Source organism: Canis lupus, chromosome 2 (genome assembly GCF_003254725.2).
Source record: "Canis lupus dingo isolate Sandy chromosome 2, ASM325472v2, whole genome shotgun sequence".
NCBI classification, from domain to species: Eukaryota; Metazoa; Chordata; class Mammalia; order Carnivora; family Canidae; genus Canis; species Canis lupus.
The window spans coordinates 29053722-29342079 of record NC_064244.1 but is presented as its reverse complement, the minus strand read 5'-3'; the positions used below and the strand labels follow the sequence as shown (position 1 = coordinate 29342079).

The window sequence follows — 288358 nt, the reverse complement described above, 5'->3', positions numbered from 1 at the left end:
CATCGTGTGTCCTCCTTAATGTCCATCACCCAGTTACCCCAACCCCTCAACAGCACCCCCTTCAGCAACCGTCAGTTTGTTTCCTATGATTAAGAGTCTCTTATGGTTTGCCTCCCTCTCTGATTTCATCTTATTTTATTTTTCCCTCCTTTTCCTTATGTTCATCTGTTGTGTTTCTTAAATTCCACATATGAGTGAAATTATATGGTAATTGTCTTTCTCTGACTGACTTATTTCACTCAGCATAATACCCTCTAGCTCCATTCACGTCGATGTAAAGAGTAGGTATTTATCCTTTCTGATGTCTGAAGAATATTCATATGTATGAATATATATACACATTGAACCATAGTTGGTATATATATATATTCATACAAATATTCATATATATATATAGACCACATCTTCTTTATCCATTCATCTGTCAATGGACATCTGGGCTCTTTCCATAATTTGGCTATTGTGGACTTTATTGCTGTGAACACTGGGGTGCATGTGCCCCTTTGAATCACTATTTGTATCGGATACATTTTCATTTTTTAAGGGGACAAGGAGCAATTAGTCTTTTCCAAAAGTTGAAAATTGCCCAGCACAGACACCTGCAACTAAATCTAGAAAGTAATCCTTGCCCCAAGAGCTCCATCAGCCTCTCATGGCATCATGTTTGGGGTGTCCATGGGTATTCCTTGCAGAGATTCAGTGGAAACTGAACAAAGGAGGTTAAAATGGAGTCAAAATTAAATTAATTGATGAATGGAATGAGGGTAGCTTTATTCTGCATCGTTCAGCACACAAAGTAATGACTGGTTTCACAATCATCTGAAACCCAAGAAAACATTTTTAGCTTTTTTTTTCACATTAATTTTATATTGTTCCACTCATCTAAGAACTTCTTCGTGTAATCAAAATAATCGTTACTGAATAGCAGGTAAAGAACTGCCTTGTGCATACATCTGTCCTGGAGAGAAAGCTTTTCCAGATCCATTATTCACATTGTAGCATAAAACTACTGCAGATGCAAGTCTAGTTTGGGAAAAAAGCAACTCCACTTAAAGAAGAAAAACGTATCTTCTTGGACCTGTCTCATCTGTGTAGGAAAATGGACCTTCTCCACACGCACTAATTTCATAACCACTTTTGGATCAAGTCTTTAAAGAGGATAGATTTTTAGAAAGAAGACATCTTCACAGCAAGCCATGCGAGGGTGTCCACCCAAGGTCAGAGTGCCACACACATGGCTCTGGAGTGTGTGTTAAGGGACTTGATTTTCACGTCTGATTTCCACTGAGCAGCTTTGCGGAAAGACCCTGGAACAGAGTCTGGTTGTTTCTGGTATGTGAGGAGATTGAAATGGGATAGAATTGAGGTCTTTTCTGGAAATATTGTTTATGAGATTTCCTGACTTTTTTTCCTGCATTTTCTGTTTTCTCCAGAATGAGATGTAGTGATCCATAGCAGCAGATAGCAACAGTAAAAAAGAGGAGGGGCCCGTTAGAAAGACTTCCGGCACTTCTGGATTAAGAGGTTGGAACTCACACAATGCAACTTGACTCTAAGGACGGAAATGCTGACTCATACCCATTTATCTAAAAATCCAAAGGACCCAAAATCAGGAGAAACACTTTGTTTACCATACAGACTGCAACAGAGCTCTATAGATGTGGGTCCGTCAATACACTGGTTTTACTTTCTCTGTTCTTTTGTTGGGCCTTGTGTTTACCATTAGTGAATTATTTGATCATGTTTTGTGTTTCAAGCAACATTTATTGCCAACTACATCTTGGTCACCGAGATCCATGCTGGTAATGTAACTATTACTGAGGAATTTTACCTCCCCCACCCCAGAGTCTATGGTTCAAGGGAGGTAACACTTGAGCTGAATTTGGGAGGCATGAAGATCTCTAAGATCAACTCTCTATTTATTCTGTTAAGACTATTGCAAGAACACGCAGAGACATTTAACAATTTCTGTAAACGTTTCTGTTAAGTAGCATTAGGTGAACACATGCAGGTCCACAGTGAGCCAGCGCCAGCTGGGTCAACTCCCTGCCACCAACAGCAACAATTGCCCCAGCCTATTCACCTTACATCCACAGGCAATACACACCCCACAGGTTACTTCCACTGCCTTTGAATTTTGGAATCTTCAAACATAAGGGAAACCCAAGTCTTTTCTGTGTATAAGATTAATCATTTTTTCAACATATTTTGTGAAAGTTGAAGAGAAATACGGGAAAGCAGATGACATGTATGTATCTCCAGGGTCAGAAGATATGTATGTCTGCATTTCTGTCTACCTGTAGAGAATATATATGTATTTTTCTGTATGCTGTAGCTATATGAGATTTCTCTTAAGAAAAGAGAAATCAGAAAATGCCTTTACTGATAACCGATGACATAGATTGAATGAGTCTTCACACATATAGGGAGCTGATATTTTAATTCCCTGTATTATGTTTATTCTTGATCTTGGATTACTGTTGGGGTTTGGAAAAACTCAATGGCACTTCTCTATCCATCCATACTTGGAACCAATTAAAAGACAGATGCAGGGACGCCTGGCCGGCTCAGTCAGTAGAGCACGCCATTCTTGATCTCAGGGTCGTGAGTTCAAGCCCTACACTGGGCATGGAATCTATTTTTAAAAATAAAATAATAAGATATAAAATAAAGTAAATAAAATAAAAGGCAGGTGCAGAAATTGGGTAAATGGAGATCATGACATCAACTTTATCACTGCTACATTGGGAAGCTTGGCTAAAGAGTGGAGCAGAAAAGCAATCTAACAATGAACCCTTGAACCAGAGTCTGACAGCTCAGGGCTCCCTTCCCAGGGGCTGAGCTCTCAGGCTAAGTGCACAAAAGCCAAAAGCCAAAAGGAAACTCCCTGAAGACAGGTGGATTCCAGAGAGAGGAACAAAAGGACGGAGACGTCACATCCAGATCCTTGTCTCTTGCACTTGCCACCCCTCCAGTCACTCCTCCTCCCCGACTGGGGGAATGACAAGTGCACGCAGGAGCCAGGAGTGCTCCGCCTGGAAATGCAGCTCCAGAGGCGAGGGCCTACCTTGCTTACAGCAGTTTCTTCCAGCCCCTTCCTCGGCCCTCACTCTAGAAGGGCTTCCTCACCTTATGTTCCTGTAGTGACATTATATCTCCAATGCATTTAATTATTGCTAAGAGGTTCAGACCAGACATTTATATTCAATCTAACAAAGGCCAACAGGTCCTGGACTGCAGGTAAGTATAACATTGACCAGGAAGCCAACTTAAAGCTGGTTGACCAGAAATAGTACCCACCACTTTTTTTAAAGATTTATTTATTTATTTATTTATGAGAGACACACTGAGAGAGAGAGAGAGAGAGAAAGGCAGAGACACAGGCACAGGAAGAAGCAGGCTTCTTTCAGGGAGCCTGATGTGGAACTCGATCCTGGAACCTGGGATCATGCCCTGGGCCAAAGGCAGATACTCAATCACTGAGCCACCCAGGCATCCCCCTGCCATTTTTTAAAATAAATCAACATTAGCTTTAGCCACTTACCTGAAGTGTGATGTGGGATGAGGACCCCCTGTCAGGTTCCAGGGACTTGAGTGTACAGGTGGATAAACTTCAGTATTTCCAACATGCATGGAGAAGCAATCAGCCACTCATACTGCAAGACAGATTTCAGAGTCTCATGGGGGAAGAAAAAAATAAATCATCTTTTAATAGGTCTTGTTAGAATAAAAACATTTAGACGCAAAACTTAGACTCTATACCAAAATAAACCCTAGGTGGATTCCAGAGTGGAATGTGGAAAAGCTTAAAATAAACAGATACACGGGAAAAAACGAAGGCTCCCAGCCTTGGCATAACAGAAACAGAGACTGGCAAATTTAAAAACGAAAATGGATTTTAAATTTTTAAAAATAAAATTTGCGGCTAGAATACATTTAGAAATTTATCCTACAAATATAAAATCTAGCATAAATAACAAAATTAAAATCAAAACACATCAACATACTAGGAAATGTGTTTTATGTGTCAGCACAGGTAAATTTAGCCTGATTTCAGGACAAATCAATGGAGGCTCCAAATGACACATCCTTAAAGGTTATAAACAAACAACTCTTAAAATTGGAAATACTACCAGAGTGAAATCACATGGTATTTGTCTTTCTCTGATTTTTTTTTTCGTTCAGCATAATACTGTCTAGGTCCATCCATATGGTTGCAAATGGCAAGATTTCATTCTTTTGATGACCGAGTGATATTCCATTGTGTGTGTATACCACATCTTCAGTATCCGTTCATCAATGGAGGGGCACTTGGAATTTAAGAAATGAAACAAATGAACCAAGGGGAAAAAGAGAGAGGCAAACCGAGAAACAAACTCTTAACTACAGAGAACACACTGCTGGTCATCAGAGGGGAGCTGGGTGGCGGGAATGGGGGAAACAGGTGATGGGGATGAGGGAGAGCACTTGTCATCGTGATGAGCACAGGGTGTCGTACGTATGGAAGTGCTGAATCACTAAGTTGAAACACCTGAAACTAATATTGCACTGTGTGCTATCTGTACTGGAACTTAAATAAAAATTTTAAAAAGGAAAATGCTACTAGAATGCAAAGATATGAAGTCCCTTTGATTCGGTAAGAAATATAAATTGCAAATCAAAACAATTTAAGGTTGGTTTTCTACTAATAAATTAGTAAAGGAGAATTTTTTAAGATTGTATTTATTTATTCATGAGTGACACACAGAGAGAGGCAGAGACACAGGCAGAAGGAGAAGCAGGCTCCCTTTGGGGAGCCTTATGCGGGACTTGATCCTAGGACCCCGGGATCACAACCTGAGCTAAAGGCAGATGCTCAACCACTGAGCCACCCGGGTGCCCCAGTAAAAGTGATTTTATTCAATAAATTTTATTCCTGTAAACTATTATTAATATTTTTTGCTTTTGAAATTATAAGTAAAACTATTCTTCCTCACAAAAAAAGGATTGTCACATGTTTTGACTTGACGATTGCATGATGAGAAATGTAGCCTAGAAAGCCAAGGTAATATGATGACTTATGGCAGGAATTCTGGGGCGAGACTGCCTGAGTTCAAATTTTAGTTCTATGATTTACGAACTGTAAATAATAAAGAAGTAAAGGTTTACCAGACAAGAGTAAGTACCAGTCCAACTGAACAAACAAAATGAGCTCATAAGTTAGAATATGACAAAGTGCACAAGTGTGATACGGCCAGGCAAAAAGCTGATTAAAAAGGCTTTGTCAAAAAAGCCTTGTGGTTAAGTGAAAGACCATGTGGGGAAAGACAACATGCCTGCACATAGTGGACAGCATAGCATTCAAAATGCATGCAACATAAGGTACAAGACTGAATTTTGTGCCATTTGTAATTAGGACCTCCAGAAGTGTTTCTTAAAATGGACAAAATATAAGTACCGTACACTAACCAATTGCAACCAAAGGAAGGAAAAATAAAATAAGATAAAAACAGAGAGGGAGGCAAACCATAAGAGACTCTTAACTCTATGAAACTGAGGGTCTCTGGAGGGGAGGAAGGGTGGGGACAGGAGAATCGGGCAATGGGCATTCAGGATGGCACATGATGCGATGAGCACTGGGTGGTATATGCAAGTGATGAATCATTAAATTCTATCTCTGAAACTAATTCAAAAATGTAAAAAATGTACGTACAGAGAGTAAAATGTCGCAGACAAATCAGTCAGGTATTAACAACTCCTGAACGCTTCCCTGTTCTTACACTGCTGAGTACTAAGGATCAAAGGAGTCGTTGCCCCTAGAGGTTTCCTGGAATGCCAGAATGGGCAAACAAAATGCCATACAGTCACGTTTCCTAACAGGTGTTCTTGGGGGAGGACAGTGTGGATCAGAAACTATTGAGAAGTGAATTCCCGGGTAGGGGCTGACAATGCCGAAAACTGGAGAGGATGCCGTTGAGATGAACATGGTAGCAAATGACAATCCCAGGTAAAGACAAGAAATAAGGGGCTCAGGAGACTTCAATATCTTCAGAAGGAGAGACCAAGAGAGCGAGAACAATGGTTAGATTGTTATTGCAAAAGACAGTCTGCTTTAGGGCTGCAATGCAAAGAAAGAGACACTTTCTCCTGTGTTAATTAATAACCACCTCTGTGCATTCAAGAAGAAACACTGGAAAAGTAATACTTTTGAAAATATGATTAATGAAGAACTTGCGCTTATGATCTGAATTTTGCCTATTTCACTAATGTAAAGAATAGCATTTTTTTTTTCGTTTTATGATAAAGACCCTACTGTGGAGAGAAACCAGCACCAGCACCAGGGGGAGACAGGAATTACACACAGGAGAGTCAGTGCATATAGAAGCAGATCCAAGGAACCAGGAGAAAGCAAGAAGAGAAGTCGGGATAGAACAGGACAGAGAGCCCAAAACCAACCTTTCTAGGAGTTGGAGGTCACCTACTCTCTGTACCGAGTTACAGGGTATTTTGTTTAAAAAGCTGTGTGGGAGAGTGAATTGGGAAATTCTGGATTAGCCAAGTAAGATCCAATTCCTTTATTACTCCTCAGAGCACTGATATACTAAAGCGCAGAGAGCCCAGCAGGAGGGAAGAATAGAACTGGGGCGATTTCCCAACTTATTTCAACACAGACCCCATTTTTCTTGTGAAATTAATACTTCTTGAAACACATTTTGGAACATCTCAAGATAAACTAAGAGTTTTTATGAATCTTTAGGCACATGAAACTGAAAATTAATACTAGGATTTTGTAATTTTTAATTTATTGTATGGGTCAGTTAACAGAACATACTATAAAATTTTAGAGTATGTATTTAACAAAAGAATCCCTATTGGACCACCTCAGTAATGTCCTGTTGGCCAGACTGGGGGGACCAGGGAAGCCACAGCACTCCTTCGCCTCAAGGAGAAAGCTCCTCTTACACTGTGCTCAGGTGCGTTAGCAACAAGACAGAGATTTCAATAAAACAAATACTGATGCTCTCACGGATAACCTACATGTGTAGCACGGGGTCACAACTCACACCCCTGCATCTGGGGTCGCTTCATTCAGACTACAAATATAGTCCCTACAAAAGCTATCTGTGTCAAGCATGTTGGCCATACAAACCAATCCTGCACCAGGACAGCAATTTGCAGAAAGGGCCACCTCTGACACAGGTAAGAGACCCAAGTCAAAATGAACTAAAACGCGTAGGCAAAGTTGGGAAAATATCTCAGAAATTATCTGCGGGGAGACTTGTTATGGTGCTAAACAAGCAACCTGAGAAAAACCAACCAACCAGTACAAATTAGCAAATACACCTTCCCAACATGCTGTCAGGCTCAAGTCATAAGCCATCAGCTGAGATGTGTCGCTGTGCTAATAGCAACGTCATAGGGCAAACAGGACGCGAGCTCGCTCTATAAACAAAGCCAACCAGAAAACTCGTCCTAGAGCCAGAGACTCCACCATGTGTGTCCTATGTTTTGCATCCAGGTGCTTTTCAGAACAAAGACCGATCATTATTTCACGATCCCCAAGAAGGTCACAAAGGAACCTCTGAGTCTTACTTTAATGATAAATGATAAGTTGATCATTATATAGAGGGACCCCCTTCCTTTATATGACGGAAATGTGTGTTAGAGGGGCTCAGTCAGTAGAGCATGTGACTCTTGATCTCAGGTTGTGAGTCTGAGCCCCATGTTGGGGTAGAGATTACCGAAAAATAATAAAATCTGGACAAAGAAATGTATCCGAAACATACTGTGAAACATTATCATCATTCAAAATCATTTTAAGTAGATTGTGAATACTCCTATTTCAAGATATTACTACACATTATTTTTTCATGGGGAAAAAAACCCACAATTTTAAAGAAAATCATCCCCGTAGCCTCCCATGGTACAGAGCAGGATTGGGGCATCTAGCATGCATGCAAAACCATGATATGGGAGAAGAGCAAGGCCTGAGCCTGGGACTAATGCATGTTTTTCTGCTAGAATATAAAGGTCTAGAGGTAGTTACTGTGTTTTATTGATTTTTATATATCCTTTGTATCTTCCTGGCAGTGAACTCTGAGATGTTCACTTAATGAATGAGTGAATGAATGAACGAATCACAAAGGAAAAAGACCATATTCCAGAGGGCATGGCTACTCTGCTGATTTGAAACCTTTCTCTCTTGATTGGAGGGCAATTATCTTTTAGCCATCGTGATGTTCCATTTCATTTGCACGCCACCTGCTCTTAACTTCGGATCAGTCACTAAACCTGAAGAGAGTGCACTGTGCTGAGGACTAAATACTTCCTATCAAAGGTTCATATTTGAAGATGGATTTCTAAAAATAGAAATCTCCATAACATCAAACAAGTCTCCCAAGTGATAACTACTGGACAGAGGGTCATGGACGTTTTTAAGGTCCTTGATGCATACACATATTTTTAAGCCAGTTGTCAGATTTCATTAATTTTCATACTGAAACGCAGTTTAAGAGCCCACCTCATCCTATGACAACCTCAAAACCATTTTAATCCTTTTAAAATTTGTGAAAAGAAAGAAGCTCACTTATTTCAGAAAAGAAATAGAAGATCAGAAGATCACTGAAATAGAAAAGAAATAGAAAACAGAAGATCACTGTTTCAATTTATTTTATTGTTAATAAGGGTTGGCTTTTTCCTAGATTTTATTCACCTTTTAGAGTTCCTCTTTGGGTAAGTCTGCTCGTGTTCTTTGCCCATTTTCATAGGAGCCGAATGTGCCCTCTCGTGCATGGGATCTGCATGTTTGTGCTTGCTTGTGCATGTGTGTGCTTGCTTTCTGTGGTTTGCCTTTGGACTTGATTGCTACATTTTTAATGTCCAGAAACATTCACATCTTATGCAGTCAAATCTGAAATATTTCCTTTTGTAATTTTTGCCTCTAGCTTTTAAGCCACCTAAATCCATAACTTATATTCATGGCTTGGCTTCTAACGCTTTACCCCTCCTCTCCAGCTGCTCGTCTGTTGCTCTCCATTCCCCTCCACCCCACTTACGTACTCACATATCGTGTCTAATCCACCTGGACTTTCTGGCACATAGAACATGAGGTGAGGATAGGGCTCAAATAAATGGGTTGAGTTCCTTCCCCTTGATCTGTAATGCAATGTAATCACATGCCAAGTTCCTACAGATGGTTCTGGGTTCTCAGCTTGATGATACAGCATCTGATGTGCTTTTACCAGAACCACACCAGTCAATTAATGTAATTATTAAAGACTCAAAGTGCCTTAACATTTCATGGCAAAAGTTCTATCACACTCCTATTTCCAAACATTTATATCTTGTTGACATTTCATGGGTCCATCTGTGTTTTTATATATTTTGTGTTAAGTCACTTTAGGTAGAATATCTTTATTTTTACCATTTCTTTGATAAAGCTATTGAAATAAATCCACATATTTGAATAGAGTGGAAATATGATAAAAAAATATAAGTTTATAACATGTAGATTTTTTTCAGATTCATTAAAACCTGCATATCTGTTTTACTAAAAGGTCTGTTTTTGAATCCTGGCTTATAAATGTTTTCTCTGGTCCCTTCTATCTATGTAGTATTTGTTTTCAAAACATGCGGGTAGAATCAAAAACAACTCTTCTCATGCACACTTTCTCTGATACACAAAAAGATTCTTTTCTTGTATCATACATTCTATATTTTTTTCTTGAGGTTTCCTTCCCCGCTCCACACATTCACTGGTACCGAACTGATCCATTCGATATTTGAAAACTTTTATTAAACAAAAGACACATGATAGATCATACTGTAAACTCTATCCACCAAGAACACTGTTGTTTCATTTTTTAACAGAAGGCAGCTCTGATTTAGGCTTTCTTTACATACAAAGGATTCAGATCAAAGCCTTTCTCTTTTTGAAGTAATGTGAGAGAATGAGCCAACAAGGATATAGTTGTCTGAGGGTTTGATGTGATGCATTTTGGAGTTTCGACTTGAAGTTTACAATAAGAGTGTATGTAGGAAATTTTGAAAAAGAGACCAAAGACTGAAATGAAATTTTATCCAAATAGATAACAACAGGGAGCATTTAAACCATAGAGGGAGGAACATAAGTCACCACGTTGCTAAGCGTGGGCTACAAATCACATCATAGTGATTGAATTTCACCTCTGCGGAGAGATGTGTGTGAAGGAGAGTAGCCTCTACATGGTTGTCCGTGTCCTGGGATGATTCCTGGCAGATGGATGTTGTAAAGTGCAGGTTGTGTTACTCCTCAGTGTGTGCCACCCTTTTGCTCCGCTGCAGTGGTGTGTGTTTGTCTTCACTTCACTTGCTTTGACTATCTGACTATGTAATTTCTATTATGACTCACCCCAACATTAGATCAAATCGTAGGCCTTTAGACCTAGTTCACTGCAAAGGTGACTCACAGATTTACACAAGCCACGTGAATATTGCATGTGACATTTCCAAATATGTACACCTCAGGACTGGATAGGAGAAAAGTCCCCAAATGCTCTACATTAACAAAAGATCTTACTTCAGTGTAGCATTTTTTTGAACATGGCATCTTAATATAATCATAGAAATATTATTGCTGTGGATTAGGGAAGTAAAAATTTATTTACTTTTCAGCTTCCTTATCTCCCAAGTTCAAGAGAGCAATGCCACATTATCCAAAGCTGACTTTTGAGATAAAGTTAACCATTGTTCTGAGTGTGGCTGCTTGTGATAGCATTTATCAAAAAAAAAAAAAATCACATTTTGTAAGTTCAGCCAATGAGAAATATTACATTTTATTAGATATTGATTTTCCGTAAATTATATTTTACTTTTTTTTTTTTATATTTTACTTTTAAAATAAATTTCCTTTTACACTGTTATGTGTGGAAAATCTCTGGATTTTCCATTTAATTTTATAATTCATAATTCTTTTTTTTTCAGATTTGTATTTAAATTGTAGTTAACCTACCATGCAATACTGGTTCCAGGAGTAGAATTCAGTGATTCATCACTTACATACAAGACCCAGTGCTCATCACAGGTTCCCTCCTTATGGGCCCCTGAGGGCTCAGACAGTTAAGTGTCAGCCTTCTGCTCAGGTCGTGATCCTGGGGTCCCGGGATGGAGCCCCACATTGGGCTCCCGGTTCAGAGGGGGAGTCTGCTTCTCCCTCTACCCCTCCCCTCTGCTCGTGCACTCTCTCTCTCTCTCTCTCTCAAATAAATAAATAAAATCTTTAAAAATAAAACAAAAACAAGTTCCCTCCTTAATACCAATCCCCCATCTACTCCATTCCCCCATCTCCCTCCCTCAATCCTCCTCTCATTCTCTGTAGTCAAGAGTCTCTTATGGCTTGTTTCCCTCTCTCATATTTATTGTGTGCACTATAAAATATGCACACATTTTATTTTCCTTAATGTATTTTAAATGAAACTTTTTAATAATCAGAGAAATAGTTAAAGATAGTAAACTCTAAGATAGTAATTTAAGTGACTGAAGAATTTGACAGCATGGTCTTTCACCGAACTTAACCTTAACCATGTAGTTGAACTCAGTCCATCCATCATTAAATGAGTTCAAACACAGGGTGTGGATCTTAAAGGTAAGAAATAATTAACGAATTCATGAGGAATAATTCTTTATTAAAAATTCAGTGGTAGTTTTTCATTGTTTAAAGTTAACATATTTTGTTGATTTTAAAAGATGTTTATACCTTTTATCTAAGGATAACTGTGGTGTTGACAATGACAAAAAGAGGTTCCAGCTCAAAATATTATTTTTATACTTAGGATAGATATTCATGTTTCTCTTTTTTTTTTTCCTTTGAACTACTTAACAAAAATATAAATATCATGTCACTTTTCAAATAGTCCATCCGGATCAGTCTCTCTCCAGAGAAGTCATGTGCTTGCATAGAGTAGAGAGTAGTGAGTAGAGGTCTAAGGTATGTATAACTCTTGAAACTGGAAACGTAAGCTCAAGTCATGGGAATTTGGAATACAGCATTATATAAAAATCTTTACAGAACTGCAAAAATGTCCAGTATCCCACTCATTTGAAGGACTATTTAAAGGGAAAATTTTGAGCAATAGTCTACTGAATAAAGTCTAGCTTTTACTCAGATGGAAAATCCCATTGAGCACTGCCTCATGAGAAGGACCTTAATTGCAAATCAACAGCTCCGTTCCCACACATTTACCCCTTTGATTACCGAATCAGAGCTTATGCGTGAAGACACTAGGAGAGGTCAAGGTTAACTCAAGACTTTCCTAAAGAGATACGTGGCTTCCTCCAGGCTTCCATGAACATGGATTACAACCCAAAGTGTAAGGCAATAAATCCTGATCCAAACTGATAATGCCAGAATCAGGCCTGGTGCTTTGCCAGCCATAAACAACGATATGGCTATGCCTTCTGCAAGTTTGCTGTGACATATAGCCACCATTGTAAGACTTGGATCCCAGCCCCAAGTGTTTCGATACCAACCCTCCCAGGGGGAGGGTCCTGGACCCTTTCCACTCACTGAGGCTTAGCTGGCAAGAATGGACAGGAGTCTCAGTGCTGGAACATGTCTGCTCTTAAATGCCTCGCAGCCCCTGTGGGGATAGACATCATTGTCCTTGACTCTGGCCTAGGTCCTACTACACCTCCGTGGGCTGCCCTGGAATAATGGACACCTGCTGCTACTCTTGCCACCAGAGATTTCCCCAATAATACCGCCTTATCAGCCCTGGTGAGTGTGCTCTTGTCCACCTGCTTGTGTGACAGTTTCTCAGATTGTGGTTGTGGTGTTGCTCAGGTCATCTCCTCTGGTTGAGTAGGCTTGCCAGGTCTGCGTGAGCCACAGAGAGCTGCCCTGAGGGAGGGCAAGGGTCATCTCCTCTTTCAGCCCCCTCCCCCTGCCCCAAGGCAGATTCTGGAAAAAGCATCTAGTCCCATCACCAAACCGTACCTTCCCACTTGGTGACACTTGTCCAGCAGCGACTTCTCTGGGATATGACCCCATTGCTTCATCCCTTGGAGAGTGAATGTGGAACTTTCTGTTTGTCGTATGGCCTATATTCTCATGCAAATCATTCCAAACATACTCTACAGACTTGGTGAGAGTATGAAAAATCAGCCAATTTTTCAATGATTTTTGGTGACAAACTAAAATTCATGAACTTTATGAAATTTCTCTTCTCTATTGCTTGATTTGCTTTGCTCTTGGGGCTGGGGCTAAGAATACAAAAGTAGCATGATTCCATAAAACAGCCTCTAGAATCAGAGAATTTGAGTTAGGATCTTCTTTCTCTTATATCCTAGTCTATGTGGACTTGGCAATGTTTCTTCTCTCTGTTTATATACAGCACACACACATTTATGTCATATATATGTTTTGTTTATATTTATACATATAAACATTATTATATAACAAACACACGCAAGTTTTATATATTAGTGATATTTAAATAAATAAAATGTATTTAATTCTTTCAAAATTACTTCAATAGTAACCAAACCCATTGCCACTAAACTAAGGTTTCTCTTTAGTTTTTCTGGACCGAATAAGATCTTTCTAATCCCAACAGTGACAAGGAGTCTCAAAAATGGCTGGGATAAAATCATAGCTCCATAGATTTTGTATGGAAAGAATCAAAACAAGGAGGATTAGTCAGGACCATTATCTAATTAAAGGGATTCTAAAAGGTCGATCTTATACCAGATATTCCAAACCCAAATGTCACCTCATAAATCTTCTGTATTATTATTAAGGCAGGTCACTGCTAAATTGTGAGCGGGTTGCCGGACTTCAGAATACACAGTGCCATCTACATCTATTGTTATATTCGCACAAACCACTTCATTGTATCGGTCACCTGAGTCACGTTCTTGAGCAGTGCTTGCACCACCTGAGTTCATACTATGGGTCAGGGTCAGGGAAGAGCCACAGAACAGGATATCGTTAAGGCTGGTGGCTTTGATGGAGCATCGCAAGACTACTGAATTCATGAGAGATGTGCACAGGGGTTTAGGTTGAAATTGGGATTTCAAAAGGGACATAGGAGGAGGAAAGGCACGAAACAAAACCAAAAAAATTTGGACCACTTTACAATTGCAGGAACTGCAAAGGGGTTTTCCTGGAGCCGAAAAAGCAATCTGGGAGGACATTGGAGATTTCCTAAAATCTGAGAGCTGCTAACTTCTAGCAGATGTTAAGAAGTGGAGGTGAGGGGGATAGAGAGAGAGAGAAAGAGAGAGAGAGAAAGAGAGAGAGAGAGAGAGAGGAAGAGAGAGAGGAAGCTGCAGACAACAGCAGGGGGTGGGGGAGGGGGAGGGGCATAGTGAGGGAGACCTGTTTTTTTCATTCTCCCATTTTATGATTGATTTTGAATCTTCCCCCAATCACCTAGTCATCACCAAAGCCCAACTCGAATTCTGACCTGTAGTCGTCTGATACATTTTACTGTCCTTCTGATATAGATCGTTACAGGCTTCACTCAACTAGCACAGCCAGCAAAGTGATCCTGAAATTGAGCTGGAAGCAGGGCTGGGTAATGGGAGGAATGGACCACTTCCAGCAAGAAATTTATTGTTACCTGTGCAGAGATAAAGCCATGTTTCAGGTCACCAGAAGTATTGATTTAGGGGACCATTTTTTTTTTTTTTTTTTTTGCAAAAAGTACAGTATTTTGGATGTGTATGTTCTGCAGGTTTTATACACAATTTGTATCTGTCAGGGTGCCTCCATGTAGTCTTATTTAAAGGCTTTGAATTTTTTTCCCTACTTTTAAGCAGATGCCCTCCAAGGGCACATTCCTAATACTTACCAAAAACATGATCATTCTGAATGGCAAAATAAAATAAAATGTTGAAAAATATATAGGTTGTTTCAGTAAGTAGTTATTATAACATGCCATTGCTGGAAATTTGGAAGTTAATCAAGTTGAATAGATTTGTTTTAAAAACTAAGTTAGCTGGCAAACATGCTAAAGGGATTTTTAAAAATTGATGCCAGGTGTGCTATTGACACACTTAACAATCCTTTTTGTATGGATGTGTGTATGTCAGCACTGCCCAATACAAATATAATGAGGGACACGTAGGTAATCTTAAATTTTCTAGTAGCCCTGTGAAAAATGAAAAGAGATCATATTAACTTTAACATATATTATTTAAACCAATACATTCAAGAATGACCATTTAAGTATGTGGTGGATATAAAACGATGAATGAAATGTATTACCTGATCCTATTCCTACAAAGTCCTTGAAACCTAGTGTGTATTTCACACTTGCCGTAGGTGTCAGGACACACCACGCTTTAAGCATCCAGGAGGCTAGTGGCTACTACATCAGGCAGTACAAGTCTAGATCATAATCATTATTCATTTCAAGTTCAATATGACTCATCCTCTGTCCTAAAAGCATTATAGATTTACTTCCTTACATTCTGTATTTTTTACCTTGCTCACTGCTTATAAACGCTGATCCCGATAATATATCTGTCCATGAATGAGAGGAATAATCGAGCCATTTAGCTGATAGAGCCAGGAAATTACTTTGCGTGTACAGATTGTTAAAATTGCTTCTAATGGCATAACAAACTGACATTGTATTCTCAGTTTTATACTTCTTTAGGTAATTTAGAGACATTACTGATTTTTCTTAAGTACTGATTTGAAGTTTCCATTTCATATGCTATTACAAAGATCATAGGTAGACCTAAGGAAGAATAAGAAAATAAAATACCAACTTAGGTAATTTTTTTTAATTGCAATTTCTGCCCTCGTGGCACCAACAGAGTGGTAGATCATAATATTGTCTTACGTGTGTTGACCTTGACTATATTCTTATAGATGATAGGCATCGATATTGCAAACAGAGGTGATAAGCCATCCACATTACAAAATTTTTGGGAAGACAGTGTAATTGTGGAACACACACAAAAAAAAATTTTTGTTTTGTTTTGTTTTTTTCACAATAAATTTTTTGAAGTAATGCTCTCTTGCACCCATTAATAAGAGTTAATAATACTAAACGTAGACACAGTTGATGAGCTTCCCTGTGTTGGCAATGGCCAGTTGCATCTGAGAATGCTAGAAATGGGCCCTAGAACAGCAGATCCCAAACACATTCAGATTTAGATTTTCGTGAAACAAAACCAACATTACTTAACAGGCATATGTCTGTTTGGTTGCCCTCATATGCCCGTACCTTACAAAACTCAATGCACTTAAATGCCAGTAAATACTTGCTTAAACAAATCCAAAAATGGTCATCTGAAGATTGCTGTTATTTCCCAACCCTGTAAGTAACAACATGTTTCTGAGATTATAAATTACACGCCCAGGTGTCCTGCAATGTCAGAAAGAAGAAAAATACTATTTTGTTGTCTCATTATCTTGGGAGTAGCAGCCAATATTCAAAATCATCTTATTAAATAAACCTATTTATAAATGACATATTACATATTTATAAATTACATATTATACAAGCATTTTCTTAAATAACCATATTTATAAATTACACATCACTACTAGGTCAGTTGTCTTCTGGGGATATTTGATATCTTTTTTAGGGTTGAGATTTCCAGTTAGGGTGTAGTTGGTACATAACAATATGAGAAAATACCATTTAAAAGTTTAAGAGGTGAACATTTTTTAAAAATCTTAATTTAGAATTGGTCTCTCAAGGGAAAAGCAATTAGCGTTGAGGCATGATCCTTACACGTTTAAAATTTGCCCATAAACAGATTTTTGCCATTTGGAGAGACAAAAATGAGAGAAAAATCAAGTGCAAACAGCCATTTATTCATCCATAATGTGCCTTCCGGGGGGTTGTAAACAGTGAAAGAGTGAAACAAGAGAAATATTACGCATTGTAAACTCCCGGGAAGTTCTATTTCCTTCATGTTTAAAGGAGAACTTTGCACGATTGGCACGCCTTTGTTGTGTGTAATTATAAACTATATCGGTCTTCACTCCAGACGTTAGCAGACGTGGCAGCCTGTCCTGTTCTGGCGCCAGTCAGCTCACGGATTTTTTTTAGGGTCGATGTGCTTTTGGACTGATATCAATATCAATATTTACTTACAGATGGTATAAGTGAACATCTTGTATGAAATATTAGATAGAAATCACTTTTTCTATGAAAATAAAACCATGTCCACATAATTAAAGGATTTTGACAACTTTTATTTCAATCATTTTGAAGAATGTTAGGCCTATTACTCAAATATTAGGAATTTCTTTTATTTGGACTGCAAGAACTAAGTCAACAACATATCCTAGACCAAAAATGACCACACTGCAGTTCAAATATTATATTTTTACAGAAATGACAAACAGCACCTCAGGATATAGATCAAGCCAACATCATGTGGCCTGTCTGGGGCTGTGTTTGGTTTTGTAAGAGTGGTTCCAACACTTTTTGGGCTCAGGATCCCTTTACACTTTTAAGAAACTTCAGAGCTTTGGATTGTGTGGGTTGTGTCTATAAATCCATAGCATATCCAAAGCTAAAACTGAAAAAAAAAAGACAATTGGCTATTGATTCATTTTAAAAGAATAGTAATAAACCCATACTCTGTTAGAATAATTTGGAGAGTGACTGTATGTTCTAAAACCAAAGAACAAAGTGAGAAGAGAGGCATTATTTCACCTTTTTTGAAAATCCCTTTAATATCTGACTTAGAAGAACATAGTTGGAGTCTGAATTCTGAATATCTACATATCTGTTTTTTCATACATTCTGTTGATATATGTTGCATTGCATGAAATATATTTAAAAATTCAGCCTCATACAAACTATATATTTGGAAAAGAGAGTAGTTTGTAGTAGCCCTTCCAGATAATTGTTATAATTTTGATACTATCCCAAAATTTGTCATATGGAAGTTCCATGTGAAGCCTGTAATATGGAATTTGAAACCATATCAATACACTTTTTTTGTACTCTGTTACATTAATATCCATGGGTTTCTATTGCGCTTTGAGTGGGTCTTTTACCTATGCATCTATCATAAAACCAGGCAGTTATCATTTGGAAATTACCAATTCATGAGTTTTTCAGTTCTTTCAAATACTGACATTTTTCAATATATAACACCAGAAGTCCATTTATACCATCACCTCTGAGCTCATTAGAAAAGAATACTAAGTACCAGAGAGTTGCAAGAACTCCATGGTAGGTAAAAGTTTCCCAAATTCTGTCACTTAAAAACCCAAACTTTATGGGCAACAAAGAAGTGTCAGTGTTTTCCCTGAGTAACAAATCAATTTATTTGGTTTGAGAAGTGGTCTCCTAAGTCTGACTAGCCAAAGACTTTCTGTCAGTCATACTTTTAAGTAAAAAATGATTTTCCATGAAAAAGGGTCTAGGTCAGCTCACATCTCAATCACCCATGTGCTTTTCCTTAAGATAATCATTGTACTTTGGTATCAAGAAGTGCATGGCTCATATTTCCCATTTCACCCCACAGAACGGTAAAAAGATTGAAGGCTAACATTGAATGAAATTATATACTTTACTGCTACAATAAGGAACTTCTTAAGGGAAGCCCACACTTGGCTTCTGTCACCATGGATGGTGAGAAATAGAATTGATTGCTACGTAGCTGCCGCCATCATTTTGATTCATGCTAAGCCATCAGCAATCTTACCCACCATTGCTTTTCCGTCACCAATGCCAATGGCAATGCAAAAGGCCTCAGTGACTTAGTATAATTATAAAAAATAATTTTGACAGTGCAGCATCCTCTTGAGATCTCAGAGACACCACACTTGGAGAGCCATCACTCTATAATTTCACTAGGAAGGGGTCCAGCTCCAGCTGGAACATCTTAAGCCAGGACATCTCCTCTTGGAACAGCAATGACGGTCTTTCTTAGATAAAGTTGAAATGTATCTCCCTATAATTTCTTTTGGGGCCACTCTCGTAAATTACTGTGTTAGGACGTTTCGCCTAATGTGCTCTGTTCACAATGTTAAAACCAGATTTAAGAATTCTTTCTACTTCTTCTCTCATTGATCGTAAATATACCCTTTACTTCAGAAATTGCCTTTGAGGTTCTCAAATTTCCATTCCTTTAGAGGATAGAGCCGTGGATAAAGACTATTTTATCAAGTTCTGTGTCCTCGACCACCTAATGTTGCACCTAATATAATATAAATGAATGGATTATTAAATGAAGGATTTGACTCCCAGAGTTCAAGTTCATGTTTTTAAATTTTAATACAAGCTGTGGGTCTCTGACTCCTTTAATCTTGGGGTTTCCTCTTCTTTATTTTTTTTAAGATTTTATTTATTTATTTATTCATGAGAGACACAGGGAGAGGCAGAGACATAGGCAGAGGGAGAAGTAGGCTCCCTGTGGATAGCCCGATACAGAACTCGATCCCAGGAGCTCGGGATCATGACCTGAGCCACCGAGGTGCCCCTGGTTTCCTCCTCTTTAATATCACACGCACATGCACACACTCGTGCACACCTGCGTGCGCGCATCAGCCCATCTGCCCCTACATAGCATGGAATGTCCAGTAGAGACCAGAGTGATGCTCATGGTCACCTGTGACTCCGTGTTTCTTACAGCTGAACTACCTAACTCCCTAGGGGTGGCCCGTCCCGTCTCTCTGTAACAAGTAAACCCATACATAAGATGCTAGCAACTTTCTCATAGTTCCCCCACAAACCAAAAACATGAGGCTATTGCATTCTACATAATTTCACTAAAATTTGGTGTAATAAAACAGCTGAGCCACAGCATGACTGCCAGTTTAGACTTGTTGATCATCTGGCCCCATACTTCTAGTGCCCCAGTCACTTCCCAGAGTCATTTGCTGATGAACTTTCTTCCTCAGGAAACAAAGCCTTTAATTTATGCTTATGTTTTGGGGGTTTTTTTAATATATTTTATTCCCTGCTGTTATTCAAATGCCATCTTTTCTACTTCTGCCCCCGGTGCCCTTTCTTCTGAACTGTCTACAGTCAGTGGAAATTTCTCTTGTTTTACTATTTAAAGTAATTTAGGAGAGAGGTGGTCACATAAAATTCCAAAGCCGAACTAGAAACTTTTCTAACAAAAAGCCACCTTCAGGGTAGAGATCGTGACCTTTACCCTGGTGATCGAAATCAGCCGAAATCAGTTTGTTTGTTTCAAATAACACTTTTTTCCTGGCATACAGGCAGTTTTGAACATCGTTTTGTGGGCATAACATCGTAACTTCCTTCCTCTGTTCCATTTCTGCCAAGGACACGGTGGACAAGTCAAAGGTGCATCCAAATCACAGCCATGGATCAAGAGCCACAGCAACATCCTGGACATGAATGTCAGCAGGATGAGTGAGCATCTGTGCTGTGTGTGTGTGTGTGTGTGTGTGTGTGCAAAATAAGAAACGATTACTTTAGGCAGAGGACACAGCATCCTCAAACTGGCATGTCTCAGCAGCTTTAATGACAAAGAGAAAAGTTGGACAAAACTCTTTGCTTTAGGACAAAGATGCTTTTACTTCTAAAGAGAAGGACCAGGACCCTCAAATCAAATTATCTGTGAGACATGTCCACCTCTGTCTCCCTTGTCTTTCATCTCAAGCTCCTGAACATCATAGCTGTCTCTTTCCTATTTCCACTCCTCTTTCTAGAGCATTAGTACAAAATATTTTTCCAGAGTAAATGTCTCTACACCCTCCCTCCATCAACAACATCTAAATGAAACCCACATTTTTATATTCAGTCAGTGTCAAACAAGGTAAGTCTTTGTAAGAAAATGAGTGGATGTGACAGAGAGTTATTCCTTTTTTCTCCCATCTTTCGCTGCTGCCCTTTTTCCTTTTGCTGTGTGAGCTGGTCTATTCCCCAAATGTAACATCCTTTAATGTTTGCTTTTTTCTCCTCCACTTTTTTCTGACTTATCTGTGACCCTTCCATTCAGAAAATGCTATTCACTGCTATTCTCATCCTACAATATTAGATTCAATCAATTTAATTATCCACAGAATATCTCCCTGCCAAGCAAATAGTAAAAACGTGCATTTGGCGGTGCTGCAGTCAGAATGAATTCCAGCTGATAGCACGAGGTTGAGACATCTCAGAAAATGACAGAGGGCATGTATGCAGCTATTTGTATGTTTGCTGATTTTCTTTGCATGAAAGTTCCACTTTAACCAGTTCTTATTTAACCTGTGACAGGAATTTGCTGGGCATGAGCCACACATATCATAGAGATTTGGGATTGCATCATGAAATCCGATTTCTGTTAGAAATTGAAAATAACCACAGTGCTTAGGCTTTCGATTCAGCTCATGAGGACACTTATTTTGTTACAGAATCATGAATCTGTGAATTGAAGAGAATAATATCTGTGTGGAAAGGTTATTATTACATTAATGAATAAAAGTATATGCATCAGTGCATATCCTTATATATAATAAAAGTATTATTCCATAGTACCTAAATATAAGAATGATTAATCGTATATTTATCAATATGCCTGTCATTCTGATATACAGGTATGGGGAGCCATAAAAATTCAATCAAAATAGTCAACATTGATATTTCCCATGTGTTTCCTGGAGTTTTTATTGCTTAAGTTTTGCTCTGAGTTCAAGTTTCCAAAAAAGTCAGTATATTCTCACTCCTTTAAAACCTAAATTGCCTCCTGGTAATATCTTATGACAGCCCTCCTGGCCTGTGTGTAACTAAGTCATAATACAGATTTGACCCTCTTTATTTGAAGAGGGTCTCATGTGTCTCATTTGAATAAATAATGATGCTTATTTGAATAAACAATTATGCTTTCAAAACGTTATAAATATATACAACTTATTCCAAAGATATTCTGTGTTCTTTATGAAATTTCCCCATGAACAAATAAAGAATTGCATGGGTGGCTTATTTTGCAGTTTTTGATGAACTAAGACAGCTTTTTGGATCCATATACAGTATACACAGTGATTTATTTTTAGTAGGACTTTAAGTCAAAATAAAAATATGTACACACATGCAGGTTTTTATTTGCCTTTTTTGTTCTTCCCTCTGCCCCAATTGTCTAAGACAGCCTACCTCCTAAATTCATTTCCAAGTTATCATTTTTACCTGGCTTTTTTTTATTTGTTTTTATTGAAGTTTGATTTGTCAACATATAGTATAATCCCCAGTGCTTATTCCATCAAGTGCCCTCCTCAGTGCCCATCACCTAGTTACCCCAAGCCCTCACCCACCTTAAACAAACCATAGTTTGTTTCCCAGAGTCAAGAGTCTCTCATGGTTTGTCTCCCTCTCAAATTTTTCCCACTCAGTTCCTCCCCTTTCCCTTATAATCCTTTTCACTATTTCTTATATTCCACGTATGAGTGAGACCATATGATGATTGTCCTTCTCCGATTGACTTACTTCACTCAGCATAATACCCTCCAGTTCCATCCGCGTTGAAGCAAATGGTGCGTATTTGTCCTCTCTGAGGGCTGTCCACTGTGTATATAGACCACATCTTTATCTATTCATCTGTCCATGGACACCGAGGCTCCTTCCACAGTCAGGCTATTGTGGACATTGCTGCTGTGAACATTGGGGTGCAGGTGTCCTGCCATTTCACTGCATCTGTATCTTTAGGGTAAATCCCCAGCAGTGCAATTGCTGGGTCGTAGGGCAGATCTATTTTTAACTCTTTGAGAAACCTCCACACTGTTTTCTGCCTGATTTTTTAGAACAAAGAAATATGTTTATGATATTTCTAAACTATGTGTAACATCACAGTCTTTCACTCTGTTCTTCGGTAAAGGGCAATTGTCCTATGTAAGAGACACTGATGCTGCTCCACATTCTTACCCCTTCCCCATCAGTAGTAATGAGCCCTTTCACAGACTGAGCTCTGTACAAAGTTTGGACTAAACTCCTCAATCAAAAATAGTATTCTTTAAACCTCAGCCTACGGAGGCCTGGGAGGCTCAGTGGTTGAGCATCTGCCTTTGGCTCAGGTCGTGATCCTGGGGTCCCGGGATCGAGTCCCACATCGGATTCCCCGCGAGGAGACTGCTTCTCCCTCTGCCTGTGACTCTCTGCCTCTCTCTGTGTCTCTCATGAATAAATAAATAAAATCTTTTAAAAATAAATAAACCTGAGCCTACAAGAAAACAAGTTCTTCCTCTCCATTCTTTCTCTTCCTTCTCTTCCTCCTCCTCCTTCTTCCTCCTTTTGATTTTATTCTTCACCTCTATTGCTTCCTCAGCTTCTTCCATCTGCTTTTTATCTTCTTCCTCCCCTTCCTCATCCTCCTGCCTCACAAAACTTTGATCAAACTTATCTTTTTTCTCCTGACAGTACCTCATGAACTACTTTCCATACAGTCAGTATTTCCTACAATCATGTTTTAAATGCTTTTATTATATTCCACCCCCATGAATGCATCTCATTTATTTTACTCTTCCCTATTATTATATCTGCCCTTCAATTTTCAAAGAATTTCCCTACATGACTAATGGAACGAAAAATTGGACCTTTTCCCCATGGTTGTTGCCTCAGTGCCATCCCTGCAGCTACCTCGAGCTTAGTCCTATGTCTGCTTCTACTTTGGTTCGTCATGAACTGCAGATGAGCTTTGCATTAAAAGCCGCAGCAGTTTTTGATTGATGTGTTATGAGTCTCTGCCTCTCCAACTCTTTCATTAACATCCCACAAGCATGCTTTCTGGCTGTGTAGACCATCTCAGGTCAGCAGTTTGATTGTTAGTCATGCCCAAACTCATGCACATGCAGACATTACACACTGGTCTATGGATATTCTTTCTGCTTCTAGTCTTAATATCCAATCATCAAAATTTATGGGGCAGCCATTGTATGATCAATCCTGTGCAAGGCATGATTCAAAAGATGCAGTATATATGTCTCTGACATCAAAGAAAATGGCAATAATAATTAAACAGTAATATGATGATGGGTAACATCATGTAACACATATCAGAAACTGCCCTACATCCTTGCATATATTTACCATTTACTCCTCACAACAATCTATAAACCTGTACTGTATATCATCATTCCTATTTCGCATGAAGAAAACTAAGGCACAAACAAGTTTAAGTCATTTTCTTAAATGCACACCTGTAAGTGAAGGACCTAGGACTGAATCTCAGGTAATTTGGTTCTGGATCTGGACTCAATCTTTATAACATGACTGGGGACACAAGCAGCTCATCCAAGAAAAAAATTGAGGAACAAAATCATTCATTATCCAATGCTAAAATAATTGGTGCATTAGCTATTGTGTAATGAGGTGTTAATTGGGTGCCATGGAACAGAGCTAGAAATTGAGATCTTCTCAGACTAGAGTGATTGTGGACTTGGCTGTGGAGAGTGCATAGATGGGCAGAGAAGAAAGATCAAGGCCTTCCTCAGAGAAGTTGAGGGGAGGACAGATACACTCTCCATAACACCAATGGTGATTTTATATTTTTATTTTGCCAATGAACATAGATTGGATGTTGATATTACCACTTTGGCAGTAAAAAAAAGAAATAAAGAAGAAAAATTGTGGTGTTTTGTATGTTACCATAATTGTAGGTTCTATGACAAATCTCAACTCATATGAAGGCTGCTACAGGAGAGCACTGCAGAAGTTCTCAAGAACAGTTCATAATGTGTTTTAGAGCCCAAGATGGTCACACACCCTCATGTCATGACATGTAGTAACTGGCCATGGCACTACAAAATAAATGCAAGGCTGCCACATGTAACTCAACCTCCTTTTTGGGTAGAGAAATGTCTTATCAACTCCAACTGAACACTAATGACCATACTCTTGTACATGTGAGTCTATAAATTTTGCAAGGTGACCAGCAGCTCTGTAGCACTGAGCAACAACTAACTTCTTTGAAGGGGCCGTGATGTTTCCTCAGATCCCTTAAAGGCCATCCTATAAGACAGGCATCTTTCCTTTCATGTTATGACTTTAAGACACTTTGCAAGGATGTTTTCATTGAAATCAACTTCGGTCAAGATTTGCGGTAATGGTGAAAAACTACATTACAGTAAGTATTGCCAGGATGCTTGCTTTCACTTGAACAATATGCTGTTTTGAAAACTTGGACAGATAGGATTTCACTTTTAAAAAATGTCATTCTGGTTCATTATTTAGCACATTGGTAATTTATCACTAATTGTGATCATTTCAAAAGAAAATGAAGAGCAACAACAAAATTTTCCACGTGTCATGTATCCAACCATATGGCCATGGGCTACTTATGGTCTGGGGTCTTATATCTCCTAGTATAACTAATTTATTGTGAAATATTATGACTGTAATTCATTTTTTGCTAGAAAAAAATAGAAAATCTTACATTGAGATGAATTGTTACTTTAGCAATTTTGAGTAATTGTGATAAAACTCCTGACTGTATTTTAAAGGTCCTGCTAAAGGTACCAGCTTTCTTTTCAAAGCAAAGTCAGATTGAAATTTTCTATTGGAAAAAGTGAGGAGAGTTCATGTTTTGTCATCTGCCTGGGTTATTCAAATCAGCATGAGCTAGGGGAGTCCTGATCACATGGGATTCGCCATCCTGTGTTCTCCATTCTAAACAGAAGCTCTTTAATGAACCCAAGCATGTCCTAATAAATGCATAGTAAATCCTCACCCAATGTTACATAAGGCTCTACTTTCTGAATTTTCTGAAACATCTAAGATTGAATTTTTTTTCTATTTTATCAGGACAGTTAAGGAGTAAAGAGAATAATTTCTATTATTCTTCACTTATTAATTTTCCCCCTGCCTTATCAGCTATTTTATTGCATTCACATTGGTCATCTTACCTTTCTTACGGCCATGGGTTTGTTCTAAGCGCTCATGTCATGTATTTCTACATCAGCGCAGGTAAATGGGAGGCCCTCTCTCTTTCCCTATGGGAATGGGGACACCTTTCCCTCAGAGACTGAAGTCCTTTCACATAGGTGTCAGATCCTAATTGCCTTTTACTTTTTCCTATATGCTTAGATTGACTAACTCTTAGTCTAGGAACTTCATTATAATAATTAAGTATGAATCATTGCTTGGCCTATTGTTCCAAATGTAACTCTTGTTGCACTCTCCTCCTGACAAGATAAAGCTGCTGATTCAAATGTTGACATATGAGTAAGCCTCCTGCAATGATCCCAGCTGGAAGGGAAGAGGGAAAAATAGCACAATGTCTATTTGGCTTTACTATTAGGTCTTATAAAATCACAAAGCCGAGATGGACAGAAACGTTAGAGTTTGTAAGTAGGAGATTGGTAAGTTCTGTAAAATACTCTAGTGACAATGTTTTAAGCATTTGGTGCCACCAACAATAATTAATCAGCAGAATTCTACAGTCCTGACCATGTGTCAGTCTGTCACTTGCCCCCTGCCAGCGTGGATGCATTTCCTGAGATGTGCAGGGCAACGGTCCTCTCTCACCCAGCCGGCGGTGATGCTTCTTTCCAGGAACCAAGCAGCTCCTCCCACTGGACCACAGAATGGAGGGGTAGACGCTTCGATCCCTAGATCCAGTTGTTACTGCAGAAAAATGCAATACGGCTGGCCTTCCTTTCCTCTCTGCCTCTCTCTCTTTATTCCTGATTAAAATTCCACTCCATCACACCTTGCTTACAGTGACTCCTCATTTGGTGGGAAAAATTTATTATTTCTCTCCATCATTAAAGATATACTCAGGGAATATGATTTCCTCTCAGTCACATTTATACTATAAAGATCCCAACCAAAATGTCAGAGGCAATTAAAATATTTCATCTTAAAGAAGTATAAAATTGTCGTATGAAAAATCATGAGTGTTTTATCCTGATAATAATCACACAATAATTAAGGAGAACACATTAGGAGAATACAAATGTACTTGTCAGATATTAAGAAGAGCAGTATGATTCCCTAAACAACCTGCAGTATCCGGTCTGTAGCTAAAGGTGTTTTTTGTTGTTGTTGTTGTTGTTTGTTTTTTTGTTTTGTTTTTGTTTTGTTTTGTTTTGTTTTGTTGCTCTGAACAGGTCTGTTGCGAGGACACTGGATGCCAGCCTGTCATACCTGAGTACCTGAAGGGGTGCATTATGCAGGTGCTTACGGATTTATCCACTGGGCAAGGGGCTTCCATCTGCTGGAAGACAAATCATCAGAGGGTGAGGGAAGAAGGCTGAAATCCCACAAAAACCCTTCCTTCTTTTATTCCTTCAGTGAGATCAATGCCAAGGAAATGTGAGTCTAACGCTTGTGGTGGGGGCATCGCCTGTCGCTTGTCACAATGAGGACATGGAACAGGACAGGGGGCAGAGCAGAGGCCAGTGGAGCACAGTGGTTTGTGAGCAGAGAATGACATTTGTAACCCTGCATAACGAGGATGGGATCTCAGCTTGGACATTCGGGGGTGTCCATTTACTTACATTGCCTCATCATTAAGAGAGGGGGAAAAAACACTTTTCTCAAACAGTTCTTTACTTCTCCATCCTTTGTATTTGTTGTGAGTTGGGAGGATGACTTGACTACATTGCATATGCATGATCCCAGTGGTTTTAACTGGGCCCCTCTCAGTTGATGTCCGCCCAGAACCTCAGAATATGACCTTATTTGGAAATAGGATCTTTGTGTATGTAATTACTAAAAGGATTGTGATAGGCCATACTACATTGAGGTGGGCCCTAAATTCAATGACAATGTCTTTATAAAAAACAGAGCCACTGACAAGTTCATGTGAAGACAGAGGCAGTGACTGCAGCAATGTAACCACAAGCCACAAACACCAGGAACCTCCGGCCATTCAAAGAGGCAAGGCACTCTGCCCCTCCAGAGACTTCACGAAGAGAGTGGACCGTGGAGTCCTTCCACGCTAACACTTTGATTTCAGACTTCTAGCCCTGACACCCATGAGGAAATAAAATTTTTTTTGAGACTCCAAGTCTGGCATTTCATTAGTGGCAGCCCTAGGAAACCAATACAACCAGCATGCCCTATGGTAATTATTTAATTAATTATATGGATCTCAGTAGATTTTTCCAATAGGTCTCATCAAGACTGACAAAAGTGAGCAGAAGGCTGACGCAGAACTTTCTCACAGAGGGCATTCCCGAATGACCCATTGACTGAATTAACTGTACATCTCTTGATAGCTTCTCGATCCCTTCTTACCTCCAGCTTTGGTTTCCTGGGGATCCTCCCTCTTTCACTGCTAAAAATATCTTCTTCCACCACTATGGGTGCTCACCACAAAAGATTGGATTAGACTAATTCCAGTTCTTTATTTGTTTGTTTTGTTTTTGTTTTTACTAACTCCAGTTTTTAAAAAAATCAATCAATCAATCAATCAATAAGAAATCATTACTGATTCTATAGTGGAAAGACAGTTTGGGTCATCCAGTTTGGTAGACATTTTTACCTGCTTACCACCTGAAAGAATTTTGAACAACTATGTATCACCACACTCAATGTTGAGACTAAAAAGGTTTTGTCGTAAGTTGAAGTCGTTCTCAAGAGTATAATTTCCACATCAGCAAATAGTGAAGTTTTTAAAAACAAGTTAACCAAACCTTAGGTACGTGTTTTTAAATTTACTTAATGAAGTCTAAATATCATAATAGTTTCATATTTTGGATAGTGCGTTGAAAAGTACACATGAACAGACTCAAATAAGGGTTGACGATTTTGCATCATTTTCTTTCTCTTGAATATAAATTTTATTCCATCTTTCCCATGGAATTGTATATAGTGTAAATGTTCTTATGCCTGAAAGTGCTTTATTGATCACCATATTACTTCACTCTAATAAAAACAGGAACAAAAATTTCTGTGGCCATAAGACATCAGCGGTTGAAAATTTCTCCTGTGTTGACTTTTCATTACAACTATCATTGCTACAGAATTAAGCAACATAAATATGTAGATCTAGAATATTTATTATCAAACTACATAAATATAAATGCAACATAAATATCAGAATCAAACAACAAGAATTCTGGTGTATGGAGACTTCTGGACATGGGAAGGTCCATAACTCCACAGGGATGTCTCCACTAGACACGAAGCTGCTTTCCTGGGCCACAGACAGATTCTAGAAATGGCCCCAGCTATGACCAGTCAGCATCTGGACTCCTGACAGCCATGTGAATGAGCACCATGGTCCTGGGAGGGGAGTGTGGCATTGGGCACAGTCTCTCAATTAATGGATGAAAACATTTAGAACAGTATTCAACATGCCACATTTGAGAAATTATTGCATCATTACATCACTATTACATTATTAAATTATTATATCATCAATAAGATAATCATATCATGAATATGTTCTGAATCATTCACATTTCTAGACTAAATAGTTTATTCAATTACCAATAAATTAGACTTCTAGCATCAGTAAGAGCTAAAGATTAAAATACCAGACACATAAGGGGAAAAAAGAACCTAAAGAATTGCCTAATGCATTTGAATAGCCAAGACATTTTCTGATCTTGAAAAATAAAAATCCATTTCCTAGGTTTTATTATCTGTTAATTGTTTTGGAAATTGTATATGTTCCACATTAGAACTTTTTTTTTTGAGGGAGGAGTAAAGTTAAGACCACTTCTCTCCCCAAGAGAAGGCATCTCTGTGTCTCATTAAGTGGTCCCTTCCCTCCACATCCTACACACCCTCACTTCCATCCTGTACCCTGCCAAAAACAGATTCTCTGAATTTTCATTTCCTTGAGGCCAAAGCATAGAAGAAAATTAAAGCCTTTCCAAATACTACTTAACCATTCCTAATATTTATGTAAAAGGACATGAAAATGTCAAACGTAGTGTAAGATGAGTGTGTTTGAGTTGTTAAGGGAAGTATTTCATATTAAAATTATATTCCTTGAGTTGCATGAAGTCTTTCTTCAAAAATGAGTTAAAGATGTTGAAATCCACCATTGTTTGTTAAGCGTGTTTGCATAAATCTGCCTTTTACTGACAGCAAGTTACTCTGAGAAAATAAATATAGGACTTGAGTTATTGAACTGTTGCTTGTATTCAATAAATAACATACCTTATTGTCAACTTAACCATATTTTGAGCTGCTGGCTTATACCATAGAAGCTACTGGCTAAAAAAAAATGGTATCTGAACTAAGAGGCATTTTTTAGCTAGTACCTAAGAACGGATCTATAGTGTGTTAAGACAACAACAAAAAATCTATGTCAGAGTAATACTTACATAAAATTTCCTTTCTTCCAAGGGGAAGATGTGAATACTAATGGAAATAGCTCACTTTTTAAGAAATAGTTAAGCATGAATAAAATAGCCATACAATTTATTTCTGAATTCTACAGATTGGTTTAGCACTTTTATTTTTAGCAGAAATTGCAAAACTCAACCGGACTTGACATTTCTGATTTGAAATATGCAGAATATAAAGAAATGGAGAGCATTAACTATTTCCTTTTTTTTTTAAGATTTTATTTATTTATTCATGAGAGACACACAGAGAGAGAGGCAGAGACAGGCAGAGAGAGCCCAAGGCAGGACTCGATCCAGGTCTCCAGGATCACACCCTGGGCTGAAGGAGGCACTAAACCGCTGAGCCACCAGGGCTGCCCTAAACTACTTCCTAAGCATTGGAAAATCTATTGCCTTATTTCTGTATTAAGATTATTTCTATATTTCGAGGCTAAACTACTCCCTACATTCTATTATATGCAAATACATCAAAAGTATGTTTTGGTATACCGTCCTTTCCAAAAATAAATAAATAAATAAATAAATAAATAAATAAATAAATAAATAAATAAATAAATAGTGTTCCATATACTCTTCTACCAAAGTCATTCTGAGTCCTGAAAAATAATTAAAAGAATAAATGCAATCTCACTGATATGCTCACAAATGTTCACATCCTAATATACTGGATTAGGTTTCCCTGCATATTTAATGCGATCGACATTAATTGATATTTCCCAAAGCCTCACTGGGTAGGCTTTCAAGACACCATTCCGTCTAGGATCCAAGTTTTTGACCAGACAGCTGAGCTGAACAAACACAACCCTGGTTTCTCTACCTCCCTTTCCTAAAGGATGTACTGTCCATGTCCAGGAAGGCCCCACTGCAGTGATGGGTTCCCGTTACCGCCATGCCTCCCATTTCACCATCTCCCCTTGCACGCAGCCCAGAATAGACCCAGTGCACGTACCTGCCCTGTTGATGCTGGATTTGGTCACACAGACTGTCGTGGCAATAGAATGGAACAAATGAACATCTGTAAACTCAGATGCATGTCCAGCTAGCCACCCTGCATTCACAAAAACCTCCATGCAAAGATGTTCCAAGGTGTCCGCGGTGCTCAGAGGGTAAGGACACGCGTGCATCAGCCCGGCATCCTGGAGCCTCGAGTCCAAATTCTAGCAGTCAGCTTAGCCAGCTGAGTCGCACCTGACCTGCAGTCCCATGAGAAAGGAACAGACGCATTTTGTTTGATGCCACTGTGATGCTTTTTCACAAAAATATTGTGGCAGTAGACTGTCACCTGTCGTGGGACACCGGGGGGTCTGGTTCTGACCGTAACCTCACAGGTGGACGGTGGAGAGTGAGGCTGCAGCACATCTGCTCCCGAAGACAGGTGTGCGTGTTAGAACTTCATACCCGGGTTTATTGTAGCAAAAGGGGACGTACCTATCATGTGTCACTGCCATAAATGGGCCTTTTTCCTTTTATTTAAAGTAGCAAGAATTCACCAACTTATGGAAGAAAGTCCATTTCAAATGTTTAATATACGGGTTCGACTGTAGCCAGTAGTGAAGGGGTTCATTTGTTGAAAATGTTGCCAGGCTAGATGGATGGCCTAGGTTGGATGACACTTTTACCATATGACCCCTAACTCTTCCTAAGGACTCTGAAAATCAGAGATGACTCATTCTTGCTCCTAGGAACCAGGGAGTTCCAGAAGCTAAATGTGTATGAAAAAAAATTTTTTTTTTCTCTGTAACTGCTATAAATACCATAACGAACCTGAAGGATCCAACTACCATGGGTAGCTAAGTTGCTCAGGTGAGTCTGTCACTGCGAAGGTGGATTTCGGTCACTGATTCAAAGTTACCTGCCGCCTTTCGCTTCTGATTTCGTTGGCCCAATTCACAAGGCCATAGATGGGATGTCATCCCTCACAAAGGTGTAAGCAACCTAAAAGTAGAGTGGGGAAGATTTCCCTCCCCTGTGAGGGAGGAGATATTATTTTCATTTTTCTGGGCAAAGAAAGTGATGTCATGAACCTTCCTCAAGGTACAATCTGCAAAAGCACCAGCGTCATGACCCCCAGCGTGGCCCAGCTGCACACATAGGGAGCCTCAACCTTGCCTGTCATCGCAAGATCAGGGTGACCAGAAGGAAGCACCCCTGGGGACCCCCACATGCATTTGAGTCGCTGAGAGAGGGCCCAAGGGTAAGGATAACATCTTGGCTGGTGATTTCATTGGAGCTGGAGGTAGCAAAGGTCATGCCTAAGGAGGAAGCAGGGCTGCCTGTTCCCAAGGGCATGTTATCTATAAGCCAAATAAATACATTTAAGGTAGAAGAACCCTATGCTTCAACTCTTCCACTTTCTTTTTGGAGAGGGTCCCATAGACATTTAAATCCAAGAGGCGGTTAGGTGGTAGAAGTCATTTCCCTGGGCAGGTGTATATATTTTGTGCTCATTGGAATCAGGAGCAGTAAAAACTGCTGAATGTGGCTGAGGGGTGAGGAACCTGGTGGAGATGAGAAGAAGCTGTGTGTATTTTGCAGAGTGGATAAACTGTTAGTGGTTCAATGATTTTTTGAAAACGATTTGCAAAACTGCTGCAGGGGACGGATAAGTAAATGTTGATTGATTCATCGAAGGATGCCGGCTCCCAGCTGAAGGAAATGACTGGAAATGCACACTCCGGAGCTCAATTTCTTGTTGCACACCTAATTTGCTGCTCCTGAGGCAGGCCCTCTCAATTCAGCATGCCTCAGATCCCTCCTCATATGGATTTCACCTCGTTTGTTAGTGAGGCTTAAGCTGGCTGAAGCCCAGCCTCCATCAGAACAAGGTGATATTATTGGCAAGCGGGTGGAAAGAAATTTGATAAAGAGGTCAAGGGAACAATGGCAATAAAGCAGGATGTGCAGAGTCTGAAACGCTCGGAGTTGCAGATTTACAGCCATCACCATCCTCCGAAACCCGCAGGAACGTCGGCGGGCACGAAAGTCAGAGTGTCTGCGACAAGACCTTCCTCTAGGACCAAGGTCTCCCTCACCCTGTTGATCCATGAATAAACATTTCCGTGGCGCAGGAGTCGACTTCTGGTTTTATGAAGGCAAAGGTCAAACTTTAGTGCCGGTCAGCAGAGCCTGCTGACATCCCCAGCTGTGGTCGGATTCGGATTTTAGAGATTTTTATTCCCATTCTTACTCACTTTCTCAAGAGTTCGTTCATGGCCCAGGGAAGACCTCACTTGAAAGAATGCGGGTAATACACTCTCGTCCGGATGAAAGAAGAGAGTCAACTTGATAGGGAAATGGCCATTGTTTATATAGCTTATATTTAAAATTGTATTTCAGGGAGGTGTGACTTAAGGAGGAAGGACATTCTGACACAAGCTACAACATGGGTAAACCTTGGAGATCTTAAGCGGAGTGAAATAAGACAGGTACACACACAAAAAAACAAATGCTATCTGATTTCATTGATTTGGGATTGATTTGGGATTTCATTGATTTTGAGAATAGTCAGATCCGTAGAGTCCAAGGGTAGAACAATAGTTACCAGGCGCTGTGGAAACGGGGTGTTAGTGTGTTTAATGGGGACAGAGTTTGGGTTTGAGCGGAGGACATGAGTTCTGGAAATGGTCATGATGGTTGCACAACGAGTGAGTGCTCCTCATACCATTGAACTGTATGCCTCCAAAGAGCTCAAATGTCACATTTTATATTGTTCATATTTCACCACAATAATAAAAAATATATGTATACTTAAAAATATATAAAATAAAATAATATAAATAATAAAAATAATATAAAAATAAATAATAAAAATATATTATATATAATAATATTTAATAAAAAATAATAAATATATATATATACTATATATCTCAAAGTAAACTTCCTAACGCCATATATGAAACAAAGATACTACAATTATGATGTGGAGGAAAAGCACATGACATGGGCAAGTCAGGAACAAGTTTACAAAAGTTTTTAGGTATGCATATCCCAAATTCTTAGTCTTGTCCCAAAGAAACTGAAACCGGTATTTACATTAGAGTGACTTAACTAGAGCTTTGCGTGATCTTCAAACGATTTCTGTCCCTTCCTAAGTTGGGCATGAGGAATAGGGGAAGACAGTGGAAAACCTGAGGGCTTGCTACCTGCTGCCTCTCACAGGTCACCACCATTCTGGAGGAGGAGGCAGGTGGTTGTTTTATTTAAAATAGTGAGAATATATGGAATTGTTGAATCACTATGTTGTACACGTGAAACTAATAAATGCTGTATTTTAATTTTTCTGGAAATAAAAATAAATGAATAAGGTAGCAAGAATCTGTCCAGGGTAAAACGAAGTTTAACACAACACAATTTCACATGTTCAGTATATATTTGACTGTAGCAAGTAGTCAAGGGTTACATTTGTTGAGAATGTTTCCTGGCGCTATGTGGCCACCAGCCTATGTCGGGTGCCTACTGTCTCATGTTCTCCCTAATTGTTTGTAAGGACACTGGTTTCAGGAACTAGGAGGTGCTAGAAGCTGAACATGCATGAGTCTCCAAGGGCATTAATTCCATAATGTCACTGACTTTACAAAGTCCATTAGAATAATGCATCTTCCCAATAATGGAAAGTAGGAGTCATCAATGAAGATACAAGAAGGAAAAGGATGGCGTGGTGTATTTAGAACAGAGGAGAAGCGAGCAAATAACAGTTTCCAGAAAGAGGAGTGGAAAATAGAAAAGCAATTTAGACAAGAGAGGCAGAGGAGCACAGGCCAGAAAATGCTCAGAACCCAGATCCAAGGAGGGCACTGCGGTTCTAAGCTCTCCTGCTGCATTGGGAAGGGCCGCATTGCTTGCACACTCTTCAGTGTGGGAAACCCTAGGACAGGTTGGTGGCAATGGTGGCAGACCATGCAGGGCACAGGCCAGGACTCTGCCATGTTGGAGTAATAAGCTACTACCAGCAACCTGTATAAGAAGAAGGTGATGATCCAAACAGGACTCCTTTAAAAAGTCCTTACAGATGGGCGCTTGGGTGGCTCAGTCGGTTATGTGTCTGACTCTTGATCTCAGCTCAGGTCTTGATCTTAGGGATGTGAGTTCGAGCCCTGTGTTGGGCTGTATGCTGAGAGCACTCTCAGATGATTAGCAGTGCAGGAGAAATCCCTCTGACCCCCAGGTGGACTGAAGACCATGCCCATCCATCCAAGAGCCTCAGACCTCTGTGTCTCGCTGGACACTGTCATCCAAGTCTTAACCCAAACTTAACTGATGGGGTTGAACAGAGTTCTCAGTAGAGAGAGTGTGGGGCCCTTGGGGCATTTGGTGCCCTGCTGATGTCTCATCCACATCTGAATGTAAACAACTTGAAGTATCAAATGCAAGTACTTTCCAGTCTCATAAGTGCCAAGGGGATTTCTCCTTCAGGAAGAACCAAAGGGAAAGACATAGAAGGGAGACAAGTGCCCAGTCATTCGCATTGGCCTGGAGGGCAGGGCAGGATTTAGTGCATGGGCCTCTGCCCACTCTTGTCCAAAGCTTTCACTACCAGTCAGGAAGCAGAAGCCACAGGGCCCCTGATTGTGGATTGTCACACTTCTACCAATAGGTAGAAGCCAACATAAAATTCAGGGGCTTGGTCACCAAATGTTTCTTGGGAATGTGTGGGTGGGTTCGCAGCTCTCAACATCCCTGCTAAACACCACCACATCTTGGCCTCTCTCCTCCACCTGCAATCACCACTGGAAAGGAACCTAGTACCTCACGGAGGTCCCTGGGCTCTGCAGACAGTATGCACCTCACATGGGCACTCCACGTGGCCCTTTGTATTGGCTGCCCCACAAATCCTTTGAAAGGAGCCCAAACCAAGAAGTTGTGTTGGAAAGTGTGGGTCAAGCTCTGCCACTGGGGCCCCCAACTCCAGTGACCCCTTGAACTACAGATCTCTGTGACTAATGGATTTTGTCAGTAGGATCTTCTGGCAAAGTGTGACAGTCTTCACTCGAAGGTGCCCAGGGTATTGGATGTGGAGTTTTGACAGAGTTGTCAGGAACACCCCTTTGAAAAGCAGCCATTGTCTGGTTGGGCTCTTTTTAGTGCTACATGCTTGACTCATGGAGGACTTGGGAGTTTCTGACCTGCTACTCTCATTTCAGGATAGGTCACCTCAGACACAATGACTAGCAAGGTGGGCAGGAAGCCTTGCTTGTCCAAAGGAAATGGTATAGTCAAGAACATTCATGCCCTGGCTCTAGTTTGATCTCAGCTTTTTATGAAAATGACGTCACTGTCCTCTGGGCAGCCAGGGAAATTTTCTCCTCCACTCTGCCTCATAAAGCAAAGCTGCTGACTTACGGCGCCCTCGACCTGTACAGATTACCCTATAGGCTTTGTTCACTGACCATGTGCCCAACTTGAAACCAGATGGTATATTCTCAGAGCTGCTGTGACTGTTCAGGCTCAGCTCCAGCTAAACAGAAGTGATGATGGATGTGGTCACAGCACACGGAGGGCAGAACTCAAGCACATCCTCATAGCTCTGGCCAAAGCTCCTAGTGATGCACCTTTTTGTTTCTCTGCTGACTCTTGGACTGTTTCCAGGACCCCAGTTGTCTGTCTCTTGGTGAGAGACCACTTCACATGGAATATTGCCCCCCGCCCCGCTCCTGGCAGATCAGCTGCACCTAATGCCAGACCTCTTCTCAGGTCATCACTTATGTCTCAACATAGCTGACATTTTATCAGACTGCATTATAGCTCTTCCACTCCAACTGGCTGACACCTCCCACCATAGCACTGGGGCCTTGGACACAATCCGGGTCAGGTTTTCTATCTGCAGTCTGGCAGTGGTGCGCCTTGTACAGCAAACGCCACTCAACAACGGCCTAACAGTCAAGACAGCCCTTCCATGCTACCTACCACCCATCACCCTGACACTTGGGGTCCTGTTGGTAGAAGCCCAAATTAAATGTCATAAGAGGCAAATTGAACAGGTTTGGCTCCTTCCTCTGTTGTTCAGATTACTCCTGGTAGCCAAAGGAGTGGTATGCTCATGGGAAAATTTGCCATATTTGGGGAGGTCATTCTTCATGGGTCTCTTAGCTTTTGGTACATCATCCAAGCAGAGGGTTTCTCATCTTTTCAGGGTATTTGAATACCAACTGTGTGGAAAATACACTCACTCTTTCTAGAGCAAAGAGAAGACATACTTTCTGCCCATCGCAACAGATCAGGCTATCCCAATTCAGGGATCCTCAGCTGCAGCCTCCCCCATGGAACACGCATGCCCCCGTCTGGGCCTGATCACATCTTCCCACTGGGAACAAGTGGCCTTAACTCAGCAAACACAATGCTCAAGCTGCCTGCTGCTCCAAGAGTAGTAAAGTCCTATGTGTCTGGTGTGAGAATCCCATGTCTTCCGGGAGCTTCCACGAAACTGTGATAGCCTAACGTGTTGGTTGCATGTTGGGCAAACTCTTAGACCCTTCTCAGCTCTAGACAGTTCCAGTAGGAGCTACCCTGTGTCTGTGTCTTCAGGGCAGCCACGCAGCTGGGTATGAAACAAACTGAAATCAACCACGGGCTTCAGAAGCCTCAGATGGACATCTTTGTCAAAATGTGAAATCGTAATATGCATTTAGGTACTGTGTATATGAGAAAGTCTTCATTTTAAAAATCAGTATCTTCACGCTTTAAATGAAAAATCACTCTAATCACCCAAAAGGCACTTTGGGGAGTATTCAAAATATGGGAGCAATATTCTCCTCATAATTTTGTTTTATTGTGATGTGTGAATTAATCCAATAGTCATATGGATATTAATAATCCACGGATGGGAGAAGAGAGAAAATATATATATTCCGAACGGAAGAGGTTGACAGCAGGGCAGGGGCAGGCCATTAACTCCAGTCAGTGCAGAGATTTTCCTTCCTTTCAATAACCCCGAATGCAGTTACTCTGCCATTTAATATCATTATTTTGATTCTGAGAGGACTATTCATCTTATAAATCAATTAGTTTGAGTAATGGTTAATTTCCATAGTTAGTATTTGATTTTGTTCAAGTGACTCAGAAGTTCATTGGCCCCTCTCTCTCCAATCTTCCTGTCCCTTCAACCCTTCTTCCTATTCATCATTTTCGCAGTAACTTCCCTGGGACCCACAAAGCAAATGATTTGGTTAGCAGACCCCATTAGCAGAGTTTGGCACGGAATGGGAATGGTCTGTTGAAGACTTGAAATTTGTGCCTTTTCTCAAAGCCTTTCTGCTGCTCAAACGCATGAAGAAAGTGAATGTCAGCTGCTCCGTGAGACGGGGAGAAACCTAGGGCAGAGCCCCGCTGCGGAGCGACGGGAAGCAGTGGGAGCTCCAGAAGCATCGCTGTATCCAGGCTTTGCCTACACCAAAGCCCCTCCAAATAAACAAATAATCCAAGTAAAGCCAGGGAGTTTCCTGTGCAAACACAGCTCTGTAACAGGTCCCCTAGACTCTCCAGTCACAAGATTATCCCCTTAAGCTTCTCCTTTGTAGAAACCGTGGAACTACCACTAGCATGTCCAGAAAGGGCACAACCAGACCATCTATAACACAGAACTCTGGCCCTAGGCTCGGCAACAATGGACCCAAGGGCCAGGGCCTGACCCCGAATGACCAGGTCCCCTATTTTGCCCCCTCCCCTCCCTCCTAACTCAGAACCAGATCAAGTCAGATGTCCTCCCCTCACAACCAACCACATGGGTTGCCCACTTCTGCTCAGCCACCTCCAGCTTTCCTATGCCAGCAGCCCCTGCCAGAGTGGCCTCCGTTGTGCATGAAGAAACCTCCCAAAGGCAAGTGACAGTGACCAGCAACTCCCGTGCTCTGGCAAGCTCAGAATGAAGAGCCTTTGCTTGTTCTCATTCGCTTGGTCTTCATTTATTTCTATGTAAAGTAATAGGAAGAGTCTGTGAATTGCAAGTGGCTCCATACCCTTCAATAGCTGAACTGCAAAATTAATAAAAGTTAGGGAGTTGGGGGCCAGTTACTTTGTAGGGTTTTAGTGCCACAAAAATGCATGAAGCAGAGATAGTGAAAATTGTGTGAGACCAACACAGTAAATACTTACAGGGATACGTCACCCGAACCCCGACATCCAAAGCCCAAGCCCTCCTCAGGTATGAGCCGCCCTCACCTGCCCTGGAAACGGGCTTCAGAGAGGGTGGAAGGAAGCCCAGAGTCCACCCTGGCGGATCTGACTCCCACTGCTGTTCTCACAACCTTTACTCCCTACGTGTTTGTGTTTGTTATGATTAGCAGGCTTCATGGCTGTCCAGGGGACAATCTCCTACCGAGACCGTGAAACAAAATGTGGGGAGGAGAACAATTTTCCTAACTCCTGTAGTCTCTGCTGACTGAAAGGAGGAGGAGCTAGCTATCCATCACCCTGCTGTTTGCCAGCAGCATCCACGATGGGCTGGATTACGGGCAGCTGCCCCAGAGCCTGCCGGGCCTGATGTAACCATATGTCTGCCACGTACTTCATGTCTAAAATCCAAAAGGAAAACATACATCTGAATTTTGAAACATATCAGATCCAGTGTATTTTGCATGTGGCCTTGGAGACCAAACCAGCTGGCTGATTGGTCCTGGGGGTCATAGGCCATCCTCTGGGCTCAGGCAGGGTCAGAGGGACATTTAGACCCAGGAAAGAGCCAAGGTCGCATTCCTCTCTATTGCTCCTGTTTCGAAGGCCCAGCCTAGTTCACAGGACAAGGCTTCGCAGCAACTTGGAATGTCACAATCATAAATTTGAAAATGCGGCAACTGTTTCAGATGCTACGAGAAAAAGAAAGCAATATTTTGTCATAGTTATTACTAGGCTCAGATTATTTTCTTGGCTCATATTATGAAAGTCATCAGTAGGTTTTCTACTTGTTTTAGTTTCTATTCGTTTCATAAAAGAAAAAAGTTAAGGGGCCCCCAGGTGGGTCAGTTGGTTTAAGCATCTGCATGCAGCTCGGGTCATGATCTCAGGGTCCTGGGATCAAGAGCAGAGTCGGGCTCTCTGCCCAGGGGGAGGCTGCTTCTCCCTCTCCCTTTCAGCTCCCTTCCACTCATGCTCGCTCTATCTCACTCCCATTGTCTCAAATAAATAAATAAAATCTTGAAGAAAAAGAAAAAAGCTAAATCAAACGACCAAAGGAAAACCCATGATATGCCAAACGATGTACGTGGGGATATAAAGATAAATGGTTAGACCTTTTAAATAATGTAGGATTGCTCCCCTGAGAATATTTTGCCAGGATATTCTCTAATGAAGTAACCATCAGGGAAGTCATGTTCCCTAAGAGATCATTTTCAATTCAAGTAGGTATTACAAATAAGATTTCTTTTTACCAAATTTTCCCAGTTATTCAGAGTTCTTACAGTAAAATCAGAGCGGCTTCCTTGCTTCTTTATTTGGGATAAGGTGGTAAAAATCACCAAATGTTAAATCTCAGAAGGCTCCAAAAGAACATCTGATTAAGCCATTTACTTGTATGAGTAAACCAAGACCCAGACATTCAGTTCTTTGCTAAGGGCCCTTCTGCTCAAAAGTAGCATACGTCGAAAATTGGATGGCCATTTCGCTGCTTGGTAATGGTCATAAAAAATAAGTTATCTGAGCCAGGCAGTGGGTACAGGGTTTTATCTGTGTTTATTCATTTACATCTTGCTTCCAAGATACATAGCCCAACGCATACTTTTTATCAAACTGAAATTCAGCTAAAGGTGTAATAATCTAGACAGTTGGGTTGCCAGACACATTCAAAAGCAAACCATATTTTAAAATAATATTTTGCAGAATTCTGTAAAGTAATGCATTTTTTTCTAACTGGACATTCAATAGTTTTGTTTACCTTGCATTCTCTAAGTATAACACACTAATTCTCTAATTATAACAGTTATTTTGTTCTACTATCCCCATTTTTTTTTTCTTTTGGTGGTTGAGTGAAAGGATGACCTGTTGATAAAAGGAAGCTAATAGGAAACCATCTCATAGGAAACCTTGGTTTTCCGGAGAAATTATCTTTCCTCAGCTTTTTAGCAAAAGCCTCTAATAGATTATTTACAGCATAAATCATTTATGATCCCTCAGACAGTCTTCAAGCCATTTGATGACATGACTATGACGAAACATTATGTCACAAAAAATTTTCTGCTTTTTTAAAAGTCCATGACAGCCATATCAATTTTCTGTCCTTTTCATTTTCAGGTGAGACGATTATTTGGGGCACGTTGTGTTCTTTTCAATCACATGTTTTCATCATCCTTTTTTCCTTATGATGTAATTGTACAACGTCATGTCACCTCCACTTCTGAGGGGCAGGACACATTTCCATTCCTGTTCTGGTAACACAACAGAAGCGAGGTCTCCTCCATGGTTCCCGTCAGTATGCTATTTGTCGACTCTGTTGGAAACATCGCCCTCGAGTCAACCACAAGTGTGGACAATCCCTTTCCTTCTCTTGCAGGAAGAGCCAGGGCCTAGGAAGACAGCTTTTGGCAAAATGGCATTGCCAGTTCACAGCTGAAAACAGAGGCCTTAAGAAAATGGTAGAGAAGTGGCAGCAAGAGATCATGTGCTCCCAGAAAATGCCATTTCCTTGCAAAAATGAATCCCCCTAGAAGAGAATCGAAGAGTCTCGACAGGTGAACATCAGGGGAAAAGTATCCATTGGCTTCAATGAGCTCCCACCACCCTCAAATTGTGATGACCAAGCAAAATGGTATTTGGATGAGAGGCGGCATTGCTGAACTCAGCGATGTGACCACAATTTTCATCCCCTCCCCAGATGCTGTCATTAGTTCAAGGTCAAGGACCTCAGTCTCCTTGGTTATTAAATACAAGAATTGGACCAGAGAGTCAAGGTCCCTTTTGGTTCAAAACATCAGACATTGTGTATAATAGTCCCATTGTGGTTCTAACACAACTGTTACGGCTTCTCGTTATAGTTTTGGATGCTATTGCCAGGAAAGACTTTACATGTTTAATGCATGAAGAATTAATAAGCAAAGAGAAAGATTCCATTTTAGGTGATTTTCTGCTAATGAAAGACTTCCTGTTCTCTATAAAATGGGTTGTCGCACCATCTGCTGGTCGTTCTGGGACCTGCAAGAGCTTTCAGGTTTCAAGGGCACATTTCCTTTTTTGTTGCCCCAAAAAGCTTTCTAAGTGTTTTCCGATCTTCACATAAGGTACACATAAATGCCAAGATAGTTGTCACAGTCTAAAAATAATTGAAATAGTGAGCGTTTTATTCATACATCTCCACATGTTTCTCCAAAGAGGGACTGATATATTTGTAAAACAAGAGGTCTAGATTGAATTTGTTGACATAAATATGTGGGTCATGTGCACTCTAACAACATAGTATTTAAAAATGGAATCTCTTCCCCAGCTCCAGCCTCCCTCCAGGAGGCAAAGGGCCAATGAACTGTCCCTCCCCAGACACACAGCAAGAGCCCTTTCCCAAAAGAGCGCCCCGGCGAGGTGTGGTGCATATGCTGGCGTCACTGCGCCAGGAGACAGGAGGGAGTGGCAGGGTGGAACGGATCATTTAACTGCAAGTTATGATAAATAAACATCTGTTAACGAAAAAGAACAAAGACAATGACTTCTTGGGGGGGGGGGGGGAATGCACTTTTGGTGGAATTATCAAAGGAGTAAATAAAGGAATCCTTCATTGTTCGCTGTGTAAAGGTCCCCAAAATCATGGGTCTTGCAACCACCTACAGGTGCATTTAAAGATGTTTTGATTAAATTCCTCAAGAGCACAGAACATTTGTCCCTCTTATGGTAAACAAAAAGGGTAACATCGTTTCGATGACTTTTTATGGTTCTGATGTTGAAGAAACTATAACTGTTTTCCTCCATGACCCTTCATGTAGGCCTGCGGAATGTCCTCTAGAGGAGTGTCGGGTTTGGGGGGATTACAGACTCTGCACAAGTGACCCCTGCAGCTCTGCCAGGTGCAAGGGGATAAGCAGGAGGCATCCTTCGATTCTGAAATATCTCTTTGAAGGGAGGAGATGATAGATTCCACATCCTACAGAAGATACACAGTCACATGGTCAGACCTGGAAGTGACCAGGCAGCTGATAAATATGAGAGCGCTAAGAGTCCATGACACGCAAGGCAAAGGTGTTTTGAAATGGAACCTGCACTTAGTCTAGCTCATGAAGAGCCATTGACATCATTCATGTCCATGGCTGACTTCTGATAAAACGATTCAGGGGCTTCCACTGGAATGCCAGCCTCACTCCAGCTTGAGTTCCTCTCAGAGCCCTGACAGCCCGTGATTTACTCTCAGTGCAGGGGAGATAGCATATGCTCAGGAAACACAAACCAACTTTTTCATATGCCTGGAAAACATTATCAGCCTAAGCAAGGGCTACACAATTCAGATTGCCTGCACCATGATTCACCACAATTTGCTTGATCTCTTCCTGCACTCCCATCCTCCTCACCCTCCACCCCGGGACAGTCAGCTGACGGGAGGAGGGCTGTGGCACTAATGGGTAGGGCAGGAGGACAGAGACATTCATTAAGGGGCCCCTTATGCTCAAGGCAGTTGCCTTCCCAGGGCTGCCTCCCACGCTTCCTGAATTAATAAAAGACACTTCCACGCCAGAACAGTCCAGCGATATCTACGCTTCCATGTCTCAATCTATAAATGAGTCCGCAGGTTTGAATGTGTGCCTTTCTTTGATTGTTTTTGGGAGGTTTTCATCAATCTTATGGGAAAACATTTAATTGGCTGAGATATAGATAGGAGAGGGGCGGAGTAGCAAATATTTAAATTTGATGAGCTCTGATGCTTTCAAAGGAAAAGCATGCTGGCCCCAGACCTCATCTTGCTTAACATATTAGGCCTCAGCAATCGAATGAAAATGTCAGGAAGGGACATAATCAAATCCAACTAGCGACTGCACAAGCCATGGCTTATTAAATAAAGCCACAGCCCAGAGGACCCTGGAAACCCATTGCCTTAACTCAGTTAGTTGCCTTTGCTTCCAAAGAGCCCTAAGCGAGGAGAGAATTGGCAAGAACAGATCTGAACATGGCCGCCTTGAAAACACCTAGCCCATAAGGAGATATATTCAAATTAAATTTTTCTTTTCTTTTTTTTACAAGGTATCCCTTTTTCCCAGTTGGATTGAGATATGATCGATATGTAGCATTGTGTAAGGATTTTTTTTAAGATTTTTTATTTATTTATTCATGAGAGACACAAAAAGAGAGAGAGAGAGGCAGAGACAAAGGAAGAGACACAGGCTTCTCCCTCTGCCTGTGTCTCAGGCTCCATGCAGGAAGCCCCATGTGGGACTCGATCCAAGGACTCCAGGATCACGCCCTGAGCCAAAGGCAGACACACAACCACTGAGCCACCCAGGCGTCCCAACATTATGTAAGTTTTAAGGTACAATTCGGCGATTTCATAAACCTGTAGATTACAAAATGATTACATTTAGCATCAGCTACTATGTCATCATGTCATGTGATCACCATTTCTTTTTGTGGTGAGAACATTTAAGAGTTACTCTCTCAGCAACTTTCAAGAACATGATGCAGTATTGCTAACCATAATCATAACCATGATGTACATCAGATCCCCAGGACTTACTTGGTTTATAATCGCAAATTTGTACCCTTTGACCACCGTGTCCCCATCTCCCCCACCACCAGCCCAGGGTATTCATCTTCACATGCAAATGTGCTCTCCATACCTATGCAAAGGTAACACCTTCAGTGATCTTTATAGTTGTCAATGTGCATGCTTTAAATGTTTTGGGATCCAGTCTAATGCTCACCTGCTGAGAATCTCTAAACTTTGTAGTATATAAAATCAAATAAAATTTCCCCATCACATAGAATATCAGCTCTGATTTCTTAGCTCCACCTTCAAGCTAGTGGGTTGACAATGTTCTCATAGGAACATAGTGGTTAGTTGTTTGCTTTCTTCTTCGTCATCGTCTTCGTCTTCATCTTCTTCTTTTGTAGCAAACAACAATACAACTCGAGATTATCATTATTTTTACTTCTATTTTAATTAAATCACATACTTACTCATGTACAACCCTGAGTAAACAGACAAGCATTGTATCCACCATACAGTTCTCTTTCAACATTACGGAAATTGGCTTATTCCTGGAGGTCTCAAAGGCTTCCGAAACACTTGGAGTTTAGATAATGACAAAAGGTTTTTGTGTTTTTGTAATGGAGGCCCTTTTGCAAATCAATATAAAATGACCTGAAATGGGGCACAGACCGGAAAGCCATTTGTTTTAATGGGGTCTTAAGAAAAGATGTGTAAAAAAAGGATATGGCTTTACTGTCTTCTTAATAAATCAAACAAGGAATAGTTTGTAGAATAGGAAATGTAACTTGGAGAAAATTGAATTACATTTTAAAAACAGAATAATCCTGGATGTTGTTTTGAGAGCCACAAATCTCATACTTTATCTCTTCAGTATTAACATTTCTTTCATCCTTTGAACCCCAAAAAACTAATAGTAGGTTACACATCCGAATGCAAACTAATATGTGAAATTGATTATTCCAGTATTTTGAGAAGTATTTAGAACATAAAATTAAAATTCGCATATTAATGAAATTAACCCAATTTGCAAATCCACTTACTAATCCAAATATCCAATAATAGTTGATTATTGAAAATGCCCAGCTTTAGAAAAGTAAAACGCACATAAGACTGCTCAAGTTTCTAATACTCAGCTTAGAAACATGGAGTATGAAATTTACTTTGCTGCCAGAATTTCTTCTTTCCTAAACCTGAAAATAATTCTGATGTCTTAAGCTCAAGATAATATTTCAGGCCACAGTTAAAATCATCGCTTTGTTTTTTATTCTGCCCGTGACTTGTACCAGCTATGTAATTGGGAGCTAATAGGAAAGAGTAGAAAAACACTAACTTTTTGACAACTTCTGTTTTTCTTCGAGAAGTAAAATGTACTCACTACCCCAGTGGATAAATTTACACAGGCAAATTCCCACTTAATAATATTTCCTAATAAAGTCCTTAAAATATTACTTGGCTTTTTCTTTTCTTTTTAAAGTTTGGAATTTCTCTGTCTGGTTTTGGAATCAATAAACAAATACAGTGCTACAGTACATAGGACTTGGTATGGACTCGATCAGATTCTTTAAAACATTGTTTTTTTCTGTTTCTTTTTTTAGGTTTCCTGTTGGCCTGCCCCACTGTGTTCTCCTGTGCCTTAGAAACCATATGGGGAAGTAATAAAGTGCATCTCCCTGCCCACAGATAAGCAGTGTTTATTAAACAACCAAGAGAAATAGTGAGAGCTCATTACAACCGGTTTCACGTGGCCATTCGGTCATTCAGAGCAAAGGACAAGACCAGGACACAGGAAACACCCGTGAAAAGGGACAATGGATAATGGGCAGTGGCACAGCTTAATTTTTAACAAAACACAAAAGAAGTTAGACATGACCTTAGACAAAACACAAAGCAGCAACAGCATTGCTGTCGATTGCCTTTTAAAGCTGGTTTCCTGCAAGGAGGAGGAGACAGAAACAGGCCTTTGCATCTCAAAAATGTGTTTTTCTTTAGCACCGAGTCCTGCGCACTGTAGCTGTCCTTAGTAACAGCAGAAATTGATATGGTCTCCCGAGGATTTCCTTCCTGGGAATTTCGAAGACCTGAAGACACATGCTTGAGGATTTAGCTCCATCTACAGGAAGCAGGAAATAAGACAAATTCGTTGTAAACAAAGTACACACCCTAATAGGAAGATAAGATTGTTTTTGGTTCTTGCAGATGATGCTTTGGGCTGAGAAAGTTCTGGACAAGAAAGGAAAGTGAAGGGTAGACAATACGTGGCTCATTCATTACTGAGCCTTTGGATCAACTTTAGAATTTTCATTGTAAACTTAAAAGAAAAAAAAAGTGTTGACGTAGGTTCATCCTTGGTTAAAAATTATTTTTAATTAAATTAAAAAGTACCACTCTGGTGAAGGATATTGGTTGTGGGGAGCCTATTGTGTGTGTGTGGTAGGGGGTCCAGAGGGTATATGGGAAATCTCTGTACTCGCCTCTTGATTTTTTTTTGCAAAACCTAAAACTGCTCTGGAAAAAAAAAAAACAAATATCTTTTTTAAAAATTCTCATGTAGAGTCTGCCCAGAGCCAGAAGTGTCCGTGTTCACACCCCCTCCAGGCTCAGGAAAGTATGGTCATTTTAGACATCCTAGGTCTTAGTTCTGGGTCCTGCCGATCCCCCTGCTTTCCCTGGAGCAGGGACTGCAGTCCTTCCTTTACTGAATCTGCTCCCTCCCAGGCCACATGGGCTCCCAGGGCCCCAGGGCTACGGCTTCCTCAGAACACGCGTCTAGTTCACAGGCAGGCACCCGCCACCATCTCCCTGGGTCTCCCACTCCCAGGACAGGGTGGCTGTTCTGGACCTTCTCAGGTTTGCTCTCCTTGAAGAATCTCTTCTCCAGGCCAATAACTAAGGTCAGGGGCCAGGACCAGATCATTGGGTCAAACGTACCCTTTTCAACAAGACCTTCTTTCCTTCTTTCTTTCTTCTTTAAGATTTTATTTTTAAGTAACCTCTACATCCAACGTGGGCTTCGAACTCACAAACCCAAGGACCTTCTTTAAGAAAAATACAAAAATATGTACAAGCATTGCATATTTGTTTGAAATGAAATACACATCTGCATAAATGACAAGATTTTTTAAAAGCTGAAAATGCCACAAACATCACATCTAGAAAAAAAAGATTCTTTCATTAATTAGCTGCCCAACCTCTATGATGCTTTTACCTGCATTTTTGACCATAGTGTCTTTGACCATCTCTGCCTCTGGAAATACTTTTGTAGCATAACTTTTATATATAAAAAAATAATAATATTAATTCCATTTTGTTCTGTAGCTAGGCAGGTCAGAGTCTGAGTGTTTGTTATTGAAGGTTTCGAGCAGCTCACGTCATTTTCATAATTCATTGTTGATAATTTTGCATAAATTTTTAGGATTCTCACCAAATTCAAGGAAATCTTTGTCGAGGTTATTGCTCATCTGAGCTGCAGGATTTCAGAGTATTCCAAATATCCTTGTGTAGTGAGTAATCATAAACAGTCTGCATTAACAGCACTTATTTTCCATCATGTGTGACATTTGAGAACTCTGGAAAAAAGAAAAAGGATCCAAGATTATGGCATCCATCAAAGCAAACCAAATGTCCTCCTGAGGTTATATCATGTAATCAGGTTGCTCTTGGATTCACACAATGTCACAGGGACACTTGTTTGAATAGGACAGTGTTTAATAGGACATTTTCTGTGCGTGCTACTTGGTCTCTGCTATGGACTGAATGTGTCTTCCTCAAATTTGTATGTTGAAGTCTGAATCACAATGTGATGGTATTTAGAGGTAGGGCCTTGGGGAAACGCAGCCTGTATGAGGGAGACCATTGCCCTTATAAGAAGAGACACAGAGAGGTGGCCACATTCCAGAAGACACAAAGAGAACGCGGCTCTCTGACACCCAGAGGACATGTTGATCTCAGACTCCCAGGCTCCAGAGCTGTGGGAAATCAGTGTTGGTCGCTTAAGCCCCCCAAGTCTGTGGCATCTTTATTATAGCAGCCTGGGCCAGCTGATGCAATCTGGGGCCATGAGACTCTATGGAGACAAGATGCCTGGCCGCACAGCTGTGGACTTACAGAGACAAAGGTGAGTGCTAACCTGGCAGAGACAATTCACCACCACAGGAGGGAAGGGGGTCTGGGGAAGGCTGAACTCCACTTTGACTAGTACAGAGGCTACTGGGCGTTTCGGAGAGAGGTTGAGGGGGCAAGGATGGGTACGCGGAGCTTAGTTGGGTCCCAGAAGTGAAAAGTCGGATGGGATGGGCCAGTGCATAGGCAGTTGGGGCATCATGTCTGCTAGCTGGTGATTACCAAGGCTGGGGGCTCCATCCCCCCTCCCCTCGAGACTGGGAGCCAGGCCCCATCCCTGCTGATGGTTGTATTATAGAGGAATGGGTTTCACATTCTTGAGAAAGACACTCCTGACAGCTGTTTCCCCATGGAAATGCTAGAAAATGACCAGATTATGTAAATACTTCTCACTAAGCCCAAGCTAAAGGAATCCCTGACTCACTTTCCCCTTAGCCACATCCCCCAACTCTCCGTGGTGTGTCCACTGGGAGAAGTAAGCGTAAGCGGGGAGGGGGCAGCAGAATGGAAAGAGACAGTGGCCTTTCACGTTTGCAAATTTTGATAAAACCTATTGCTGGGGCGGCGGCGGGGGGGGAACACTGGTGGAGCTTCTTCAAGGTTCTGGAGGGGGTCTGTGCAAGCGGGATTCCGGGATCATTAATGTTTTGGGCAATTCTGGCTGTCGGGGTGGGTCTCAATCCCCTTCTGTCCAGGAAACCTGGAACCTTCTGTGAGCATCTGCCCCGCCCACGAAACAAGGCTTCCTGAGCTGGATTCCCCTGTGAAGAAGGGGGAAGACCAGTGGAGGTGTTTTCTCAAAATAGAGGCAAAAATCTAGGCCCTGCCTCCTGGGCTGCAGCAGGTTGACGAGGAAGGTATCCACACTCGAAGATGCTCAAAGATGCTCTGTCCGCCAGACACCACACTTCCCAGAGCCCTATTTTATTCATTCCTAAGTGACTCCTTGGAGAACTGAGAGCTGGGGATGTTCCCAGCCAAGCCGGGTCCCTGCGTGGAATCCCCCCAAGAATGCAGAGCAGGGATCGTGCAGACACGCTCCTCTACGGCCGATCGACCGCCAAGTGTCTGAGAGCAAAGGCCCACGCCTTCATCAGTCAGCAGTCGAACTCCAGAACTGGGCTTAAAAATGCTGTCATCGTGCAGAGATCCTGTCGTGTCTCTATATCCAGGCTCCATGTCCAAGGGGAGACATGGCACCTCAAAATGAAGAAACTGCATCCGGGCTAATCCGCTGAAATAACAAAGATGCTGAGGTCCCGACCTCGAACCCACATGAGTTTACACGGAAATGACAGCACGGGGAAATTCTACTCATCACATCATTTCCTCCAAGAGCAAGGCAAGGATCTGCCCAAAGAGAAATACCGGTCTCTACCCCAGGGATCACGAACTTCTCAAATTCAATAAATGAGACGTTTTCAGCCTCGAACCCATCAGATCTCATCTCCTGGTCTCCACTGCTTACGCACGAGTGATAAAGTCATAAAACACACGGTTCTGCTCTGTTCAGTATCACATTACGGCTGTCGTATGATCTAGAAAAAAAGGTTTCATAACATTCCCAAGCAAATAAATTGTAGGAATTCTGGTTAAATGTAGTAGATTGTACACATGCCCATGTAGGTCCACTCCTTCTGGAAGTCCTCCTAAAATGACAGCAAAGTATAAAGTCCCAGAGACAGTGAATGAAGGAGACACATCGTGGGCGAGAGATGTTAACAAACCTCAGAAAGAAAACAGACGGACGGTGGACGTGAACTTAATAGATGAACAGAGAAGCTGAATCCTGAGCGGATTTTTCATGCAGAACCTGGAGAAGTTTGGGAATCAGAAGCACAAGGTGCTGCATACAGGAGGAGGGGACTCAAAACCAGGGTGGCTGGCAGTGTGAGCCCAGCGATGGGGTGTCCAGGATCCCTGCTCTCCCCCTGGTGGCTCTGGCTGTCCCCCTAGACAGACTCAGTACCGCACGGCAGGCCCCGTGCATGGCGGCAGGTAGGCTTGACTATAAAGTTAAGGAATTAAGTGGAAGTGTATGAACACGACTGTGCAATCATTCTCATCTCCTCCGCCCAACTCGTCAAGATTGAAAGTGGATCATACGGCCTTCAGGCAGAAGGAAGGACAAAATTGGTCTCAGAGGAAACATTTAAAAGACCTATAATTTTTTGTATCATAGGCTCCAACAAGAAAATGAATGGGTCCACATCCAATCACATGCCTACTCCACTGTGAACACAGAGCTTTAATTTAGCTTTTTAGAGATCCATTTTTAAGCATCGATAGATAATAAAACCAGATAGATAATAAGCCAGATAGTTCAATAAAACTTCCTAGCAGAAAGCAAGAAGTAAAAAATTAAATTTGTGAAGAAAAAGCAATGGCATAAAGTAGAGGAAAACATTCAAAAAGTACAGAAAGAGAATAAAAGAACACAGGGAATCTTGATATTCAACAGGAAGCTGGATATGGAATGCAAATAAATTAGAAATGTAAAGTATCATGATTAATATAAAATAGCATGCTCTAATCAAAGCAATGGTTCATGAATCAACATACCGGCCAAACCATATGGAATTGCCACTTTGGTAATTAAAGAATAACTGCATATTTGCAATGTCCTGTGATTTGTCTTAAAAGGAGGGAAAATTGAGAATATCAGAAGGTCAGTCGTGGAGGTCCAACACTCAGCTAATAGTAGTTCCAGAAAGAGTAAAGAGACATACAGGAGAGATGACGTTATTAAAGAAATATCAAGAGCTCACTGAATGATACTGCAAGATTTTCTGTCTTCAAAAGGACCAGCCAGTATTCAATGTATTGATTGAGAAATTAAGAAATAATCTGTACCGTGGCGTAACATTATGAAATTTAAAAACACCAAGCATACAAAGAAGATTTTAAAATCTTCCAGAAAGATAAAAACAAAAATGGGCAACGACAAAGAAACAGGAATTGGGCTGCCATCAGACATGCCACCTGCTACCTACAGTGTAGAAGACAGTGGCATAATATCCTTAAAAATCACTTTCCCATTAATTCTACGTTGGAGGAGATTAAAGACGTGTGAAACCGTGTAAGTTTTCGAACAACGTACCTGCCTCATATGCCCCTGCTCAGGTTGAGGGTGGTGTCAATCAGGTAACAGGGTAAGTGGAGAAAGAGGAAAGTCTGAAATCTCTAAGGCAGAGGAGCCCATCAAGGGGGAAGGGACTAAAGAGGACAGATGGGGATGAATCGGACACACAGGGTACAGGGGTCAGATGAGCGGACAAGACCCCCGCTGCGGGCAGGACATCCCGAGAACACACTGCAGAGCAGTGGAGGGTGGCCGTAACAGGGAGATTTTGGTGAGAAAAAGAAATCCATGCTTTTGGCCTTGAGGAGATAGTTCCCAGTAAGAGGGAGTTTTACCACTTTATCGGAGCATTTAAAGAAAATACTTAGGAGTATATGGAAAATTAAGCAAATGGTAAAAAAAATCAAAATGAAAGAACAATAAAAAATTCCAAAACAAGCAAAAATCATTTAACAAGAAAGTAGAGGCCCTTTTTTTCTTTCTTTCTTTTTTCTTTCTTTCTTTCTTTCTTTCTTTTTTTTTTTTTTTTTTTTTTAGCTAAGCAGTGGACGGCAGCTACATAGTCCCAGTATTACAGACACTGGCCAGTTATTTAGCTCAGAATGGTGACATAGTAGGTGGAATTCATGGAAGAGAGGAACAGAGGGCTGTGAAAAATAGCACTTTTTTTTGTATTTTTTTGGAAAATACAGAGGAGGCTAATAAGAATAAACACTTGGAAAATTATAAGCTGTTGCCTTTCGGTGAATGTGCCCAGGGTGGTGAGATGTAGCTGAAAGGTCACCCCCGTTTGTCACAAGTCTTGTGTTAAAATCTGATCTTTAAAAAGCGTGTGCTTCACCTTGATGAGGATTTACTGTAAATTTCACTCTTTGAATTCAGAACACAGAGACACAAGGAAGCCTAGTTGCTTCATGATATTTTAGGCATCAAAAATACTTTCCTTACAAAATATCAACTTTTCAATACAAAGATCAATATACCCATGTTTGCTGTTTGACCTTGTTTTGCAGAACTGCAATATGAATACTGAGCATGGAGAATGATTTCCAAAGGATTTCTCTATGGAAAAATATAGTCTGAGACTTTGTTCCTCTTAGCAAGTCCATAGAATTGGCTCCAGATTCTTATGGACCTCTTGAAAGCTGATATGGAAAAACATCCAGGAAAATGCAAGGATATGCTGCTCCAGGTATCTGATGATAGAAAAATCATCCTTGTAGGTTTCAATCAATAATTAAACAGACGTGACTCTCTTTGAGAAGGCCAAAGTGGTGTCAATCTTCTTACTCAAGAATCTTGTGAATCCTTAGAAGAAGGACTATGTATGAAGGCAATTTTGGGGTTAATAACATTAGTGTTAGATAATAGGTGTGCGGTTAGACCTACTAGCAGTTTTTAAGCATTGAGGACAAAGTCAGTTGAAGTAGTGATGTCTTGAAGGCATCTCATTTCCCAATATGAGAAGGTTTTGGTCTGTGCTTTTTGTTGTTGCCATACAAGCTTATGACCATCGTCAACAATATATAAAATTTTATGCCAGCCTTTAACATTTTTTGCAATTAGGCCCTTTTCGCTTAAAAATCATCCCCAGGAGCTGAGTGAAGAGTGTCATGATGGAGTCCCAGAATGCCAAGCTCAAGACTGTGGGGAGCAGGGTACCTGTGAACCCGGGAAGGGGCGCTTGATACTTGCTGAGAAAAACACGGGCACTGCTCAGGGGCTTGCTCCTGTGCAGACACAACACCCGGCTACGGCCGTTACGTCCTACAAGGCAGGTGGGAAAAGCAACAGTCAAATGACAAAAACACTGGGCCGCATGTCCAGTGGGCCATGGAGTGCAGGTCCTGGTAGACAAGCCCGGGGCTGGCAAATGGGGAACCTGTGAATCAGGAGAAAATATTCTGAATCTCCCCCAGTTTCCTTTTCACAGTCATTTAACAAGACCTTCTGATGTCCCGTGCTCTCTCCTATATACAGACTCAAGGTCCTCAGGCCCTCCCGGAACCTTCTCCACAGACAGTCTCAACCGTTTATACATGATTTTGACGTTCACTGTATCTGACAATTTCCCCCAAAGCGTTTGCATGGATAACCTAGGGCCATAAGGCAAGAGGCCTTGATGCCCGAGCCTGAAATACCGGCTTCCAAAAACGAGCAGAACATTGAGGCAGAGAGGAAAAGATGCAGAGAACACTGGCAGTTTGTCTGTGAAATCCTAACTGTGTGTGCTCCTGGCAGTGAGCAGCCCTAACTGAAGTTGTCGACAGAGAAACTCTAACCGTGGTAGGTGGTTCAGAGGACTGCACACAGCCTGACGTGATGCCTTGTTAGCCAGAGGAGAATTAGGTGTGTGCGCTTAACCTTTGACATTCTAAATCAACCTGTGAAAGAAATACATCCTTTTTTAGTAATCTGTTTGACACATAACTGTAATCTGTTTATCACACAGCCCAGCTGATTGTGCCTTCACAAGGCAGCCCTTGAAATATTTGAGAACAGCTGTAATGTTTCAACGCTTCCTTCACGAGTTTTCTGCTTAACCGGATAAACATCACAAGGTCTTTTAACCATGAGTCATGTAAAATATGGTTCAGTACCTCCATTGTTCTGAAGATGTTCCTGTGGGCATTTACTGCTTGGCCATGATCCTACGTAAAGTTGTGTTCTTTTCAAGGTAAATGAGAAGTTTGGGAGGAAACTTACCCGAGAAACCGATGGCTAGCTTCCAGTCTCAGCTTCGACACATAAAGAACTTAGAAGCTACCACTCCCATTTTTACAACAAGGAAAAATCTAGACAAACTGAGAACAAATTGTTTTCTTGGGCCACTCAGAGAACCGAGGCTGCAGTGCCACCTGCCATCTTGCAATCTGGCAGGATCCAGAGGGCCACAGCCTCTGCTAATCTGGACCAGAAGCTTCCAGAGCCATAAATAGAGAGTGCCACTTAAATTATAACTTTCATGAATTGCTGAGAGGTGGGTGTGGAATAGTAAGAGGTCTCAGTGCTGGGGATGGGGGCCCACACTTTCCTGGCCATGCCTGAAGGTAACCCAGAAGATTCTCATGGTAAAGATCCCAGAAAGATAGCCTTGTGGTTCTGGCAAGGAGAGAGGAAAAGTGGTCCGAGTGAACCCAGAACCTTCCCTTTACCAAAGGCCCACCCTTCTGGAGAAAAGACTTAGCTAGCCTCCTCAACCTCAGCTGGGGGAAGGTCTTTCTTCCACTCCAGCCCATCTAACATTTATATCTCACTCAAGGGGGTAACACAGAAACATGGTCAGGAGGTAAGGCATTGAGGAAACAGATGGGGAGCTCTACAGCCAAGAAAGGGAGAAAGGGGTCAGGGGAAGAAGAGCAATTCCACGGGAGAAACGCTCATACAGGTCACAGCACAGATATGAAGCCCAAGGGATTTTCAGGGCAGTGAAACTATTCTGGACAAGACATGTTATACTGCTGCATACATGTCATTATGCTTTCGTCAAAACCCATAAACTTTATAGCACAAAGAATAATCTATGCAATTTAAATCTATGTTTAAAATAAACCAACAGCTCGGGATGGAATGCAGAATGCGACCGAAAAGTCTAACTGAATTACACGTGCAAGAAAACATCTCATTGAATGAGGAGGAAAGAGAGGCTGATCTAAGTGACTTTTAAAGTGGGTGTTGGTCTGTAAGACTAGAGCCAACAGAAACTGAGCATAAGTCCCATAGTGTAGCCAATAAAGCTAAGCACGGGTGCCTTCCCGCTGGGAAAACCTCTATACATGCAAAGTTGAATTGAGCAGTCAAGTAAACGGATGGTAGATAGTAGGAGCCAGGTTCTCGTTTTGGGAGTGAGAGGTTAGAGAGAAGCAAGGGAAAAGTCTCGAATTGATGCACGTGATAATTTGAGTTGCAGACAGAAGTATAAACTCATATTCTACTTGATATAGATACACATGTTTGCACAGAAAAATATTATAGATATATGCCTATACGTGGGCTAGTATACATTCTGCCAAGTGAGAAAGCCACGAAGCAGTGACTCCCGCCAATGGCAACATATACACCTCACCCCAGATCTCAACTTCTGACCCCATTCTCCAGGAAAAAGAACGAGGCTCCTCAAAGAAATGGCCACTTCCAGGCCCGGTTCAGGAACTACACAAGATGAGCCTGAGGCATCTTTGCAGTGTCAAGAAGTAGAGAAATTAAACTAACACTAGTAATAGCAACAACCTCACAAGGAGAGGGGTATGTCGAAAGGACGCGGGAGCACCTGAGAGAGTTCCCAGTGGCCGTAGCTGGTACTGTGTGAGCAATGAAATGAACTCCCGTTGGATTATAACCCAAAATATAAAAAGAAATATCCATGAATCTCTGCTAATAGGAATCATCAAACGAATAAACTAATACATGAGGGAGAATAGGCAAATGGCCCATGCATGAGTATTTCTAATCATTTATGTAGATGCTCTGCCCTGAGAGTCAGAGCCTAACTCCCACTTCTTGGGTGTGAGCTGAATGTGGTGAGTTCCCTCCCAAAGAGGTCAGTATGCAAAGGTAGACAAAGAGAGTAACTCTGTAGCAGAGAATCCTGAAAACCTCTGTCAGCCGGGTGACCAGAGTTAACACCACCGGTGACAAGTTATTGTCAACAATGAATTGTTATAGACCTTGGTATGTGATGTGATGGAAATGGCACTTTGCCCCCAAGCTCAGACTCCCAGAAACTCATAACCCCGCTGCCATCGCAAGAGAGAAACATCAGACAAATCCCACTGGAAGCAGCTCCTACAAAATACCTAACCAGTCCTCCTGGAAACTGTCAATATTTGTCAAAAATAATTGAAGTCGAGGAAACCGTCATGGCATAAAGGAGCCTAAAGAGACATGACGACTAAACGTGAGGTAATATTCTGGAAAGAATGATGGAACAGGGAAAAAATTAGGCAGGAACTACCAAAATTTGAATTTAGGGTAAGCTGTTGTTTATAGCATGTTAATGTCATTTGTTAATTGTGACGAATATTCCACAGTAAGGTAAGATGCTACCAGTAGGGATAACTGGGTGTGGGGTATAATGGGGGTCCCTTCCATCTTCACGATGTTTCTATCAATCTAAAACTACTCCGAAAGTAAAAGTTTATTTTTTAAAAAAAACTAACGTCTGTTTTTTTTAAATATGTACACATTTATTTGGTTTTGCATGTTAGTCATTTGACGTTTAATATATGCAAATACTTTGTGGGAGGCAGTCATGGAACATTAAAAATCACCAACTCATAGTTTTTCAGCGAGATAATATATTAACGTTTATTTGAGCCACATCTCTTGATTTTGTCAGATTAGACAAGAACTCATGATCCAGATATATATATTTCCTTTCTTTTAAAGATTTTAATTGGGGCCCCTGGGTGGCTCAGTTGGTTGAGCATCTCGCTTCAGCTTAGGTTATGATCTATCCCTCCCTCTGCCTGTTGCTTCCCCTGATTGTGCTCTTTCTCTCTGTTAATCTTAAAAAATATTTTCTTTATTTATTTGAGAGGAAGGGTGCATGAGCAGGGGAGGCGCAGGGGGAGAAGCAGACTCCTCGCTGAGCAGGAAGCCAGATGCCGGGCTGGACCCCAGGAGCCTGAGATTATGACCTGAGCCGAAGGCAGACACTCAACCGATTGAGCCACCCAGGCATCCCAAAATATGTATTTCTAAAATTAAATCCCAATAACTCAGATGAAACTTAAGTTGGATCCCTAACAGATCTTATTCTAGCCTTTTCCAGTATGGTTTTATGTGATTTTATATGATTCATCTTTAGAATGAGTAGCTTAAGGGACTTCTCCTATTCTCTATTTTAAGATTTTTTTTCTTTTTTTTTAAGCTTTTCTTGACTAAAAGCCGGCTCTTGGATGTCTCAGGATTTTGTGCCTCTATTCCCCATTCTATAAATAAGGATAACAATAGAATTGATATTTAGCAAACAGTATATTCTAAAAAAATCTATGAGAGACATTTGCTACAAAGCATTCAAATAATGAGTGAATGTATAGTTTGACTGTAAGAATATTGCTTTTAAAATAACCCATTTGAGTCTAGCAACCAGGAGAAAGGTCAGTGCACCAGTAACAACAACAACCAAAAAAAAAAAAAGTATAGAGATAATAGCTAGGAGTTTAGTTTTCTAAATGTCTTAGCATTTGAGTTTTAGCCTGGCATGAACGTTACTATTACAATTGAATGTGTACGTCTTCCACTGATCTTATTTGATGCTAAAGGTAAAAGCAAATGGCTAGGAATATACTTAACATTCCAAATCTCCACTGTAAATCTCCTTCAATAAATACAAACTGTCATATTTTCTTCCACCCAACAGAGCAAAATAAAAAAGAAGTAACCTGAGTAATTTAAAGATGTTCTTTTCCTCTTAATTTATATTTCAACATTATTTTTCTCTCTCTCTCTCTTTTTATCCATGATAATAGTTTAAAGTTAGGAATCCTTTCTGAGCTAAATAATATAAGATTAAGCCAATGTTAAGAATGGAAAGCAGACAAAGGATTTTAATTTAGCTGGCTAATTCATCATATTTTGAGAAACTATAACTACCGTTATTACCTGCCTAGATGCATCACTAGTTTTTAAAATTGGAATTATACATTCAAACAAAATAAAAATACTCTGTTTACACGTGTGTATTCTATACTTTGTTTGCCAAAGTGTGGTCCATGGATCAACATCATGTGGGGCCTTCTGAGAATGCACAGTCCTATTCCCTACCTGAGATCTACTGATTCAGAATTTCCATTTAACAAGATTTCCAGGTGATGTTCATGCACATTATATCCTGTACAACTATTAATATTAGGAAAATGTTTTCACCAGAATGTGCTGTGCAAAATTCAGGTTCATTTTTGAATTTGCTGCGAACTTTTTTGTTGTTTATTTGTTGTATGTCCTCCTTCCAAAATGTGAATGCAATGTAAGTGCTTAGCAGCTAAAGGCAAACGTGTCCTTCAAGATGAGAGTTCGCTTTCATCTTCCAATAAAATAGCTTCAAATGAAGCAGTGTCCCCTCCACGCCATCTTCCTCCTGGGATCTACTTTCTCTACCAGCGTTTCAAAGGTCAGCAGCTACTAACTCAGCTAACAGAAACAGTGTTGGTCTCATGTCTGGTTCTGACACACTGCAGGTTGATTCTTCTGGCTTTTATCGGTCAGAAGGGACAAAGCTATTCATATACTATGGTAACAAACAACCCCTAACCTGAAAGGCTTAAAATAGCAAGGCTTATCTCTCATTCACCTGTGTGGGTGTGGATATGGGTATGGGTGTCATCCATTTTTTTTTTCTTTAATGGATCGTGCTTTTGGTGCCATATGTTGAGATTTGTGACCAAACTGAAGGTCAAGTAGATTTTGTCCAAATTTGTTATCTCAGACTCTGGGAAGTCAAAAATCCAAAATAGTTCTCCCTGAGCTAAACTCAGGTCAACAGGGCTGTGTCTCTTGCTGAAGATTTTAACAAGGATGCATACCCTTGTCTTTCCAGTTCTAGAAGCTGCCTGCCTTCCATGGCTCATGGCCCCTTCCTGTGTCTTCAAATACAGTATCAGGGCATCTTCAAATTTGACTCCACCCTTCCCTTTTGTCTCCTTCCTCTACTTTACATTTTTAAGATTTTATTTATTTACTAGAGAGGGGGGCAGAGAGAGAGCACAAGTGAAGGATGGAAGGACAGAGGGAGAAGCAGACCCCTGCTGCAGGGAGCCTGACACAGGGCTCAATCCTAGAACCCTGGGATCATGACCTGAGCTGAAGACAGATGCTTAACCTACTGAGCCACCCAGGCGCCCCACCCTCTTCTACTTTAAAGGATCCTGGTAGTTACATTGTACAATCTAGGAGAATCGCTTTATTTTAAGGTCAACTAGCAATCTTTTTTCATCTGCAACCTTAATTTCCCCTTGACAAGTAACATAGCATATTAGCAGGTTCTGGGGATTTAGATGTGGATGTCTTTGAGGGACGAGGGAAGCATTACACTGCATCCCACATCCCCATTATGAAAAAGAACAGATTGTCCTAACAACTCAGAGTCAAGTTAAACCACATCGATATATCACAAAACACAAAGAGTTCTCAATAAAGCCAGAGACTAATTTTTCTAACATGGTTTCCACTATATGTGAAAAGTACACTTGTTTCCAACTGTCTCGGGAGATTGAAATCAACTAGCATGTAGACTTTTAGACCAATGTTTCTCCAGGTGAGCTAGTCATGAAAATATCCGAGGTACTTGTTAAAACTATAGACTCTGAGGCTCCACATTCCAGACGCTCAGGGCGAGAGATGTAGGAATCACCATTTCACAAACAAACACCATGTTTATGAGTCAACTGGAGAGAACAGAGGACTCTGTGAAAGACATGGAAGCTTTTCAAAATAAATTTCTGACAATTAGGGAAGGAAGCCTTGCACCTGCAGATCCGATTCTGCATGATGGGTGGCAGCCAAAACACTGGTTAGTCAGACACTGGTGTGTTTGTCAGGACTGCAAATACTTGCCTCTCACGTGATAGAACAACTGGCTTTAACAACAGGTATGTGTGGTCCCAGGGCAGGACAATTTTCACAACCAAAGGCAGTTTTAAGGTAAAGCTGACTACTCATTGAGCTCTTACGTGATGTGAGCCCATCTTCAAATGAGGTATGAGCATTAGCACCCCTGGTCTCCTAAGAACAAAGTGAGATGAACACTGGTACTATCCCCATTGTACGTATGAAAAAACATAGGGATGTAGAGACTACACTCTTTCTCAAAGTCACACATCCTCTAAGGCATACAGACAAGATTCCACCCCAGGAAATGTATTCCAGAGCCCAGGACCAGAAGCCTGCTCATGTATATACAGCCTCTGAGCAAAGGCCATGTAAGGTTTCAGAGTTTCAAACTAAACCAGACTTCTATCTAAAACTTTACTTACCAGTCTATTGATTTAGGAAGACACAGAGTGAAGACAATAGAACATCAAGAAATGGCTGCCAGGGGCTCCTGAGTGGCTCAGTCTGTTAAGCGTCAGGCTCTTGGTTTTTGGCTCAGGTCATGATCTCATGATTGTGGAATCGACCCCCACATTGGGCTCTGTGCTCAGTGCAGAGTCGGCTCTAGATTCTCTCTTCCTCTTCTTCTCATTCACTGTCTCTCTCTCTGTCTCAAATAAATAAAATCTTAAAAAAAAAAAAAAAAAAAAGAAGGGGGAACCCTGGGTGGCGCAGCGGTTTAGCGCCTGCCTTTGGCCCAGGGCGCGATCCTGGAGACCCAGGATCGAATCCCATGTCGGGCTCCCGGTGCATGCAGCCTGCTTCTCCCTCTGCCTGTGCCTCTGCCTCTCTCTCTCTCTGTGTGACTATCATAAATAAATAAAAATTTAAAAAAAATTTTAAAAAGTAAAAAAATAAAAAAATAAAAAAAGAAGGAAAAAAGAAAAGAAAGAAAGAAAGAAAGAAAGAAAGAAAGAAAGAAAGAAAGAAAGAGGCCGCCAAACATTCCTTTTAAAAATTCCATCATCCTAAGGCCAAACTGGGAGACCTCCAATTAAAGCCAAATCATCAAGTATCAAACATGATTTGATACTTAGGGAGGTAGGGAGGTATTACAGAAATACCAGGCATTAAGCTTATGCAAACCAAACATGAGCTTGCAAATTATCCAGTATCGGTTCTTAAAAACACAGCAATTTTGAAATTATTCTACATTTCTCATATGAAATTATTCTACATTTCTCATACGTAGCCACATGAGCTTTTATTTTAAAAATCTATAAAAATACTGAAATACTGAAATGGAGAACAACTGGCCCGAGAACAGTTTGCAGTCCGCTCTTACTTGTCCTAGATACGCAGACGGTATCAGAGACTATTACAATTACCAGAACATGCCAGGCCATCTTACTCATGTGGACTCACAGTCTGGACACAGGGGCCAGGGAGCAGAGGAGCCTGGCCCGTAGAGCACGGAATGATTGCTAGCACTGAATGTCCCCTCCCAGATCCAGAAAGGACAGGATCGAGATGCGGAAGGAATGGGAGATGTTACAGTGGGAGCAAAAGTGTCTTATGCAAACTTCGGTCAAAATGCGCCTCTCTGAGCTGGGCATATGCTACATGCGTGGTCCCTCCAGCATTTTACATCTGTGACATATTCCAAGATTGTGTGATCTCGACTCGGCCTTTGTCCTGTATTTCTCACCCAATCCCCAAATTACCACAAACATTATAAAGTTCAGACACCAATCATCTTTTCCTCTCACTTCCCTCCTCTGTCCCTCCTTCCCTCCTTCCTTCCATAAATGTTTTCTCCCCCTTTATTTCCTCTGCATTTTAGTTTGGGGAGTTTCACTCATATATCTTCAAGTTGAGTGAGTCTCTCTCCAACCACATCTACTCTGCTAAGGAACCCATCAAATGGTTTCCCCTCCCAGCTTGCCTCATCCATCTCCACTTGCATGTTGCCACTTTTTCCCAATGCATTAATCACAATTCCTTTAAATAATTCCAAAATCTGTGTCAAATTGAAGTGATGACATCATCAGATACTTCTGTTATCTTTCCAGATTGCACATTTTCTCACCTTTTATTGTGCCTTTTGATTTTGTTTTTTTGTTTTTGTTTTTTTTTTTTTCATTGAAAGCCAGACATGACCTACTGCATGATAAGAACCAGAGGTAGAGACCCTTCATGTGACATCCAGGCTGTGTTTGACATTTATTGCAGCTGAACATGCCAGAGGCTTCAAAACTTTCCAGTACCATCTCCCGTGACATCGCTGGGGCTTCTCTAAGAGTTCTTCCTTAGAGCCTGAGTCCCACAGCTCTCCCCAATATAAGCTACTGTCATTACACGTGGTGGTGGGACTCAGGAGACAAGAGGTACTCTAGTACCACGTGATGAAGTCACACTGTCTCTGTGAGCCTGTGTCCCTGGGCTGCGACCTTACGGTACTGGCCTCTCCATTAGGTCAGAGCCCCGAGAAGCCACTGTTATTGAGGATAGGTGGGAGGTAGAGAATTACCCCATTAATCCATGTCTGATTTCAGTAAAGAGTTAACAAATGATTTTTATATAATTCTAAAAAACAAAACTATCCAATGACCCTAACGAGATTTCCAAAACAATTATTTTGAAGGTAAATGAATGGAACTCAGGTGTAGAGAGGATTTGAAGCCAGCAGATAAAAAGGCATGAAAGATGGTCTTCAAAGTTCACCGTTTCTGAAATACAAGGCAAAATAATTTGTATTTTGACATTGAGCTCCAGTAAGGGAGCTTATGCATGTAAATATGCGTGTGTATTTTAGAAACCCTTATTAAGATTTTAATTTGCTGTCAAGGGCAACTTGTCATATGAAGAGGAAACTATTTTATGATTCATTTGCCAAGTGTGACTGTACAGCTGAGATTAATTTAATCTGAGCCTTCGTGCATTGGTATTCTAAAGGAATCTGAAGCAGAGGAAAGTACTTGGTTTTGTTTTACTTTCATAAGGAAGGAAATGTTTTTTCTGCGCTCTGTGTTGGTGATTACAATGGCTGGTGGATTAAATGGTTTTGTAGTTAAACACAAATATGGATTAGGAGTGAAAGCCATTGCCAAGATGTATGTTGTCCCGCAGGTGTTTGCTCGAACGACACCCGGTCTCGAAAGGGGGAGGCCGGACCATTTACCCCGGAAAAGAAATGTTTACCTCAAGCAGCAATTGACATTTCTAGCTTCTTGCATGAATGTCAAGCACCATTTCAAACAACTTTTCCACCCCAGCCCGCTTCGTGGGCCTAGGGCCCCAGGCCAACATCAGATGGGTAAACCCTGGTTGGTGGCTTACCTTCACGTCCCAGAAACTCCTCCTCGTGGTGGTAAACACCATCCCCACATTCGTAAGGAGCCAGGTGTGCTCAGAGCTGCAGGGAGCCACGGGGACTGTAGGAGCAGGGAAGGGCTGCGGTGTGGACGGGCCCCTTGGTTCTGCAGTCACTGAGTGAGTTCCAAGCCATCCCACTGAAACCACGAGCTCTCTGGACCAGGCACCATCCAGAGTCTCCAGCATCAACACTGACCTCTGACCCATGAGTGCACTGCCTCACTGCCGTGCACCAGGCCACTGCTGCTGCCGAGGGCCCTGATCTCTGACCCCTGAGCACGCTGCCCCACTGCCATGCACCAGCTCACTGCTGCTGCTGAGGGCCCTGACCTCTGACCCCTGAGTGCACTGTCTCACTGCCGTGCACCGCTGCTGCTGAGGGCACAGCTCAAGAGACAGCGGCCACCACGCACTGCCCAGCTCTTCCCACCCACTGCACTCGCTGCCTTCTCCTTCTCCTGTCCCCACTGGCACATCACCTGCCACCAGGGCAAACCACAGGCCTCAGCCTCACCCTCTCCTCCACTCCAGTGATGGTAAGTTCCACAGCACCTCTCACCTTAACCACTACACCAATGGCTCCAGAAAGTCTCCGCCCTCATCTCCCCACCCGCCCCCTTCCCCTGCCCCCACACCGAGTCTGCGGAGTCAGACTGTGCACATGCATGCGCACACACAGCTGTTCACCAATAACTATAATTATTATTACTGACAGTCTCTCACTTGCCAGACAGTCCATGAACGCTTTACCCTAGACAGCTCCTGCTGCGCTCGGGTTATTTACATTTAGATTACATTTCAGCATCACCATTATATGGACATACATCCTGACTCCTCTCAGATGCAGGCCTCTGAAAGGTAGCAATTGTGACTTACTGTATATAATAGGCCCAGAACAAATACAATACGTATTTTTGAGCCTCTACGATAATCCAGAAGAGGACAACTGAGAAGACCCACAGGACAATACGTAGTAAATGCTGCATTTCCTGCAGTGACTGGGTGATACGGTTGCTCACAGGAGTGAATGGGTGGACTTTACAGGAGCAGCGAAGCCTGGTGGCAGGCAGGGTGAGCCCATCTTGGGATCTTATTCACAGGGCTAGAGACTCTGGTGTCCTGGAAACTAGTGCAGCGAGCATAACAGCCACCAACCTCAGCTCAGAGTCAGAACAGTGATATACCTGTGATTACTTATCTAGAATATACAAATAATTCTTACAACTCGATGAAACAAAGACAAGCAAGCCACTAAGACATGGGCGAAGGGCTTGAGTAGTGAATGGCCAATAAGTACATGAAAAAGATGCTCAGGGCCCTTCGTAACCAGAAACGTGCAAGTTAAAATCATAATTAGATATCATTTTGTAGCCAATATAATGTCTGAAATAAAAAAAGTCAAACACTATCCCGTGTTGCTGAGGACGTAACGCTACTGGGTAGCTCGTACAGTGCTGCTGGGAATTTAAAATTATGGCCCAGCAATTCCACACATAGGTGTCTAAACCCAAAAGAAATAAAATGTACTTCTGGGGAAAAAACTTGTATATGGCAAGACTTGGAATAACCCCAACCTGAAAACAGCCCAGTGATCTATCTATTGGCAAATGGATGAAGAGATGGCAGCGTACTCGTGCCATCGAGCGCTAGTGAGCAAAGAAGGAGCAGGTGACACAAACTCACACCAACATGGATCAACGACAAACACATGCGGAGAAATGTAAGGGGGGGCACTGTGTGAGCTGCTCTGTTCTGCCTCCACGGCTCCCCTGACCTGAGCTGTGGGGACAGAGAGAGGAGAGTGGCTACCCCAAGTGGAGATAGAGAAAGCTCTGGTAAAGTGGGGATAATGCTCAGGGAGCTGTGCACCCACAACATGTCTGTTTCCATATATTGTGTGTACGTAGGAGACCTCGTAATGTTGGCAAACATGGAATAAAATACCACGTTGTGTTCTATTCCGCTCCAAGGGAAAACGTCAAGCTTGCTCAATTTTTCTTTTTTTTTTTTTAAGATTTCATTTATTTATTCACGAGAGACACACAGAGAGAGGCAGAGACACAGGCAGAGGGAGAAGCAGGCTCCATGCAGGGGAACCCGATGTGGGACTTGATCCCGGGACCCCAGGATCACGCCCTGGGCAAAAGGGAGACACTCAACCACTGAGCCCCGCCCCCCCCCAAGGCGTCCCTTGCTCAATTTTTCTGAGACATTTTCTGAACAATGAGCCCACCCTGCCCTACATGCTGAGCTTCAGACATGTGGCCGTGAGGGATGATCAAAGGTATTTGCAGAACCCGTCCCCGGGTGTGCGCCCATCTATGATGGAACGGAATTCATAAATGCACTGAAACTCAAGCTTTCCTGCCTTGGGGCTCCTATTGACAAGGCAGCAACTCTTGAAAAGGCCACAGGAAATAAAATGTCCTGTCCAGACGCCGCTAAAACTTTGAGAACATGGTAGCTTCAGAGTAGACTGACCATTTGCTCGTATGTCTAACGTTTGCCAAGTGGTCGATTAACCGCATATTATTGTAAGGAAGCCGAAGAACCTCTACGTAAGGCACACAGAGCTTTCTATGAAAACGTGTATCCAACAAGTACTTTTAATTACAAAGAGGATCACAGTGGAGCCTGGGATTGCATGTGTTTTAAGGACCCACAGAAAACTAGACGCTAGAGATACCTGCTAGTTTTCCTCCATGCTCACCTAGAGAATCCGTGACGTAACTTGGCAAATGTATGTGTGCGGTAAGAAAAAAAATGCTGCTATTGGAGTAAATGAGACTTGGTTATATCAGGAATGTTCATGGAATGTTCAAATACTCAAGTGAATAAAACTGTCTATAGACGGCAATCTATTTTTTTAGCTTTCAACAGATTATTTATTTTTATTTTTCATGTTTTTTTTTAATTGGAGTTTGATTTGACAACATATACCATAACCCCCCAGTGCTCATCCCGTCAAGTGCCTCCCTCAGTGCCCGTCATCCAGTCACCCTGTGCCCCCGCCCACCTCCCCTTCCACAGCCCTTGTTCGTTTCCCAGAGTTAGGAGTCTAACAAGGATAATCTTTTGTTTCCGCAGAGACACGGATGAATAAATGATGGTTCGCAGGGATTTTGTTCACTTACGCACTCCAGTTTTCTAAACCTAAAAATGCCTTGGGCGAAGCGAAAGAGAAGCCGCCTGTCATGGTGCTGCCACAAGCAAACACCAAGAGCCTATTACTTCGAATGCTGCTCAGCATATGGGCTGTAAGGTTTTTAAAAGGCGGTGGCCTTGAAAGGATTCTCCTACGTTGCCAAGCCGGCTCTCCAGGTTAGGCCTGGGGGTCAGCCTTTCCCTGCAAGAGAGGGCTCCCACGGGTCAGGGGGCCGGGCGCACTGGGCTCTCCAGGGCCTGGCCTCCTCTGTGCTTCCATCTCTGCTGGGCACTTGGCTCCTCTCCAGTGTCCCTCGGCCACTCTGGTGCCCCAGCCACGTGAGCCACCTGAATGTCCCTTCTGCTCTCCACCCCCGCCCCCCAGCTCCTCTCCTGCTTCCTCCTGCCCTGCAGTCCCAGGAGTGGTGGGCTCCTGACCCCAAGTCCCCTGTTTAACTCCCCCAGGCCAGGTTCTGAGGGTCTCTTTCCTAGACCCCCCTTCTGAGCCGTGCGGATGCATGACCCCCGGGCCCTCGCAGGGACAGGGACAAAGCAAACACACAGTCTTGTCACATCAGCCAACCAGTGAAGGTGGTAGGGCAGCTCATTGGTGTTCATTCTGCACCTCCACTTGTTCTGGAAGGTGATAGAAGCCTTTCTGGGGCCCAGGGTTTGTCCTCCTCCCGTCGGGGCTCCCTGTCCCCCAGGTGCTCCCCTTTGTGCAGCGCGCTCGGCTGGCTCCGCAGGGCTCCATGCACGGGGGATGCCACAGTTCATGCAAAACCTAATGAAAACATTGCTCCATCCTGGGTGAAGTGCCTTCGGTGCCAAAGAGAAGGGATTTTCAACTGTAACCGTGCTGTCACGCGCCTCTGTTCCCTTAGACAATTCCAATTAAGCCTCATGGCCTCAGTCCCCCGTTTGTAAAATGAGGGACTGAACACCACGACCGCAGGGGTCCCTAGGAGTGTGCGTTCGCAGATAAGACAGCCAAGGCTGCCCTAGCCTATAGTTGGGAAATACATGATGCAACGCAGGGTTTGAATGTCTTGTGCCATCCAGAAATTCAATCTCATGAATCAATTATATTAGCAAATGTGACAACATAAGAAGACATAAAGCCTGCAGGTCGCAAATTGAATTGGCTAACGCTAAAAGGGAAAGTTATTGACCCACACAACTAAAAGGTGAGAGGAATTCCAAGGTTCAGGGCAGCCTCGCTGGGGCCGGCCGGTGCTCGCCCCCCACTCCCCATGCCCAGTCTGACTTCTCCTCAGTAGCAGGATCTGCGGCCCCCCTCCAAGCCTGCAGGCCCAATCATCAGATAAAGTCCTAAGCATCATTCTGATGGGGACTTAATGGGACTGATTGCTCAGATCCCTAAAAACAATCCATTTGCCCCCCGCCACCCCCGCCCCAAGGCTGGAGGCAGGAGGCTGGGATGCCTAGCTGCTCCTGGGACACACTGAATTCGAGGGTTGTGGAAATCCTCGAACAGAAATCTGGGTGCTTTTATGAAAAAGAGAGAATTAGAGCGTAAGAAGGCCCCAAAGAGAGTGTCACTCCAGGTAAGCCCTGGAGAGCTATTTCTTTCAAAGTGGAGGGCTAGCAGGTGTGCAATGACGGCCCACAGAGCTGCGCCTCAATTCCTGACGCCTGTCTTCAGAGTCACAGGCCCACCTACGGCTGAAGGCGGATTTCCCACGTCGCTGCCCCACTATTCCTTCAACTCAGCGGGTCCACGAAAGAGCGCGCCCTGTGGCCTGTAGGCACTGGGGCAGAAGGCTCGGTCCCTGTGGCAGGTCCTTCTCTCGGTGGCTGGGATTTTTTTTTTTAATAAATTTATTTTTTATTGGTGTTCAATTTGCCAACATACAGAATAACACCCAGTGCTCATCCCGTCAAGTGCCCCCCTCAGTGCCCAACACCCATTCACCCCCACCCCCCGCCCTCCTCCCCTTCCACCACCCCTAGTTTGTTTCCCAGAGTTAGGAGTCTTTATGTTCTGTCTCCCTTTCTGACATTTCCCACACATTTCTTCTCCCTTCCCTTCTATTCCCTTTCACTATTATTTATATTCCCCAAATGAATGAGACTATATAATGTCTGTCCTTCTCCAATTGACTTATATCACTCAGCATAATACCCTCCAGTTCCATCCACGTTGAAGCAAATGGTGGGTATTTGTCATTTCTAATGGCTGAGGAATATTCTATTGTATACATGGACTACAGCTTCTTTATCCATTCATCTTTTGATGGACACCGAGGCTCCTTCCACAGTTTGGCTATTGTGGACATTGCTGCTAGAAACATCGGGGTGCAGGTGTCCCGGCGTTTCATTGCATCTGCATCTTTGGAGTAAATCCCCAGCAGTGCAATTGCTGGGTCGTAGGGCAGGTCTATTTTTAACTCTTTGAGGAACCTCCACACAGTTTTCCAGAGTGGCTGCACCAGTTCACATTCCCACCAACAGTGTAAGAGGGTTCCCTTTTCTCCGCATCCTCTCCAACATTTGTGGTTTCCTGCCTTGTTAATTGTCCCCATTCTCACTGGTGTGAGGTGGTATCTCATTGTGGTTTTGATTTGTATTTCCCTGATGGCAAGTGATGCAGAGCATTTTCTCATGTGCATGTTGGCCATGTCTATGTCTTCCTCTGTGAGATTTCTCTTCATGTCTTTTGCCCATTTCATGATTGGGTTGTTTGTTTCTTTGGTATTGAGTTTAATAAGTTCTTTATAGATCTTGGAAACTAGCCCTTTATCTGATACGTCATTTGCAAATATCTTCTCCCATTCTGTAGGTTGTCTTTTAGTTTTGTTGACTGTATCCTTTGCTGTGCAAAAGCTTCTTATCTTGATGAAGTCCCAATAGTTCATTTTTGCTCTTGTTTCTTTTGCCTTCGTAGATGTATCTTGCAAGAAGTTACCGTGGCTGAGTTCAAAAAGGGTGTTGCCTGTGTTCTCCTCTAGGATTTTGATGGACTCTTGTCTCACATTTAGATCTTTCATCCATTTTGAGTTTATCTTTCTGTATGGTGAAAGAGAGTGGTCTAGTTTCATTCTTCTGCATGTGGATGTCCAATTTTCCCAGCATCATTTATTGAAGAGACTGTCTTTCTTCCAATGGATAGTCTTTCCTCCTTTATCGAATATTAGTTGACCATAAAGTTCAGGGTCCACTTCTGGGTTCTCTATTCTGTTCCACTGATCTATGTGTCTGTTTTTGTGCCAGGACCACACTGTCTTGATGACCACAGCTTTGTAGTACAACCTGAAATCTGGCATTGTGATGTCCCCAGATATGGTTTTCTTTTTTAAAATTCCCCTGGCTATTCGGGGTCTTTTCTGATTCCACACAAATCTTAAAATAATTTGTTCTAACTCTCTGAAGAAAGTCCATGGTATTTTGATAGGGATTGCATTAAACGTGTAAATTGCCCTGGGTAACATTGACATTTTCACAATATTAATTCTGCCAATCCATGAGCATGGAATATTTTTCCATCTCTTTGTGTCTTCCTCAATTTCTTTCAGAAGTGTTCTATAGTTTTTAGGGTATAGATCCTTTACATCTTTGGTGAGGTTTATTCCTAGGCATCTTATGCTTTGGGGTGCAATTGTAAATGGGATTGACTCCTTAATTTCTCTTTCTTCAGTCTCATTGTTAGTGTATAGAAATGCCATTGATTTCTGAGCATTGATTTTGTATCCTGCCATGCTACCGAATTGCTGTATGAGTTCTAGCAATCTTGGGGTGGAGGCTTTTGGGTTTTCTATGTAGAGTATCATGTCATCGGCGAAGAGGGAGAGTTTGACTTCTTCTTTGCCAATTTGAATGTCTTTCATTTCTTTTTGTTGTCTGATTGCTGAGGCTAGGACTTCCAGTACTATGTTGAATAGCAGTGGTGAGAGTGGACATCCCTGTCTTGTTCCTGATCTTAGGGGAAAGGCTCCCAGTGCTTCCCCATTGAGAATGATATTTGCTGTGGGCTTTTCGTAGATGGCTTTTAAGATGTCGAGGAATGTTCCCTCTATCCCTACACTCTGAAGAGTTTTGATCAGGAATGGATGCTGTATTTTGTCAAATGCTTTCTCTGCATCTAATGAGAGGATCATATGGTTCTTGGTTTTTCTCTTGCTGATATGATGAATCACATTGATTGTTTTATGAGTGTTGAACCAGCCTTGTGTCCCGGGGATAAATCCTACTTGGTCATGTAGAACTGTGGAACAGATCAACAAAACCAGGAGTTGGTTCTTTGAAAGAATTAATAAGATACATAAACCATTAGCCAGCCTTATTAAAAAGAAGAGAGAGAAGACTCAAATTAATAAAATCATGAATGAGAAAGGAGAGATCACTACCAACACCAAGGAAATACAAACGATTTTAAAAACATATTATGAACAGCTATACGCCAATAAATCAGGCAATCTAGAAGAAATGGACACATTCCTGGAAAGCCACAAACTACCAAAACTGGAACAGGAAGAAATAGAAAACCTGAACAGACCAATAACCAGGGAGGAAATTGAAGCAGTCATCAAAAACCTCCCAAGACACAAAAGTCCAGGGCCAGATGGCTTCCCAGGGGAATTCTATCAAACGTTTAAAGAAGAAACCATACCTATTCTACTAAAGCTTTTTGGAAAGATAGAAAGAGATGGAGTACTTCCAAATTCGTTCTATGAGGCCAGCGTCACCTTAATTCCAAAACCAGACAAAGACCCCGCCAAAAAGGAGAATTACAGACCAATATTCCTGATGAACATGGATGCAAAAATTCTCAACAAGATACTAGCCAATAGGATCCAACAGTACATGAAGAAAATTATTCACCATGGCTGGGATTTAGAACCCTGAGATCAACTTGGATTTCCCTGTTTGTGCTCAGTCCACACTCTCGCGAGGACCAAGTTCTATGGTTCTGCCTTCCGCCTGGAAACCCGCAAACAAGTCTCAGGCAAGGTTCAGACAAGTCAAATGTCTTCATCTGTCTTTCTCTAGGAAACATCCATCATGAGGGTGGAATCTTAGAACCTACTCCAGTGATATGACGTCCTCTAGAACCTACTCTAGAACCTACTCTAGTAGGTTCTCTAGAACCTACTCCAGTGATATGACCTTCAGTGATAATACAGTTTATTTTCTTTTTTTTTTTTTGATAATACAGTTTCAATGATGATGATGTTGGTCATGAAAGCAAACTCCTCCATTTCTGCTAGCTTTTTTCCATCCTACATCCCCAGAGTTCTTCTCCCCAGATGGCTGGCTACACATTGAGATCATCTCAATTACATCCCAAGTTCTCCAGAGGAATGTAGTAACTTTACACTTTATGGCCCATGAGAACTAAGAAGGCCAAGTTCAAGTGGCCATTCTTCACTGTTCAAGGATCTTTTATTAGTTTCTTTTTCCAGCTCATAATGTCTATGATAGTAAGCTAAGCTCTAAACTGTAAGTAACCAAAACAAAAATTCAAAATTTTCCAAACACAAGTTTCAAAAATGCAAAAACAAGATCTGAGGACAGGAAATCAGATCTTTTTTAAACAACAATTTCTTCTCCAGCTATCTGAATGAAAGTCAAGAGGAAATAGCCTGAATAAAATTGTGTTTTGAACATTATGATTAGCTACTCTATTAGCTTCCTAAGGCTGCAGTGACAAATTACCACAAACATAGCTCACAATGACAAAAACATATTCTCTAACAATTTGGGGGATCCCAGAAGTCCAAAATCAAGGTGTCAGAAGGATGGGGTCCTTCTGGACGCTCTGAGGGAAGGTCTGGTCCATGCGTGTCCCCTAGTTTCCAGTGACTCAACAAAGCATGGCTTTCCTTGGCTTGTGGCTGCAACACTCCAATCTGTGCTTATGGACTTACCCTCTGTCTGTGTGTTTCCTCTTCCTCCTACAAGACACACGTCATTGGATTTAGGAACCTTTCTAATACATGGTGATTTCACCTTCAGATCCTTCCCATAATCACATCTGCAAAGACCGTATTGCAAGTTCACATTCTGAGGTTCCCTGTGGACTTACCTTGTAGGGGCCACCATCCTAGAAAATCGTAAACAGATTTTTCTAAGTAAAATAGCCTTGGTTTTCATAAAGAGAGAAAAAGTAACTTCAGGGAAAATCACAAATAGATTGTACTTATATAATCAGAATGAAAAGAGAGGAGAAATAAAAATATCTAATTGTGATAAATTCTGTTTAATGTTTTGCATATATATTATAATATATATAATAATATAATATATATATAATAACTGCTCTTTAACTTAATTTTTTTTTACTTACCCTACTGTACATGATGAAATTCTACCTAGGAGGAAATAGCCTGAATAAAATTCTCAAGACTAGTAGACTTTCTTACTTCTGTAGCTATATACATGCAAACACATGCATGTATAAATAAAAAATGCCAGTTAGCCACAAGAATCTAAGTTTGGGGTTTAAAAGTAATCCCCACCTGGGATGGCAACACTGAATCTAGAAAGAAGACCCTCTCTAGCGTTGATAACTGAAGTGACTTCATAACCCTATAGATTTGTGTTGAGAACTAGCTCAGTTAGTGATGTTCTGTGTTGGATTTCGTACTGGATTTGAGGCCTCCCAGATCCATCAGGAAGGATGTGTCATTCTACTCTCCTAGGCTGGATTTCAGCAGATACCTCACTGTGGAAGCTCATGCTGAGGAGCACCTGGTTTACCGGACGATTGAGGCACACCACCTTCACGAGATCATTCTATTACTCAAGCAACAGTTTATTTATAGAAGCTGCGAGTTTCTGTAGATGTCTAATGTTTATAAGCAATGTACTTTCTCCATAAAAAGTACATGGCTGCTTGTCCTTTTGGTGGGTTTGGAAACTCACTGAGTAGTGAATTGTGGTAAATACCATAATCTCTTTGTCATTTAATTGTGAATACTGTATGCTCACGAAAGCTACTGCTGGAGTTTGGTTTATTTGGTGGTTAAGAATCAGGGTTTAAAGTTACTCACTCACCTTTTCCCATTCAAGAGCTGAAAGGGTTGAGGTGGATAAGAAGGTAAAGCACCTTTTACACTCACGATCCTCTAGAATATACCAGGTACCAGAGAGATGTTGGACTTCTCACTCACTCATGTGCTTTCTCAATTTTCCTCTTCCTACACCCACTGATGACAGACAGGTCAGAACCTTTTAGTATTTGTACCAGGGGGGAGGACGAGGGGTTCTGAAGTCAGATCTTACCTAACTAGTCAGTAACCTGAAGCTCAGAATAAGAAAGAAAGAAGACTAAATAAGTGACATAGGCAGAAAGAGTACTTACCAGAACAATAAAAGATTTTCTAGCTCAACAAATGCATTAAGAACGTATTTTGAAAACAAAAAAAAACAAAAAAAAAAAAACAAAAAACTAAAGTCAACCCAAAAGCATTATCTTTATACTATAGGATAAAATGATAAAACTAGGAAAAAAAGATACTCAAATATATGGTTGACTAGAACACTGAAGAAAAATGAGCAAATACACATAAAAATATTAGTTTCAAATTCTGAAACTACAAGTTTGTCACCAGAAGTATACACCGAGAGACAGCCTGGTGCATGAAATGCTCCATAAACCAGTACCTTTCAGTGTCTTGAGTTACTACATCTACCATCTCAGGGATATTACCAGTATTATTTCTGTTTTAATGGCCAATTAATAAAATGTTTGCACCATTTAAAAATACATGGAATATAAGACTCTTAACTCCAGGAAGCCAACTGAAGTTTGCTGGAAGGGAGAGAGTGGGGAGTGGGGTAAGTGGATGATGAACATTAAGGAGGGCACGTGATGAGATGAGCACTGGGTGTTACATGCAACGGACGAATTGCTGAACTGTACCTCTGAAACTAATGATGTACTATATTTGGCTAATTTAATTTAAATTAAAAAAGGAAACACTGACTACAAAAAAAATACATGGAATATATTTACATGTAATCGATGTGGTTCACACACACACACACACACACACACACACACACACACACACACAAAGCTACAAGACTGTATGTAGCTTGGGATTACATTTACTTCTATTTACCGGTAATGAAATCAAAGTTCACATGAGAGCATATGACTTGAGCTAAGAAGTGTCAAAGCCTCAGTTCCAACAGTTGACAGTAAATTTTGTGGGTTTGTCATAGTACCAGTAAGAATGCTGTTGCCACCCAACTAAACCACATTTTCTGGCAGCCTGTGTCGTAGGAAATATTTGAATCCCCATTTGTCCAACTTGTTTGTCTGTCTCTCAATTGATTCCCAGTGCAGAGTAAGAATGAGAAAATGTTGAGTGTCACCACACAGAACAAGTGTGAGGTTGGGCATCTCAACATAGGAACTCCAAGAAATGAGCTAATACTCAGGTATTACATGAATGTCGATCTCCAAGTTACTCAGATGCCCTCTGGACTTGTTATATTATTGATTGATACAGATTTTTAAAAAAACAATTGCGTGCTAGACTTTATACTATTTTGGGAGATCTCTTTACAGCCTCTAAGTACTTGGATCATTTTATTTGACTTTTATAACAAATAAAATTTGTTGAGGTTGGCAACGCTGCTCTATTTTATCCTCAAGTTCGTGGACTCTAACATAGGTGATTTGACCAATTTTGCACAATGAGTTAATGAAGAACCAGGCTGAGATACTGTATTTTTCAAACATCCACCACATTACAGCTAACCCTCTGTTCTCTATCACCCACCCTGTTTTCTTCTGAGTTAAAATCATCAGTTTATTTCCCTTAAACAACAGAGTTCCTCTACAGTTTGCCTACCATGCAGGGAGGGGCAGTCAATACTAAGGTCTGCTTCCCTTCTGGGAATCTCCTTACCCTACTATGGAATCCATTTGTTTGAGTATTTACCCATTTAATCAATATTAATTGAGAACCCAGTATGTTATAGGTGAAAACAAGTTTTCATGGATTATACAAACATATGCACAGACAGCCTCTGTGTAAATGGAGCTGCAGAGCAGTGGTACCTGGGACGAGAGGAGTGCACAGAGGGCGTCAGCTCAGACACAAAATAGGAAAGTCTGCAGGATCCAATATGCAGTTAATGCAGAAGGAGGACTATGAGTTCTCCATGCAGAGTCAGGGAGTCTGTTCCACGCCGAGAAAACAGAAATTAAACCCAAAGGCAGGGACGTCATGGAGCTCCGTGGAGTCACTTACACACTCAGGTCCTCCCGGCGATATTATTAAAATAGTGTTCAGGGCAAGGGTTCTTACTTTGTGTTATATAATCTTCTCTGTGACAGCGTGACAAGGCCTATTAGATTCCTCAAAAAATTATTTTAAGTGCAAATCATAAAATATAGAAGACTACAAGGGACACAATGTATGAATAGAGTTACCGAATTATGAACTACAAAAACAAGGCGTTTTGTGAAATTGTAGTAGTGTTATGGGCTGGATGTCAGTGTTCACGCCCACTCTGCCCCCCTGCCCCCACCAACAAAATTCATCCATTGAAGCTTTAACCCCCAGTCTGTCTATATTTGGGGTATAGAAGTAACTAAGGTTAAATGAGGTCATAGGGTGGACGGTGGAGCCCTGATTCCATAGGATTAGTGTCCTTACAGGGAGACACATCAGAGCGCTGGCTCATTTTCTCCTGCTCTCTCTCTCTCTCTCTCTCTCTCTCTCTGCATGTACTTACCAAGGAAAGTCCCCTCGAGCACAGAAGCAAGAAAGCAACCATCTGTGAGCCAGGAAGAGAGGCGTCACCAAAAGCCACATGAGCTACACCCTGTTCTGGGACCTCCAGCCTCCCGAGCTGGGGAAGAGCCCTCAAGTCTGTGCTATTTTGTTATGGTCGCTGGAGCACAGTATCCACGCAGTAGTGTCTATGTGTCCCTAGAAGATAGCCAATGACACAGTCCAGGAAAGGACCCACTAGCACCATCACCTGCAGTGGCGATGAGCATGGACAAGGTGCTCGTTCTCAGATGTCACTGCTTACCATGGTAAAGCACGAAGCCATCCACGGTCACCATTGGTGACTGGGACAGAGGTGTCGTTGATGCCATTGTAGGCTTTTTCTAAATCCTACACACAGGAAGTGGTTAAGTGTCTGGGAAGTTTGTGAAAATAAAATTATAACCGTTTTTCCACAACTGGTTCATGGAAATCTAGGGTAAGCACCTGTGCCTGGAGACCTGTCCTACTTGGCAGTTTGGAGGCCAGGTCACAGCCATGTCCACGTCCCACGTTGGGAGGGACAAGAAAGCCCAGAGCAGTGAGCTGTGATGTTAGTCATTCCTGCCCCATCCTGGCAGCCTGCACACAGGACGGGGATGAAAGGACCCTGGGGAACGTGGTCTGTGCCTGAGGAGCCACGTACGTGCCCAGTAAAGCTTACCTGCCAGTGGAGCATGGCCAACCCGACATGAACTCTCGGGGCACCCCTTCATCCATCACGGGGAGGAGGGATGGGAGTCTTGAAGCTTTTCTTGCAGGTTCTCCTTGCTTCTTACCCACACTGCCTGCCCTCCCCACGGGCTCCGCATACCACAGGGAAATTCAGCTTTTCCTAAGATGATGTGTAACCAGAAGACCCCAGTATTGTCTACACACAGAGCCTGGGTCTCTACTAGTCTTAATGTTCAAATAACCCAGAGAATCATTGAAATGAATTAAAGGATTAAAGATAATTGTGCTGTAATGTGACCATCTATCCATCCATCCACCTTATCTATCATCTATCAATCTCTACCTATCTCTATCTCTGGTCTACCTATCTCTGTCTATACCAATCTACCTGTCTCTATCTCTATCTACCTATCTCTGTCTATACTTATCTACCTATCTATCAATCATCTATCTATCATCTATCTATCTCTACCTATCTCTATCTACCTGTCTATACCTATCTACCTATATCTATCTATCTATCTATCTATCTATCTATCTATCTATCTATCTATCAATCATCTATCTATCTATCTCCCCCACACAGAAAGACGGCAGGTAGCATCTGAATCTTCTCACTACATTACTGCTCCATGAAACCACAGTAAGAGCGCTGGGCGGGGAGGGGCAGGGCAGTGGGGACATGAAAGGTCGGTTTTGTACATGTTGCACCTAATGTCCCTGGTGGGACTATCCGAGGGCCACTCCAGCTGGCAGTAGGACATACTGTGAATTTATTAAAGAGAGATCTGGGCCAAAGGGACAAATACTAGAACTATCATCCTGGAGTTCGTCCCAGAAGGTCTGGGAGAGGACAGGCTTTCCAAGGAGTGTACGGAATGAGAAGGGAACAAATGTTAGGACTAGCTCTGAGGAGCATCAACACTAAAAAGAGGGAATCTGGGGAGAACTTGCTCAGATTTGGGCAGAGAAATAGTAGGTCAAACACAATAAGGGCTGAACATTGCCAGTGTATCTAAGGAGGTCATTGTTTTGAGAACTGAAAGGGAGGTGAGAGATGGAATTTTATGTTTGGGCTTTCTATTTTTTTAATTTTATATATTTATTTGAGAGAGAAAGAGAGAGCACGAGCAGGGTCGGGGGAGGGGCAGAAGCAGAGGGAGAAGCAGACTCTCCGCTGAGCAGGGAGCCCAAGGACCACCCCAGGACCCTGAGATCATGACTTTAGCTGAAGGCAGATGTTTAAACCAACTGAGCCACCCAGGTGCCCCTTAGTCTTTCCATTTAAAACAAGTATTTTGAACAAGCCGATCACAACAGTGCATGAAAGACAGATTGCTTCTTTTGAGGGGGGAGGAGGATGAAATTAGGAAAGGAAATGTAATAAACAGATTTAGATGATTAGTTGGAAGAAATAACAGAAAGCCTTATTTTGTTCATTTTCAAAATTCATCTGAAGTCATTGGCTTAATTGATGCATTCATTTATTCTTACATTAATTCATCTAATAACTATTAGTTAATCCCTATTATGAAATGGAAATTAAAACATGTAGGCAAGTCTTTTTTGGTTGCAACGAACAAAACCCCATTGTTCTAGTAGAAGCAAAAAATTCTGGGGTGATTTTAAAGGTTTGAGGATCTAAAGGAAGGCAGAGGCTGGGATGGGGGGCTGGTTCTCACAAGGGGCTGAGCCTGCACACCTGTCCTGACCCAAGGTGACAAGATTTTCTCCGTCTCTTCTCTGCTTCATTGTGTTCCCTCCTAGTAAACCAACTTGCTCTGATTTTGGTGTGCATGAGGAAGGTGGGGAGTGGGGCTTAGAACCCTTTAGTCTCCATCACCATCAACAGCACCGTCCTTTATGAGCTTGACATAAAATCACAGTTGGGCAGCCCGAGTGGCTCAGCAGTTTGGTGCCGCCTTCAGCCCAGGGCGTAATCCTGGAGACCCAGGATCGAGTCCCACTTCGGGCTCCATGCATGGGGCCTGCTTCTCCCTCTGCCTGGGTCTCTGCCTCTCTCTCTCTCTCTCTCTCAAGAATAAGTAAATAATTGAAAAGGCAAAAAAAAAAAAGAATAAGTAAATAAAATCTTAAAAAAAATAAAAATAAACAAAACCCACAGTTAATGTTACATAGCTCAAAAGATGACTTTTAAAAGTTAGTAGACTGCCCTACATTATAAAGTAGAAGAAAATAGAAGGCAATTTAGGGTAAAATGATATGAATCTTTAAATATCTTGCATAACTTTACTGAAAACACAAGTAGGTACTCAGCGGCTTACACAGTATGCATGAAATCACTGTGAGCGTGGTAGTTACAGATAGAATTCAACGCAGGTGAGTTACCTCGAATCCTCCACTTCAATGCCCACAAGGAGCAACATTCCCTGTGATGTGTTTTTTTTTTTCTGAAATGTGCAGTTTGGGGTACATTTCTCAAGCAAACGACAATCCCCTCTTGATCTGCGCAGTAATTGAATGTCTATGAAATTTAGTGTGTATTAAGACCATATGAAAATGGGTATGGGATTTATTTAAACTTGGATTGGCTCAAACAGATTTTTCACTTTTATGAGCGTCCAGTAGCACACCAGAAATCTGGGTCTGTAGGATGTAGCTGGTTCCAGGTGAGGTCAGAGACTCTCTGTGTGCTGCAGGGTACCCAGGTCTTCTGGCATAGTCTACTAAACGACAGTGACACCATGATCACTGTGACAATCCGAAACTTCTCCATGAATTCCAGGCTACAGCTCCCATTTTAGGGCTTACAAATATATTTCTTGAAAGAGCCCAAACAGGGGCGCCTGGTGGCTCAGTCGGTGAAGCGTCTGCCTCCGGCTCAGGTCATGATTTCAGGGTCCTGGGATAGAGCCCTGAGTTGGGCTCCCTGCCCAGGGGGGAGGCTGCTTCTCCCTCTCCCTCTGTTCCTCCCCCCACTAGTGATTCTCTCTCACTCTCTCTCTGGAATAAATGAATATAATCTTCAAAACAAATAAATGGAAAGTCTCGATCTGTGTGGTGTGTTGTGTCGTGGGGAGGGGTCCTTTCCTGCCCAACTCTCTAGGCCGGAAGTATCTGACATGCAGTACTTAATAAAACTTTTATTTTCTAATGTTTAAAGTAACTAATTCTTATTTAAACATCTGCCTGTAGGTGTAAAATGAAAGATTACAGGTTTTAAAAGCTATAAGAAGGGCTGAGGGCTTCCCCATTATTGGAGTGTTGCCTCGTGTATTAAAATTGAGAAACGTACCTTATAGAAGTATTTTATTCTGAATTATTTAATGCATTATTAAATTCAAGTCTTGAAATATTCTAAGGGAATAGATTATACTACATACCCGTTCTACCATCATTTCATGTTTTAGCTTCTGTGCACATTTTATGTCACATATTTCTTCATTTTTAGGTATTTAAACATATGAACATAGGTACAATTGTCGCTGAGCTAGACTTTTATGGGGGAAACCCCTGCACATCATGCTGTATTCCTCTCTCATGTTGCTTTTCCTGGCCAGATTTCTGCACCACGTTTATTTTACCTGAACTAGTGTGTGCATGCACGAGTGCATGTTTTAAATCATTCATGTTCCTAGTGCTCAACTGCATGTTTTAAATCACTCATGTTCCTAAGTGCTAAGAGAATCTGGCTTCTGTAGTTCACATCACCATTAAAAAAAAAAAAAAAAAACAAGCCAGCAAATTGGTCCCCAGATATATGGACGGTGTTCTTTCCAGTGTTTAGAGTGGAGTGTTGTTAAAAAGGCACAGCTCAGGGCAGCCTGGGTGGCTCAGTGGTTGAGCACCTGCCTTCGGCCCAGGGCGTAATCCTGGAGATCCGGGATCGAGTCCCATGTCAGGCTCCCTGCAGGGAGCCTGCTTCTCCCTCTGTCTGTGTCTCTGCCTCTCTCTGTGTGTCTCTCATGAATAAATAAATAAAATCTTAAAAAAAAAAAAAAAGACACAGCTCAGATAGGAAGGCAACACCAAACAAGGCCTCCGGTCAGGGAGGGGAGGAAGAAGGGCCTCCACACGGTGGTTCTCGCTGGGCGAGGCGACGTCAGATAACAGCCTACCGCTGCCCCCGAATCCGTCATTATTTGGAGATTCCATAGGAGGAAGTCCATGTAGAGCCATCCTGCGCCATTCTGATATTTGCCGCTGAAGTGTGTGCAGCCCCGGGCACCCTCGCGCACACGTGCACACACACACACATACATGCACTCACGAGTGCACACGCTCACACATGCACGTGTGCACACCCAGATGTGCACACACTCACACACATACATGCACTCATGCACACATGCATGCAGTCACATGCAAACACATACACACTCGTGCATGCACACACTCAGACATGAGCTTGTGTGCATATACCCACGCACACACGTATGCACACACACATGTGCTTGCACTCATGCACGCACTCACATGCACACACACGTGCACATGCACGGCCATGTGTGGATAACTCCTAGGTATGACTTGGTCAGCCCCTTCCCTCTCCCTCCAAGGCCAGGGCCCCAGCCCTCCGTCACTCCCTCCCTCCGCTCTCTCCTTGGAGCACTGGGAGCTTGCTCTCCCTGCTGGGCGCTCTCAAGGTAAACACTGCATTGGTAGGATCAGAAGACGGGGTGATCTCTGCCTTCAGTGAACTCAGGGATTGAGACCTCAAAGTCCTCTCCCGTGTGGTTTTAATCCACCTTTTCCATTCTGACATTCCACTTCTGGTCCCATTTTTATGGCACCCGGGCTTTGTGGGTCTCCCCCATAAATCCTGCTCAACTGGTCAGAGACCAGTTACCTCTTCCTCCTCTTCACGCATAAAGTGGTTTTTCCCTCATGCACCTTCTGCACAGCATCAGCTCCTCTGGAGTCATCTTGTCTTATCATTCATACCCTTTGGTTTTGTAAAAACCATCATCACCATCATCATCACCATCATCATCATCACCATCATCATCATCCTCATCATCATCATCATCTTTAGGGAGTGCAAGAGTTTGTTCCTGCGACTCTGCGGTCCTGACAGTAACCAGCACTGTGGCGTCACATCTAGATGACAATCAAAGCGGCCTTTATTTGATTCCTTGAGGCCAAGCTGATAAAATGAGGTATACACACATTAAGTTCTGTTACGCTTTCAGGAGATTTGATTTTTGGTGAGCGAGATAATAAAAGGGAACCTAATAGAGGAAATGTAGAACTTTCATTAAGTTTTGAAGAAGGGCAGCCTTGGTGGCACAGCAGTTTAGTGCCGCCTGCAGCCCAGGGTGTGATCCTGAAGACCCTGGATTGAGTCCCACGTCGGGCTCCCTGCATGGAGCCTACTTCTCCCTCTGCCTGTGTCTCTGTCCCTCTCTCTCTCTCTCTGTGTCTCTCATGAATAAATAAATAAAATCTTAAAATAAATAAATATATATATATATATATATATATATATATATATATATATATATAAAGTTTTGAAGAAAAGTAACACTGTAATTAGGCCAGGAGGGAATAGCCGACTCAGGATAAGAGAAGAACCTGCATCAAACTGACTCCAAATTCCCACACGAAGTCTGAGAGAGCGGAGAAGAGCTGGCCGGGCTGGCGTGCTGGAGCTTTTCCAGGTGAGCACATTCAGAACTAAAAATCTCTAGGACTTTTTTGTCAGTAAGCAATAAGAAACTACTGGAAGTGCTCGCATGCCTGTGGGGTGGGTTAACAAGCAAGAGGACAGCACGAATCAGTAAGGGCCATCCTGGGGTGCCCTCCCTGGACTAGCTCCTCGATTCTAGAGATGACCCTTCCCCACCGCCCTCAGGTTCTGTGCCCTTGGCTGATTACTGTGGCCTCTCTGTGCCTCAAATTTGTCGTCTCCAAAAAGGTGATGACCCGACCCCAGAGGGGTTTTCTCATAAGTTCTGGATGTTTTTTTAAGGGTGAATGGGGAGAGAGGGAAGCTGCAGAGGGAAGAAGGTGTGGGGTTTGGAGAAGCGGCGCCCGGGAAGGAAGGCCAGAGGACTGGGGGTAGCATCTCTGGAGACCCCATCACCACCTAATCCGATGGTTCCAGAAGGAGCCACGGCTGAGGGTGTTCAAGCCCGGGGCCAACTTTGTTCATCCTCCCACGATTCAGTAGTCTCTTTCTCTTCACGAAGGGAAATTATCTCCAACATCCTGCAACTTGAACAAGTTGTAGACACATGTTCTCTTTACAAAGCTTACAAAGCTTACAAAGGCGTTAGCGCCTTTCCAACAGCATCCCCTGGACAGTCGTAGAGTCGTGCCGCTTCGGCCCGGCTGTGATACCGCAGCTCCGGGTTCTGGCTCCTTTGAGGAGCGGACAAGGAGCATCAGGACACACAGACTAGAGGACGGGAGAGACCTCAGGGATTCATGCACACACGTGCACGCATCAGAAGACACATGCGCCTCCAGTGGGCTTGGCGCGTGGGCCTCACCTCCTTCCATGAGGGGCAGGAGAAACACAATGAAGCCCGGCGACCAGCAGGAGGAGGAAGCTCGTTCCAGAGTTCATTGATAGGGTCCATTGGCCACGTCCATTTTTCATCTCACTATTCCTTTTGTCCAGCTCTACGGAGGTACAACTGACACATCAATTTATAGTGTATCAAAGGTGCACACCGTGATGATTTGATAGGATTCAAAACCATCACCACAATCAAGCCAACACACCCATCGCCCCACATGATGACTTTTTTTTTTTTTTTTTTTTTTTTTTTTTGTGCAACTGCTTAAAAGCTGCTCTTGCAGCAAATTTCAAGCACGTGGTACTGTCTTACTAATTAGAGCCACCGTGCTGGACATGAGATCCCTAGAATTTCCTCATCTTATAACCAGAAGCAATCCTTCCCTTGGACCCACAACTTCCCATTCCCTCCACCTCCCAGCCCCTGGCAATCACCAATCTCCGTTCCTTCTGTTTCAAGGAGTTTGCCTATTTTAGGTTCCACAGGTAGGCGATGCCCCAGAGTGTTTGCCTTTCTCTGACCCCACACGGCATGTTGCCGCAAAACGGACAATCTCCATGTAACTTTTTTTATTCTACTTCACATTCTTGTAGATTTTTAAGGAGACACAGAGGTAAATACAGACTTAAGAGAATCAGTTGACATTTGACCTCCAAGAAATAGAGACATCATTACTGATGGCTGGTGGGGCCGCGAGGAGCCCGGGAGGAGCCGCACATTTCAACCTTTTGAAAGACACAGTCCCCATCCGGCACACACTCCACGACACACGGGAAGCACACAGCTTGCTTTCAAAAGCCTCTATTTCGCCCTAAGAAAATCACTTAATAGAGCATTCACCACGGTTGTGTGGCTAAGCTGCTGACATTACCGTGACTTGCTTGCCCACATTTCTGAATCACTCCAACTAAAAGGAAAAAGTCTTTGGATAGAAATAACCCCAAAACATGTGATAGAAAATTTGATATTTTGCATAGTCAGAAAGACTTTGCCTGCTTAGAAAAATGTTTTCTCTGTAACACAGATGTGCTTTTCAAAGCCTTGGAATTTCCTCTTTTGAAAATATGTTGAGCCAACTGAATTTTTAAAGAAAATAATTATATCCTGATTTTAGCTCTGCTGAAAGAGCATGCAAGAATTGCAATCACACTCTTTGTAAATGTTTTAAAGTTTGCCTGGAGTTTAAGCACGTGAGGATGAAATGAAGGGACAAGGGCCCCACCGTAAATGTAGACTTTGATTTTTTTTTTTTAAATGAGAAACTGCAGAGGTGAAAGGGGGAAAATGTGCCAACGTGTACATTATCATTAATCCTCAGAATCTGAAAACCTCGACTTGTAATATTCAAAATCCTTATTGGCCATTATTTGTCATGTTTACCACAAGGTTCCTAGTAAAATGCAGACTGAGAGCAGGTAAACGTGTGACAGTGGGAGGAATGTTCTTTTCTGTGTTTCTGGCTCGGGAAGGTCACAAATAAACCCACTTACGCATTTCCTTTCCAAAGTGACTATGCCATTTGCATTCCTACCAGCGGCGGGTGAATTCTTTCGGCTCTGCATTTGTGCCAACACCTCCGTGGACAGGTTTTGTCGTTGCTGTTTGTGCGAACACGTACGTGGTGGTGACTCACTACGGCTTAATTCAACGTCTCTCGGGGTTAAAGGTGCTGAGCATCCTTTCATGTGTCTCTAGCCTATTTAGTTAGAAGCATCTGTTCAAACTTTTTGTCCATTTTTTTAACCCTTCGCTTTTTCACCGAGTTCGCTGTATTCTAAATCCTAATTATTTGTTAAGCATACGTTCTCCTAATATTTTCTTTTAGCATACCGCTTGTCTTTTCCTTTTCCTGTCTTTCAAAACTCAGAAATTCTTCATTTCAGTTGGGTCTACTTTGTCACACTTTCGGTGTTATGTCTGCGAAATCTTTGCTGAACTTAAGATCAAAAAGGCTTTCTCCCATGTTGACTTCTAGAAATATAATACATTTTAACAGGTAGGGCCAACCATCCATTTTGAGCTAACCCCAGTTTACATTGCAAGGGATGGTGTGAGGTCCAGTATCTCAGCATGGGGGTGTCTGGGCACCATTTGGGGCAAAGACTGTTTTTCCCCAGCTGGATTATCCTTGCAACTTTGTAAAAAACCATTTGGCGATGTTCAGCGCGTCCGTTTCTGGACTCTGCTCAGTTCCGTTAGTTCACACATCTATCCTTTGGCTAATACCCTACTGACGTGTCTACCATCACTTTATAGGAAGCCCGGGAGGCAGGTGGCGTGAGCCCTCACTTTGTCCTCTTCAAAACGGTTTTGGCTATTCCGTGACCCAATTGCGGCTGAAATTTTAGAAATAGTTGGTCAATTCTTACGAAAAATCTTGTGTGGTTTTGACCCCAATTATATCAAGTGCATACATTTATTTGGGGAGAATTGACATCACTGATGTGGAAATGTTGGGGTTCAGAATGAATGGCCCAGAAAGAATTCTTAAGACGCCTTCGGTGCACAAAAGGGGTGTTACTAAAGGATGGGGCCAGGACCCGCGGGCAGAGAGAGCTGCGCTGGGGTCAGGACAGGTGACTGTTGATACATTGTCAAGCTGGGAGGGGGACAGGGAGAGCATAAGTCTCTAAGGAATTTGGAAGCGAGGTTTCCAGGACCTTGAGGGGGTAGCTGCTATTAGGAAAATGTTTACTAGACATTTATTACCGTCTATTAAAATCTGAGTCGTGAGACTCTGCCGATGATACATCGGTGGGCCATATGCTTGGGGGGTGACTGCCAATATATGTATTGGGGGGTAGAGATAAAGGAAGCTTCCAAAGGAATTTTTACATGTTAAAGTAGACTCCCAAGAACCCGGGGGTTGGGCTAAGATTGCCTTGTGCCGTGAGCATAGTACTAACACGGAAGCAGCTGAGTCCCTAGAGGAAAGTCACCTGCCAGTCACAAGGACGTGTCACTGGGCCGTAGGCAGTAAGAAGTTTTCTTACTTTTCTGCCTTTGCCTTTATTTCTTTTTTTTTTAAATAATAAATTTATTTTTTATTGGTGTTCAATTTGCCAACATACAGAATAACACCCAGTGCTCATCCCGTCAAGTGCCCCCCTCAGTGCCCGTCACCCATTCCCCCCACCCCCCGCCTCTATTTCTTACATCATTTACCACCTTCCTGAGTTTCGTAGTTTGCGAGCAGAGTGTACCTCCGCACTCGCTACGGTCTTTTTAACACGGGCTCCTTTCCTAAGTGTTTTATGTGGTTTTGTGTGGGTCATGCCCGCACCCTATTCGATTGATAAAGAATTATTTCAAGTTTTCCATGCCACTGAAAATAATCTATTTTTAAATTTCAATTTCCAGTCTTCGTTGCTAGCCTATTGAGATGCAATTGATTTTTAAATTGGTTTGCTGATCTCACATACCTGTCGAAGAAAACTTTTTAGCGATTCTTTTGGTTTTTCTACTTAGACAGTCATGCTGTCTGTGAATAGACAGTTTTATTGGCCAGCTGTGTGTCTTTTATTTCTTTTCCTTCCCTTATTGGGCTATGTAGAATGACTGATTCCCACGTGGTAATAGGGAACACCTCTGTCTTGCTCCAGATTTTAGGAAGAAAGCATTCAGTCTTTCACTAATAAATATAACGTGAGCTGGAGACGTTTTGTAGATCTGTTTTACTAGATTGAGGACATTTTCTTTTAATTGAATGATTATGCATTTATATCAGATTTTATTCTGCATCTAGTAAAATAAGCATATGCTCTTTCTCCTAATGAGCCTATTACTACGGTTCACATTAATTTCTGAATACGGAATCAGTGTAGAGAGCAAACTGGAGCCACTCGTGTCAAGCAGGCGCCCGTGTCAAACAATGACCGAGCAGTGAAAGATACTGCAGCTATGACACCTCGCCGGGACCAGCGTCAGCCACCACCCCACAATTACCACCCACCAGAGCCAGAGGATGTCCACAGGGACCCGAAATTGATTGAATCCCTTTAAAAAGCAAACTGTCAGACCTTCAGACCTAACCTCTCTATGTCTGCCCACTTCAAACAGGCAGCTGCTGCTCAAGTTTCTGCCCAGTTGATCTAGGAACAGAACCGAGATCCTTCCCCGCTTGAACATAAGTGTGAGAGTGAACCCGGATGGGACCGAGGTCTCCTCTCAACTGCGCTGAACTTCCTGCACTTCTGTGACCCGGTTTGTCGTGCGGCTTGTCTTCTGTCCTGCTGTGCGTCCTGTGTGAGAAGCCAAGTTTAATCACCCAGGGAAATGCCATGGAGTTTGGGGTCCCCAACCTGCTTTATAGTTGGGATTTCACTTTGCTTTATGATCGAATAAAGCTGACATTGTGGAAAGATGCAACTCGTGTGTGCACCTTCCGGGCGTACCCATGACAACCAGCCTTCTGTTTCCAGGATAAACGCTGTGGTTTGCTATTTTTACATATTTCTGACTCACTTTGCTAATATTTTGGGGGATGTTTGTGCTTATGTTCGTGAAGGATATTGGTCTGCGGTTTTATGTTCTTCTCATGCCGTTGGTTTGGATTTTTGAGTAACACTGGCTTTGTGAAGTGAATTGGGAAGTGTCCTCTAAACTTCTTTATTAAAGAAGAAATTGTAAACTTTTTTTATTTCTTGAGTGTTTAGTGGAATTCACCAGAAAGACTTTCTGGGTCTACGGGATCGAGTCCCGTGTCAGGCTCCCTGCATGGAGCCTGCTTCTCCCTCTGTCTGTGTCTCTGCCTCTCTCTCTCTCTTTCTCTGTCTCTCATGAATAATAAATAAAATATATATATATATATATAAAAAAGACTTTCTGGGTCTGGAGTTTTCTTTGTTTGAAGGACCCTAACCACAAAATTACTTTAATAGGTATAGAACTAAGGGTTTCAGAACGAGTTTCCCCAATATAGGTCACCTTGGCATGAGGATTATTTTGAGCTAAAGGTGATCAAAACCCAGCAGATTCAGGAAAAGCTCTTCACCTTTCTCTCAAATTTCTCTAAATTTAGGGAAAGGGGTCTTGCACCAGGAAGAAGCTATTACCAGAGACAACTGGTTTACCTAAGACGCTGACGTGGCTAACCTTTGTTGTCCTCACATCTCCTCTGCCTTCTTGTGAACAGCCTTCCTCTCCACTGCCTCCCGGGGGCCCCCACCCTGTCCATCGTTCAGGATGTTGTATCAGCTTCAACTGTCCAGCTGCCTTTTGAGTCTTCGTATCTTTATTAAATTTGGGTTTCTCCTGTTAACCTGTCCTATGTCGTTGTAACTGTTTGAGCAGCCACAGAAGCTAGAGGGTAGAAGTAGAACTGTTTTCTGTAAACAGTACTCTTCTAGCAAACTGTTTTTTTAAGTAGGCTCCACACCCAGCACGGAGGCCAGTGTGGGGCCCCAACTCATGACCCCGAGATGGAAACCCAAGCTGAGATCAAGAGTCGGATGCTCAAGGGACTGAGGCACCCAGGAGCCCCCAGTTACCTAGTTCTTAGGTGAGCTGGTAGTTTATTACCGTTCTTTCTTTGTGAATCTTGAGACCTTATCAGTTGAATCCAGATGCCGTCCCCACAACCGCCCCCAAAATGCTAACACAAATCAGGGATTCAACACCTGCATCAGGGGCTAATTCATTCACCTCTGTTCCTAAAGCAGCAGAGGCAGGAGAGAGGGAGGGAGGCATGAGGGCCTCAGGGAAGAGTGTAGGAAGCAAGGAACAAGAAGGATGGTTTTTGCATTAACTTTATTTCCAGACGCTTCCCATTCAGCTCAATTAACAAACTTTTTCCTTCCAAAATCTTGCATCCTCTTGTGGACATCAGTTAATTCAGCGCTGGAGACCTTTGACTCTGCCATCAAAACCGTATCACCTTGGAGTTAGAGTCGTGGGCCTGTCCTTGGTAACGACACCATCCCTGACTTCCTTCATTCGGAAACAATGTGTGACAACCAAGGTACCATTTGGAAGGCTGGTTTCAATCCTCTCTCTCTGCTGCTCAGCCTCTAAACCTCCCTGAACAGATAGGAAAGGAGAGTGCCTCCCCCTTCTCACCTGCCAGCAGGACAAGGGCCTTCATTACAGGACCCTGAGGGGGTCTTCTAGGTCCTCTGGCGGACCTGAGAGTCCTCATTTGCTCTCTTCCAGAAGCCACATCTCGGTTAGCACCCCATCCTCATCCCCAAAACTGTCAAGAACTGTGCAGGGCCCCGGATTTCCCCCTCCCTGCAAACCACCAAGCTGGCCTGTTTCATGAATGCGGGTAGAAGGCACAAGGCTGCGGAGCCAGAGACAGAGGACACAGGTGTCCTGACGACAGCAGCAGCCAGAGCTTCATGGTCAAATGCACTGACTCCTCATGACCCTCAGGTCCCACAGGGGACAACTGCAAACACAGGGAGCCACGCTGACGGAAGGGGACCTGAGCTCGCTGCACTCGCTGCTCTGATGGAGGGCAGAAGCAGGGCGGCCCCTTGTCCAGAGGCAGACGCTGCTACCTCATCCCCGGGGTTAATGCCTGACAATACAACGTAGCGGCTCTGAGCGGTCAGAGCCTTGCATTCTTGCCAGGTCCTCGGCGCCATGGTGGATGGCCTGCCCGGCACAATTCTTTCTCTGAGTCTTAGTTACAGATTTTCAGGGTGGCTGGCCAGAATCAGGAGCATTAACTGGGCAGCCTGGGTGGCTCAGCGGTTTAGCACCTGCCTTCAGCCCAGGGCATGATCCTGGAGTCCCGGGATCGAGTCCCACGTCAGGCTCCCTGCATGGAGCCTGCTTCTCCCTCTGCCTGTTTCTCTGCCTCTCTCTCTCTCTCTCTCGGACTCGTATGAATAAATAAATAAAATCTTTAAAAAAAAAAAAAAAAAAAAAAAGGAGCATTAACTGTCCAAACAGCAACCCAAGTCAAGTGGGACTGGCCTGGAGTGACTGCTGGGAAAACGCACAGCTCCCTTCTCTGCCACCAGCGGGCGCTCGACACTTGGGCAGGGACGAGCCGCCTGTCCGATGAGTCCCACTCGAAATTCCTTAGGATTTTCCAGACTGTCAAAGTCGGCAATTCTAGGTATTTACTTATTCCTCTAGAGCTGAGGGACACTGCTTTACTCTTCCCAGGAATTAGACAGTTGGTCAGGGGACTCACAGTCCTACTGACGCTCATCCTCTTAGTTCTCTAAGTGGACAGATACTCCCCCACTCACACACGGATGTTGACACGCCCGCCACTCCGTCTCCAGCCTCCTCGTTTTAAAACTCACGAGCATTTACTTGTTTCATCATTTGAACCACCACCCGCATACTAATGGCTCACGAATCTGTACAAAAGCCCTGGTCCTCCCTGGTCTTCACACACTCACTACCTGCATGTCTGCTGGGTGGTCCCATTTGGGGGTCCTGTAAGAAGTTTATGTTTCATGCGTGTCCCTAGAATGAAGTCCCTTCCCTCTCCTGCCACCCTCCCCCCCAACTATCCCCCCTCCTGGCTCCTGTCCCATTTATGAACCATGTCCCACCAAGTGCAGACTTCCTGTTCCCAGTAAATGTCCGAAGACTTTTTTCCTTCACGAAAATGTTTAGGATCATTCAAATCCCTCAAATCAGTGTCATCTTCTCTTGCCTGAAAGATGTGCAATGCTGCCTGTTAGTTATTCCCTCTAGCCCCGGCCCCTCGAATCCATTCTCGCATTCACCTATCCAATCTGTGATACCGTTCATGCTCCACTCCTTCTCAACACTCTTGTAGACGCCCATTCCAGCCCTAAGCATGTAACTCCTTTGGCATGTTAAAAATGGGTCCGTACCATCAGCCTCTAGTTTCATCTCTTCTCATCTTTTCCTGGAAAATCATGACCTACAAAAAAGCCAAACTGCTTCTATTTTTGTGACTCTACTGCATTGCTCACACTTTTTCTTTTCCTGGATTTTTTTGGACTATTTTCATTATGAAAACATCCTTTTTTTTTTTTTTTAACATTTCTACTCAGATAGCCTCTAATTAAGAAATCCTCTTTGACTTTCTAGGCAGAGACAACTTTCCATCATTCACTCAGACCATATTATAACAGGTAACTCATACATTTACTATATACAGGTGTATATACATACACAAACATGTGAAATTAAATTATACGTCTACATGTTTGCCTTCCTAATAAGACTAAGCTCCTGGAAAACAGGGTGCTGTTTTAAATTTGTGCACCCTACTTCCAGCCCAGTGCCTAGCCCCAAGGTAGGTTTGAAACACTGTTTCTTGAACTATTCTGGGTTAAACAGCACAGGAGTGAGTGGGTTCTTGAGGTAAGATATGACTATCACTCGTACTTCAGACAGTGTCCTCACCATCGAATCAGACATTGGTCTTAGCCAAAAGTAAGTAGAGACGATCCTCTTCTACTTTAATCGTTCATAATTACCTTTTGGTTCACAGATCACCTTAAACATGTGGTGAGTGTAAAGAATGCTTTAACAAAGACATCTATCTCTGAATACACAGACCAAAGTTTCTATGAAATTCCAGGAAGTTCCCATAACCCTTGCCCTCCACCCTTTCTGATGCATATGCAGTTTCCACCTTGAGTTGTTCAGTAGGATTGGTATCAACATAATGGTCAGTATCCCATAATGGAAGATAGCATGAAAATCCATGAATGAGTCCTGAAAGAAGGCTTAATGTAGATTCGGAGGGTCCTCTTTCAATGTTTGGTGGAGTGAGCTGGTGGGGACACGGTGAGAGAAGAACTGTAGGGTGGCTTACCTTCAGTGTCTCCATCAGTGTTCATCAGTCACTGACGCTCCAGAATACTGTCATGAGATGCTTACGGTCCTCCACAGGTGTCCACCAATGGCCAGAGTGGTGTTGACTGCAGAAGACAATTAAACGGGGCAAAACCCCTAACCCTTTGAGGAAAAAATAGTGTTCTAATGAGGAGAGTTTGAGTCGTTCCATGACAACTCTGCGGCAAAGAGACAGAATCCAAAGGTGCAGATTTATGAGGGCAGGTCAGTCCCTCCACCTCTCCTTCTAGAGTATCCCTTCCTGCTTTTCTATTCCACTGATTATATCCCCACCAAGCATTCCCGCTTAGTGAATCTTTCCCAACACGCAGACATACTAGATATCCCACTAACAACCTGCAACAATAAAAATAACAGCAAAGTGATCTAGACTCCAAAATAAAATACCTTGACTAGAACTTTCCTCTAGCTTGCCCCCAGTATCTTTTCATTCACAACCAAACTTGTGTGAGGAATAACATGAAGTCTAAATTTCCACATTTTACTTTTGCACTTTCCATTCACCCCTAAATCTACAGCAATTTATCTTGTATTCATACAAGTAACACCAAAACGAATCATGGCAAAGTCACCAAGCCTTCGGTTCACCTATTTTACCCTTTTTTATGTAATTTCTCAATTGGGTAGGTCTACGATGCCATTCCATTACACATTGAGAGAACTGTGGCTTTAAATTTCAGGAAACGCAAGTCCAGAAAAAGTCATTTATAAGGAAAATGTACTAGCTCACATAAATTTGCCATGCTCCTTAATAAAGTGTCCTGGTATATATGGAGTCTCCAGTCGATTAACCATCAGCTCATACAAAAAGGGCACTGTTGCTCTCCATGTTCAATTTTAGCATGCTCAGACTCTATGCCCAGCAAGGTCTTGGGTGCGTACGTGTGCATGTGTGCGGCAAGAACAAAACCACACACGCCAACATCCCCCATCGCAGGGAGACCGCTTCTCCCCATGCATCTTCCTCTGAGGCCCTAGTCATGTTTTCCAGACATCCTCAAGCAGCCCTATCTTAACACAGCTCACAAAGCCACCTGAATAAACAACTCAAAATCATGGGCAGGAAGATCCCCATTTTCCTAGGGATTCTGATAGAGGAGGATCCTTCTAGGTCCTATAAACGCCTAAGTCTTACTGGGAAACAGAGCACGAAGGTGAGCCTGGCCTCATCAGAATTTTCCGGGACCATGTAGAACAAGGATGGGCCAAATTCTGCCTGCAAGAGGGGAGATGTGGCTTGTGGGGCAGACTATCACTCGTGCCTGTGGGACACTTTTTACTAGATTTTCTGCTTGCCCTTCCAACGCCGTGTTGGCAGAGCCGCTCAGTAGGATTGGTAGCAACATAATGGTATTAGTGCCCGCTCACTTCCCTTCTCCCTCACCCCTGCCGCGTGTCTCCCAACTGCATGCTCTGCACTTTGACATGGGTCTTCCCACCGCAGATACACCACCTGCGTGTGCAGCCACACGCACGTCGGCAGAGGCGGCGGCGCCCGTCCACAGAGCTCCCCTCCTCCAACACCCGTGCACGGGAGGGGGGCACCTGAGGGCTCAGTGGTTTAGCACCACCTGCAGCCCAGGGCGTGACCCCGGGGTCCCGGGATCGAGTCCCACGTCGGGCCCCCTGCAGGGAGCCTGCTCCTCCCTCTGCCTGTGTCTCTGCCTCTCTCTCTCTCTCTGTGTCTCTATTGAACAAATAAATAAAATCTTTTAAAAAAGAAAAAACTAAAAAGGACACCCACTGACGCACACGCGTGCAATGACACGGATACAGACAGCTGCACTCCTTCCAAATCTTTTACTTCGTGTTGGTTTTTTTTTGTTGTTGTTGTTGTTGTTTTTGTTTTGCTTTGTTCAGCATCTGCCGGGCTGCTGCCCCCTGGGGCGCGGGGCGTGCGGGCCTCCTCGCGGTCGCACGAGACACACACACACACACACACCCCCACGTGCGCACACACACGGGTCCAGCTCTCCGGGCGCTCCCCGGGCGCCGCTGCCCGCGCTCACTTGTACGTCTTCATGTGCCACAGCCCGTCGTTGAGGTAGTGGATGTTCTCGATGCCGATGCCCTTGTTGACCTTCTCGATGTCCTCCGCCGACATGCGCATGACCCCGACGCACAGCGCGTGCTGCTTGCCCTCCGCCATGATGGCCACGACCGTGTCGACGGCGGCGGGGTAGAGCTGCGCGCCGGGCGAGGTCAGGCCGGGGCACATGATGTTGGCCCCGCTGAGCACGAACTTGATGGCGCCCTTGTCCACCTGCTGGTGCGGCAGGATGAACGGGTACTTGTGCAGCAGCCGCAGCGTCGGGTAGAAGGGCCCCTCCCTCTGCCTGAAGAACAGGAGCTCGCCGTTCACCGTGAGGATCTCTATGTGCTCGTGGCAGCGCACGATCTTCACCGGGTCCTTCTTGGGCAGGATCTGGTTGAGCCACGGCTCGATGCCCGGGAACTGCTCTATCAGCTGGTTCTTAATGCCCTTGATGACGGACGTCTTCAGCTGGATGCAGTTGGACACGTTTTCCTTCTCGTCGAATTTCTTGAACATGATCCAAGGCGGACGGGGGGGGGCGCCCACGGCGGAGAGCCCGAGCTGCGAGGACCGGGAGGCGCTCACCGGGAGGACGGCCGGCGGGGACGGTCGCGGCGGCTGTCGCTAACCGGAAGGCAGCGCGCGCTTTACGGCTCCGCGTGACGTCTACTTCCGCCGCTCGGGGAGCGGCGCGGGGCGGCGCGGCGCGGCGCTGCCGCCGGTTTCGCGGCCGCAGATTCGTCGCTCGCCACCCCCGCTCCGGGAGGGCGGGTGAAAGGGACGGGATTGGAGGCAGAGGAGCGGGAGGAAGCGCGTCTGTGGCGAGAGGAGAGGCGCGGAAGGGGGCTGGTATTTTTACTGTTTGTTAGCGGCAAGCCGAATCGTCGTCCCTGCGGATAGGCACGCCGGGATCCAGGGCGCAGGTGCGGGGCGCAGGTGCCGGAGCAGGTGCGGCTGCGGAGCCGCGCAGGCGCCGCGCGGAGCTCGGTCGCGGTGGTTTCCCGGGGCCGCCCGCCGTCACACTCTGCGTCTCCCCCCGCGCTCCGTGGCACCCGGGCGGGGGCTGTGTCACCGCACACATCTGCCTGCGGGGCTCTTCCCGCCTGAGCCCGGGGCGGCGGGGGCGGGGGGCGGGGCTTCCCTGCACAGCAGCAGGTGCGGTAGGGACGAATTCTGGCCTCTTCTCCTTTTCTTTTCTTTTCTTTTTTTTTTTTTTTAAAGATTGTATTAACTTATTCATTAGAGACACAGAGAGAGGCAGAGACACAGGCAGAGGGAGAAGCAGCTCCATGCAGGGAGCCCAACGCGGGACTCGATCCCAGGACCCCGGGGTCGCCCTGGGCTGAAGGCAGATGCTCAGCTGCTGAGCCCCCAGGTGCGCCCCCATGCACAGGTGTCCATGCACGGGTGTTGGAGGAGGGGAGCTCTGTGGACGGGCGCCGCCTCCTCTGCCGATGTGCGTGTGGCTGCACACACAGGTGGTGTATCTGCCGTGGGAAGACCCATCTCAAAGTGCAGAGCGTGCATTTGGGAGACACGCGGCAGGGGTGAGGGAGAAGGAGAGTGAGCGGGCAGGGGCCTGAGCGGCTCTGCTAACAGGACGTTGGAAGGGCAGGCCTGCGGGGAACCCGACGCGGGACTCGATCCCGCGACCCCGGGGTCACTCCCTGGGCTGAAGGCAGACGCTCAGGTGCTGAGCCCCCAGGTGCCCACCGTGCACAGGTGTCCGTGCACGGGTGTTGGAGGAGGGGAGCTCTGCACGGGCGCCGCCTCCTCTGCCGATGTGCGTGTGGCTGCAAACACAGGTGGTGTATCTGCCGTGGGAAGACCCATCTCAAAGTGCAGAGCGTGCATTTGGGAGACACGCGGCAGGGGTGAGGGAGAAGGGGAGTGAGCGGGCAGGGGCCTGAGCGGCTCTGCTAACAGGACGTTGGAAGGGCAGGCCTGCGGGGAACCCGACGCGGGACTCGATCCCGCGACCCCGGGGTCACGCCCTAGGGTGAAGGCAGGCGCTCAGCCCCTGGGCCTCCCAGGTGTCACCCAGGGGACCCTCTGCTGCCCTCTTCAAGACATCCCAACTGAGCGTGCGGCCCAGGGTGCGGCTTCTCCCGAGGACCACCCGGAGTGTTCCTGAGAAGGATGTGCGTGCAGCTGTGCTCGGTGCGGAGCTCGGCTCGGCCGAAGGGCGTTCTGTTCTCGCTGCTTGATCTACGGAGCGGCTCATTGAAATCTCCAGCTGCGATGGAGGCTCTGTTTCCCTTTGCAGTTCTGTCAACCTGGGATTCACACATCGTGCGACTCGACCGTTAGGTGCACACCCACTTAAGATTAGTGTGGAAGTCACCCAGCTCATTGGATTCGACCCAGGTAGACTTCACGTGTCATCTCCAGAGAAGTGTGAAGCCCCCGGGGGCGGGAGTTGTGTTTTACCTCTGTGTTCCTTCCCCTAGCACTTCTCTCCAATGAACACCTGCCTAATTTGGGAAGTCTGCCCTGCGGCAGGAATTGCAACACTGGCCGGATATACAGTGAAAAGATGACATATATTTCCCCATCCTTGGGAGCTTACAGCACATCAGGGTGACACCTATATATACAGAGAGAGAGATGTGTCTTTATGTATTATCGATCCCTATTCTCAGAACAAAAATCTATATCAGTCTGGGTGCTCCAGAGAATATGAATATAACATATAACACACACACACACATATATATACACACACACATATATGTTATATTATAAAATTGCATATATATATATAAACTTGTAGAATTAGGCTATACATATAGATGGAAGTAATATATAAAATACATAAATAATACATAAACAGAGCATATGTATCTATTGTAGGGAACTGGCTCTCACAATTATGGGGGGCTGAGAAGTCCCAACATCAGCAGTCCCAACAACCTGGAGATCTAGGATAGCTAATGCTGTAATTCAGTCGGAGTCCGAGTCTCAGGCCAGAGAAGACCAAGGACCTAGCTCAGAGGCAATCAGGCAGGAGGAATCCCTTTTTACTCCGGGGAGAGTCCGCCTTTTTGTTGCTTCCAGACCTTGGATGAAGCCTGTCCATGTTAGGGAAGGTAATCTGCTTTACCAATTAAAATGTTAATCTTACCGAGAAATACCCTTACAGAAACACTCAGAACGACGTTTGGCCAAATGCACGGTCCCCCTGTAGACCCGTCAGGTTGACACGTAAAATTAACCGTCACAAGGGTAGGCCATCTTAAATGAGGTGGTAAAGCATTATGTTGATGTGTCCTGACCCTAGAACCCAGGATGAATCCTGCTGCATCATTTCCTAGAGTGAAAAACTGAAAGTTACTGAACTTGTGTGTGTCTCCATGTACCCATTACAAAAGTGTGTTTGACAAGAATGCCCATCTCCTGGGGATAGGGGTGAGCTATTGCTTGAATTAGAACTTACAATAATTGGGGTTTAAGTATTTGACATAGCTATAATTACTAATATAAAAACAGTTACACAATTGTTTTAATACTCTTCACACAGGACAACTGGCCAGACTTGAGCTTTCCTGTTTATGGCCGAGTCTCTGCTATGCCTCCTTGAGATTTCACTACAACTACTTTGATCCCCTGAAGAGTCCCACATTTCCAGTTAATAGACCAGCAGCTGATCTTGTGTATTATATATAAGTTTGTGTGCTTAACCCAATAGGACAATTATTTTTCTTTGGGTCTTATGGTTTGTCCTGTTATTCTTATTTGTGAAGTCAGTGCTATATGAGCAACAAGAACCAGATGTAGAAATTCCAGGGAGGAAAAGTCATTGCTGGAGAACTAGTAACTTAATCAGAACTGATTTGACCTGAAATTGTCTAGCAGAGGAATGCCCAAAGGATTTTTTTTTTTTAAATGAAGTTATTTTACAGAAGGGAACTCTGAAAAAGCTTACTCTGAAGTCCTACAGCAATGAAAAACTTTTTTGAAGTTAATAACCATTTTTATGAGAAATCATACTCAATCTGTACACTGTTAACTCTTCCCTGGGACGCACTTGACCTTGGCCAACTAGCCACTATTTGGCATCTACCATTAAAAGGATTCTAAGTACTAGTTTCCTCCTTAAATTCCTAAAAACTTAAAGAAGTTAAAGTTAAAAAAAAAAAAAACCTCTATTTTAAGACTTTGTAAAATCTACCCTTCTGTAAAAATCACGGAACCTGGTTCTTAAATGTTATAGAGGAGTCTAGGTCTTTGAGGGTGACCCACACCAGCGAATGAAAAAATACGATACTCACATGTTGCTTTGAACAAAGGAGCATGCTAAACCATTGAAACACATTACCAAGTTATTCTCATTAAATAATTCACAATCAATTTAAAATTAATCAACTATATGGATTTTGAAAAGAAGGAGGAAAGTTCTGGCACAGACTCTGAAGCCAGATTGATTTTCAGGCCCAGGCTGCACTCCTTCCATCAGGTTCCCTCGGTACCACTTTACTGCCTTGAGATATGAAAAATACAGCGTACACCTCACAAGGTAGTTCCGAGGAATTAAAAAAAAAAAAAATAGTATACAAAGGACTCATAGACACAGAATAAGTACATTTACAAGTGTTTCTTTCTTTGCAAAACACCCTTTGTGTCCTAGGGTAATCTAAGGCCTAAGATTATGGTATATATGAAAAAAAAATTGCAGAAAATATTTGTAGCTTTGGATAAAGCTGCTAAGTCAAACAGGAGATGCCAGAGCTCGGTTCCGTAGCAGGAATCTCAAGGAGTGTGTGATTGAGACACAGTGATAACGTGGCAAAATTAAAGTGAGGAACCTGAGTGAGAAAATGTCTCCAGTTCTCCAAACCTGCACGCTTGGGAGTGCAGTTCACACACCTGGGTTGTCCTGATAGCTGGAAGCCGCTCACCTGCCTGCAGCTGTGTCTGCATTTTGCAGAAGGGCCACCGGAGGGCGGGAGAGCCAAGCTGAGTCCGCCAGCCAGGCCGGAGGCTGGTGCCCATTAGGAGAGTTCTCCACTAACCCGTAACTGGCTTTTACCACACAATTATTCTTCCTAAATTAACAAAACCATCTCTACAAAGTCCCAAAACATTTCCCAAGTTCAGGTGAAGCACACTCTGAACAGTCATCTTGATTTCTAATTTGTGAATTTATCTACAAATAATCAACGATAAAGCAATTCTTTCTAAAATGATGTCTGTTAAAAAAGAAAACATGCTAGCCCTACATTATTGGCCTTTTCAAAGAAATACAAACTTTCAGGGCGCCTGGGGGCGGGGGACTCAGTTGGTTAAGGGTCTGCCTTCGGCTCAGGTCATGATCTCAGGGTCCTGGGATTCAGCCCTGCCTTGGGGAGTCCCTGCTCAGTGGGGAGTCTGCTTCTCCCTCTCTCATATTCTCTCTCTCTTTTTCTCAAATAAATAAATTAGATCTTAAAAAGAAATACAAGCTTTTTGTTATAAAATAATCCACAGAGATGGCAAGTAGCATAGGGAACATAATCATACTGTAATAATGTTTGGTGACAAGTGGGGACCATTCTTCCCATTAGCACTGAGGACTGTACAGAATTATTGAGTCGTGTTGTACACCTGAAGCTGATGTCACACTATGCTTATTATACTTCAACTTATAAAATACCTTTCTCCATGCTGCACCACCAATTTATTATCTGTTTTTAAAAATTAAAGTTAGGAAGGGCCGCCTTGATGGCTCAGTGGATGAAGTGTCTGCCTTCAGCTCAGGTCATGATCTCGGGGTCCTGGGATGGAGCTCCCTGCTACGGGGGGTGGGGGGTCTGCTGCTCTGTGCCTCGCCCTGCTCGTGCTCTCTCTCCACACCATCTCTCACAAATAAATAAAATCTGGAAAACAAAGTTAAATATACTGTAAAAATAATCACAAGATCTGGAATGGGTTTTTTTTTTCATTTTTTAAAAAAGATTTTATTTATTCATGAGAGACACAGAGAGAGAGAGAGAGAGAGAGGCAGAGACACAGGCAAAGGGGGAAGCAGGCTCCCTGCAGGGAGCCCCAGTGGGATTCGATCCCAGGACTCCAGGATCACGCCCTGGGCCAAAGGCAGGTGCCAAACCGCTGAGCCCCCCAGGGATCCCTGGAATGTTTTTAATTCCATCTTCCCTCTCATTGCTCCATTCCGCAGGCGACACTGCCGAGTCCCTCACAGGCTCCAGCAGATGTGCTCTCCGCCGCAGGCATGCAGGTGGATAGATGGGTGCTCACATGGGGCTGCGCATAGGCGGGGGGCCCCCGGAATCTCAGGGCTCTCGTTTCCAAAGCAAAACCCACAGGAGGTTTGAGTCTCAGCTCAAGTGTCCAGAACCCTTCCTGCGTAGATGGACTCTAACCACCGGATGTGCCCAGGCCAGTCCCCGCCTGTCCCAGCCTGAGGTTCCAATGGTCTCAGGAGGACTGGCCACAGAACTGCGTGACTCCCTCCCCCTCGGCGGTGTGGATGTGACCTGGGCTCCCAGCTCCTGGGTGGGTTTGGTGGGGCCACTGGGGTGCGCAGGGCCTCCTACCCACCTGCAAACCAGAGCGGACCCCTGGGGCGGCCGAGGTCCGTGCCCGCGGGCAGCAGGTGCATGAGACCCACCTGGCCTTGCACGGTCAATCAGGGGCACGGTCACAGGGTCCTGGGTTGGAGCTCAGCGGGGAGTCTGCTTCTCTCTCCCTCACCCCCTGCTTGTGGTCTCTTTCTCACTCTCTCACTCTCAAATAAATACATTCTTTACAGATAATAATAATGATAAATAAACAAATAGAAGGCTCATGGTCCAGAACAAAGAACTCTTACAGGTCAACAACAAAACAATCCAATTCAAAACGAGTGAAAGACTTGAATACCCATTTTGCCACAGAAAATATAAGATATAAGGTTGTGAAAACAGGACCAGCCACATTAGAGGTTAGGGAAATGGAAACTTTTTTTTTTTAAGATTGTATTTATTTATTCATGAGAGACACAGAGAAGGGGAGAGAGAGAGAGAGAGAGAGAGGCAGAGACACAGGCAGAGGGAGAAGCAGGCTCCATGCAGGGAGCCAGACGTGGGACTCGATCCCGGGACTCCGCCCCCTTCCACCTGCGGCGCCAGCCGGGAGGCTGGTCCTCGGCCCCGGGGCGGGGTGGGGCGGGGTGGGGTGCAGCAGGCAGTGCTGTGCCCCATTCTGCACCCCGCAGGTCCTGCTGCCGGGACCCCAGGGAGTAGAAAGCATTTACTGGACCCAGCCAGGTGTGTCACCGACGGAGCCCCGAGGCCGACGGACCTCGAGGAGCCCGGGGGCCTCGGGATGCCCGCCCCAAGCACGTCAGGTTGCAGGGGAGCAAGGCCTTCCCTCTCCCTGCTGGAGGGAGTCCCTACCCGGGCTCCAGCGCCGGGAGCCGGGGCCTGGCCCAGCCCTGCGGTCCCCGGAACCGGGAACACCAGCCCCTCGTCCCGCCTCCCCGCGGCCGGGCCTCTCCCCGCTCCTCCCTCCCTCCCACCCTCCCAGTCCCCGAGGCTCCAGGAGCGCGCAGGCCGGCGCGTGCGCACATCGCCGCCCGGGCTCCCAGGGGGTGGGCGTGTCCCCGGCCGCCAGCCAATCAGGGCCGCCGCTCCGGCCCCGCCCCCCGCGCCCCTCGGGAGCTGCGGCCGCGAGCCCGGCAGTTGCGCGGCGGCGGCGGCGGGAGGATGGAGCGCATCCCGGCCGTGGGCCTGGGCACCTGGAAGGTGAGGCGGCCTCCCCTGCGAGGCCCGCGGGGCCACCCGCCGCCCTGGGGTGGGGGCCGCGCCGCATCACACGCCCCTGCGCACCTGCTGGCACCTGTTGGACCCCGCGTTTTATCGTGGGAGGGGCCGGCTGCGGAGGGCTTAGCATCACCCAGGTATAATCCTGCGAGGTGCTCTCCGGCTCCTGCATACCTGGGGTGCGACTTGCACGGTTGCTGGGGCTCCGCGGCCCCGCCTCGGGCTGTGTGCGCGCGCAGCCAGCGCTCCGCAGGGCTCCGTGCCTCGACTTCCCCGCCTGCCTTTGCTGCACCGCCCTCTGCACAGCAACCAGCGCTAGGAAACCTGCAAAAAAAAACAACAACAACAAAATTAAAAAAAAAAAAAAAGCCTGCTTCGGGGGCCAAACCATTCCTCTCTGGTGTTGCTGGACCCCAGGTGCACAGAGCTGGGTCGGCCCCGTTCGCCCCTTCCTGACCACCACGCAGAGTCTCGCGTTTGTGCAGTCAGGTCACAGCACTACTATGGATTCTCTGCTGGCCCCCAAGAGCGGCCTCAGTGACAATCACAGAGACGCAGTGGCCTAGGGCAGCATGTGGGTCCCGACGGCTGCATGCAGGGTGCTCGGCTGCATGCAGGGTGCTCAGCTGGGCAGCCCTGTCCCGTGCCTGGGTCAGACCCCCTGGGGCTAATCCTTGTGGCTGCACCGAACTCTCAGCCTCAAGCAGGCTATCCTGGGGTATCCACTGGGTGATGGTGGCTGAGGTCCCGAGGGAGCCAGGGAAATGCACAGGGCGCCCTGAAGCCTAGGCTGGAAACCTCTCTGGCTGCATTCTGTTCACCCCAGTGAAGCACAAGGACACCCCAGGTTCAAGATGGCCTTGGGGGCGGGGGGGAGGAAGATAGTTCATTCGGAGTCTGTGGGATCACATTAAATCCATGGATCAACCTGGAGAGAACTGACTTTTTTGTATTAAACCCGGCCTTCTACAAGCATAGTCTATTTCTCTGTTAATACATTGTCCTAGATAGATTGTGTCTGTCAGTGTCTCTTCGTCTGGTTCTACATACAGCTTTCCCTGGAGAGAGCAGACCCTTCATTTGGGGGATTTAGTCCTGGATACTGGACGCTCTGTGATACTATTGGAAATGAAACTTCTCTGAAATTATGTCTTCAGCTCATTCACTGTTGATGCATAGGAAAATAGTCTTCCCCGGGGCCGTCTGTCTGGCTCAGTTGATGGACCATAGGACTCTGACCTCAGGGTCAGAAGTTGGAACCTCATATTAGGTGTGGGGCCTAGTTTTTTGTTGTTGTTGTTGTTGTTTTTTAAAAAAAGAACAGTCTTCTTTGGTATATTCATCACATTTCCAGCCACTCTGCTGAATTGTCCTGTTGTTCTCTTAATTCACCTATAGATTCATTTGGGTTTTCTACATAAATGATCCTCCCGTCTGCAAACAACGCTACTTTCATTCCCTTTTTTCTGATTCTCCAGTCTCAAATTGCTATTTCTGAGCTGCTTGTGATGGCTAGGACCTCCATTACCAAGGACTTTCTTGTTTTGTTCTGGATTTTAAAGGGAATGTTTCTGATACTTAACAGGTTTACAATGATGTCTGCCCCTAGGGTTTTTCGTTTGTTTTTGTTCTTGATTTTTTTTTTTTTTTTTTTTTTTTTGCTGTTGTTGTGGTTGTTTTAAGTGTGGGTATTCTTTACCAGGTTAAAGAGTTTTCTTTTTTCTTAGTTTACTGAGAGTTGGAATCAGAAATGGATGTTGAATCTTATCCAATATTGATTGACAACGTGTATTTTTTTAATCTGTTCATGTGGTAAATTATTATGGATTTTCTGATATCAAGCCGTCCTTGGCCATGTCAGATAAACTCAGTGTGGCTGTGGTATGTTCTTTTTCCGTAGTATATTGTTGCATCCACTTTGCTGTTATTTTACTTAGGATTTTTGCAACGATCGATGAGCAAGATCCATGGTGACTGTCCTACTAATATTTTTGTCTGCTTTGGATGCCAGGGTTATGCTGGTCTGGTGGAATGAGTTGGGAATATTCTTTTCCTTTTCTATGAAAGATTTAGTATCAACTTGGGATGATCTCATCCTTGAAAACGTAGAACTCTGTGTGTGTTCAACGAATTGCTTCATTTAAAAAAAGAAAGATAATTATAGGACAATTCGGCTTTTACTTCTTCTCGAGTAAGTTTCTCTAGGGATTTCTCCCAGTCTTTTCATCTCTGCAAATTGTCAGTTTGTAGTGACCGATAATATTTTCTGCGATTTTGGGTCTCAGTTTAATCTGTATGGCTGTTTTTCATTGAGGTCATTAAAAAAAAAAATTTGGTGCTGTCAGTCTCATCAGAAGTTTGTCCACCTTACTAAGGTTTTTCAGAGACCTAGCTCTGGCTTTGTTGATCTTCTCCTCCGTGTCTTTATTGGATGTTCATTCTTGTTCTCACATTTTCCCTCCCCTTCTCATTTCTTGGTGGTTCGTTCCCGACTTGGGGTGGATGCTGCTTCATTAGCTCTCAGCGCCTCTGAATGCTGCTCGTGAGTGAAGACCTGGCGCAGGGGGTTCCGTGAAGGTCAAGCGAGCAGGTGCTCTGAGAATCACGAAGCCCTTGGGGATGCCCGGTGGACGTCGTGAGCCCTCCCCGGGCTCCTTCCTCTGCTTCAGCCCCTTTGCTTGTTGAGCAGCCCCGTCCACAGGGAGCGTTTTTCTGATGAAAGCCCTACTGTGCCTGTGGGTTTGGGGAGCTCCTCCGCGGGGGGTGGGCTATCTTCAAGCGAGTGTACCCCTGTTTGCCTTTCCCCTTGGCCTTCTGGTCTTCCCGGGTAGAGGCTGAATCTGCACCTTCTTGTGTCTCCTTTACTATTGTGATGCCTCCTCCGTGTCTTTATTCCTCTGCTGGTTCAGGAGGCACAGCAGAGGATGTGGCTCCCTGATTTGCAGGCACCAAAAATACCTACAGAGTTTTCCCCAAACAAGCCGAGGAGCTGGAACTTAGAGGCTTGGGAGCCGCCCTGACTCCCACGGGCCCTGATCGCAGGGCCGGCCCACGCTGGCGCGGGTGCGGGGACCTGACCCAGGTGCGGGGGAGCAGCGGCCGTGTCCTGAGTGCGAGGGTTCCTTCTGTCACGCTCCTTTTGCAGGCGGCCCCAGGGGAGGTGGCCGAGGCCGTGAAAGTGGCCATCGACGCGGGATATCGGCACTTCGACTGCGCTTACTTGTACCACAATGAGAGCGAGGTTGGAGCCGGGATCCACAGCAAGATCACGGAGGGCGTGGTGAGGCGGGAGGACCTGTTTATCGTCAGTAAGGTAGGACGTCGGAGGGTGTAGACCCCAGTGTAGACCCCGCAGGGCTTGGGGGGCAGGAAAGCCGACCTAGCGTGTGGAGGGTTTTCTGGGCCTCGGGGAGCTGAGCAGGACGCATGTGCTGGGACTGGTGCAGGGGAAGGTGCCCGGGACTGCGTGACAAGCAGAGGGGACACGTGGGCAGAGCACGCGGTGGGGACAGGTACAGGGACCTGGAAGATGCTTGGCGTTCCTGGACCAGGAAATGAGGCTGCAGCGGGGGACAGGCTGCATCCCGGGGGCCCAGCTACCTGTGAATCAGGGGCTCGCTCTTGTTCCCCACAGAGGAGCACCGTTGCAGGTGTTTAAGTAGGGAGCTCATATGTTGGAGCAGCGAGACTTGTGTCGGATCAGGCAATTGCAGCCACCGAGAGGTGCGGGGACACCTGGGGGGCTCGGCAACTGAAAGTCTGCCTTTGGCTCAGGACGTGACCCCAGGGTCCCAGGATCGAGTCCCACATCGGGCTCCCTGCGTGGAGCCTGCTTCTCCCTCTGTGTGTCCGCCTCTCTCTCTGTGTCTCTCATGAATAAATGGATAAAATCTTTTTTTAAAAAAAAAAAAGGAAAGACAGGTGCATTTGTTCAGGAGGCTGGAGACCCTGGCCACCGTGTGGGCAGAAGAGGAGGGAGGCCCGGACTTGGGAGATGGGAGGCGCAGGGGACAGCCGTGCGGGCCGCCGAGGGGCAGACGCGGGCAGCGCGCAGTCCAGAGCGCCCTAGCTGTTGACTCTGACGCGGGGTGTCAGGACCGTGAGGCCAGAGCCCCGGCCCTCACGCCGGGTGTCCCCGAGCTCCGAGGCACTGGGCAGTCACTGGGTGGCACGGGCTCACGGCGTCCTTGTGTGTAAAGCCAGGCTCGGGATCTGGTCATCTCGAGTACTTTCCAGGCCCGATGTCCATAGCTGCAGGACGCACTGCTGCTCCTGTAGTAGCGTCACTGTCCTGCGTGACTCTGCGACTCATCAGGTCCCGGAGAGCTGGAGAGGCCTCAGTGTGTCCCTGGCGGGGTTCAAATTGCTCCCCTGCTGGTCCAGGAGGGCGCTGGCTGCAGGGTTGCCGGGCCAGCCCCCAAACCCAGGCACAGGTTTCTCCGGGGTGCAGCAGAGCCGGCAGGGCAGGTGTGCTCCTCGCCCTTGACATTTGGAAAAGTGGTGGAAATGCAAGTTTTTTACAGAAATCACTCTGTGTGCTCACCGTCTAGAGGGCACCGTTATTTATTCACAGTATATTCCTCCCTTTTTTGTGTTTTCCTGCCTTTGTCAATACCCAGTGTTTCTGGGTGTTGTTTCAGTGTTCTCTTCCTATCTTCCAGTCTTCTTTCTGGAACATGTTATCTGTCTTCTCTTGCTGTGTCAGAGGCCCCAGACCGGCCTCGTCGCGGTCACTACGACACGGAGCGGGAAGTAACGGGAAGCAGATCCAGGGGCGGGGCTGGAAGTATCCAGGTCAGGACAGGGCAGCTGGACACCCGCCCCACCTCACCCGCGGCCACGCGGCCTTCCCAGCCGGCGCCAACTTAACGGGAGACCCAGTGAGCGAGTTGGACGGTTCGCGCCCGCCCTTCTGCTTGCAGGCATTTGGGTTGATTTTCATCTGGTCCCAGCGGATCCCTGTAAGCAGGCGGCCCTCCCACAAATCGTTCCCCGTGCTGCCAACTTCCTTCCAGCGGGACTCAGGCAGCAGGGGCCCCGTTTTGGAGATCCGTCCCCAAGGGAGCATCCGAGGCCGACGTCACCACCTTGTGTTGATTGCCGCCTAGTCGCGGATGTTGTCCACCTTCCCGCTGCTGGAATCGTGGGGCGCAGGGGCAGCTGTGGTGCTAACACGGGCGTCCTTCCTCCCGCCGGCAGCTCTGGTGCACCAGCCACAAGAAGTCGCTGGTGAAGGCGGCATGCACCAGGAGTCTCACAGCCCTGAACCTGGACTACCTGGACCTCTACCTCATGCACTGGCCCATGGGCTTCAAGGTAACGTCCCGGAGGCACCGGCTTCCTGCTCACGGCCGTCGGGTGGCGCAGAGAGCTTGGGCCAGCAGCAGGGCCGGGGTCCCCGGGCCGTGTGGGCCGCACGCGCACGTTTACTTGCCCGCAGTTCCCCATTGGCTCCCTCCTCTGTCTCACAGTCCGGGGAAGAAGACGTGCCCCTGGACCGCAGCGGCATGGTCATAGCCAGTGACACGGACTTCCTGGACACCTGGGAGGTGAGCCTTCGGCTGGCGGGGGATCGCGAGCTTGCTGGTTCAGGTACGCCGGCTGCGTGCCCAACGCACGGGTGTGCAGCATGAACGGGGGTGCACACCTGACTCAGCGGCCGCCTGCTTCCATAGCTCGGGCTGCCTCCTCTCGCCAACACATCCATCTGAGCGACAACTAGGGCAGGCCTCCGGTACTCTCAGTGTCCGCTTGTTTCTTGATTAGGAAACAGCGCGTGGTCATGACGGAAACAAAGAAGAGGATAGAAATAAAACTTAAGAATCCATTTCTCCATTACCCGGTGGGGCCCCATCAGGCTCTTCTGTAGTTGCCAACGGCTTATCGGTAACCGCTCAGAGAAGCTGGAGGGATGGGATGCAACTCTGCAGGCTGCTGCTGGAGCCCGGACGGAAAGGGGGGAGGAGGCCTCAAGTACAGCAGCGAGTGCGGGAGGGGGGGGGTTCCCCGCCGGCCTCGGCTGACCCAGCGCGTGTGATATTGCACACTGATGTGGGGTAGAGGCGTGGGAAGCAGGCGAGTTCACACTGAGTTCAGGGAGAGGAGTGGGAGCCGGCCTTGGAGGACCGGGCAGGGTGAGGGGCACACAGATGGGGAAGCGCACCCCCCAGGCCACCCTCTCCCTCCATTTCTTTTAAACGGGAATCAGCGAAAGGGATTAGCAGCGGGGCCTGGGCTATCAGGGCCAGTGTCCGGGGGTCCCCAGCCCTTTCTGTCCCAGGGCACTGCCTCTCTGGAAAGTCGTGGGTTAGAGTCCGGGCGGTCTCGGCAGCACGAGTGGGGTTCTGGATGCTGCTGCAGCGTGCAGGCAGGAGCTGGTGTCTGCTCACTGGCCGCCTGCCCGTGGCCACTCAGGACTTATGCCGCCCCCGTCCCCTGCACCGGGCCATGCTCCGCCTCGAGCAGAGGGCCAGCAGGACAATGATGGCACCTCATGGTGCTCAGGAGGTCCATAACCTGGGTAGAGAGGGAGGCAAGCCAACGGTCAGCATCGCACGTGCTCACAGACACCGCATCAGCAGGTAGAGTAAGAGGAGTAACAATACCTAACGTGCCGCGCGTTCGGGAGATTTGGGCCCTGAGCTGAATGCTAGGTGCGTGTTGTTGGATGGAATCTTAAGACAATCCTGTGGCAAGGACAGGCTTGTCCCCACTTTGCAGGTGGGGACGTTGAGGCTCCGTGGGTCATAAACACGTGCCCCAGGCCCCCCAGCCGGGGAGAGGTGGAAGTGGAGTAGGCGCTGGGGGCAGAAACGCCCGTGGGATGTTGGATGGGATCCGCAGAAGTCTGGGGTGGGTGGAGTGGGCTCAGCACAGTGTGTAGAGGCGTGCGGGGCGTGGAGCATCCGCGGGACCCTGTGTTCTCTCTAGGCCATGGAGGACCTGGTGGTCATGGGGCTGGTGAAAGCCATCGGGGTGTCAAACTTCAACCACAAGCAGCTCGACAGACTTTTGAACAAACCCAACTTGAGATTCAAGCCAATCACTAACCAGGTGAGGCTTGAACAGCTGGCTCTGCAGCTGCCCCGTCCGCGTGAGTAAGCTGGGAACGGGAGGAGGGGGGTTGCAAGTTGGGCCTTCCCCTCCCGGGGCTGCAGAGCGGTGCTGTTGGGAGCAGGTCAGCCGGGATCGGGCGCCGAGGCAGGAGAGCCTGCGGGACGGCAGGTGCCCTGGGGAGGCAGGGCGCGGGCGGAGCTGGGTTTGCTCTGTGCAGAGGCAGCAGAAGGTCCTGGCGAGCCGTCCTCCTTCACCCACGGTGCTGCCCAGGCCTTCCGTGCACCGGGCTGGCTCATGAGCAAAGGGCATTTTTGCAGTACTTCACTTTACCTGAACGGTTGCACAGCGTCACGGACGTCCACAAAGCGCGCACATGACCCTGGGACTCGATGACTTCCACTGAGCCTCGGCGCACTCCGTGCCCGGCATCCAGACACAGAAACAGTGTGACCGCCGCCCGCCAAGGGCAGCCGCTGTGCCGATTACTGACGGCACCAGCCGCTTTTGAACGTAGTCGATGAAGTGACGCGTGACGTACTCTGCTGCGTCTGGCTTTCCACAGTATAGTTGTCAGATGCGTCCACGTTCACGTGTGGTCGTCCACCGTTCCGATCTCTGCGTGGCATTCCATGACGTAAATACAGCACAGGGTAGTTACCCATTCTGGCGTGGATGGGCCCTTGGGTAGTTTCTGGTTTGGGGACGTTAAGAATAGAGCATCAGGTTCCTTTTTTTACAACAAATTTCTGGGGCACCTGGGTGGCTCAGCTGTTGAGCCTTCTGCTCAGGGCGTGACCCCGGGGTCCCGGGATCAAGTCCCGCATCAGGCTCCCTGCATGGAGCTTGCTTCTCCCTCTGCTTGGGTCTCTGCCTCTCTCTCCATGTCTCTCAGGAATAAATAAATAAAATCTTAAAAAAAAAAAATACCCTTCCTATCACGTGGGTACAGGAAAGGGCATCGCTCGGCGAGTCTCCGCAGGTGAGCCTGCTCAAGCGGTCAGCACCCAGAGCAGGAAGCAAAACAGCCTCTGCCTTCTGGAAGCTCCCTGGCTGCCACCCACAGAGCAGCCACTGTCCCCACGTGAGGCAGGAGAGCGCCACGGGCTGGAGCGGAAATACAGGCCCAGAGGGGGCACCTCACCGGGCAGGGGCCGTCGGAGCGCCCGGGGAGCGTGGGGGCCCTCCTGCCCGTTCCCAGGGGCCTGTCACCCCACGGCAGCGGAGGCCTGCGCCTGGGAACGGGCCCGCGGCTCCTCGGGGGCAGAGCCGACCGTGAGCGCATGCCCTGTTTCCTGGTGGCCTGTCGGTCCCAATCCCCCTGGTAAGCTGTGACTCTCTCTGTAGATCGAGTGCCACCCGTATCTCACCCAGAAGGAGCTCATCGGGTTTTGCCAGTCCAGACAGGTGTCCGTGACCGCGTACCGGCCCCTCGGCGGTTCCAGGTAGGGGTGCGTCACGGGTGGTGGCGCATGGGGCTCTAGCAGGGAAGAATTCGGGTGGTTGGCAGGGGCTCTCTGAAGGAAGGGGAGGCTCGCCCGGCCTCCTCCCCCCAACCCCAGCCGTGTGCCGTGCTCCCTCCACCTGCTAAGCTAACGAGCCCCCTTGGCCGCTCGCACCACCCGGACCAGACACCTGAACGTCCTCCAGGCCATTCTGCCGCAGGGCCGGGGTCTGTCTCTCGATCTGTGTTCCCGCCACCCCTGCCGTAGTTAAGCGGGCGCTCTCCCCGCTAATTCTCGCTAGTTCCCGCAGCCTCCTGGCTCGGGCCGGGCTTGCCCGCTTCCCACCCACTGTCCCCGCGGTACCAGACGGGGCGGCTCAGTAGGATCAGGTCACCTTCCTGCTGGAAAACCCTTCCGTTCTTGGCTTGGCCTCGAAGTCCCACTGGTCTGGCCTCTGCGTGCTTCTGGCCTCGGTTCTTCCCCCAACAAGCGTGCTCGCCCAGCACTTGACACCACACGGGGCTCCCGGGAAGGAGCGCCGTCTTTCCGGGCTCTGTGCCTCTCACGTACTGTTCTCTTTACCTTGAGATCTTGCTCGGACCCTTTTTTTTCTTTTTAAATCTGGTTAACTCTGATTTCTGATACACGGTTTAATTCTGTGTCACCTCCTCCAGGAAGCCCCCCACACTCACTCCCTGTATCCCGGTTTTGTCCATAGCCCTCGTCTCACTGTCTTGTCATTAATTCCTGTCCCCACTTGTCAGAGCTGCTCGAGTGCAGGGACAGCGTGTGATTTGTGACTCTCCTCCACCCCTGGCTCAGTGCCTGGGACAGACCAGGGGCCCTGGAGGGCTGGAAGCATTTGACTCTAAATACCTGTGTGTGTGTGTGTGTGTGTGTGTGTGTGTGTGTGTGTGTGTCTGCCGTGGGAGGTAGGCATAGGTGTCTGAACACGGTAGTTGCTGGAAGGCCAGGTCGTGTCATGCAGATGAGCGTGGGGTCCCAGGGCCGCCCAGGGCAGGGAACCAGCTGAGTGCTGGGCCCGCGGCAGGTGAGATCAGCTGGTCAGTTCCTTCAGGAGGCTCTGAGCACTGTCTGTAGAGCCACTTAAGGAGTGCTGGCCGAGGAAACGCCTCTCCGGAGTGGTTAGGGCCTCTCCCTGCGGGACGCGGGCCCAGGGGTGGCGCCAGGCCGTAGCCCAGGGTCTCCGCACTAGACCTTCCGCGTGTTCCCGGGCTCAGGCTCGTGTGGGCACCCGAGTTGAGCTTTCTGAGATTGCCAGCAGCAGCAGCAGCAGTTTAGGCGCCGCTCCAGGCCCTATGGTGAGCGAGGTCAGACAGCCCGTAGACGTCACACCAGGCCATGGGCCCTCCGATGGTGCCACCTCGTCCTCGAGGAAACACCACGTATCCACCAAGAGCAGCAGCGTGTCCAGCTGTCTCCTGGGAAGTGTCAGCCGGTGGGGTCGGGGTGGGGAGCGCTTCTGTCTCATTTACCGTCCCCGCAGCGAGCAGATGTAGCGATCAGACGAAAATAAATCTAGGTTTTGCCCTCTGGAGGAAGTAGTGGGGTTTTCAAAGCCAGGAGCATGCACGCTGGACCTGCTAACCCCCTAACCTAACCTCCTGCCTGGCCCTGCTCTCTCTAGTGAGGGCGTAGACCTGCTGGATGACCCTGTGATCCAGAGGGTGGCGCAGAAGCACAACAAGTCCCCGGCACAGGTAGGAGGGGCTGGGCGGGCCTGCTTCCTCTGGGGGCCGGGACCGGGCAAGGACGGAGGACAGGAGCCCCTGGCCAGGCCCCCACGCTTCACCAGCATGTGCTGGGCCCCACCCCGCGCACCAGCGAGTGGAACAGGAAAGGCCTTCCCACCGGCTTCCTTGCTCTGACGTCCAGGGTCGAGGTGTTGGGTGCATCCGTGGGATCATTAAGTCACAGGAGTCTCCGCGGGCCGGTGGCGGTCATTGCACACACATTGGAAAAAGCTTCCAGAAAATACTGGTGTGGGTTCCTAAAAGACTTTGGAACAGAAAAGCTTTGTGATTAAAAGCTGCCCCTGACTTTTGGACTTTTTCACTGTACGATACGCTGTAAACTGCGTGAGAAACCACCAACTCCGTGGAATCTCCTCCCTGTGTCTGATATTAGACTTTTTTTTTTCATTCCTGCAGATTTTGCTCCGATTTCAGATCCAGAGGAATGTGATCGTGATTCCCAAATCAGTCACCCCCAAGCGGATTATTGAGAATATCCAGGAAAGTGCTTCTCTTCTTTTAGGTGGAGGGCTTGGGAACACATGCAGCTAGCGGGGGTCCGGCCACCTCACGCACGGGCCCTGCTGGCTGTGACGTGGCGGGCGCGCAGGGTGAAGCTGTGGCCACAGCCCGAGGAACCCGAGGGTGTGACAGTGCCCAGCCTGGGAGCTGAGACAGGGAGCAGGGAGGCGAGAACAGCCGGGCACCTGCCCGCCGACCCCACCAGAACTGAGCCCAGCCACCCCGCCTCCCGGGCCCCCGCCCCCCTCCAGCCAGAGCTGCTGGGGACTCCGAATCCCTGGCTTCCCCTGGGCTGTGGTGGGGCCTCTCCTGTGGGCAGAGGCTGGGCCCGAGGCCACTCCACCTTCTCTCCCAGCCCCTCGGCTGCAACCAGGGTCAGCCCTCCTGGGAGAAAAGTTCCTATTTCTGGAGCGGGTCATAGTGCTCAAGTATGTTAGGAGCCAAAGGGTGGGCGGGGCAGGGACGGTGCAGCTTAGAGCTCTGCTTCAGAGGGAACAGATGCGAAGAGGACCCTGCATTCTGAACACTGTCGGAGTGGCTGGTCCCGGGGACGAGCGTCCTCCTAGCTGGTAGGGTGGGAGGCACAAATGGTTTTGGGTTTTTTGTTTTTTCTTTTTGTTTTTTGAGCAGTGGGAAAGCTTTGCTGCACCCCTTCACTATCCCAGGGTGTCCCGTACTCCCAGGGGGTGAGTGCAGTACCCCCCCCCGACTTTCCAGGGGCTCCCAGCCAGCCCCGAGGCAGCCAGCGGCAGGCCAAGGCCAAGGCCCACATGCGTGTGGGAAGGCCAAGGCTCTGGGGAAGACCCGGGGGCCACAGGCACCGTTCGCCCTCCGCTTGGTGTCCCCGACAGGCCTGGCACGACACTTGGCAGGTAGCACATGCTCCACGAAGTGCTCCCTGACCTGACTTTGCCATGAACGTCTGTATTGGCTGCAGGTGTTCGACTTTAAATTATCAGAACAGGATATGAATGACATCCTCGGCCTGAACAGGAGCTTGCGGCTGTGCACGTTACCCATGTAAATACGTCTCCTTTACTTCCTTTCAAAATAGGGGGATTGGTTCCTGAATCGGTGTTGATTATATACGTTTTAGGTTAATTAAGGCTTCTCATAACTCCTAAGTCTTTTCTGTTTGAGGCTGTGCCCCTGAGCGAATCCAAAGACTAATTTGGCACATTGGGGACCTTGAAAGTACACAACTGTGTCTCTTAGAATGTTTCTCTTAATGAGAATAAGCATTTCTAATTTTTTATTTGTTTTCCTGTTTTTTTCAGAGCTGCAAACCACAAGGACTATCCTTTCAACATATACTTCTGAGCCTGGCTTCCTGCTTCCTCCTCCTGCCTGGGCAGACAGATCCACGAGGCCCGAACCACCAGCCTCTGCCCTGGGCTGCCAGGGAGGGGAGGGGACGGACGAGGCTTGATTCCGGTGGATTTCCGCCTGGAACAGCAGCTGAGCTCCCTGAGAAATTCATACGGTTCAGATGGTCTCCGTGATGGAAAGGGAGAGGGTGATCCTCTCCACAGAGAACCCTCAGTCTTTTGAGCACAGTGTGATGGGATTTTACAAGACAATGTGGCCTACACTCTCAAAAAAAAAGATTGTATTATGGAAATATTTAGATAAATACAAGAGTTGAGACCATGGCATGATGAGTCTCTGTATCTGTCACTCGGCCCCACTGCAGCCCTGGGCCCGCCTCGCGTCCCCTGTGCTCCCCTGTGCTGGCCAGCACCCCCCCCCCCCATTGATTTTAAAGCAAAATCCTTACCTTGACACATCCAAAGAACACGGGGCTGAAAGTTGGAGATGTCTCAGGTCAATAGAGAGGCATTTTTCCTTCTCCACAATGTGGAAACCCCAGCTCAGAGAGGACGCTCGGTGCCCAGGCCGTCCACACTCTGCACAAGGAAGGGCATTAGGGAGCGTATCCACGCAGGCCCGTTCAGGGCAACGTGTTGTGTTGTTCATCTCACGAGGGGTCACCTCAGTACTATTGGGGCCACTCGTGTTAAAGCTGCTATAAATTATGAGAGACTTAAAAGGCTCATTTTCATGAGTTAATTGGCAGGCGTCTCCCTGTTTCCAAGTGTAAGAAAAATTCAACACAATTGGCTAATAGTACTTTTTATTAACATTTACAGAATTTTCCTGGGTTACAAAGTAATTCAACCAAATTCACAATGCAAAGAACTGAGAGAAGCTCAACTAGAGAAAGTAAAAAAGGCCTAAAAGAGCAATATCTAGGAAAACTCCTCTTTCTAGTGGATCCTTGTGGTCTTTGCCCACGTCTATGACGTGCAGATAGGGGCGCCTGGGTGGCTCAGTCGGTTGAGCGTGGGACTCTTGGTTTGGACTCAGGTCATGATCTGAGGGTGGTGAGGTCGTGGGGCTCTGCGCCTAGTGAGCGAGGAACCTGCTTCTCTCTCTCTCTCTCTGCCCCTCCCCACTGCATGCTCACTTTTCTATCAATCTTTAAAAAACATATCTAATAAATGGGCATAAACGCTTCACAAAACCTGCCACATAGCATACATAATTTGTAACTCGCTTTTTAAAAAAGTGTAGGGGTGCCTGGGGGGCTCAGGTGGTTAAGCAGCTGCCTTCCGCTCAGGTCGTGATCCCCAGGTCCTGGGTCACATCAGGCTCCCAGCTCAGCGAGGAGCCACCCCCTCCTCCCCACTTATGCTCTCTCTCCGTAAATAAATAAAATCTTCAAAAAATTAAACATGCACGAACGTATATACCGGATGTACATTGGTGCAACCGTTCACTTAATATTTTGACCAGTTTCAGCCGGTCATCGATCTCCGGCCTAATGTAAATGACTTCCACATGTTACACTGAATCCTTATCACCACGACTCCGACCTTGCAAAGGCACTGCGGGCTGCAGGGGGCTTTCTTCTCATCCCCACACCTCAAACTCCAACTCTTACCAATGTCCATTCACAGGTGAGCCTGGAGGGACCAAAAGGTAAGCTCCATCACTTTATATTCTATAGAAAACACTATTACAGATTGGTGGTTGGTTTTTTTTGTTGTTGTTGTTGTTGTTTTTGCTAGAAACACTTGGAATAGCAACACCACGGCAACCAGCGAGGATGAGAAACACTGGGCCCCACGCGGCCCGGGGGAGGACGCGCGCCCGCGGGGAGCACTGCGCCTCTGCAGCTGGGCCAGAGGCTCCCGGGTTCGCTCTGTGCATATCCAGGAGCGCCCCGGGGAGCTCGGGGGCGACGCGGACTGAGGGCCTAGGCCAACGCCCCAGGCCTGCCCTGCAGGGACCCCGGGCCTCCCCTCCCCTGGAGGAGCCCAGGAGCCTCTCCAGGTCGCCCCGCGACGGGCGCCCGCGCATCCGCGGCTCTGGCGGCAGAGGGCACCCCTGCCCCGCCCGTGGATCGGAGGCTCCCGCGTGGGTAAAGGGTGGGGGGGACGGGAGCGAGCAGGGCTGCAGGGGGAAGCCGACGGCCTGGTCCATCTTTGGCTCCCGGGGGGGCTCTTCTTGGATCCGCAAGAGCAGGAGCGAAGGGGCCAGCTGCGGGGGGCGGTGGGGCGCAGGGGGGCGGGGGGGCGGGGGTTCAGGGGGGCGGGGGGCCGGGGGAGAGGGGTAGTTCCCGAGCCTGGGCCACACGGGGGCGGCTGGGAGCAAAGGGGCCAGACGGGGACAGGCGGCCGGGCCCTGTTTGTTTACCTGGCTTCTGAGACTGGGCCTCCTTCCCCGCGGCCCAGGGGCGCCCGCCAGGTGCGCCCCGCCCACCACCTGGTCCCGACCGCGGCTGCCTGTGGGTGCGGCACCTGCCCCTGCCCCTGCCCGGTGGGTGCGACACTTGCCGCCGCGCCCCGCGGATGTGGCCTCTCCGTGCTCCCCCGGGGGCGGCACCTCTGCATGCTCCCTGCAGGTGCAGCACCTGTCCGTGCTCCCCCGGGGGCGGCACCTCTCCGTGCCCCCCGCAGGTGCAGCACCTCTCCATGCTCCCCGCAGGTGCAGCACCTCTCCGTGCTCCCCCGGGGGCGGCACCTCTGCATGCTCCCCGCAGGTGCAGCACCTCTCCAGGCTCCCCGCGGGGCGGCACCTCTGCCTGCTCCCCCGGGCGCGGCACCTGCCCCAGCCCCCAGAGGGTATGACACCTGCCCCGGCTCACTGCGGGTGCGGCACCTGTCGGGTGGGACTGACGCTCCCACCGGGTCCACAGGGAGAGAGGAACAGGGGTTTGCTCAGCCTCCCCGGGCTTGCGCAGCCTTCCTGACAAAGGACGGTGTTGGTTTCTTGTCTGGTGCACACACGGCAACGTGACCTCTGAACAGTGGACTCCCTCTTTTTTGGTAGAACCCCTACTATTACTAGCAGTTTTTGAACTTGCACCCAAACAATGTATATTTATTTATGTATTATATGAATACACTTCTTTATTAATCCAGTGTGTACATTATAAAATACCCCAAAAAAATAGAAAAAAAAACTTTACACTGAGCCAGAGATGAAATAAAAAATGGAAAAATAAGAACTTTAATCATGGTCCAAATTCTTTGTTCCCACTAATTTATTGTGGTTACATTCTTTTCAAAGCAATGATTCAACTACGCTTTACATTTATATATATATATATTTTTTGTCACTATTGATTCAATACTTTGTGATACAGAAATTTGAAATTTTGATCATAAACTCAGTTTGATTTGAAACACAGTCTTCATCGCAAGCAGCTGCAGCTGAAAATCCCTCACAGAGATGCATTGATGCAAATGGAGAAAGCAAATCTTTGGAAGTTCTTAATAAATCCTGGCACTCATTTTTCAGTCCCTTTTACTAATTATATCACTTTTGAAATTTGGACTCTCCAATATCTGTGAAGTTTTTTGAAAATTTATACTTCCAGTAGCTTAGTGATTTAATAAACATACACTTTAGGAGATGATTCCCACGATCAGGTTAATTAATACACCCATCACCCTTTTTTTTTTTTGGTGAGAGCACGTAAGATCAATTCTTTAAGCACATGTCAGTGTTACAGCACGGTATTATTAACTATGATTACATGCTGAACATTACATCCTCAGAACTTATAACAGAAGTTGTGCCTTTGACCAACATCTCTGCATCCCCCCTACTCTGATCACATGAATGTTAGAGCTTTTGTTATTGTTCAAGGTCCACAGGCTCTGTTCCTGTTTTTTATCCCCAGCTCATTTTCTCTCTCTTGTTCCCATTGGGTGATTTATGTCGTTTTACCCTCCTAGGTGCCACTTTGATTATTGTGTTTTCCAGTTCTAACATTTCCATTTTGTGATTCTTTATATCTTCTATTTCTTCGCTGAAACTGTGGCTTTCCATTTGTTCCACATGTGTTGTCATTGCTTGTTGAAACATGTTCACCATGACTGCTTTAAAATCCTTGGTCGGATAATTTTCCTATCTTGGTCGTCTTGGTGCAGTGCATCTGGTGCTCATCCTTTTTCATCCAGTTTGATAATCTCCTTGTTCTTGGCATTATGAGTACTTTTTAATTGAAACATGGCCTTTTTTTTTTGTATTGAGTTTTAATTAAGCTTCAGATCTCTTTTAAAGGCCTGATAAAATTGTATAGTGTGGTAAATTCACAGAACAAAAGAGAAAAATTCTTGGAGACAAGTAAAAAGCTAGACTTTGGCAATTTGAAAGTATACTCAATGGTTACCTTCTTGTTTGTTTGTTTGTTTGTTTGTTTGTTTGTTTGTTTGTTTTTAGAGATTTATATCCCTGTGATCACTTCACAGGGACAGCATTTCAACCTCAGTGACAGGAAAAAGCAAAACAGACTAAAAAGCCAAGGCATTGATAGGTTAGGTTGTTTGAAATGTATTGCCATTGACTTTGAGGGGGAAAGACTGGGTTTAGAGACATTTACTTCCAGATTCGGGGGACTCAGGCTACATTTCAACGTGTCAGGCTAAGTAACATGGGCTAAGTCAGATCCTTTCTCATCCTTGAGCTGTTCGCTGATCATCAACCAGAGTCAAAGAAATCAGTTAATCCTCGTCATTAAATGGATAATCCGGATGATTAGCAAATCTAAAAGGTGAAGAGAGAGACTTAGTCAAGTAACTGTTTCTGGGCTGGGTAAAGAGAGGTTTCTTTTAAACTGGCTTAAGTATGAAAATTAATGGAACTTTCTTTTATGGACAAGGACAAAAGCATCCAGTTTTACAATAACCCGGTACTACTACCTACTACCACTTGAGACTATAATGAACATATTGTAAAAAATGGTACACAGTGCTCATGAACACATATACAAAATTAAAACAATACGTTGCATTTTTGAAGGTATTGTATTATTCTACTACTTAGGAGATAAGGTCCTGGAGTTGCTACTTTAAACTCCCAAGAGGGCAGTAATGAACTCTGCCTCTTTTAAAACCATGCCCTTAGGGTTTCATACATAACGGGAACAAATACTTCAAGGCGATGATGGGGAGGGCAATAAGAACGTCACTGTTGTTCAGTTTCTCTCAAGCACTCAGAAGTAATTCATCTATGCCTTTACTCGGTGAGAAATTATTAGATATAGGGATGGATGCAGTGATTATGATATAAATCACTTCATCGGGGGTTTCATTTTAGCAAGGGAGGCAAACTAACTCTCTCTCTGTCTCTCTCTGTCTCTGTCTCTATCTCTGTCTCTCTCTATATATATATAGGATATATATATATTGAGATATATCATTTATATAGAGATCCAATATATATATACAATATATATTGAGATATATCATATATATATATATATATATACTATTATATATACTAGTCTCTCTATACTTTGTGTGTATATATATATATATAGAGAGAGAGAGAGACTGGTATATATAACAGTATATATACTATATATAGTATAGTATTATAGTATTACATAGTATATAATATAGTATATAATATATTAGTATATAGTATATAATATAATAGTATATAATATATATAATAGTATATATACTAGTCTCTCTCTATATATATATATACACACACACAAAGTAATAATTTTGAGATAGTGCTAAATCACTAAATAATTAATTCTTGATTAAAACGACTGATGCTAATTGCTAAGGATTACTGCCTGCTTCTCCACTCTCCTTTTCCTTTCCCTCTTTATCATTTGATCATATTATTCATTGACCCAGCACTGATTAATCACTCAAGGAAACAGTAGATTTTTAAAAATCCTGCCCTAGGAATCTAACGTTTCCAATGAGGCAAACGGGAAATAAACAACATAAAACCGTGAAGTGTATGGTGTGCTAATCAGGAATATGCGCTAAAAGGAAAACAAAGTAGAATAGAGAGAAAGGCATTGCTGAGCAGGGTTGCATTCTTAGGTGAGGTGACAGAGAAGGTATATGACGGAGGTGACCTGAGGGAGGACACGAAGGAGGTGAAGGGGTGCGCAGCCAGCTGTCGGGAGGAAGAGCATCCTGGCGGAGAGAACAATCAGTGCAAAGGCCCTGGGACAGGCCCGGCGGCCGCAAGGAACAGCGGGGAGGCCACGGGCCGCAGTGGAGTCAGCGGGCGGAGATTGGACACAGCGGCAGACAGCGAGGGAGGGAGCGCCCTGCGGCCCCTGCAGGTGTGAAGGAAGCCGGCCTTCTGTCCGAGTGAGATAGGCTACCATGTCAGGAAGAGGGCTGCCCGTCGCCCTGGCCTCCAGGCGTGGAAGGGGGAAGACTTGGGTGTGAGCTGGGGCCTCTGCAGATGCCATCGTGAGTCAGTGGTAGGCCTGATGGGTTTGAGGTGGCGTATTGCACACCCAAGTGCAGCTGAGCAACTGGACTTACAAATCTTGGTCCAGGGCCGAGGTCTGGGCTGGGTAGAATCCTGGGGAGTGGGTATTTAGATGGTGTTTAAAGCTTGAGACTGGGTGAAAGCAGCCGGGAGGTGGGCACAGACAGAAAAGAAAAGAGGTCCAAGGACCAAGTCGCTCCAAAGTTAGGAGGCCAGGTGGATGGGGAGGGCTTGCAAAGAACAGGAGAAGGAGGCTCGGGCAACAACGGGGAAGCAGGTAAGCGGGTGGGCCGCGTGGAAGGAAAGCCACGCACACGTTTCCAGGAGGAGAGAGAGGTCTGCCAGCTAAAACGAGACAAATGAGGAAAGGAGGACATGGCTGACCTTGACAAGGAGAGTTTTGGCAAAGTGGGGAGCAGGTGCCTCAGAAGATGGGAAGAGAGAGGCTCGAGGCGGCAAGCATAGGCTCCTTCGAGAAGTTTCCCTATGGAAGGAGAAATGCAGTGTGGCTGCAGAGCGATGTCAGCTCAAGAGAAGATTTTGGTTTGGGTTTTGGTTTTAAAGACGGGAGCACTATGGGGACTTCATCAGGATAAAGAACTTCTGCACAGCCAAAGAAACAGTCCACAAAACTACAAGACAACCGACAGAATGGGAAAAGATTTTGGCAAATGACATATCAGATAAAGGGCTAGTATCCAAGATCTATACAGAACTTCTTAAACTCAACAGCAAAGAAACAAACAACCCAACCATGAAATGGGCAGAAGACATGAACAGACATTTCACAGAGGAAGACATACACATGACCACCAAGCACATGAGACAATGCTCCGCATCACTGGCCGTCAGGGAAATACAAATCAAAACCACAATGAGATCCTACCTCACACCAGTGAGAATGGGGACAATTAACAAGGCAGGAAACCACAAATGTTGGAGAGGATGTAAAGAAAGGGGAACTCTTGCACTGTTGCTGGGAATGTGAACTGGTGCAGCCACTTGGGAAAACTGTGTGGAGGTTCCTCAGAGTTAAAAATAGATCTGCCCTACGATCCAGCAATTGCACTGTTGGGGACTGACCCCAAAGATACAGATGCAGTGAAACACCGGGTCACCTGCACCCCGATGTTTCTAGCAGCAATGTCCACAATAGCCAAACTGTGGAAGGAGCCTCGGTGTCCATTGAAAGATGAATGGATAAAGAAGATGTGGTTTATGTATACAATGGAATATTCCTTAGCCATCAGAAAGGATGAATACCCACCATTTGCTTCGACATGGATGGAACTGGAGGGTATGATGTTGAGTGACATAAGTCAATCAGAGAAGGACAATCATCCTATGGTCTCACTGATACAGGGAATATAAGACGTAGTGAAAGGGAATAAAGGGGAAAGGAGGGGAACAGAGCGGGAAATATCAGAGAGGGTGACAGACCATGAGAGACTCCTAACGCTGGGAAACGAACTAGGGGTGGTAGAAGGGGAGGTGGGCGGGGGGACGGGGGGACTGCGTGACGGGCACTGAGGGGGGCACTTGACGGGATGAGCACTGGGTGTTATACTATGTGTTGGCAAATCGAACTCCAATAAAAAATATATATATTACAAAGTCCCCTCCAACTTTTCAACCTGATGTGACAAAATATTTGATTTCGTTCTAGATTTCCTGTAGCTGTGAATTGTTCAAACATGTCTGATTCATGATAAAACATAAACACGTGCTATTAACGATTTCACATGTTTGTACTTGTGGATTGTACTGTTTTGCTTTCAAATAAAAACTTTTTTAAAAGAAAAAAATATATATATATTAAAAAAAAAAAAGACGGGAGCACGGTTGAGTGCCTGTGGTGGGAGGGAGAGCCTGATGGGGCGGTGGAGAGGGATTTCCCCAGGTTTCGGGGAGGCAGTGAGTAAGGCGGAGAGAAGGGTGACTCCAGCACCCACTGGCCCCCATCACAGGTGCAGTGAGGACAGAGGACAGGAGAGCATCAGGGAAAAGAGGTTCCAGAGTCCTTGAAGGAAAGATGTTCCCCAGCCACTTTCCTAAAAGAAGAGGAACCCCTCTGTGGATTGGGGTCACACAGTCCCACCACCGTCCAGCTTCCCAATGTCAAGGGAGCAACGAGCTACTTACAAAGTATCTGAAAAGTAGCGAATGTTTTTGTTGAGGCTGCTCAGAGTCTCCATGTCCTCTGGTGTCAACTGGAAATCAAACACCTGCCAGAAACATGAGGTGATGACTCAGTTTCCCCGCGGCACTGACTGCCCCCATCCCCCTACCCCTCCCACACACGTTTGTGCAAGGGGTGTGGAGGTTTTGAGAGATGACTCATGAAGCTGGGGTTCACTCCAGGCGGGAGTTGGGCCCCCCAGGGGCGCTGGGCAGGTGCATGTGGCCACAGCGAAGGAAGCCTCGACAGGCCCCAGCGCCAATCACATGTCATCTAACTCCTTCTCTGTGCAGCTGCAGATCAGGCCCTAGCTTGGGGTTCAAAGGAAACCCAGCATGGGGACCCCAAGCTGACCCTCCCGGGGCCTCTCCCGACACCGCAGAAGCTACCTGGGCACTGAGGACGGACAGCCCGCGGGTGCCTCACGGATGACCCAGTGCAGAGGGAAATGGGGCCCCGTCCAGCCCTGGGCCCGCAGCCCCACCTGGAAGTTCTCCCGGATTCTCTTCTCGTTGAAGCTCTTGGCCAAGGCCACCACCCCCCGCTGCAGCTGGAAGCGCAGGGCCACCTGGGCCGGAGTTCGCCCGTGCCTGGCGGCCACAGCATTGAGAACTGGGTCCTTCAGGAGAACTGGGGCGTCCTGGTTCACCCTGGGGGGAGGCAGGGTGCTGTGTGTCGGAGCCCGTGTAGCCCCTCACGCCGGGGGCCTTCGCCCTCTAAGCTCTGCCTCCTGAACCTGCTGCTGTGCCACAGTCCCTGGGCTCGCTTCTTTTGGTGGATCCAAAGAAGGCCCAGAGAAAGGAAGGCAGAAGAGGACCCTCAGGGAGTATTTCATATGTTTTTGTTTGTTTGTTTGTTTGTTTGTTTGTTTAAAAAAGCATTTCTGAGAAATGTGGTAAAAGACTGGATAAGAAGAGAAACTGTCCAAATTAAGATCCAATAATCTGCATTGTAACAACCCAATTATTTTATAAGAATCTACTATTTCAAAAATGCTTTTATTTTATTTTATTTTATTTCGTTTTATTTATTTACTTGACTGAGAAAGGGAGAGAGAGAGCACACACAGGGGGAGCAGCAGAGGGAGAGGGAGCCCAACTTGGGGCTCGATCCCAGGACCCTGAGATCATGATCTGAGCCAAAGGCAGACGCTCAACCAACAGGGCAGGTGCCCCTCAAAAATGCTTTCAATTAATGATCTGCTTTGTCAAGTGCTAAAAGGTGCATTTTTATATTCCTCTTCAAGAGATAAAGATACTAAGACTTAACAGAAGTTGTCACTTGTCTCCTATCACTCGGCTATCAAGTGTCAGAATCATGGCGAGGGCTCACTTTGTCACTCTTTACAGCCAAAGCTTTTCAACTGTGTGAACATTCTAATCAGGGTTTGTGTTATTTAATAATGTGTCCTTGAGTCCCCACAATGTAGGCGAGTTAAGCGTCTATGGAGATGGACCACGGCTGCTGTCTACCATCCCTCCCCCCGCCCCCCCCCCCCGACAGTTGAGTGATGACTCCAGAAGGTACAGCGTCTGCAGTTAGGATACAGGCATAGAGGTCATTACCATTCCTTCCCGAAGTCGGACCCCAAGGCACCGTATGCAGTCAGGATGATGTCCTTGGACTTGCAGAACTCCAGGAGTTTGCTCTGGTTGAAGTAAAGGTGACACTCCACCTGCAGAGTGCCAAGCAGAAGGGCTGGATCACAGGACCACGGCCACCAACCTGACGGGGAAGCTGTAGGGCTGTATCGCCCGGTAGCAAACGCATGTAGGTGTCCCAGCCACAGGAGCCAACACAGGATCATCACCCACAGCTGTGCCAGGGGACCTGCCAGAGGCTTACCTCTGCATTACGGCCCAGAGATGACACGGCTCTACTGAGAAAGGGGCTCACGAGAGACAAGGCCAGATCCCAAACCAAAAGTGTGGCTGAGCTCCTGCTGCACCCCTTTTTCACTGCCTTTCCCTGACTGTGGTGGTTGGATAAGCATGAGCGCAGATCCGAGGAGAAGCCAGAAGCCTGACTTGGGCCTCCCGTGAACCGTATTCATCAACACAGCTTGCAGGAAAGGGGCTGGCTCAGGCATTAGGTGCAAAGGGACTTTCTGTGTCACAGCTGCACGTGTGTTTGCGGTCTCCGTCAGGGACACGGACAGGGAGGAAGGGGGATGTATTGTATTCAGGGCCCCAAACCAAGCCTGGACCTAGGTTCACCTGACCTGAACCACCGTCTGCTATCACCTGATTGCCTCACAGATCACAACGAACTGAACTCTGTTCCAGCTCTTTGAGCCCATGTAGACTTCCCATTAACCAATGACCTCAACCTCACAGGTCACAACGAACTAGACTCTGTTCCAGCTCTTTGGGCTCATGTAGACTTGCCAGTAACCAACGACCTCAACTTGGCTGCATTCCATTTGCCCGGTAGAGCTCAGGGCCACGTTCAGCTTCTTCCTTAATTCGTCATCACTACCCCAATCAAAACCAGTTTCTTTATTTTCTATAAACTGGTGATGCTCAAAGTGAAGGTAAATCTCCCAAGGGACCCACAATACCACCTTTAGAACATCTATTTGTACTTTTCATCTAAAAATAAGAAAAAAAATAAGACTCACTGATATCTAATACACGGATTGCCAATCCCTCTCTAACAAGCCTGCAGGTACGAAGTTTAAAGGAGATAAGCCCAAGGCGAGTGTGAGCTCTCCGGAGTGCAGAAGGGTGGCCACTCACTTCTGTACTCATGATTTCTTACATTATTCTAAGATAAGCAAGTTTTATGTGTGGCTCATTAAAGCAGGTTTATTATAACAAGTGGACTTCTGATTTTTTTTTAACCTTTAAATGTTTTTATTGTGGTAAAATACACATAACATAAATTTACCATTTTTTATTTTTTTATTTTTATTTTTTTTTTAATTTACCATTTTTTAAAAAGTAGATCTACCATTTTAGCCATTTCTAAGCATACAGTTCAATGGCACTAACCTACTCACATTGTGGGTGGCTGATTTTATACCATTGAGTCTCAGCAGATATCTCCTAACACAGAACTCGAAAGAATTACCCGTTTTCTTTTATATAGAAGTGTTCCAACTTTATTGACCAGAGATGAGAAAGCTCAGTAATTAGCTAGCTTTAAATTTCTAAGACCAACCACCATAACACCTAGTAGATTATACTCCAACCTGACACTTAGATGTTTTGTTATAAAGTGACATGGCCTTGGGGACTGTTTTCAACAACTTGCAGTACACTCTGCTCTCTACAGGATGGGGAGATGCCACCCGTGACCTAGTTGAAATGAGGGAAGAGTAAGCCAAGGAGGGAGAGGAGATGGGGGTGCGGTGGGTTGATTGATGTGGCTCACCTGGTTGCAGACAGGCTTGTACTTAAGCCTTGGCTTGCTCAGGATCCTCTCCAGCTGCCTGCGGTTAAAGTTGGACACACCAATAGACTTGGCAAGCCCTGAATCTTTACACTTCTCCATGGCCTACGGAGGGAAGGGGTGGTCAGTAATCTGTGGAGCCAGCTAGGGAAGCATGATAAATGGTAGCGTGCTAAGAGTAGGGGTGGAGGATGGAAGAGAAGATGAGACAGAGCATGAGAGAGAGAGCCTTTATTTTTTTTATTTTTATTTATTTATTTATTTATTTATTTATTTTTTTTTTTTTTGAGAGAGAGAGCCTTTAAAGGCACTCATGTCAATAAAGGAGATAGGAATTAACCAAGTAGGAGAATGGAAAATAAAATAATTCTTAAAAATGAGTAAGAAGATAGAATGCACAGGGTTTAGAACAGAGCTAAAGGGCTCAGTGCGATTTTTAGCTGCACACCTAGAAAAACTTGAGTGATGGCAAAACAAGCCCCAGGAGACCAGGAGTGGAGGTCTGCAGCTTGGGAACCAAGAAGGAGGCCATTCTGGTCCCCAGCCCACTGGCTCCCTCTTTTCTCTGTGACCTCATGTCCTATTAGGGTCATCAGATTAACTATTCCAGTCACACACGCACCCTTGTTGTTCTTGAACATAATAGGCTCTCTCCCACCTTAGGAACTGGGCCTTGAGGGCATCTGGGTGGCTTAGTGGGTTAAGTGTCTGCCTTCGGATCAGGGCATGATCCCAGAGTCCTGGGATCAAGTCCCATGTTGGGCTCACTGCTCAGCGGGGGATCTGCTTCTCCCTCTCCCTCTCTGCTCCTCCCCACTCTCAGTCTTTCTCAAGTAAATGAATAAAATCTTAACAACAACAACTGGGCCTTGGCTTCCTTTATGCCTGTATCACTCTCCTTCTAGATACCCACGTGTTCAGTTCCGCACTTACAAATATTTGCCCAATTTGTTACCTTCTCAGGAAAGCCTACCCTGCCCATCTGCATCCCATACCTACCCTGGCATTCTCAGTTTCCTTGGTGAGTTTTACTTTCCCATTCCACACACCCCCAACCCATGCCACAGCACTTCCATTCCATGCGCCCAGAGACCTTGGTTTGTTCATTGACGTAGCCTGAGAACTTAAAAATACTTAGTATTCAATACATCATAGGCACTCAACAAGTACTTGGTAAATTATTAAATGGGAGAGGTGTGAAACCATGGCAGAAGGACACTCAGGGAAGGACTCGCCCAAGTCTACATGGGAGCAGAACTGGACGAGATGCACACATCTTGAATTCCTTGTCCATCCTCTCTCACCCAACATGCAGAGACATGGATCGCATCTTTGGAGCTCTACTCACCTCCCATGTGGCACAGAGATCCACTCTGTCAAAAATGATTTTTCCATCTTTGTCCTTTGGGAACAATTCCTCCCCAGGCTGGGACACAGAAAAGAATGAGAGGTTGTACAAAGTTGTGTTTGGCCTCAGCCAAGCCATCAAGAGCCTACAGACCTTCAGGCTAATGCGACAATGTATTCTCATTTTGAAAGGAATGGAAACCTTAGGCTAAAGGGAGAGAAAGTACATGGAGGAAATGCATTTCCTAGAAAGTATGTTTTTAACTGATAAAGGTTCAATAAATATTGTTTGTGTCAAGGGCAGCTTGAAACACCCAATACCCATCCTAGAGAGAGGCTAGGGTGGTGCCAGGGCTCCATAGGCCCCTTGGCCCCAGATACTTGTGGGATAAGCTGCTTCAATTCCTGCTTCCACCTAGAGATGGGCATTCAAGAACATGACTCGTCAGCATCTCAAAGCCTGTGTTCCATCCTCATTAAATCTCCTGTGCCTCAACTGTTCTCTACCTCAGAACATTCTCCAAAAACGAGGGGTCAAAGCTGAGATTCAGGAGCAGAGGTCTTGAAAATACAGACAGTGTATTCACAAAATCAAAGACATGGATGACAGTGAACTCTTGTCACTCTGGGGCTGAGAAAGGAATATTACAGCAGAAAAAAGGGAATCTTAAAATACTATGTATGTTTCTCCTCATTTTTTATAAACTATATCCTCTGTTGTATTCAGCTACTAATTGGTATGTTGGTCATCAAAGTAAAATAACTTTTGCTAACCTTCAAAGGTACTGGGAAATGAATGAGATAAAGATCCACATAGCTAAACCCAAGCTTCTTCAGTGACATTTCTAGATTGGTTTGAACCAATTCTGGACGGAGGAAGGTTACCCACACCTGCAGTGGTTGAAAGAGAAGTAGTATTAGATTATTTTTTTAAAGAATATTTAGGAGAAATTAATAAAGTATAAAACTGTCACTATTCACAATGCAGATGTGGTACTATATAAAGACTCCACCAAAAAACTATTAGAACTAATAAATTTAGAATTCACTAACATGGCAGGAGGAAGTAACAGGGAAAAAAATTAAGAAACCAATCCCAGGGGCACCTGGGTGGTGCAGGCAGTTAATCGTCTGCCTTTGGCTCAGGTTATGATCTCAGAGTCCTGTAATGGAGCCGCTTGCCAGGCTCCCAGCTCAGCGGGGAGCTTGCTTCTCCCTTTCCCTCTGCCTGCCACTCTGCCTGCTTGTGATTTCTCTCTCTCTCTTTCTCTATGCATCAAATAAATAAAGTCTTTAAAAAGAAAAAGAAAGAAAGAAAGAAAGAAAGAAAGAAAGAAAGAAAGAAAGAAAGAAAGAAAGAAAGAAATCCCATTTAAAATTGCACCAAAAGGAATAAAACACCTGGGAATAAATTTAACCAAGGAGATAAAAGACCCGGATTCAGAAAATTATAAGACATTGATGAGAGAAATTAAAAATCACACAATGGGAAAGATATACCATGTTAATGGATTGGGAGAATTAATATTGTTAAAATGTCCATACTACCCAAAGCAATCTACAGATTCAATGCAATCCTTATTAAAATACCAATAGCATTTTTTAGAGAACTAAAACAAACAATCCTAAAATGTCTATGGAACCACAAAAGACCCTGAACAGGCAAAGGAATCTTGAGAAAGGAAAACAAAACCAGAACTATCATAATCCTAGACTTCAAGATATAAAATAAACCTACTGTAATCAAAACAATAAGGTACTGGCACAAATGGAGACACAGATCAATGGAATAGAATAGAAAGCTCAGAAATGAACCCACAGCTATATGGTCAATTAATCTTCAACAAAGCAGGAAAGAATATCCAATGGGAAAAAGATAGTGTCTTCAACAAATGATGTTGGGAAAACTATATAGCCACATTCAGAAGGATGAAACTGGACCACTTTCTTACACCATACACACACAAAAATCTCAAAACAGTTCAAGTCCTAAATGTGAGACAGGAAACAATAAAAATCCTAAAAGAAGACACAGGCAGCAATCTCTTGGATGTTGGCCTTAGCAACATACTTAAGGATATGTCTCCTGAGGCAATGGAAACAAAAGCAAAAATAAACTACTGGGACTACGCCAAACTAAAAAGCTTCTGTAGTGCAAAGGAAACAATCAACAAAACAAAAAAGCAACCTACTGAATGGGAGAAAATATTTCAAATGATATATCTGATAAGTGGTTAATATAAAAAAATATAAGGAACTTACACAACTCAACACCAGAAGAACAAATAATCTGACTAAGGAGACTAATCAGGTCTGGGAGAAGACCTGAATGTACACTTTTCCAAGGAGCACATACAGATGGCCAACAGACACATGAAAAGATGCTAAATATCATCACTCATCATGGAAATGCAAATAAAAACCATAATGAGATACCACCTCATACCTGTCAGAATGGATAACACCAACAACACAAGAAACAACAGGTGTTGGTGAGAATTTAGAGAAAGAGGGACCTTGTGCACTGTTAGTAGGAATGCAAACTGGTGCAGCCACTCCGGAGAAGAGTATGGAGGGAGCTTCTTCAAAAAATTTAAAACTAGAAAAACCATATGATCCACTACTATAATTCTACTTTAGGGTATTTACCAAAAGAAAATGAAAACACTAATTTAAAAAGATACATGCATGCTTATGTTTATTGCAGCATTATTTACAATAACTAAGATATGGAAGCAATCCAAATGTCCACTGATAAGTGAATGGATGAAGAAGATGTAATACATATGTAAAACGGAATATTACTTAGCCATTAAAAAGAATGAAATCTTGCCATTTGTGTCAATATAGATGGACCTAGAGGATATCATGTTAAGTGAAATAACTCATACAGAGAAGGAAAAATGGCATATGCTCTCACTTATATGTGAAATCTGAAAAACAAAACAAATGGTTGAATAAACAAACAGAAAACAGAAACAGACTCATAAAGGCAGAGGAGAAACTGGTAGTTGCCAAAAGGGAGGGGAGGGAGGGAATGGGTGAAACAGGTGTAGGGGTTCAAGAAGTATGAACTTCCAATTATACAGTAAGTAAGTCATGAAGAAAGGAGAATAAATATAGTCAAAAGTGGTGCAACAACATTGTATGGTGACAGATGGCGGCTACGCTTATCGTGGCGAGCTTTCCGAAATATATAGACCTGTCAAACCACTCTCTTGTACACCTGGAACTAATAGAACATTATATGTCCACTCTGATTCCATAACAGAAGTGCTATCTTTTAATTCTTCTTCAATTTTTTTAAAAAATTGCTGTATTTTAATACGGCCTAGTTGAGTCCTTAGGGACTTGCTGCCTAGCTCTAGCCTAAGCAGAACCAAATAAAACTATCTGATTCAGCTTAAAAAAAATCTTTAGGAGAAATGAATAAAATGGCAAATAAATAATAAAAACCACAAACCCACTTGCTGTCATTGGGAAGTGACAAATCACTCTGCCAAGCTCCTAAGTTGTGTTCCTCATAGCTTCTGTTTCATTCTGAATTAAGACCACAAGGAAGAAAAAAAATAGTATGGCCTTGCACGGAGGGTTTCAAATGTTAGAATGTAAAGGAATTATTTGGTTTGCCTGTAAAGAACACACTCCTGGGTTCTACCTCAAATATAATAAATCACAGTATCTGGAGATTGAACCAGAAAATTGCATTTTAAGCAAGAACTTCAAGTAGTTGTGAATCAGGAAATTGCATCTTGACTGTATTAAATGGTTCAGGGTTCCAAAGAAAATTAGGCCCTATAGGAATTTGAGGGGGGGGGGTACTTTAGCTTATTTTAGGAAGTAACAATTTAGGGAAAATCAATCAAAATTGCTAAAAATAAGGAAACCAGAGGACCCTCTGGAAAGGATATAAACAGATGAGAATAAGATGATGATACTGTGTGTAACAGAGTCATAGAGCCTCATCCTCTGGATTGAGAAGGAAGAGATATCTGTTCACAGACTTGCCTAGGATTCACTTGAGTGGACTTCAAGTGTTTCTTCTTGGGTACTTTACCTCATATTTAAATATCCGGTTCTAGCAGTACTTAGCTCAATGCACACTACTGGAAAAATGCCTCTTGGATTCCCTTTCCAGTCTGACTTTAATACATACATTCTTTTATTTGTTTCAGATATGATATCTACGGATATGAATAATAGTAGGAGAAAATGGCTCAAGAGTTAAAAAATATATATATATAGGGGCACCTGGGTGGCTCACTTGGCTAAGCGTCTAACTCTTGATTTTGACTCAGGGTCCAGAGATAGAGCCTTGTGTAGCCTCCATGTTCAGAGGGGAGTCTCCTTGAGATTCGCCCTCTCCCTCTGCCCCCCGCCACTGGCACGTACGCCTGAGTGCGCACACACACCCTTTAAAAGATCTTTTTTAAAAATTTAAAAAAATATATGTATTTTTACAAACATTGCTTTCATCCTCACAGCAGTTCTGTGGTATTTTTTTCCTACGTCATAGGAAAGAGACCTAACATGTCAATTAGTCACAGTAGAGAGGGGACTGTACACAGAACCTTCGAAGTGTAGAATATGTCCTCTCTCTTCACAGTGCCATCAGCAATCTTCCTCTGGATGGCCCTCCCAATCTCTTCTTCATTGAGATACATATAGGCTGAGTCAAAATGGCGGTAGCCTACATCGATTGCTCTCTTGACGGCCTCTTCCACTTCAGTCTTAGGAACCTAGAAGACCATAAGAAGATAAGGACCTACTTGACAGGAATGGCCAGTTCCACATGTAGAGCGATTCAGCAGAACCTCATTTACCCAAGGGCTGAGAGCTAGAGATGTCAGAGCTAAATGTCAACTCATAACCTTAGTGGTAAATGTTTGACAACCGACTCTCTGAAGAAGAAAAGAAGCCTTGATTTATGGTATTGGCCTGTTTCTATGGTTAAATACTCCCACCCCTGCTAACTTCGAGCTAGGAATATTATGAAAAGGTGCTCACCATTGGATCTCGTGAGCTCATGAGCTGACCCACCTGGCCACTGGCTTTAACCTTCTGCTTCTGGATTTACATGATCTGTGGATTTACACAATCTATTGATTTACAGTCCCAAGTGAATTCACTCTGTAAGAGATGATTAAACTGGTTGCAATCCAGAAGCCGAAGGCTCAAAATTACCTCAGTGCAATGATGGTGTAACTTTATACAGAATAAATTAATGATTCACTTTTCTAAACTTGGAGAAATACTTCAAACATTTGAGGAGGGACAAAGACAAAAAAAGAAAATAAACTCCTCTTTTACAGAAAAATAGCTATAAGCAATAAACAACTTGGTTATTTCTCTTAGCTGCCTGCCATTCTGCTGGCCTACCAGGCTGGACTTTTAAAATTATCCATGAATTTCCCTCTCCATGACCTCTCCCTCCCTCACTTAAAATGTCCCCTGGGTTACTTTTAAATTTATAACTCCTGATGAGTTAACTAGCACCAAGGAGATTAACTGATCATCCACAGATTTAAGAGCCAAGTCCAAGTGAAAGCCATACTCTGCACCAGCATCCTTGCTGCAGTCCTCAGCATTATACCCCATGTGGCTCCTGTGCTGAGGAACTAATCCTACAACTTTCTTTAAACAGTTATAAGCTCCTCCGCCAAGAACCACTGAAGGTGTGCTCTTGTAGTTTGCAATGTTCAAACGAGAAACATGCATGGAGTTCAGCGTTCCAGAGAGAGAATTTCCAAGTGCCACTTGGCTCTCCCCATGGCACAGTACTACCAACCTGGCTTCTAAGAGGATATTTCCACTCCAGACCACCAACGTTCCCTCTAATATTAATCTTGTCCTCTCCAGACCCTTCAGTGGCCAAGATTTCTCTAGATATTCTATGAGTACTGGTGGACAGAGATCTCTTGGACACTGGACCTGACAGAAAAGGACATCACAAGCAAACTCGCCACGAAGTCTCCGTCGTGTGGTAATCAAGACTCCTGGATTTCATTGATTCTAGTGGACTGTGCGTGGCTACAACTGGAGAGCAGGTGAGAACTGCTGACAGATGATACACGTCCATGTCCCTTGATAAGAGTGCCATTCCGAGGGTGACCCGTCGACAAACAGCATCAGAGTCACAAGGGCAGCTCATGAGAAATGCAGATTTTTTTAGCTCTATCGCAGATCTACTCATTGAGAACCTTTGTGGGTATAGCCCCCAAATCTGGACTTTTAACAGGTGTTTTTATTCCTCTGAAAATTTGAAGAGCACCAACTCACTAACTGCACAAAATAACCTAACCTGGAGAGAAGCTTACAAATGAAGAAAATGAGGCCCACCTGCATTTGCCTAACTCTGGTTCTTATAAGGACCTGTGTCTGCCACCCTCCATCCCCAGCGTCATTATGACTACCTTGCTAGGAGCAGAGGTGCCAAATCCCAGTGGAGGCATGCTGAGTCCATCGTTCAGCTTTACAGATCTAAGTTTCATTAGATTCATCTCTTTGCACTCTTCTGGCTTCTAATTATAATACATCTGCAGAGGGGAGAAAATAGCATAGTAAGTCACATGCCATAAAATCACCCCCTTCAAATTACCCAAGTCAACAGTTTTTAGTATATTCACGGCGTTGTTACAAGTATACAATTTTAGAGTACTTTCTTACCCCTCCCCAATACCCCAAACTCATAGAAACATCTCCCCATTCCTTTCTCCCATCGGCCTCTGGCGACCACTTTTTGTCTCCACAGATTTGCCTATTCTGGAAATTTTATTTGAATGCATTCACACACTATGTGGCATTTTGTGACCCCCTTCCTTTCCCTTAGCATGTTTTCAAGGTAAATCCACATTGTAGTGTGTAATAGTACTTCAGTCCTTTTTATGGCCAACTAACATCCCTCTGTACAGATGTACCACGTGTTTATGCAATCGTCAGTTGACAAACACTTGGCTTTTTCTACTTTTTGCTTACAAGGAACAATGCTTCTGTAAACACTTCTGCACGTGGTTTTGCGTGGACGTGCATTTTCAATTCTCTTGGATCTATACGTAAGCCTGGAATTACTGAGTCATAGACCAAACCCATGGTTAACGTTCTGAGAAACTGCCAAGGGTTTTCCAAAATGGTTGTACCATTGACATTCCAATTCGTGAGAATTCCGATTTCTCCACTTCTTCTCCAACACTTGTTACCCATCATCTTTTGTAAATAGCCATCCTAATAGGTAGGAAGTGATACCGTGGATTTGATCTGCATGTCCCTGAGGACGAGTGATGTTGATCATCGTTTCACGTACCTCTTGGCCATTTGTATGTCTTCCTAGGAGACATGTCTACTCAAGTCTTTTGGTTATTGGTTTCTTTATTAACAAGTTGTAGGAATTCCTCATCATATTTTGGAATGAACCTCTTATCAAATACATGATTTGCAAATGTTTTCTCCCATTCCAGAGAATGCCTTTTCTCTCTGTTGACGGTTTCCTTTACTGCACACAAGCTTTTTGATTTGATGTAGTCCCACTTGTTTATTTCTGTTTTGTTGCTGCACTTCTGATGTCTTATTCAAGAAATCATGATCAACATCACTAAGATTTTCTCCTGTGTTTTCCTCCAGTGTCTTAAAGTTCTAGGTCTTACATTTAAATCTTCAATCCATTTTGAGTTAAATTTGACAACCCTGATACATTTGTATTATTCTAACACAGTCTAAGAATGATTAATCTTTGATTAATTTTGTTCTTAAACTATTTAATGAAGCTCTAACCCTGAGCTTACTTATATTTCTGAGTTTGAATTGATAAAAGAGCAATTGAAATCCAGACATTATCTGCTTCATGATGGGTAGCAATAGAAAGTACACAGACCACCTAAGCAGTAGTTTTGAAAAAATGAGATTATAAATGATGTTTGTTCGATTTTATGATGCTATGGAAAATTACTAAATATATATATTTTGAAGCTCTTATCTGATTTTTCCAAGCCAATTTCTCAAAAGGCTGTGCCCCATCAGTGTTTACACTCTGGTCAACAGAGCATGCCAATCTCTAGCTCATTGACCATGTGATGGTATTGTGATACCTCATTGAAAAATTTCTAAACAGACTATTGGGCTGTCACATTCCTTTTCTAGAATATATTATCTATAATAATTAGAGCAGATCTCATTAAAAGAGGCTAGCTAAAGCTGTTAGATTAATTTCTGGATTCCAACTCTGTTACAGAGTCTTTCCCTTTCCTCTCATGCCTAATTCAGATGCACTGAAACATCTCCTTTCCCTCTCCTCTCAAAAAGGCACTAAACCTCTAGTAAGTCTATTCCATCTCACGTACACATAGGATATGTGCAGGAAATACACGCTACCTAGACGTACCGTGGCCATCATTCCACAATCTATACAAACATCAAAATGTCACACTGCACATCTATGACACGTAACGGTATACATTATACCTCAATAAAAATTATGCTTCTGTGGGGAAAATATGCATTAAAATGAAATGCCATTTTCATTTAGTCTGTTTAAATTGTATTACATTAAAATATCCACTACAAAGATGGTGAATAAAGTAAGATATCGCTACATCTTACAAGCCTTACATGGGGTATGAAACTCCAGAATGTTGACAACTACTGTGATATGTATTATTTTATTGCAATTTTTGGTCTCTGTTCTGGAGTAGCCAATTTTTAAGATTCCTGAAAGAAAATGTATGATTTTTGAAGAAACAGGTTAAAATGCCCTGGGTTTGTAGTTTTTATTGCATAATTGGTCACAATGAACTGCCCAGCAGGTGCTCAGCCTGCACAAATTTAGAGTCCCCAAAATGCCTTCTCAACCAGCTCCCCCGGCCTCCTCTGTTCAGACCTCTCCTGTCGTTTCCCTTAGACTTCTTGTCTTGCCCCCACCATCTAGAACTTCTCCGTCTCTGCCATGCTGAGTTTAGAAATTCTTCTAAGACAAAGCCAGCTCAGCTACTGGCGCCTTTCCCTTGGTTGCATAGGTCATCCAATGAATAGTTTAATTATGAAACACTGGGTGGTATTTTCTGGACTTTGATACAGACTACCATCATTATTCAACATCTGCAATTGCCAGCATTGATTCTCAACGGTCTTTAAACCTGTTTCTATTTGCCTGCTGATTTCTCCATTTTACTGTAATTTCCTTTAATCAACTTTTTAAATAAAGAAACACAATATAGGAGAAGATATGAGTGGGTGACAATGCCTCACACTGTAAGAAACATGATATATTAAATTGGAAAAAATTGTATGAGTTCACACATCTAAAATCATGCTTAAAATACTGTCTCCAGCTCTGTCCTGCCTAAGGGAAGCAAATAGGATTCAAGTAGCATCTCCACCTACCACCAATTTTCATATGCGATACCATTGACCAGAGTTTACTCTCTAGCCCTTTCCTCCAAAAAGAAATCTACCTTCTTAGAAAGTAGCTATTTGTATTGTGCATCAGGGAAATTCAGGATAGAGTTAAATACTGTGTTGTTGCCAAAAATCGAAGCTTACAATGCCAACAACAATGCTGATAAAACAAGGCGTCCACAGAAGGAATCTCACCAGACCACTTGTGACATTTTGAAAATAATGTTAACATCATTATTTGGAAGATGTCGATTCTGTGAAAATTAATTATGAGTTCATAGTTACAGTGAAAAGCAAAAAATTAATATAAAGGTTAGGAAAGGGCAGTTGAAATACAAAAGCAAGATGAGCAAAAATAAAACATGTTGAATTTGTCACCAATTTTAATAAGTGAGGGAAGGTGAATGTACATGATTATTTTTTCTTCCTTTATATCAATGGCAGGTTATAAAGTGGAGCTCTGACATTTCTCTATTTTGGCAAGCAGGACATTGATATAAGCCCAGGAGCCTTGAAAGAGTGCTGAATGGGAAGGATGGTGGCAGGTGCATGAGCAGGAAATGTGCCAAGGATGGGAACAGGGAATCCACCAGTGGCCACACAAGTGACAGGTCAGTGCTCCAGTGCTCACTCATTACTCAAACATGGGAAGTGCTTAAGAGCACGGAAGAGAGATGATTAAATCCTATGGGTCCCATAACACTGATGAATGGAGCCTCTGAAGACATGTCAATTCACGAGATACCAGATTGCAAAAATACCGAATCCTATAAAGAAGGCAAAAGCCACTGGCACATTTTTTTAAAGTGTGTAGAAAGTAAAGTTTTACCATAAAAAAAAGAGGTCATTTTGGTGATCAGTGGTTTAGATTTGTACCACCTGGGGAGAGACAATTATACTAGGGCCCCAAAGGATAAATAAATCATCCAAATCCTGCAATTTGGGCAAATCTTTTGTTCCAAAATATTTTATTTCTGAATAGTGAAAGTTGGAATTCACATAATTTTCAAGTGTCCTGAAGTATTATTCACTTTTTGGATTTTTCAGCCATTAAAAAAACTGTCTATGCCATTTGTAGCTTGTGACCATACGTGAACAGGCAGTGAGCTGTTTCACGTTGTGGATCTCTGCTCCGTATAATTACTAGACATTATTATAATATCTGCAATGATCTTTCTATAGATTATGTTTTAACTGTGGTAAAATCTGCCTAACGATGTTTATCATGTGGACCATGTGTCAGTACACAGTCCAGTGGCATTAAACAGATTCACAATCTTGTACAACCATCACCACTAACTATAGGCAAAACATTTTTGTCGTCCCCAACAAAAACACTGTACCTGTCAAGACATTTCCTTTTGGAGAGTTCACTACCGATGTACAGAAACACAACTAATCTTGGTGTGTTCGTCTTGCAACTTGCGACTTGGCTGAGTTTGTTTATCAGCTCTACGAGTTTCCTTATGAACTCTTGGGGCTTGGCTATACTGTAAGGTCACATCATCTGTGATCAAGAATAGTTTTACCTCATCCTTCCCAATCTGGATGTCCTTTGTCTCTGTTGCTTATCTCACAGCTCTGGGTAGAGTGTCCAAGAAAATGTCAAGTAGCAGTAGTGGGAAAAGGCATCCTGTCTTGCTCCTGGTCTTAGGAGGAATGCGTTGAGCCTTCCAGCATCGAGCGTGATGTCAGCTGTGGGTTTTCAATGTATGGCTTTGCTGGGTGTTGAGCTGGACTGCTCCATGATATCATTGCCTCGGCCTCCATTCCGTGTGGCTAAGTGCACAGTGAACTGAATGACGCTAGCTCCTCCCACAAACTCAGACCCTAGACAGCAGTGTTTTCGAATACCCCCCAAAGCAGAGATGGCTCCCTTAAATCTGCTGGAATCCGCTTTAGCCTGTGGGGCATAAAACAATGGCAACAGCCTTTGTATTTGCAGGCAGCAAGCAGAAGCAATAACCCACCTTCAAAACACAGAACACTGATACGCAGAGGACAGGTTCCTTACTGCCCACCATGGATCCAGCAAACTGTGTCAGAACCTCTGGTTTCTATCCTCACGGCAGCCTGCTGCAGACTGGGGGTGGAGGGCAGGGGATGCATTGAAACTACCGCCCTGAGGGCTCTAACCATTCAATATTAGCTCAATGTACCAGCCAAGCTTTTCCCTGGATGTGGCAAGCTTTCAAATAGACTCCGGAGTTCCAAACTTTTTCGAAGGAAATTTCAGTGTTCGTCTAGTAATATACTTTACAATCATTGCTTTTGTATGTTTTTCTGAAGTTTCTTTCATCGGTGATGTTAAAATTGTAATTTCAATACAAACTGCTTAGGAGGGACACCTGCATGGCTCAGGAGTTGAGCATCTGCCTTCAGCTCAGGCTGTGATCCTGGAATCCAGGATCGAGCCCCACATCGGGCTCCCTGCGAGGAACCTGCTTCTCCCTCTGCCTGTGTCTCTGCCTCTCTCACTGTGTCTCTCATGAATAAATAAATAAAATCTTGGGGGAAAAAACTGCTTAGGAGATGATTTTTCCAAAATTTAACCAATTTTTAGTTGTTCAGTAAAAATCGGTTTCCATGTTTTGATTGATAGAGTAAGCTTAATCTACCTAGCAGGAAACTAAGGACAATTAATTGGAGATACCATTCCCCTCCAGTCATAGAGGTGCTTTAGACCTACTCTAATCAACTGGCAGACGTGATTCTCCAGCAAGGAAAAACCTAACCTAACACTTGGCATCTTTGTGACATTTGTCAAAACCTTCTGTAATATCACTGTACCTTTCCTTCATGCATTCTGGTTCCCTATCTTTGAGCAACTGGTGCTCCCAATCTTGCAGTTTTTCTATAAGAAATGTGCTCAGAGAGCAAGATAATTCCTAGTACGTATGGATTCTGTAAGAGAAACGTGACCTGTCCTGCCATAGGAGCTCCAGTTATGCCAACCAACTTACAGAGCCTGCATCTTTAGACACAATTAGTGGTTATGAGTTGAGCAACTAACTCAAGATAAACCAATTATATATGTTCCCCATGGCTAAAACAATTGGCTCTAGGTTAAGGGTTTCAAGAACACTAGGATTGGGATTTTCCCAATGGGTCCCTTTCATAATCTATGCAAAATCCAAGATTACAATTATCTTAACTTACACTCACATTCTTAACCCAGATTCTTAAGGCAAAACATCACACCAGGGTTAGTTGGTTCAACCTCAATCACCTACAGCGTCAGAACCAGGCTCCCTCATGAATCCTTCCCCGTGCCACTAGTACAAACTTTTTTATCCTCATGGTAATTTATATCAAGTACTGTGTAGCCTTTTTCCACCACTTTTCTTTCTTTTTCTTATTATTACTTATATTCACTATAACATGCCTGCTAATTTCAAACGTTGAAGAGCTCTGGTGGCCAAGGACTATAGGAAGCTGGTTTCATCTGAATTTCAAAGCAGTAGTTCTCAGAGTGTAGTCACAGGACCCATGGAGGACCCTAAAATCCCTTTTTGGGGCATATGAAAAAGACTATCATCATGATACCAGGGTACCATTTTCCTTTTTGGTCCTCATGATCTCACATGTATGCAGTGGAGGTTTTCCAGAGGTTTGTAGGGTGTGGGGTATTGTACCAGACTGGACGCAGAAGCAGATTTGATATTCTAGCTGCCTTCTGTTAGGCTACTCATTCTGTTTTCAAAAATACCAAATGATTTCACTCTTATCCCTAATGGATTTTTTTTTTTGGAAAATATTTTTACTTTTCATAAAATGTACTTTTGGCATTATTATTTTCTAATGATACATAAATGTTTAAAATGTCCTCGGTTTCATTTCCAATAGAATGTGTAGAATCTTAAAAATCTACACAATCTACAATAAAAATGCTGAACTTACAGAAACAGAGAGTAGAATGGTGGTTGCCTGGCCAGGGCTATGTAGGGGGGAATGGGTAAAGGTGGTCAAAGGTACAAAGTTTCTCTTGTAGAATGAAAAAGTTCTGGGGATCTAAACAGCATGGTGACTCAAGCTAATCACACTGTAGTATACACCTGAAAATTGCCAAGATAGTAAATCTTAAATGCTCTCACCACTCCTCCCCCAAAAGTAAATGTGTGAGGTAGTAGATGTATTAACTAACTTTACTGTAACAATCGTTTTCCAACATATACGTGTACTGAATCATCACATTGTCCACCTTAAACTTCCACAAGGTCACATATCAATTATATCAACAAACTAGAAATGTTTGTACAAATTAAATCATGTTAAAAGAAATAGTATGAATTTACCAAAAACAACAGCGATTTTCTGGACTACAAAATACTAAAATCATTTAACTAAAATCTGATAATAAAAAAAGGTGTTATACTGTGGAAATAGACATACTTTAGAATTCACTAACCATAGTATAATTGTGTTACAGGGTACAAATATAATACAAAAGAAAAGAATATACTAGAATATTCTAGAGACTTCTGTAATTGGGTACAAGGCAAATACACAAAACTTGCACCAAAGCACCACAAAATGGAAATGAGCAAAGTATTCCCTGCATTTCAATCATAACAACTTCAAAATATTTAGGAATAAATTTAACAAGAGTGATGGAGCTTCTACAGGGGAACAAAACTATAAAATATCATTGAAGGCATAAATAATATCTGAACAAGTGAAAATGTACAAAATTTTGGACAGTTTATTAAAATTTAAATTCCCATAAAATAATATATATACCCACATGATTTTAATTCAAATTCCCCTAAAAGTCCAATTTTTAAGATTGTATACAATTTTTTCTGGTATATATGAAAAAAATTAATACCAGAGAGAAAATTCATGGAAAGAAAATTCATGGAAAGTATCAGTGACAGACACTTTCTTGACTGTACCTCAGAACTTATTACAAAGCCAAGATTATCTAAATAATTGTATTGGTACTCAGCCATCAAAAAAGGATGAAGGGCAGCCCCGGTGACACAGCGGTTCGGTGCTGCCTGCAGCCTGGGGTGTGATCCTGGAGACCTGGGATCAAGTCCCACATCAGGCTTCCTGCATGGGGCCTGCTTCTCCCTCTGCCTGTGTCTCTGCCTCTCTCTCGCTCTCTCTGAATGAATGAATAAATAAATCTTAAAAAAAAAAAAAGAAAAAAAACAAAAAAAAAAGGATGAAATCTTGCCATTTGCAATGACATAGATGGAACTAGAGGGTATAATGCTAAGTGAAGTAAGCCAGAGAAAGACAAATACCATATGATTTCACTCATATGTGGAATTTAAGAAACAAAACAGATAAATGTAGAGGAAGGGAAAGAAAAATAAAATAAGATGGCATCAGAGAGGGAGACAAACCGTAAGAGATTCTTAATTATAGGGAACAAACTGAGGGTCGCTGGAGTGGAGGCAGGTGGGGAGATGGGGTAACTGGATGATGGGCATGAAGGAGGGCATATGATGGAATGAATACCAGGTGTTATATGTATCTATGAATCACTGAATTTCACCTCTGAAACTAATAATACAGTATAGATTAATTGATTTTAAATAAGCAAAAATAAAGTAAAATCATATTGGTATAAAGTTACACAAAATTCTCATGGAACAGAACAGAAAATTCCAAATTAGCTTTTATTTATGTGAGAATTTAAGGTATGAATTAACTGGGTGGGTATAAATCCAGAGAAGAGTAATGAATTATTTAACATATGGTACTAGAATAAATGCCTGTCCACTTCAAAGACAGTAGGGTTGGATTTCCCCTCTTTCACCATATATGTAAGTAATTCTAGATAAAGTATAAAAGGAGAGAAGAAAAATACTTACAAGAAACTCTAAGGCACAATCTTGTGGGTGAGAAGATCTTGTTAGACCGGGAAATCAGATGCTATGAAAGAAGGAATAAACGTATTTGAACACACAAACAGGAAAACTCGGCATGACAAAATTCACTTTTGTCAGAATTAACAAGCAAATGAATAAGCTGGAAGACATTTATCAACTAGATGAAAGGGAGCTGGTATTTATAACCTAAGAGAGCTCTGAGATATTGACCAGAAAAAGACAAATAGTTTCCAAACATTGGTATTAGAGGAGGAGGCCTTCATTGCACAGAAGACTAAGCCTAATGTCCACACATACAGGACGTTGGGATTCACTAGCATTCAAAGCTAATCCGAGTCCTGAGAGAGGTCAGCCTAAAGCCACCTGAGTGGCCGAAAATCAATGCCTCATGCCGTCCATCGTGGGTAGGTGCGAGGAGGGGACGACGATCTCATCTGTCACGGCCAGGTGTTGGAAACTGCATTTGCAAAGCAGCCTGGCCACAGGGACCGAAACCTGAAATCAAAGATGCAGTCAGGGGACAGAGAGCCGGGAGGTTTAAAGGTCACTTGGTACTCACAGTTGCCGAGGATGCAACGTGCCCCTCGGGTCACTCCGGAGAGCCACTGGGGCTGGTGCTGAGGACACCATAATAAGAGCAGAGCTGTGGGCCAGAGGAGCAGAGCATGCGGGATCTGGGAAGCATCGGGTCAGGCAGGGCAAGCAGGCTTCGGATTGGCTGGGCTCGGCTCAACAGGCTCCCACGTGCGACTAGCAGAGCATGTGGCCTGGAGCTATTAAAGTTTCAACATGCTTCTGGATGGGCCAAGGTAATCTGAGGAGCCTTGTTCCCCTTTTGTGGGTGTTAAAGTATCCGTTTACAAAAATTTAAACTATGTTTGGGGGCCTGGCCAGCTTGTTTGGTGGAGCATGTGGCTCTTGATCTTGGGGTCATGAGCTCTAGCCCCACGCTGGGTGTAGAGATTACTTTACAATAATAATCATCAAATAAAAAAGTATGATCCCTGGGTGGCTCAGCAGTTTAGCACCTGCCTTTGGCCCAGGGCATGATCCTGGAGTCCCAGGATCGAGTCCCACGTCGGGCTCCCTGCATGGAGCCTGCTTCTCCCTGCCTGTGTCTCTGCCTCTCTCTCTCTCTCTCTCTCTCTCTCTGTGTGTGTGTGTCTCTCATGAATAAATAAAATCTTAAAAAAAAAAAGTATGTTTCATGCAGTTGGCCCCATCACGCTTTCCATGACCAGGGGAAATCTAACCAGTGTTATCTAACACTCAGGGTGGGGTTCACTGGGGAGATTCGGGTAGTGGGGACCTCTGTAATGGAAGGCACTGGTAGGTATAGGGTGAGACCTGGTCCCCATGCATCCATAGCATTTAAGAAAACCACAGCATGGGTCTACTCCTCAGTTGGTCATGACGACCCCTTGATGCACGGCGCATTGCCAGGTGGCCCATTGCCAGATGGCCCATTTGGTGAGCATGAACATAAATCCATGACACACTGGGAAGCATTTGGGGCTTGGAGTAATGTGGCATGAAGGGAAATAATGCGAAACTTGCTTTAGTAATAGCAAGGCACTTGCGGGGCGGCTTGGCTCACGTCATGCGCGGACACCTCATGGAAGGTTCTTAGGATTTTGCAAACACTTCCGCTGTCAGCCGGTGTGAAGCCAACCACGAAACAGTTGCCTGACACCATCTTAGCTAGTGAGCCCCGTCCTTGACTTAGGAGGCCAATGGCTCGTGGTGTCTATGTCATTTGAGAGATGAAAGCCCGAGACATTTGCCACTTGGCCTCTGCAAGTTTGGCCTGCCATGCCAGTCGTCTTTGGGACGGGCGACGTCCCTTCCTGAGGAACATATCTGGGCTGGGGGAGGCTTGCAAGTGGTGTTGGCAGAGGATGCAGACACGGTGGCGGTGTCCATACTGAGCATAGGGAATCCCAGAGTAATGAGGAGGAAGCCAGTGAGTGACAGCTGGTCCATGAGCGAGGGGGTCACAGCATGGGTGGGGATGGAGGGGTGAAGGCTGGGCATCCCAATGGGCCGGTCCCCGCGGTGATTTGTAAGAGAGGGTGGCATTAGGTGAAGGGTGGGATATAGTCAGGAGCTGAGGGAGGAGGACAGGAGACGGGGAGGGAGCACAGGAGGGGAGCGTGTCTAACTGGGGTCGTCCTCTGGGGGCATCTGCAGTGCACCCTTGGGGAGGACGGGTGTGAGCAATTAGTGGCACCCCGGGTGGGAGAGAGGACTGCAGGGTGGGAGCGCAGGTGGGCCTTGACGGCGGGTGTGGATACTCATGTAAGTGCCATCCCGGTTCTAGATGTCGCTGAGGGGGCGAGGGAATGCAGGGCTGGTTTGGTAAAAAGAGTGACCATGTAAGTGCAGCGCTTGCACGTGTCTGAGGCCGTGGCCGTGATCTGAGCGGCAAGCAGGTGCGTGTAGGTGGGTGCTGCTGGTGGGGCAGCGGGGAGGGCCATGGTGGGGGGAGAGCCACAGCGCGGGGGATGGGGACACGGGGAGGGGGGCAGCAGTACCCAGCCACGGAAGAGCAGGGACCAGCCTCATCCGCGGTGGCAGCGAGGATGTCCGTGGAGGGTGGCGCTGGCAGGAACAGATGCTGGTGTGAGGGAGAGAGGAGGTCAGGGCAGAAGTCTGGGGGCGGGGAGTCAGGTGCAGAGACGGGAAGCCCCAGTGGAGAGGCTGGAGGCCGGGGAGCCTAGTGTTGTGATGCACCTGGGGTGCAGCGGGGACGCTGCGTGGTCCTGGAGGCCTCGTGCTGGGTCCTCTGCTCCGGCAGGTGACAGAGAGTGGGGTGTGTTGGGGCCTGGCTCTGGGGTGAGTGTTCTAGGCCTAGGCCGGAGTGCGTGGGTTAGGGAAGGCCCCGCGGGGTGCTAAGGGGGCCGGTGAGCCTATGGGACAGGCCTCCTGCAGCCCTGGAGGGAAGGGGTTGGGGCCCTCCCTGAGGTTGAGGGGCAGGGAGGACATTAGGGGGGCCCCTTGGTGGAAAGCTGTCCTCCAGCGAGAGGGGCGGGCGTTCATGGGCGGCCTGTGCTGCTCAGCTTCGGGGCTAAGGGAAGTGCCCCAGTTTCCCGGAGTGTGCAGAGGGGGGGCACGGCCCCTGGGGAGCCAGGGAGGCCGGGCAGGGATGCTGGGGGCTCCTCTGTTTCCGGAGCGTTTTGTAATCCTTGACTCCAGCTGAAAGAGAGTAAACCTGCGTGTGGGCGGGTCGCAGCCCAGCAGGTGTCCTGGACTCCTCACCAAGCAGCCCCCAGGGCCAAGAAACGGAGTCCAGGCCACAAGGGCCGTGCTCTGTGGGAGGCTGGTGGCCCCGCAGGAGACCCAGGGGAGGGTGTCCAAGGACCTGAGATGCTGTATCCCCGGGGGTGAGTCCTGGGCTGGGCGACAGCATCTCCGGGGACAGCCTTCCCGAGCAGCTACCCGCCCCGGTAAGGGCACTTCCTCACCTGGGGCTCCAGAAGGGTAAAACCTGTCGGGCAGCTGGGCTCGGGACCTGGGCTCGGAGCCCCGGGGAACACCTCTGGGTGTCCGGCCCTAGTCTGGCTGCGCAGGTGCTTCCTGGAAGGGCACCGGGGCCTGGGTCACCTGGTTCCTCAGGCAGGTAGGAGCGCCCGGGCCCCGGGGATTGGCCCCATCCAGCCTCGGCTGCGGCCCCCACTGCACCCTGGGCTGGAAAAACTGAGGAGGCCCTCGAGGCATCTCGGGCTTCGGGACGCCCACCTGTCCTGGTGCGGCCTTCAGGCTGGAGCTGCGACCACTCCCCGGGCCCGGGGCCGTGAGCCGGTGCCCAGACCCCAGCCGGACTCGAGCCGCCGCTGACAGGTGCACCTGACGCCACGCTCCTGTGGGCCGTGCGCAGGATGGGCCTCCAGGTGGCCTGCGGGTGGCCAGGGGGCTCATTTCCAGGGCTGATCACCCCCTGTCTTAGTGGGCCCCGGGTCCGCCGGGTCTGCCGTTGGCCCTGGGGAAGTGGCTTCTATTTCCCAAGAGGGGCTTCAGCAGAGGTTGTGGAGCAGGGACAGCAGGGAGCGGGTCCTGTGTCCCTCTGCCCGGGCTCTCTGTCCCCGGGCACCTCAGCTGGGGGCCACGGGTCGGCGGTGCCAGGACATTAAGGCCGCCTGCGAGCAGCCCCAAAACGCAGGTAGACGGCGCTGCATCGTTGGCCCAGCCGCCCACCTTCTGCAAGGGCTCGGGGGCTAGAGGCCCTAAAGGATTCCCAGAGCTCCCAGTGGGGCCGCATTCTCAGGGGGCCCTCCCCTCCCTCCCTCCCCTCCTCACCCCTCGTCTGGGGTTTTCCTCTCACCTCTGGAAGATACCACTTTCGCTTGACACCTTTCATCCTAGTCTTGGGGGTTGGAGGGGGGGAGCCAAACGGAGGCGGGCACTTTTGGGGCAGCTGGAGACGTGGGAATGCGGGCTGGCCGCCTGGTGACGGAGATGTCCCTGCTCTGGGGACATCATGTTCAACTGCGCTGCTCCCGACTTAGTTTCATGAGTTTTCACAGGAAGAGAAAATAGAGAGAGAAAGAAAATGTAGCAAAATATTAACAGGTGAATCACGGGGAAGAGCATGTGCGTGCTCATTATACTGTGCTTTCAAATTTTTTTTTAAAGATTGGATTTATTTATTCATAAGAGACACACAGAGAGAGAGAGAGAGAGAGGCAGAGACACAGGCAGAGGGAGAAGCAGGCTCCATGCAGGGAGCCCGATACGGGACTCAAACCTGGGACCCCTGAGGGTCACACCCTGGGCAGAAGGTAGATGTTCAACCGCTGAGCCACCCAGGCGTCCCCTGTGCTTTCAATTTTTTGGTGAGTTTGAAATCTTTCAAAATAAAAACTTGAGAGAGGACGTAAATGTCTCCATGGGTTCTGAGGAAACATGAAGGTGACCCCGGAGGAACACAAGATGCTCCATGAGGAGCAGCCTGGGGGCTCCCTCCTCCCTGTGGGACTGAGAGCCTCCAGAGGAAGCCTCAGTGACACGATCTGGACTGGCCTGGGCAGCCCGGGTGGCCCAGTGGTTGAGTGTCCCCCTTCGGCCCAGGGCCTGATGCTGGGGTCCCGGGATCAAGTCCCACGTCGGGCTCCCTGCAAGGAGCCTGCTTCTCCCTCTGCCTGTGTCTCTGCCTCTCTCTCTGTGTCTCCCATGAGTAAATAAAATCTTTAAAAAAATAAAAATTAAAAAAAAAGAAATCTTTTTTAACTGGCCTGGTTTCAGCAGAAGCAGCCCCCCCATCTTGCCCCATGCTTTGGAGGCCCAATGCTTTACAATGTGGCTTAATCATTAAACGCAAAGGTCCCAGGTCCTGGGATCAAGTCCCAAGTCGGGGCCCCTGCTCAGCAGGGAGCCTGCTTCTCCTTCTCCTCCCTTCTTGCTCTCGCTCTCTCTGACAAACAAATAAAATCTTTAAAAATGCCAATATTCTTCAGCCATTAGAAACGACAAATACCCACCATTTGCTTCAACGTGGATGGAACTGGAGGGGATTATGCTGAGTGAAGTAAGTCAATCGGAGAAGGACAAACATTGTATGGTCTCATTCATTTGGGGAATATAAAAAATAGTGAAAGGGAATAAAGGGGAAAGGAGAAAAAATGAGTGGGAGACAGAACACGAGAAGAGACTCCTTACTCTGGGAAACGAACTAGGGGTGGTGGAAAGGAAGGTGGGCGGGGGGTGGGGGTGACTGGGCGACGGGCACTGAGGGGGGCACTTGATGGGATGAGCACTGGGTGTTATTCTATATGTTGGCAAATTGAACACCAATAAAAAATAATTAATTAATTAATTAATTAATTAAAAATGCCAATACGGGTTCCCTCTCCGGAAAGCAGAGGCTTCCCCCAAAGCCTTTCCTGAGGGCCCCAAGTGAAGGAACGATTCACATTAACTTATGCTAATTACCTTTACAAGTGGGGAGCATCCCAGACGCAAAAAGCCACCCCTGCCACTGCTTGCTAAGGGAGGTGCGGAGGCCCCAGCCGGACCCAGCTCCCAGACGCACCCAGGGGTGGTGCTGGGTGGTGCTGGGTGGCGCCTGTGGCTCGGCCCCTGCCAGCTGCCTGCAGAGCCCGGCTCCGTGCTCTTTGTGCTTTTCCCCTTTTCTAAGATAAAGAAAATATAAAATAAATAAATAAAAGTAAAGTAAAGTAAAATAAAAATAAAATGAAATAAAATCTTCAAATGCTCAAGAAGTGTCTTAATTAATGGGCATAAACTGTGGGAAGGACTAAGATTTGGACCACGCATTTTTTAAAGATTAATAGACAATATTTTTTAGAGTAGTTTTAGATTTGCAGGAAAAATGCTCATAAAATACAGAGCGTTCCAATCTCCATCCCCCGAGTGTACCCTATTATTAGCATCTTGCGTTACTGTGGGATATTTGTTACAATTGATGAGCCAATACTGATATATTATTAGTAACTAAGGTCCAAAGTTCGTGTTAGGGTTCGCTCTGTGGTTGTGGAGCTCTGTGAATATTGAAAACTGCATACAGACATGTCTACACCATGACTGCATACATCACACAGACTAATTTCACTGCCAGAAAACTCTCGGTGCTCCACCCATCATCCTCTCCTTTCTCTCTTCCTCCAAATTCCTGGCAACCATTGGTCCTTTTACTGTCTTAATAGTTTTATCCTTTCCAGAGTGTCATACACTCAGAATTATAAAGCATGTTGCCTTATAAGACTGGCTTTTTTTTTGGCCTAGGAATATGCATTTAGGCTTCTTTTCATGTCCTGATACTTGCTCTCTTCTTATTGCTGAATAAGACTCTACTGTATGAATATAATTATGCATCCAGATCCTCCCTACATATTTTGGCAATTAGGAAAAGCTGCTACAAATATCCGTGTGAAGTTTTCTGTGTGGACCTGAGTTTTCAATTTATTTGGGTAAATGTCGAGGAGTAAATTGCTGGATTATATGCTAAGAGTATATTTAGTTTTCTAAGAAACTGCCAAAGTGTCTTCCAAAGCAGCCACACCGTTCTGCGTTCCCACCAGCAGGGAATGAGCCTTCCTGCCGCTCCACGTCCTCGCCAGCATTTGCTGTTGTCAGTGTTCCAGATTTTGGCCATTCTAATAGGCAGGTAGTGGTATCTCGTTTTTTAAAAAAATTCGCAATTTTATAACGACAAATGCGGTTGAGCGATTTTTTATGAACTTATCTGCATATCTTCTTTTGTTAAGTGTCTGTTCAGGTCTTTTGCCCATTTTAAAATTGGGTTGTTTGTTTACAATTGAGTTTAAGAGTGCTTTGCATACTTGGGTACTGATCCTTTATTAGATATGTTTTGCAAATATTTTCTCTCTCTGTGGCATCTCATTCTCCTTACTATGCCTTTCACAGAGCAGATTTTTTAAAAATTTTATTTTAATGAAGGTTAACATTAACTTTTTTTCTTACATGGATTATGCACTTGGCATTGTGTCTACAAAGTGATTGCTGTGCCCACAGTCATCTAGATTTTCACCTATCTTCTAGGGTTATATAGTTTTACTTCTTACGTTTAGGTCTACAATCCATCTGGAGTTAAATTTTGTGAAACGTGTAAGGTCTGAGTCTAGATTCATTCTTTTACATGTGGATTTGTTGAAAAGATGATGATTCTTTCTCCATTGGATTGTCTTTGCTCTTTTGCTCTTTCGTCAAAGACCAGTTGACTGTATTTGTGTGGGTCTGCTCTGTCCCACTGATGGATTTGTCCATGCTCTCACCACTACCATACTGTCTTGATTGCTTCTAGTAAGCTTCAGCATTCAGTAATGTCAGTCCACTGACTGTGGTATGCCTCTGGCATATTCTCCTGCCTCTGGTATGTCATGATTCTCTACACCTGTCTGTCTCTCCAGTTTTGTGGTCTTCCATTTGCCCCATAACTTCAATTTCTGACAGATCTAAGAGCTATTGAATTTTAGTTTATCTTTTTGCTTGTTATGAGGACGGGAGGGATGACTTGCAAGTTTGTAACCTGTGAGACCAGAGACCAGAAGTCCGGGTTTTTCTATCTTTTTAAAATTTGGCTCTCCCCTGTGGACAGCTCTGACCTTGTTAGACAATGTACTTTTTTTTTTACTCCTTGCGTCTTCTCCTTATCTTTTTACTGCCTGAAGCAGGCCTAGGGAGTTCACCTGGCTGCCTTCATGTACAGTGATCTTCCCAAGGGAGCAACTTTTTAAGATGGATTTCAATAAACTGACTAAAAAAAATGTCCAATGAGACATTATAAAAAAAAAGAGAGATACAATCTCAGTCCACGTAGAGAATTCGATCCCAATATTTATGTTCGGTGTCTTAAAAACATAAGGTTATGCCATAGCCCAACATCTGAGAACCTATATGGAACCTATATGGCCTCCTCTAATTTAAAAGGGTGAGTCATTTTAGGAAAGACTGTGGGTTGCAACAGCTTGTTGGTTAGGTCTCAGGTGAAGAACGCAGCTTTGGAAAACCCAGCGGTTATGACAGGTCAATGTGGTCATGAGATGAAGCAGCAGGTTAGGTATCGGTATTGAAAAGTACACCCGGGTCCTGAACAGCTATAAGTCTCAAAATTCCTTCATTGTCCCTGTTAGGTCCTTGACTGTCTCAAATTTTAACAAAGTGGTCCGCCATAAAAAATCTGGTTCCTTCGGATGGCATGATGAAGTTGGTATTCCTAAAACTTATAGATAGCAAATGTATATTTTTTGTAAAAGATGTTCCTAGAAGTTAACATAGGTGTAAGCGGTGTGCTCTTTTGCGTGCATATATTTTCCAATGGTGTTTTGAAATTCAGGAGAATTGGAGTTTACAAATGGATTAGCCATGTTAATGTTGGCTTTATAGAAAATATTTAATGGCTCATGAATAGTTTGTGTTTTGTATTTGTGAGTGTGCCTTATTTCATGTTTGAGGTGTTTCAAGGGGTCAAGTATATCAAATTAATATTTTTTGGACTTAAGAAAATTGGAGAAATGTGGAATTAATGTGAGGTATTAAAACCACAGGGCATCACAGGGATTACCTAGTCACTAAACCAAGACTTACTACCTAACCCAATTGCAGCTTCGACCTCTCAGGAATGTAATCTTTAGCTGGTCAGCACGAGAATTTCCTGGTCACTCACTAGGAGACCTACTGATAGACCCTTCCATTCCCCTTAGGAGGGTGACCTTGCCTTAAACAATGGATTCTTTGCTAATAATTTCCTTTTTTCTGCTCCCTCCCTACATTTAAAAACTCTTGCTTTCCTGCAGCTGGATGGAGCTCCTTTCTATTTGCTAAATGGGGTGCTTCCTGATTCATGAGTTGTTTAATAAAGTCTGTTAGATATTTAGAATGCACTGAGTTAAATGTTTGCTCCTTCGCAAGGGCAACTTGGCCGGTGAGTGGTTTTCTTGACTTGCTGCCCAGCGACCCCCAGCAAGGTCCTGCTATGACCTGGACACACATAATAGTCTATCCCTGACTCTCAGCTCTGGTTCTTTGGTAAAAGACTGTGGAAATTTCCCCTTTTCCTGCAGGACAGAAGTATCAAAAGAGGCATTTGCCACCATTTCCCAAGCAGATGTGTGCTCCGCTGCCTCCTCAGCCAGCAGAGTCCTAAGCATCCTTTGGGGCTGGTTCCCCTCCTGCATCCGAGGCCACTGGGGCCATGGTAAGTACCTCCTTCCCTCTGCTCTGCAGACTGCTGGAAGGAGCCCATGGGCTGCTGGCCATCCTCTCAGAGTGCTTCCCTGTCCAGACTGAACACCATACATCTCCCTGTTCCTGGAAGGGCCCCAGAGACACTGATAAATCCCTGGGAACTGCTATTTCCTGGAGGCTGAAAACTACCCACCCCATGCCCAGGCTATCAGTGAAGCTGTGCCATCTTATCCCTTCTTCCCCACCCCAAACCCAAACTCTGGGCAAACCAGTTCGGCGCTCTATTGAGTTAGAAGGAAACCAAACACACAAGACAGCGGTTGGAAGAGGTAAGAGGCTTTAGGGAAAACAATTATTTAATATTTCCTGAAAGCGACAAAGGTTTAGCACCGTCCCCTCCTGACCTCTGGATTTTGCTCTGACTGAGCTTGCACTCCGCAGCCTGGACTGACCCCACGCTGCTGTGTCTAGTCACCAACATCTGAGACGTTGCCACACTGCTTGCCACCCTCCAGAAGCCAAAGGCCTCCGTGTTAATATTCGTCAGCTGTTGAGGTTATGGTGGCCAGCAGCACCTAAAAGGGAAAGGACGATGTGTAATATTGGTTCAATGACTCTTTCTTTCTCTCTCTCAAATAAACAAATAAAATCTCAAGAAAAGAAGAAGTTAAAAATTGTATCACCTGGCTGGTTGTGAAGTCTGCCTTTCTTTCTTCCACAAACATGACTTTATAATAAATGTGGTTTTTATCTATTTTTAAAGATTTTCTTTGTTCACTTGACAGAGTGAAAGAGAGAGGAAGAGAGAGAGAAGGAGCAGAGGGGAAGGGGGGAGAGGGACAAGCAGACTCCCTGCCGAGCAGGGAGCCCAATGCGGGGCTCGATCCCAGGACCCCAGAGTCATGGTCTGAGCGGGAGGCAGACGCTTAACTAACTGAGACCCCCAGGTGCCCCTAAATGTGGTTTTTAAAAGATAATAATTGAACTCTTCCAATCATATTCCCTGCCCAGATCTGAATACACAGGTCACGCAGGGTCAGCTATTTCAGTGCACTCCTCGCCCTCGCTACACCTGTCAGGAAAGCAATGCAGAGTCCATCCCTGGTGATTTCAAATACTCAGTGGAAGAAACGGCTGATTCTGGCTTGTTTTGAACTGGTCACCTCCAGCCACCTGCTCAGCACGAGCACATACTTCAGAGTGATACGGGCTCCCAGCAGCAAGTTCATTTCCCATTTATAAAATTCATGAATTATTTGCCAACTGCCCACCATATGCAACATAGCAGAGATGGGAAGAATGTCGCATAAAAATCAGATCCCATCTCCCAGGTGCTTACTCTAAAGTGAGGAGACCTCTATACAGAGTAGCAACCCAGAATAAAATGGGATTGAAAAATGATTATTATTGAAATATCTACTTTTTTGTAAGAATTACTGACTGATCACCTCTCTCTCTCTCTCTCTCTCTCTGCATTATTTTCTTACCTTTGTCTATATGCATGAGTATTATGACATTAATAAAATATTATCAAGAGTATTTGCAGACATCTGAGTGTCACGATGTGCCATTAGGCGAGCTTCTTTCCAGATGTTATCACATTTATCACTAAATGGGAGGCTATTTTAGGGTTGCCTTGTAAATAATGAGTATCAATGAACTACTGGCAAGACTTGGAATAGTATTAGGTGGAATTTTTTCTAATAGAATAGGAGAGGTAAGACTTGTGGTTACAGCTTTATTGAAGATAAAGAAGTAAGTTCAGTGTCCTGGACTACAAGGCCCTGAAAGAGAACACATGAGACTTGGGAGGGGGCTGTATCACAGAGGGCCCAGGCTGGACATTCCCGGGTTAGTCCAGGGGCTGCCAGCCAGAGCCCTCCAGCCTCCCAGGCTCCCTGAGAAACTGGCCAGTCCATAGGGATGATTGTTTGACCAGCCTGGGTTAAAGGAATCCATGGGGATTCCAACTCTCCCCAGTTGTATACAATCAGGCTGAACGAGAGAACTGTCAAGAGACTCGAGGTTCTCCTCGTTCCGTAGGAGGGGGCTAAGAGAAAAGCGTGAGGAAGGGAGAAGAGAGGAAGTGGGAACACAGAAATGAAAGAAGGAGATGCCAAGGGCCTCCGGGAGTCATAAACAAGTGCCACAGGTGTGCCACAGGTAAATAATTGCTTTTGGTTTCTCCTCACTCACTCCCTAGAATTGTCAGTGTACAGAGAACAGCAAATACTTGCCCAGCAAAGAGTATATTGACATGGTTCAAAAAATAAATAAAGTCATGTTGCCAGTAGTATTTGTCCCAAGAAGTGACCTGTTTTCCTTAATGAATTCTCTAAAGTGGGACTGGGTGCTGTTGCATTCTGGGTGAACAAAAGCTGTGTCCCTGAACTTGGCAGAGAGGCATGGGTGGGAAGAAGCAACTCAAAGGTCAGAAAGACACTGCTCTGGGAAATGGGAAGCTGCTGACCACCCCCCCCCCCCACATTGTCTTGCTCTGAGAAGATATCCACTCCTTCCTCGCAATTCCTAAACCAAAAATGTCTGGAATCAACTCTGACTCTTTCCTTTCCCTTCACCATACATCCAATATGGTAGGTAGCCTTGTTGACTCAACCCATCAAATATATCCATATTCTAACAATTTCTGACCACATTTACTGCTCACGTTATGGTCTAAGCCAACATTATCTCTTATCTTCATGTCTACATGGAACCCTGAAAGAGGTTCCTCTTCCTCCTCTACATGAACACCCAGGTAATCCTGTTAAAACATGTCACCCAAGTAGCTTCTCTGCTCAGAACTCAGTATCTTTTTCCATTTCTCTCAGAACCAAAGTCCTTTGAAAGCCTGGATGACATACCCACTCTCTGTTGGCTGTCCGGACCTCATCTTCTACACCTATCTCCTTTGTTCACCCAACTACACACAGTAGCCCACTTGTTGTCGCCTAAATATTGTAGGAACGCTCTTTCTTCTTGCCCTTGGCCTTTTCTGGTCCATGTCCAGGAATACTCTCCCACATACTCACCAAGCTCACTGTCTTGCCTTAATTTTTGCTCAAAAGTCGCCTTCTCAGTGGAATCTTTCCTAACCATGTTTTAAGAGCACTAAATGCTCCCCCTCTTCACCACTACCAATTCTCCTTCTTTGTCTCAGTTTTCTTCAAATCACCATCAAGAATCATCAAGGATGGATTTGCAAGCTAACAAATTAGCTTGTCCTGGTTTCATGGATGCCAATAGAAGGACAGCTTATTACTCACAGTAAAAGCTAAAGCTAAAGTAGCAGCGTCTTTTCTAGCTTTGTTGATATATAAGTTGACATATAACATTGTGTAAGCATGAGGCTTATGATATGATGATTTGACATATGTATATATTGCAAAAAAAAGTGTACGACCATAAGGTTTGCTGTGCTAGTTTCCTTGAACCCCCATCTCCATCGGGTGGAATGAAGGGGACCAGGTGAGACCTAAACACACAGTGGGTTGAGCTAGGAGAGAAAAATCTTGAGTCTAGGGAACCCGGATCAGTAGGCAGTAAGCACCCCTGCCTTTTCTCTGGAGGGAGATATTTTCTTTGTATTATGAAGCAGTAAACAGCCTTCCATGTCTCTGGCGGGGGCCACAATCTATATTCCAAGGCTATTTGCTGTATGAACTTCTTGAAAAAACAATAGTGTGGAATGAAGGGTCGCCACTGCCTCTGCTTCTGAGGAGTCCAGAGAGGTGAAAGACTGCAGAATTATCCCCCATTTATCCATTTCTAACAACTAAATATGCGTTATTTCCTTCATGGAATTCTTCTTCTGCTGGACTACAAACTCGAGACATTTCTCATTTTAATTTCATTCTCATCTGTTTTATTTATTGATAAAACAATGTCTGGCACATAAAGGATGTCCATAAAGGTGTGCTGCATGGATAAATGGATGAATGGTAAAATACACAAGAACTAATCACACTGCCAAAATACACGCAGATGATTGAGAAACTAAATAAATCCCTGAGATGCATTGCTTTACCACAAGCCAAATATAACACCAGAACTTTTTAATCTTATTTTAATGACTTGCAAAAGGACTGAGGCTAACCAACAACATTTATACAAGACTGTATGATGAAGATTATTTCAATTTTGTAAACAAACACATACACATATGTATAGGAAAATCAAGAAGGAAAACGCACCAAAAGTTAAGTATTTTTATTTTTTTACGTTTTTTTTTTAAATGAGCTAATTATGGGTTAACTGTGTTCTCTATCCTTTGTCTTTATTTCCCAATGTTTCCGTAATTTTTATGTATTATTTTGATTATCAGGAAAAACCAACATGTTTATTTTGAAGTCTTTATTATTTCTTTCTTTTTTCTTTTTTCTTTTTTTTTTTTTAAGAAAGAAAGGCAAAGCAGCCTGAAACCACAGGTTTCTTTCTTTCTTTCTTTTTTCTTTCTTTCTTTCTTTCTCTTTCTTTCTTTCTTTCTTCCTTCCTTCCTTCCTTCCTTCCTTCCTTCCTTTCTTTCTTTCTTTCTTTCTTTCTTTCTTTCTTTCTTTCTTTCTTTCTTTCTTTCTTTTTTCACAGACTGCTTTTAATCCCCTCCACCACTCACAGAAGTCCTCTCCGAGCCCTGGAAATGAGAAACTCTGGTAGAGCGAATGGTGATAGCTCAGGGTCAGTATTCTCCAGAAAATGGGTAATGAGAATGATCGGCAGCACTACAAGAGAAGGAGGGACATGAGCTTGCCGCTTTTGCCCCCCACTGTCCCAGAAGGTTTCTTTGGGGCTGCTGGCAGGCTTGGCTAACACCTCCAAATCCACAGCCACATCCCCCTGGTTCTGCCCCAGGCACATGAGCACTGAGGCTCCCAAGCCACATGCAAACCCCCACGCACGTGTAACACAAACACCAGAGTGACACAGGGCCTGACCTAGGTGGCAGTTTACAAGAGGGGGTGAGTACTGGGGCGCGAATACTGTAGTCACTTCATCCCCAGGGGGAACCGGCCCGTATATGGTGAGAACAGTCACAGGATTTTGCTGCTTTTTTTTTCGTACATGCATTCAGCAAATATATAAAGAGCTCCCTCAACAACATATGGTCCCTCTATTAAGGAACTGCCAGTCTGTTGAGGAGGTAAGATGCACCCCTAAATAACCATACCTGCAAAAAGTGATCAGACTTCTTAATTTATAATTTAAGAGAATACTTGTTGTTCAGTAATGAGTATTACTGATGATCTTTCTTTGAAAACTAAATTCTTATTCTATAACTAAAATAACTAAAATCTTATTCCCTTTGTCTCTAACCTTGCGAACCCTCCCAATTTGACTAGTCTTCCTTCTCCTGGATCCTGAGACCCTTCTGCAGTAATTGAACAACTGGAATGTGAATAAGTCGTAGTCAAAGGAGGCAGGGGCTCCCCAGGGGACACCTCCTGATGGACAAAGGCCACCCGAGAGTATGTCTTGACTCAGAGACCGGAGAAATCCAAAGGATCTTATCTGTATATGACTGGGGACACATCTGTCACCAACTTGAAGGTCAATTAATTTCATGACCCATTTATAATCAGTTCAGTGGCATTACATAGCTAAGAAAAGGTCAATGAAAAGATGTATTTGAAACAAATGGATCTGAAAGAAATAGGGGAAGGATTACCCACTAAGGAAAAAAACACATTTGCCTTCCTAGGTCATGCTCCTCCATAAAAATATTAACATTACATTTACAATTATATTAGGATAAAAATAAATAGAATCCAGGCTGCACTGATTATTATATAATCATTATTAATGAGATTATTTTTCTCCTGATTTTTATTAAAGATTTTATTTATTTGAGAGAGAGAGAGAGAGAGAGAGAGGGAGAACGTGAGCAGAGAGGAGGGGTAGGAGAGAGAGAAACAGACTCAATGCTGAGCAGAGAGCCCTAAAAGGGACTTGGTCCCATGATCCTAGGATCATGACCTGAGCCAAAGACAGACACTTAACCAACTGAGACAACCAAGCACCCAATTCTTTCTCCTGATTTTAAAAAGAATTAAAGATGAAGCATTTTGATAGGCCCCCCCAAAGTACAGTGCGTTGAGGGCGCTGTGCCTCTGTGTCTAACAGATAAGTCAACCCCGAGTGGAAGTACACCAGGCCCAAGGACTAGGGCATGAAAATAGCGAATTCCCAATGATGCAGGCGTTAGCAGTTCTGTTCTGGGGCCCCACTCACACTGCCATCGGGTCAGAGGCTGAGGTCTGGAGTCAACCTCCAGGTTGAGGTCTACAGGAAGCTCCCATTTTACTGCTGCACAGAAATCAGGCCTTTAGTCCTGATTTAGGGCAGCTGAGTCCCTCTACTGACCTCCACACTACAGAAAACAACTAACAATCCATAAAACACAACGTACAAGTCACTTACAATAATAGTTTGAAATATCGAAAATTTCTGTTGAGGCCTTCAATTGCTTTCATGTCTTCTGGAGTCAATTCAAAGTCAAAAACCTGGAAGGAGGGATAGAACCAGATTGAACTCTCCCCCAATATAGCTGGCTTCTACCTGGGAGCTTGAGTTCTTCCCAGCTGTGTGGGAGTAAGGGACAGGAATGAAGATGGAAGGGGCACATTCTGAAGGGGCCTGAGTTCACCTCCCACACTTCTTCCCCACCCCCTCTCCTCTGATCCACTCCCACAAAAGAAAGGCTTATAACTCACAATCTCAAATCTTTTTAATTGAACTGCTTGTAACAGAAAAGAAAACAATTATTTTTGTCCAACCAAAGGCACAGCTGGACAAAAATATCTGTGGAATCAACCAAAGTGTAATCAGGTTTTTCCTTCCCCTACAATATGATGCAACCTTGAGCTTAATCAAGCATTGGAAGGAAGATCAGCTCCCCTGTGAAGGTCTCTTCAAGAATCTGTTGATGAGAAAAAGGCATCTCCTGATCAACTGTTCAGTCACACCACCTGCTCATCCCAACGCCAAGTACCATTCTCTTCCTAGTCATGTTTACTCTTCCCTATGAAATAAAAATCTTTCTGATTGATCTCTGAGACACTTACATTCAGAGAGTTCTCCCTACAGTCTCTCTTACTTATGTCCAGATTTGTTTTTATTTGAAGATATATAACACCTAATTGAGAGGGCATTCAGAGCGAAGGAGACAGATCTTTGGTAAGAAATATTAAAGCAGAAGTCATTATTTCATCCAGGGGACAATTTTTTGGAAAACTTGGTGCATCTATCTATCTACCTATCTATTATCTGGACATCCATCTATCAATCATCTTACAAATATACTGCAGAAGTGATATGTTGTCATGGGATATATATTAATACATTGAGTTGAACTGAAAAATAAAACAGGATCTTTTCCTGATTTAACAATGAGATTAGATTTGCCTATTGGATATTTCCATAAATTGAATGAACTAAATCTATGGCTTCGAGGTTTTTTTTTTAAGATTTTATTTATTTATTCATTAGAATACACAGAGAGGAGAGAGAGAAAGAGGTAGATACACAGGCAGAGGGAGAAGCAGGCTCCATGCAGGGAGCCTGACGTGGGACTCAACCCCGGGTCTCCAGGATCGCCCTGGGCTGAAGGTGGTGCTAAACCGCTGAGCCACCGGGGCTGCCCGGCTTCAAGGTTTTGAAGCAAATACCTTATAAATAATATGCTCCACAATATCATCTTTTGCAAATATAGAACTCATGACGAAATTTTCCTTGTCATTAGCACAGGCTAGGGATCCCATGGTTTTTCACAATTCTCAGAAATTCACTATAAAGTAAATTAAAGACAACAGGCTGATCAAAAGCATAGGAAGATATATGAGAGAGGGTGTATGGCAACACTACTCATTCACTAGTTAATTTGTTTGGTCCATAAACTTATACCAGGCTTCCTACCTAGAGCCAGGAGCTCTATTGGGGGAAAAAGTGTTACGAGATGACCCAGAGAGCATCACTACACTTAGGGTTCTCACAGTCTGGAGAGCACACTGACATATAAACCATCAATTTGAGTTTAATAAGGAAAACCCCACAAAGCCATGCCAAGTGCTATGGTGGCCAAACTGTGCTGATGGTCATACAGAGCAGTTCCTCCTATTGGGTTTGATATTGAAACACAAATTGGAGTTCATCAGATAGAGAAGGTAACAAAGAGGAACCAGGGTTTTAAAAGTTCTTTACTGCATGGAGGGCCTCCTATAAGGAGAACAGAGATAAAATGTATTCAGGATCACACAACTAGGAAGAGGCAAAGCCAGAGCTAGAAACCATAAAGCCTAGGGCTCTGGGTCATGCTCTCTCTCCTACCTGCCAAGCTGTCCCATCGCACATGGGGAGAGATACCTAGGAATGAATGAACATGGGCACATTCTGAAAAGCAAGAGAGCTAGTCCCCAACACAGCACCCATTCCTTACTTTGGAAAAAATACTGCTGGGCCTATCCTCAAAGTTCTCTTTGATTCTCTTCTCATTGAAGCTCTTGACCAGGACCACCACCTCTTGCTACAGTTGGAAGCACAAGGCCACTTGGCCTGGGTTTCTTTTTTTTTTTTTTTTGGCCTGGGTTTCTATTGTGTTTCTTAGCAATGGCATTCAAAATTGGTTCCTCCAAGAGAGACGGGCTACCCCCTTCCACCCTAAGAATAAAAAACAAAACCCACAGATCTGAAGGGTGTAGAACTGAATATATAGAGTGTTCTGTCACTTTTCCCCAGATTCCCCAGGCAACTGAAAGAAGTAGGTACAATACAATATGATTAAAAGAGAGTTTTGTGTATATTCTTAGTGATTCATTCATCATTACAACAAACTGGAAACAATTAATGTTTCCATCAACGGGTGAATGGAGACACAACTTGTGGTACATGTGTCCATACGATGAACTATTACACAGCAGCAAATAGGAATGAGCTAGACACTTGAAGCAACATGGATACATTTCAACAGATACTATGCTAAGCCAAAAAAGCTGGACCCAAAGAGTATGTAGTCTATGACTTCTTTTATGTCCAAAGGGTATGTACTCTATGACTTCTTTTATTTATGAAGTCCTGAAACATACCAAACTAATCAAAGTTGAAAGGGGGAAATTAGGAAGATGATACAGAAGAAAACAGTATGGAGGTTCCTCAAAAAGTTAAAAATAAAACTAGCTTACAGTCCAGCAGTCACACTTCTGGGTATTTACCCAAAGAATACAAGAACTTATCCAAAAGGGTACATGCACCCCTGTATTTATAACAACATTATCTACAACAGCCAAGATGCAGAAGCAGCCCAAGTGTCCAACAACTGCTGAATGGGTAAAGATGTGGTGTATATACACAGTGGAATATTACTCACCCATCAAAAAGAATGAAATCTTGCCATTTGCAATGACATGAATGGAGCTGGAGGTATTATGCTAAGTGAAATAAACCAGTCAGAGAAAGACAAATACCTTATGATTTTATTCATGTCGAATTTAAGAAACAAAACAAGCAAAGAGAAAAAATAAGAGGGGGAGAGAGAGAGAGTGAGAGAGAAATCAAGAAACAGACTCTTAACTACAGAGAAGATACTGATGGTCACCAGAGAAGAGGAGGGTGGGGGGATGGGGAAAATAGGTGAAGGGGACTAAGGAGTGCACTTGCTGTGATGAGCACGGAGTAATGTATAGAATTGTTGAATCACTGTATTGTACACTCGAAATTAATGTAACACTGTATGTTAAGTAACTGGAATTAAAATAAAAACTTTAAAATAAAAGAAAGATGGTGAGGAAGAATTGATTGGGAAGAAACACAAAAGAACTCTCTTAGGAGACAGCAAGGTTCTGTATCATGGTATGGGTGTGGGTTATACTGTACATCCACACGTCAGAATTATATGGCTAAGAGTGATGCACAACAAGCTGTGCAGATTTTACCATAAAATCACTTAATAAATGATATTCGGAGTGGAGGTGGGAGTAGACGAATGCATGGATGAAACAAGATTGAAAGATTGTGGGTGATTTTTGAAGCTTGGTGATGGTACATGGGAATTCACTACAGGATCGTGTTTACTTTCTTATGTTTGAATCTTTCCACATTAAAATGTTAATGAGGATCCCTGGGTGGCGCAGCGGTTTGGCGCCTGCCTTTGGCCCGGGGTGCGATCCTGGGGACCCGGGATCGAATCCCACGTCGGGCTCTCAGTGCATGGAGCCTGCTTCTCCCTCTGCCTGTGTCTCTGCCTCTCTCTCTCTCTCTCTCTGTATGACTATCATAAATAAATAAATAATTAATTAAAAAAATAAAATAAAATGTTAATGAAAGTGTTTCATCATCATAGAGTTGCTAGCATAAGTTCACTCTGACGTTCTCATTACCAGGTTGGGCCCTTTTGGGATCCAAGGGTGCTGTAGGCAACTAGAACGGTATCCTTGGACTTGCAGAAAACTTCAGGAGCTAGCTCTGGTTGAGGTAAAGGCGACACTCCACATGCAAATTGCCAAGATCAAAATACATATGCCAATAACATGTAAATTTAGAAAGTCCTTTGAAGAGATATCCAATAGTCTATGAACATATAGTCTGTGTTTTCAGATTAGTAATATTTTTCCTGTCCTTCTGAAATACCTTCAGATGCTATCAATTTTCAGAAAGGATAAAACAATCTTCTTCTTCTTCTTCTTCTTCTTCTTCTTCTTCTTCTTCTTCTTCTTCTTCTTCTTCTTCCTCTTCCTCTTCCTCTCCTTCTCCTTCTCCTTCCTCTTCTCCTTCTCCTTCTTCCTTTTCTTCTTCCTCTTAGTAGGGTCCACACCCAGCACAGAGCCCAATGCAGGGCTTGAACTCATGAGATCATGAGCCTGAGATCGAGGCTGAGCTGAGATCAAGAGTGGGATGCTTAGGTGACTGAGCCACCCAGGCACCTCTCTTCTTATTTTTTTATTAGTGTTTAAAATGATTAGAGGCTGTTATGCTCAAGTTGGGGCCTCTAAATGCCATTTCCTACTAAAAGAAACCAAGAATCCTTAGAAAGCTGGCTGACTCTAGGTCTGAACAAAAAAGCTACAGATTGATCCTAGAACATCTTACAGTCCTGAGAGTAAAGACACTGGGGAAGACAAAGAGGCAGGCCAAAGGAACAGGGGCTCCCATGAGTAGGCTCCTGCTGATCAAAATGGTGACGATTTGACCATGGATAAGAATAGCAACTGCACCGGGTGGGAAAGCATCCTATTCTATCTGTTCACACTCATGAATTCACAATGACCTGTATATGTGATCACATCTCTTTAGATATAACCTCCAGTTTATTTTTTTAAGATTTTATTTATTTATTCATTCATAAGAGACACAGAGAGGCAGAGACACAGAAGGATAAGCAGGCTCCCTTGGGGAGTCCGGTGCAGAACTTGATCCCAGGACCCCAGGATCACACCCTGAGCCAAAGGTAGACGCTTAACCCCTGAGCCACCCCGGCATCCCTAACCTCCAGTTTAGAGGAAGCACAAAGCCACCCCGGCATCCCTAACCTCCAGTTTAGAGGAAGCACAAAGACCAAATAACACATCAAACTGTATCACATCAGTCAGTAAAACCAACTGTGCAGAAAAATTTAAAGAAAAAAAAGGGCTTAGTTTCTTTCACAAATAGAAGGAGAAAAGGAGGAAGACAAAGGGAAGGAAGGAAGGACAGAGGGACATATTTTAACACATTTTAAATTATTTTCTGCAAATAGATTCCCAGAAGTAAAATAGCTAAGATGAAAAGTATAATATTTGAATGGTTTCTTGCTTCATTTTCAAGCTCTTTTACAAAAGGGCAATCCAACTTCACAATGTCATAATGTTTGAAAGTTTGTACCATATGATGCTATTTTTAAAAATTATTTAATGATGACTTATTCCTTTCCTCACTCTCCACCCCACTCATCCTCCCAGGCGTCTCCCTCACCACTGCTCCTGTGGGCTTTCCCATGCAGCCTGTATCATGAAGTCCAATGGCTTTTTCCACCTCTATTTGGACTGGCTGCTCCTCGCCAAGACACACACACACACACACACACACACACACACACCCATGTCCCACTCAAACTTTTTCAACCCTCTTCTTTGGCTTCTACCATGTTCCCTGTCCCTATTTTGCAGCTCATATTCAATCTCCTAACCAGTGTTTCTTTGCCTGATCCTTAATTGTTTGTTGACTTTCTTGCCCTCTTCCTGTTTGTCCTATTCCAGAATAAACTGGATATTTACCTCAGGAATGCTAACTCATTTCTGTGAGTTTAATTACCACCCATAAAGCAATGACTCCAAAATCTGCACCTCCAGCCCTGACGGGCTTCCCGAGCTCCAGACCAGCACTGCTGTCTTCCAACATCAGCTTCCACTTAACATCTTTGAGAAGGGACATCAGGCATCTGAGAAGTGGAAATAATACCCTTCCTACTCCCCTCAACTTGTTCCTCATTTGGCCTTTTCCTCTTTTCATAAAAGGAACAATCTCCTATGCAGTAGCCTTGAGCCAGTAACTTGGGTCCTGCACATTTAGGAAGAAGGTGTGAAGGGCAGGAAGCAAGGTGGTCTCTGGTGGGCTGTGGGCTCACCTGGTTGCAGACAGGCTTGGACTTGAGCCCTGGCTTCTTCATGATCATTTCCAGCTGCTTGTGGTTGAAATTGGATACCCCAATGGACCTGGTTAAACCTGCATCTTTACACTTCTCCAGGGCTTGAGGGGGAGGGAAACATGTGGCAAACTTTTAGTGTACTTGGGCCCTTGCATTTGACACTGAACTTAAAAAATCAGGAAATCTCTTCTAATATATATAATGATTTGACTGAACTAGTTTTATCACTTACATATGCTATGTCCTAAGATATGTTATTGCTCTGCACATGTTTTATTTCGTTGAGCCCATTACATGCACAAATGGGACAACAAACAGATGTTAAAAAGCTTTTAAGTTTCCCCTCATCACCCCACTCTCTTTCATGGCACTGTTTTTGCTATTAGGCCTGTAATTGTTCTTTAACAAATGGTGTCAGAGTCAAAGGTAAAGAGAAACTCAGGTTTTCCTCCAAGGAAAGGTCTTTCTGCTTCCTCTTTCCTTCAGTGTTGAAAAAAGCATATGGAATGGGATACACATTGCAGGCTTGGCTCCTACAGCGCCCCCCCTTCTGCTAAGTCAGACAGCTGCCCATCCCTCCCTCTGTGGGGATACAGCTCTACCCCCTTTTGAACTTACTGCTGACAATCCCCCTTATGAGGTTCGCAGGCCTAACCTGACCCATGGAGCAAAGAAACCCCCACTTAGAACCACGGAAGTTAGGTTAAAAATAGACCTTGAGTCCATCCTGCTCAACTCCCTTGCTTTACAACTGAGAACAGTGAGGTATATCAAGGTTTAACGACTTGAGGGCAGACAACTAGAGGATTCGAACCCGTGTCTCTTGACTCCCTACCCAGTGGCTTCTACCTCCCCGCACCCCTCTTGGGTCCAGTAGCCGTACTTCCTGCCCAGGTGTCATGCAGATCTACTGTCTCTAAAATAACCTCCCCGTTGGCACTGTTGGGCATAATCTCCTCTTCAGGCTGGAATACAGAGGGAAAACAGGAGGAAAAAGAAGTTGTTTGTTTCTTCGTTTTTAAGAATGACCTTTCTGAAAAAAAAAAAAAAAAAAAAAAAAGAATGACCTTTCTGGTGCCTAAGGAGCTTGGTCACATGACCTTTAAGCGGCTGTGATTACTAATCAGAGTGTGTGTGTGAATGTGTGTACGCAAGTGTGTGTGTATGCTGTGGAGAAGAAATGTAGGAAAAGGAGAACAACAGTCATCTGAGAGACTGTAGCAAAGAATCTCTCCGCCTTTCTATCCACACACATCCCTGAACTCTCTTAAGAATCCACTTTCCTACTGTTAGAATTGATTTCACAGAGTTTGGATGATAGGAACCCCTTACACTATTAGGCAATGTGTTTCAGCTCCAGTTTACAATAACCCAAGTCAGAGATGGTGAGGTTACCAGACATGGTCAGTAACTGCCCACTCTGATGAGAGGTTGGATCAGTGAAGCCCAAAGAAGCCCAGTGGTGCAGTATGGACCATCCCAAGGTACCTCATCATGATTGGGCTGAGAGGTGCAAATGGGAGAGACTTTCCCCCTAAAGATGGGGGTTTCCCACCACCTCTCTGCAGTCAGTTATAACTTAACATTCTAGATAGTCCAAGACGGTAGAGGAGTAGGAGACCTTAGTTTCGTCTGGTCCCAGGAATTCAGCTATATAGCCATCAAATCATTCTGAACACCTGTGAACTCAACTGGACATCTAAGAAAAGAAAGACTGTGAATCTACAAATAGAAAAGCAACCACTTTCTGCAAGAATGACAAGATGGAAAAACGTATCTCAAAAAAGAGAACAAGAGGCAGTACTGATTGCCAGGGACCTAATTGGTATGGATATAAGTAAGATGTCAGAACTAGAGTTCAGAATAACAATTATAAAGATACTATCTGGGGAGCACCTGGGTGGCTCAGTTGGTTAAGCATCTGCCTTCAGTTCAGGTCATGACCCCAGGGTCATGGGATCAAGCCCCACATCCAGCTCTCTGCTCAGTGGGGACCCTGCTTCTCCTTCTCTCTCTGCCTAACACTCACCCTGCTGTGCTCTCACTCTCTCTTTCAATCTTTCAAGTAAATAAATAAAATCTTTTTTAAAAAAGATACCAGCAGGACTTGAAAAAAGCATAGAAGACCCTAGAGAATCCCTTTCTGGAGAAACAAAAGACTAAAATCTAATCAAGTCAAAATCCAAAAGGCTATTTCTCAGATGCAACAAAAAAATTGAGCCTCTAACTATTAGGATAAATGAGGCAGAAGAGAGAATTAGTGATATAGAAGACAAAATGGTGGAAAACCAAGAGACTGAGAAAAAGAGAGATAAACAACTACTGGATCATGAGGGAAGAATCTGAGAGATAAATGATACTATAAAGTGAATCAATATTAGAATAATTGGGATCTCAGAAGAAGAGGAAAGAGACAGAGGGACAGAAGGTATATTGGAGCAAATTCTAGTAGAGAACATCCCTAATCTGAGGAAAGAAGCAGTCATTCAAGTCCAGGAGGCACAGGGAACCTCCACCCTCCCAAATCAATAAAAATAGGTCAACATCTTGACATATAATACTGAAACTTGTAACTTTTTTCACAGAACTGGAATAAATAATCCTAAAATTCAAAAAGTTGAAAACAGAGCTACTCTATGACCCAGCAATTGCACTACTAAGGATTTACCCCAAAGATACAAATGTAGTTGTCCAGAGGGACAACTGCACCCTAATGTTTATAGAGGAAATGTCCACAATAGCCAAACTATGGAAAGAGCCCTGATGTATATCTATTGACAGATGAATGGATAAAGAAAATGTGGTTTATGTATATACATATAATGGAATACTACTCAGCCATCAAAAAGAATGAAATCTTGCCATTTGCAACAATGTGGATGGAACTAGAAAGTATTATACAAAGCAAAATAACTCAATCAGAGAAAGACAAATGCTATATGATTTCAGTCATATGTGGACTTTAAAAAAGAAAACAAGATCATAGGGGAAGAAAGGAAAATATAAAACAAGACAAAATCAGAGAGGGAGGCAAAGCATAAGAGACCCTTAATCATAGGAAACAAACTGAGGGTTGTTGGAGGGGAGGCAGATGGAGGGAATGGGGTAACTGGGTGATGGACATTAAGGAGGGCAATGATGTAATGCACACTGGGTGTTATATAAGACTGGTGAGTCACTGACCTCTACCTCTGAAACTAATAATAAATTATATGTTAATTAATTGAATTTAAATAAAGATCTTTATAACTATTAAAAAATTATTCAACATTCTTGAGGATACTGATCGCTAAGGGACCACAGACAGGAACACATCATTTAGACATATAGGGCACTATCCTCAACTCTTTGAGGTGGAGGAAAAAAGATCATTGAATTTCAGTCATTACACAGGCTACGAGATGAGGATAAAAAAAAAAAATCTCAGTGGTGAAAGGACAGAAGTGTCAAGGTGAATCATAAGTCATGGAGCCAAACCCAAGCCTGCCTCTCAGTCAGAACCCAGAAAATGGGAAGGAGGTAACATGATGCAGCAGCAGTGATGACCATAACAAGGCATAACAAGAAAAGCAGAAGCTGACCTTCATAGCTATCGGCAAATGGATAATGAAGAGATCCACATAGTTCATCTGAAGTGCTTTCAGTGATCTTTCCAGGGCTGGTCGAACCAATTCAGGTCAAAGGAAAGTAGCCCAAAGCTGCAGTGACCAAAAGAAGTGATTTCACACATTTGGGGACCAAAATTAAGCACCTTTTTTACAAGATTGAGAAGTGAGTAACAAGCCACTGGGGTTATCTAAAAATAAGGGACACTGGGGCTAAATGTATCACTTGATGTGATCAGGGTCCTTCACGGGTACTGAGTTATATTTGAGTGATGGTAGGAAAACTGAATGGACATCAGTGGACCAAGGAGAGCAGCCCCAGCATCTCAGGGATCAGAAAAGTCATCTCTCAAAGGAGAGTCAGGAAGTGTCAGGCGAGGAGAATGGAATCTGCCATCCTGCCTGGAAACAGTTCTTCCTCTTTCTAGATATAGGATGTCCCTGATGGAGACACTCATAGGGTCATTCTGTAGAGACCCTCACTCTCTGGACATTGGAAGCACCATTTTCCACCTGAGAACATTTTACAAATTTTGGTAAGTTCAATGCTGACTTGAAGAATGTGTTTCTGAGTCAAGCTTCCTTTGCGGAGTACTAGGTCGACCACACTTGGATATGTCCTGTGACAACCTGCTGAAGAGCAAAAGGAGTGGAATCCAGTCTAGTGACTCAGCTGATCCGTACAACAGATAAAAAATATGCTTATCACTAGTAATGTTTCATGTGTGAATGGGGTTGCCCTCCTACCTCTCTCACAGGCTTCGATCAAAAGCAAGCCTTTTCTGTTCTTTACTTTTCTATCATGGGCCCCTACAATGTGAGAAGGAACAGAAGTTACTCAAACCAAGACCAAAGGTCATTCTTTTTTATTTTTTGCAAAATAACGTGTCTAGCAGTGACTTCTCATGACTCACCCACAGCACCTTGATGGTATAGAATATGTCCTCTCTCGTCACGGTCCCATCAGCAATCTTCTCTGATGGCCTTACCAACTTCCTCCTCATTTTGATAGACATATGCGGCATCAAACAGAAGGAAACCTACATCAATAGCCACTTTGGTGGCCTCACCAGCCTTGTTCTTAGGAACCTACAAAATATGAATTAGAAGTGCTGGTAATCCACCTGACTCAGAGAGAAGAAATGCACTTCCTTCATGTCATGTTGGCCAGCTGTTTCTACACATATCCTGCTACCTCGTGGGTGATGCAAGCCTCGGTAACAAGCCTGTACTCTGGAGGCACAGACAGGACCTCCAATCTCAGAAGAGTTAGTGAAACAGGCTTCACCATGGAACATGGAAAATCAAGTCTCATTCAATAAGGAATTAATCATATGGAAGTAACCAAAAGGAAGGCTTCTGACACTAGAAAAAACTTCTAAGGAACTAGATGTATGTAGATATAGTTACAGTTATAGAAGACAGAGACAGGATAAGGGGGTGACATGTATTTTGGGCTCAGAATTGAAAATGAGGCCATTGTAGCCATTCTCCATGTGAGAATGGAGATATATATGTTTTTATTTATTTATTTATTTATTTATTTATTTATTTATTTATTTATATTTGTATCTCACATTTTCTTTATATATATATATATTTCTCTTTTATAAGATTTGTTTATTTGAGAGAGAAGTAAGAGACAGAAAGAGAGAGGGAGAGGAAGTGGGAGGGGCGGAGGGAGAGGAACAGAGAATCTCAAGCAGACTTCCCACTGAGTGTGGAACCCAACATGGGGCTCGATCTCAGGACCTGGAGATCATGACCTGAGCAGAAATCAAGAGCTGGCTGCTTACCTGACTGGGCTACCCAGGTGCCCCTATATATTTCTTTACACTCACACACACTCACACACATACACACAATGGAATATTATTCAGTTTTGAAGAAAGAAATCCTATCACTTGCAACAACATGGGTGAGACTGGAGGGCATTTATGCTCAGTGAGATAAGTCAGACAGAGAAAGACAAATACTGCATGATGTCACTTATATGTGGGATCTGAAAAAAAAAATTTCCTAGAAACAGAAAGTAGAAAAGTGATTGCCACGGGCTAGGAGCTGGGGAAATGGGGAGATGTTAGTACCAAGTTTCCACTATAAGACAAAGTCTGGGGAACTCATGTATAACATGGTAACTGTCCCTGATAACACTACTGTATAATTGAAATTTGTTAAGAGGATAGAAGATAAATGTAGAAAAGAAAGGGAGGGCATAAATATTTGACGTGAATATTCTCATAATGTAAACATATACCAAATAATCGTGTCATGCAGTTTAAATATCTTACAACTTTGTGAATTTTATCTCAATAAAGCTGATTTAAAAAAAGCCGATCAAGTGTACCAATTGGATTTAAAGGAAAAATAATGGCTCATTTTCAGGGAGATTGAGAGGGAAATAAAGGAGAAATATACTACAGGATGTCCATTATTGTGACACAATTGTCACTCTATCTGCTTGGCACTCAACATATCCATGTACACTCACCCAAAGACGTCTAGCCAGAAGCACCTATAACTCTGCCTGGGGATTTCTATGGCCACCAGTGTCTTTGGGAGAAGCTCTTAGTAATTAGGTAGAGAAGATGTGTTGACCACTGGGTGCAATTTAGCCTCTCTACCTGGCTCTATAGTCCTCATCCTATGGGCCCATGAATGGAACAGCCCTGCTGGGAGGGACTAAGACTACATGTGGGCTAACTGCATGGGCTACTTCTCACTAGAGCTCTTTACAATCATGCTGTTCATAAATGTGTGACCTGTCAGCAGCCTCAAAGACTGACAGCCAGTGTTCATAGGGTACCATTCCTCAAGGAGACAAGCCAGCCCTGGGATTGTATTAAACACCCCATCACAGTGAGGAGGGAAGCAAGCAATGCATCTTTACTGGACTACAACATTCTATGGATGAGTTTCTATGGATGTCCCTTTGCACAGTCCCTTGGCCAGCATTACTATACAGGGGCTCTCAGAGAGTTTGGTTTGTCCATACAGCATCCCGTGTACTGCTGCCTTGACCAAGGGACCCACTTTATAGTGAAGGATATGCTACAATCAGCACCTGACCACGGAGTCCATTGGTTTTCCAAAGATATTGCATCTTCCAGAAGCAACTGGCAGTACGTTGGACGGCTTCTTGATGGTACAACTACAAGTGCCAGGTTGGGAGGAATGACACTGTCGGTTAAGGACACTGCCATTTAAGAAGCGATATGGTATTTTGAACTAGTAACAATTATGTGATACCATAATCCTAACACCCGATTCAGTAACCAAGGGCTGGAAATACAAGTGTCCCCCTGAATCAGTGTGAGTTCCTCCAAATGGGGAAACTGAGGCAAGGATCCCAAACCAAGTAACTTACTGGAGAGGCAAAGGGTGTGCTGGGAGCAGTGTGAGCAAGTGGGAGAAGAAAGAGAGCCAGTAGATGCTGCTCCATCACAGTTTCCACTATGAACCCCAGGTTCACGTAAAATCTATGGCTCCCAAGAAGAGACAGACTGAGGATATTCATAGATAATTCCAGCCAGTGAATTGTTGTGGGCTGCTTCTGGACACTTTGCATAAGTCTCCGGCTGTCAGGTGAGGGGATGCAGATGTTGGCAGCTGGGAGCTAGGCTAAGTGCCAGGTGTTCAGAGGGAACGTATGAGTGGGACACCAACTGCACCTGCCACACACTGTCATCCCCACTCCCAGTCACCCACTTGGGAAATTTATGTTGCCCATTTGCTCAGCTTTAGGATCTGCCAGATTCATGATGCTGGTTCTGAGTAGGGAAACCCTCTTCCAGGTGACATAGGTAGGGTTCTACCTAACTAATGCCATGGCTGCCACCTTGTCCATCTCGTTTTATCAGAAGTAGACAGAGTGGTCCATAGACAAATACTGCATGATGTCACTTATATGTGGATTTCCACATTTCCACAATGGAGGCAGAGAGGAGTATGTCTGGAATTCAGAGAAGTTGCGAGGGCAGCTCTTGATGCTTCTGTGCCTGGTAAAGACTGTGAACGGACAATTTCAGCAATTACCACTGGCCAAGGTCATGGTAACCAGATGCTTAGACTCCCCCGTGATTACCCGGTTAGGCAGGCAGCCTAGAGCAGGAAGTGATGAGTGAGCACGACTGAAATCTAGAATGGCTGTCAGAAGGGACAAGGAATACACAGTGGCCCGCAGACCCAGCTGGAGCAGTGGGGAGTGTCCCCTGGTATAAGGCTTGATTTTGTCACTGCTATAAAGACATATAGACAGATTTTTTTAATGACAATTCATGAATAATTTTGAAATATCTTTCCAATTTTTAAAAAAGAATGTTTAAATTAATTCCCCTTTTCCCACAGGAAAACAGAAGCCCTCTGCCTGAAGTCCACACTCACTGTCATAGACAAGGGGACATGGGGCTGCCCCTCGGCCAGCGGGAAAGACTTCCGTGAAAGGATATGAGGCAGAAGCAAGTGTCTTCTACTCAAATGGAGTCATCACACTGCCCATTAGAATGCTTGAGTCTGACTTCAAGTCTCATTTAAGCTCAGCTCACCTCCCCCTGGAAGCCCTCCCAGCATGTCCCAGCTCACATCAGCCTCTTTTTGGAACCTCTCAATTCTTCCTGGCACTTAGCAATCTAACGTAGAGCCTTGTTAGCCTGTGCATCAAGTGTCTTTCTCAGCCAGAGAAAGCCCCACATAAGTGGAACTACCTTCTGTGCAAACTCCCACCACCACTAGGATAGACCACCAAGTAGAAGCTTAATCATGACTGTTGAATTAGCTAATTGATTTATTAATTAATAGCAGCATATTCTATCTGTACTTTCTTGATAGCCTCACTCACAAGATCAGAAGGCTTATTATTACTTTCTTCCCACCATGTCAAACACTGGGTTATTTATTCTAATATTTATCTGATAAAATCAACACACTGACTTCACATACAGTGGGCTAAGTGAGGCTGCCCCTTGGTCAGCATCAGAACTTCTACGAAAGGGCTGAGGACAGGACACAGGGCCAGATCCAGGAAAAATGACAGAAAGCAGGTAAATGCAGAGCAGAAGCCCCGAGACCTGACCCACTGCTCATCTGAGGAGCTGCTTTCACCTGAGACAACGTCCTCCCCTCGACAAACAGGCAATGGCTCTGGGAAGCCAGCACAACATCTCTGATAACTGCATCAAATTTCAAATGGGGAATGGCTTAGTGACTAAATCTGAGATACTCAGTTTGCATGTTTCCTGGAAAAGATGTTTGCCTCAACAAAAGAAGTCACCTGAGCAAGATGCTGGAACATGTCAACCTTCCTGTGCCAACAAACTTACCACAGAGCAGTCATTTTGTCATCCTGTCCTCCTGCACCCACTGGCTATCAGGGGTTTCTAACAAAGAGCAGAATGGTTCTGACCAAGATCGGGTGAGTGCAGGAGGAGCAGCCCAAGCTCAGATTTTTAAACAGGCGAGAAATTAGAAGAATAATGGCACTTACCCAGGCTAGTTGTTGAGGAATTAAAAAAATAATAATCATAATGCATGGAAAGCACTTAAAATACGCAGTAAGCATTCAGTATGCATTACAGTAACCAAAATAATAATAATAATAATAATAATAATCCACCCTCAAAATTATTACCTCTGAAACCCCAGAATCAATAGCTCATTATCCCACTTAGTATAAGCTTAGAGATCATGAAATGAAGGCCCAAATGAGTCCCAGGGTGCATGAGGGGTGTATGTCTGCTGACCACCCACCCAAGGCTGTTCATGGCCAACCCTCTGGTCCCCTGGGTTCTACCTATATCATCAGAAGCAGGAGTGCCAAACCCAAGCATCGGCATGACGTGCCCATCATTCAGTTGCACAGAACGACTCCGGTTGAGGTCCATCACCATCCACAGTCCCGGCTAATCTGACTCCATCTTTCCTTCCTTTTCCTGACAAAGACCCAAGAGAAGACAAGGCTCCAGTTAATGCTCTTTATTGCTACCAACAACAAAAGGATAGGTAAGGCTGGGCTCACAGATTCCAGCGATTGCCAGATGAAGCTGGAATCAATCCAATGACTTTCATGTCATCCTTTCAGGTCTCTGCAGGCATCTCTTACAGGAACAGCAGCCAGAAATGTCATTTCTTTCCAATTAGCTTGTATCAAAAGAGAGAACCCATGTGGCTCAGAGTGGTCACAGACAAGCTAGGTTTGTGTTTTTGGCAGTTCTAACATGCCATCGAAAGCCTCTGGTCACTGTGAGTCAGCAGTATTTTTTTAAAGAGGGGATGGGTGGTATTTCAAATAACAGCAAAGCAGGAATTTCCAATACCAAATACACAGGCAGGTCAAAGTTTCACTCCTCTTGGTTTTCCTACAGAATGCAATGCCAGGTACTAATCACATACACCATGCATGGCCCTTAGCCTTTTATAGGAGGGAGGGGATTCTCAACTCTCCAGGTGGTTCTGGGAGCCAAGGCTGGCATTGCTCACTCAGTTAGATGATGGCAGGAAGAAGAGCAAAAGGGGTTCCCCGTGTTCAGATCACTGAACATTACTGGGTCATCCCCAGTGTAGACTCTGGAAGGGGAAGTTAGCTCTGTGTCCTTTATTATGCCATTGAAGGTAGAAATGATGAGCCCATGGCTACACCCAATGGCAATCTTCCTTTATCTTCTTAGGACACTGATGGTCAAGCTTCTCGTCAATCATGTTTAGGGAAAAATTAAAAGTAAAATCTCCTGCCAACATAGAAAACTCCTCTCCATGCATGCAGAAAAGGAAGCAAATGGTTTTATTATGGAATGTTCATTAAACCAGATTGCAATGAACATTACAGGTAATCTGCTAATGAAATTACAAAGACAAAAAGAAATTTCATCCCTTTATATGAATAAGGAGATATATCTTCAAGACGAACAATAGCTTGTCCTTAGGTAAGAGGGTTTAACACCACCATTGGCAATGCATTATTGTTTATAGTTCAATTCCAAATTCATGTGGCAATTGGGGCAACTATCTGTGCTAGTTAATTGACTTTTTCTGAAGGAAAATAAAACTTCTATGACAACAGGCAATTATAGCCTGGAGCAAGGGGCCCAGTGGGAAAGAAACCCATCTTCTCTGATGTTTACATTTCAAAGAGAGGGGTCTCAATCCTTTAAGAAAAATGTTAACAAAATTGACAAAATTTTAAGTAAAACTAATCCAATAAAAAAGAGAGCCTACATAAATATAAATGAAAGAGAGATTGCTATAAACAACTCTACATCAACACATTGGACAACATAGAAGAAATGGGTAAATTCCTGGAAAGGTACAACCTACAGAGGCTGAATCATAATGAAACAGAATATGATCAGATAAATAATGAGTACAAAGATCAAATCAGTAGTCAAAAAAGCTCAAGAACAGTTGACTTCATGAGCATATTCCATCAAAGATGTAAAGAAGAATTAACACCAGTTCTTCCCAAACTCTTCCAAAAATTAAAAAGGATAGAATACTCTCAAACTCATTTTATAAGGCCAGCATGACCTTGGTACCAAAGCCACATAAGGACACAAAAGGAAAAGAAAACTACAGGTAATGATGAACGTTGACACAAAAAATTCACAAGGAAATATTAGCAAACCAAATTCACAACACCTTAAAGGGATATGCCATGATCAAGTGGGATTCATCCCTGGGATGCAAGAATCTTCGATATGCATAAGCTAATAAATGTGATACACCATGTTTGTAGATGAAAGATAAAAACACATGATCATCTTAATAGATGCAGAAAAAAGCATGTGTCAAAATTCAGCATCCACTCATGACAAAAATTCTCAACAAATTAAGTATAGAGGGAACATACTTCAACCTAATAGGGCTTTATATAACAAACCCACAGCTCACATGATAATCAATGGGGAGAGGTTGAAAGCTTTCCCTCTGATTTCAGGAAGAAGACAAGAGTGCTACCTTCACCACTCCAATTCAATATAGTACCGAAAGTCCTAGCCAGAGCTATTAGGCAAGAAAAAAGAAATAAAGGGATCAAAATCAGAAAAAAAAGAAGTAAAATTGTGTTTGCAATGACATGATCTTATGTACAAAAAATCATAAAGACTCAAAAAACTATTAGCAGTAATCAACAAATTCAGTACAAACACCAGTGTGCAAAATCAGTAGTATTTCTATACATTAACAATGAATTATCCAAAAAGAAATAAATAAAGCAATCTCATTTACAACATCAAAAACAATGAAATATTTATGAATAAATTTACTTAAGTAAGTGACAGATCTGTATCTTGAAAACTATAAGACATTGACTGAAAAAATGCACACAGGGAAAATAAAATGCAAAAGGAAAAAATGCAAAAGGAAAAATAAAATAAGATGAAAAGAGAGAGGGAGACAAACCATGAGAGACTCAACTGTAGGAAACAAACTGAGGGTCACTGGAGGGGTAGGGGTAGGGAATGGAGTAACTGGGTGATGCGCATTAAGGCGGGCACATGATGTGATGAGCACTGGGTATTGTATGCAACTGATGAATCACGGATTTCTATCTCTGTAACTAGTAATACAGTATATGTCAACTAAATTGAATTTAAATTAAAATTTATTTTTTTAAATTTTTTAAATTTAAACTAAAATTTTAAAAATGAAGAAAATACAAATAAATGGAACAGAGCCCGTGTTCATGGTTTGGAGGAATTAATTTTGTTAAAATGTCCATACCACCAAAGTAATCTATAGATTCTATGCAATCTCTATCAAGATTCCAATGGTATTTTTTACAGAAATAGAAAAAACAATTCTAAAGTTCAGATGGATTCAAAAAACAAAAGCAAAACAAACAAGCCCAGAGCAATCTTCAGGAGACAGAACAAAGCTAGAGACATTGCACTTCCTGATTTCAAACTATATTGCAAAGTTATAATGATCAAAACAGCACAGTACTGGCATAAAAACAAACACAGAGACCAATAGAAAAGAATCGAGAGCCTAGAAATAAACCCACAAATATATAGACAACTAATATCCGACAAGGGAGCCAAGAATTCTCAATGGAGAGAAGATAGTCTCTTCAGTAATGGTGCTGGGAAAACTGGATATTACAAGCCAAAAACACGTAATGGGACCGTTATCTCACACCACTCACAAGAATTCATTCAAAATGGATTAAAGACTTAAATGTAGAGCTTGCAACCGTAAAACTCCTAGAAGAAAACAGAGGGGAAAAGCTTTCTTGACATTGGTCTCGGTAGTTGCTTTGTGGATATGACACCCAGAGTACAAGCAACAAAATAAAAAATAAATGAGTGCAACCACATTAAACTAAAAAGCTTCTGCGTGGTAGAGGAAATCACCAGTGAATTTGATACAGGATTACCATCCAAAATACAAAAATAACTCATTTGCCCTCACGTGGCATCCTCATGTGACACAAGAAAGAGAGCTCTGTGTCTCTCCTCATGAGCACACCTGCCTCCTTGGATCAGGGCCCCACCCTCATGACCTGAGTCACCTCCTCCCTAGGAGCCCCATCTCCACATACAGCCACATGGTGGGTTAGGATTTCAACCTAGAACTTCCAGTGTAGGGGGCGGGGGCCCAACTCTGTCCCTAGTGAACATCCCCACCAGTCTCCTCAGTTTCTCACCCGGAATCAATTTTTTAAAAGATTTTATTTCTTTTAGAGAGAGGGCGGGGCAGGGGCAAGGGGAAGCAGACTCTCTGCAGAGTGCAGAGCCTGACTTGGGGCTCAATCTCAGGACCCTGATCGAGCTGAAGTCAGATGCTTAACCCACGGAGCCCCCTAGGTGCCCCTCTCACCTGGAATCTATTTATAGCTCCTATCTGCTTACTACCTCCTCAGGCCCTCTGACCGGATCTCACCTCGTGATCCACATAGACTCCGTTTGCCCTTATCCGGACCCTCCCTCTTCCACATGGGAACTCCCTGGGGTACAAGCCCCGAGTGTTCCGTGTCTCCTCTAATCCCATTCTATCCGAAAGAAAATGGGCAGCACTTCATGGGGTCTGGATGGTTGGTTGGCTTGTTTGTTGTCTTGCTTTGTTTTCTGGAGGACAAGTTAGATTAGGCAACAGGAGCTGGGAGGTGATGTTCCACAGGGATCTCACAGGTCAGGAGTAGTAATCCAGACCCTAAGTATGAAGACGGTTCATTGTGGTATTTCGTGCTTGTATCACAGCCTCCTCACCTCCCTCTTCCCCTGAGAACCTGCCCTGCCCACATTTTACTTTCCTGGATGTCGGTGCACGTTACCCCCAGCACCCCGCTCCCAAGGAAGCCAGGACTGAACAGTTACCGCTGACCACAGGCACCTGCTCCCCCCAGACTGAGACTGGTTCTCCTCTCCCAACAAATCCCAGCTGTCATCGCCTTCTGGCTCCACCGAGGGAGATCCCTGTGGGTTTTCTGGGTTTTCTCTATCAGGGCCCAGCAGAGAGGATGCCGGAATGAAGGATTTCTCCTTTCCCATAAAAGTCAGGTACCTCGAAGGAAAAACAAGTAAGGTCTACAGTATCAAGAGCCATCTAAGAAAAGACAGGCTTGTTGGAAAACACTTTGCTGGAAGGAAGGACACTAATTATTTATACACAACTGAGCAGAGGGGGAGATTTATACGCGACATTTGAGCAAAGGGAGGGTGAAATTCAATTAGGTCTCTGAGATCCTGAAGGAAAGGGTTATGAGAAAAGCATTCACTGAGCATGGGAATAGAGCACATACATCATCCTCCCCGAATAGGTGGGAATCCACTGTGGAGCAACAGAGGGAAACCTTGCCTCCTGGGTGGGGACAACCCGACGCACCCCTACTTCACCACCCATACAGCAGAGCAGACCAAAGATGGCCTCGGAGGGCTCCTGCCACGGCCCCTGAAGAACCTGGCTGAGCCACGCCTGCTTCTCACTGGGCCACGTGAGCAGGGTCATCCCCAACAACCTGCCCATGTTCTGGGAGCAGCCCCTGCCTCCTGGGCCAGTCCCCATGCCAGCTGGGACCCTCCTAGGTCAGCCTCACAAGCACAGGCTCCAGCTCCAAGGGGGGGGTCTCCTTAGACATACGCCCCGGTGCTACAGCCATGTGACTGTGCTCTTGCCAAGGTCTCAGCTAGAAGAGCAACTGAAAGGAACCAAGACTTGTCACCAGGCCCAAGTTCCCCCAGAGCTTCGAGGGCCTGCCCCCTTCTTGCCACTTGGGGGTGCGCTCCAGAGCCACCCTCTTGGAGGGGTCTTCTCTGCTCCGCCACTCTAGCCCAAGCAGCTTCCCGCTCTCCACGGCCCCTCCCCATCTCACACCCTGCTTCAGGTCCTGCAGAACTGCTACTCTCCAAAAGGAGCTTATCTCTTTCTTTATTTGCTGGTGTGTCTTCAAATGCGTTGAATTTTTCAACACTGTAACCCCCGCGCCTAGAAAAGGCTCCCTAGCTCATGGCTGATGCTCAATAAATCTGTGTAGAGTGAATGAAATTGAGGTCTGGGGACAGCAGATGTTGAAATATTCTTTGTTCCGTGCTTAGATTCTGGGAGCCCCAGACTGTGTCTAGATCCTCATTAACTCCTTAAAACTCTGCTTGGCTCCAGGAAATGGACGGATCCATCTCACATGGGGAACAGAGTGGCAAAGCATGTTTTTTTTTCCTCCCTTCAAGGCTGGTGACAGTTTTCAGCAGGATCAGCTGTGCCTGGCTGAGGGATGGCCTAGTGGCAGAGAAATCAGCAGGAAGGCAGGCTGGTGTGGGGGCCACAGGGAGGGAACGGGAGCACTTTCCCCGGGCGCAGCAGGTCCAGGGAGTTCCCTAGATGGCTGGGGACATCTTGAAGGGCAGCTCCAGCCAGGAAGCAGCCCCCAGGAAGAGGTCACGCTGGTTACTTACACGGGGAGCTGGTATTCAAATAGTGGGAGCATCTGGAAGCCAGTCTGGGGACAATGGAGCTCCCCAGTGATTAGCAAAACCAGGAAGCCACAGCTTGCTGCTCCTCTGGGTAAAGAAAATAAAGGGGATGAGCACTGGGTGTTATTCTGTATGTTGGCAAATTGAACACCAATAAAAAATAAATTTATTATAAAAAGAAAAGAAAATAAAGGGGTGCACAATTATGAAACACAGAGTTGGGGGCCCCTGGTGAGTCCAGGGGATGGGAGCTAGAAAGGCCCGTAAGTGGAAGCTGAGGCTGTGTCCCCCAGAAAAGGAGAGGGAACATCCCCACACCTCCCCTCCTTCCAGGCTCTCCCAGCGCCTCCCGATACCCACCCCACCTGGAAACCCGCAGACAGGAAGGTCAGGGCCAGCCACACTGGGCAACCCTCATCGGCTACCACGGCCACAAAGAAAGGGTGAGGGGTCCCAGGGCTGGCGGGGTAACGTCCCTCAGGCAGCCAGGCTGCGTCTGGCCGAGCACCCTAAACTGGATATTGGTAAAATACAGCCTTCTTCTGTACTGCATGCAGATGGGGCCGGCGCATTGGGCTCCGTGGGTGGGAGAGAGGGAATGGAGTCGGGTGAATAGAACCTGCTAGAACGTGCTCCTGCAGAAACGCTAAGGTTCTTTAGCATCCATAAGATTCAGCTCACCTTTGCCAAAGTTGGGATTAGCACAGGTGGGGCTACATAACGTGTCCTACCCAGGCTCAGGTCAACAAATATTTACCATCTGTCTTATAGGGCACTCTCAGGATGCTGTCCCTAATCTCTTTTTTTTTTTTTTTTGAAGTGATATATATAAGAACAATTCAAGAGTTTTGAAGTTTGCTTTTGTAGGGTTCTATCTTCAAATCTTTCCCTGGCATTAAAATGACAACAACCTTCTTGGAAATATGGGTGTAGGAGTAATTATTGCTGGAATTTTTTTTTTAATTTTTTTTATTTATTTATGATAGTCACACAGAGAGAGCGAGAGAGGCAGAGACACAGGCAGAGGGAGAAGCAGGCTCCATGCACCGGGAGCCCGATGTGGGATTCGATCCTGGGTCTCCAGGATCGCGCCCTGGGCCAAAGGCAGGCGCTAAACCGCTGCGCCACCCAGGGATCCCCTATTGCTGGAATTTTAAAAAATATTTTATTTATTTATTCATGAAAGAGAGAGAGGCAGAGACACAGGCAGGGGGAGAAGGAAGCTCCATGCGGGGAGCCTGATGCGGGACTTGATCCCAGGACCCTGGGCTCACACCCTGAGCTGAAGGCAGACGCTCAACCACTGAGGCACCAGGTGCCCCTATTGCTGGATCTAACAGCCCCATAGTCAAGGGGTAAGCTCCATGGCTTAGGAGCCCAAGGATGGCACCATAATCACACCACCAAAAAACATTGACGGCTGCAGTGCGCATGACTCTGCTATCTGTAGCTTATAACACAGGTGGCTGGAGGGCCCTACGGACTGAGTATATCTGCCTGAACTCAAGGGCAGAATTGGACAGATCAAGGATCCCACCTTCTTCAGTGCAGTTTTCCTAAGAATCCATATCATGGCATTGGTGCTGGTTTGTGGAGGATAAGCCAGAAAATGAAGGCGCTCAGACTTCTGACGATGGAGCTACCCTTTTGATACCAAAGAGCAAGCTAATTTCAGCAGCCTGAGTTTTCTTCTCTTCCAGGACTTGCTACAATGCATGAGCTGTGGAAAGAGAGGAGGCCCCCAGAGTCTGAGAAAGAGTAATCAAGAGACACACTCTCGAGGTCCCTTGCCCCAAATGCAAGAGGGCCTATCCCGACCAAGAGCAGAGTCTACATGGTAGGTGCTTGTGCCTAGGACCATCATCATTCCTGGTATCCCTGCCACAGGAAGGTTAGACCGATCCCAGAACTATAGGAATAATAATAAAGATAGCTATATTTGATATTTTTCAGCAGTTTTATTGAAGTATAATTTACGCATCCTGAAATCCATCCATTCTACACGCATTTCCAATGAGTTTTAGTAACTATATAGAGTTTTACATTCATCACCACCACCCTGTTTCTGAACCTTTCCATCACCCCCAAAAAGTCCCCCTGTGCCTGGTGGAAGGCAATTCTTTCTCCCATACCCCAGCCCCACACAACCTCTAACCTCCTGCCTGCTTACAGAGGTTGGCTTCTCCCACAGATTTCATATACATGGGATCATACAATACGTAGCCTATCGTGTTAGGCTGCTTTCACTTGCCAGAATATTTTTGATATTCATCTATGTCATGCATGTTCCCTTTCACTGTTGAGAAAGGTCCCATTACAGGGATGAGGGCCACCCTGTGTCTCTCCGTCTACCCGTTAATGTGTTTCGATAGTTTCTACTTTGGGGCTGTTATAAATAATGGTTTTGCTATGCACATGGGTGACAAGCCTGTACATTTTCATTTGTCTTGGGTAGTTGCCTCCAGCACATAGGGCTGGAATTCCTGGACAATGCATGTATGCTTGACTAGACCACAAACTGTCAAACTGCTTTCCAGCAACATACCGTGCTTCCCTTCCTGGTCCCCAAGCCAGAGAAAGTAACCTCTTTCTGTGCTCTGTGTCTTTATCTCATCTGTGCCCAAGGATGCTTCCTGAGGACTAGGTCCCAAGACAGTCGGCTTCCTTTTCTCTCACTGGTTCAGAGTCTTCCAGTGCTTTTTGGTGTCATATGCTGGGTGGAATATCAAAGTGTAACACGTTACCTTACCTGGAAGCAGAGGCTAGTGTAGTCTTATTTATTTTTTTTTTAATTTTTTTATTTATTTATGATAGGCACAGAGAGAGAGAGAGAGAGAGAGAGAGAGAGAGGCAGAGACACAGGCAGAGGGAGAAGCAGGCTCCATGCACCGGGAGCCTGACGTGGGATTCGATCCCGGGTCTCCAGGATCGCGCCCTGGACCAAAGGCAGGCGCTAAACCGCTGCGCCACCCAGGGATCCCTAGTGTAGTCTTGAAGAGCATGACCCACTCTGGAGTCACACTGCCTGGGTTCATATCTTGGTTCTGTGGATGTGAGAAACTAGGGACCAGCAGGCACCTTCCCTGGTGGGAAGGTGGGATCCTAGATCTGTCCAATTCTGCCCTTGAGTTCAGAAGGACAGAACAGAAATTATTTAAAGTCCTTACTCTCTACAGCCCACTGACACATCCTTGAGACAGGCAGGGTGACCTTCCCCTAGGGACTCAGTTGCCTCAATGCTAATACTCGGCTGAGGGCAAAAGGCAATCTTAGCCCGACACCCAGGATCCTGTGAGTCTACTTTAACATGTAAAAATTCCTTTAGAAATTTCCTTTATCTCTAAGACCCCCAAGATACATATTGGGGATCATCCCCCAAGCATATGACCCACCGATGTACATCTGAAGGGTCTCGTGATTCAGGTTTTATTAGACGGTGATAAATGACCCTAGTCCCAACAACAGCTACTCCCTCAAGGTCCTGGGAGCCTTGCTTCCAAAGTTCCTCAGAGACTTACACTCTCCCTGTCCCCCTCCAGACTTGAAAGTATATAAGGAGCCCCTCCTCATGACTCAGGGCAGCTGTTTCTGCCACCAGATCCTGTCCCTGTGCTTTAATAAAATCACCTTTTTGCACCAAAGACATCTCAAGAATTCTATGTTGGCCATTGGCTTCGAATCCTAATGTGTTTTCCTACATCATCCATCACCTCCTAGCTGTGTGACCTGGTCTCAGCTCCCTGATTCATAAAAGGAGGGATGTGCCAGGACGACATCAGTGCCTGTAAGATCCTCAGTTTCGAGCACATAGTAAACATCTAGGCTGTCTATGTATTACCATCTGAATTTAAAAGCAATGTTCTTGTCCACAACACTCTCCTTACGGAATGTGTCAGGGAGGAAAATTGTTTTAACATTTTCCCTTTACTCCCATAAATCCTCTGTCTGGGATCCTGCAAATTAGATGAACAGAAGACAGGTAAACAGGAGGAAACCAGGTGGAGTCTGTCGTCACAGGCCTCCTGACCTTCGCCCACTGGTAGTTAGAACCCTAGCTCGTAGAGCATCTTAGCAGAAGAGCAGTAGATTTTGTAAAGAAGGGACAAGACAGAGGAAAGTGGGGAGGTAAATATAGAGAAATCTTGAGGGGTAGACGCTAGTCAGAGGGGTTGTTGTGTAGACTCCCCTGGTCCCTGGGCTGATGAGAGTCTAGAAGTGAATCCCCTGGTGATTAAGAGCCTGCTGGCCTTCTTCGTGGGGCTGGGGCTGGCAGACAGGTCTGCAGCTCAAGACAATCCTGATGCCAAAGTGGTGTATTTTGGGGTGGTGTAGTCTGAGCCCCCCTGCCAGACGTGTAAAATGTGCCACAACAACGTTATTGAGTGGAAGCTAGAATTACCATCATCCCCAAGCGTGTCGTGCTCACACCAGCTTCAAGGACAACTTTAAGCCCCCCTCGGCCTCAGGGTGCTGGGCTTTCTCAGTGTTAAGGCTCGCTCAGAGTTGGGGAATGAAAAAATATGAAAAAAATGCATCGTGTTGTTAAACACACACACACACACACACACACACACACAAACCACAGGTCCAAAACCGGGTCGTGTAGATGAGTTCCCAAATTGGGACTTAATACATAACCTCTTAGCAGACTCACCTCCCCCAGGAATGGGGTCTCTCAGGGATTTTTCTGTCTGCACTGTGGGTTCTCTCTACCCCACAAAGAAAGAGGAGTCATCTGCATGATACTATGCTTTTTCTCCTAGAAAGGGCCCCACCTGGAACTAATCCTTTTCTTTTGCTAGTAACTCTTGCCTCCACCCTCCTTCTATAAAAACCTTCCATTCTGAACCAGTCTCTGCTTGCTAGATGGGGTGCTGCCGGATTTATGGATCAGGTAATAAAGCCAATTAGATGTTTAAACTAATTTGGTTGAGGGACACCTGGGTGGCTCACGGGTTGAGCATCTGCCTTCTGCTCAGGGTGTGATCCCGGGGCCCTAGGATCGAGCCCCACATCGGGCTTCCTGCATGGAGCCTGCTTCTCCCTCTGCCTGTGTCTCTGCCTCTCTCTCTGTGTCTCTCATGAAGAAATAAATACAATTTTTTAAAAAATTAACTGGGTGGAATTGTGTAATTTAACAGTATAATTGAGGATATTGGAAGATGCAGGATCGTTGAGCATGGTGGTCAAGAAAGAATTCTTGAGATGTTTTTGGTGCAAAAAGGAGCCTTTATTAGAGTACAGGACAGAACCCGTGGGCAGGAAGAGCTGTACTGGGTGTGTGGGGTGACTGATTGTTCAGGCTTTTCTGTCCTTTGGAAGTGAAGGTGACGTTAAGGCTCCAGGAAATTGAGTCTATAGGTTCCTGGAGGTCTGACTATTAGTAAGATTGTGTTTTTCTTGTAAATCATTAAGATAGTTACAAACTATAGTGGAGTTTTGAGCCCAATACAACTGGGATCTTTATCAGCTGGTCATTTGTTTTTCCCTGGCCTTTGTTCTTAGGCAGTCAGGAGTGCTTGCAGGATGTAATGCATATCCCACCCCAAGGGGGTGGTTTGCTGGTGTCAGTTCGTGTTTTGTCCTCAGCTTGCCTTTTTCTCTCTCGCCATTATATACAACTCTATCCATCTGGGCAAACCCTGGCTGTCCAAGCAGAGTTCTGATAAAGACTGATTTTGAGGGCACCTGGGTGGTTCAGTCAGTTAAGTGTCATGCTCAGGTCATGATCCTGGAGTCTCGGATCGAGTCCCACGTGGGGTTCCCTGCTCAGTGGGGAGTCTGCTTCTCCCTCTCCTCCTGCCTGCAGCTCCCCTTGCTTGTTCTCTCTCTCTTTCTCTCAAATAAAGAAACAAAACCTTAAGAAAAAAAAAAAAAGACTGCATTTGAGGTGTTTGTTCCCAGGAACCTGAGGGAGTGGGAAGAGTCACTCACTCCTAGCCTTAAACTTCTATCTGTTTTACACGCACACATACAAGTGGGGATGTCTCATTGCAGTGAAGGGAAAGGCCAGTCTGAATCGCATCTACCAGCACCAAAGGAAGAACATAAGGCCCACAGCACAAAGGACACCATTCACCCGAGATGCCCAGCTCCTGCCCTGCTGGCTTTGGACAGTCAGCTGTTGGCCAGACTCAGGGTTTCCCTCAGGAGGTTTGGGGGAGTCCCTGGGGCTCTTGCCACTTGATAGCCAGGGATCGCAAAAATGGGTGAGTGGGCCCGTAAGTCAAGGGCCCGTCTCCATGTATGAAGCTGAGTGCCCTGGCATCGCCTGATCAGATTAGCTGAGTGTTAGGGGAAAAAGAGAAACTTTATAAAACAGAACCCATACAGGCCAAATACCCTAGCAAAACAAAATCACAGGCGAAAAAAAGAAAAAGAAAGAAAGGAAAGAAAGAAAAAGAAAGAAAGAAAGAAAGAAAGAAAGAAAGAAAGAAAGAAAGAAAGAAAGAAAGAAAGAAAGAAGCTAAATTCCTAGCAAGCAAACACAAAAAGAAAAATAACAAAAGGAGAGACATAAAAAACAAACGTATAGACAGGAGAAGAAATAACAAAGTATTAACAGAGATCAAAGCACCGCAATGAAACGAGAAACAAAAAGGAGTGCAGATCTGTCCCAGTAACTTAAACTGACACCTGTGAGATACGTCCCACTTAGAAAGTCTAAGGATAATGGAAGGAGGATATCCATAAACGACATTTAGGATAAAAAGTGGAAGCTCAATACATTACAAAGATCTCTCCAACCTTTGTGGGAAGGGCTAAGTTGTCACAGTGCTTTTAAGGGCAATGTGACATCAATTTGAGTTTATAATGCTCTTTTTGGGATCCCTGGGTGGCTCAGTGGTTTAGCATCTGCCTTCAGCCCAGGGAGTGATCCTGGAGACCCGGGATCGAGTCCCACATTGGGCTCCCTGCATGGAGCCTGCTTCTCCCTCTACCTGTGTCTCTGCCTCTCTCTCTCCCCTCTCTGTGTTTCTCATGAATAAATAAATAAAATCTTTAAAAAATAAAAATAAAAAAAATAAAACACTTCTTTCCTTTGAACAATCTCACTTCTAAAAGCCACATCTGGCAGAAAGATCTACATGTGTCCAAAGATAAGCAAAGATATTCTTCACTGCATTGTTTGTAAAAACAGTTACAAAAAAAATGAGTACAAATATATCCATGAAGTTCAATTTAAATAAATCATGATTCGCAACATACCGTGGAGCCATGGAAGGAACGTAGTAGGCTAAGGTGGGAAGGGCATGTTCTGAGTAATGTGTCTACACAGCCTCGCTCTGTACCGACATGTGGGCTTTGTGTGTACGTGTAGGGTATTCACGTGCTCACAGGGTGCTCTGTGTTATGTGGATGCAGGGGGAAGATGCGAAGGCTACCCTCCAAGTCACCCAGAGGGTAACTCTGGGAAGTAAGCAGTGGTATGAGCTGGTATGAAGTAGGCAGGCTTTCCTAACCCTAGATATTTAGGTCTTACTTTTGTTCATTTTAAAGCCTGGAAAGGAGAACTGATTTGTCTCAATGTTTTCTGGGCCAGAGGCAAGAGAGTCCAGGGACAGACACCACAGCACACCCACACTCGAGTGTGTCCATGTCTCCACAGCCTCAGAACCCTGCCTCGCCCATGAGCTCAAAGTCCACATAGCAAAGCTCTACTCCAGAAAAGAAACCATTCCATGCATTTTGAGCAGAAATGACCAAAAGAATGGAGTGCTCAGAAACACACCGGCAGGGCCAGAAAGTGGGACCTCAACATGATCCCCAGGAACGGGCCCCAGGCACTGATGCTCCCCAGGGGTGACCCCACTTAGAAGCCAGGCCTTCAGGAGGCGACCTTGGCAACTCTGTGATTCAAGGACACACCTCCAAAGCTGTGCTAACCCGGGGTCAGGAAACCACTGCCACCGGCCACAGTTCCCTGGACACCAAAACAGTCACACCCACCAGTGAATCTGTCTTCACAGAGCCGTCCCACACGTGCAGCCTCCGTATCATGACTGGTCACCTCAGAAGCCAAGGCTGCAGCCCGCCCCCTCTTACTTTAACTCCTAGCAGAGGCAACCAGAAGCCACAGGACCAGAGCCTCCGCCTTCCAAATCACCGTGAGTGCTTCTGATTAGCAGAACTCCATTAGCACATGGAAACCCTATTTGTAAGAGTCTACTTTTTTAAAAGATTTTATTTACTTATTTATTTATTTATGTATTTATTTATTTATTTATTTGAGACACACAGAGAGAGGCAGAGACACAGGCAGAGGGAGAAGCAGGCTCCCTGTGGGGGGCCCGATGTGGGACTCGATCCCAGGACCCTGGGGTCACGCCCTGGGCCAAAGACAGACACTCAACCACTCAGCCACCAGTGCTCCTGTAATAGTCAACTTCTATGCCAACAGGTTAGTCTTCCTGGCCACTGTCTGCCCAGGACATAGAAAATGAGTTGTGTGTCAACTAACAAGCAGATGGTGAGCAGAGTGCTTAAAATGCACCATCTCAAATGCCTTCCCAGAGGCTGCCACCCTCCCTCTCCTGCAATCCCTCCCCTAAGGAGGATTGCCGTTGTTGAATGATCCAAGACTGACCTCAGCCAGGAGGATAAAAGGTCTTTTCTCTGTGAAAGGGACCAGGCAGGGAGAAAAGTCTCACTGTTACTACTCTTGAGGTTCCCCAATTTATACTGGGATAGAGCTCCAGCCTCCACCCCTATAGGGTGGATTACTAGTCCTTTGAGGAAATCCTGTAGCTTGAAAGACAGGCGGTGGGGGGGTGGGGGGTGGGGGGGAATAATTTAGGGGGAATAAAAGCATAGAGACTATAAGACAATGGAATTTCTTTGGCTCAGATTGTGATCCCAGGGTCCTAAGATCTAGTCCTACATTGGACTCCCTGCAGGGAGCCTGCTTCTCTCTCTGCCTATGTCTCTGCCTCTCTCTCTCTCTCTCTCTCTCATGAATGAATGAATAAATAAATAAATAAATAAATAAATCTTTAAAATAAAAAAAAAAGTCTATATAGGAGTCCCCTTGACTGTATAACCAAAAACTGAGATGTTAAACTCCACAGTCACTCAAATATAGGTGGGAGCAATGAGTTGAACAATTCCAAGATGACACAGAGCTAGGGCATGTTTAAGTTCTACCAGCAGAGTAGAGAATCTTTGTTGAACACCCATGGAATTTAGTACAGACCCATAGAAGAGTAATATTTTAAATTCTAGAGGAACTACCAAAAAAGTTTTAAAAAATGTAAGCTAATTAGACCATAGTGAAGTTAAATACAACCAACCAAGTGTTAATACTAAAGAAAGCAGAACAAGCAAAAGAAGGAACAAAGAACGGATGAGACAATTAGAAAACAAATAGCAAGATGGTGGATTAAAGTCTAAACATATTGATCACTATGTTAGATATACATGGTTTAAACACTCTACTTAAAAGGTGTAGGTATTCAGACTGGATTAAAAAAAACAAAGTCTTTTTATATATTATCTTCAAGAAACAGATAACATTGTCTCTATGCACAGATGTCATGGTTATCAATATTAGATATTCCAAAAACAATTTGTAAACTAGAACTAATCTGTGAGTTTAGAAGGACACGGAATACAAAGTCAGTATTTAAAAGAGTGATGATTTTTTCTATACTAAGAAGTAAAACAGGAATTGATATATTTTTAAACGGTATCATCTACTATTGTATTAGGAAACAAGATATTTAGGGAAAAAATTAGAAATAAGTGCAAGATTTGGATGCTAAAGGTTATAGAATATTGCCAAAAGAAATTAAAAACACCTAAAAAAGTGAAGAGAAATACTGTGCGCATGGACTGGAAGATTTAATATTGCTATGATGTCAATTATTCCCAAAATGTTTTCTCTAGAGTCAATGCAATCCTGCTAAATATTACCAGCACTTTTTTTTTCTAGAAATCAATAAACCGATTCTAAAATTTATATGGACAAATAAAGAAGTCAGAATAGCAAACATAATTTTGAAAAAGAACCAGTTTGGAGGACTTAAGTGACCTTATTTCAAGACTTCCTATAAAGGAGCAGTGATTGGGATGCCTGAGGGGCTCAGGGGTTGAGCATCTGCCTTCGGCTCAGGTCATGATCCTGGGGTCCTGGGATCGAGTCCCACATCGGGATCCCTGCAGGGAGCCTGCTTCTCCCTCTGCTTGTGTTTCTGCCTCTCTGCCTCTCTCTGTGGGTCCCTCATGAATAAACAAAATCTTTAAAAAGGGGGGAAGCAGTAGTTAAGCAGTTAAGCAGTTAAGCAGTGTGCTGTACTGAAAAGATAGACATCCAGGCCAAGGGAGCAGAATGGAATCCAGGAAGAGATGGACACATGTATGGTCAATTGGTTTTCTACAAAGGAGCCCAAGTAACTCCAGGTGAAGGATAGTCTTTTCAACAAAAGGTGCTGAAACACGTGGACACCTTCTCATTCAAGGGCAGAAGCTTTCCAGCTGGTGTCCCAGGCTCCAGTGCTTACCATCATCCAGTTTAAACCCACAGAGCAGCTGAGCTGTCCTTCTCAAATGAGGCATTCCCCTGTTCACCCCTCATGGCTTCCCTCAAGACTGCCCTCAAGAGGAACCACCTACTCCTTAGGAAGCAGCCTCTTTATGATGCACCTCATGAGCCCCATATCTTCCCTTCCTTCCCTGGTGCTCTATACTCTAACCATACTGAACTACTTAGAGTCCTCCATATATACTCTGAGCTCATCTTTAGAAAGCTCCCTTGGCCTGGCCTGGCCTGGCCTGGCCTGCCAATCTTCACCTGTCCTCCATATGCTTTTTTTATATATATAAATTTATTTTTTATTGGTGTTCAATTTGCCAACATATAAAATAACCCCCAGTCATCCCGTCAAGTGCCCACCTCAGCGCTCATCACCCAGTCACCCCCACACCCCGCCCTCCTCCCCTTCTACCACCCCTAGTTTGTTTCCCAGAGTTAGGAGTCTCTCATGTTCTGTCTCCCTTTCTGATATTTCCCACTCATTTTTTCTCCTTTCCCCTTTATTCCCTTTCACTATTTTTTATATTCCCCAAATGAATGAGACCATATAATGTTTGTCCTTCTCCGATTGACTAACTTCACTCAGCATAATACCCTCCAGTTCCATCCACGTTGAAGCAAATGGTGGGTATTTGTCGTTTCTAATGGCTGAGGAATATTCCATTGTATACAGAGACCACAACTTCTTGATCCATTCATCCGTCCACGGACACCGAGGCTCCTTCCATAGTTCTCCATGTGCTTTAGTATTACCTCCTCCCGGAAGCTCCCCTAGACAGCCCACATCTAGGTAGAGACCCCTCTCCTGTGTCCTTTAGCTATGTATGCTCACCCTCAGCCTTAGGACTTGTCATATGACCCCAGAATTGCCTATTTACAGACAGTGAGATCTAGGAGGGCGGGTGCTACATCCTCCCAATGGTGGTGTCCCCAGCCTGTTCGCAGAAAGCCTGGCACAGAGCAGGTCTCAACAACTGTGGGCTGGATCATCTAGTTATCACCTGCCCTTCATATTCCACAAGTAAAGAGGTATTTCCCGAACAGTGGAAATACTGTTCCTCTGACCGATAGGAGCAGCTTTGAGAGTAGCTTGGTAAAAGTTCATTTAGCCTTGCCTATCTTTGATTCATTGTCAGAACAGGCCCTGCCTATTAGCAAGTTCTAGTTCCCCAGCCCCAGACAGGATTCACAGAGATTCCTGTGAGGGGAAAAAAAAAAAAAGAAAAAAAAAAAAAAAAAGGAGTTTGAGCGAATTGAAATATTTTAGCCTGAAGTAAATAACGATGAAATATCGTCAAGTAATCATTTGAAATAGTTGAGGTTTTCTTACAGAGTCTCCTCATCTGTTATTCATCCCCACTCAGGACAGGTTAAGCCAGAAGGATTTCAGTTGGATACAGGGAAGTGGTCCCGGCCCAAGGATGATAGTAGAGAAGTTTGGTGTCCGCCCTGGTGGGGTTGATGGGTCGGTGGACTCCCAGCCACTCACCTGCCCATCTCCAGAGAGCCATCGTTGTCTAGACTAGTGATGACACGAAACAACCCCACTGCTCCAAACTGATAAGCTGCGTCCACTCTACCATGATCTTCATCATCAATAGTTGCTAAAACTCAGCAAACTAAACTTGCAAGACAAGGTCTGGCATTCGAGGGCTTCTCAGCACATTTTAGCCAATGCTTCCCTCTAGTGTGTGGCTTTCACGTTGCACTCACCCAGGGTTGTGACTAGAGACCTAGAGTTTGAGGAAACCTAGAGACTTTTCCCAAAATCGCTTCAGCTAGCGTATTTCACACATAAGGAAACTGAAATGCCATGCATGTTGCCCCAGGTCACACAGCTGGGGGTTGGCAGGGGCAACGAGCCTGCAGGACCCCAGTCTTGCACCTTTTGCCACCACCAGTTAAGAGGCAACGCAGATGACGATGCAAAAAAGGCAGGGACTAGGGAGCGTGTCTCCTGCTAGGCTTTCGAAATCCAACCAACCATAAAGCATGGTCCTTGCCCCAGAAGTGGGCAATCTAAAACACAAAAGAAGATTATGACATAGCTCAAATAAGAAACAATCCAAATTCCTGCACGCCAGGGGCTTTCTGAGAGATAATTGGGGTTTATTTATGGGAATGTTGGAATTTCAGAGTGGAGAAACAGAACAGGTGAAGACCAATGGGATGACGGAAGAGAAAGGCTACAGAACAATTCAATCCACACAAAAGGCTGAGTGTTTCTTCCCGCTTTAATTCTGAGGAAACCCTCAAAACAATGGTTGGCATGACTGAATGCCTGGTGAGCATCTGTGAGATGAATGTTTAAACCCAGGCAGTAAATCCAGGGTGGGGAATATTTCATGCGCATCATCAAGATGGCTTTGTTTTCTTCTATCCAGGCTGGCTGTGTGAGGAGATTGCTCCATTAGCTTCCAGCTGTGCTAATTTTTTAAAAGATACATTTACTTATTTGAGATTGAGAGAGAAAGAGAGAGAGAGCACAAGCAGGGGGAGCAGTAGATGGAGAGGGACAAGCAGACTCCCCACTGAGCAGGAAGCCCGATGCGGGGCTTGACCCCAGGGCCCTGAGACCATGACCTGAGCTGAACCCAGATGCTTAACTGCCTGAGCCACCCAGGTGCTCCCCTCCCCCCCCGCAGCTGTGCTAATTTCCACCTCAGATCAATTTCTGAACAGACCCACTCTCCTTTGGAAAGATCCTAGGAATAAAGTAAATGAAATAATCATTTCTCTATTACTAACCAGGGGAAATACGACTCACCTGGGGAAAATGAGGGACAGGCCATTAACATTTAAAAATACCCGAACACACAAAAGTCGGTATAGGGATTCAGAGTCAGAGCGTTCCTAAGCATGGGCTCTCTCCACTCCACAAGTGAAGGCTGTGTGCTTTCCCTCTTCTTTTCTAAAAAGCTGTTGAGATGCAGTCAATCAAGAGAGTCCACCCAACTGTAGATACCACTACACGGAGCAGCGACACTTGTTACTCCTTTTCCTCCTCTTCCTCTGCCCAGAAGAGTTGGAGCAGAGCGGGCAAGGACACTCATTAACATGCAACGTCTGTGCAAGGTCACGAGGAGAACCTTAAGAGCAAACCAGTGGGAAAGCCCTCAGCACCCCACAGAGAATCACAGTAAGGAGGATGGACGTGTCGTGGAGAAGTCCCACAGAGACACCTGCCCCAGGAGGCTCTGGGTGTTAACAGGGGAAGAGAGCAGGAATGTGTGGGAGACCATCTAGTGAGGTCTCCAGCCTCCGAAGGCAGAAGAGAGCCTCCAGGGCCATCGGAGTGCCTTTCTCCCCAAGAAGGACGTTTTGTTTTCACCCCCATGACTTTCCCCAATACGGACACAAGTCGATGTTCTGGTTGGAGCCGGTGCCCCAGGATGGTGCACACTCAGATGACATCGTCAACGTGTACTCATCAGGCTTCCTCATGGCCGCCACAATGTGACAACGACAGAAACCCAACCTCGATCTTTGGCTCTGGATGATGCTCACAGGACGGGGATGGGGGAGACTCTGGAGCCCAGCAAAGCCAGGGCACTTAGGCAGAGAGCGCAGCCTTCTCCCCAGGACTGGAGGCCCGTGGCAGGGCTGGCTCTGGCTTATCACCACTTGTGGGGATGGCCTTCTTCGCCAATCCTCCCTCTCCCTTCTGTCTCCTGACCTCACGCCTCAATATGATAATAACCACCGGTGCAACTCATTGAAAACCCGCCATGTGCCAGGAGGAACAGGGTATTTTGACGAGGGCCATCGGAGGCAGCCAAGTTCACTTGCGATCTACAAACATCTCTGTTCCCTCTGTGTTGGTGAGCCTCGCCTGCCACTGCCGCTCCCCTCTCCAGCACCTGTTCCATCTCTGGGACACACCCTAGAGTCGTGTCTTCATCTGGGGCCCGTGGGCCACATCCAGACAGAGTCCCTAAACCTAAAAGGGAACAAGCCACATCCTTGTGTTCCCTAAGCTTTAACTGCAGCTAACCTGTCTCGCAATTATGACTGTGGAACACACACCACGGTGATCTTCACAGGCCCGATGCTCACGAACAGAGTCAACACCTTCCTACCCTCTCCCAGTTGTTACAAACATCCTCAGTGTCATCCACCTTCAACACTACCTTGAGATCACGGTACCTACTAAACCTGCCCCTGGGTCTTGCTATTTCATGCACCGTAAGGAGGCTCATGTGTTATTAGGTAGTGAGGATGTTTTGTTAACTGGGCGGAAGGCAAAATAATGCTCCCCCAAGGGTGTCCACATCCTAATTCCAGAAACTTGGAATACAATTCCTTCTGTAGTAAAAAAGAAGCTCTAAGATGTAAGTTAGGGATCTTGAGCTGAGAAGAGAGGTGGAGAGGGAGAAGGAGAGATATTTGATGACCAGAGTGATGTACTTGCTGGCTTTCCAGATGGAGGAAGGGGTGCAAGCCAAGGAACACAGAACACAGGGATCCTCCAGAAGCTGAGGAAAGGCAAGGAAACAGGTTCTCCCCTAAGCTCCAGAGGAATGCAGCCCTGTTTGCCCAGTTCGGATTTCTGACCTCCAAAACTGTAGGGCAACCTCGTGTTATTTCAAGCCACTCGGTCTGCAGTCATTTGTTACAGCACAGTGAGAACCAGTGCCACTGTATTTCGCTATCATTGCGCTTGCAATCCTATGCATTTACTTAATTTTCTGGCTTAAAAAAACCTCACTATGGTAACAGCCTGTGGCTTCCTCCTTGTTCTAGGAGGCAAAGGGTAGATGAAATTCAGGGATGGGATGGAAGCCTGAGACGAGGTGGCAGTCAGAAATCCAGTAAGAATTCAAGGTGTAGGATTCTATGGGTTTCCTTAAAGTCGAAAGTGTCATAATTATAAGCAACACTCAAGTGTGAACTTCGCTGTCGTTGCCTCTCTGAGACCTTCAAGTGTCCGGGTTCCAATGCGTCTACCTGCCAAGACCCTGGAATTGCTAACGGAAAAATTAAAAGTTTAGAAAAAATCAAAAGCTCCTGACTGTGGACGGGTCAACAAAGGGTGCAAAAGCCGGGTAGTGATCATTCCTTACTGGAGGGCGCTGGTAGCCCTCAGGTCTTCTTCCAGAAGAACTGGCAGGCCCAGGCCCTGTCCTGGGGCGTCGTGGGCTCACTCTGGGGCGGGGGGTGGGGGGGTGGGGGTACTTGCCAGACAGAGGCCATCACAGTGGCTTCACGGTCAAGGGAAGAAAGGTCAGGCACAAAGCCCGGGGCCAATGGGTGGATGACCAGGGACCAGCAGGTGAGCGGGGGGCCAGCAGACCCTCCTCCAATCTGAGGCGGGTGGCGCAGAGCTCTGGCAAGAAGGGCCTGGATGACATACGGGACAGTTCCGAATGACCCTGACGCAGGTCTAGGGAGACAGACTTGTAAGCGACCGAGGAAGGCCGGACCAGGACTGAGGCTGAGGTGACCCAAAAAGCAGCATCACGCAAACCCAAGTCCAGCTGCCTGTCACTCAAAAGGCCAAAACTCAAGAGACCAGCTTTGATTAGAAAGGAATGCGAGCTTCGTTCAGGAGGCCAGCAATCTGCAGAGAAGGCGGGCTCTTGTCCAAAGGCCGAGGTGTCTGCCTGGCTCAGGTTCTTTTTTTCTTTTTAAGATTTTATTTATTTATTTATTTGAGAGAGAGAGAGAGAGAGCTTGAGTAGTGGGGAGGGGCAGAGGGAGAGAGAAAAGCAGACTCCCCACTGAGCAGGGAGCCTGATGCAGGACTCGACCCCAGGACCCCAGGATCATGACCAGAGCCAAAGGCAGATGCTTAACCAACTGAGTCACTCAGGTGCCCCCTAGGTCAGATTTTTAAAGGGGCTTAGTCAGTTGAGGGATGCAGTGGTCTGTGACTTTTCTTGCTTACATGCAGCCTCCATGGCAGCCATAGTTATCTCGGTGCCCAGAGGTTGTGCAGGAAGGTTGGTGCTGGGGGGTGGAGATGTGGAGATCTGTACAAGAGGTCTGATTCCTTGGTACCCGAGGGTTGTACAAGAGTACCCTCATTTCAGGGGAGGAGGGGAAGAGGGTAAGGTCTACAGATCTGCAAAGGGAGGTCATTAAAGTCTTTCTCTTAAAAAAGAATATTTTGTTAAAAATTGCTGGGCTAATCAGAAAGCCAGGGTAGCTTCAAACAGACTTGCTGGCCTCTGTGGCCTAGGAAAATTCTGATCTTTCGTGCTCCAAAGGCAAATCTCAAAGTAAATTGGTTCTGTTACAGATCAAGGGTCTTAGGTCAGCAAGCAAGGAGTGTATTAACCTTGAGGCAAGTTAACACTTAAGACGGGCTGAGTGCTATCACTGTTGCGCCTAACCCCATGGACAGATCTAGGCTGGGGATGGTCTTTGGAAGCTGTCCCACGTTGAGGCAAGGGGGGCTGGGACTTTGTCTTCTGGCATCAGCAATCCCTGATTGTGAGTAACTCCCCACAGGGGCTGCAATCTTGGGTGAGGAGGTTTCTTGTTTCCCAAGACAATGTCAAAGAAGGTGTGCTCACAGCTGTGAACCATCCTGACATGCCAAGAGTTTCTAGAACTATAGACAAAATCATCAAGCTAAACTGTCCACGCCCTTCCCCCCACCCCTTTTTAAAGAATTTTTTTAAAAGATTTGGAAAGGGCACATGAGCAGGTGCGGGGAGAAGGAGAGGGAGAAGCAGACTCCCCATGAGCAGGGAGCCCAACGCACAGCTCCATCTCAGGCCCCCTGGGATCATGACCTAAGCTGAAGGCAGACGCTTAACTGACTGAGCCATCCAGGTGCCCCACACCCTTCCCCTTTAAACATGGTGAAGTGTATACATTGCTTTGAAAGCTCTCCCAAGCCTTAGAAAATTCAAATGAGCAGGGTTGCATAGTAGCCTATCCCTCAGACAGATGAGGACTAGTTTGATCTAATGATGAGAACAACCTGATCTAATGCTCCATCTGAGTGTAATTGCCCAGAAGAACTTCTATTGCCTCATTAACTCTCTGACCATTAACAGTTAGAAAAGCAAATACTCAGCTGGGCAAGGCAAATACACTCTAGCCATTTGCAAGGGTGAAGATGGAGCCCTCGCTACCAACAGGTGATAGGCACATGGGCAGCAGGCGGTCCCCTAATCCTACCCAGGGAGCACAGTGGACAGGCCCTCTGTGTCTTCAAGCAGGACTCCGTGAAAGTGGCGCCAGAAGATTAACCTGCTTAAGTAGCTCAACGTCTCAGTGGCAGCCACCTAATGCTCCCTTTCTTTGTTCTGCAGAGGAGTGGTCTGAAAATATCAAGGGGGGGAGGAGCAAGATGGCGGAGGAGTAGGGTCTCCAAATCACCTGTCTCCACCAAACTACCTAGAAAACCTTCAAATTATCCTGAAAATCTATGAATTCGGCCTGAGATTTAAAGAGAGACCAGCTGGAATGCTACAGTGAGAAGAGTTCGCGCTTCTATCAAGGTAGGAAGACGGGGAAAAAGAAATAAAGAAACAAAGGCCTCCAAGGGGGAGGGGCCCCGCGAGGAGCCGGGCTGAGGCCGGGGCGAGTGTCCCCAGGACAGGAGAGCCCCGTCCCGGAGGAGCAGGAGCTGCACCGACCTTCCCGGGGGAAAGGGGCTCGCGGGGAGGTGGAGCAGGACCCAGGAGGGCGGCGATGTCCTCGGGCTCCCTGGGACAGTAACAGAGCAACTGCGCGCCCAGGAGAGTGCGCCGAGCTCCCTAAGGGCTGCAGCGCGCACGGGGGACCCGGCGGGACCCGGAGCAGCTGAAGGGGCTCGGGCGGCGGCTCCGCGGAGGGGGCTGCGCGGTTCCAGGAGCAGCTCGGAGGGGCTCGGGCGGCGGCTCCGCGGAGGGGGCTGCGCGGCCCGGGAGCGCGAATCCAACAGCGCAGGCTCCGGAGCACAGGGCGCCGGGACACAGCCCAGGATCCGGCCTCCCCCGGGACAGGCAGAGGCCGGGAGGGCCCAGGACCGCAAGGACGCTCCTGCCCCAGCTGAGCACATCAGCGGCCCCGCCCCGGAGCCTCCAGGCCCTGCAGACGGAGTTCCTGCGGGGGCTGAATCCAGGGCTCCAGAGCTGCCCCGCCACTGGGGCTGTTCCTCCTGCGGCCTCACGGGGTAAACAACCCCCACTGAGCCCTGCACCAGGAGGGGGCACAGCAGCTCCCCCAACTGCTAACACCTGAGAATCAGCACAACAGGCCCCTCCCCCAGAACACCAGCTAGACGGACAACTTCCAGGAGAAGCCAAGGGACTTAAAGTACACAGAATCAGAAGATACTCCCCGGTGGTTCTTTTTTTGTTTGTTTGTTTTTGTTTTTGTTTTTGTTTTTATTTTGTTTTGCTTTTTGATTTGTTTCCTTCCCCCACCCCCCTTTTTTTCTCCTTTCTTTTTCTTTCTTTTTCTTCTTCTTTTTTTTTTTTTCGTTTTTTTTTTTTTCTTCCCTTTTTTTTCTCTTTCTCTTTTCTTTCCTTCTTTCTCTCCTCTCTTTTTCTCTTTTTCCCAATACAACTTGCTTTTGGCCACTCTGCACTGAGCAAAATGACTAGAAGGAAAACCTCACCTCAAAAGAAAGAATCAGAAACAGTCCTCTCTCCCACAGAGTTACAAAATCTGGATTACAATTCAATGTCAGAAAGCCAATTCAGAAGCACTATTATACAGCTACTGGTGGCTCTAGAAAAAAGTATAAAGGACTCAAGAGACTTCATGACTGCAGAATTTAGAGCTAATCAGGCAGAAATTAAAAATCAATTGAATGAGATGCAATCCAAACTAGAAGTCCTAACGACGAGGGTTAACGAGGTGGAAGAACGAGTGAGTGACCTAGAAGACAAGTTGATAGCAAAGAGGGAAACTGAGGAAAAAAGAGACAAACAATTAAAAGACCATGAAGATAGATTAAGGGAAATAAACGACAGCCTGAGGAAGAAAAACCTACGTTTGATTGGGGTTCCCGAGGGCGCCGAAAGGGACAGAGGGCCAGAATATGTATTTGAACAAATTCTAGCTGAAAACTTTCCTAATCTGGGAAGGGAAACAGGCATTCAGATCCAGGAAATAGAGAGATCCCCCCCTAAAATCAATAAAAACCGTTCAACACCTCGACATTTAATTGTGAAGCTTGCAAATTCCAAAGATAAGGAGAAGATCCTTAAAGCAGCAAGAGACAAGAAATCCCTGACTTTTATGGGGAGAGTATTAGGGTAACAGCAGACCTCTCCACAGAGACCTGGCAGGCCAGAAAGGGCTGGCAGGATATATTCAGGGTCCTAAATGAGAAGAACATGCAACCAAGAATACTTTATCCAGCAAGGCTCTCATTCAAAATGGAAGGAGAGATAAAGAGCTTCCAAGACAGGCAGCAACTAAAAGAATATGTGACCTCCAAACCAGCTCTGCAAGAAATTTTAAGGGGGACTCTTAAAATTCCCCTTTAAGAAGAAGTTCAGTGGAACAGTCCACAAAAACAAAGACTGAATAGATATCATGATGACACTAAACTCATATCTCTCAATAGTAACTCTGAATGTGAACGGGCTTAATGACCCCATCAAAAGGCGCAGGGTTTCAGACTGGATAAAAAAGCAGGACCCATCTATTTGCTGTCTACAAGAGACTCATTTTAGACAGAAGGACACCTACAGCCTGAAAATAAAAGGTTGGAGAACCATTTACCATTCGAATGGTCCTCAAAAGAAAGCAGGGGTAGCCATCCTTATATCAGATAAACTAAAATTTACCCCAAAGACTGTAGTGAGAGATGAAGAGGGACACTATATCATACTTAAAGGATCTATTCAACAAGAGGACTTAACAATCCTCAATATATATGCTCCGAATGTGGGAGCTGCCAAATATATAAATCAATTATTAACCAAAGTGAAGAAATACTTAGATAATAATACACTTATACTTGGTGACTTCAATCTAGCTCTTTCTATACTCGATAGGTCTTCTAAGCAAAACATCTCCAAAGAAACGAGAGCTTTAAATGATACACTGGACCAGATGGATTTCACAGATATCTACAGAACTTTACATCCAAACTCAACTGAATACACATTCTTCTCAAGCGCACATGGAACTTTCTCCAGAATAGACCACATATTGGGTCACAAATCGGGTCTGAACCGATACCAAAGGATTGGGATTGTCCCCTGCATATTCTCGGACCATAATGCCTTGAAATTAGAACTAAATCACAACAAGAAGTTTGGAAGGACCTCAAACACGTGGAGGTTAAGGACCATCCTGCTAAAAGATAAAAGGGTCAACCAGGAAATTAAGGAAGAATTAAAAAGATTCATGGAAACTAATGAGAATGAAGATACAACCGTTCAAAATCTTTGGGATGCAGCAAAAGCAGTCCTAAGGGGGAAATACATCGCAATACAAGCATCCATTCAAAAACTGGAAAGAACTCAAATACAAAAGCTAACCTTACACATAAAGGAGCTAGAGAAAAAACAGCAAATAGATCCTACACCCAAGAGAAGAAGGGAGTTAATAAAGATTCGAGCAGAACTCAACGAAATCGAGACCAGAAGAACTGTGGAACAGATCAACAGAATCAGGAGTTGGTTCTTTGAAAGAATTAATAAGATAGATAAACCATTAGCCAGCCTTATTAAAAAGAAGAGAGAGAAGACTCAAATTAATAAAATCATGAATGAGAAAGGAGAGATCACTACCAACACCAAGGAAATACAAACGATTTTAAAAACATATTATGAACAGCTATACGCCAATAAATTAGGCAATCTAGAAGAAATGGACGCATTCCTGGAAAGCCACAAACTACCAAAACTGGAACAGGAAGAAATAGAAAACCTGAACAGGCCAATAACCAGGGAGGAAATTGAAGCAGTCATCAAAAACCTCCCAAGACACAAGAGTCCAGGGCCAGATGGCTTCCCAGGAGAATTTTATCAAACGTTTAAAGAAGAAATCATACCTATTCTCCTAAAGCTGTTTGGAAAGATAGAAAGAGATGGAGTACTTCCAAATTCGTTCTATGAAGCCAGCATCACCTTAATTCCAAAGCCAGACAAAGACCCCGCCAAAAAGGAGAATTACAGACCAATATCCCTGATGAACATGGATGCAAAAATTCTCAACAAGATACTGGCCAATAGGATCCAACAGTACATTAAGAAAATTATTCACCATGACCAAGTAGGATTTATCCCTGGGACACAAGGCTGGTTCAACACCCGTAAAACAATCAATGTGATTCATCATATCAGCAAGAGAAAAACCAAGAACCATATGATCCTCTCATTGGATGCAGAGAAAGCATTTGACAAAATACAGCATCCATTCCTGATTAAAACTCTTCAGAGTGTAGGGATAGAGGGAACATTCCTCGACATCTTAAAAGCCATCTATGAAAAGCCCACAGCAAATATCATTCTCAATGGGGAAGCACTGGGAGCCTTTCCCCTAAGATCAGGAACAAGACAGGGATGTCCACTCTCACCACTGCTATTCAACATAGTACTGGAAGTCCTAGCCTCAGCAATCAGACAACAAAAAGACATTAAAGGCATTCAAATTGGCAAAGAAGAAGTCAAACTCTCTCTCTTCGCCGATGACATGATACTCTACATAGAAAACCCAAAAGTCTCCACCCCAAGATTGCTAGAACTCATACAGCAATTCGGTAGCGTGGCAGGATACAAAATCAATGCCCAGAAGTCAGTGGCATTTCTATACACTAACAATGAGACTGAAGAAAGAGAAATTAAGGAGTCAATCCCATTTACAATTGCACCCAAAAGCATAAGATACCTAGGAATAAACCTCACCAAAGATGTAAAGGATCTATACCCTCAAAACTATAGAACACTTCTGAAAGAAATTGAGGAAGACACAAAGAGATGGAAAAATATTCCATGCTCATGGATTGGCAGAATTAATATTGTGAAAATGTCAATGTTACCCAGGGCAATATACACGTTTAATGCAATCCCTATCAAAATACCATGGACTTTCTTCAGAGAGTTAGAACAAATTATTTTAAGATTTGTGTGGAATCAGAAAAGACCCCGAATAGCCAGGGGAATTTTAAAAAAGAAAACCATATCTGGGGGCATCACAATGCCAGATTTCAGGTTGTACTACAAAGCTGTGGTCATCAAGACAGTGTGGTACTGGCACAAAAACAGACACATAGATCAGTGGAACAGAATAGAGAATCCAGAAGTGGACCCTGAACTTTATGGGCAACTAATATTCGATAAAGGAGGAAAGACTATCCATTGGAAGAAAGACAGTCTCTTCAATAAATGGTGCTGGGAAAATTGGACATCCATATGCAGAAGAATGAAACTAGACCACTCTCTTTCACCATACACAAAGATAAACTCAAAATGGATGAAAGATCTAAATGTGAGACAAGATTCCATCAAAATCCTAGAGAAGAACACAGGCAACACCCTTTTTGAACTCGGCCATAGTAACTTCTTGCAAGATACATCCACAAAGGCAAAAGAAACAAAAGCAAAAATGAACTATTGGGACTTCATCAAGATAAGAAGCTTTTGCACAGCAAAGGATACAGTCAACAAAACTCAAAGACAACCTACAGAATGGGAGAAGATATTTGCAAATGACATATCAGATAAAGGGCTAGTTTCCAAGATCTATAAAGAACTTATTAAACTCAACACCAAAGAAACAAACAATCCAATCATGAAATGGGCAAAAGACATGAACAGAAATCTCACAGAGGAAGACATAGACATGGCCAACATGCATATGAGAAAATGTTCTGCATCACTTGCCATCAGGGAAATACAAATCAAAACTACAATGAGATACCACCTCACACCAGTGAGAATGGGGAAAATTAACAAGGCAGGAAACAACAAATGTTGGAGAGGATGCGGAGAAAAGGGAACCCTCCTACACTGTTGGTGGGAATGTGAACTGGTGCAGCCACTCTGGAAAACTGTGTGGAGGTTCCTCAAACAGTTAAAAATATACCTGCCCTACGACCCAGCAATTGCACTGTTGGGGATTTACCCCAAAGATACAAATGCAATGAAACGCCGGGACACCTGCACCCCGATGTTTCTAGCAGCAATGGCCACTATAGCCAAACTGTGGAAGGAGCCTCGGTGTCCAACGAAAGATGAATGGATAAAGAAGATGTGGTTTATGTATACAATGGAATATTACTCAGCTATTAGAAATGACAAATACCCACCATTTGCTTCAACGTGGATGGAACTGGAGGGTATTATGCTGAGTGAAGTAAGTCAGTCGGAGAAGGACAAACATTATATGTTCTCATTCATTTGGGGAATATAAATAATAGTGAAAGGGAAAATAAGGGAAGGGAGAAGAAATGTGTGGGAAATATCAGAAAGGGAGACAGAACGTAAAGACTGCTAACTCTGGGAAACGAACTAGGGGTGGTAGAAGGGGAGGAGGGCGGGGGGGTGGGAGTGAATGGGTGACGGGCACTGGGTGTTATTCTGTATGTTAGTAAATTGAACACCAATAAAAAAAAATTGATTTGAAAAAAAAAAAAAAATGAAAATATCAAGGCCAAGCATACTATGCCACAGCCCGCCATCATGTGCCTGAATGGGGGGCAGGGGTGCAGGTGAATATGGGGGCAGGTAGAGGGAGAAAGGATGTTTTATTATGACATACATGTTGGTGAGGAGAGCTAAGTCACGCTGATGAATGAGCTGTCATATAAAAGAGCAGAAGTTAGAAGGGAAGTCAAGGTTTGTCTCCTCCACTCCCTCATTTTATGGGGAAAAAAACTAAAACTCAGAGGGGGAGAGGTGCCTTGCCCAAGGTCACAAGCGAGGTCATGACAGCGCGCATTCAGACATAGCTTTCCTGATTTCCATTCGGGGTTTCTATCTACCTCCCCAAGGGAAATAGAGGAAAAGGAGAAAGGTAGGTGACAAAGTAAGAAAGATAAAACTATGGGAAAGGTATAAGATTAAACTGAGAACACTGAGGGGGGCACTTGATGGGATGAGCACTGGGTGTTATTCTATATGTTGGCAAATTGAACACCAATAAAAAATAAATATATATATATAAAAGATTAAACTGAGAAATGGGATAGAAACAAGCAGAGGATAAACAATCCTCAAAACAGATGGGGATTCTAAAATACACGTGTGTAAGAAGAGCCAAGAAAGTTCTGAGAGACATGTGGAACTAGCTCTCCAATTGCAAATATTCTGGAGCATTTGTGATGAAGACCGTGTGTTATTAGAACAGTAATCAACAAATATATCAATTAAGGATATGTGGGTTTAATCATAGGGAAGATGCCATTTCAGTCCTTGGCAGGGGATATGGGGAGGGTGGAGATCTAGGTCATAACTGCCATGACCCTATGGGCTATATATACATCTGAGGGAGAAATTAGGTTAAACACCTACCTCACAACATGTCAGTGAAAAGATGGCAAAACTCAATAAAAATGGCAATATTTTTAACATATGACAAGAAAATGTAGGGAAATACCCATAGGAGAATGGAGGTTCTCATAAAAAGGCACAAAAAAAAAAAAAAAAAAAAGCTAAAGGAGAAAGATTGGTAAATGCAACCACATCAGAATTTAAAACTCTTATTTATAGTAGCAAGTTAAAATACAGGGACAAACCAGGAGAATTATTGCAAATATCTAGCAAACGACTTAGAGCCATAAAAAGATAAAGAATTCCTAAAAGTAATACAAAGGGATTATAAAAAAATAGGGAAAAATGGGCAAAGGATATGTGCTAGCAATTTGAAGAAGTAGAAACAAAAATGTCCAAATCAACATAGCAAAAGTTGATCAACTTTGCACAACAAAGTTGTGATTGGGGAAATGCCAATTAATGCGAAATAAAATACTGCTTCACACACAGCAGCTTGGCAAAAATGTTAATATTTCATGTTATTCTTCTAGGAAAGAGGGTCACTTTGACCAAAAATGTCAGACAGGGGTCCTGGGAGGGAAGGATGTTTGCATCAGTTAGCATCTCAGCCCATGGGTGGGCCAGTACCAGAGCTGGGGAGGGAGGGGTGGCCAACCCAGGGGTCACCCTCTCCTCCCTCCTCCATGCTTCCAATGCCGCTGACGCCATGGGCTGTCCCGGGGGTGGGGGGGAAGATGGCTTCAGGTCATCTCATTTCCCAAATGTCAGGGATGAATCTATTTCAGGTTGGCAAGCCAAGCAATTAAATCCCTTAGTGGTGGGGTCACCTACTGCTAAATTAAAGATTTTACTGCCAGGCAAGAGAGACATGTCATTAGTCATGGCGAGGTCCCCACATGCCCACTCTTGAGTTCCTCGTGACCTCCTTGAGCAGACTCCTTCATCTTATTCCTCTGTGCAGAGTTGCCAGAAATGGTGCATTGGGGCCCAGATAGGGAGGAAAGTCATTTAAATGGTGGTGACCCTGGAAATTGACAATCTCCTGTGGTCCTATCAAAGAGTCAGTTAATATCCTAAAACGTCTGTAAGTTTCTGGGGAAATAACGGCAGAACCCAGTGGAAAACTAGTAAGACTGCATGAGCAGAAGCTAGTGAGCACAGCAGGGAGAGGGGGCTGGCATTCAGTAGACTCCAGTGTTCAAGGACCTTGATGGTTTGCATCCCTTGTGAACCTGTCTCTACCTTTCTGGATCGTTCCACCCTTACAAGTATGAATCTCAGGGTCTCGGCTGTCATGCCTGACTCTGGCTGTTGCTGTCCTTGCCTTGACGGTCTGATCCTTGGTGTTCCTACCCTACTTCCTGTTCATGTCCTAGGAGTACCCTCCTGGCTCCTGATCCAGTAGCAGTGATGTTATTCAGTTGGCCCCAGGCCCAGTGCTTTGCATGAGTTCTTTAATAAACTCTGGATCTCTGCCATCAGTAGTAAATGACCATAGACCCCAAGGCCTGCCTCCTCTGGGCAGATGTGGCTGGTGCACCCAAGAGCTATGCCTCAGAATTACCAGGGGAGCTTTGTCAAAATATACACACCAGGACACTCAGACTTTTCTGTAGAGGAGCCTAGGAGATCCCCAGATGGTCAAGAGATGACTCCTGGTTAAGAGCTATTGATCTGGGGTCGGGAGTGCAACCTGGTTTGACTGATCCCACCATATCAGAAAAAACTCCTCCTCTTGCCAATGAGCCCTGACAGCAGTCCCCCACGCTGGGTGCCTGAAGTAAATAGCTCCTTCAGACCTTCTCCCATAGGCTCCAGTCCAATCTTTAAAAAGTGATTTGAGGGTTAAGCACTGGTTCAGATAATCCACATCACTTCTCTCTTTCTTAGACTGTGCTCAAAAACTCCTTTGGCAGGGACCACTAAATCCCTAAGAGAAGTTTTGAGTATGCCACCCCCATCACTCAAAATGTCTTCAAAATGGAAATGCTAATGGCAACTAGAAATAGGAGGGTTCTGCCCCCAGATTTCATGGTAATAAGGAGACAGCCTGTGAATCAGCTAACATAAAGTACAAGGGGCAGGGAAGGTTGAGCAAAAGCAAGCACAGAATCCATCACCTGATAATACCACCCAACCCACCAATCTCTTTAATCAATCATGAAATGGGAAAGTAATTAAAAATAATAATAATAGCTGGGCTATTGTGCTGGGAAGAATGTATGGAAGATGAAGAGGTGGTACCCTTGACCTCAGACACTGAGAGAATATGAAGAATTTTTCTAAATGAGGAAGCCACCCACTGAGCTGTTGAAGGGCAGCAGAGAAAGGAAACCATTCCCTTTCTTGTCCAAAGCAAATGCAGTCAGGGATTTCAAAGACAGGCCTGGATTCAAATCCCAATCTCACCACTTCCTACTTACGCAATCTCAGGGAAAGACACAACTTCTTCATGTAGAAGTGGGGAGAATCATTGTACCTATGTCACAGGGCAGATGTGTGTTAGTAACCAGGAAAACCTAGCTCCACAAGAAACTCTAGCATGTGAAAAGCATATCTCCATGCCTAGCACTGGGTGAGAGTTCAACAGATGGTTGATAATCACCATGACAATATAGATGTCCGTCTGGATTTCTGCCTGTCTCTCAAGGAATGCTAGGCAGGGGCTTCATTACTCAGAGCCTCATTCTCTCCACACACACACACAGAAGGGGAATAATTACTTCTGACCCTGATCCTATGTAAGTTTTGATTTTCCCAAAGGACTTGTATGGCAATGTCCAGAAAAAAAAGATAGCATTGAATTTCAGCTTTAAAAATGAAGGTGATCCTATCATTTGGGGTAACATGGATGAATTTGGAGAACAGTCTGTTAAGTGAAATAAGCCCCAAACCAATACTACATGATCTCACTTAGATGTGGAATCTAAACTAGTTGAACTCATAGCAGCGTAGAGTAGATTGGTGGCTGCCAGGGTTGGAGGTACAGAGAGATGTTAGTCAATGAGTACAAATTCCCATTGTACAATATGAATACATTCAGCTTAAAATTCACAAAGAGAATAGGGGTGCCTGGATATCTGAATAGGTTAAGTGTCTGATTCTTGATTTTCATGAAATCATGAAAGCTCAAGTCATGATCTCAAGGTTGTAAGATCCAGCCCCTCATTGGGCTCTATGTGCTGAGTGTGGAGCCTGCTTAAGACTCTCTCTCCCTCTGCCCCTCCCTGCTTGTGCACACATGCTCTCTTTCTCTCTAAAGAAAAACAAAACAAAACAAAAAATTCACTAAGAGGGTAGATTGTGTGTTCTCACCACCAAAAAAAAAAAAAAAAGAAAGAAAAAGAAAAGAAAAGAAAAGAAAAGAAAAGAAAAGAAAAGAAAAGAAAAAAGGTAACTAGTGAGATGATACATTAATTAGTTTGATGGTGGTGATTATTTCACAATGTATATCAAATCATCCAATTTAAATATGTCCATTTATTTTACTAAGTATAAAAATACTTAAATAAAAAATAAAAATAAATTAAAAAATACTTATACTTTATTCAATACTTTACTCAATATAAAAGATACTAATTGAGTGTGACATGGTATCAGCATTCCTGCCTTTATGTGACTTCTAGCAACAGGATGTGAATCCCAGTGAACCCACAAAGCAAAAGTCATGCACCTCTAAAGAAGCCAGCAGCCAGAGAGAGGAAGAGCTGGGGAAATGTGTAGAACATGTGCCCGAGGAAGCAGACCTCTGGAAGAGAAAGATGAGCACCTGCAGTAAAAGGTAATCGAGTACCTAAGGAAATCTGGGGAGAGCGCAAAAACATGTTTTGAATTTTAAAATCTAATATACAACTTAAAGAACCAAAGAGTCATCCACTATTGAGACCAAGAGTAAGAAATATGTCAACGTACAAGAAAAGAAAATCAGAGGGAAAGAGAAGAAATCAGAAAGATAGCTCCAGGAAGCTTAATTTTTGATTAAGAAGATTTCCAGAAGAGGAAAAACAAACCTATTATGAGGGAATAACAGGACCCACATCTACCCTCTTGCCGTAAGCAACTAGAAAACCAGACAAATGAATAACACGTATTTCAGACATTGGATGACAGCACAGCATGGCCAGATTCATCAGAGATTGTCCTTGATAATGTTACAGGTTAAGTTTCAACCCTTTCAACTCCAGCATGTGCATCTTTTTAGTATTCTCTGTGTGACAAATTGGGAAGCATGCTGGTGTTTCCAGGAAAAGCACTTGTACAGCTGTTTGAATTGAGGCTGAACAAGTCACTCTTCCACTGAGTACTATTTTTACTCAAAAGAACAACTGACAAACTATGGTTGGTTATTCAAACATCGGCATACAGCAGGCATTTTCTCACTTGGGGGAAGATGGCTAACAATATTTGTTGCCAAGGATAAAAATGGAGCTTTCAAGAGAAAATTATATTTTGGGAAAACTTGTATCAGCCACTCTGAGCTCACTCAACAAGAAACAGAAGGTAATGTAACCAGTCATATATTTATCAATGAAATGAAATTTGTAGTTAAAAATTCATTTTATGAGCCAATTATTACCCTGATAACAAAGCCAGACAAACATATCACAAGAAAAAAAAATATTTTTTAGGAGCATCCAGGTGGCTCCATGGGTTGAGTGTCTGACTCTTGATTTTAGCTCAGGTCATGATCTCAGGGTCATGAAATCGAGCCCTGCATCAGACTCTGTGCTCAGGGCAGAGTCTGCTTCTTTCCTCCTCCATTTCCCTATCCCTCTGCCCCTCCACCCACTCATTTGTTCTCTCTCTTAAATAAATAAATCTTTAAAAAAACAAAAACACTTTTCAGAATAATATCCCTTATGAATATGGATATAAAAGTCCTCAACAAAATATTAGCTAATCATATCTAGCCATATGTAAAACCAAATATATATCATGATGAAATGGTATTATATCCCAGAGACAGAGAAAAAAAACAAAAAATTTAAAATATTATTGATTCTCATTATTTGTGATATTTATGTTTGATAAAGTTGCTGTGGACACTGAATTGACAAATACTGAACCATTGCTCCTGAGGAAAATACAGGGTTGGGTTCCTGCCAGCTTCTGGTCACATCATTTTCCCCAGCTGATTAAAATATATCCCTGTTTTGTGTGTGTTTCTGTTTGAGGAAAGTTCATTTTACACATATTGTTGAGTTCCTAACATTGGACTGATGACCAGCAGCACTACAGGTCATGTCTGAATGAAACTTTAACACAAATAGTTTCTCCATAAGGCTGATCACAGTGCTCTTGCACTTAGGAACACTAGGCAGTGCCTCAGCATTATGCTTGGGGACCATTTTAAGCAGAAATCACCAACAAAAAAGCACAAAAAAGCCAAAAGGCAGTGAAAATGACATGTGTTTACAGTGTGAGCACTGAAACAAGAAGGCAAGCATAGCCTTCTCCAACCTCAGCTGGAAACATGAGCATCAGATAACATTTTTTGGCCACGATTGCACGTATTGGGAATGACCACAAAAGCTCTACAAGTATGGATTCTGGGGTTAGATATAAATTGTAGCATTTAGGGAAATTCACAAAGACTCCATAAATAGTTGAGTATTAACTGCAATAGTAAAAGAAAAATGTCTACTAGTTGAAGAAACATTTGAGTCTACAATTTAAAAGGTTCATTGAATCCTAGTTTAGATTGATGACACAAAAGACACCTCTTTGAACATATCCTAACAAAGTTCTTGAATTATAATTATTAGGAGGGAAATTTGCAAATTTCCTGGAAAAAAACAAGTTATTCATAAAGAGGGGACTCTGACTTGCCTCGACTTCTCACCTGCTACCCAGTAAGCTGGACTGTTGCTACCTCTGGATCCCACTTAAGAAAAATATGTGAGGAAATGAGCCAAATGATATGTGAATGAAAGAGAAAGACTTCAAGATGGGGGAAGATGAAGAGAAGAGAAAACAGTGGGAGTAAAGAACCTTGAAGTATATAGTTAAATATTAATGGGTAAGAACATAATCTCTGAGAATGTATAAATAAAGACCTTCATACCAGAAGAGATCTATTGTAAGGAACATTCTAATAACATGAAATGATTTCACAAAAGCTAGATGACAGAGAAAGAGTGGTAAAGGAATTGCAAGGACTCATTAGCTCCTTGAAAGGGGAAGGGGGAGGAAAGTAAGAGAATTTTAAACTAAAGAGAGGTCTAAAGTGAAGCTTTGAAAGGGTTATACTCTCCATCTTGATGCATGAGGACTTGCAAGCTTGCCCCATACCCTATAGACGGATGGCTCTGGCATGGTAACATGCCTTTTCCCCATCAAGGTCAGGGATTGAGCTCCAGGGGAAAACTGAGAAAGTCCCATGCCCCTCGGTTATTCAGAGGAGGGGAGGGAGGGAGACTCAAAAATAGTTGTCATTTACTGGATACCAACTATGCGTGAGTCATTTGTATGTACAACCTTATTTAATCTTCGCAGAAATCCTGCAAAATAGACATTTTCTCTGCTATTCAGATGAACAAACCAGAAGCATAGAGAAGGAAACTTGCAACAGGCAAGCTAGTGAATAAGAGAACTGGAACTTGAGCTCAGACCTGTTTGCTTCCAAAGTCCTTGCTAATTGGATGAGGAAGTGAGCTTCGAAGTCAACAGCAAACAGCAACTTCCTGATAGCGTCCACCACGGCCTCCTCTCTCCCTTACAGAGAAGTTGGTTGGTTCTTACTTCCTGCTGATTCCTCCCCTTAGATACAACTATAATCTACAGGAGCATGAGCTTAAAGCAAAGCACAAGGAATAAATGAAAAGTCAAAGTGAGACAACAGCCTACCCACTTAGAGATGTGGGTTTTCCCAGTTGACAATTTTAGGAGAAGAAAGTTTTTAGGACAAATGAAATCAAAGAATAACTAAGTAGTTGGAGATGTATTCTATGTTCATGAATAAGAAGAAATAATATTGCCAAGGCTATTCCCAACCTGATCTATAGATTCAATGCAACCCCAATCAAAGAACAAGAAACTTATTTTAAGAATATTACAAATTGACTCAATTTATATAGGCAGGCAAAAGACCTGACTCTAAGACTCACTGTAAAGCTACAGTAATCAAGCTAAGTGTAGTATTGATGAAAAAACTAGATGCATAAACCAATGGGACAGAACAGATGGACGAGTAGCCCAGAAATAGACCCATACAAACAGCCAATTTTTGACAAAAACCAGAGGCAATATTAAAACGTAAAACTTAAAAAGACAATGTCAAGAGTGTGAAAAGTCAAACCACAGACTGGGAGACAATATTTGCAAATACATATATATTAATATAATATATATTAATTATATATAATAAAAGGACTGTTACCAAAATATACCCCTAAAACTCAACAATAAGAAAACAAATCAATTTAAAAAACGAGCAGAAGGCCCAAACAGCTACCTCACAAAAGAAGAAATACGGATGGCGAACAAGCATGTGAAAAGATGTTCAACATTCTGTTATTTGGAAACTGCAAAACTAAAATAACGATGAGATGCCACGATACATCTATTAGAGCAAGGAAAATCCACACCACTGGCATCAGCAAATGCTGACAGTCACCTGAAGCAACAGGAACTCCCATTCACTGCTGGTGGGAATGCAAAATGGTACAGCCACTCTGGAAGATAGTTTGGCCATTTCTCAGAAAACCAGACATTCTTATCACACGGCCCATCCGTCATGCTCCTTGATAGTGACCTAAATGAATCAAAAACTTATGTCCACACAAAATCCTGCGGGCAGATATTTATAGCAGCTTTACTCATTATTGCCAAAACTTGGAAGCTACCATGATGTCCTTCAGAGAGTAAATGTATAAATCATAAGCTCTGGTCCAACCAGCCAATGGAATGTACTTCATTACCGAAAATAAATGAGCTGCCAAACTTGAAAAGGCATGAGGAACCTCAAGTGTATATTACTAAGAGGAAGAAGTCCATCCCAAAAGGCTGCATACTGTGTAACTCCAGTTTGATGACATCCTGGAAAAGGCAAAACTCTGAAGACAGTAAAAAGATCACAGGGTGTCATGGAAGAGAGAGGAAGGGACGAATGGGTACAGCACAGAGGACTTTCAGAACCACCAGCTGAGTATGTAGGATATTGTAATGCTGGAAACCTGTCATTACACATCTGTCCAAACCCACAGAACATACAGCCCCAAGAGTGACTCTAATGTAACCTGGATTCTGGGTGATGATGATGATGAGTCTGTGTAGGTTCATCAGTTGTAACAAACATCTCCCTTTGGTGGGCGTGTTGATACTAGAGGAGGTCACGCATTTGTCAGGGCAAGGCATATATGGGAAATCTCTGTACTTTCTGCTCAACTTTGTCGTGAACCTAAAACTGCCCTAAAAAATAAGTGTATTTTAAGATTTATTTACTTATTTCAGAGAGAGAGTGTGGGGAGCGGCAGAGGGAGGGAAGGAGAGAGAATCCCAAGCAGACTCCCCACTGAGCACGGAGCTGGACACGGGGCTTGATCTCACATTCTTGAGATCATGACCTGGGCCAAAATCAAGAGTTGGACGCTCACTGATGGGGTCACCCAGGCGGCCCTTGAAAAGAAGGTAACTGAATTTCGGGTCACTTCAGACTCCAATAACTCACTCTCTCTCCTAAATAGAGACGAAGCATTAAAAAAAATCTGACTTAGATAAAAAAAAAAAAAAGAAGCATTTCCTAACAGAGATGAGTATGGAATTCTGAAATGGGTGAAGGAAGGAGAATATGCACTCTGTGCTCCAGACACTCACGGTCTAGACACCGTGTGGACGGTGCTGCGGTTGGGAGGTCCTTCTGAGCTGCCTTATGGCGTAGATGAAGACCAGGTCTGACCCACCATGAACCCAGGCAGCCTGGTTTATAAATGTTTTCTAGATTACGGTTCAGAGTAAACTTGCATTGATAAAATAGTTTCTCTTCTTCAAACAAACAAAACAGGAAAGGGAGAAATTGAAAACCACTTCCAATCTGATCACCTACGTTTCTCAACCTAAAATACTGATTTTTTTTTTTTTTTAAGAAAAGGAAAGCAAAGGAAGTGCTACTTTCCACGTCAGGTAGCCAGTCGGTGGAGCTTACTTCCCTTGGAGGTGTTAAAGGTGGAAAAACACCACAGTTCATATTCCTTGCTCACAAATTTACTGAGTGTCTACTCTGTGCCAGGGTGTTGGTGTCAATAAAATATGCATGATTCGTACTGCACAGGGCCTATATTTTTAAGTAGAGAGGAAAGAGAATCATGAATTAAAGTCCACGATTAGCAAAGAAAAGAAGGGATATCATTCCACAAAACATCTAAGTCTAGAGCATGAGCTTCAATCTACTAGAGACTGCAACGACCTAGCTCACTGTTCTTATTGCCCAAAGCACCTTCAGAACTTTTGAAGAAAATAATTCTGACAGTATTTGGAATTGGAGCCATCCCTGGACAAGATTTAGCTGATCTGGTTCATCTTGAGTTGACTCTTAGCTCCTCTTCCTCCTCCCAGATAGGCTTTGTCCCATGACCTCCTGGTTTGATTCTTCAAGCCCCTACTGCTGGTGGTGGCTGGAAGGATTTTACCGTCCAGGGCATCTGCTGCTCAGCCTGAGTTTCCCGAAGACTGACAAGCTTCAAGCCTCAGAGCAGAAAATCTCTAATGGTTTGATTCCAGACACCAGGATTGTCCAATGGGGTCATCCAGTTCTGAGCTACGCTCCCAAAGTTACACCACAGTGTGGCCTGCCTCCTCTCAAGTCTGTCATGGGGACGCCCACCCAACAGAGGCCCAGCCCCTCACGGGGACCAGACACACTAGCATTGCTTGTGAACCTCGCATGGGGTGGGATGGGGTGGAGTGGGAAGAAGTCATCCCAGGACTCCAGCCTAGCTGTAAGCTCTATGATAAATCCTTCCTTCGAAGCCTTATCCCGCCTCCAGCCTGGCTGAACCAGTACGGCTACTTCTCCCCCATTGAAAGTGATGGAAAGGTCTGGCAAAGTTCATGACTTAAATGAGTTTGCTCCCCAATGATCCGATTTGACTCTGATTTGATTTCCGAGGGCAGGGAACACAAATCAGTCATCATGCTGTGTTTAATACAATTGAAGTCTTGCCTCCTGTCCACGTTCAGATAGGAGAGAAGCTGGGGTGGTTGGTAGGGCAGTGGGCGGGGGGCGGGGGTAGAGAAAACTTGAAGTCTGTCCTGTCATCCCAGAAGAGGGAACAAGGTGTAGAAGGACCTACCTGCCTTTCTGCCTTCGCTTGAAAGCACAGCCACAGCAGGAGGCAGGCACCTGCCCTCCCCAGAGACTGAGATGCTGGGCCCCCCTCCCAGCTCCCTGCGTGCACCCGTCCCCTCCCTGCCAGCTCTCCTCTGCTCCAGCACCTCTGCCTGTTCCCCTGGTCAAGGCTGCAGCCACCTGACTCAGTCCTCTCCCCGCTGTTGATATATTTCCAGGAAAAACACCAGATATTCCTGCTTCTCAATTCTTCCCACACCGAGAGCAGTTGGCCCACTGAGAGTCTGAACTAGTACCCACCCTGGCCACCATCAGACCTCAGTGGGCCTCCTCAGACCTCAGGTGCTGTCTCTGCCTCCTTTGGGCCTCCTCCGTCCACATTTTGGTCAAACTCCACACCTCAGATAGGTCCTCCCATGGACAGTGCTGATGCTCCCTTACTCTTCTTTAAAAAAAAAAAATTAAGTTGTTTTTTTAATTTCATTTTCATCTCTACACCCAAGGTGGAGCTTGAACTCACAACCCCGAGATCAAGAGTCGAGTTCCTCCGACTGAGCTAGCCAGGCGCCCCCACTCTATAACTTTTCTATAACATGCAGATGTCCCAGAGGGGCACCAGGGACATGGGTAGGACTCACTTGCCCCAACCAGCAGCCAGCTGACCCCCAGGCTTGGAACTGAGCCCAGTCAGGACCAGCAAACCATCAGCCTAAACCACTGGCCCACAGAGTTGAGCTAAACGTATGTTTAGGATTTTAAACCAATTGGGCTTTGGGGTGTTACATGACACTCTTTGTGCAGTCAGTAATTGCTAATATTTGCCAACATCGTGTTCAATGTTTGAATTAAATTTTCTTGTATTTATAGGCTCCTTGACACTTTTCTGTTTTTATTATTGGCTTCTGTGCATTTCATCTCCTTCAGAGCAAGTAAGCCACCCCCGAAGTCTTGCTCCTGCCCTATGCCCTACCATCCTACCACCCTACACCCTACCAGGAGGGATTGTCTGGGAGGCTTACTCGGTTGAGTGCCAACTCTTTATTTCTGCTCCCATGGAGGGATGGAGCCCTGAGTCTGTGAGTCTGCTTCAGGATTCTCTCTCCCTCTGCACCTCCCCTCCTTGATATCCCTAAAATGAATAAATAAATCTTTAAAAAATATAATTTAGGGATGCCTGGGTGGCTCAGGGGTTGAGAATCTGCCTTCGGCTCAGGTCGTGATCCCGGGGTCCTGGGATCGAGTCCCACATGGAGGGCCCCGCAGGGAGCCCATTTCTTCCTTTGCCTGTGTCTCTGCCTCTCTCTCTCTCTCTCTCTCTCTCTCTGTGTCTCTCATGAAGAAATAAATAAATCTTTAAAAATAATAATAATAATTCAAATTTTTTTTTAAAGTCTAACACAAGATTTTGAAAGATTAGCTCTAAGGACTATTGGAAGAAATAGCTTATAAGTAAAAACTCCTTACAGAGGATCAAGTATTTGAGTTTTGAAAGTGGGTCTGACATGGTTGATAGAAACAATCAGGGGAGAGAAATATATAACCCGCAGCCCTCTCCAAGTAGCTGAAAACCTTAAAACAACGGAGAATAAGACCAGGTCATGTGATTAGAACACAGGCCAGGCAGATTTGCACGATGAAGACTAGATACACAGTGTGCGTAGAGGCAGGAGGAGGTTGTATCTGGTCTCTATTGGAGGAGATGGTGGTAGAGGCAGGAGGAAGGCCGTTTCCTCAGCAGTGATGAGGAAGGAGGATGTGGTTTGGGAGGTAAGGGTAAGAAGGGTGGGATCAAAGATATAGAAGCAGGACTAAGTTTCAGGACATTGACCATGGCGTGAAAGACTGGGATCAGCTGGGGAGATGGTCCTGCACAAAGCGGGTATCAGTGAAGAGTGAGGAGACCCTGAGTCTGAGGGTCAGATCTTCCTAGGCGCTTGCAGTGGGCGCAGCAGCCAGTGAGAGGCACATCCACTGCAGGTGTCACAGGGCTATGCCTTTGGAGTAACGAAATCCCACCTTGGGAATGTATTCCCAGGCCAAGAATTCAAAAACAGAAAAAAGCTATATACATAAAGATACCTTTTTTTTTTTTAAGATTTTATGTATTTGTTCATGAGAGACACAAAGAGAGAGGCGAGACCCAGACAGAGGGCATGGCCTGCCTCTACGCCCTGCAAGGCCTAAAGATATTTTGTGCTAAGGCGGTCGCAGGAGAGAAAAAAACCCTCCAATACAAAATGTCCACCGATTTACAATTGACAAAGTCTGGCAACTTCAGGAAATATTCCACATCAGTTTTTAAAAGCTACGTGAAAAGAGTGGACACCACAATGTGCTTATAATGTGATATTAAACGGAAATAAACTACAGATGATTTATAATTACAGTACAAGTGTTCATATGGGACTATGTTAAGAGGATATTTAAAGAACTAAAATAGCTGTATGTGAGAGTTTCATACAAATATTTAAACTTTCAAGACATTTTATGATTTAAAGGTGGTGATAGCCATTTTTTTACTTTAAAACAAAGAGCTATACAGCCGTGGTGACATAATGAAAGTGGAAAAAATTGGCCAAACTGGCCTGGACGCCTCTGTGTTCACATTTTTGAGTGGCACATGATCCTACTAGCTTGTGATTTGACCTCCCCACCTCTGTGGCTTCCCTTTTAATTACTTCTTGCCTTTAATTACTCCCATAAACACCCCTAAGATATGCTGACAGCTCAGAATATACCAGAACCGTACCCTGGAGCTGCCATTCCTGGTGATGAGCTCAGAGGCACTGGTCCCAACCTTTTTGTTCATTTATGGGGCTTAATTTAGAGCCTTTCCTCAATTGAGACAGGATTCTCCTTGCCATTAAGTGGACTTTAATTTTGTGTCCACAATATAAAGACCTATAAAGGTAATGGCTAACAATAACAAATCTACCTAACAAATATATATTAAATAGCACGCACCACAAACTAGACGGCAGCCCTATACATCTCTTTCAACAAAGCTTTGATTTTTTTCAAGATTGGTTTATTGGATAGAGACAATGGGAGCAGGGGGAGGGGCGGAGGGAGAGGGAGAGAATCTCGGTCAGACCCCCCCAAACAAACTCCCTAAGCTTCTATCCCTCACCTAAAATGACTTTGACTACACCTTCTCTGTATCAATCTCTTCCCTCATTAATTCATTTGTTCATTTATTTACCAATTATTTTTTGGAGACCTACTGTTTATGCATCTGCCCTGGGGCTAGATTCTGGACATTTCACAAAATTCCACTGCCCCGATGGAGAGACAAGTCAAGAGGAAAGCAAGATAAGTGGGTCTGCTGTTATTTCTGCCTGCCCTCATTGCACGCACGCCCTCTGCTCCCCTGCACCTGCTCCGTGGCCCAAGAGGTTGTTGACCAGATGGGCTCCATCAACAGGCTCCTTTGCCCTGCCTTCCGGTTGCATCAGGCCAACGTAGGGAGCAGACTAAAATTCAGCAGGTCTATTTAGCTCTCTCAGCATCATTCGGACCCACTGCCTTAGGAGATGTTGAGATGATCAAGTGAGATCTTTTATTCCTTCAACAACTTTGAGTAATTGGCGGGTCATGTAGGGCTGGCTTCACGGGCATGCCATCTGCACAGTTGCTGCGGGTACTGTGCTCAGAAGGGCCCCATGCCTGCTTTAACACTCAACTGTCACTATGTTGAAAGCTTAATTTTTTTAATGGGGAGCGCCATGGTTTCATCTGGCAATTACATAGCTGGATCTGCTCCTATAATATGCTTTTCTTTTTTTATAAAAGCTCTTATTTATTTTTTTAAGATTTTATTTATTTATTCATGAGAGACACGGAGAGGTAGAGGGACAGAGACACAGGCCGAGGGAGAAGCAGGCTCCCTGCGGGAAGCCCGACTTGGGACTCGATCCCGGGACTTGAGGCTCATGCCCTGAGCCTAAGGCAGCTGCTCAACCACTGAGCCACCCAGACATCCCCCCTATATATGCTTTTCTAAATGCTAGGGAGAAGCAATGAGCAAAACAGGCAAAAACCTGCCTGCGTGGAGCTTACACTTAAATTCTTGTTGATCACATGCTATCAGAGAACAACACTTCAGGAGAGAGAAGTGGACAGCAAACAGCTTAGGTGAGAAGTCGTTTGCATGTTAAAAGAAGGGCAAATGTTATGCTGTAAATTTTTTTTTTTTTTTTGGTCTTATGGCATCCCCCAGGATAATGTTGAATAGAAGTGGTGATAATAGAGGCTCCTGGGTGACTCCATCAGTTAATCATCTGCCTTCAGCACAGGTTGTGATCCCAGGGTCCTGGGATGGAGTCCTACATCAAACTCCCTGCTCAGCAGAGAGTCTGCGTCTCCCTCTGCCCCTACCTGTCTCCCCCTTCACTACTCCCCCTCCCCTATTCCTGTCCTTCCCTTCCTCCCTCCCCCTTCCCCCTGCTTGAGCTTCTCTCACTCACTGTCTATCAAAATAAATAAATAAAATCTTTAAAAAAAAAAAAAGAAGCGGCGATAACAGTCACTCTTGTTTTACTCCAGAGTTTAAAGAGAATGCTTCTAATATTTCTCAATTTGGGTTTATGATTTTTATACCCTTTATTCAGTTAAAGCAGGTTGTTTTTATTCTTAATTTAACCAGTTTTTTAAAATCAAAACTCATATTGAGCATTATTAAATGTGTTTCCTGTGGCTATGCGATAATAGTATTATTTTATTCTTAAACATCTGTACATTTATAGATTTTTTTTAAGATTCCAAATATATTTTAAAGATCAAGTCCACAGGATTTGTTGACAGATCAGATGTAAGACAGGAGAGAAACAGAGAAGTCAAGTATGATGCCAAAAGTTGTGGCCTAAACAAGTGGGTAAATAAAATTGAGTAAATAAAATTGCCATTAATCTCCAACCAGGGAAGGCTGTAGAGAAGGTTTGATTTTTTTGTGGGGGGAGGGTAGGTTCCAAGTCAGAAGCTCAGTTTTGTATTGTGAAATGTGACACGCCCAGAAGACCTTAAGCTGAGACACAAAGCAAGTGGATAGATACCATAGGATTAGAAGTCAGGCTCCAGAGCATCCGGGTGGCTCAGCTGGTGAACCGTTGACCTTCAGCTCAGGTCATGACCTCAGGGTCCTGGGATCGGGCTCCAGGCTCAGCGGGGAGTCTGCTTCTCCCTCTCCCTCTGCCTCTTCCTGTTCTGCTTTGTGCTCTCTCTCACCTAAATAAATAAAATCTTAAAAAGAAAAGAGAAAGAAGAAGATGGGCTCTGACCACAGATAGGAACTTACACCTTGGGGATCATCAGCATTTGAAGAAATGGAAGAAGGAATGGAAGAAGCCTTCTCAAGAATGTACATGCCCAAGAGTAAATACGTCTCAGCATTAGCTGCGACAAGCATTCCTTCCCTTGTGTGGGGGAAAGCACACACACAGACGGGATATCAGCATACACAATATCGTTGTATTATTATGCAGCACACCCTGTCACTCTGGGCCTCAGTGACCTTCCTCACCAGGCATGTTCAGTTCTTTCTCTTAGAGCTATTTCATCTGATAGATTGCCTTCAGGAGTCTATCGACCTGTAGAATGATATGGAAACCCTGCAACTTCGAAGGCAAACCTGAAACAGACCACACACACACACACACACACACACACCAGTCACACTATATGTAAATTCAAAAATATGTTTTAAAAAATGCTTTAGCCTCACACGTTCTGCTTTGAGGTTTTCCAAAGCCACCCATCAGTCTGAAGAAAAGACATGATCTCTGCAGGTAAAATGGAAGGTGTTGGCGTTTACTAAGGGGGTTGTCTGGGACTATGAGCTTCTTCTTATTAAACTGTGTGGACTCTGAGCCAGAGACAAGGTCTTCTCCTTCTGCTGGTTATTGGATCTAAATTTATAGCATCAGAACTGAAGACTGGAAGTGGCCTTCAGAGATTGCACAATTACCTGGAAATCCGTTCATTGTCCTGCCCCCAAGAAACACACTGAGCCACTAGACTGGTGGCTCTAGACTGACCTGCCTTAACTATCTCATAGGATTATTACAAGAATCAAATAAGATGGGCAACATGAGGAACTATTAAGAGCTTGGCGAGTGGAAAGCATTCTTCACACCTTTCTTTGTGAATCCAAACTCACCATTCCTATCATACAGATAAGGAACCCACAGTCAGACAGAAGTTCTCGGGAATTAATATATTTCTTCCATAGTCAGCATGAATCCTCCAACATATGCACAGCTTCCCTTCTGTCCTGGCTTCAACATCACTTTGTTTCTCCTCCAAAACCTGGCAAGCTTATTGGATTCCTGATGAGATTACTCTTTGACTCATACATCCTCTCTCTGCACATCTCATCCTTGACTGACGTGTGACCTTTTTTGACTGAATTATTGAAATCCAGTAATGGCTTTATTGCTTCTGATTGCCAACATGTGCCAGTTGTGCCATGGTATTTATCAAATTCTTGTTAGCCTGGACAAAGATACTTCCGGCATTGATTTGCGCTCCCCAAACTCATTTTCCTTAACTAGCATCAGCTCAGCTCCAACAGTCCTGGCTAATAATCTCCTAATGAGTTTGCCATAGAGTATCTAACAAAAAGAAATACACAGAATTAGTGAATATTTAGCCAAGTTGCAAGGTATTGAACTTTCAGAAAAGGATGTCATGGGAGTCCAGAGCACTGTTGCACATGGTGTCCTCCTATAGAAGGGGGTGGGCTGGCAGGAAGTTGCTTTGCGCCTGAGGGTCTCATATCCCCTTTCCTTAACCCTAACCACCTGCGATGTCAGTGTCTAAGATGACTTCTGATAAATCCAGAGCCCAAAAGAAGAAACGCATTTGCGTCAGTGTGAAATACTTGGCAAGTTGACTCATACCCCAGAGAAACCTCAGGCTGATTTTTCATTGTACTGTTCAAGTAGTTTTAGAGAGTTTGAGAAAGGAGTCTTGATTTAAAAGTCAGAGGTGTAAGTTTTTATTAGCTATTGGGCAAATCACGTAACCCCATAACCTCGGGTCCAGTAAAATGATAACAAAACCTTACCTACTTCCAAGAACAAGCTTCGGTCAGATGAATTCAGCCCAACATCTCCTCCAAGATTGAAAGGTGGGGGCTCCGTAGGGCTAGCGGTCCTAGTTCAAATATTCACCTCTTTTCCTTGTTTTCAGACTGGGAGGTCTAACACTTCCTTTCCCCATGGCTGGAGGAGTTTGACTGCATCGTGGCCAAACGCATGGTTTTCAGGCACAACTAGTCAAACTCCTCATGTTTTGAAAGGGAAATGCTTCCATAATAAAAATCAAAACTCAACCCTCCCTCTAGATTTGAACAGAAAAGGTGTAGCTAAGAAAAGGTGTAGGTGACAGGAAGGAGATCGCATTGAATGTGCGCATAAATGTTCACACTTTCTTCCCACAGCTCTGCCTTCCTCCCGAAGGCCCCTCTGACCCAGACCTTGTCACACCATCCAAGTTGGCCCCCAAAGATATTGTGTGCCTCCTAACATCCACTCCATCTCATTCAATTAGCACTTTACTAAGAACTTCTACCCCCTAAATCCTGGGCTTGGGGATAAAGGTCCTAAGGTAAATAGGGTGCAATCCCTGCTCTTAGGAACCTCACAACTAGGGAAGGGAGTAAGCTGGGTAGAGATAAGCACAGTAAAATGTGATAAGTGATGTCATACTAGTACACACCAGGTGACATGGGAGTGCCAAGATGGGAAGGACAAGTCCTGTAGAAAACTTTCACAGAGGAGGTAACTTTTCTACTGGGTCTCAAAGGATGAACTGGAAGGTGAAATGTACTCCCAGAGAATCTGGGCATGTCTCTGGCAGCTGTGTGTGTGGTCCTTAATTTCCTGGTATCCTTTACCAGACTTTGAGCTCCTTGCAGGTAAGGACTGTCTTGTTCATGGTCCCTGCACCTTGCCCAATTCCTGGGAGGTGGGAGGTCCTCAACCAAAGGCTGAGGGATGATGAAATGTGTAAAGAACAAATGTACAAATTTCTGTCTTGAACAGCATGGCTGTTACCTGAAGATCCTAGTTCCTTCTATTTTTTCCTTCTTTCCTTTGATTTAAATGTATTTTGTACCCACTAAGGACGAGGCACCTTGCCACATTCTCCAGACCACGTCTCTCTACCCCTCTGAAGGTAAATCGCTGATTCACCCCACATGTATTGAACCCTTTGATAAGCAGGGCACTGTGTTATGTACCAGGAGTGTGTTCATCCTTCACCCTTACTGAAATGAGTGATAGCTGTTAGAGATGAGAGAATGATAAAAAAGCAACTAAAATAAGACCGAGGGTCCTGGGAATTTGATTATTTCAGTAACTTGGAATCCTGCTTGCGACCATAGATTTGAGGGGCAGCAGCCAGACGTAAAGAATGTGCAGGTGCAGGGGTAAAGAATGAAGGGATGGGGATCCCTGGGGAGGTGAAGGGATCAGTGCACAGAAGATGTGAACCTTTTCAACAAGAGCCCAATACCGCTGACCCAGCATGAGAGCAAAAGGGGTAGGAAATGGGAAGCATGTTGGTAAATGTGGAAGACTCGTTTCATAGGATGGCACGCAAGGAAATAGGAACGGAGGAAACTCCCTCTTGTTTCTCCGTGAAGTAGAAGCACTAACATTTGCTGGGGCAGAGAGGCAGTGGTCGGATCAGATGTGCCCACTCAAGTCTGGTTCTCAGAATCAGCCCTTATCTCTGGAGAGCTTGAAAAACATGCCTGTTTGAGGAATCAAGTTGACATAATGCTTTCCATCAACTCCTACAAAGTGGTGTCTGAAAGGGCTTAGGTGTTCAAAAAATGATAGGGCTCCCAACCTCCGTTGTCTTAACCTGGTCTTTGCAGCCGCAGATCTGAAAAATCAGCTTAGCTGGAAAGAAGTCCTCCTTTCCCTCACAGATGAAGCCCTCAGTCTCCCCGTAGGTTGCCAGCCACACGTAGTCACGGTCTAGCGTCAACTGCAACAGTTCCTTGACCATATGATATATACCGTGTGTGGGCAATGCTCTTTCAGGACCTCAGGCCAGGTCAATTCTGAACACAGGCCATATGGGAAAACCCTCAGACTGGGGGCAAAAGGCTTTTCTTAACTCTCCACTGACCCTTTTCCTGATCCACTTGCGCTTTAGAGAATGACCACCTTTTGCTACCTGAGTCACTCTGTGTAGGACATAGATGAGCTTCTGACAGAGCCGATCACTGGGGGCCCCTGAGGATCAGGGGCTCAGCATAGGGAGGAAAGGTGACTATGAAGTAGAGCCAGGTGCTGCAGAGTTCTGGAGGGGGAGCAGTCACTAGGCAGCTGTACTATCTGACCCTCCCTTCCTCGTCTCTGCTGAGTCCCACAGGACCCCCAAGCAGGGCATCTCATAAAGGCATCTGGAAATGTGGAAACCCTAAGAAGGAATTAAAAGTTTTAGGTCAGTCCCAAGGTGGGAAAGCACGCAGCCCACATGAGCCTAAGTAAAGTATGTTTACTTTAAGGGCACAGGATCTCTTTCCTTGCCCTCAAATTCCACAATTTTTTTTTTTAAACCTCTGTTGTTAAGTAGCCATTAGGTTTTTTTTTTTTTTTTCTTTTTTTTTTTTGCAGAATTCTATAAGTTTCGCAAAATTCCCTTCTAGGTTCTTCATAAATAAGCTCCCCTTCTGTGTAAGAGAGCTAAAGATCCTAGTTCCTTCTTTTTTCCCTTCTTTCCTTTGATTTAAATGTATTTTGTGCCCACTAAGGACAAAGCATCTTGCCACATTTTCCAGACCACGTCTCTCTGCCCCTCTGAAGGTAAATCACCGCTGATTCACTGCACATGTATTGAACCCTTTGATAAGCAGGGCACAGGAGTGTGTTCATCCTTCACCCTTACTGAAATGATTGATAGCACCTTACCCCCGTTCACTTCCAACAACCTCTCCTCCCCCACCCCTGTTTTCTTCATCTGGAAATCCATATCTCCAAGCACTTTTTAGACAAGTCTGTGATCTGTGGTTCCAATTCCATATAATTGTGGCTTCTTTCACTGGCAGACACTTGCTCCTGGGAAGTTTATGTTCTGATCCATCTTTCCAAAGTTACACAGCCTGCCAGCCATGAACAGAGGTAGCACCTGAACTCATCTCTCTAGCTCCCCCTTTTATGCACCTAACCTCTTTGCCACACTATTCCCTGCTTAGGTTTGGGTGGCAATTTAACCCAACTATGAAACAGTGTGGCAGTTCCTCAAGCAGTTAAAAATAGAGCTACCCTGCAACCCAGCAATTGCACTGATGGGTATTTAACCCAAAGATACGGATGCAGTGAAATTCCGGGACACCTGCACCCCAAAGTTCACAGCAGCAATGTCCACAATAAGCCAAACTGTGGAAGGGCCTCAATGTTCATGGACAGATAATGGATAAAGACACTGTGGTCTATGTACACAATGGAATATTCCTCAGCCCTCAGAAAGGACAAACACCCACTATTTGCTTCCATGTGGATGGACCTGGAGGGTATTATGCTGAGCGAAGTAAGTCAACCGGAGAAGGACAATCATCATATGATTTCACTCATATGTGGAATGTAAGAAATAGTGAAAGGGATTATGAGGGAAAGGAGGGGAACTGAGTAGGAAAAATAAGAGAGGGAGACAAACCATGAGAGAATCCTAACTCTGGGAAATGAACAAAGGGTTGTGGAAGGGGAGACAAGATGGGGTTTGGGGTAACTGAGTGATAGGCACTGAGGAGGGCACTTGCAGGGATGAGCACTGGGTGTTATACTATATGTGGGCAAATTGAATTTAAATTTTAAAAATGTAAAAAAAAAATAACATGCATACGAGAAAAAAATAAAATAACCCAACTATGACTCTTGTTTCCTTCTCTCGTCTATCAGTTCTGACCCCTGAAAAGCTTCAGCATGCATTGCCTTAAGTGTCAGCATACAGCTACTGGAACTGCTGGAAAATATTACATATATAATTTTCAGATAATTAGTGGGACTGGATTTTCAATCCAAGTAATGATAGTATGGGTTTACTTGGTGACAATAGGCACAACTTCTTCCAGAGGAATCCTGAAACAAAATAACCCACATGATGCCCATCTTAAAAGGTATAATACTGTTTGCCCCCAATGCTACTGCCCTAGTTAAGACTCTTATTACCTTTCATGAGATTCTTGTGGCCCTAACGGGTCTCAATGCTTCCTGTGTTCCAGTTCTCCAATATTAATCCTGACAGAGTCATCTTCCTAAAGCACAGCTGTGAGCACGCCACAAGTCCTGCTCCTCTGCCATTAACTCTACTACAGAAACTCCTCAGCTGTCACTCAAATAAAAACGGTCTCCTGAAAAAGTTCCTATCTTTCTGGTTTTATTTATCTACACATCCCAACACATCAGCCAAAACGCACTGGGCTGTTCCATGACATCCTGGGCTTTTGCTCATATTCTTCTCTCTACTGAGAATATTTATACCTACAATCTTTGCCTTTCAAAATTCTGCCCAGATGTCAAGTTCTTGCAAAAACACCCTCCACTATAAATCTTTTGATACTTATCTTATTGAAATATGATATGGCCTCCTTAGAGTTCCCATATTTTAAAATGCTCTTATCTTCCTTTTCTTATTAGTTTTGTGACCCTGGAAAGTCACTTAAGCATGAAGCGAGACTAACACCTACCTTACATGGTCGTCAAAAGGATTAGATGAGGTTAAAAAGAATTTTGAGTAGTGCGGGAGGTACACAGTCTAGGGTAGCTTTTCTGGTAAGTTTTCGTCCCTGATGACACACACACACACAACTGTAAGCCCGTGAGGACAATTACCAGCCCTATTTATTCTAGTATCCTTTGCAGAAAATTTCACATGGTATGTCTTCAAAAAACATTGGTTGAATTGAAAATGCCAATGTCCATACTGAGACACCAATACTTAAAGTCCAGATAGGAAGACGCTTTGAGAAGAGGAATAACTCACCTGCCTCATTGATACACTTAGCCCTTGTAAATACACTTATCTGTTTCTTTTGTGAGCAGTTTGTTGGTGACAGAATGGGTATTGTCTTTCTAAACAAAGGCTCTGGCACACATCCTAATGATAAAATAACTGCTCAAGTTTAATAGCATTTAAAAAAAATGGTATTTCCTATGGACTGAATTATGTTATTTCTATTTTCTCCATCTGTATGCAGGTCAAGGAGGACAGTGGAATAGGCCCTACCATAGCTGTCTTGGTATCCCCAGACCTAAAACAAAACCTGGTACAAAACATTTGTTCCAGAAAATGCTTTCTGAATATTGTTGAACCATATTCCATTCCTTAGTGAAGCTACTAAGGAGCAAGAAGCAATAGATCAATCTTGGCACATGGGGCTCAGCTACGCCTTGACAATTCCTCTCCTGCTTCAATCTTATTATTGCTTCATTATCCTCAGGACAGTTGACTCAGGTTTATTTCTGCACAGGCCAATTCGGGACAAGGGCTCTTGGATGTCCTGAAGATGTCAGGGCTATATAAAGATTTGTGGTTAAGGCTTGATAGAACATATTTAGAAGCAGTCCTGTTACTTTTGTGTTCGCAAAGTTCTTCTGCTTTGTTAATCAATGTATCAGAAGCTGATCCTAGAAAAGGATATTAAACAATCCATCAAAAATCTTTACTTCTTTGCTTGAGGGAAACACAGTCATAATGAATATATATCTTTCTCCTGTCTTCTGTTTCCTGAAATTCATGCCCCCAGGTTCTCACCTGCCGTCTGAAACTTCAAAGCATTTTTCAAAACCAAGACAATTTCTGCTCTAAGAGGAATTCCAACATCTGCTACCAAGATTTTTTTTTCCAACCAACTAGGAAATAATTTTAGGACCAAAAAATGACTTGCATTCCAGCAACAATGCTTTGTCCCTGTGTAGAGGACTGGTGGGGGTAACTTATACTGGAGAATAGGATGCAATTACTATGGACAAGAATTTTAAGGAGTAGCTTCATCCTATCTTGTAGCTGCTTTATAAAGAGCTGAGAATAAGAGGGTGGAATCAAGTATCTGTCCCGGGATCCGGTCAAGCACCAGAGCCAGTAATAAAGTAACTGAAAACGGGAGGTAATGAGCTAAGCTTTGGAAATGTTGACTTTGATGTGCTTCTAGAACATTCAAGTGGAAATACGTAGTGCACATTTGGATGTGTAGTCTGGGGCCCTGGATGGAGAACTGTCTGGGCTGTAAATATAGATTGAGGGTCACCATAGGGCGGAAGAAGCCATAGCTTACAGAATTCTCCCAGGAAGGGTACATATGACAAAACAAGCTGGCTCTGAGAGAATTCTGTGAAAGGAGAATTTTGCAGGGAAGGGGCACCTGGGTGGCTCAGTTGGTTAGGCATCTGACCTCAGCTCTCGTCATGATCTAAGAGTCCTGGGATCAAACCCCACATCGGGATTCCCTACTCAGCGGAGAGTCTGCTTCTCCCTCTCCCTCTGCTACTCCCCCCCCCAACTCATGATCTCTCTTCTCTCTCTCTCTGTCAATCTCTCGCCCTCCCTCCCTCAAATAAATAAGTAAAATCTTAAAAAAAAAAATAAGGAAGAAAAGAAAGAAAAAGTTTTCTTTTCAGCTCTCAGCTCTTTACGAAGAAAAAGAAATTGCAGGGAAGGTGGAGAACCAGTACATATTAGTCCCAAAGCCAAGAGATCATTTTTAAGAGAGAAGTGACCAGGGACAGAGAGACCAAGTAAAAGAGATTTGAAGGAAGTTGAGGGAAATCATTTAACATTCCTTTTTTTTTAATCTTGAAAATGGGGGTAATAATATTCACCCTGGAGGGTTGTCAAGAAAAATAAATGCAAACACCCCACAGAAACACCCAGTCACAAGATAGACCATCCCTTTGGTCCCTGGTCTGGTGCTCTTTTCCCCACACTGTGCCTTTCTCATTCAGGCATTTCATCTGCAGTATAACAGCTGCATAAAGGATGATGTCTTTAGCAAACACTTATTAAACATCTATTACTTCCCATGCACCGTGATAACAGAGATGAACAAGGCCCAGTTCCTTCTCTGGTTGAGAAACCAAACAAGCAAAACAACAATCATAACTCTACATTTGGATGGAAATAGGGCCAGATGTTTGAAATATAAAAAGTAAACCATCTATGAGTTTGCCAGTGAAGGTGAACTCAGAGAAATCAGCTAGAGTGACTTTAAGTGAAGAGCTGAGAGAAGAGACGAAGGAGAAGACGTGATCCATTTAGGGATGACTGATGTGAAGCACAAGGTATTTAAGGGGAAATTAGGGGAAGGATTTTAGGGAGTTTGCTCTATGCAGTGGTTCTTAAGCTGGGCTGTCCATTCCAACACTTGGCAAGCTTTAGTGAAACTCCAGCTCCTGAAGGCACATTCCAAGGCTGCTTACATTGGATTCCGAGCTGGTAGGATCCAGGCAAGAATATTTTGTAAATCTCTCCAGGTGATGATTTCGATAGGCATCCAACACTAAGAACCAGTGCTTTTCAACGTGTGGTCTCCAGACCAGCCAACCAGCATGGGCATCACCTGGGAACTTAGAAATGCAAATTCTCTGCCCCTTCCCTCTCCAGCTACTATGATTGAATGAGCCCTCGGGTGGTTCAAATGCACTGTAAAAAGCCAGAAATACTCTTGCATTAGAGGAAGCTGAGACTGAAGTCAGGGATGCAAGATTGGAAGCAATGACCTTTATCCAGGTAACCAAGCCAAGGGCATGGAGAAGGCACAGAAGGAAAGATCGGCCAGAGATGGGGGAGGTAGAGTTGATGTGATTTGTTGTGGGGTCTGGGAGCGAAGGGTCAAAGAATTCTCGAGATGTTTTCAGTGCAAAAAACATGATTTTATTTAAGCATACGGACAGGACCACTGGACAGAAAGAAATGCACTGGAATCCTGAGAATCAATTGATTTAGTTTTAAGTTGGGGGAGTGAATAGAGACAAAAGTTTCCAAAAGGATTTTCATGTGTTAAAGAAGACTCACAGGATCCTGGAGGCCTGGCCATTGTCAAGCTAGGGTTGTTTTTTTCTTTTTCTTTTTCTTTTTTTTTTTTTTTTTTTTTCCTTCTAGCAAGGTATTAATATTAAGACAGTTGGGAGTTCCTGGAGGGTGTCGTACTCTGCCGGTCTCAAGCAGATGCTTGAGGCTCAAGGGGCTGCCAGTTGTAAGATTTAATTTTATGTACCTTTCTTTTGTCTTTGTTCTCCACATCAAGTTGACAGAATGTATTTACTCACAGAAATGAACAGTGGCAGAAATTGCCATCAACACAGATTATACCAAATAGTTTTTCATTATGCTCTTAGTAGTAACACAACCATAGATTGGGTACTTACCCTGTGTTAGGTGCTCTGCTAAGAATATATGCACCTTATCTCATTTTGACCTTTACAACAACCCCATGGGATAGAAACTATTATCACCATCTAAGGGATGAGGCATTGGAAATGCAGATTCTTGATTCTTATTCCTGATTCTAGAACCTGTTCTTTATTCTAGCTCATGAGTGTCCAAGCTGGGATTTGAACCCATTTGTCGGCCTCCAAAGCTCCCGCTCTTTCTCATCCACTACGCTGTGACTGTTTTATATGCCATTTACTTACAAATTTGCCTTTTAAATGAATGTATAAAGAAGATGTGGTCTCTGTATACAATGGAATATTACTCAGCCATTAGAAACGACAAATACCCACCATTTGCTTCAACTTGGATGGAACTGGAGGGTATTATGCTGAGTGATATAAGTCAATCGGAGAAGGACAAACATTATATGGTCTCATTCATTTGGGGAATATAAAAAATAGTGAAAGGGAATAAAGGGGAAAGGAGAAAAAATAAGTGGGAAATATCCGAAAAGGAGACAGAACATGAAAGACTCCTAACTCTGGGAAATGAACTAGGGGTGGTGGAAGGGGAGGAGGGCGGGGGGTGGGGGTGACTGGGTGACGGGCACTGAGGGGGGCACTTGACGGGATGAGCACTGGATATTATTCTATATGTTGGCAAATTGAACACCAATAAAAAAATAAATTTATTTTAAAAATTACCTTTTAAAATGATCTCCTTTTTGGGAAAAATCTGAAAGAACCGCTAGTTGAGTTGAGTTGAGATGAAAAGATTTGCCTGGGATCCACTGCAGTCTCAAAGGAGAGATATGCATAGGGCGACACATTGGGGAAAGCCAAGGCTTGCTGAGACTACCCTAAGCATGAGCCCTAAACTCCTATATGGAATTCTTAATCCTCCTAAGGCAATAGAGCTCCTTCGGTGTCTGTGATTCAAGACCCCAAGGCCAAGCCAAAAGCAATGGCCTCCTTGACCTTGATCTGTCCCTGCCCAACCCCCTGCCTAGTTTCAAATCTTAAAATTGGCCTTTGATGTTTTATGGCTCAAAGGACAAAAAGTTGAAGGACAGAGGATACCCAAGCAGCTTAAGGAGAGCATGGTTGACCTAATACATGATAATTTATATTTCTACTGCTAAATCTCAGCCCCTAACAATGAGGGAATGCCCTTGACCCTAATTCACATTATCCTTTCTCCTTAGGAAGAATCCTCTCATTTCTCCCGAGTAGCCCTGTGAGTTGCTGCACAAACCTGAAATATGCTCAGGGTCAGGGAAAAGATGCCCTGAATTCACAGCTTGCCTAGGGGCAATAATAGTAATTTGCAGTTGTCTATACCTACTTGTCGTAGGACAGGCTGATGATCCGTCAGGCACAAGTATGGGGGCATTCTATTTGTGCTTTTTTAAGGAATTAAAAATGTCTTAGACACATAATTAAACTGGCTCAGAAATAGATTAGTTGATAAGTCCTCTTATAAAAACAACTCATAAGTATTATCTCTCCTTCCATTCATAAATCCACTCAATTCAGTATTTAAAAAAAATTCTTTATTTATTCATGAGAGACACAAAGAAGCAGATACATAGGCAGAAGGAGAAGCAAGCTCCCTGTGGGGAGCCCGATGTGGGACTCCATCCGGGGACCCTGCAATCGAGACCTGAGCTGAAGGCAGACGCTCAACCACTGAGCCACCCAGGCATCTCCACTCGATTCAGTATTACTCTCTGTTATTTATGTAATCAGATGTCTTAGTTGGGCCTTGGGATTGGTTAGTTCTGGTGAAGGAAGCTGGACAAAAATCTCCTTGTATGTAACTCTTTGTGTCTCGTGGTTTACGGAGGGATCAAGAATCCTCTGGAAACAGTATTTGCCCCTGGCCGTTGTTGAGATTCAGATGTGTCTAATGGTCTGCAGGGGTCTCATGGAGATCAGATTGCAGGAGATGGAACCACAGGAGTAGTAAGATTCTGCTACAACCAGTAGGCCTGGCAACAGGATCAGAGCCTGAGGACATGGAGTTTCAGACAGGGTGTCCTCCCCTGAAGCCAGTTATGATAGTCTGGGTGCTCCCACAAAAAAAAGAGACAGTGTTTGTGCCTTAAAAGAGGCTTCATAGTCATGATTCAAGGTACATTACCTCACTCCCTGACCCCTGGCAGAAAATAAACACGGTAGGAATGCTTCATTCATGGGGAGAGGCTTGGAGGACCATGGAGCCTCTACTTCTGAGACTCGTGGGCAATGTCTCACTTTCACAGATACTCAACATTCAGACTTCCAGGAGAAGGGACAGTGCCCACCATGGCACTGGGGCATGATTCCATCCTTGGAGCAGCAAAGCCCCCTGTGAATTATATGGACCAGGGACTTCAGAACCTTATGTGTACCAGCCAAGCAGTGAACAATGGTCAAGAATAATTCTTCCATTGTTACCACGTGTACACACCCCTGAGGAAGCCCAGAAATATTTAGGGAGGAGGTTTTATAAAAAAAAACAAAAACAAAACAAAACAAAACCCTAACTTTTTAGAGTCAGCTGGGGCTGATGGCCAATGGGAATGATTCTAAACTCCTGCAGTACTTGACAGGATGAGCACTGGGTGTTATTCTATATGTTGACAAATTGAACACCAATTAAGAAATAAATTTATTTAAAAAATAAATAAATAAACTGCAGTTAATAAGCCTGAGAACTTTGGCATAATAGGGTAAAATATAACTTTATTATAAAACTCACATTGTATTTATTCTTTGCTCTCTGGGTCTCAGGATGACATTTGTTGGCACTCAGGTGTAGACTCTGTGGCTGGCTGGAGCAGCCATATCAAACCCGTCCCAGCAGATGCATCTCAGGTCCAACCACACGGAAGCTGTCCACCCCCACGATATCACACTTATCAGAAAGCCAAGGGGTTGTTACTGTTGTGTAGTCATGTCCTCTAGTTTCTATCCCCAAAGTTCTATTCAGGGGACCTTATGCTGTATTCTCATATATTCCTATTGAGAGTGTAAATTGATTTAACCTCTATGGGGGAAAAATCTGGCAATTTTTTTCAAAATGACAAAGGTATAGATTCTTTGATCCAGCAATTCCACTCCTAGGAAATCGTCTTACAGATACATGCAAAAACATGTTTTTAATAGCAAAAGATTGAAAACAACTCAAATGACCATCAATAGGGGACGGATTATTTTTCAGATTGTATTTATTTATTTGACACAGAGAGAGAGGGGAGAGAGAGAGAGAGAGAAAGCAGAAGCAGGCAGAGGAAGAGAGAGAAGCAGACTCCTGGCTGAGCAGGGAGCCTGGTGCAGGACTTGATCCCAGGACTCTGGGATCATGACTTGAGCCAAAGGCAGATGCTTAACTGACTGAGAGCCACCCAGGTGCCCCCCAGGACTGATTTAATCAACTATGGTACATCCTTAATTGGAATATGAAAGAATGAAGAAGTGCTATAGCTCTTTTAACAATTGTGGGAAGGAGGAGGAAAAATCATATATGCACAATATAAAAATATATACAAATTATACTATATAGAGAGCATTATAAACCTACAGTTTATAAATATATACACACATATAATTTTTTTTCTACACACATATAATTTGCTTGTTTTCTGCATGAGATATCTAGAAGGAAGCATAAGAAATGTGTAAGTTTGGTGTCCTCCAGAGGCAAAGTTCAGCGATTCAGGGCAGGGTGGACGGGACAGTTTTCACTGTGTGCCTTTGTGGACCCTTTGTATTTTGAATCATATGAATGAGTTACATATTCAAATAAACAAATAGTTTTTAGTTTTTATTTTTTTAAGATTTTATTTATTCATTCATGAGAGACCCAGAGAGAGAGGCAGAGACACAGGCAGGGAGAAGCAGGCTCCATGCAGGGAGCCTGATGCGGGACTTGATCCCGGGACTCCGGGATCATGCCCTGAGCCAAAAGTAGATGCTAAACCATTCAGCCACCCAGGGATCCCCCAGATAGTTTTAAAATTGCATATTAACTTTACTCATGATGCAACAAGGAACACAGCTCTAAGTTTGCCTAGAACTTTCACAGGACTGTTCCCTGCCTCTCTTCTGGTGGGCGGCATCAGAGAAGCCCCTTGTGTAGAAAGGAACATTAAAGCCCGAACAAGACCACACCATCTCTCAGACTAAACCATGTCCGTCCCCATTTCCTATTGATCCTTCTCAACTGTCCTACTAAGCGTGAGCTTCGATGTCTGGGAATCTTCAGGTGGCCCCCAGGACCAGACAAGGGGCCCCTGGGTATGTCCTCACAGCACCCTGGCCTCCCCTCTTATGGCAGTGGGTCATCTCACTGTCCCACCACTGCCCATTTACCCATCTTCAGCCCAGTCCAACAACTCACCTGGCAGGTGATTCAGGATCTGTGGACCTTAACTTCCATTCTCCTGTAATGCTATTAAGAGTACAAATTGGTACAATCACTATAGAGGACAATTGGCAATATTTTATCTGATATTATAATATCTTTTTTTAAGTTATTTATTTATTCGACAGAGAGAGAAAGAGCACAAGCAGGGGGAGTGGGAGAGGGAGAAGCAGGCTCTTCACGAAGCAGGGAGCCAGATGTGAGGCTCCATCCCAGGACCCCAGGCTCATGACCTTAGCTGAAGGCAGATGCTCTAGCTGAGCCTTATATAATGGCTCCTATATATCTTTTAAAATTGTAAAAGTACAACTCTTCTGATCCAGCAGTTCTTAGACACCTAACCTAATCTGAGAATTGAAGAATGAATAGGAATTATCCATTCTTAACAGGAAATGAGTGTGTTTCTTCTGAGAGACGCTGCTCTGAGGGGTGAGCTCTGAGAGCAAGAATCATGACCGTCCCACTCCATTTTTAATCTCCAGAAGGCAAGACTGTCCCTCACACCCATAGGCATTCAATGAATATTTAAGTGGGTAAATGACTGTACCCAAAATGCAGATTTGATTCATTATATAAAATTTATTTTTAAAAGCCCAGCATGTTCTTCTTCCAAATGAGACAATTAACCAGTCCTATAATTTTGAAATGGCAAAGCAGAGCATCTCTGAAGTGCTTCCTTTGTTGAAAACTGAAACGTATTTATTACTGACATTTAACTTTTTCTCCCACCTACTCCCCCCTTACAAATATTTCTGAAGAAAAATCCATTTCTGGATAGATTTATCCTCATTTGCATTGAATTCTCTTCAGACCACTCAGTGGAGGAGTGTTGGAAAAGGTTAGGACAGTTGGAAAAGGTGACAATCAAAGAATCAAGTAAAGACAGATCTTTAATCAACAATTAGTCAGAGTGAAGGAAGAGACAAAGGAACCAGATGCCTATTCTAACAAGCAGCAAAAACTATCCACTTTGACTGATAGTTGCAAAGAACCTACAGAAAGGATTTCTTGTCCTTTTAGACTTGTCCTTCTTAAGCTGCAGATCCATGGACACATACCAAGCCAGAAAATGTCCCAAGGTAGCACCTAAACAGGTGAGCAAAACAGGAAGAACTAACCAATATGGTCAGAACCAGAGCATCCCTGACATTCCTGACTCATCTGGAAGGGTACATCTTCCTCTTACTTGGTTAGCATCGTTCTAGAATGATGTGCTTCTAGCACCTTCTGGGTCAGTGGTTGTGCCTATGGAACTAATAAATAACAGTAGTGACAAATTTGCATTTAAGGGCCATCTGAGAGCTACACCCAACCCAGGCATTTCATGAAAACCGAAAATGTAATCTTAAACCAAATTGCTGAGACGCCTGGATGGCTCTATGGTTGAGCATCTGCCTTCAGCTCAGGGTGTGATCCCAGGGTCCTGGAATCGAGTCCCAAATCAGGCTCGCAGCGGAGCCTACTTCCCCCTCTGCCTGTGTCTCTGCCTCTCTCTATGTATGTCACATGAATAAATAAATAAAATCTTTAAAAAAAAAACACAAAGAGCCTTTTCTCACAGTACACTTAGCCAAAACAATTACAGAAAATACTGGCCCTGAACTCCCGTGATATCTATTGCTTATATAATAGCAAATTTTGACCTTTTTGATCTCAGGACATATTCACACTCTAAAGGGAATGCAAAAGGGCTTTTGTTGATGTAAGATACATTTATCAATAGTTATCATAATAAACATTAAAGCTGGGAAGTTTTTAAAATATGTATTAACCCATTTAAAAATAACAATAGTACACCTATCACCTGTGAACATAAATAACCATATCTTATGAAAAATAACTATGTAATCTAAAACAAAAACTAAATTTAGTGAAAAGTGGCATTGCTATGTAGTGTTGGAAATCTTAATATTTGAGAGATTTCTTTTATAAATACCAAATCCAAGGTTTTTTTTGGAAATGTGATTTGCAAATATTTCCCCTAGTCTGTGTCGTCTTTTCACTCTTTTATTAGTGATCTTGAAGATCAGAAGTTCTCAATCTTTCTAAAATTCAACTCAGCACTTTTTTTTTTTTAGTGGATCATAATTTTGGCATTGTATGTCAGAAATCATTGCTTAACTTTGCCAGATTCTTTCCTACATTTTCTTTTGGAATTTTATAGTTTTAGGTCTTACATTGAGATCTATGATTAATTCTGAGCTAATTTTTATATGTGGCATAATGTAGAACTCATTTTGTTGCATGTGGATATCCAATTTTTCCAGCAGCATCATTGAAAAAGTTGTCTATTCTCCATTGAATTGCATTTGCTCCTTTATCAAAACTCCATTGATCCTATATGCATGGGTCAATTTCTGGACTCAGCTTGCTTCCATTAACCTATATGTCTATCTTTTCTCGAAAGTCATATTCCTTTGATTACTATGGCCTTATTACTAACCCTTAAAATTAAGTACAGCGAATCTTCCAACTTCGTTCTTCATTTTCAAATTTGGTTTGGCAATTCTAACTTCTTAAAATTCCAAGACATTAGAATTGGCTCATTGATCTCTTTTTTTTAATAATAAATTTATTTTTATTGGTGTTCAATTTACCAACATACAGAATAACACCCAGTGCTCATCCCGTCAAGTGCCCCCCTCAGTGCCCATCACCCATTCACCCCCACCCCCCGCCCTCCTCCCCTTCCACCACCCCTAGTTCGTTTCCGAGAGTTAGGAGTCTTCATGTTCTGTCTCCCTTTCTGCTATTTCCTACCCATTTCTTCTCCCTTCCCTTCTATTCCCTTTCACTATTTTTTATATTCCCCAAATGAATGAGACTATATAATGTCTGTCCTTCTCCAATTGACTTATATCACTCAGCATAATACCCTCCAGTTCCATCCAAGTTGAAGCAAATGGTGGGTATTTGTCATTTCTAATGGCTGAGGAATATTCTATTGTATACATGGACTACAGCTTCTTTATCCATTCATCTTTTGATGGACACCGAGGCTCCTTCCACAGTTTGGCTATTGTGGACATTGCTGCTAGAAACATCGGGGTGCAGGTGTCCCGGCGTTTCATTGCATCTGCATCTTTGGAGTAAATCCCCAGCAGTGCAATTGCTGGGTCGTAGGGCAGGTCTATTTTTAACTCTTTGAGGAACCTCCACACAGTTTTCCAGAGTGGCTGCACCAGTTCACATTCCCACCAACAGTGTAAGAGGGTTCCCTTTTCTCCGCATCCTCCCCAACATTTGTGGTTTCCTGCCTTGTTAATTTTCCCCATTCTCACTGGTGTGAGGTGGTATCTCATTGTGGTTTTGATTTGTATTTCCCTGATGGCAAGTGATGCAGAGCATTTTCTCATGTGCATGTTGGCCATGTCTATGTCTTCCTCTGGGAGATTTCTCTTCATGTCTTTTGCCCATTTCATGATTGGGTTGTTTGTTTCTTTGGTATTGAGTTTAATAAGTTCTTTATAGATCTTGGAAACTAGCCCTTTATCTGATACGTCATTTGCAAATATCTTCTCCCATTCTGTAGGTTGTCTTTTAGTTTTGTTGACTGTATCCTTTGCTGTGCAAAAGCTTCTTATCTTGATGAAGTCCCAATAGTTCATTTTTGCTCTTGTTTCTTTTGCCTTCGTGGATGTATCTTGCAAGAAGTTACTGTGGCCGAGTTCAGAAAGGGTGTTGCCTGTGTTCTTTGATCTCTTTTTAAAAAAATCCCCCCTCCCAAAAAAAAAAAATCCCAGCAGGATTTTAATTGGAGTTATGTTGGTTCTACTGATCAGTATGGGAAAAATTGACATTTTTACTCTATGTAGTCTTCCAAGCCATGAACATGGTATATCTGTACATTTATTTAGGCATTCTTTGAGTTCTTCCATCAAGGTTTTGTAGTTATCAGCATATATGCATTTCACACATAATTATCTTTATGTCTAAGTAGCTTTTTAAAAATTTTAGCTGCTATTGTAAATGGTACTTTTTATTATTTTGATTTCTAATTGTTCATTTGCTAATATACAGAAATACAATTGACTTCACATGTTGACTTTGTATCTTGTGCTTTTACTGAACTAACCTACTGGTTTTCCTATGGATTCTTTGGGATTTTTAGTATAGAAATCATGTCGTTTGTGAATATTGTTTTATTTGTTTCTTTACAATCTGTATGTTTTTATTTCTTTTTCCTTGAATTATTGCACTGGTTAAGACTTGTAGTACAGTGTTGAATAAGAAGAGTGATAGCAGACATCCTTTGTTCTTAAAGGAAAGCATTCAGTTTTTCACCATGAAATATAATGTTGATGTAGATGCATTTATTAGGTTGAAGAAGTTCCCTCCTATTACTAGTTTGCTAAGATTTTTTTTTTATTATGAAGAAATGCTGAATCTTTCCAAAGGCTTTTACTGAAACTATTGAGATGATCTGATGGTTTTTCTTCTTTAGCCTGTTGATATGGCAAATTAAATTGATTGATTTCCAAATGTTAAACCAGACTTGCATTCCTAGGGTAAATTCTACTTTGTCATGATATAATATCTTTTTTTATATATTGTTAGATTTGATTTGCTAGTATTTTAAGATTTTTCCATATATGTTCCTAAGGGATATTAGTTTTTTGGTTGTCTTTTCTTTTTGGATTTATAGAATGAGTTGGGAGGTATGTTCTATACAGGGCTGGGACCAGGGTGAGACAGCAACGTACAAAATTTATGGTGGCAGTCACTCATAGGCACTGACCCTGCACTTGCATTAATGTCTCTCTTACCTCACCCTAGTCCCAGGCCTGCTTTTATATTCTGGAATAGTTTATATGAGTTTATATGAGTGTAGGAATCATATTATTTCTTTTTTAAGTGTTTGGTAGCATTTGCCTGTGGAGTCATCTAGGCCTGGAATTTTCTTTTTTGGGAGTGTTTTAACTACAAGTTCAATTTCTTTAACAAATATCATAATATTGGTTATCGCTTCTTAAATGAGCTTTGGGATTTTGTGTTTTTCAAACCTTTTTCTCTCTCATCTAAGTTATTTAATTTATGGGTTAGGGTTGTTTGTAATATTCACTATTATCCCAAAAGGTCAGTAATGATGCCCCTTTTTAATTTCTGATATAGGTAATTTGTGTCTTCTCTTTTTCCATGGTCAATCTAGCTAGAGGTTTATAATTGTGTTGATCTTTTAAAAATGCCATCTTGCATTTTTTATTGAGTCATTTCCTGTTCTCAATTTCATTGAAGAAAGCTTTTATATTTACTATCTAATTCTTTTTACTTGCTTTGAGCTTCATTTGCTTTTCTTTTCCTGGTTTTGTTAGGTGAAAGCTTAAATCATTGATTTGAGACCTTCTTTCTTTTCTAATATCAGTCCTTAAACCTATCAATTTCCTCTACCCATTGCTTTAAATACATACCACAATTTTTAAAACATTGCTTCTTTGTTTTTATTTAATTATAAATATTCTCTATTTTTCCTTGTGGCTTCCTCTTTGATCCATGTATTCTTTTTTTCTTTTTTTTAATTAGTCTCAGGGGTAGAATTTAATGATTCATCAGTTGCATATAACACCCAGTGCTCATTACATCGAGTACCCTCCTTAATACCCATCACCCAGTCACCCCATCCCCCCACTCTGCTCCAGCAACCCTCAGTTTACTTTTCTAGACGTCAGCATCTCTCATGGTTTGCTTCCCTCTCAATTTTCATCTTATTTTAATTTTCCTTTCCTTCTCTTCCTCTATGTTCATCTGTTTTGTTTCTTAAATTCTACATATGAGCGAAATCATACGGTATTTGTCTTTCTCTGACTGCCTTATTTCACTCAGTATAATACCCTCTAGTTCTAACCATGTCATTGCAAATGGCAAGATTTTATTCTTTTTGAAGGCTGAGTAATATGCCATTGCATTGATCCATGGATTATTTTCCAGATATCTTTGTGTTATTAATATCCAGTTTAATTATTTTATGGTCAAAGATCATACTTTGCATTGTTCTATTTTCTAAAATGTATTAAATTTTATCTTATAGCCCAGAATATGGCATATCTGGTGACATGTTTTCATGTACACTTTATTTTATTTTAATTCCCATGTAGTTAACATACATTTTTATAACAATATAGTTATTCAATAATTCTATATATTACTCACTCACATGTATACATTAAACATTTATGTATTCTACTGTTATTAAGTGGCATGTTCTTGAAATGTAAGGTCAAATGGATCAAAATAATTGTTCTAATTCTGAGTTTTCTCTTTAATTTTTCTATTGATGGGTGACCAAAGTTTTAAATTCATAAAAGTTTATAATTGTAGGTTTATGTATTTTTGCCTTTCAATTCTATCAGCTTTGCTTCATGTATTTTGAAGCTCTGCTGTTGGTCACACATACACATTTAGGTTTATTACAGCTTCCTGGTGAATTGACTCCTTTATAATTAATGTAATACTCATCTTTATCTATAGTAATATTTATTCTTCTAAGTCTGCTTTCTCTAATATTAATATCAGCTATATTAATATAGCCACTTCAACTTTCTTTTTATTAGCATGTACATAGTAGGTCATTGTCATCCTTTTACTATCCTTGAATGTACCCATGCCTTTATAGTTAAGCTAGGTTTTTTTAGACAATCCAGTTGAGTTTGGGGGTTTTTAATCTAATCTAACAAACTATATGTTTAATACTGATCATATATAATGCAATTATTGATTGATATTGTTGGATCAAAGTAAATTTTTCTAGCCATTTTCTATTTGTTCCATGTTCTTCATTTCTTTTGACTGTTTCCTGCCTACTTTTGACTTGATTATTTTTGTGATTCTATTTTATCTCCACTATTACCTCGTTTTTTATCTTTAAAAAGTGTTTTTGGTGGTTACCCTAGAGTTTAATTGTAGTCTACCTTCAAATAGTATGATGACACTTCATGTGCAGTCTAAGGACCAAATATACTGCCTTCTTCCTATTCTTTATGCTATTGTTTTCATATTTTACTTTGACATATACTATAAAAAATACTATCATTGCTGCCATTTTTGCTTTACTCATTCACATTTTAGAGCAATTAAGAATGAGAAAAATATTCATTTTATATTTATCCACATTTGCACCATTTCCAGTGTTCTTCATTTTTTTGTATAGATCCAAGTTTTGGTCTGGCAACGTATTCCTTTCCCTAAACAACTTCATTTAACATTTCTTGTTGCGCGGATCTGCTGGTAATAAATACTACCAGTTTTTGTAAGTATGAAAATGTTTTTATTTTTCCTTCAATTTTGAAAGACAATTTCCTTGGTTTTGAATTCTGTATTGACAGTATTTTCCCCCAGCACTTTAAAGATATCCCTCTGCTTTCTTATAACTGCCACTGCTTCTGAAGAGACAGCTTCTGTAAATTATTGTTCCTCTGAATTATATCTTTTTTATTTTTCTTCAAGATTTTCTCTTCACCTTCAGTTTCTAGCAGTTTGAATACAATGTATCTGAGTGGGGCTTTATGAGGGGCAGGACATTTATCCTTCTTGGTGTTCTCTGGACTTCTGGGATTTGTGGGGTTTGTCAAATTCTTGGCCATTATCTCTTCAGAGATCTCTTCTACTCCTTTGTGTCTCTCCTCCTCTGAAATTCCAGTTACAGGCATATTAGATGATTTTCTTTTACTCCACAGACCATGAGTAATCTGTTTCATTTTGTTTTCAGTTATTGCTCTGTGTTTTTGTTTGAGTAATTTGTATTGACCTATCTTTAAGTACACTGACTTATTAGTTACGTTCAACTCTAAAGCATTCTTCATCACTGTTACCATACTTTTCTATTTCTTACATTTCCATTTGGGTTGTTCTTACAGCCTCAGTCTTGCTGCTAAAGTTCCCCATCTGATCATATACATCTGCTGTCTTTTCCCTCTGAGCCTTTAAAATGTTATTCATTTATTTAAAATTTTAATAGTTCCAACTTCCATGTTATATGCAGGTCTAGTTCCAATGATTGCTTTGACGCTTGACAATACGTTGATTCTTTTCTTGTTCTTTTGCAAGTCTCATAATTTTTTGTAGAAAAAAAGTATTTTTCTTGCAATTTTGAAAGATAATTTTCCCAGTTATATAATTCTGCATTGACAGTTTTCTTCCCAACACTTTAAAGATGTCTCCCTGTTGTCTTCTGATTGGTATATCATGTGTAGGACAGTAGAGATCCAGATAAATGATATCCATGTCTGAAAACACACAAGCCTCTGTGATAATCCTTTAGTGTGGGGGGTTCAGTAATTCGAAGTACAGTATGGGATTTGTTGTTGCTATGGTTACCCTCAGTGCATGCAAGCTTCTAATTCCTCTAGCATTTTCTGTGTCAGGGCAGAGGCTACATTGTCAGAGAGTTTAGCCAGTGTCTGCTCTACCCTCGGCTTCTCTTCTCCCTTTTGCATGTGTACCTTGGAGAAGGCCTCTCTCCGCATTCGTGGCCCTCTGCATCAGTAGACATGTTGCTTGTTACTTATTGCTTGCTAGCTTGGTACTGAGGGGCCCAGAACAGGGTCCTCTATTGTTCTGGTGCAGCTTTGGTCTTGGGTAGACCTCAGAGATGGAGTTTATTCAATGACCCTCCCTCTCCTTTAGTGATAGGAGACTCCCAAGGATCTGGGCCCAGCACATCTTCTTGCCCTCTCCTATCAGTATAGAGCTTTTGTTCTGTGGGTGCAATAAACCAAAGCATTTGTGTCTTTCCCACAGTGGCTTCTCCAAGCCTATACCATGAAATAGGCTTTCTCCATACCTCATTCTGCCTGGTCTTTCTCGTGATCACCCAGTAAGGCTTGAGGAAGAGTCTATAATCACCTCTCTAGGAGGTTGCTAAGGTCTGAATTTTTGTGGCACCCAAAATTCATATGTTGAGATCCTAACTCCCATGGTAAAGTACTGGTAAGTGGGGCCTTTGGGAGGTGCTTAAGTCATGGGAATGGGGCCCTCATGAATAGAATTAGTGTCCTGATAAGAGAGACCCCAGAGAGCTCCCTCATTCCCTCATTCCTTCTACCATGTGAAGACAAAAATATCAGCTACAAATCAGAAAAAGGGCTCCTACAAGAATGTGATCATACTGGTACCTTGATCTTGAACTTTCCAGACTCCAGAACTGTGAGAAATAAATGCTTATTGTTTATAAGCCACTTAGTCTGTGGTATCCTGTTAAAGCAGCCCAAACAGACAAAATCAGAGGTACCTGCTTTTTGTTACATTAGATCTCTATATCCTAAGCAGAAGCTGGAAGTCTCTCAATTTGGTTTTAATTTGCATTTTTCTGATGATTAATACTGATGACAACTTTGCCAGCCTCTTATTTCCACTTTTATATCTTGTTCTATGGAAATGTCTGTTGAATCTTTTGCCAAGTCTTTTGTTTTACTATAGAGTTGTAGGCACTGTTTATATATTCTGGCTCTATATCTTTTGTCAAAAACATATTTTGTGAATATTTTTACCTTTTAATTTTCTTAATGTCTTTTTTTAAAGATTTATTTATTTATTCATGAGAGACAGAGAGAGAGAGAGAGAGAGAGGCACAGACACAGGCAGAGGGAGAAGCAGGCTCCATGCAGGGAGCCCGACATGGGACTCGATCCCGGGTCTCCAGGATCACACCCCAGGCCGAAGGCAGCGCTAAACCACTGAGCCACCTGGGCTGCCCAACAATGTCTTTTGATAAGCAGTTTTTTTCAACTTTAATTCAATGTACCAGTTTTTATATTATGATATATGCTTTTTGGTTCCTGTCTAAGGAATCTTTGTCCAATATAAGTTCATAAAGATAGTCTCCTATGTTTAGTAATAAAAGCTTCATGTTATAAGCTTTTATGTTTAGGTTTATGGTCCATATCAAATTCTTTTTTTGTGTCTGGTGGGAGGTAAGAATTGAGGTTTCTTTTTCCCCATTTATCTAGTTGCCCCAGCATCATGTGTTGAGGAGATTTGCCCTCCCATTGAACTGACTTTGTGTGTTTGTCAAAAATCAATTGGCCATATATGTGCAGATCTATTTCTAAATTCTCCATTGTGCCATTGATCTATTTGTTGATTCATAATATCCAGTATTATAGCTTTATAGTAACTCTTGAAACTTGTAGCCTAAGTCTTTAAACTTTGTTTTTCTTTTCAAGATTATTTTAACTATTCTAGGCCCTTTGCCTTTTCAAAGAAAATCCTTGCTGGGATTTTTATTGGGATTGCATTGAATCTATAGATCAACTTGGGAAAGACTTATTATTCCTTAGAGGCTATTTCCTAGCTTACTGTATAGAAAGACCCTAAAACCGGTGATACCTTAGTAGCAAGGAGCACATCTGGAATTCTCCACTAAACATCATTTCTTTTTAAGATTGATTGATTGATTGATTGATTGACTGATTTGAGAGAGTGAGAATGCGTGCACAAGCAGGAGGAGGGGAAGAAGGAGAGAATATCCAAGCAGACTCCCTGCTGAGCACAGACACCCCCCCCCAAAGCAGGGGTTGATCTCCGGACCCCGAAATCATGACCTGAGCTGAAATCAAGAGTTGGACACTCAGTTGCTGAGCCACTCAGGCACCCCCATTAAATATAATTTTTAAATACCATTCCCAACTAAAAAAAACAGGGCTTCTTGAAGCAATGTTTGATCCCAGTCCTTTGATAGTGAAATTATAAGTCTATAACATCTTGTCCTATCAGAAAGTAAGGATGTATTAAAAAAATAAAAATAAACCCATAGGGACATGTCAAAGGACCCAGGGCTAGCCTGCAGGACTACTATTGGACACATTTTGAATCATTTGAGAATAAAAAAATTATAGTAATGGATAATAATGCCTGGAATTTAAAAATGAATCCATAGGTCTGTGTTGATAGTCAGAAATGAGAAGGAGGGAGAGAAAAGGGGAAAGGTGAAAATAGGGAGTTCTTCTCTACTGATAAATACCAACCAATAAAGGTGGGAGGAATTATAGATGTAGAAAGTCATTGTTTGCAATCCTCTATGTTATGATTCATCAGATGTTGTCAGTGAATGCTAAAATGACAAAGTGAAAGGTTACCGAGAAACAAGATATTCACATGCTCTCAACACAGATTACTTATTGACTACAATAAGGAGAAAGTTGCCTTACCATAGAGAATGTTAGCAAAACCACATTAACTTAATGATCAAAAGTAACATAACCAGTGATAGAACAGTCATCACACACTTCTTACTGTGATGCAATCAGAAGTCCATTATGTCATTGATGTGGTTTTCTTGTCAAAAGTGTTTAACCCACAACTAAACATAAAGAAACAGACAAATCCAGACTGTGGGGCACTCTACAAGATATGTGGCTTGGATTCTACACATGTGCACATGCACACACGTGCGTGCGTGCACACATACACACACATAATGTTAACAATTGGTTAATGTAGGTAAATTGTACACCAGTGTTCATTATGCTCTTATTTCTACTTTTCCGGAGATTAGAAAATTTTCAAAATAAAAGGTTTATGCTAAAAAAGATTGCACAAGGAGTCATTTGGGCAATGTCTTACTTCACCCGGGATTACTCTTGTGGCAGAGTACTGACACGCTGGCCATCTCTTCAGCAACAAGCGTGGAAGTTTGAAAATAAGCCTAGGAGAGAAGAATGAGCAGTTGCAAATGCATGATGAATTATTGTTTGGGGAAATCTCATTGTCACCTCTGAGCTGGGCCAGAAAGACTCTAGAGAAAAGTGATGTGCTCATTAGCAGCCCAGGTTCAGCTCAGATTTGCACAGTTCTACATGGTACAGCATCGCGGCCTCCCCTGCAGACGTCGGTTCCCGAGTGAGTGCCTGCTGTTTGCCAAAATGACTGTGCCAACCTCTCCCCTGGGGGAGCCTGAGGAGCGTGTGCAGCTCAGCGAGCCACCCGCCTGGTACACAGAGTGTGAAATGAGAATAGCAATGTCATTATCCCTGTAACACAGAGTGAGAAAGTGAGTCTCAGATGAACCTAAAGGGAAGTAGACTTTTTAAATATTCAAAAATGTGGTGGGAAGGGGGAAAAATGGCAGAATGTAAAATAATATCTATGCTATGGCCACAAATACATGTCACCTGTTTTGTCACACTACAGATCCAGTTGCTCATGCCCTTCCTTGTCTGAAGAACAAGGGACCTGCAGTGTCACACTGCCCCCCAAGTCCCGAGGAGCTCTTTTTGGGGATGTCTCCTGTGAACTACCGAAGAGTACTTTTCATTCTTCCATTTCCATTTCCTGCCCCCCATCATGATAACAAGACCCTAATGGGACCAAAGTGACATTATTCCCTTCAGCTTTCACTGGGGTTAAGGTAACGTGTGTTTCTCAAAGAACTAAAAAGCTGATCATGTCTAATCTCGAGAGGCTCTCATTCAACCACCTGATTCCTCAAATTTAACTTCAAAAATATTCCTATAATAAAGCCATTTATCGATGCTCCCCATAGCTACTCTTCTTACCTGAGACTCTTGTTTAAATGCAGGTCCTGGCTCACTAGGCCTGGAGTGAGAGCTGAGGTTCTTCACCTGTCAGAGAGCTTCCAGGGATGCTGAGCCTGCTGGTCCATGGACCACACTTTGAGCAGCAGGCTCCCATAGCACTTAGTACTAAGTCTGATTTACTTAGTACCTATGTTGCTCATACTTGGTAGTAAACATGTTCTGGTGGGATTACTGCATCCATGGACTGTTTCTACAATAGTGGAATCAAGTAGAAAAGCCTTATGGAGACATCTGCCTTTCCTCCTACTTAAGTGCCTCTTTTTTTCTTGGAGTAAGAAACCTGGAGGATGGTCAGGTGGAAGCAGAACTGGCTAAGAGGGATTTAGAACAAAGAGCATCACTAGTCGAGGGGCGTCATAGGTGGATGGAGCCTGTTGTTCCTGCTTGTAGCTGCCTCCATCCCCACCTACACGACAATTATTGGTCAAAGTCACAGGTTTATTCATTGTTGACTTTCCCCTACTTTGCCTATCTTGAATACATATGGACAAGCACACTCCTTTTAATTTAAATCGATCCTTCTGCTTCTCTAATGAAAATGAGTTGTTTGATTTTACATTATTGAAAGCAAACTGTTAGTGGTATTAGCACCTTCTAACCTAGCCTTAGACCGACATAAACCAAAACACACATTCTTCATCCTTCTTTGATCATTAGAAATAAAATGTAATCTCAATGCGATCTGATTCCCTACACTTGTCTTTCTGAATAAGTATCCAATAATCTCTCATTTTTATTTCATCTCAATAATATAATCTTCAATTATAGGCTCCCTGTCTAAGACACCCACTCACTCTCAAGGCAAAGTGTTGTTCCCTCCTCATGGTTGGAAATGCAGCGTCATCTGGCTTTGCTATAGAGATAACCCCCAAAATATTCCTGGCAGGAGGCCTGAGTTCTCACAATAACCTGTGTGTGACCCTATCTGAAGACTGAACTAGACTAGGAGGTTTCTTAAGCCAAGTAGTCTATGATTCTAGAAAAGTCCACAGAAACAAAGCACTTAAAATACCTAAAGAATAGAGTATCTGTTCAGGTATATGTGATTGACCGCAATTGTGTGTGTGTGTGTGTGTGTGTGTGTGTATAGACACTCAAATGTTCAACCTCACTTATATATATATATATATATAAATTATATACATATAAATTTTGCAACGTGTATAAATATTAATTTTTGCTATATATATACACACATATCCATATATACATATAAAATTTTGCTAATTCTACTTTGTTCTAGATTTCACAGATTACACAGATTAAAATATATACCACAGAGGCCTAGGAGTCAACTGGCTTACATTCTTTCCTCACTCTGCCATGGATTTCCAGTGTAATCTTCAGTAAGAGTTACACACACACAGATGCACACATACACACGATCACCAGCACCCACCACATTTCTGCTTCCATTAATCCAGCCCTGTCTTGAGCGGTGGCATTTTCAGACTTGTGGCTCAGAAGGGTTGTTCAGTTTGGATTGGGCTTTACTTAATTTGATTTGTTATAATAACAAGAGCTTTGTTTTAAACAAAATTCTGTACAGAACCCCAGTATATAAAATAAAAGTAGCCATTGTGATGAAAGCATGGAAAGCAATCTGAAACCCTGTCTCCACAGTTACCCCTCACTCCCCTGCCCCACATTAAAAAAACAGTCCACAGAATCCCAAACTTTCAACACTCTGGCCAATGCATTCCATCATTTTATCAGTGCTCAATTCCACTCACAGGAGACTGGGTGTTTTTGGTTTTTGTGGATGTTTTGTTCTTTTGTTTTTTGTTGTTGTTTTATTTTGTTTTGTTTTTTGGTGGGATGAGGGGAAGTCTAAGAACTTCAAAACTAAGAAAATTCTGACCCTCATTAATTCTTAATCATGAAATCTATTTCTTGATAGAATCAAGAATCACAATCTAGAATCACATTTTAAAAAAAAAATCTACTCCCTCCTCCATATGAAGCCCTTCCAATAGGAGTTCACATTTCTCTCTTGTCTTCTTCAGGTGAAATTTCCCCCATCGATTTGGCTCTTGTGTTATATTTCCAGGTCTCTCATCACCTTAGCAGCCTCTTCATTCAAATTCCAGTTTATCAACATCACTTTAAATATATAACACATAAAAAAACAGTGGTATTCTCAATGGTTATGAGTCTTCAATAGAATTCTCAGATAAAGTGAGTTTTGTGGTTATTATCCTGCTACCCAGAGCTTTCCTCTCTCAAAGTAGACACTAGAATTTGAATCATTTTTTAAAGATTTTATTTAGCGACGCCTGGGTGGCTCAGCAGTTAAGCGTCTGCCTTCAGCCCAGGGCGTGATCCTGGAGACCTGGGATCGAGTCCCGCATCGCGCTCCCTGCATGGAGCCTGCTTCTCCCTCTGCCTGTGTCTCTGCCTCTCTCTGTGTGTGTCTCTCATGGATAAATAAAAAATCTTCTCAAAAAATAAGGATTTTATTTATTTATTTGAGAGAAATCAGAGCACTAGAGAGAGCACAAGTGAGAGCGAGGGGCAGAGGGAGAAGAAGCAGGCTCCCTGCTGATCGAGGAGCCCTTTGCAGAGCTCAGTCCCAGGATCCTGGGATCAGGACCTGAGCCAAAGGCCAAAGACAGATACTTAACCAACTGAGACATCCAGGTGCCCTGAAGCATTTCTAATAGTGAAACTTTGCAAGGAAAAATATCCTACCCGTTGAGGATCTATTGGTGATACCTTTGCAAATATCCATTTTTATATTCGTTGTACAATTTTGGGACCATCTTTCGGATGGAAACTGAGCTCTATTTTATTTCTTTGCTCATTGTGGAAGCAGGTTTAGGATTCTTAGATTTTGGTTTTCAATCTGTGGTAAGCACACAATTGTGAGTCCTGCTTCACTAGTGTGCCACCCTACGTGCTCTTTTCAGAGGATCAGGATTAGGATATTCTATTAAAAGATGTTTCCTCCATTATAGAGAATTTTCTTTTTTTAATAAATTTATTTTTTATTGGTGTTCAATTTGTCAACATACAGAATAATACCCAGTGCTCATCCCGTCAAGTGCCCCCCTCAGTGCCCGCCACCCAGTCACCCCCACCCCTCCCTCCTCCCCTTCCACCACCCCTATAGTTCATTTCCCAGAGTCAGGAGTCTTTCATGTTCTGTCTCCCTTTCTGATATTTCCCACTTATTTTTTCTATAGAGAATTTTCTTTGTATTATTTCCACTCTACTGTCCAAACAGTCCATATTTGTTGTGTAGAGTACAGTACATAATCTTTACCACAGTTACAGTAAGGAAATTAATTACTCTGCAGCCAAATGGGATTGATTGATTGATTTCCTTCTTCCCTTTCTTCCTTCCTTCCTTCCTTCCTTCCTTCCTTCCTTCCTTCCTTCCTTCCTTCCTTCTTTTTTTCAACAGATAATTCCTACCAATATACATCTGAACCCCTAGTACAGATGGACTCTGCCGTCCTGCTGGACTCAGAAGAAGCAGCAGGATAATACTGTTGTAAGGAACAATGGTATCTTCATTTTAAGAAGCACAGACCACTATTAGTAAAATAATATTTAGGCATAACTACTAATATATATAATTATATATTAACTACCTATCTGAATCGTTTAATTAAAGTACCACACATTATCATAGCTGTATATGAGAAAAAAAATAATTAGATAAACTAACATACAGCCAAATGAGATTTCTAAGGAAGTGAGGGAGAGTTTACTGAACAAAGGTCTCTCTCCCACACATCTACGTAATATGTGTAGTGCGATAATATTTTGATATAGTAAAGCATTTTTCCCATCACGATACCATTATTTTCCTTCCCCATCTCTTATTTAATTGGTTGGACTGGCCTGTTGTCAGTTACTCAGGGGCGGGCTGGACAGGCAGATAGGTGAAACATCTTGGCTTTGATTTCGAAAGACCCAAGCATAAAAGAGAGCAGAGGGTATCCTGGCATAAAACAAGTGTTTGGGAGGACAGCAAATAGTCAGAGAAAGGGCCTCCCTTACAAAAAATGTTACTAGGTTAAGAGGAGGTCATAAATGGGACCCAGAAGGGGAATAGGGGAGAAGGAGGTGAGAATAGAAAAGCTAGTGGGACACAACATGAAAGGGAGGGACATCTAGGCAAAAAGCCACCGGCAACCCAGCTTCAGTGCAAGTGGGCACCGGGCATCGCCCCTTGGGGCCACACTGCTGCCCCTCCCAATCCCCATCTGCTGGCTGGTAGAAACAATATTCCAAGCTACTGAGACATAATCACTTAAAAAAAAAAGATTTATTTGCTTATTTTAAAGAGACAGAAAGGGTAGGGTAGGGGCAGAGAGAGAGACTCAAGCAGACTCCCCACTGAGTGTGGAGACCAACATGGGGCTCCATCCCAGGAGATCATGACCTGAGCCAAAACCAAGTTGGATGCTTAACCAGCTGCACCACCCAGGCCCCCCGAGACTTAACTATTTTAACCTGCATCTTAAAAAGTGAAGATTCTTGGACATATCCCAGATTCTTCAATATGCATCTCAGTCTTTACCTCTCTTATTTTGGGAAAATATGTGGAAAAAAATAATCTATTATTGGCTAGAAGTATAAATAAACTTTTTAAAAGACTCTTGATAAAATCATTTCAGAAAACTTTTACACTCCCACCAGCAGTGTTGGGGAAATGTTCAGCCTCATTAATACGAAGAAAAGCAAATTAAAACAAATAGGATAAACATTTTTATGATTTTAATGTTCAAAGCTGACAGGGGTAATAAAGAGATTTGTTCCCTCATGCACGATGATGTTATTGGCTGAGGTTAATAGACTTTTTATTTCAGTTGCCAAGAAGAAATGGGGGAAATTTACATCTTGGAAGTACCCTTCTTGGCCTAGGTGCTGTGCTAGGTAACAACACGCATGGCCTCATGCAGTTGTCACTATACCCAAGGTGGCAGGTATGATCAGTAACCAAACTTTTAAAGAGGAAAAAAGCTAAGTGAAATTTGTTTAATATATTTTACCTAACCCAACATATCCAAAATGTTATTTCAACACATAAGGATATAATAAATTATTAATGAGATCTTTACACTTTTCTATACTGAGTCTTTGAAATACAGTGTGTGTTTTATACTCAAAAGCCCATCTCAATGGAGATTAACCACATTTCAAGTGCTTGCTAGCCACATGTGGCTCTTGGCTCCCATATGGGACAGCACAGAGCTAGAGAGGGCAAATTTTTCAGAAAAACTATGATAGGAAATTCTCCTTATAGACCCCCATTTAGCACACAGCCTTTCAAATCATGGGAGATGGAGGTGGAATTTTACAATTGTAACCAAATATTTTAATTTCACCAAGCCATTCATTTCTCACAGGAGCCTATTTTGCTCTAGAGGCATTTGAGAGTTCTTTCCATTTCTGTATTGATTTATCTTTAGCTCCCATAGAAAGCTTTTGGTGGGCATCCCAGTTCCAAAACTAACCTTGCGTGAGTCCAAGACCCTCTCCTCTGATCCCACATAGTTTTTTTTTTTTTAAAGATTTTATTTATTTATGCATGAGAGACTCACAGAGAGAGGCAAAGACATAGGCTGAGGGAGAAGTAGGCTCCCTGTGGGGAGCCTATGAGGGACTCGACTCCAGGACCCCGGGATCACGACCTGAGCCAAAGGCAGATGTTCAACCACTGAGTCACCCAGGCGTCCCCCCATGTAGATGTTAAAACCAATGTCCCTGACTCCTAGGCCCTGCAGTCTTCCTCCAGGGCACACGTGGCACCCGTTTATGTGTTTGTAACTTTGATTTTTAGTTCCCTCATGTCCTGGCACCAGAGGACCCTCCCAACTCCTCTTCTTCCTTGTGAGCTCAGAAATGCATTTTTTAAAGATTTTATTTATTTGAGAGAGACTGTGCATACGAGAGAGCACAAGCAGCAGAGACGGAGAAGCAGGCTGCCCATCAAGCAGGGAGCCCGATGCCAGGCTCGATCCCAGGACCTTAGGATCATGACCTGAGCCAAAAGCAGATGCATCACCAACTGAGCCACCCAGGTGCCCCAGAAATGCATCTTTAAATGATGTATTTTTATCCAGAATTTCTATATGGTCATCGCTGGAGGTTTGGGGTTGGTGCAGTCTGCCATCTTATCCAGGTCAAAAGTGCTTATTTGTCGTATTCTTTGTTATACCATGAGAGAGGCAAAAAGGTAAAGGAAACTTGTGACAAAGGAAACACAGTCCCGCTTCTGGCTTCCTGTGTCCATTCATTCATTCACCACATGCAGTTGGTCTTTGTTATTCATGGATGGAGTCCGTCCTGCAGTTTGCTTCATATACTGTACGTACATAAAAGAATTCATATATGATTTTCTGTATATTATGATGTTTTGTCATCCTGAAGAAACTTTCCAGCTGGGAGACACTGCCACCCCGGACTAGCCAATACTTCGAGATAGCACAGCTGTGATCTGCATGTTACCCAGTCCTGAGCTAGACCTCTCTCTCTGGCCTGTGTGCCCCAGGAGACAACATTCCTCTGCTTTCATCACCCCAGGGGCCAGGTAATCAGGGACACCCCGACAGCCCAAGCCTGCTGAACTGTTCACATTGGCCAGTCTTTACCTATTTACCTTGCCCTGCTTTCCTTTCCCTGGAAACCCCAAAAAAGGCTGTGGCTGAGTGCTCTCCTCTCTCCTATTTTCTGCTCCCTGACATCGCTGGTGCTGCCCCCCTACGGGGGGCCATGCATGGTGACTGTGCCTCATGCCTGCAGGACTTTTGAGTTTAATAAACTTGGTTTCCCTGGATCTTTCCTTCATCTCCCCTTACAGCCGTACTTGACAGACGAGTTCATAAAAGAATACAAAACACTTACATATCACGACATACTTGTAACTCCAAAATGAACATTGATGGCCCTTTCAGGGTCATTCGGGTACATGTGTTTGTGCAGAGTGGTGAAAAATTTGAGTCACCCAATGCACACGTTTCCCATCTAAGGCTGAGCAGGGTGACACTGCCTTCAGCTTTCAGTTCTTATACTGCAAAGGAGTGCCCTTTTTGCAATATATGTACTGCTCCTTTTTGGCATTTCTGTGCTTTATGTGGTGATTTTGCTGTTTAAAATGACCCCCAAGCATAGAGCTGAGGTACTACTGTCTTAGTGGTCCAGAGAGCAAGAGCATTGTGAGGATCCTTACAGAGAAAAGGCATGTTAGATAAGCTCCATTCGAGCAGGAGACGCGGCGCTGTAGGCCGTGAGTTCAGCGTTAACCTCGGCCAGCTCCACAGCCTAGGCTTAGCCGAGGGAAGCAGATTAAAATTCACAGCAGATAGGAATATGCTGGCTTTTACTTCTCATTGACTGATTAGATAGTTGGTGGAGCATGGTACCTGATTGACCTCCAGGCATCAAGGCAGAGGTTCCAAAACGCATCTAGGGGCCGGGTCAGTGGCTAGAAGAGAAGAAGTGGCAAAGGTGCATTTACTGCACTTGGGGGAATGGCGTCTGCTTGGCCATCATTACCGCCGAGCCTCCACGGAGAAGTGTGGGAGCACGCCGCCTGCTGTATTGCTTTTGTGTAGAAGTTTCAGAGTTCCCATTTCCTTTGCTACTGGAGGAAATGTATATCCTCTATGTGGATCTGGTGCTATTGACTACTTAGTTTGCCCACCACCTAGATAGACCCCTGAGTTTGGGAAGACAGAGAACAGGCGTATCAGGCTATCCAAGAAGGCTCATGTCTGAGTCTGCCCCTTCCTTGGAGAAACAGAAAGCTTTTGATGCTTCGTCCCAGGCGGCCCTGTTAGAGGCAGCTGCATCTTGCTGGTGGCCCCTCAGGAGACCCTATGAATCAATCAGCTACCAACAGTCCATTAGGGAGAAGACCATAAAATGTCTGACATGTCACCACTGTGCCTGGATGTGGAGACGAACCAGAATTTTTTCCCACCTGTCCCCACTGCCGCTGGTTTCAAGATGGATACAAAGTCCAGTGAAAATAATCTGTGATAGATCCACAGAGGAGGTGTTGCAGGACCGCTCCGGAGAGGCCTGGACGTGACCGTGATGTAATGGGTCTGCTATTATTGCAGGAGTATGCCCTATTTGCAATTAAATCAGTCCTGCTTGTTGAAGAAACAGGAATGAAGCATGGGTCTCCCCTTCCCTAAGGATAGAATGATTTTACCAGTTTACTGTTCATTATTTTTTGTGGGATGCAGTGAAAGCAGTGCTCCGAGGACACATTGTGGCTTTGAATGCTTCTACTATAAACTACGAGAGGGAAAAATGAAAATGAAGAACTAACCCAGCAGAACACACCAGGAAAAACCCAGGGCAAATAGAAAGCACAATGTGAGACAAGACAGCAGAAAATAATCCAACTACATCCGTAATCACTATCGGTATAAGTGTGTTAAAGGCTTTGTTAAAATACAGGTGATTAGATCAGATTTTAAAGTTTAAACAGGTACCACTGCCCAAAAAAAAAGTCGACACGGAAAAGACCAGTCACACGAGGCGAATGTTACCCAACAGCACCCTGGAATAGCCATTTGGATACGAAGCAAAGCGGACTCCGAGACAACAGGTGTTATATGGCATGAAGGGGTTGGCAGTAATGTCATGAAACGTGATGAAACAGGCCACTTGCACGTACCCAACACTCCAGAAAGAGCAAAAAAGTGGACAGATCCACAAGAAGAAACACACACACACATGCACGCACGCACACACACCTGTCAGCCACCCAGGAGTCAAGGAAAATAAGGGGAGGACTGGAAAGTAAGGCTGACAGTGATATTCTCTGTTTGCGCAGAACTTCAACGGGTTCGTACCAATGCCCTTGACATCAACCTTGGTAGAAGAAGAAGGCGGGCACGCCGCCCCACACTTTGTGAGACGGGAAACAGGAGCCGAGAATGTGCCGGGCGTGACCAAGGAGCCACGCGAGCCCCCACCGCAGAAGTGAAAGTGCTCTATCCTGACACCAAGGTAAGGACTCCTGCCTCGCGGTCCAGCGTGCTCCTGTCCCCTCGTTCCTTTCCCTGCCTCCTTCTTTTCTATTTCTTTCCCTGCCTCCCTTGGAAGCGGAGAAACTGATGGTGTTATCTCATGCACCTGCTCTGAGCACTTTGGGGAGAGGCGCTTTATAAACACAAGCTGGTTCTGTTGGCGTGTGAAGCTGCTCGGCGCCCTCCACCTGCCTCCACCGCGGGGTCCCCCCCTCCAACCACATTCTAAGGCTGCATCCATGGAAGACACCTGTGACCCACCAGGGCCAGAGAAGAGCGCCAGCCTAGCACAGTGCCAGGTGTGCACTTCTGCAGAGGGACGGAGGGAGACCCTGTTGATGAGCAAGTCTCACCAGTCGGCTTCCTTCTGCCCAGCGCTCTCTCCAAGCCTCCATCAGATGCATCTAGAAGCAGCTGTGCAGCTGTAAAGCAACCAGGCTGCTCTTGACCTTTTAATCTCTGCGAAAAGCACCCTTAGGACTGTGCGCCCAGCCACCGCCCAGGGCTACACGGACCCCACATGGGACCTTCTCCTTTCAGGCTGAGAGTTCATGGGAGTCATGAGCCAAGCCCAAAGCCAACCCAGATGGGCCGATAGGGCCTGAGGAGCCCAGCCCTGTCTGGAGAACGGATGGTGCCCTCAGGGACAGCCACCAGCCACTGCTGCAGAGAGGCCCCACGGTCCCCTGCAGCTTCCGACTCGGGTAGAGAGACTCCGTAGGACGTGAGAGGGGCCAGGGCAGATCAGCAAAAAGAGGCCAATGTTGTCTCTCTTCCTAAATCCCACAGTCTAGGGCAGGGGTTCTCCACTGGGGGCAATTTTGTCCACCGGGGACCCAGCTGAGACACTTGGTTGTCACCGCTGGGCAGGGGAGGGTGTGCTGTGGGATGTCCCAGGCGATGGGATGCTGCTGCTAACATCCCAACATGCTCAGGACAGCCCCCCCACGACCTCACCCGGCTCAAAATGTCAGCAGTGCCAAGGCTGAGGATCCCTGCTCTGGGGGTATCTTCACAAGACCACCTGCCTCATATCCCAGAGCTCAGAAAGGCAGAGAAGGGGGTCAAACTCAGGTTTCTAACCACCTACCCCTCAATCTACGCAAATTCTATTACTTTGTAATTATCTGAAATGGGCAAAAAGAACATTTCTCCCAATGACAAATATATGGATGAGCGAACAAGTGAATGAATGAGTTTGGATCAGCTCTCTAGTTGCATGTGGCCACTAGGCTCAGGAGAACCTGGGGCAGGCAGCTGCAGAAGAAGGAGCAAGGTGAGGTCCAATCCTGCTCGTCCACAGTGGAGGCTGAGATGCTGGGGGACTCCGCATCCTCCCCCACAAGGCCACAAGGGCTTTCCACTTGTTCCACAAAACACCTCTGAGCACTAACATGTCGAGATGGTTCCGGAAGTCCACTTAGCTCTTCGTCCAGAGGAATTTTAGGAGGTGAGAAGGCCCATGGAGGATGGAGAGCTGTGGTCTTGCCCAGAGGCCTGGGCATAGCGTGGGTCTTGCACGGCCCTTCCAAATGGTTCAGCCCCAGGTTCAAAGAGCTCTGGGCTCACAGGAGACCCAGATCCTCACCCTGACTCTGTCCTCGGTGCCCTCATCTGTGAAACAAGGAGGTTGCCTGCCTCAGTGTCCCTACTTCTTCACGCCATTATATTTGGAATGAAATCGAAACCCCCTCAGCTGGGCGTTGGGTGCCTCCGGGTGGGAAGCCAGCCTCCTGACCCAGACCTGCCCACCTGCCCCTCCACCCCCCAACACATCCTCAGACCTTCTCCTCCCTGGTTCTCTCCTTCTCAAGCCTTTCTGTCTGAACCTCTGCTCTCCTCTCCTGGCACACGCTGCCTGTGTTCAGTCTCCCCTGCTCCTCCGTCCTGTCCTCCGGCACTGGCCATGCTGACATTAGGCTGTTTTTACCCATCCTTCCATACTGTGATGCCTAAGAGAACAGGGTTCTCAACTTTGAACTCCTCAGGGCCCTGCCAATACCTGGCACACAGCAGGGGCTCCAAAAATATTGGATGAATGGATGGAAAAAATGGGTAAAATTCAGATGATTTTCCAGCAGAAGCTCTAGGCACAGTGTGTCTGCCCCCTTGTGTGTCCTCTGATGAACACAAACTTGCAGAGCTCTGTGAGCCGCTAAGGATAACAGCACACGGCAGGACCCACAAGAATTAGAAGACAGCACTTGAACTTCAAGTCACCTTCTCTGCTTTCAAAGCAGGACCCACATCCAGCTTTCAAAAGGAGGGAAGGATTGTGAGAATTCAAGCCCCACACAGGAAAAAAAAAGAAGAGAAAAAAAGGTAGATTGCTGCATATAACATTGAAGAACCAAGTAGAGTAGCAGCAGGAAAAAAAATGAAGAAAAATAATTTTACAGAGGTAAAGTTTTGTCTCTTAAGACGGAGCTTGCTAAACCTTATATACCTTATTTAGGTAATGAGAGCACCTTATGACACTAATAGTCTTATAATGCTGTTGTTATACTGCCTCAATATGACTTATACCGGCATTGAAAATGCATTAAATTATGCCTAACAGTTTATAAGTCAATTACACAGGTGCTCAAAGCTAATTTCTCAAGACCTCAGGCTATAACCCCCTGTTTTTACTAGAAAAAGACTGTGTCAAGTTACATAATTTTGACTTTAAGCAGCCTTTTCAGAAACATAACCAAAGTATGCAATTGCCAGTCCCAAATGTTAGGATAATCTCCAACTTAAAACCATTATACACTAAATGGATCAAAGCAGCAAGGTTTTCACAACAAAACTGTGAGAAGGTAGGAAAAACATAGCCAACCTCAACCCAAAAAAACCCCATTCATACTCAGGCTAAAAACTGAGTGCTAATGTAAAACAATTCACAATTACTATAACACACACCTAAAATTTCTTGATGCAACCAAAACACTAACAACAAAAGAGGCATTTCCCTAGAAAGGGGTCTATTCCTCGGCCATTAGAAAGGACGAACACCCACCATTTGCTTCAAGGTGGATGGAACTGGAGGGCATGATGCTGAGGGAAGTAAGTCAGTCGGAGAAGGACAAACATCCTATGGTCTCACTCATTCGGGGAATATAAGAAATAGTGAAAGGGAATAAAGAGGAAAGGAGAGAAAACGAGTGGGAAATATCAGAAAGGGAGACAGAACATGAAAGACTCCTAACTCTGGGAAACGAATCAGGGGTGGTGGAAGGGGAGGTGGGCGGGGGGTGGGGGTGCTGGGTGACGGGCACTGAGGGGGGCACTTGATGGGATGAGCACTGGGTGTTATTCTATATGTCGGCAAATCAAACTCCAATAAAAAAAATATACAAAAAAAAAGATAAGTTGAAAGAGAACAGACCACGTTCATGTAACTTTTATTACAGGACATTGTTACAATTGTTTTACCTTTTTAGTTATTGTTGTTAATCTCTTACTGGGCCTCATTTGCATATTAAGCCTATTAAACCATATCAGGGGCAAAAAGAAAAAAAAATAAAAACAAAGGAGGGATGGAGTGATGAGGACGGGCATGGAAAGGCTGAAATCAGTAGGAGCTAAGATCAGGAGCTGCTTCTCGGGTTAATAGAGCCTTTTCTCCTTTTCCTCAATGAGCAAGTTGCCAGGGCAGGAGGGGAAGTGGGAGGTGGTGGGAGGGCCAGCGGGAAGGCGGGTAGGAGGGGTCAGGGATGCAGAGTGTCTGTCATCTCCGTGACGCAGACAGCTGGTCTGGTTGTCTTTTAAACGAAATCGCATCCCAGGGTAGACACCGCGTCTGGGATTACGATCCACCCCGTGACCTGTCCCTTTTATATATACATATACACACGAGGGAGTGGAGTGGTTTCCATAGAGAGGGAACCATCACGGCCCACTTAGGACACACAAAAGGAAAGAAGAAGTGACTCCAGCAGAGACAGAAGTTCAAGGGGATGTTTCTGGGGCAGATCTCCTGGTCCTGAAGCTGCACCTGCCACGCCGAGCATTTCTACTCCAGAGCGAAGGCCACTCCCAGGTGAGCTTTTGGCTGGGACTCGCCCATCCGGGGTGAATTTATTTGCCCCTAGATAAGGCAGGACGTGCTGGGGACTGGGCGGGCGGGGGTGAGAGGCAAAGCCGGCCAGCACCCCCCCACCCCCACGGGGGCACCGGCCCAAGGGAGCCCAGTGTGCATTTTAGGTAAGAAGTGCATCCTCCCTTTGTTGGTACAGAGAGACCTGCTTTGCAAAGGTAAGAGATTGGAGGCAGAGCGGGTTCTCGCAAATGTATTTTTTCCAAACAAATGGGGAGGCGGGTGTGAACAGAAACTACAAACTACAGCCTGTTGTTCCCCACATTCCTGGCTGCAGGAGCAGGAGGGTGCTGGGATTTATTGCTTCCTCCCTGGACACCTGCAGGGCAGGTGATGTCTCTCTTTCTCAGGATTCACTCCCGGGACAGGCGAGAGGGTGAGGGGGGTTTCGAACCCAGGTCCTCTTGCCTTCAAAGCCCAGCGTCCTTTCTCCCTTGCCCGTGCTGGGGACCCTAGAGGGAGGGGACTCACGTCTGTAATAACTCGGGGCCACCACCTGGGAGGGGGAAGGAACACAAAGATAGACGTTGGATGTCTCTATGTGATGTCCGGGTTCTCTGAGGAATCCCGTTTTCTCCGTGTGGCAACCTTGCAAACACGCGCACACGCACACACGCGCACACACCACTTCTGAGAGTGGATTGAGTGAGGTGAACATGAGCACTGCCGGGGACACGTTATCCGTAACATGCACACGCTTCTCCCGGTGCTTCCTCCGTCTTTGGGGCGGTGGGGGGGTGGGGTGGGGGGAGCCTTCAGGTAGGAACCCTCCTCGCCCGCTCACTTTGAGGGTGCCTTGCGCAGCCAACGGAGGGCTCCCCGGTCTACCAGAGAGGGCAGCTCCTTGCTATGACACCTGCTGAAACGCATAAACGTCCCCCAGATTCCACAGCCACGGTTTTATATTTTAAAAAATTTTAATTTAACTTCTTCCCGGTGTTTGCAGATGAACAGGGTAAAATGGGAGGACTGGTCCTGCCTCCCACGGCTGGGAAGCGCTGGCCCCAGGAGCAACTGGGGAATGGGTGCGTCTGCCTCTGGCTTCAGGGCCAGTGCCCATCCCTCCCGGGGCGCCTGGGCTCTCGGGTTCGGCTCCGACGGGCACCTGCAGAGGTGACGCTTCGCAGGGGAGGGTGCGGTGTCAGGTACCCAAACCAACAAACCCACGATGGATGGAGAGCTGTCCCCTCCTTCCGTCTGTCTCCCTGGAGGGGGAGCGCTTGCTCCCGCAGCAGGTGGCTGGGACTTGTCCGCCTCTGTGGGGTCCCACTAGGGGGGGATGGTGAAGGAATCCTAAGAATGTAGGAGGGGAAACGCTGGGGAATCAGACCTCCGGGCGGAGCAAAGGACTTCCTGGCTCCCTTGCGGAGACCTTCCCTCGAAAACCCTAAATGAAGCTCTCTCCACTACTTCCCGCCACCACTCGTCCTTTCTCTGTGAACTGGGTTTTTCTGAGCCTTTAAATCCTTTCAGTCTTACGAGCCCTTGGGACCTGCCCCGGAGCTTTAAGATGTCTCCAGGGTGTGAGGCTGCTGAAGCCACCGCTCCTACCAGGTTTACACAGGCGGCCACTGGGTCCTCAGTGAAGGATAAAGCCAAATGTGCGGCTGTTGAACATGACGTTACAAGAAAGACCAATTCCACTTTCCCACAGAGACGGTCCACATGCCCCTGGTGACTGTTGCCTGTCCCGGGAGCTGGTGCATAATTCTTTTTTTTTTTTTTAATTTATTGATTTATTTATTTATTCATGAGAGAGAGAGAGAGAGAGAGAGGCAGAGACACAGGCAGAGGGAGAAGCAGGCTCCATGCAGGGAGCCCGACATGGGACTCGATCCCGGGTCTCCAGGATCAGGCCCTGGGCTGAGGGCAGCGCTAAACTGCTGAGCCACCCAGACTGCCCTGGTGTGCAATTCTTTTTTTTTTTTTTATAAATTTATTTTGTATTGGTGCTCAATTTGCCAACATATAGAATAACACTCAGTGCTCATCCCATCAAGTGTCCCCCTCAGTGCCCGTCACCCAGTCACCCCATCCCCACACCCACCTCCCTTTCTACCACCCCTAGTTCCTTTCTAAGCAGGTCCCAGGAGGGCAGGGACAGCCGAGGGGTGGTTCCCGGACCCGCAGCAGCAGGACCCATAGGAGCAGGTTAGAGACGCAAATGCTCAGGCCTCGTCCCATCCCTACCTCACCGATCCAGAAGCTCCTGGGGTGGCGCCCTGTGGCCGTGCTTGGACAATCCCTTCGGGTGATGCTGAGCTTCTCCAAAGGCTGAGAGCAGCTGACTGGGACTTCGTTCAAGGCCGGAAAAGCCTGCGAGCGAGAGGATGGAGAAAGTGGCACAACAGCCAAAAACTTAAAAAAAGCCAGAAATACAACACAGTAAAGAAGAAATCGGCCTGCAGGATCAAGTGAGTGGCCGAGAAGAACCTGGCATGGAGAGATGTAGATGGAGAGAGACCGAAATACGGAGACACAGATGTCACCTCCCAGATGGTTACGCGTGACCTGAATCTCATCCTCACGGGACCCAGAGATGATTTATGTGCAAACATATATTTATGTTATGTTCGCACATAAGTAATAGGAAGCAGCCTTCTTTGCGAAGCGCGTCTGGCTGGAGCAAGAGCTCTTCCACCCCGATTTCATCCTCCACACGGGCTTTCTGAGGTCCTCGTTGCTGTCCCCCTCTGTCGGATGAGGGGATTGCAACGCATGGAGGTTAAGTGACCTGCCCACGGGGCTCAGGCGAAGAGGGACAGGGTGGGCTTGAACCTGTGTCTCGCTAACTCCCAAGTCTGGGAGTCTGTGGGTGTCACCGCACACTGCCATGTGCCCCGGGCACCTAGGTCAGGCACTTCGGTCATAGAAAGCAAGCATCGTGTATTTTTCCATAACTGATCAATTAACTTGAAATCTTAACGATGTAAAAACAAATAACAAAGAGATCCACCTGGTTCTTAAGGGGGACGTGGGGAAGGCAGGCGGTCGCTACAACGCGGAATGGCCAGGAAAGCACCGGCCTTCCACGGGGCGCTGGCCTGGTCAGTGCGTGTGAGGGCGCACAAGGTGCTCCTTCAGAGAGAGGACGAGGCTCGGGTGTCTGAGGGTTGGTTCTAGGTCCATTCACGGCCTAAAGAAGCTGGGAGGGGGTGTGGGTTCATTCCCACTCAGGAAAAGACCTGCTTACGGTCATGTTGACAATGATTCGCAGAGCTGAGGCCAGCGCTCGGCCTCCACGGCCAGCCCCTCTCGTCTCTGCTTGTCACCTGTCCCCGCAGAGAACAGAAGGATCATCTGCTATGCTAATAGGTTTTTTTAAAAAGAATTTATTTATTTATTCATGAGAGACACAGAGAGAGAGGCAGAGACACAGGCAGAGGAAGAAGCAGGCTCCCTGTGGGGAGCCTGATTCAGGACTCGATCCCAGGACCCCAGGGTCACGACCTGAGCCAAAGGCAGGTGCTCAACGACTGAGCCCCCCAGGCATCCCCAGGCTAGCACTTCTTAATGCCCAGAAGGACCCCCGTGTTGACTTATTTATCCAATTTTTTTTGCTTCCCAAAAAGCTACCTTATAGAAGCAGTCTAGCAGGTTCCACAGAGAACTCCACCTTTCTTGCTTTCTTTTGTGGGAGCCAAGGATGTCATAGGCAGGAATTAACTCCAAGTTCAGGTAAAGCAGCCGAAGCGAACAGCGCAGCCCTTCCCTCCTCATGCCCCCTTGGACCGTCGGGCAGCCTGAGAAGAGGGGTGGGCGGGGGGATCGGCGGGTCGGGCGTGCAGAGGCCGGGGCCCTTCCTCTGGGGGGGTTGATGGACTCCCACACCTTGGACCTCACATGGTTTCCCTGCGCCTGATGAAGGGAGACAGTGAAGTAAGGGAACCTCAGGTCTTTATTCATCCCAGAGCAGGAGAGAGCGTGGGCAGGACAGACCAAGGGGGCTGGGGTGCGGGTAGGGGTCCCGGGCCCCAGGAGGGGCATGCTGCCCACTTGGCCGTCGTCTTAAGGCACAGTGACCACACACAACCAAACGCTGGTGTCTTCTGAGCGCTGCGAGCTGTTGCTGCAGAGGAGGTGGGACAGAGGGTGGGACTGGCCCGGCGCAGCCCTTCTCCCCGCCTCGTCCAGCGCCATTGATCAGGGGCCCAACGCCCATGATGGCTTCGAACCCAAACAGCCCAGGTTCCAGGAGGGACACTGCGCTGTATGTTTTCACGGCCATGCACACTTCCTACACTAAATTTAGGTTTTCTTCCTTTGCCTTCTGTTTTGTTTTTTTTTTAAATAAAAGACTCGATTCAAAGGTCACTCTAGACCATAACCCTTTCATACCTCTGAGCATGTCCGTCTAGCCCTGGACAGCTGCACGACCTGCCCTGCATTTCAAACCACGACCGAGCAAGCACCCAGAGAAGCACGGAGCCACTCCTGGTAAAGCATGTGCTTGGGTGTCGGTGCCTCTGGGTTCGTTCTCAGACGATGGCCCTCATTCAGGTCGATGGCCAGCCAAGAGCGTCATGTAGTAGAAAAACCTGATAATTTTAGGATTGAGGTCGCCTCAACCCTGCACGCTAGAGAACATAGGTGTCCTTTGTGAAACATTGAACATCTCGACACAGGGACCAAACTGACTTTCGCTTTGTAAATTCTATAGTAAAGCCAACCAAATTCACAAACTTGTTTGCTCCTGAGGAAGCAGGCAAAGGACCTTGAAGATCTGCCTCAGAAACACTGGCTGGACCACCCACCATGGTCTTTAAGCAATAGGGACGCACTCAATAGGGCCCCTGCTAAGGATGAGAGAGCTGCAAGTCCTCGGCCGCTAAAATCAACCAAAATAAGCTACTAAATGCTCATCTCGCCTATTTGCCTTTCATTTTTCAGGGCCAGTGATGACCAGCAAAGCTGAATGAAATATAACCCATCAATTCCAGCCGATTAGTGGCGCTCAAACTTTCCCAACCATGAGAATCATCTGAAGGGTTTGTTAAGCCCCAGATTGCTGGCCCCAGACTTTGATCTAGTAGTTCTGGGGGTGAGAACTGAGAATTCTTTGCATTTCTAGCAAATTTCCCGATGATGCTGCTGGTCCTGAGACCACACTTTGAGAACATTGTAGAACATTACCAAAGCCCCGGGTCCTTCTGAGCTCCGAGTCCTTGTCACACCCTCTGCTCTCATCCCTGTCTTCTCTTCCAGGGAGAGATGCTGATGCCAGCCTACCTCCTGCTGCTGCTGCTGCTGCTCCCAGGAATCCCGCAGCCGGGCCTCTCCCAGAAGTTCCACCCAGGAAAGTCCTTCTTCAGCTGCATCAACACAGCCTTGTGGGAGGCCCGGCAGAGCCCGCTGGAGGATGCACCGCTGCTGAGCAAGAGAAGCTTCCCCTACCTGCCCAGCCAAGACCCATCCTCAGGGGAGGACGAGGAGAAGGAGGAGGAGGAAGAGGACAAGAAGAAGAGGACCTTCCCAGGCTTCGGGGGTGGCAACGGAGCCGTAAGCGCCCGGTACAAATACCTGTCCCCAGCTCAGCTCAAGGGGAGGCTGCACCAGGACAAGGCCAAGAGTGATCGGCGCACCAAGTTCACTCTGTCCCTCGATGTCCCCACTAACATCATGAACATCCTCTTCAACATCGCCAAGGCCAAGAATTTGCAGGCCAAGGCAGCTGCCAACGCGCACCTGATGGCACAGATTGGGCGTAAGAAGTAGAGGCAGAGGCCAGCAGGACGGCGGCACCTCAAGGACAGGGACGGGGGTCAGGGTGGAGGGTGAGGGTCTGCCAATTTGGCTGCTTTGTGTTCTGAGGGATGGGCCCAGGTCTCCAGGCCGCCTCACTGCCCGCCCCCCGTGTTCCTTTGGTGCCTCCAGCCCCCCTCTCTCCACTGCACACACACACTGAACACTGTCCCGCCTGCATGGACCTGAGCCCGTCGGGGTGTCTCCCGCTCTGCGCCTCCTTTCTGCTCCCCCGCAGTGAGTGGCCAAGGTCACTCACGCCTGCTCGCCAGGCTCTTCCTCCGTGACCCGTGCCCGAGAAGAGGGCGCACAGCGCTCCTCGTGCCCACACGCCTCCCAGCCACGGGGGCTGCAAGACGAGGTGCACCGCTCACCGTCCTGCCTTCAGACCCCTTCCCTTCTCTCTCGCCCCCATTAAAACCAATGGCTTCTGCAACCCCGAACTGGTTCCAATTCCTTGTCCTTCATCAATGGGCTTCACATCTCTGAGCATGGAAAAGGGGAGGTGAAGGAGGGAGGTGGATGAGTCCCATCCTGATGTCTCCTGTGATGGAGAGCTTCTTGGAGATCCTAGGAGAGCTAAAGGGAGGCTCGGGAAGGCCAAGCTGGCAGGACACTGCCAGCCGTCACCCAAGCTAGAGCCATGCGCTTGGCCTGGTCCCACCCAGGAGGCAGAGCCTAGGTCTGCTGTAGGATGGGCACCAGGTCAGGTGGGAAGGGAGCTTTCAGTTACCCCCCTTGACACCCCAAACTCCTCCATGGCTGAGCATGGGGCCACTAGGCTGTTAATAAGGGTTCATTGGATCGGAAGTAGCTACCCAGCTGATGCCAGGCCTGGTGGGAGAGGCCGGCAGGGGAGGCAGGGCCTCTACTCTCCATGAGCCCGGACGCTGAGTGATGATCTGAGAAGAAGCAACTTCCACCAGGGACTGTAGAAGCGCTGGACTGCAAGATGATAGCAACTGGTGTAAAAACTTATATGGGGGGTTTAGAGATGAGAAGGTTTAATATGAGCAGAAGCTCACTAGAAAGGGGCATCCGCAAGAACTCTGTGGCCTCTGGCTGCAAAACCCGAGGGCCAGATTCCCAACCAGGGACTGTGGGTCTGCTCCCTTCTGTGTGCAGATAAGTCACAGTCACAACAGGAACTTCCGCACGCGGCCGTTACTTCACAATAAACAACACACGCACCAGCAGCCAACGCTAGGCAAAGTCTGAAGACGGACACGTGATTAGATAAATGCTTGCCAGTCATATAACAGGGACCAAAGGCTCCCTGATCAAATGCATAGAGCTGCTAAAAATTAAGAACAACCCCTCCCCTCCAAATAAGCAAGGACATGAATAGATCTCTCTCTGTCTCTCTCTGTCTCTGTCTCTCTCTCACACACACATTCAAATGCTCTTTGCATGTATGAGAAAATGCTAAACTTCATTCCAATGAGAACTGCCCTCCCAACAATTTCTCACCTACCAGATTGGCAAAAGTCCCTAAATATGACCATTAACCTAGACTCCACGGGTAAGGCGAATAGTCACCCTCCTCCGTTGCTGCCTGGTGGGAATATAAACTCCAGAGAGGCAATTTGGAGGTACCTATCAAAATTACACATTTATTTTTTTTGAGATTTTATTTTTTAAGTAACCTCTACACCAACATGGGCTCTAATTTACAAGATCAAGAGTCACACACGTCACCAACTGAGCCAGCCAGGTGCCCCTACAAACTCATTTTGCCTTTAACTCAGCAACCCTGCTTCCGGCAGAAATTACTGGACAAAGTAAAACTGGATATTTTTTTAAACAGTGAGTCAAACATGAGATGAATGTGTAATGTTTGGTTTTCCTGGTACATTCTTCCTCCAGGTAATCTGCATTCTCTGTATGTCGCTTCCTCCACGTCTTTGACAAATGCCTCTTTCTCACTGACCATCCTCCTCTCCTCTTACCATGGTACTCTTAAGAGGACCGACGCTCAAAAAACTGAAAATGCAGCTTGTTTCCATTCTGGAAAAGGCTCTCAGAGCCTTATCTGTGATTTATTTTTTTATAATAAATTTATTTTTTATTGGTGTTCAATTTACCAACATACAGAATAACACCCAGTGCTCATCCCATCAAGTGCCCCCTTATCTGTGATTTAAATGTGAGCATAGACATAGGGTTAATGAACTAGGAATTTGCCAGAACTGGTCCCAGCAACAGTGGGAACACACAGGTTTATGTAGGAGCAACCCAGCATTCGCTGTCTGAGCTCCCGACTCGGACCCTGACCTGAGCGCACGCCGAGGCCGCAGGGGGCTCACAGTCACATCAGTGATGCCCACGAGGACAACAGCCACATCCACAGATCCCCAGTGATCCCCCTTCACCCTTGACTGTACTTTGTGAAATCCCTGGGGAGGCGGAGAGAGAACTGGTGTCAATCCTCTTATTTTATTTTTAAGATTTTATCTCTAAACGAATTTCTATACCCAAGGTAAGGCTTGAACTCACAACCTCGAGATCAAGCGTCGCACACTCTACCCATTGAGCCAGCCAGGTGTCCCAATCCTAATTGTTTTATAAGGAAGGACCACCCCCCCCCCGCCCCATCCCCTTTGCCTTCTCCTCAGTGGAGAAGAATACGTCCATAGGAAAGGAACAACCTCCCCAGCCACAAGAATCTAACATTCCAATTTAGTGGCAAGAGTTGAAGAGTATTTTAGGAGGATATGACAAGCCCACGGCCATCCCTGGGTGCCACAGCAGGCTCCAGGTACACAGGATGCAACATTGTGATTGAGGCTTTGGTGAGTCCTTGAGGCACAATACCTGTCACCTGCCCAAGACACAACTGGATAACTCTGCAGGGCAGATGCCCACAAACAGGTTGCTTCACACCCACAAGCCCAGTCCGTTACCAAGTGACCTGTCTCGGGGCAGGCGACTTGGCCTCCATTCCTTATCAAGGATGCCCCGTGTCATGACAGTCCCGAAGAGGGCTGCTCAGGTTTTCACTGGTCTGCGTTATTGCATTTTGTGGAGATTACTGATGAATTTGCAATCCTCAGAGGTCTTCAGCAAAGTCTCACTGTGTAGGCTCCCATCCAAATCATATCAGGGAGCCTCCCGGATCCCATGCCCTAGAACTGAGAGTGCCACGTGCTAGAAGGTCTAGGAGGGCACACCCAAAGACAAAGGCTGATAGAACTGAGTTCAGCTGACATATTATATAATAAACATTTTTAAAAATTAAAAAATAGTAGGTTCCTAACTAGTCTTAGAATTTATGAGGGACTGTGCTGTGTTAGCACTGAGGACACTCCTCTGAAGTGGATTTAAATTAAAATAATAATTATTATTATTATAATGCTTTGGCTGTATCCATAGAGAGACTGTGGGATGAATGATACCAAAAGGACTCTTTCTTTGTCAAGGGTCAGTAAGATTCATGGGGCCAATGAAAATACTAGTGTCGCTTCATCACGTCCAGGAAAGGAAATCCCATCATGGAAAACAATTTTAAAAGATGTGATGAACACAAAAGCATATGAGCTTCACAGGAAAGTTTTGGAAGTGGGTTTTTGGGGGTGATAATAATGATTTCACATCAGAGAAAATTCTCAACACAATTTCTGTTGGATTATTTTTTTTTAATTTTTATTTATTTATGATAGTCACAGAGAGAGAGAGAGAGGGGCAGAGACATAGGCAGAGGGAGAAGCAGGCTCCATGCACCGGGAGCCCGATGTGGGATTCAATCCCGGGTCTCCAGGATCGCGCCCTGGGCCAAAGGCAGGCGCCAAACCGCTGCGCCACCCAGGGATCCCTCTGTTGGATTATTTGTGTTGATTTGAACTCCTTTGAAAAAAATGTCAAAACCCTCTTTTAAAAATAAGACAAGGCTCAAAAGCCAAGTGAGGCTGCTCAAAGGAGAAAAGACCAGTGAATGGATGAAGTGATCTCTAAATGTCCTACCTCGTAAGAAATCTGAAAACAAACACCAACCGCAAGCGAAAGGGCCTACTTTGTGACAGTGGCATGACTTGACAGCTGTAACCAAATAACCAGGGAAAGCTGAGGGACACTCAGCATTCAGTCAGATATTTAATATAATTCAAAAAAATGGAGGATGCACAAGTTCACAAGAATGTAGTATTAAACTAAAAAGACAGTTGCATATGTTAAGAGCCAAAGAAGTACAAAATCTTGCCAAATGGTGGCAAGATAATAAGGATTACAGATGAATTCCAGTCTGACTTGAAAATTAAGTAATCACATTAATCTAAGCATGGGCCATCAGACAATTTGTTATATTAAAATAAATTATTGGGGCAACCTGGGTGGCTTAGTCAATTAAGCGTGTGCCTTCAGCTCAGGTCATGATCTTGGGGTCCTGGGATTGAGCCTCATGTCAGGCTCCCTGCTCAGCGGGGAATCTGCTTCCCCCTCTCCCTCTGCTACTCCCCTACTTGCTCTCTCTCTCTCTCTCTCTCTCTCAAATAAATAAATAAAATATTTTTTAAAATTGTTGAGGTATAATTGACATGTACCATTATGTCATTATATTAGTTTCAAAGGTACAACATAATGACTCCCCCTTGTTCTTTAATTAATGACATTCCCATCACAGACTGTTCCTAGGGTTGAGCGTGTTCCATCAGAACCTGTCACAACCTGGTGGATGTCACTAAGAAACCTCCGTAAGCCGAGAAGGCAAAAGACAAAAACATTATCTTGGGAAGGAAACCCCGAACCTATGGGATGACCCAGTATTTTCTTAAAGGTAAGCATGCTTCATCCCAGGAGATCATTCTCCCCACTTCCTCCCTAAGCCATTATTCGCCACCTGAACCTCACATCATCATTTGGTCACCCCACTGCCCATTGTTGTTACCATTCACCAACGCCTGGGTCAGTACACCTCGTTTCCCCATCACTTTAGCTCTCAGCTCATGAGTCTCTTGGACACCATTCCTGCCTTCATGGTTTCAACACACGTATAGATGACCTGTCCAACATCCTGGGTCTCATTGCCACTCCCTGACCCTGACCAACTCACTCCTAAAGTCACACTCCAGACTTTGCCATTACACCATAAGCTGTCCAACTACCCCTCCTTATCTCCCCAGCTTGCTCCTTCCAGGAAGCCAACCCCAAACATCTTCCAGCCTCACTGAGACCAATAATCCTTCAATCCTCAAAACTGCCCTTCACTCTTTGCCAGTGTAAATGCTGTGATCAATCATCATCACTGTACCCCTGTAGACACCTGTAATTCCCCTGTTCTGCTTCTGCTTTGCCTTATGGATTAAACCCCCATGAATTCACTCTACCCCCCTGTCCCTGTACTTTGAAGCTGAACATGCACACACCCATGTGCACACACAATCACTAATCCCACTATGCAATCCTGACAAGCTCTTCATGCAGTGCAGCAGTGACATTGCATTTCCTTACACTCCCACTCCTACTACCCTAGACGTTCACTCATTTTCCTCTCTCTTCCAACCTCACATATTTCTGCCCCATATCCAATCTTAGGTGATGACTTTGCTTTTCATTTCACTTAGAAAATTGGATGCTTCTGAGGCAAAATTTCATAAAATCCCATCACCGCCTTCACCTACGCTAAGCGTCACTATCCACAAGCTCTCTTTCTTCTCTACATTGGACGCACCATTGGTGCTCCTGTGTCAGGGACAGCCCTGTGTCATACACAAGGTTCCCCTCTCCTCCCCTCCCCTGTTGCCATCTTAAGACACGGATCCAACAACTCTTCCTTCTTTCTCCCACGTCATCGGCATTACCCCACCTGCCATTCACATCAGCACAAAAACCCACTGTACTTTTCCTACATCATACCAAACCCCAAAAAAACCTTGACTGCCGTTCCTTGCAGACAGTAGCCTATTACTCTGCTTCTTTTACGGCAATCTACTTTTGATCCATTTCTCTCTTGGGAATGAGTGTCTCTCATTCCCATTAAACCCACGCTATCAGGCCTCCATCCCTACCCTTCCACTGAAACTTCTCATCAAGGTCAGAAAAGACTTCCACATTGCTAAATTCAATGGTCAAGGGACAGCCCTCATCCTTCTTGACCTGTAAGCATCATTTGACACAGTGGACCACTAACTATCTCCTCCTTCACACACTTTTTTCCAATTGACTTTCAGGACACCAGAGTGTTTCCCTTCTTCCCCACGGGCTGCTCCTCTAGATCTTCCTTTGCTGGTTGGTTTTCCTGGTACATTCTTCCTCCAGGTAATCTGCATTCTCTGTATGTCACTTCCTCCACGTCTTTGACAAATGCCTCTTTCTCACTGACCGTCCCCCTCTCCTTTACCATGGTTTATTTTTCCCAACTGTACCTATCACCTTCTAACATCTGATATAATTCAATTGTTGTTTATGATCTTTCATACCCACCCCCATCTTCACTACTGTATAAACTCCATGAGGGCTGGGATTATTTTTGCTTTATTCAACATTATATCCCCAGTGGTCAGAAGAGTGAGTAGCACCTGAGAGGTGGCCAGTGAATAACTAGTGAATGAGTCAATTAAATAATGTAGTAAAGTTCTTGCGACAAGGAATCCGTACATATTTAGCATTTAAAGTACAGCTTTTCTGATAGTTGAGTATAGAAGCGTTTAGGCTTATAATTCCGATTTTAAGATATGTGAACTGAGTGAATGATTTATATTTGTGATCTTAAATAAAAATCTTACTAGCTTATAGGCGGTTTGGAGTACTTGAGCATGCTTAATCAGCATGTTTATAGTTTCACTTATTAGATTTTAAAAGAATTACTTCAAGTACTTGTGCAAGTCTGTTGGACAAAGCCCTTAAAAGAAAACAGAATATATTAAATTTATAAATGCAATCTAAAATATTTAAGAGCAATCTTCTAAGATTGCAAAGGAGATGAAAAATTTGTGTGTATTCCCTTTAAAAGCGATTAAATTTGGTAAGCTTAGAAATGATCAGATTCTCATGCTGACCTTAAAAGTGTAAGGAATAATTAGGTTTTGTTTTGTTTTTTAGAGAGGGAGAAAGCAGGCTCCACGCCCAACACGGAGCCCTGGTGAGGCTGGATCTCACCATCCTGAAATGATGACCTGAGCTGAAATGAAGAGTCAGATGCTTAACGAACTGTGCCACCCAGATGCCCCCAAATAGTTTTTTTAATCTTAATGTTAGTAGACTATTAATTTTTGAAAACAAGAGAAAACCTCTGAATAGTCTTTTTTGAGTGTATGAATACACACAGGCACTCGCTTGCACACCCACACACACGAATTTCCTTGAAAATAACAGAACAATTATGTGACCTGAGGGGGTTATTTGAGCATTCACTAGTGCCCTCTGGTGTCTGAAGAGAGAAACAACAAATGCTCCTAAAACCAGTAAAAATCTAACATAAGTTCAAAGCTCTCTGTAGGATATGTACATGAAAATATATGCATAATTCATTAGTAAGTATTTACTATAATATTTCCAATTAGTGAGAGATTTCATAGTGTATCCCAAGTACCCCTAATCCTGGGGTGGGAGTAAATGGATGCCCAAGAAGCTACATGGAACAGGAGAACTAGGTTTGAAGTATTACATCACTCAGCCACAGAAGGAAAGAAGGAAGCAAGCAGCAAGAAGGAGCAAAGGCAGAGGAGAGAGAAGAACAGGTGCTAAAAGGGGCTGGGGGGGGGGGCGCTCCAGTTTGGATGGAGTGCATGGCAGCACAGTGAAGGATGGCACTGGGGATTTAAGTTGGAACTAGTGAGGACAGGCTCTGCACACCACGTGCAGGAATTTTTTTTAAAGATTTATTTATTTATTCATGAGTAATTTAGAGAGAGGCAGAGACACAGGCAGAGGGAGAAGCAGGCTTCCTGTGGGGAGCCCGATGCAGGACTGGACCCCAGGACCCCAGGATCACAACCTGAGCCAAAGGCAGATGCTCAACTGCTGAGTCACCTAGGGGACTCCATGTGCAAGGATTTAGACCTCATACTTAAGAAGTTGGGAATCACTAATCCTTTGAGCAAGGGGGCAAAATAATTCCGAATGTCATCGCAGGGTGGTGTGCAGGACAGGTCAGGAAGGCAAAGGGAAAGGTGGAAAAGCCTTTGGGCTCTAGTGGTGCTAGCTCTGGGGAGAGGGTGTGAAGGCCTGAGCTAGGTCAGCTTCTATGGGAAGAGGAGGAAGGGAATGGATCCATTACAGAGGTAGAATGGGTAGGACTCCTATAAGTAGAGAGCAAGAAGACAATCAGAAGACAGTCAACGATGACAGTGTTTTAGAATCTGGGAAGATGACATAAACAAGAGAGAACACCAGGGGAAGAGCAGATTTCTTTTGAGGAGAATGGTAAGGTTTTCTTGGACAAAGTTAAATTTAAGTGTAGGCAATACATCAGAAGGTAGGTCCAGCAAGTAGGTGGCAGTTTCAGTACAAAACTTGAGAGAGAAGGAGAACTTAAAGTTTTCACAGTGACCCACGTGGAGCTGATGTGGTTGTGGACAAAGTAGCCGAGGGCCACAGGAGAGCATCAAGCCTGCCTCCATCAGAGGTGGACGAGTTGGAAGAGGAGCCTGCAGAGATGCCAGGTGTAGTGAGAGAACCAAGTAGAGCTGAAGGAATCACAGGACAAGTTTCAAGAAAAAAGGAATAACCAAACGTTTAGGGCAAAGAAATCTGAAGGCTGAGAAAGTCTTTGTTTCAACAAATGAGGTATGATTGGTGATCTTACAGGTAAAGTTTTCAGTAGAATGGTGGGGAAGACGCATCACAAACGAGCAGTAAGCAGAAAATGAGGCATGGGCATCAGACATATATTCCCTAGAGAAGCTTGACAGAGAGGAAAAATGTGAGGATCCAGGATCAAGTCCCGCATTGAGCTCCTACGAAGAGCCTGCTTCTCCCTCTGCCTGTGTTGTGGCTCTGCCTTTCTCTCTCTTTTTGTGTCTCTCATAAATAAATAAATAAATAAATAAATAAATAAATAAATAAATAAATAAATCTTAAAAAGAAATAGGACACTCAACTTTTATGCCTTCAGCCAAGGCTTTAGTGGCAATTCCCCTCAGATGTCTACCTGAACCAAAAGCCCTGACCATGTTGAGGCCAAGAGAGTACAAATGGAGGACTGCAGGGTAAACACCGGAGCTGAATGAGGCACTTGGAAACTACCATTAGCTCAAGAGCAACCCCCAAGCCCAAGTGAGCACCTTTGTAGTGTCTAGTTCTCCCTGAATCTAATGATTAGTCAGGTAAAACATCATGGATAATAAAAATGTGACTGATGGTTTTAATGCATTTATAGCTATGTGTTTCCATTCTAAGTTATAACTTGTTTGAAAGTGGTATAGTTTAATACCAAAAATGAATTCCGTTAAGTGTTTTTTAAGCTTCAAACTCTTAGGTCATGCCCCCTCCAACCCCTAGAGCTTCTGTAGTGAAGCTCAAGAATCTGCATTTTTAAAAAATTTTTATTTTTTAAATTTTTTTAAGTAATCTCTACACCCAACACGGGGTTTGAACTTACAACCCTAAGATCAAGAGTCGGACACCACCCACTGACCAGCCAGGTGCCCAAGAATCTGCATTTTTTTCCTAAATGTCTCTACTGGTTCTGATGCAGGGCTCTGTTGGCTACACTTCAAGAACATCTTTTCAAGGACGGGGGTGGTGAGAGAGATCCCTTTCACCTTCTGACCCATAGGAACACAGATGCACATTTTTGAAAGACCCAAGAATATTCTTGTTTTTGTTTGTATAAAAAGCAAGCTGAGACTGTAAGGCCTACATTTGGAAGAAAGAAAAGAATGATACTGAACATGTTCATTATTTAATCAATGTACAAAACATAGCCATGGGGGAAATAACATTATTATGTGCTGTTTTATACTTCAGGAAAGGAAAAGCAAAAGCACTGACTTGAGGGTTTCATCGTCTTTTGTTGAAAAAGCAAAGAATAAAGCTAGGTTTCCATTTGGAGAAAAAGAAAAAAACAAAAAAGAAACATGGACAGGATCCAGAAGCTCGAAGGACCCCTAACGTAGGAGGTTCACAGGTAGTTGCGCTGAACTAGCAGACAAGGAAATCCGAGCTCAGTGTTGATACTGACCTATTCAATGTAGTGTGGAGCTTAGGGGCTTGCTTGATTTGGTTTCCAGTTTCTTCCAATCAGGGAAACTCTACCCACCAAGAATAGATAATGTCTTGAAAAGAAAGCATGACACTTCAACCTAACACTCATTCTCCCTGACCACGTTTACATCAGAAACTTCGCCCCATTTCTTCATAATCCTTCTCCAGGGCAGCCAAGTCTTCCCGGGCCTCTGAGAACTCGTCTTCCTCCATGCCTTCTCTGGTGTACCAATGCAGAAATGCCCTCTTGGCATACATGAGGTCAAACTTGTGGTCCAGGCGGGCCCAGGCCTCCACGACAGCCGTGTTATTGCTCAGCATGCACACAGCCCGCTGGACCTTGGCCAGGTCCCCTCCTGGCATCACCGTGGGTGGCTGGCTGTTGATGCCTACCTTGAAACCAGTTGGACACCAGTCTACAAACTGCACAGAGTTCCTGGACTTCATGGCTGCAATGGCTGAATTCACATCTTTGGGGACCACGTCCCCTCTGTAGAGGAGACAGCAGGCCATGTACTTCCCCAGGCGAGGGTTGCACTTGACCAGCTGGTTGGAGAAGTCAAAGCAAGCAGCAGTGATGTCGCACACAGAGAGCTCCTCACGGTAGGCACTCTCAGCGGATATGATGGGGGCAAAGGTTGTCGTGGGGAAATGTATTCTCGGATAAGGAACCAGGTTGGTCTGGAATTCAATGAGGTCCACATTCAAGGGCCCTTCAAACCTGAGGGAAGTAGTGATGGAAGACACTGCCTGACCTATGAGCCTATTAATGCTGGCGTAAGAGGGACACTCGACACCAAGTTTATGGTGGCAGATGTCATAGATGGCCTCATTGTCCACCAAGAAGGTACAGTCCGAGTGCTCTATGGTGGAATGCGTGGTGAGGATGGAGTTGTAGGGCTCCACTATGGCAGTGGAGATCCTAGGGGCTGGATACACAGAGAACTCCAGTTTCGTCTTCCTGCTGTATTCCATCGAGAGCTTCTCCATTAGGAGGGATGTAAATCCGGACCCCGTGCCTCCTCCACAGCTTCGGAAAACCAAAAATCCCTGAAGTCCACTGCACTGCTCTGTCTGGGGAGGTGAGAGGAGATGTGAGAACTGGGTCAAATGAACCTAGGAGCAGTGGTAGTGGGAGGTCAACAAGTTCCCCCCCAAACAAACAAAACCTTCAGAAAGGACGGGTGTACCATTATTAACACCATCATAACACACGCAAGTGGTTGGTTACCTCTGGGGGTTGGGGGGGGCACTTTAGAATTTCACTCTAAGCAAAGCAGAAATATTCAGCTGTCTGTAGCTGCCCTCCCCAAGTTTATCTGCATGTGACCTAAAGCAAGATCTTTCTCAGTAATGAAGAAAGCAAAATCGCAAACTATTGAAGCAACCTATCCCCCTACTTTCCTCCCCAACCCCCGGCCCGGGAGATGAAGTACCTATCGCTTCTATGTCCAATCTACTCTGGGCTAAAAGACATCGGGTTCCTTGAGGATTACACCAGACACCGAAATAAGCACTAGACAAAAGGGCCTCCAAAGGCAGGTCCTTAAAGAAGAATTAACGGTCAGTAACTACAGTAACCAATCTCCAGGTAGGATGTGCCTCCTGTTGACTTCATGAATAATGGATACTACTGGAAAAGGACCAGGTTCAGGATGCTCTCTCTGGAAGCCTGTGCTGACAAGGTGAGCCATGAGGAGTTGCAGAAACAAGAGTAGAGGAGGGGGCTAGTCATTATAAAGCAGGTCATCCTGCCATTTGTGGCAGCGTAGGTGGACCTTAAGGGCATTATCCCAAGTGAGAGACATCAGATGCAGAAAGACAAATACTATATCATCCCATTCACATATGCGGAGTCTAAAAATGTCAAACTCATAGAATCGGAAAGTGGAACGGTATCTGGCAGGGGCTGTAGGTCAAAGGACACAAACCTCCTGTTAGAAGATGAGTAAGTTCTGGGGATCTAGTGGACAATGTGGTGACTTTGGTGAACACCATGTTGTACGCCTGAAAGTTGGTAAGAGAGTGGATCTTGAATGTTCTCATGCCCCTCCCCCACACACACACATTGACTGTACTGTGGCAATCACTGCGCCATAGATGTGTATCAACTCATCACGTTGTACACCTTAAATTTACAGGGTTGGGTGTCAGTTATCTCAATAAAACAGTGAAAAAAAACCCAAAATATTTCCTCATAAGTCTAAAAAGAGAGTAGGTGGGGCTGCAGTAAGGGTAAAGGTTTCTTTCGCCCTTCCTACAGGACAGAGCCTAACCAAGGCCAACAGCAGGATGCTTCCCAGCTTTGAGCATCTGCGGAAGAGGCCACAGTGGTGATGCAGGTGGGAGGATGCGCTGGTGCTGTTGGGAGGGCAGGTCCCAGGCCTTGGGGTCCTGCACCCGCTGGGGAGAAAGGGGGCCACTTGCCAGCTTTCGGATCCTCTCTAGCACAAGATCGATGATCCCTGACCCCACGGAGTAGCGACCGCGGGCATAGTTGTTTGCAGCGTCTTCCTTCCCACTGACCAGCTGTTCTGGGTGGAAGAGCGCACGGCGCGGGCCAGCTCGAATGCCATCTGCAGGAGGGGACAGGAGGTCAGTGCTCCATCCATTCGGCTGCCACCCCTTCACCAATTCCTGCACAGCCCAGCACCCTGCCCACACATCCCCAGTGTTGCGGTGAAACAAGGGCTTTACACCACTGGACTGGCCTCCCTAGTCTACAAACAGGGTCATCGCTTCCAGATAGATTGAAAGTCCATCCTCCCATCCTATACCCTTTATTAGTTTCTTGTGGCTTCTGTAACAAATTACAACAAACTTGGCGGCTTAAAGCAAGAGGAATATTTTCTCTCACAGTTCAGGAGGCCCTAAGTCCAAAAATCAAAGTGTTAGCAATGCTGCTTCCTCCAGGGGTCCCAAGGAGAAGCTGTTTCACTCCCCTCTCCTGGCTTCCTCCTGCTGGACATTTGGGGAGCTCCTCGGCTTGGGGCTGCACCACTCCTGCCTCCATCATGCATGTCCGCTCCCCCTGCCTGTGGCCCCTCTTCTCACAAAGACACAGACTACTAGAGTTAGGGCCGACCCCAACCCAGTAGGACCTCAACCTCATATACCCACTGAGACCTTATTTCCAATAAAGTCACATTCTGAGGTTCTAGGTGCACACAGATCCCATCATGCACACTGTGACACTCTGGCATTCTAAGGCGAGTATTTCTATCTACAAATAGCCAACTGAGTGCCAGAAAAGTGGGGAAAAGTAGACCGACCTCAATTATTAGGAGTATGCTTTAGCAGAGAAGGTGTGACCAGCTCCCACGCCCACCCAACTCGAAAGCAGTTGATATAAACACAACCAAAACTCTTTCCTTCATTCTAAAACCATTCCAGCTGCCTTTGGACAAGATCAGCTGCTTTCACCACTTCCAAGGCTAGATTATAAAAATGCCATGGACTTCAGCTTTGTGCTCATGAGATGCTTGCTCTTAGAGCCGAGCGGCCACACCATGCTTCTGGACAAGATACTACAAAGTCTGCCATTAATAATCATAAAATTGTACTGATTTCCCCACAATTAGAAGATGTGTTTGGCTCCTTGTCTCTTTGGAATCATGCTCAGGTAATGCCAACTTTCAGATTCTTTGTTGGAACCCTCTAGCAACTGGTCTTCAAATTCAAGAAAAGATTTAATCTTCTGTCACAACAAATGTGTGTGGAGAAACTAACAAGGTTTGAATTTGTTTCATCACACAAAAAAAGAAGACTACACTAGTACTCCCTTAGGGTATATTTCATGCCGATCACCTTAGGTGGTCATGAGCGAACTTCTAGATTTAAAAAAAAAGTCCCTATGATCCTATTCAGATAGATTCATGTAACCTAGTGATCCCATCCACTGGTACTGGATTTGTTAGCTTTGATTGTGGACCTGGTTAAGTACCGTTGAATGCGAGTCTTATGTTACCTATAACAGTGGGCTCCAGATCCATGAAGAGTGCTCGGGGCACGTGCTTCCCAGTGCTCGTCTCACAAAAGAAGGTATTGAAAGATGCATCTATATGCTCCATGTTAGCATTTTCCAGCTGATCCTTTTTACTGTTGAGAACAACACCATCTGGCTGGATTCCATGTTCCAGGCAATAGAGTTCCCAGCAAGCATCCCCAATCTGGATGCCAGCTTGGCCAATGTGGATGGAAAGGCACTCCCTCTGAAATAAGCCACAGGAAGTTAGAACTAAATAGTCTTCTTAGATAACATGAGCTTGCTCACTCAGTAATTCTGCTCACAAGCAATAGAAAGCAAGCTAGCATAAGCCAATAAGAGAAATGTACGATAAGGCTAATTAATAGTATCTCATAGAAATAAAAAACCAGGTACAGGTATGTTTTAAGAATAATTGAACCAAAAACTCCAACCTTACTGAAAGATTTCTTTCAACAACATAACTTAAGTATTTATTGTGTAACAGGCCAAGAGTGAGGTAGAAATATATATACATAATATACTATATATGTATGAAATCAAGCTGCCTCACCTAGAAAAATATCAGGTAGTTACTAGAAAGGGATAAAACCAAAGATAAATGTATAATCTTGATATATATTAAAACCCATAGCACTTAAATTGAAGATGTTACCTTTTCATATATTGAGATTTTATATTACTATTCATATGTGCTCTAAATAAGGAAGGATGGAACATGAGAGACTCGTAACTCTGGGAAACGAACTGGGGGGGTGGAAGGGGAGGTGGGCGGGGGGTGGGGGTGACTGGGTGACGGGCACTGAGGGGGGCACTTGATGGGATGAGCACTGGGGGTTATTCTATATGTTAGCAAATTGAACACCAATAAAAAATAAATTTATATTAAATAAATAAAAAAGGAAGGAAGGAAGGATGTTCTAATCATAAAAGTAGTGGAAAATTTACCAAGGAAATGTGTAATAGATTTAACAACCCAAAGTTGTAAAATCGCAATACTGTAATAAACAAATAAGAATAATGATGTATATAAAGTGAGTTATGTATAGTCCTTCATATTAAGGTCTATCAATAAGGCAATTTTATATATATTAATTTTTAAAAATGCTTGAGGGGCACCTAGCTGGCTCTGTTGGTAGAGCATGCTACTCTTGATGTCAGGATTGTAAGTTCAAGCCCCATGTTGAGTATAGAAATTACCTAAAAATAAAATCTTTAAAAACCCAACCGTATACTTGAAATATCTAGTAGATAAATAGGCAAGTAACATACACAAATGAATTATTTTGAAAAAGAATCTAAAATGCAAAGATTTAGGCACAATGGCATTCACAGCATTATTGTTTATAAGAGTGAGAAGCAAGAACCAATCTACATTCATTCATTGTTGGGCATTTGAAGAACAGTTAGGCAACCCTTAAAAGTTTACCCTCCAGATTTTATGACATGGGAAAAGCTTATGAAAAAAGATGAAGTAAAAGGTATGTAAGTCACATAATTATATATTAAATGAAATATCAAATATATTAAAAATAAGCATAGAAAAAGATCTTTAAAGTACATCAAATATTAACTTCAGTTCTATCTGGACAGTGATCTTTTTCCTGGTTTAAACTCTACTGTTTTCCATCACTGTCATCAGCCTCCACTCTCCCATCCCACGTTTAAATCACCATTCATATCTTTTTTTTTTTAATTCACGAGACACAGAGAGAGAGAGAGAAAGGAGAGACACAGGCAGAGGGAGAAGCAGGCTCCCTGTGGGGACCCCGAAGTGGGACTCCATCCCAGGACCTCAGGATCACGACCTGATTCTCAACCACTGAACCACCCAGGCATCCCCACATCTCTCTTCTTAAAGACCAACAAGTTTGGGTCATTTAAACAGACACAAATATCTACTCAACTAAGAGAAGTAAAGAAAAGGTTAAATCCTTAAAAAACATAAGAACAGCAATCGCCAATTCGAATGTGGTTGGGTTTTGGTTGCCAGCGGGCGTAGGACAGGTGTATGCAGGGGGGCTCACGGGGCGAGCAGCGTGTTCTCCGCATCACTGGGACCCTTCCAGCTGTTAGCCTGTGAGCCGGTGGGCAGCCCTGCCCTCGTACAGGCTGCTCTTTTCCTGGACAAGGTCTGAGATTCAACTACGAAAAGACCACTAGTCCAGGGAGGGAAGGAGGGAGGGAGCTCTGGCCAGTCACAGCCCTGCAATGCGACTTGGATTCTGTTCTTGCTCCGCTGCATCAAGCCCTTATATCTCATCTCCTTGATTCGCCAGGCCTAACACAGCCCTCTTTGCTTTATGAGGAATGCAAATTCACCACCTGAGTAGAATTTCCTCCTATTTCCTTCCCGTGTAACTATGGGTCTCTCATGACAAAGGCGGCAAATTTGTCTCATGACAAATTTCTCAATTCAGAAAGCACCTCGCTTAGCATCAACCAGTGTTCCAACCTCTGTCCGGCACAGGAAAAAAAAAATCAAACATGTTCCAGCATAATAAACAGGCTTCTAACACACTTGTCTGCAAAGCATGCTTTTATTCCTCCCACACCTGCTGGACTGCAAATGATCTCAGTACATCAGATACTGTAATCAGATCAAAACTCCCTAGATTTAGGTAAAAATGCTGAAGGGGGGAGCATTTCAAGATTTTCACATCATTTAAGCTACTTACACCTCAATTTCTCTCTGTCCTTTCTGAACAAGCCAGGAATACTTGGCCCAAGAAGGATCGATCACACCCTTCCTGGTTTGAGAAGCAGCTGAGTTTATAACACGACTGTGTCCCAGAGGACAGAAGGTAATCTTCACCTTCCTCTCTTAGCCGGTCCCTCCTTTGCAAACTATCTGTTAAATATTGTCCCTCCTTTGCAAACTATCTGTTAAATATTAGTCACACTATAAAGTAAGATTGTAAACTGCGCATTCTGTATCAATATTATAAATCGCAGCATGTTAGCTGCAGCAAGGTCAATCTGAATTACTAGGAAGGCATCATTTTCTAATTAACGTTTTATTTTGAGATAAGGAGAAGTCGTAGATTCCTAGATTCAGATGCGGTCCTAAAAAAGGGTAGGTATCTTGCAAGACGCTACAGAACAGTTTCACACCCAGGATACCGAAGTTGATTCAGTGAAGACGGGGAACAACATTTCCCTGACTGCAGGGACCCCTCTTGTAGGAAGGAATCATTTTTTTCAGAGCAGAACAGCTTCAGCATCCTTAAAATGTTGGGGAGAGAAAGTCCAAGGGGGATGAGAACATCAAAGATGAGAAAGCACTATGAAAGGCAACTTCCATTTAAGAATTTAAAATTCTAAGATACCAAAAATTACTGTGACAGACACATAAGACATTAAAGGAAAAGTGGATCTTAAGAGAGGATCCCCAAAGAGGAATTACCGTAAGTAACTAAGTTTCCTGTTGTCTCCTAAGAAGGAAACTCGAGAGGATGTCCCTGCACTTTACCCTGCCATGCATTTATGAGCTTTAGCAACAATGACCCGGGTCTGAAGTCCCCAGAAACTCTACAAGCGTAACTAAAAGTGAAGCAATGGATTTCTACAGAAAAAAAAAAAAAAAAATCAGCACAGCAGGTCTACGACAAATGTAGACCTAAGGGAAAGAGAGGTTCTTGTTTCAACACTTGAGTTAAAAGCAGTGGAGCACTACACACCCACCAAGTTTTCCCCCAAAGCCGCAAAACTACAGCTGGACGGACGAGAGCTTATCCAAATCTTGATAGAAACAAATGCCCCCTTGCCGATTTCTTCTCTGGAGTAAGAATTTATGAAGGGCGGGTTAGTGGGAGAGGACCAAATCTGGGGAGTACCCTCAGCTAGGGCTAGGGCGCTGCCAGCTGGGGACACAGCCACTTACCATGCTGATCCGGAGATGCCCCCACCGGGCCGGCAAGGACGAGTGAGCGGGGCCCAGGCCGACTTTATCACATCTATCACAGGGCAGGAAATGACTCCACCTGAGGGCAGAGGCACCTGCTTCACTTAAAGCTGTACACGCCCCTCTGCGCTGCTCTCTGTCCCCCAGGGGACCTGAACCCCCCTCCCCCCGGGAGAGTCTGTGCACGGCCACCGGTGGAGCTTACCCAAATCTACTTCCACCTTAAACTCATTTTTTGTTGCTGTTAAAAATAACAAATGTCTCCTTCCAAACATCCTCCTGTATTAAGACTATGTCAATTATATGGTCTCATTCATTCGGGGAATATAAAAAATAGTGAAAGGGAAGAAAGGGGAAAGGAGAAAAAATGTGTGGGAAATATCAGAAAGGGAGACAGAACATGAGAGACTCCTAACTCTGGGAAACGAACTAGGGGTGGTGGAAGGGGAGGAGGGCGGGGGGTTGGGGTGACAGGCACTGAGGGGGGCGCTTGATGGGATGAGCACTGGGGGTTATTCTATATGTTGGCAAATTGAACACCAATAAAAAATAAATTTATAAATTAAAAAAAAAAGAATAAAAAAGACTGTGTCAAGCATGGAAAGGGAAGGAGTAAAATTTGCTGCTGCAGCAAATAACTTTCTCTAGTGCATCAGTATTACCTGAGTATCTTCTCTTTAAATAAGACTCAAACAACCCCCGGGGGGCAGAGAGCAAACGGAGAAAGTGTCTTTTTACCTCCCACCTCCTACTCCTGCACCTTGATCACCAGCACTTCCAAATGTATGGCGATTTTCTGTGTGTTTATTATTACTAATTTTATTATTTATTCTATTTTAAATTATGGTATGGTCATACGCAATATACACGGATGCCGTGATTTTTGATTATTCAAACTAAGATCAGAGAACAGACTCTAAACGATTTCTCTCTATATGTATTTGTCAAGACAACCTCTATGTTCTGCTATGTGGTCAAGTTTTGAAAATGTTCTATGAATGCTTGAAAAGAATGTACATTCTGTAGTTTGTTGGATGCAACGTTTTTATATACATATTTCAAACTGATTCACTATGTAGTCTAAATTTTGAGTATTGGTTACTTCTAAAGATGTGTTAAATTTTTCCGTTATGATTGTTGATTTGTCTATTGTTTCTCTTTCTGACAGTTTTTGCTTTATATATTTTGAGGCTATGTTAAGAACATGTGAACTTTAAATTATTATATTTTCTGTGGAATTGAAATATTCTATTATTTTTAAATGGCTATATTGGGGCACCTGGGTGGCTCAATTGGTTAAGCGTCTGCGTTCAGCTCAGGTCATGATACCAGGGTCCTGGGATCAACTTCCTCATTAGGCTCCCTGCTCAGCTCTATCCTTCTCCCCTGCTCGTGTTCTCTCTCTCTCAAATAAATAAATACAATTAATAAAATAAAATAAAATAAAATAAAATAAAATAGATAAAATAAAATAACTATATCTATGAGTGATTTTGCCTTAACATCTTTATTATTGAATATTAATGTTGCTACTTTAATGCAGTTTTCTTAGTATCTGAATGATGTCTTTTCCAGCATTTTACATTCTTAAGAATTTAAGAACCCTTCAGTATTGTCATATTTTTGATGTGTCCTTTGTAGGCATAACTGAGTTTTTTCCAATTTATCTTTTAATAGAATAATTTGGTCTCATTACATTTAATGCAACAACTAACATAGATGGGTTTAGATATTTGTGCTTTTATCTTATTTCCTCTTATTTTTTTTAATTTTTAAAAAGATTTTATTTATTTATTTGAGAGAGACACAGTGTAAGAGGGGGCACAAGAGAGAGCAGGAGCAGGGGGAGGAGCAGACTCCCCGCTGAGCAGGGAGCCCAATGCGGAACTCGATCCCAGGACCCTGGGACCATGACCTGAGCCAAAGGCAGGTGCTTAATGGACTGAGCTCCCAGGTGCACCACTTTTATCTTATTTCTGCCTGTTCCCATGTTCCAGGTTATTTTTTTACATCCTTTCTTTTGCACCAATGAAATGTATTTAAGCCTGCAGGGCATTATTGTTGTTGTTGTTTTATAAAATCAATGTTTGTTTTAGATTTACCCACGTTACAGCTTTTTTTGCTTTTCATTCCTTCTCCCATTTCAGAACTTACTTTTTTTTCCTTTTTACTTCTTCTGCCTGAAGTAAATCCTTCAGAATTTCCTTGAGTGACATCTTTCAGTTACTTTTTTTTTTTTTTTTTTTTTTTTGCTTTTGTCTGAAATGCCTTACTTTCACCCATCTTCCTGAAAGTTATTTCAGCAGGTAAGGAATTCTATGGCAACATTTCTCCCTGAGTCCACTGGCTTCTGGCTTCTGTTCCTGACTACGAGAAGCTATTGGTATAAATATTGTTCCTTTTAAGGTCTCTTTGGCTGCTTTAGGACCTTTTTCCCTTTTTTTTTTTGAGGTTGAGATGACATTTATACAACATAAATTAACCATTTTAAATTGTCCAACTCAGTGGTGTTTAGCACATTCCCAGTGTTGTGCAACTATAACTTGTATCAAGTTCCAAAGAATTTGCATCACCCCAAGAAAGACCCCATACCTGATAAGCTGTCACTCCCCACCTTCCACCTCTCAACTCCTGACAACCATTAATTGACGTCATCTCTATGGATTTACCTATTCTGGATATTTCATGCAGATGCAATCATACAATATATGTGACCTTTCGTGTCTGGCTTCTTCTTCTTGGCATAGTATTTTGGGGGTTCATCCACCCTGTAGCACGCGTCAGAATTTCCTTTCTTTTTATGGCTAACATTCCTTTGTCTGTACATATCACATTTTTAAATTTTATTTCAATTCAATTAATTAACATAATGTATTATTGGTTCCAGAGGTAGAGTTCAGTATTCATCAGTCTTACATTACACCCAGTGCTCATCACCACGTGTCCTCCTTAATGCCCGCCACCCAGTTGTCCCATCCCCCCATCCTCCTCCCCTCCA

At 44.3% G+C, this 288358-nt stretch overlaps 5 protein-coding genes, 3 long non-coding RNA genes and 1 pseudogene across 13 annotated transcripts; 5 read left to right on the top strand and 4 right to left on the bottom strand.

Annotated features, from left to right (window-relative positions):
* Positions 1 to 92327: 92327 nt before the first annotated feature.
* Positions 92328 to 95433, bottom strand: LOC112658912 (malignant T-cell-amplified sequence 1-like). The gene has a single exon (XM_025445222.3). The coding sequence runs from the start codon at positions 95301 to 95303 to the stop codon at positions 94758 to 94760; it is 546 nt and encodes a 181-aa protein (XP_025301007.1). The 5' UTR covers positions 95304 to 95433; the 3' UTR covers positions 92328 to 94757.
* A 27-nt stretch (positions 95434 to 95460) lies between these two features.
* Positions 95461 to 97493, top strand: LOC112658914 (uncharacterized). The gene is made up of 4 exons (XR_003136015.3): positions 95461 to 95710; positions 96031 to 96162; positions 97054 to 97154; positions 97238 to 97493. It is a non-coding gene; the product is annotated as an uncharacterized LOC112658914 (long non-coding RNA).
* Positions 97494 to 97544: 51 nt separating this feature from the next.
* Positions 97545 to 98870, top strand: LOC112658913 (uncharacterized). Its single transcript, XR_003136014.3, has 2 exons — positions 97545 to 97876; positions 98308 to 98870. It is a non-coding gene; the product is annotated as an uncharacterized LOC112658913 (long non-coding RNA).
* Positions 98871 to 102409: 3539 nt separating this feature from the next.
* On the top strand, positions 102410 to 114955 carry AKR1E2 (aldo-keto reductase family 1 member E2). Its single transcript, XM_049101305.1, has 10 exons — positions 102410 to 102508; positions 105672 to 105839; positions 107726 to 107842; positions 107998 to 108075; positions 109457 to 109579; positions 110927 to 111024; positions 112673 to 112745; positions 113196 to 113280; positions 114239 to 114320; positions 114578 to 114955. Exons 1-10 carry the CDS (start codon positions 102470 to 102472, stop codon positions 114618 to 114620), a joined length of 906 nt encoding a protein of 301 aa, XP_048957262.1. The 5' UTR covers positions 102410 to 102469; the 3' UTR covers positions 114621 to 114955.
* A 2832-nt stretch (positions 114956 to 117787) lies between these two features.
* On the bottom strand, positions 117788 to 147744 carry LOC112658979 (estradiol 17 beta-dehydrogenase 5-like). 5 transcript variants are annotated; one of them, XM_025445384.3, is made up of 12 exons: positions 147532 to 147744; positions 146949 to 147105; positions 143193 to 143253; positions 134394 to 134516; positions 132552 to 132719; positions 128755 to 128871; positions 127982 to 128059; positions 126616 to 126738; positions 124806 to 124915; positions 123725 to 123890; positions 123204 to 123286; positions 117788 to 119357 (listed from the first exon to the last, which is right to left on the bottom strand). In XM_025445384.3, the coding sequence occupies exons 4-12, from the start codon at positions 134478 to 134480 to the stop codon at positions 119315 to 119317; spliced, it is 975 nt and encodes a 324-aa protein (XP_025301169.1). In that variant the 5' UTR covers positions 134481 to 134516; positions 143193 to 143253; positions 146949 to 147105; positions 147532 to 147744; the 3' UTR covers positions 117788 to 119314. The 5 variants fall into 5 exon arrangements, with proteins under 5 accessions (XP_025301169.1, XP_025301167.1, XP_025301168.1 ...); XM_025445382.3 differs by lacking the exon at positions 146949 to 147105; XM_025445383.3 differs by lacking the exons at positions 146949 to 147105; positions 147532 to 147744 and adding an exon at positions 143770 to 144319.
* A 313-nt stretch (positions 147745 to 148057) lies between these two features.
* Positions 148058 to 178404, top strand: LOC125753641 (uncharacterized). The gene is made up of 4 exons (XR_007405937.1): positions 148058 to 148734; positions 152750 to 152883; positions 163241 to 163331; positions 173433 to 178404. It is a non-coding gene; the product is annotated as an uncharacterized LOC125753641 (long non-coding RNA).
* Positions 157433 to 231688, bottom strand: LOC118354055 (aldo-keto reductase family 1 member C15-like; annotated as a pseudogene).
* A 29539-nt stretch (positions 231689 to 261227) lies between these two features.
* On the top strand, positions 261228 to 267777 carry UCN3 (urocortin 3). The gene is made up of 2 exons (XM_025445385.3): positions 261228 to 261535; positions 266798 to 267777. The coding sequence occupies exon 2, from the start codon at positions 266804 to 266806 to the stop codon at positions 267305 to 267307; it is 504 nt and encodes a 167-aa protein (XP_025301170.1). The 5' UTR covers positions 261228 to 261535; positions 266798 to 266803; the 3' UTR covers positions 267308 to 267777.
* Positions 267778 to 277177: 9400 nt separating this feature from the next.
* Positions 277178 to 285433, bottom strand: TUBAL3 (tubulin alpha like 3). 2 transcript variants are annotated; one of them, XM_025445523.3, is made up of 4 exons: positions 285340 to 285433; positions 281439 to 281682; positions 279895 to 280047; positions 277178 to 278541 (listed from the first exon to the last, which is right to left on the bottom strand). In XM_025445523.3, exons 1-4 carry the CDS (start codon positions 285340 to 285342, stop codon positions 277601 to 277603), a joined length of 1341 nt encoding a protein of 446 aa, XP_025301308.1. In that variant the 5' UTR covers positions 285343 to 285433; the 3' UTR covers positions 277178 to 277600. The 2 variants fall into 2 exon arrangements, with proteins under 2 accessions (XP_025301308.1, XP_048957249.1); XM_049101292.1 differs by lacking the exon at positions 285340 to 285433 and adding an exon at positions 284135 to 284270.
* Positions 285434 to 288358: the final 2925 nt, after the last annotated feature.

Coding starts and splice junctions, on each gene's coding strand:
- LOC112658912 (XM_025445222.3), bottom strand. CDS start 95,303: ATGTTCAAGAAATTCGACGAGAAGGAAAACGTGTCCAACTGCATCCAG.
- AKR1E2 (XM_049101305.1), top strand. CDS start 102,470: ATGGAGCGCATCCCGGCCGTGGGCCTGGGCACCTGGAAG. Junction 102,509..105,671: donor TGGGCCTGGGCACCTGGAAG/GTGAGGCGGCCT, acceptor CTCCTTTTGCAG/GCGGCCCCAGGGGAGGTGGC. Junction 105,840..107,725: donor ACCTGTTTATCGTCAGTAAG/GTAGGACGTCGG, acceptor TCCCGCCGGCAG/CTCTGGTGCACCAGCCACAA.
- LOC112658979 (XM_025445384.3), bottom strand. CDS start 134,480: ATGAATCTAATGAAACTTAGATCTGTAAAGCTGAACGATGGACTCAGC. Junction 128,060..128,754: donor ATTTCCCAGTACCTTTGAAG/GTTAGCAAAAGT, acceptor TCTGTGTCCCAG/CCTGGGGAGGAATTGTTCCC. Junction 124,916..126,615: donor ACAAGCCTGTCTGCAACCAG/GTGAGCCACATC, acceptor GGCACTCTGCAG/GTGGAGTGTCACCTTTACTT.
- UCN3 (XM_025445385.3), top strand. CDS start 266,804: ATGCTGATGCCAGCCTACCTCCTGCTGCTGCTGCTGCTGCTCCCAGGA.
- TUBAL3 (XM_025445523.3), bottom strand. Junction 280,048..281,438: donor TCTGGAGCCCACTGTTATAG/GTAACATAAGAC, acceptor CCCCTCCTGCAG/ATGGCATTCGAGCTGGCCCG. Junction 278,542..279,894: donor GAGGATCCGAAAGCTGGCAA/GTGGCCCCCTTT, acceptor CTCCCCAGACAG/AGCAGTGCAGTGGACTTCAG.